Source organism: Astatotilapia calliptera, chromosome 23, assembly GCF_964374335.1.
Source record: "Astatotilapia calliptera chromosome 23, fAstCal68.1, whole genome shotgun sequence".
NCBI classification, from domain to species: domain Eukaryota; kingdom Metazoa; phylum Chordata; class Actinopteri; order Cichliformes; family Cichlidae; genus Astatotilapia; species Astatotilapia calliptera.
Genome location: NC_137443.1, coordinates 12,120,250 through 12,367,273, shown reverse-complemented (window position 1 = coordinate 12,367,273; position 247,024 = coordinate 12,120,250). Strand labels below are relative to the sequence as shown.

Here is a 247,024-nt window from a genome sequence, read left to right as displayed (position 1 = left end):
TGGAATACATTTGGCGTTTTGCCGACCATGTGAAATTATGATGTCGTATTTGTGACTGTTTAACAGTTATGTCTCTCTCTCTCTCTCTCTCTCTCTCTCGCTCTCTCTCACACACACACACACACACACACACACACACACACACACACACACACACACACACACACACACACACACACACACACACTTACTTAAAGTAAAGCCACTGGCAAACAAGATACATGTGGTAAGTTTAGTCTCCAGGAAGGCCACACCGGCGCGCGCGCGTGTGTGTGTGTAGCTACTGGGATGAGTGCAGCAGAGCCCCGTCCCGCTGACTTGCTCAGAGGCCTGATCAATGCGACATTACTAAACACTGCTACTTAACTTTTGCCAATAGCCAGTTTCAAGTAAATATACTTTAGAATACATTAAGCGTGATGCATCAGCCACGGAGTCATTCAAGAAGTCATGAAAAGATTAGTCTGTCTTTATCGAGTGATTCCTGGGAAAATAGACAAGCTTACAGAAGCGCTGGGCCGATTCAAAAAACAAAAAGTCTTTGTGTTACAATTACATAAAATGAAATTTTGTCTTGGAAATTTTCTCATGTGTGGCTTTGTTTTAAAAATAAATAAATTAATAATAATAATAATAATAATAATAATAATAATAATAATAATAATAATAATAATAATAATTTTCGAAAGAGAATTTCACGCAGCGAAAAATAAATTGTGGTGTGCAGTCTGCAGTTTCCAGCACTCAGACACATGAGTAGCAGGGCTTAAACTGCTTCCTGTAATGAAAATGCCTGTTGACACAGGTCAAACACATCACTGGACAGACGTAACTTGAGCCTTTTTCACAGGTTACATTTTTTTGGCCACTATCGATCTTTCACAAATACATTGATCGAAGCTCCGGGTTGAGGGTTCACTATTGATTAGTTGATCAGCAGAGGACAGCAGTGCTTAAAGATAAAAACAAAACGCTTTGAGGCCTCATTACAGACTCCAGCGGTGACTTTACAAACTCACACATACTTTTAGAAATGTTTAACTTTTAAAAAATATAATTTGATGTTAATAACAAGGAAATCAAAACACACAAACATTGCTGCACAATCGTTGCGGTGTGTGTGTGTGTGTGTGTGTGTGTGTGTGTGTGTGTGTGTGTGTGTGTGTGTGTGTGTGTGTGTAAAGTCGATGCCAACGTGGTGCTGAGGCCACCGCCTCGCCCGCTATTATTAATATGAAATAAATCACCGGGTCTGCGCGGCATCGCCCCAGTCACACCGCAGGTATTGACACAGTTAATATTTCATATTGTATTTGCCATAGGATATGCTTATTTAGGTATTCGAAAAGAGTACATTAAAATACAAATTAAAACTAAGCTCTAGGCGGATGCATGGATTTTTGAGGGGGGTCTGGGGAAATGGCTGTTTTTTTTTTTCAATTCAAATTTTATTTTGGCTTTCTGTGAACGAGGTTTGATGAAGTAGCGCAAAACTAAAGAACTGTCTGGAATACGCGACGTGTCCTGATCACTTCACTTCCCCACGCCCTGCTGGAGTCGTAGGCCTCACCTGAGTAAAGATGACCCGCACATGTGGCCTAATAACAGACTCAGATTTGAAAGAAGACTGACAGACGAAGGGGGAGCTTTAGCTATTGAGTTTACAAGTTCTTGGTGAAAGCATAAAACTTTTCAGCGCGTTGTTTTGGGTTGTAAACCCTGGTGAATTAGGAGCAGGGAGCCAACAATGAAAGTTAACATCCATCACCACCGCGACCAATAAGCTGCTCTGGCCGGCTGGCTGAGCACAGATGACGGATTCGCTGCTGTGCGGGCTTCGGTAATTCATTTTCGATAGCAGTGGTTGCTGGGATCAATACAGGGACATTAACCCAAGCGGACACTGCTGTTCTCCTGATGGCACAAGCCAAAAGCCACCATCCCCCGTTGGCAATCAGCAAAGACACAGTTTTTAGGGTCATCCTTTGCAGGAGAGCTGTGTGCCAAGGCCACGGTGTTGTGATATCACAATTCATCGGTGAAGTAATGGATGGCCGTGACCTAACAGTTGGTAAACACTGCTCAGGGAAATTATTTTATGCAATTTGCAAATGATTAGTGATGCCACTTTCTGGAGTGTTAGACTATTTTTTCCCCAGCTTCGGGTCGAAATCCTAATGGGCTCATTTTACATAACATCGGTGTAAATGCCATGGCTCCTCACTTGATAACTGTGTTCACAGAGTGCAGCAGCAACTAACGACTTACACGGGACTGCTGGTTACTGCACACACACACACACACACACACACACACACACACACACACACACACACACACACACACACACACACACACACACACACACACACACACACACACACACAGAGTTTACAGATTTCACAGAGGTGTTTATGTTGTGATTTTAGGAGATTAATGAGCAAATTTCATTCTATGTGTCCTCACACAACTGCATATATAGACTGCACACGGCAGTTTATTATATGCACCTATTTATCTATTTATTTATATAAAATAAATTAAATGTATTACTTATTCTTATTTTATTTTATTTTTATTCATTTATTTCTTTTTTTTACTGAACTTCACGTTGCCATAGACTCATTTGGTAAATTTTGGGCATTTAGTGACGTAACGGAAAATCACCACTGTAACAGGTCATCAAGTCAAAAACACTGTGCGTGCTTTAACAAATTGATTATTGAATTATTAGTTATGTATGCGACAGATTTTACCTAGTGACAAGCAGCAGTACACAACGTACTAAATGTACTTGGTGCTTATAGTAGCTGAAAAAGTATTTAACGACCTCAGTGAAGTTTTATGCTCTCCACTACCTATTATTTCTCCCATTTCACACAATCCAATCACTCGATCTCAACAAGCTGCTATATGGTATCCATACTGCGGGCCTCTGCAATAGGCACCAACCTATCGATGGATCCCCTGATCCATACATACGCTGATATTGATAGATTGCTGAACTGGATTGACACCAGCGAGCACCAAGCAAGTTTTACGCAGAAGTTTTGAAGGGATATCATGTCGGAATTTGTGTGAGAGAGTTTGATTTTCGTGGCCTGAATTCGTGGAGCAAAGAAGCGAAAGGGGTCAAAGCCTGGAGGCAATGATGAAATAAAGCTCGACAAATTTATTCAGAAACATTTGCTAGAGGAAAAAAACCCCCAAAACTTTTCTTTAAAAAAGTTATGAGTATAAGCAAAAATTTCAGATGTGTGCTTTAGGAAAGTGGCTGTAAAGTAAGTGTCAAAGGTCAGACACGGGTCTTAAGGCTGTAATTCACACGTTTTATTGCACTGTTAAATATTTTATTGTCTATATAAACACAATCCTTTGAATATGTAGCACTAAATAGCGCATGCTTAATTTACAGTTGGAAAAACCAAGACTGTTAGGCATGACTTGCACTTCCAGATGTGCTTTTTTACCTGCCCTCGTGATCTGTTGTGACATGTTTAACCTCCAACACAGCTATCACATGTGCTGCTGGCGCCTGTGAAACACTTTTATCAGACAAAACAAGGAGCGGGTCCTTCTTATCCATCTGAGTGTAAATGTTGCGCATTCTGTCTTTTATCTAACGCGTCTAACGCAATCTTTTCGAGGATTTGAGGGTCCACGCTTTACAACGCGAGCGAGCCCTGACACGGGGGCCAGTGACGTCAGATTGGCCCCAGACAGGGTTCGCGAGTGCGAGGATAGGCCACGGGGGCGCGCACTTACGCACAGGCTCAGGCTCGGTCTCATTTTAACAGGAGCGCGGGCACGTCAATATACACACAGCGAGCCGAGCAGCGCTTTGGGTATAGTAGAAGGTGCTCAGCGGAGAGAAACCAGGCAGGCGGAGACACCTTCACGCACCGAGCAGCGGTTTGTTTGGCGGCCGGGACCCGATCCTTTAAAACCATGCTGGATTGACTGCGGAGAGGCAACTCCAATCAATGGCTTGGCTTTGAAATCGTTTCAAATTTATTGGAAAGGAGCGCGAGATAGAGCGACAGAGGGAGTGGGAGAGAGAGGGAGAGCGAGAGAGTGGCGCGAGGGGTGGAAATAAAGATCCTTTCAACGATGGAGCTGACAATGGAAAACATCGGAAATCTGCACGGTGTATCTCACTCCCATCAAACCAGCGACTTAATGAACTCCCCGCACGCGCGCCAGTCGTCGGCGTCGCATCGGAACTTGGTGTCGCACGGGCGGTCAGCCATGGTGTCCAGCATGGCCTCGATACTGGAGGGAGCGGGGGACTATCGCCCAGACCACGCTTTGTCTGGCCCCCTGCATCCGGCTATGACCATGTCGTGCGACTCCGGGATGAGCCTGAGCAGCACCTACACAACGCTGACGCCGCTACAGCACCTGCCCCCCATATCCACGGTCTCGGAGAAATTTCACCATCCACACCCGCATGCTCACCACCATCCAGCACACCAGAGACTTGCAGCTGGGAATGTCAGCGGCAGCTTCACCCTGATGAGAGACGACCGAAGCCTCGCCTCTATGAGTAACCTCTATGGCCACTACCCCAAAGATATGTCCGGGATGGGGCAGCCCTTGTCACCCCTGTCCAACGGGCTCGGGTCTTTGCACAGCTCCCAGCAGACTCTCAGCGCCTACGGTCCCGGAGCTCACCTCTCCAACGACAAGATGCTCTCCTCGGGGGGGTTCGAGTCTCACGCAGCCATGCTGTCCAGGGGTGAAGAGCACTTGGCCCGCGGTCTCGGGGGTCACGGGGGCGGGCTAATGACATCCTTGAACGGTATACACCATCACAGCCATCCGCACTCTCAGGCAAACGGATCCATGCTCTCAGACCGAGACAGGCAGACGGTGGTGGGAGGCGGGCAAGGTGCTGGGTCAGGGCAGGTGGAAGAGATAAACACCAAGGAGGTGGCACAGCGAATAACAGCAGAGCTCAAGCGCTACAGCATCCCCCAGGCCATCTTTGCTCAGAGGATCTTGTGTCGGTCCCAGGGAACTCTGTCTGACCTGCTGCGGAATCCTAAACCTTGGAGTAAACTCAAGTCGGGCCGAGAGACGTTCAGGAGGATGTGGAAGTGGCTCCAGGAGCCAGAGTTCCAGCGGATGTCAGCGCTGAGGCTTGCAGGTGAGTGAGGAGACAGCCTGAGTGATGTGGAGGGATCAATTAGAAGTCAATGTGGCGAGACTGTCAATAGCAGCTCAAATAGACATTAGTAGAAGTTATTAGTCGATTGTATCGAGTAAAAGTTCATCATGACAGTTGAGGTGTTAAATGTTTAGAGAGATCTATATTTTGATTGATGCTACAATGCACAGTAATATAAACATACATTGTGTGATAAACAAAAGAGAAGCGCTGTCTGTCATAAACAGACAGACTCCAAACCAAACCGAGTCTGCTCAGACACTTTTGGCTTTACGCACGTTTACGCACGAGTACAGTATGCATGCGTGCACCCATCTTCCTCTGTCTCACTCTCCCCCCCCCCCCCTCTCTCTCTCTCTCTCTCTCACACACACACACACACACACACACACACACACACACACACACACACACACACACACACACACACACACACACATGCACGCAGAAAGAGGCGAAACAAAGGAACTCAGAGCGAGAAGTGAAATTGATTAAATCTTACTTGAAAGGTAAACGCTATACTTTGATATCATTGTGCCCCGAACACCCAGTTTTATTTATTTAACAAACCTCATCTAATTCTTTGGCTCTCTCCTTGTCAAATATGCGCGTGGTCACAAACAAGGATCGTCTGAGGCCTGGCCAAAGAGCCTGGGGAGCATGACCTCCTATGGATCAATATTCCAGGTCCAGGCGTCCCCTTTCAGAGTAGCGCAGTGATAAATGATCGATCTGGATCTGTAAGACACAAACAGATGCGTCTTTCTCTGGTCTGTGTTGTCCCCTCTTCTCTCTGGGATCTCTGTCTACTAATTTGATTTAAGGCCTATTTAGTCATTGTGCTGAGAAATTGTTTATTGCTGTTTGTGAAGTTATATGAGATCTCAGCTTAACAGGACAAATACTAAATGTGGCACAAACCCTCTCTGCCTCAGCATTTCGGTTTTCTGAATGGTTCGCCACTTTGATCCATCGTTTCGATTTTTATCGCGCAAAGATTGTCACATTAAAGGCTGTGATTTGAACCCAAATCTCTGCCTACTTTAAAGTCTTTAACACTTGCAACCTGATTAATAGGATATAAATGAAAACAAGCTCTACGGTGGAGTTAATACAAAGATGTGAGTGAAAGGTCCCCCATCATTGATGTTTCTGTAAAGGCCTTGTTTAGACGCGCTGCTCTTCCAAACGTCAATCAGCGCTTCTGCGTCGTATTTCAGTGAACAGTTCAATTAAGCAGATATAGTGGCATATTTTAGTTCCAGTCAATGCCCTATTGAAAAGCACTTAATGGCATGTAAATTGTTCCTTTGCGTATTTAGTGGGGTTCTGGTAAATAAAGATTTAAACACTCCACAATTGTCTCTTTAAGTGCCACTGCTGTTAAAGCTAATTGGGCAGTGGGGTTTTATATCTTCCACACCCGGCACCAGGATAAAACCCTCAATTCAACTAGCGTGCTGGAGTGGCACAGTCCTGTGCAGCACACGGCTGCCGCATATTTGAATGTGCTCAGGTCCAGGACAGACTAGAGGTGCTCAGTGGTGAACGAAAATAAGAGCTGCACTGTTTTACCACATTTTAGTTTACCAGAAAGTGCAAATGTTATCAACATTAAATGAATAAATGAAGTTTATTCGAAATTGCCACCACACAATTAATAAATACTTCTTTTTGGAAAAAGCTGATTCTTAAGCCTTCACTGTGCATCAACCTGCTGCCACAGCAGAAGCAAGGACACTCTAGGTGGGTTAAAATGACAAATGACTCGTATGTAAATGCAGGGAGCAACATTTTACTCATTGCATTTAAAATCACAATTATCCTCGGCTTTCATGTGGGTTGGGAGTGGGAGTTGGGGGAGGCGGGTGGGGGTTTGGATGCTGAAAGTGAGGCTGGGCCATACTCGCTCGGCCACATCAATCAATAAATTCAAATTACTATTCCAAATTCATCACAGTCACACGAATCAATGCAGCTGCCCTGCTTAGCTAATGCGAAAATACCAGTGTCCGCGCGCGCACACACATGACAATTCACTGCCGACAGGAAAAGCAGAGCAAAGGTGGGCACGTTTGGAGGGGGGATGTGTGTCCTTCACGCTTAACATCTCCTAATGCTTTCTCCACTTACCGTGTTCTTCATATGTAGACCTGTAACACACTGGCCACGTAAACAAAAGGCATTTCCACACTCTGAACATATATTATGCAGACGGCTGTTGTGTAAGCGGGCAGCTTTAAGAGAGACGCGGGCAGAGTGAGGTTTGGGGGGCATTTAAAGATCGCATTAACGATGAAAACAATTCGTCTTTGCATCTGTGTTGAATTCCACACTCCATCTCAATGTATTTGGTCGAGTCAATACAGCCCTGATCGATAAGGATAGCCAGTGCATCTATCAATTATCCCGCCTCAGCACTCTCTCCCATTGGTTTCTCCCCTGGAGCAGAAGGGAGGGGGGGAAGGCGGGAGCCGGAAAAGGTTGGGAAAGGGGACAGCTGGTTTAAAAAAACGCCCCTGCACATATTTTTCTTTCCTGTTATCATGTTCTGTTTGTTTATGCGGTGTATAATCCCTTGTTTGTTCTTTGGGGGTTCGTGCACCCGGGTAATGTTCACGTTTTTCCAACAGATGTTGGACAACACGGAAAATATCATCAGAAAAAATACATTCCTACCTTCCAGGAATACCCGCTTCGTTTCCTTCCATTTACCAGTGATAATGTGCCATGGCATGCCAGGGTCCCCCCTTTCTCTCTCTCCCTCTCTGTCAAAAAGAAGCGGTTCATTTCCATCTAAATGGCCGGAGCACGTGCCAGGGTGTGGAGGTCAAGACCCACAGGACACAGAGGAAAAACATTGTCGAGAATGACGGTGGGAGGCCTCTATTCATGTTTCAATGGACTACATGCAGTTTACACAGGCCTAATCCTGGAGCTATACTCCAGCTCATCCACCACCATCCCCCCCATCAGCGTCACTCTGCGCCCTTTCCTCTCTGCACTAATCCATTCATTTTCCTGGGTAAATATATGTATTTATTAAGATCCCCAGCCCATTTCCATTCCTTACAACGCACGGTCTTAATTTTGGTTAGGGGTTCATCATTTTGAGATAAACTCGGGCTTTTATATCAAACTGATGAATTCTGGGTGTTTTGTATATTTTAATTAAATTGTTGCTTTTCTTTAAATTAAATCGATGTGTGTTGGTTTGTGTGTGGCACACAGAAGGTGGTTAAAGCTTTGTGTTTATGTCCACAAAGCGTTTTCCTGCTGGTCAGTTTCTGGCGCTGTCCAGAGTGCTGAAATATCCACCGCAGGTTTGAGGACAGTCGAAGGTGGTGATCTGGAGTTTTCCAAATACATACTTGATACCGTTCTTGTGGCCTCTAAACACCATTATTTCATCCAACAGCTTCCACCCAACGATCAATATTACAATCCACAATCGCGTCAATCACACCACCACGCATCCTACTTTCCAGTCCAGCACGGAGCCCATCGGGGTTTCCATTTAAATCACATCTCCAGCTTCTTTTAGCAGCTGCAGATACAAAGTGGAGGTCATCTTTATTTTGGGATTTTCACGGAAATATCCTGACGTAATAAAAATGCCTAAAAGGTGTGATGTTTTTTTTTTTTTAATCTAGTATAACGGGTTTCACTGGTAGAAACATTAAGAAGTGATTGATGAGGGATAATCTCAAACAGCATTTTTTTTTACATGAAAAGATGGCTTGATGCTGGCCTGCGAAATAATCGATTGGTACGTTAATAATTGATGTATGAGGGGAAGATAGGGGAGTAAACAGTGCAGCTGTGGTTTCAGAGCTTCGTTGTTCGTTAAGCACAGCATCATGTGCTGTAAGTACTGAGACACGCGTGTACAAGCATCGCCTTTTCAATCCCCTGGTGGGAGGGCAACAGTCATTTTCTTGAGGTTATACCTCGAGGCTATTTTGTTTAAATCCCGAGTTCAGTGAAGCTCACTCCAAATGAAATGACATTATCTGTAGCCTCGTGTGGAGAGGCTGGCTGGACTCCTAAACAAACACATTTAGAGGAATCCTGATGTTCGAGTGTGAAATGAGGACTCATAATAATGCACTGCTGGAGTCATGCTGGAACTGCAAAACAGCACAAAGCAAAACCATATACGTTAATTCCCACAGGATAGTGTTTTACCACCAGCACCTCGCAATTGTCGCCTCCTCCATTTCTTCTCTCCAGTATGTGTGTGATCGGGATGCAGAGTGCGTCTGCGCCAATTGTTAAGGCCGATCTGGTGAGCCCTGAATCTGTATCGATTTCCATTCCCCGGCATCTCCTTCCCATCTCTGGAGCTGCGCCATGCGGCCATGCAACTCCCTCCATCTCCGCCATGCAACACCCTCCCTCCCATTAACAGCTCACCTTTCATAACACATAACAGGACGAATCTTACGGAGCTGTCAAGTGAAAGTCTGAGAGTTTGGCTTCCCTTTAAGGCTGTGCTATAGTGGGATTAGCAGCGAGAGACGACTCACAGTTCACAGTCGTTTAACCTCTTTTTGCTCATCACACATCCCACCCACACTGGCCGTCCCGCATAGCCGGCTCTGACCACGTCGACCTTATTATTCAAAATAATGTCATTTTAATAGAAATCAGATTAGCCTGACTGAAGCCGGAGCCCGCGTCGTCTCTCCCACGTCTTCACCCGTTCCTCTCACAGCGCGCGCACGTTCCAATTCACACGGGGTGCGTGGTTAGCAATTATAAATGCAGCAGCGCTCCGTACAGTCTCCAATACCGTCTCTTCTATTTTAGATGATCAATTCCTACGCTGCTCAGTCGCCCCCTCTCCAAACCGGATCGATAGGAGAGAATGACCTTTAAATCAAATTGCTGGCAGAGTCAACGGCATGCACGCGGATCGCATCAGAGGGTTAATGGCACCGCGCGCGTCCCCTACTTCCAAGTAAAAACACAAAAGGTCCAAAGCAAAGACAATCCTAATTTAATCTCGCTGTTCGTGCACGCGCTTTGGAGTTCAATAGGTGCACAAAAGGATTTTAAATGTGAAATGAGCTAATTGTCAGTGGAGCTGAGGCATGATAACGGACAATATCGCCCTTATAATGTCGTTATAACAGGTGTTATTATAACAACACCTTTTATAATGACACCGCGGGCCTTTGTCTGCAGGCTGTGGTGGTTTGCATAAGAGCATCAGTAAGTGAGGACTCCAAAGAGCAGCTGGTGAGCAATTAAAATGTTGACCGGAGTTATGTAACGCCGGGGTGCCCCCGAAAAAAAACCACATGCTCTGCTAGCTCCTGTGCTCGTGCACAGTGCCGACATTTCTGCCAGGCGTCTTTTCACTCGCTCCAAATTGTTAATTTTATCGTGATCTGTTCAAGTTCGTCATCAGCCCTGATTTATTCCAGACAGTGATTCGCTGTGCTATTTTCCAAATGTCTCTGATACTTCAGGAAATAAGTAACAGATTACTTTTTTAGGGGTGATTGGGGATTTGAGTAACCAAAACCACCGCTAGTTATAAATCAGTGTCCAGCGGCGTCGAAGCAGCAGCGATTCCGCACACTCCCCTCTTATCTGGCGCTCTGACAGGCCATCGGTTATTAAAGGCCCGATAATGGCTCGTTTAATGCGCAGGATAAGAACAGAAGGCAAGGACACTGTCCGAGCAATTAAAGACGAAAAGGGCGGATATCCATTTGATCATTGTAAGACTTTAAATAATAATAATAATAATAAAATAAAAAGTAATATAGCATCGCATTAAAGGAGATCCATAAGGTAGAAAGACAGATTATGAATTTGAGTGAAAAACTCAAATAAGAAATAATCGCAAAAATTCATCTTTTGTAAATTTGTTTCTCTCGCCAAAGGGGAAAATATTTGACAGACACAAAAGAAGATTAAATGATTTAACTGACATTTAGCTCACACTGTAAAACAGTTTGTAAACAATGTTTTGGATGTAAAAATAAAAATAAAATAAAATAAAAAATAGGTAAAAATCATATCTGGGAAGAAAGAAAGAAGCCTGCAGATGGTTCGTATGTACGGAGCCTTAAGTCTTCCTAGGGTCGATCACAACCAAACCGCAACACACACACACACACACACACACACACACACACACACACACACACACACACACACACACACACACACACCGCTTATCGTACCCACAGATGCAACCCGAAACTCCGGTTGGGCAACCCCACACAGATCAACAAAGGAACAAAACGACTGTGAAATCAATTGATGAATGAATCGATGTCAGCCTTTGCAGCCTTTGTGTTACATGTTATTAAATATAACGAACTGCCTTCGGGTTTAAGCTAAAATTAATAATTTGGTTAATTTGTTGCTTTGGTGAGGGACGTGAATGCGCTGACGCTGCATTTCCGTTTTTCAGGATTTCTGACTTTGAGGCGTGTGTGAGAGATTATTATAGAATATCCTTGTGTATCAAAACAAAATTATTATTATCATCATTATTATTTTTTTATTAATATTATTACTATAAATTTTATTACTGCTACTGGTATTATTATTGAACTACCGTTCAATAATAATCGCTGCTGTTTGCTGATCAAAAACTTTGCACACAAAAATAGAAAACCAGTTAAATAAAATATATTTTATATCTTACTGTACAAAAATAAAAACCTAAACATAATTGACACACTTTTTAAAGTAAAACTCAAGCGATACATCAGTGTTAAAAGGACTACATAATATAAAATTAAACATTACATTCAAAATGTGCATTTTGTAACAGATAAAGACACATCGCCTTATTTTATTATATAATATATTTTCTCCATTTTAATATCCTTTGTCTTGCATTGGAGAGAATAAATCAGATAAATGCAATTACATGGGTGCAATAACGGGCTGGGAAATAAGGGCTGGAAATATTTGTGTTGACTCTCTCTTCGCATGATTGAGTGAGGACGGTATTGAACTGAATCTGGAAAATCCTGCATATTGAAAACCTGTCTGCGTCCCCGTGGAGAGTAAACAGTATCATCCGACTGCAGATCAGTGTGATGATTCTCCTGCGACAAATAAAAAATTAGCAGAGAAGTGACAGCTCGGCGGCCAGCTGACATTTGAAGATATTTTGTTTCTGAGAAATCAAGTATATGAAACCCTCAAATGGCGCACAAATGTGCACACATCCACTCAGGAGTGCAAATATAAAAATAAGGTAATTAAAGTCCGCAGATCCTGCCAGTCCCGCGAGATTTAAAAGTTGAAAACAATGGTGTGGGATTCGAACAGAAAACAAAGTCGGTAAATATTCTTTTATAATTTTCACCCCACATCTGATTTACAGTAAATGATCGTGATGGTTCAATATTAAACTACATGGTTATTTAATTAATTAAATGCTGATTCGTTTTATGAGAATAATTTGCTGCTGGGGTGAAATTATATAAAAAAAATTAAAGAAATTAAATAGTTTATCATTTCGACTACTTAACAAGATTTAACATAAATATGAAAGTTAATTTAACAGAATTCAGTAAAAGCAAAATTTAACCAAAAAACGTCCAAAAATATTATTTTTTTTAAAGAAAAAAAATAAACTCCCACCTGTTGTTTGTGGGAAAGCATCCCTATGGCCACCTGTCTGTACATTCACAGTAATAATAAAAAAAGAATCATGATTACAGCTATCACACATAACTCAAGCAATTATCACTGAAATCGATGATAATCACAGATAAGATTATCACTCTAACAATGGACCCACTCATAACAATAAATGGCGCGTGCAGAACAGGGCTGCTATTAAACAAAAAAAAAAAAGTAATGCGGGGTAAATTTCAGCTCCGTGCTCTCGGTCCAGCGCTTAAATGGCTGAGTGCTTTTAATTATCCAAAACCTCATAAGAAGCGTGATGATCACAGTCATCAGCCTCGGCTCATTATTGAATGTTCTTAGCGCTGCGCAGTTTCTTGGGTTCACTAATAACGAGCTGGGATGAAAACAGCACCGAAAGAGCTTTTCGAGCATCTCAGGCTGACACGGATCTTTAAAAAATGTATTTTTAAAAAATCCTCTAATTAACACGAAAATCCAAATTCCAGTGCATGCATGAGAGTGTTGTGAGAGCTAATACAGCAAATCTAAAGGTAAAGGCTAGCTTCAAACGTTTCAGGCAGCAGAGAGTCTCGCGGACTTGAAGGTGGAATGTGGGCGAAGGTGTAACTGAGTTCAGGTTGAGTGTTATTGAAGGGCTAGAACAGAAATGCCTCGCAGCTGAGTCGCAGGAGAAGGCAAACAAACAAATTGTGCCGCTTTATCAGTATATTAACACCAATTCTCACTCATTACATTAAGGAGTATTGAGCAGGAAGTGTTTTGGCCTGGCGAGAGAGAAAGAGAGAGAGAGAGAGAGTGAGAGCTTGGCACTTCCCTGCAACCGAATGCCACAGTCTGCAGAGAGGGCCGTGTGGATATATATGCACACTGCTATCAATCTTTAGAGCAATAGCCCATGCAAAGCAGCAGAGACGTCACTTAATAAACAGGCCGAAGCTTTAACGCCAAACTGCCCAATCACGCATGCTCCATGTGAAGAAGAGTACAGCTACAAGCAGCCTGCATAGATTATTAGTGAGGACAGCACTGCATTCCAACAATAAAGGGGAGGCACTGTATGTGTGTGTGTGTGTGTGTGTGTGTGTGTGTGTGTGTGTGTGTGTGTGTGTGTGTGTGTGTGCATACATATAAAGGCACCCAACCGTAACCCGTAAACATGTTTATTGGTAAATTAATTAAATCAGCATACGCTGTTGACCTCGTCTCCTTTCCAGGGATCACAAACAGGGCCAACCAGAGAAGTTTAGAAAACAAGCAGGGCTGTTTCTTTATGCAGATGTGTAATCGTGGTTTCATACAGGCACAATATTAGGCGGTTTGACTTTCTCATTATGAGCAGGAAGGGCAGCGATGATCGATAAATGATTAATGCGCCAGATGAGCTCACATCTGCAGGGATCGAGGAGGCCTCGTGAAGACAGCTGTGAGTATTCAGCCGGGCGCAGAAATCACAGCTGAAGCGGGTGATGATAATTTACTCCTTTTCCTGCTCGGGTTTCAGCAGCACAGAAAGCTGGATCATCACTCCGCTTCCTGCCCGGTGCGCTCTCACGTCTCCAGCCCCTTTCATGAATCTCCTCTCCAGGCCCACTCCCCCCTCCGAGGCATAATTAATTGGACGAAGTGAATTTCACACACGAATTATTCACGAATCTATCGATCGATATTGGACACCCAGGGCCTTTCTCTTAACCTCGCTTGGTTTGTCGTGAAGCAAAGAATATTAATGTCATCAGTGGAAAAGAAATGAGTCTAACTTATACCGTTTTCATCCGCGCATAAAGGCATTATTAAAGAATTCCATATGTCTGGAGGCACGGGTCAGTCTGCGGGGACATTCGCTGACATTCATGAGGATTAACTGGACTTCCACTGCGTGCGCATATTCATGGTCAATGATATTACACCTGTGTAGCCTGTATATGATGTACGTGCGTAAAATAGCGGCACGCGGGACAAACGTGGCTGTGAGAATCAATCTTTCTATGTTAGCGAGGAGCTCGAGGGATTCTTCCAAAGTAGGTCAGCTCCTGCTCTCAGCTCCAAAGCGAGAAATAGAAATCTCATTTCTCTTTTTATCAGCATCACGCGCACCTCGGAAAACACCCAGCGCCAAATCAGGATTTCTGCTCCTGTCCGGCTGCTCTTTGTGCATGAGTTTATGTCCGTCTCTCTGCTCGGTGCCTACTGTAGCTCTAAAAGCTGCAATGATCGATTTTTTTCTTTTCTACGCCGAGCTTGGTTCAGTAATCAGGGCCCCCTTCCTCACCGATCGATCGATATCGATTACTAAATCCAGCGCCTGTAGCAAAGGCAGCGCGCTATGGCGCCCCGTGCAGCCGGGCCACGACGAGAGCGACACCTACCGACAGAAACGGAACAAAGCAAGCGGTCGATGAGGTGGCAGAACGTGACTATCCGGTGGAGAAGATGTGGAGAGAGTCCGGGACTGTGTCAGCTTGCTGTGGAGGCACATTAAGAGAGAAACACTCGTCCTGCTGACTCTGCATCTTCCCCACGCACAGGTGCACTCACGGCGAAAACGTTTGGATGTGTGTTTCTTACCTTTTAGGCATTGGAGAGAACATTTAACCATTAGGAACTCTTTGAGATATGATGCGGTTTGATAAATCGTAATACAAATAAATGAGAAAACATTTTTGAAAGCGTTTAAAACATTAAAGCTGTTGTATTTGGCTGGATGGGATTTTTACAGGGGTCCTATTTTTGGTGTGAGGTTGTGTGTGTGTGTCTGGACAAACCACACAGGAAGAAAAAAGTTAGACAGGAGGAAGTAAAGCTGCTCATACCAGCTGGAAGCTGCATAAGATGAATGGAGAACTGAGTGTTGTAATATATATTAAATATCATCATTATTATTATTATTATTATTATTAACCTAAAGACAGTAATCAATCTATATTGATAAAAATGGAAGAAGCTGTACTAAAAGCAGCAAAACCCATAACAAAAATACTCTTGTATGAGATGCAGTCCATGCTCATGTGTAACGAGGAGCTACATTAATAAACACAGGTATCTTGGGAAGCGTATTTAAAAATCCAGCTTGAAAAAACTATTTTAAATGAAGCTGAATGTTATTTAGTATTTTTAGCTTTTATAAGAAAAAATGATTAACTCAGCACTCTTCACGACCATTCCAGAGGTTCTGTGTTTCGAATAGGAGCAGACATGTCACACATGTCAGCACTGCTCTGCTGCTCCTCCTCGGACTTCAAAAAAGCCCGGTGGAGCTTAGATACATGTTAGGCTCATTGTCCTGCTGGGAAACGAATCCTCTTGCACACACGTTTAATCCATACTGTCTGGCATGTCTCTGATGGGCTGTACGCTTCTCCCCGATGGCCGTGATGATCCAGTACAAGTTGTCGAGTATAGAATAAATAGAGATTTCATCACACCTGGAAATGTTTGAGCACTTAAGCTTTATCACTGGAACCTTGATGTTCAAACTCTGACGTGACTGAAAGAGTAATTCTCAGCAGAGTTTCTTTATAAAGGAAGACACAAATGATGAACTGTTCATATACATTAGAATGAAGTAAGCAGCTCCATTTATTGGGAAAAAGAAAACATCTTAAATATGAACTTTTATCGGTTTAGGAGACAAAGAAATCCGGGATATAAGCTAGCCTGTCAATATTTATCCCTGGAACTACCAGGTGGGATTTACTTTGGCATTTTTAGAGTATCTTCAAGAAAGAGAAATACAATAAATACATGATGATGTAGTAAGAATATGCTTTCTCGTTGTAGTCTTTCTGATTCTTTAGTGTCCTACTTTTTTCTTATTGTGAATCATTTCAGACACTAAAGAAATGGCATCCTCCTCCTCCCTTTTCTCACCATCATTACTACTCTTAAACCTTTAATAAATCAAAGTATTATACATGATGATACGCTCGCTGTTCGTACAAGCATGGACAAATTTGTATGTGGCATATTAGCATGTTTGCCTGATATATATAGCAGCAGTGTTGATGTGAAATATGAATATGATGGATGCGCAAGTGTGCAGGTTAGACATCTGTAGTAAACAGATTGGACTGCAATGGCTGATCAATGGGCTCTGCTCCACTGTAATTAGACACACAGCGCCACTGCTTGGCTCCAGCCACTTCAGCATAATCACAGCCTCCTCACACACACACACACACACACACACACACACACACACACACACACACACACACACACACACACACACACACACACGAGGAGAATATAAAAAAAGAAATCTGTCCTTAAATGCATCAAGACACACACACACACACACACACACACACACACACACACACACACACACACACACAGCGTGAGAGTGAGACATTACTGAAGGCGAGTATGAAAGTATCAGACAATACCAGCAGCAGCAGGTGGAGACCCCATAGGGATGGCATCTTTCCCGCTCGCTTTCTCTCTCCAATTTGCTCCCGTTTTATTGAGACAGTAGGGAAGCTGAGAGGGACACACAGTGCGTTCTGGCAGGATTCGATCCTCAGTCAGCAGGGGAACATGTGGCTGCAGAGGTGGTGCCTTAACCTCACACACACATACACACACTCCTCCTACACCATCTCTGGGCGCCATTTCTCCCTTTTACCTTCCACCTGTCTGCTGCTTTCCACCCGTCTCCTACAAATACTTACAACACACTTACCTACATCCCATTAACTATTAATTTCTGCGTTTGCAGCACGCAACCCCATCACCCCCTCGGACACCCTCCCAAACGTAGAAGAGTACACTCAGCGTGTTTTCTTTTGAAAATTGCTCTGTGTATGGGAAGGGGCTCATAGCAGCCAGTGCAAGCACCTCTCCAGTGTTTGTGTTTGGGAGGGGTGGGGGTGTGCGGGGGGGGGGGGGGGGGTTATAAATACCCTCTCAGAGCTCAATAGAGTGGGCTCCAGTGGGCTCTGTTTGAAGTAGCAGACTGTAGACCTGCTGGGGGGGGGGATTCTGACCTCAGTCCCTACAGAGAACCCCCCAATTCCTACAGCAAAGTCGGTCAATATCTCGCTTTCTCCTTCACTCGCAACCCCTCCCTCTTCATCTCAGCTACTCTCTTTAGTTCTTGCACACACTCGCGCATGCACGCACACACACACACACAAACACATACACACACACACACACGCTTTGTCTTACTCCTGCTTCTTTTCTGTTTTTCTCTCTCCAACCTATTCTTTCCCTGCATTTGCCCCTCCTCTATCTTTCATTTCCACACACGCACACTCAAACACAAAATGCTTACTTTTGTGCAACAGTCACTCAGTCCCCCATTGCGACTCAAACTGCATTAATATTGAATCAAACAGCAGTGTCTCCAGCTAGCAGGCAACAGCCAGTGCGCCCCCCACCCCCCCAATCTCTCTCTCTCTCACCGCAGGCTGGGTCCCTGTCTGCACTCTGCAGGATGGAAGGAATAGTCCCACTGGGCAGGAGGCATGGATTAGCTTTAAATCAACTTTAATATGGCAATAGAGATGGAGCCATAGCATCTCCACTGGTGTATGAACCAGTTTTATGTGTTTAAGTACAGGGTAATTATAGTTTACGCACTTTACTTCCCTCCACCTCCAGCTCTCACTTCATGAAAATGATCACTTTTGTATATTTACCTTGCGTTGTGTTTTCTTTCTCCTCTTTGCCTCCCACTCTCATTCCCATCCCTCCCACCTGTACAATCCACACCAAGCCTGCAAGCGCAAAGAACAGGAGCAACACAAGGACCGCAACACGGCGCCCAAGAAACAGCGTCTAGTCTTCACTGACCTGCAGCGCCGCACACTCATCGCCATCTTCAAGGAGAACAAGCGTCCATCCAAGGAAATGCAGATCACCATCTCCCAGCAGCTCGGCTTGGAGCTCAGCACCGTCAGCAACTTCTTCATGAATGCTCGCCGCCGCTGTGTGGACCGCTGGCACGATGACCACGGTACCAGCCCCGGGCAGCCAGGCACCTCTGCCACCACCTTCTCCAAGGCCTGAGAGAAGCAGGAGAGGGCCTTCGGCGGGCCGAGGGACCAGGCCGGAACAACAGGCGACGCTGGAAATTCCCTGCGAAGCCTGTCTGTAACAGCCCTGCCAGGCCCGGAGCGCCTGAAGGTGTCCTCTACACGATATAAAAATCCTTTGTGCCATGCAATCATCTTTTACATCAGTTAAAATTTCAAGCTCTCACCTGAAACAAGCATAATCTAAAAAGGTGAAGTGTGAAGTCAGGTCCACTCTGCATTTCTCACACACAAGGACAATCATTGATTTTGTCTTTTTTTTCCCTTTTTTTTTGAGAGAAAATAATTTTTATGGCATCTGACAAAGCAAAGCGACACCAAAGATTTGACGTTTCTGTTGGGCGGTATCTACATGATGCAGGCCTCCTCCTTCACCACCCAAGTAGCCACTGATTCTGCTTTTTCCTCTCAACTCACCTCCTTTGTGTCTGCCTCCTCGCTGTCCCCCCCCCCCCCCCCCCCCCCCCCACCACACACACACACACACACACACACAGAGCGGCACACGGAAGCAACAAGGGCAAAAGAACGGCAATAAATCTGAAAACAGAACAGCACATAGCCTTATTATCAGAGCCCCATCCTGCACACACACAAGGCCGTCATGAAGAAAACAACGCAGCCCATGAAAAAAACAACAAGGCTTTCCAGTTCTCTGCCTCTACCTCCCCCCTCCTCCTCCTCCTCCCGCAGTCTCCTTCATTCCTCAGCCAAAGGTATTCCCTGATGGCCAGCCATTTCAGAGAGCAGCTCGGCCTGATCATACGGCAAACTAATGAATTGAAAAATGAATCGATGCAGACAGAGAGGGAGCGAGGCCTTGACCCCCTCATGAAGGTGAAACTCAAGACACTCGCCAGTAGATACTCAGGTCTTCCAGGCCCAGGTCTCGTATATTTTTTGCACAGATGTTGGGAGGCCTGCAGGGAGACGTGTCGTTGTTACTCTTAGCCTGAGCCCAGAGTCTGCGTTTCTCTGACCAACAGGAGAGGCGGGTGAGATGTCTGGACATGCTCTTTGTTCTGCTGGGAGCTTTTCCTCTAATCAATAACTGAGAACCGAACGATGACAACAACACGCTCGGGCATCCAGCCAACTACATTACAGCTGCATAGGAAAAGCAGAATGTAAGAGGAGCACATGAGACCCAGTGGAAATGGGGACACAAAGGCCTCACTACAGCAGCAGCAGCAGCAGCAGCATTAGCAGCATCAGCAGCAAGCACACCTCGTCAGCCTTGCCTGCGCTGGCAGAGCAACAGTGCCCCCTGCTGTTGAAAGCAGAGACCGGCATCCAGCAGAGCAAGGGGGGTTCAGAGTGGAGAAGAGGGAGGGAAGAGCCACTAGATGCTGAGGAGAAGTCATGGCACAACACATTCAGGCCTCGCAGCTCTTTGAAGGCAGATCAATAGCTAACCATTATCCTATTGTTGTTCCTCATCCAACCAGCACTGGTGAAGCCGGAGGAGGGGGATGGTTAGCCTGAATGCTGAAAATGCAGGGATTTTGCAAAGGCAGGGATTTATTTGGGCAATCCAAACGGAATACAAGAAAATTACACAAAGAGAGGAAGGGGAAAGTACAACAGAGTAAAATGTAACAGAAAGGCATCCTAAGTAAGACACATCAGTGGTGCAGTGGAGGTTTCATTTAGATTAGTTTTCAGAGGTTTTATGAAATCATTGATTTTCCATTCATTCATTTCATCTGCTTGCAGAAAAAAAAAATTCAACAGATGTGATTTCTGTCAAACCTGGTTATTCCCACACAAGGGTTATCAGTAGCTAGCCCAAAGCTAAACACCACACTCAGCTGTTAAAATGCTACAACAATTAGTGCCAATGCTTACTGCCTTAATGCGAGTCAGAGAAAACGGTGCGATGGTTAACACACGGTTACAGTGCGCCCTGCAGATGATGGGCGGTGTGTGCCATAGTGCCCAACAATCAGCTTTTAACTGAATGAAATTATACTTTTTTAGTAAAAGAAAAGAAAAAAACAAGAATCTGATTTTAAAGGCAAACAATAACCAAACCTCAAATGAGAAAGACACCAAACATACAGTGCAACACAAAATGTTTCCAACGCATAACTGGACACATTTTGAAGCAGAAGAAAATCTCTCATTCTATCTTTGGTTCTCTACCTCCTCTGTCCCTCTAACCCCATTTCCCCCTCCAACCCCTCGCCCCCTTCCTCTCTATATTGATGCGGGTATTTAATTAGTACCATAGACACAAAGTTTCTATTTCTTGTTACTATTGTGCTCTGTTGTGCATAAGTATGGCACCTTGTTGATAAATCAGAAACAAAAAAAGGAAGGACTTTTTAAAAGGGAAAAAAGAAGGATGCAAGGACTGAGGCCAACGAAGGACGTGGTTTTGTTTCTTTTTCTTTTTTGCATTCTGTGTGAATATAGACCTGCAGGACATTTACCACAAGAAAGAGAAAAGACAAGAGAAACAGGGAGCTGCTGAAGAGAAGAATAAATGACAGACACTTTCTCTCCTTTGGCATTTCGTGTCGGAACTGTGGTACTCTCAGCCCCCCCGCCCCTTTAAAGCTGAGCCCTGAGGATGGGGTAAAATTAAGAGGGACAAAACATGACCTCCAAATGTCCTGGCTGACTCGCTATGTTTTATTGGAGGGTGGGGTGGTGGTGGCGCGGGGCGTTTACGCTTGGGACTCCGTAGTTATCTGTGTGGTCTTAAGATGCAACTGTAGCATTTCCAACAATGTAGTCAGATTAGCAGTGCAGATTAGATAAGAGGTGGTCATTGTAGAGGAGCTGATCAGGAGGTACTGACTAACTTCACGTTGCTGTAAGCAGTGAGTTAACGTCGCCAAAGGATGATGAGCTTAAATTGACTTGTGGTATACAGTTCAGTGAGCATAGATAAATAGCTAGATTCAGCTTTAGGAATGACACTGACAAAATGACGTTTGTAGTAGTGAGAACCAATGTGGCTACCTCACTAAGCTGAGTGGTTTGTGAAACCGCCACTAATACCAAAGATACTGCAGCCTACCAGTCACAAACTGCCTAGGGGGACACAAACCAAAAAAACGAGAGCCCCCCCTCTTTGCCCCAAACTGTTACAAACACACTTATGATATTATGCACACACGCACACACACACACATGTTCCTACTAACAGCGCAGTCAGACTGCATTGTGCCACATAGGAGGAGGTGGCTGCCTTGCAGACAGAGTTGAGTGCCTTTTCCCTTCAACCACGGGTGGGACTGCACTGGACACACACCCACACACCAACACACACACACAGATGCATGCATATAGCGGCATACCCACTTACAAGCGTGTGCTCACACAGACAATGCACCCATAATTGGATGGACAGAAAGGGGGGCCAAAGAGAGGGACACAGAGTGGGGGCTGTGTCAGCATTTTCTCCCATATTGACTTTCCATCTTGATACACTAGAATACAAGCACTTTATCATGTAGAAAGTCTATAAAACATTTTCTATACGCTATTTATTTGAAACAAAATTATATGTTACTCCTTAATCTGTCGGAGTCTTCGTTGCCGTATCGTCGATCTTCTGCTAGCTCTCAGCCTTCGTGTTTCTCTTTTGCTTTCCGCCCGGCCTGCTTACGCTCTCGGCCGCTTTACCTTCCTCACATCAGAGATATTTTTGTGTAACAGAGAAAGAGAAGGGTAAAGAGGCGGCGGCTGTAAGCACCCAGAGGGCTGTTGTTATAAAATCTTAAATGCCAAATGGCTTTCTTTCTCCCCACTGCGTGCAAGCACAGAGGCTGCACTGGAAAAGTGTGGAAGACTCGCTGACAGTTTATAGACACACACTCTCTCCTCCCTCCCTCCACCTTGTCTGTCCAGTCAACTTTCCCCCTGGCTAGTGCTAGGACTTGGTAGGCGTGTGTTGACAATTAATTCTGAAATACCTCAAAAACCTTTCATGTAAACTTTATGTAATTTAAACTGAAAATAATACTGCTAATGATAACAATGATTATGAAAGTATGATACTATGATAGTTAGTTTTGGAACTTGTGACTTGAAGCTTTATACTGTTAAATTCCTTTTATTCGTTTGCTTATTTTTCTCGTACGTTCTCTCGTTTGTTTTTTGCTACGGCATGTACTTACTGTTTTCATAAAGGAAAAGACATTGTGAATGTTTCTGTGGAGGGTCACGCGAGAAAAAGAAGAGACAGAAGAGAAGGCGAGAATAGAGGGAGACGAGCGAGAGCTGCTCGCTTCAGATGTTTAGTTCAAAGCTCTCTCACAGACGCCTACATTCAAAGAAACAACAAAAAAAAGAAAGAAAGAGAGAAAGAAATGACAAAAATGTGATTTGGGTTGAATTATAAACCAAAAATTTGATGTTAAACCAAAGGAGGAATAACCTTATATCCATTGTTAGCTTTCTTCTGCCTTTCAGTTGTCTTTTCTCTGAAAAAACAAAAAGAAAAAAAAAACAGTTTCACAGTTACTTCTGAAGGTTCCTGGGTGTGTTCAAGTGCTCCTGATGTTCTTAGAATATTAAAGACCAGCACCTCCTGTTGAAAAGAAGGTGCACTTTTTTTTTCTTTTGTGCATGGATATTGTATAACTGTATAGAAACCAACAGGAATGACCTGTGATTTTGTGGGGAGAGGAGGAGGATGGAAAGACTTGGGTGTGGGGGGAGAAGGGTGGGGGTAATAGTTTGGTTATCAAAAATAAACAAAACAGGGTGGGAGGATTTGGGTTTTAGGCGTTGGAGGGGTCTTTGTTTTAGAATTTCTGTCACTGTTGGATTCACTGGTTGTGTGCATGTGTTGTTGCAACCCTTCCCCTTTCCCCAATGTTTCTTTGATGTATATAAATCCAAACAGTAGGGGGCAGTGTGTGCTGGGGGAGGTCAAACTCCTCTCCTCCCAATCAATCGCATTCAATCTTCATTCCTCAGCTTGCGGTCCTCACTCGGGTCCTGAAACGTGTGTCTTGCTTTTCCAAAGACAGGCTGTTTACTTGGAGTTAATCACAGGGACACACTCAGACCTGAGCGGCCTTCCGATACCTGTACGTCTGTCTACATGCTTTCCTTCGGTCTGTGTACAATGTATATGTGTTCATTTCTACCTATGTGGAAGACTATTTCTATTTTCTGTTCCTTTGCTATGGGTTGCAATATTTGTCATGCAAAAATCTGAAACCATTTCTTACTGACCGACCAACCGCAGTACCATGTGGCAACCGATCATCCCGCCTGAAGTGTCGCCCGCATCTACTGTCAAACAGCATATTCGTGTCATTTCTCTGTGGGATTGAATAGGTTGCCGGTGGGACTGATGTAGACACCCCCAGTCACACTGTGCTCTCCCTCTTCTGTTACCTGTTAATCAATCAGAACCAAGTGTCTTTGTGATGGTAGAAGACAATCAGTTTCAAAACAAGAAAAAAGGTAGAGAGAGGGCAGGCCAGAGGAAGGGAAGGACGGAAGAACAAAATCACGCGGAAAAGAGGCTCTCTGAATCGTGACATGCTGTAGTGCCCGACTGCCAAACGACTGCCCCACTCACTCGTTCATCCTTCGTCCCATCTCGACCAGATCTCACAGCTCAAACCCCTCGAACCGACGATCGCATGACCAGTTCCCCGCCACCATTGTAGTCCGACGCAGCAGTGCAAAAAAGAGCTGTGGTGCAAAGACCATGTTTCCCATCACCCACCACAATGTCCTGCTAATGTAATGACGATGTAACCAGCCGCGAGGAATTTAAAAATGGCTCCGGTTGGTGGCTTTTGCACAGAGAACTATGCAAACACCTGACCCCCCCAATCCTAATTGTTGCTGCTGGGTCAGAGTGTAACCCTCAACCCCCTCTCCCTTCCATCCGCGACATTTAAACGCTCCCACTCATTTCGACCTTCACAGCCATTTACTCGGCCAATTAACCAATCCCATGAGCCCAGTGTGGGCGGAGTAACCCCAGTCACTCAGGTTATGGTGAGAGTGGCTGGGGACACAAGAGCACTACAGCATCCCATGTTTCACCACACTGAGATCACTTAACTTTACACGAACGCCCCAAACTGCCACTGACATCAAAATGGAGTCCATGCTGATGTTTGCAAGCCGATCCACCACACTCATGGCTCCATCGTTCTACAATGTTCGACTGTCTTTGTCCCCAGCGCCAAGGAAGGGCCACAATCAATGCAAAGACACTTTCATTGTACCTACTTAAGTTTACAAAGTCGTCTGGAGATGGTGGCTTATATTGCACTCGGACAGACAGACAGACACACAAACAGACACAGGCACATGCTGGAGAGGGTGAGTCTGCCTTTTGAGAGTGTTTGCTGAAACCAAAGATGAAATCAGAGGTATGACAATCTGGCTGCCAAACCTAGAAGACAATGTTCAGCTCTACGGGTCCTGTGATTTCCCGGCCGTGTGGACATTCCACTTATTGCACTTAAACACACACACGAACACACGTGTACATGCACATACCCCAGCGTAAACCCGTCACACATCTCCGCACCCACATAAACGAGGGAAAAACCCACTCGCGTCTATTCAGAAAGCCTTTTTTCCCCTCCTCCCACTGCAGAAGCCGGAGAGCCTGTGGAGGACTTTTAGTTTCATTCTAGTTGAGACTTTTGAGAAGGAGAATAATCTGAGTAATAACTGTTACAGAAAAATAAAAACTTAAAAGGATAATATGGGTAAATTGCGTGTTTTGAAATAAATTAACAAATAAAACAATTGTAAAACAAGGCTATGCTGTCAGTTTATTGTGTTTGGTTCGATCCTCAAAGGAAATCCGCTGTAACCTCAGCAGATGGAGATTTGATTTTTACCTCTGTTTGAACAGATCCAAAGTGCCAATGCGAAGATAATAAACAAGATTTATGATGCATAATATATTTTGTACATTATATCATTAACTTTATTTCGAAATAGCATCTGTACAATAGTGTAACAGAACTGCCCACAGAACCATACGCAAAACACTGAAAGACACAGAAAAGTTTGCTGCAGGAGCAGACGATAGATGTTATCTGTTACAAAAACTTAATGCAGCTCTCCATTACGTATGTTTCACACAGGCAGTTGCTTTTCGCCTTTGAGACAGCGCAGTTATGACTTGCAGTCACTTTCTCATGTGTGTTGCTGAGGTGATGTGGCGTCCGGACCCAGCTCCCTGAGAGACAGCATAAGAGGAACGGCGGAGAGGCGTCCCCCTTCTGAAACGAGACCTCAGTTCCACTGACTGATGGGATACACTGTGGACCTGGGTCACAGAAGGGGAGAAACATATCAGCGACTGTTTACTTTATATAAGGTTTTTGGGGGTGTTTTTTGTTTCTTTTAACCCAAGAGTAACAAGAAACTCAGTAAACTGAACCGGAGATGATGGCTGGGCATGTCAGCAGCAGCTACAACTGCAAGCATGATCTCCTTTCTGTCTCCAGTGTCTTCTTATTAAAGCTCCTTTTCTCTGGTCCTCTTTTTCCTCCTCTGTCTCTCACGCTCTCTCACCTCTGCTTTGGACTTGGGCACCAGCACAGCACCTGTAGGTAAGGTGTATCTGTGTCTCTGTGTTGTCCGGTTCCTGTCTTTTTCCTCAGGCGGCACACCTTGGGTGCATCGGCTAATCAGCATGCTGTGCTCACAACCCCTTTGCCAACCCACTTCTCAACAGACTCTCTGTCAACCTCTGTGGTCTGAGGATCCCCTCGTGCTCCATGCAGCCTTTGTTGAATCCCGTCTCTGATGATTTTCTGATCATCGCTGCAACTGCTGCATTATTCAGTAATTCTTTGAACTTCGCTCTCTGGTCTAGTGTACTGCATCTGAGTCTGCCGGTTCTTTGAAAATAAGCTCACAATAAACTGCAGCACATGACTAGAAAACGATCAGATAATAACAGAGAAAGAATAACTTGAGATTGGCAGAGTTTTTACGAGCTGCTGCAGGTTGTTTGGCGTGGTATGCGCTGTGATTGTTGACTGTGAGGACAAAGTTTCTGTGTGTTTCCTGTCAAGAGCTGCAGTTTATGAGTCTACAGTTTTTCTCAGTTTTTATGGCCCTTTTTACACCTTCTCTCTTTTGACAGAGAGATGGCATAAACTGAGCAAACTGTGAGATATGGAGCATGACATTCAGTGACTCGAAACCTAAATGGACATACAATTTACATTTTTAGCTTTTCCTTTTGAGAAGTATTCCTTTTCAAAAAGATACACAAGTAGATCCTCCGTTCATACTCTCCCATGCACAAAAAGATCACCTTGTGTTTGTCGTGGGCGTTGAGGATGACACTGAGGGCGTGAGCAGTCACTGAGGGCAAAACAGCTGTCCAGGCAACAAGCAGAGCTGTGAGCCACACAACTGGATCAGTGAAGGCGTAATCAGACGCACCTGATAAAAGGACAAAGATAGAGCAACTATATCTTTAGACAGAAATGGATAGAGAGCCACAATTTTCTAAAGACAAATTGAAATCAGCTCCTTGTTATTGCATGTTTTCTTTTTTGATTTTTAGTCCAACAATGGGATGTTATGTGACATCTTAAAGCAAAATCTCACAAGAGTGACAAACAAATAATAATAGGCCTGTGCTGAATACCAAGAAATATATATTCCTTGGGTGATTGCTCAAAAAGGAAGCGGTTGTGGGTGATCCTGGTACAGATGAAGAACAGCCCCACGGAGACAATTACAGCTGCTATGTTGAACTTGGTCCAGTGTCTGGTCAGCAGAATAATCTGAGACGTGGAAACACATTAAAGGATAAAAGTCCAACTGGATATGCAGTACAGTGTTCATGTCAGAAAGGAGACCGAATAGTAAACATTTATATAATCATATAGTAAGTCTATACGAAATAACGGACCAGCAGATAGTTCAATTACTGTAAATAAAAATTAAATTATATAATTACGTTTTCTAAGGTCAGATCATTCCTATTTAGATCAGTGTTAGAAAAAAATAAGAAAAAAATAATTACATTCAGATCACCAGTGTTGGGCAAGTTACTTTGAAAAAGTAATTAATTATAGTTACTAGTTAATTCTTCAAAAAAGTAACCGAGTTAATAACTGATTTACAAGATTCTAAAAGTTATTAATTACTTGAAAAGTAACTATTGCATTACTTTAAATAAAGGTTTCACTCTCTGGGGTCCAGGGTATAATTGGCCATTTTAAACACTTTTGATTTTCCCTCTACATTTCACCTTTAGAAACTATTTACTTTCCCTTGTTTGGTATCATCCTTTTCAGCACAACCTCACGTGTCTGAATTTACAGTCATGTTTTCATTTTGACATACTGTATTAACACAATTGATCTAAAATCAGAGAAAAAAAAACATAAAATCCTAGTAGAAAATGTTACATATGTTACTGTGATAACCACAAACATGTTTATTGAATCATATTTTATAACTTTAAATGCAAATATAAATTGTAAATTTTTTAATTAGATGCACAAGTTTTGCGAACAACAAAGTTATTTGCAGCCATTTTCCTTTTACCCTTTTTTTCAAACCATTTCAAACTATTTACAGAACAATCAGCTGTTCTGGATTCAATAAAATGCCGCACAAATTATTTGTGCCGCTCCAAAAAAATAATTTCTGTCCACTATAAAGGAGAACATCTCAGCCTGATACCTGCAGGTCTGACAGCAGGTGTATCACTCCTCCTGTTTTCTACCTGGAGACGGCAGTCGCCTCATTGTTCTGACACTCAACACAAAACTATTCACAACACTACACACTAACTACACAACACAACGTCTTGATGCATGCTCAATCATCCAGGTAAGTAATAGGGGTGCAACGATACACAAAATTCACAGTTCGGTTTGGTTAGATACTTTGGTGTCACGGTTTGATATTTTTTCAATACAAAAAAATGTTCATGCCTTTTTAATTTGTCATTTATTAAAATTATAAATATATATTTTTACTCAAAAGTACAGTTTTTAAATTTAATCTTGCTGAAACAACAAAATAATAATAAAAATAAATCTATCTGATCGAGAAATCACTCATATTTGGAAAAGAGAGTTTATTACAGAGAAATGGCTCTTTCCAAAATAAAAGCTATGCTTCTTCTGGGCTATATTCTCAGCAGCATATTAAACATATCAGGTCCCCATAAGGAGACTCATGTGCTAACGGCTGTCTAAATGACTCGGGTAAAGTTTGTAGCATGCGTGCTTGTTGTTTTTGTCTGCTTCCACTTGTCTTTGCACTAGCATGATGTCGGTGTAAATGTGCAGTCATATTCATTGTGTTCCCACTAGTGCTGTCAGCGTTAATCTCATTAAAGTGACATTAACGCCATAACGCGGCAAATCTCCGTTAACGAGCTACCGCGGCACTCGACAGTGCAGCCTAGGCGGAGTAGTTGAGCGCAGATCCACTAAGCGCTCAACACAGATAGCATCTTCAGAAGAAAAGTTGATAAAGTAAATAAAAAAATTCGTATTGTTCGATACATATGCGTACCAAACCGAAAGCACTGTATCAAACGGTTCAATATCAATACGAGTACTGTTGCACCCCTAGTAAGTAAATCTCCAAAAGTTGATTCTGTTCATCTGAACGTAGCGTTTTCAGTGGGAGAAACGTTTTGTCACTCATCCAAGTGACTTCTTCAGTCTCAGCTGACTGCAGGTTTCCCCAATCTTATAAACAGTACATTTGCATAATTACTGAAACCAGCCCACTGAAGGAACAATGGGCTGGGAGGTCAGTCCCTTCATCATAATTATGCAATGCTCATGAGAATTTGCAGAATTCAGAATAAGAAGCCTGCAGTCAGCTGAGACTGAACGTTTCTTCCACTGAAAATGCTACGTCCAGATGAACAGAATCAACTTTTGGAGATACACAAGACAACACATTAACTACACACTCCAAACACGCTAAACGTCACAAATCTCTCACATTTTAAAACTCGCGCTCTCTCTCTCTCTTTCCCCCTCTTCCTAAACAACCAAATGTCATGGTGCCATATCATTTTTTGATTGGTCAACATGGTGCATTTTTCCACCAACACAAACGGGCTGTTTTTTGTTTTGTTTTTTTATTTTTTGGTCATAAGCAGAGAGTGCTTTCTAACGCTCTCCTTAGACAGTAAACGTGGCGAAACTATATATGTGTGTATATATGTCTGTGTATATATTGTTTATTATGACTCTGGTTTTACGTGGTATATATCACCTTGTTGCTTTGTCATCTTAAAGTGGTCGTGTGATTGTCTTACCACGACTATTTTATTCTGCCTCAACCAAACAGCAGCATTAATGTGATTGTTTTGCCCCCTTATCTCCAGGTGTTGTGCCAAAAAGTGATCGTCTGCCAGAAAGTGATTGCCTTCAGCGGGAAGGCCTTCACTTTTAATGATCGCTTTCAAATGATTAAATATGTATTCCAACAGTGGCTATAGATGAATAGGTAATTAATTATAAAACATTTTGTAAACATTATGAAGTTTTCATAACATAACATTCACAAAAAACTTAATTAACTATCTACAAAACATTTAACCGTGGTTATTATAAATATAAATCAGTTAAAAATGTTACACTTTCTGTTTCACTGTGACAACTGCATCTATGAAAAAAAGAATAGAATAGCCCTTTATTGGCATTGCCCATGTACACACAAAACCATAAGACATCCTGACCTCAATCATGGCAGTGAACGTAACTGCCATGGAAACCGTGATCGCCATCGTCTGGTAGTCAAAGACCGTGTTGTCGAAAACGCAGAGCGGGATGAAGGCGAAAACGAGCGATGCATACACAGCATGCAGGAGTGACAAGGACAACTTGAGAGGGCTCACGAGCTCATGTCTCTGTCCACACTTGTACAACTCGGGAAAATTTAAGCTTTTTTCTGCGCTGACATCCTAAAAAAGAAAGAGGCGATTTTTATTGTTTAGACATTCACACTTATCTTCTTTTAGTTTAAAATAAATTCTCCAGCTCACCTGTTCAAAAAAGGCCAGGCAAAGAATTGGGTATGCACTGTAGAAAACCGTGTATAAAGCGATGAACCATGATTCATACAGAGACTGTGAGAGAAACGTAATTTTTTGAACCTCACTTCATGCCGTGACTATAAGGCTTTAACTGGCATAATTTAATATCTGTTTTTGTCTAACCTGAGCACTGAAGCCATTGAAGAAACCAAACCATAGATGCACAAGGGCAAAACTGCAGGTCTTAAACAGGAAATAGCGCAAGAAGAGGGAAATGCGGCGGTAGGACCAGCGGCCATGGACGAGAAGCAGCCGCTGCAGAAACCTGAACTGGGCCAATGCAAAGTCTGCATTCTGCACCGCCTGACCTCCCTCCACTCCTGCCAGACCCACACCAACATGAGCCGCTGGTGTTGAGGAAAGAGGAAGGAGGCAAATGTTAAAACATGAACACAAATGGTCAGAGCACACTGATTTATTTTTACTTTTTTATATTGTAGAACTACAAATAAACCCTTACTCTTGATCATATTGACATCATTGGCACCATCACCAATGCTCATGGTCACTGAGCTGGTATGTTTTCTCACCAACGTGACGATTTCGGCCTTCTGTGCAGGTGTTACGCGGCAGCACAGCACAGACTGACAATGTTCTGCCAGGCTCATGAATGTGGCCCCCCACTCTGGCCTCTGGTCAAACTCTGTCTGGGGAAAACAACACAAATGCGTAGATGCAAGGGAGACTTAAATAACAAAGTCATTTATTATGGCTGATGCAAAGTCCAAGATACAAAATCCAAAAGGCAATAGACTCAAAGAGGACGTTAACAGATGCTCAGACAAAGAGTGAGGGGAAGGACTGGACTATTTATACACAAGAGGGTAATCAAGGAAGCAGGAACAGGAGGGTAATGAGACAAAACTGAGCTTAATTTAGACAGAGACAGAGGGGGGGAGTAAAACTAAAGGTATGAAACAGGAGAGAAGTCAAAAGTAAAGCAAAACATGATTAAAAACAAGGAAACACAGAAATTTGAACTTTACAGAGGAGATAATGCAGGAAGAAAACAGAGGAACTAAGAAACTCTTTAAATACAAGCAGTAACTAACGCAAACTGAAGGCACAAGTACTAGTGAATAAATGAAGATCAACGCTAAATGATCAACAAAACTAAGAACCGAGAAACTATGAAGGAACCAATCAGAATTCTCAAAAACAACAAATCCAGGCTTAATAATAAACAAGAACTGAAATAAAGAAATAAAGGCCTGATAGTAACAAACAGAAGACTTTCTAGAGTTTAAAAAATTACTTTAACCACCTCACTGTACATAACCCTACAACAAAACCCTCGAAGGGGACTGGCGGCAGCTCCCGGGCCTTGCAGATCCTCATGTACTAAATAGAAGTGAATGAGTTAAAGAATTGAAAAGTTGAGAGAGGGTGAGGCACGAAAACGAGAACGAACAGTTTGTAGAAGTGGGGGAACAAACATAGATGAGAACTGGAAGCAGCATGTTTGGAGTTGTGGTCCCGCTCCTGAAATTCAGATAATTTATCTCCAATTAATGTAAAACTAATGATTTCTTGTTTGATCATTCCACTGGGCGCAAGAAATTAGTCCTAAAAGAAGAAGAAACAGAAGAATCTACTGCTCAACACCTTTTAATATCGCCTCTCCATGTCTCTGCAGAATACAACTTCTCATGAAACCAAATCGTCCGCAAATCATAAGATTTACAAAACTTTACATTGTCTATGTATAGCACAGGTTGGTGTGTTTACCAGCTCAGGTCCGGTGAGGACCACGGAAGTCTTTGCTACAGCCATCTCCTTGTCTACAGCCCACAGCTCTGTCTGTCTGGGCTTAAAGAAACTGACCCGTGGATCTGGGGACTGGAGTATCTGTCTGCAGGGGCAAACAAACAAAGATCAATGGGATGGTGTGAGCGTGTGTATGTGCATGTGGTTGGATGTGTCTGTGTATTTCTAACACTGCTAACCTCAGCTCGTCCCATTCTACTATTCTGCTATCAGGATCCAGTAGTTTGCAAGAATATCCAATATTCACTGCAGTCTCTACAAACACAAGGAAAGAAGTCACAGATGGAATCAGAATAACACAGAAACCACTGTGAAACTTTATTTTTATGACACGTTCAGAATTTATGCCATGCTCCTTGTTGTGTCACAGCTTATCATAATACCTTTTTTGTCTCCAGTCAGTACCCATACTTTAATCCCGGCCTCTTGAAGTAGAGCAATGGTTTCAGGCACTCCATCCTGAAGTCGGTCCTCAATTGCCGTCACCCCCAGCAGCTAAAGCAAGACTTAATTTCAGCATCCATACAGCATATTCACATTTTTAAATATTACATACATATTTCATACCACAAAGTTCTATGACTATGCCCATAAAAATATGAAATCAGCCCTTTAAATTAGACTAAAGACTTCTTCCGGGGAAGAGTGCCTACCTGTGCATTTGTGCGTGCCCTAAAACTCCTGCAATGTGTTGGAACAGACATCCTTCAAATTGATTATCATTTTAGAGAAGCAACCAAAGTCACAGTGAGAAAGACTGTATTGCTGCAGGCAATAATGTTATCAATGTGTTGTGTGCTTGTTGCATGCACTGCAGTTCATGCAGTTTCCACAAAATAGTGATGCAGCAGAGAGCAGACTGAGAATAAACGACGCCATCACAAACTACCAGACTTTCAAACATCCCCAGTGTTTGTTATCTTAATTAACTGTCTACAAATATCTCTCAAAGGTATGTTTAAAAATGCAGTTTATTGAACAGTTTCTGATGCATAAAGTGCAAGAACACTGCAGTGTTTTGCCTCAAATCCTCATGCAGTTAACCTCTCAGCTATAGGGGAAAATACACAAAAAGCTTACGGGTCTGACCTGCGACTTTTGCCCCCTTTACTGATGCAGGCAAATTTTCTGTTTTTAGCTTGTGGTGATAATGCTGAGTGGACTGTGGTCAATCAACAGTTTCTTGCAAACCCAGTGCAGTTTGGTTAGACGTTTAATCACTTACAAACATGCTTCAAATCAGTAATCTATTTGCTGTTACTAAACCAAACAATGGGCAATAAAAATAATAAACAAATATAGATAAAAAGAAACACATTTGCATTTTAATATAGAATATTTTAAATATTATGAAACGTAAAAAGTAAATTAAAATTTTGGACGTCACAGTGGAACTCTGTTTTGATGTGCCGAGCGTGGTAGGACAACTCATGACTGACCTCAAGCTTTGCATGAGATTCATTCACTGAAAATGGTGTATGGTGAAACCAGATCTTTGTGATTGTAGTCTAAAGTTGTATGACTGCATCAGAGTCAAAAATAATGTGAGAAACTTGGTCAAGTTTAACCTTATAAAACAGGTTTTAACGAAGAAAAATTTTTTTTAAATCAGTCTGCGCTCAGCTCCACAAATGCGAAAATAAATTTTGGGGAAAATAAAGGGCTGAAATCTTTAAGCATTAACATTATTAGAACCCTTTAAATGAAGAACTGACAATATATAAAACCACACTGAGCACGAGCCCACCTGCAGGTCCATTTCCATCTCGTCATATAATTTTTCCAGCAGCGCGTCACGGTCGCAGGTGACCATGGTGGCAGACTGAGCCAGAGTTTTGTTCCACTGCTCCCATGATGCTTCAGGAACAGATCGAACCGCAACGCACAGTGTCCGCAGACAGGCCTCGGCAAACAGCTGACAGAAGATAAGTTAGATTGGTTTTTGATAGGCTGACGTTATTTACTGAGTAATCCTTCAGGCAGAACTGGAAGAAAAAAAACAAGCGATAATCAGGGATGCCTCAGCTATCTCATTAGCTAGTAACGACTGGTTGGATCCGTTCTTGAAAACCTACTAATCATTGATTAAGAGCCTTCAGTATAGTGTGTAGATGGTTTGATGATGTGACAAATGATAACTGTAGTGGAAGATAATGTAGTTTTAGTCTGTGTAGACTTGCACACATCGCAGTCACAGAAATTTGAGAGCAAATGCAGAGTACGTGATAACTGTTAACAGGACGGAAAAAACATTACGTTAATTTAGCTTAGCATAGTGATTCAAAACAGGAATGCTTTACCTCTAGAGCTCTTTCAGTCCTTTCCTGATGTGGAGAGTCCTTCTGCAGTCTCTCCAGGATCACTATATCTGCCCCTTTACAGTACAACTTTATTCCACCTTCTGGCTCCCGCACTAAAGGCAAAAACCCCCTCTTAGTATGGACTAAACAAAAGGATGTCTAAGAAATAACAAAAGGCTGTTTGACTTAGAATCAAACCTGTGTGAGCCAAATGAAAAAAGCTATTATATGCGTGTGTTTAACAAGAGCTGCTCTCACCCAATACAGACATGCGTCTCCTCTGACTGGTGAAGTCCAGCAGTGCAAGGAGCTGATACCTGCGAGTGACGCCCAGCTCTGAGACAACAATAAAATCTCTCGCCCTAGAAAGAAAGACCCAGCCCAGCTCTCTGGCAGCACCAACAAGTGCTTCCTCATCTGGGGACGCAGCCTGGTAAACTGGAGTCTCTGTGGGAACGCGGTTAGTGCACAAAGGAGGAAAACATGTTGTCTTCCAGAAAAGGACCACAGTTATTCTGCCATGCACATTCAGATTAGTGATTTACAGGTTTTCTTAGATAATAGCAGAGAAAAAAAACCTTTAATCTTTATTTAACTTTAGTTAAGTTGACAAAATTCACAACTTAGGTAAAAAACATTACGGACTCACGACATGTGCAAAGCCTTACGTTTCTTCCACTCTGTCATGACAGTATGGCATAAAGCCAGCGCTGTAAGGAACTGTCTGCTGAGCGGACACTGGTTCCCTCTAAGTCTGTCCACGAGGGCTGGGGCTGACATAAACAGGCCACCACAGGAGAAAGGATTCCAGCTTAAATCCATGGGCTGCCCAAAGGCGGGGAAAGAGGTAGAATATAAGATGATATCATTTCAAACATATACTGAAGGATCTTTAGGGAATACCTTAGAATAAGGTTAAGTACATATAAAAAAGTGTAATTGTTTACCTCTACATCCTCTGCCCCGACTGAGGCATCACCTGTAAATGTATAAAATAAGACATTTATTTATTAATATATATGTTTTAAAGAAAGAAAAAAGAAAGTGTCATCTGTGGTGAAGGTTGGTATTAATATTCTCCTGTGGTGGTGAATGTTGGGGTTACTGTTGCACTGAGCATGTTAGGAGTCTCCGCTGGCCTTTCTCGAGGGATGAGGTTTATGATGTAAGCATCTTTCTCCAGAGTCGTCTTTGTTCAACTGTAAATCTTTGCTGTCTAATTTGAACTTACCTTTACCTTGTACGAGTTTTTAATGAAGGAAATTGCTGCAAATAATAACTCAGCATGTAACCTCACACATTACTGGGCACAGGCTGTACTGTTGGACCATTAGTTGCTAACAAAGTATTCTTAGGGGAACAAACTGGGTCATTGCTGCTAAAGTTGTGTCACGCTGATGAGAAAAACTGATTTAAAGCTTTCGTGTGTGACTTTGTATCAGCGGCTGAGCAACAAAGACACGCAGTTCTTTCTGTGCTACTTCTGTGCTACTTCAAGCTGACTCCAAAAGTGAGTCGATCCCATGTTTAAATGCCAATTTTATTAATATAGCACATTTCACTACACCTAAACTCATTGTGCTTAACACAGAAGATAACAACATAAAAACCTTTGTGGGTTTACAAAGCCTTGAGGAAGTGCAAACAGCAAAAATAAAATAACAATTGCCACACTTTATGACATTAACCAAAATTGCTAATCTTAACTGACAACTTCTATCTCTCAACCAATCCAGACATGGTGGCTTCATCCAAATAAAAACTGCATAACTGGGCACTTTGCAATTACATTTTAAAACACAGATTCTAAACATCTGTGCAAAATCATCTGATGTATTCTCTGTTAATGAGTTTTGCTTTTGTAAAGCAGAGTATTTGGCTTGTCCAAACATCCACCTGCCCATGTGGCATGACCAGAACATGGTCTGGCCTGCTTTAAGCTGAAAAATTAAAATATCACATTAAATATAGTGTTTTGTTTAGTCACGACACACTTTCAGGTCAGTAATCTGTAAAAGAAGGAGCTCTTGTTACCATAGATTTCCCCAGCTATGCAGCATTGTCTAACGAGCAGGCGATTCTGGGTTAGTGTTCCAGTTTTGTCACTCAGCAGGTATCCCACTTGGCCGAGCTCCTCGTTCAGTGAGGTATTCCTAGCCTGAGCCGGTTTGTCTGCCTGCTGCCAATACATCTCCAAATCCCAGCCAATAAACAGGCTGTGGACCGTGTGGACCAGCTCAAACCTGCAGGCACACACACATGCATGCATAATAACCCAACACACGCACGCAGATGTGCATACCCACTTTTCTCCCCACCCACAAATGATTGCAGTATTGTAGATGGAACTAACGAGATGTAGAGGGCTATAGGCATGGCTGGGCTGAGAAGGATGATGTAGCTCCAGTAGATGAGGAATCCGGTGTAGACAGCATTGCTGTTAAACACCAGAGCAGACAGAACGCTATTCTGTCTCATGAGCTGAGCAGAAAACACGCCACTGCCAATGGCAAGGAACAGAGCTGCCAGCAGCACACACAGGACTATCTAGACAGAGCACAGACACACAGGGTATATAAAAACTGCAGAAAATGTCTCGTGGTTGTTATTCTCATGCCCTCCATGCACTCACCCCCATCACCACTTTGTTAAAAACTTTTTCCATCTGAGTCCTCTTCAGTTTCACTTTCCCGCTGTTCCTCAGGATCTTCGTGTCTGCGCCTGCCGTTAAAAACACCACTATTAGATGCTATTGCTGACCGGGCTGATTGAGTAGACGGTCAAGCAGCCAGAGGGTGAGAGTTCAAGCCCGCATGTCAACAAGCTGATGTGCCCTTGAGCGAGACGCTGAATTCCTAGCAGATCCGGGGGTTTCTGACCCCGGTGCAGGGAGGTCAGGGGAAGAGAGGGTTTTTCTTTGCAGGGATCAATAAAGTATCACATTATGTTTTCCGACGATGCTGTCTCAATCTCGCAGACTGTGGAAAGTCGCTGAACTTTGTGTGCAGAAATGACAAAACCATTCTAGGGCAGAAAACTGATTTGAACTCAGCCCTACAACAGCAACAACATGCAAGCTTTGATGGAAGCAGGTTATGTCGAGTGCGAGTTTGCTTAGAGTTATTGTCAGGCTTAACTGGGGTTACACCAGTGGGCAGCTTCAGATTAATAGTATGAAACTCATCTCTGGATAAATTTGATGTACTGATCTGCTTAACCAGAACGGGAAGGGTCAAAGCTATGGAATCCGTGACACTTCTGCCTCGTCCAATAATGTCAAATCAATGATGACTCAAAAGACAGGAAGAGCCTATAATCTGCCAGACGCCCACAGCTATAAGAGTGAGGTAATCAGGACCATTATTAGCAGCAGATTGTATTCCTCATAATAACATTTGTCATTGAAGTGAGTGGAGGCAAGAGTGCAAGGTGAACATAGCAGATCTGGGAACATTGTGTAAAAGTGATATCGCTGTGCACTAAAGTAACAGTTTTCTGAACACAGATGACATAGTTCCACTCCTCTTTCCCATCTAAAGAGTACCGGTGTAGATAGCCAAGCCGTACGCAAAGGTTGTGTTGCGTAGGACTGTTCCCCTCAGCAGGATGTGCTCGCTGTCCAACAGGAGACCCTCTCCCCGCCACTGCAGCTGACCTCTGAAGGTGTACAAGCGGTTGTTGGGTTCCTCACAGCGTACAACACCTGGGGGAAAAAAAATCACATTAGATCTCACTCTTACTATTTGGTTTTTATAAATGCACATCTGTATTTTTTAATAAAAATAGGTTTATTCACCATCAAAGGAACTGAGGGCCTCCTCTGAGGGATTAGAGGTCAGATCTTCGTGTGTAGCGCTGAGCGCCTGTCGGTACTTGAGGTTGGTTTCTCTAAATGAAGAAAAAAACGGAAGTGTTCATTACAAAGTCAAACAAAAGAGCATCAATACACTGAAAATACTGAAAACACAAATTAATGTTTTGGTTATATGGATGAGGGCAGTCGTACGGTCTTAATTCTGTAGTTTATGAGTTCAATAAAAGACGATTTGTATGCACTGACACATACAGTCACACCTCTGCCTCCTCTATTAATAAAGATGTTACATTTATGTCATGTTTTCAAATTTTCTCCTTCACAAACATTTTTTGACGCCCATATTTGAAGCATTTTTATTGTCCCGTTCAAAGACTTAGAAAATGTATCATTACTGTTACTGTCTACTTTAAGCATCATAAACGTTTCTGCATTTACATCAGTGTGTGCGGTGCCAATACATTTTAAGAGAATTATTCAGGGACCGGACTGATTGTGTCTCTTTACCCATCTATATCAGCCGTCTCCACGTAACACAGACTGTGAGGCTCTGAGCTACATAAAAGAAGAAGATCGGCCTGGGTGGGAAAACAGAAAACGTTAAAACAAAGCAGAGAGGGTGATGAGGGCGAAGGTGTGGAAACACAAACTGACACAAAGCACGCACTAAATCCAGTTGGATCCAGCTATCCTAAGAATATACTGGGTTTTTTTTTTACCGTGTACTGTATTTTCTAACAATATTATTGTTATTATATTCTCGAAACAAGGACAAATAAAAATTGCTGCACATTTCTACGTTTTATGAATCAAGAAGCTCACTGGGAAGACTTGGTCTTTGTGGATCCGCAGCACATCCCCCACACACACGTCTTTCCACTTCTTCATTTGAAAACTGAGACAGAGAACAGACGAGAACTGAACAATTGAGAAGAAAAAACCCTTTTGAATGGTTTTCTAGACAAACTCAAGCAAAATGTTTTAAAAAGCAACACATAAAAACATAATTAGTAACCAACATTCAAATTAAAGTTTTGTTCAGGGCAGGAATTTACAGATTCATACTGTTTAATTACAAAAACAATGAATCATCTTTACACTGGTTGTGTTTTTTTGTGCATTTAGTTTGTTAGTTCTTTGCAGGACAGTGATGATTACATGAAATAGTACAATTCTTCTGTAATATGTGTAATATTTGCAACATAATATTCTCAGAAACAGTAGAAGTTAAAAAACATGTGTCATTAAGAGGCTGGTCATAGTTCTTATCTTTCAATAAGTGGGGAAACTGCTCAGTGCATTTGCCCTGCTCTAATGCGAAAACGGGACTATCCAGGGATTCACTCATTCACACTTCATTAGAGGTTCATTAGAGGTCTGTTTCAAAGTGGAGATGTGTTGGCTCCTGAGAGAATAACCCCGCCTTTGTCCTCACCTTTGGGAAATGAGAATGTCACAGGGTCTGGAGTTAATCTCAGAGTCACTGCGTCTTCTTGCCTGTATCGGATGTAGGGAGAGAAGGACGGAGACAGATGGAAGGAGAGTAAAAGAGAATGAGCAATTGCTGGGAAGCATGACAAGGGTGGAGGGTAAGAGTGATGGACAAGGAGCAAGCGAGAGGGAGTGAGGGTGGCCATGAAAGGTTGAGAAGAAAAGAGGAGAAAGGAGAAATGCCATTACGGGGCTCTACAGTGACACCAGCTGGGAGATTTACACCCTCCACTAAATGATTAGTCAATAGAGAGGGGTCAAGCAAGCATTTCACCCAGAGCTGTTAACGACCGTAACTCAGCGATGCACTTAACCAGGGAATTCTCCATGCAAAACATCACACCTGCATTTAAAAGGAAAGGCTTTAATGATGGGAGAGATAAATTAATGCTACTGGGATGACCGGTTCCGTCAATGAGGAGAGGACAAGGAGTCAATGAGGACAGTGAAGGAGAGAAACAAGTAAGTGGCATGGGCATAAAAGCATGCGTGAGCCCGGTCACATACTTATATTCAAACTCCTTTATCTGTGTGAGCGGAAACATGCAGCTCAGAGAGGGACGGGAAGCCTCACCATGTCGTTGCTGAGGTCTTTCAGCCCTCTCAGTGAGAGAATGGAGATCAGCGGGATGATGGTGATGTACCATGGTACTGATGAGATGGCAGGGACACACTTGAAACCACATGCAAACACAAGCACGCGTCAGCCACATCATCCAGATAAAGTTCCTCCACCATTAATATAAACTATGCAAAATGCTTGCAAATGTCTGCTGAGTTAAGTTCATTTTGACAAGCTACATTAACCAAATACGAGCTGGTTTGTGATCACGCTCACTAGTAAAAAAAAAAGAAAAAGTGAAATATAGAAAATTAGCAGCATGCTATATCAGGTGTAAAATGTAAAAATGTCAGCATATTAAATTATGCATTTGTTAAAGCTGAGCTGACAGAAGCACACAAAGCAGGATTTTTGGATTCATAGCATGTAAAAACAAAGCGAGACGCCACAGCAGAGCCTTCATCTGACCTGCAACACCAAGATGAGGAGATAATAGACATTGGCTGCTCGCTGGAACTGTTCAAATAGCGTCAGGGGCAGGAACGTCAAGGGGGTGTACTTGTAGCTGCGCACCACATTGTCCTGGCAACCGATGCGGAGAGCCATGGAGAGGGGCAGGTAGAAGACACACATGCAAACATCAGCGCATCAGCCTGACTCTGAATGTATCAGCAGGTGTAAGGTTTTCGTGTGGGATGGCTGACTCACAGCGGATCTCCCCCAACGGAAGCACAGAAAGGATTTCTTCTGTTTTGGTTTGTGGTAGTGGCGGCTGTTTGCTCTCACCTCCCATGTGAAGCCTGTCAGAAAAACTCTGTGATCTTAGACAACATTTACATAAAGTGATTTTTATGAGTCATTTTTAACAGTGATTACAGATGCAAAGAATTTCCTGCACTGTGCGTTTTCATGCAGGTGGATGCTGTATAGTACCTCTGTCAGTCCTCTCCTCATATCCCCCACTTAGAGTCTTAAGAAAGTTAAAAAAAATACTCAAACAACATCTGCTAAAGAAACTTTATCTACTATAAGAAAAAAAAAATCAGCGTGGATGTGAAGGTTGCAAATCAAAACTGACATCCAACTGCATTTCTTTCTGGACGGATCTTATGAACACAGATATGAATACGGTGTCTGAAATAAAGTACAAAGATCAAAAGAGACGTACCAGATTCAGCACTTTCATTGACCATGATGTTGATGAAGACTTGGACGCTTGCAGACTCCTGTTTGCTGCTACACAAAGTAGAAATATGTTTTATCAGCAGACATGCAAACTCATCGCAGTTCAGTGACCACACAGGCAGCAATTTGATCTGAATAGGGCTGAGCTCATCAAAATAACCTATTGGAAAAGTAGATTTCACCTTCTTTCACCTTCTTTCACCATGTTTTAGTGGAAAAAACACAAAAACAGAAACATATTTACACTTGAAAAAACACCCAGTTAGAGAGGAGATGATAAATGGTACGGAATGGCCACAGCAGGAATTATGATTTATTTCATTTAATCATTTGAATATTATTGCGTATCCAATGGATACGGGAGATGTGCTGTGGAACATTCAATCCCTTCGGTAGTACATTCTTGGTTTATCAGTCGTGTACTTACACTTTGTTACTGCTGATGTGCTGATTTAAAAAGACTACCCAGTTCTCTGTAAAGCGTACTCATACTTGATTAACTACACCGTGGCATAAACAACAGGTTACTGAGGCAACCTGAGGGCAACAGCAGGCTGACACATGTATGATAAAATACTGAGACGAGTACCTGATCTTCCTGCTGAATCTGGAAGCTAACGAGCAGTCCTGGTGAAAGAGGCGCGAGGATGTTCGGATCCAACCAGCTGCATTAAATCTGCAAAGTTTTACTAAAACAAAGAAAAAACAGACTCATCAACAGAAGATTTGTATGCTAAATTTTACCTGTTTCTAAGTAACAACCATCTGGGCCATTTAAAAAATTGGAAAGCCATAAAGTTTAACTCGTTTAACTGCTCCTCACTCACAGAGTTACAGGTAACATGTCTACAAATTAAGGAGTACTTTACTGTACGTTCCATTTAGAGTATTGCTCTAATATCTTTCACAGTACTTCTACTGTAATCTCATTTATAGTATTTTTACTCTGTTTTTACTGCACTTTTATTGTATTTTCCACTGACACTGATTATAGTATTTTAACTGTGAACTCATCTATAGCATTATTACTGCAGTTTATTTTATGGTACTTTTTTCTGTATTTGTGCTAAAAAACGCTTGTGTTGTGTATTCATTTACAGTACTATATTTTCATTTACATCATTGTTGATTATTGTGAAATATTCTAAAACTCTCATTTTTAACCTGTAAAAAACATTTGAATTGCAGTCCAGCACTTTAAACTCAAAATTGAACCCTAAAAGTGAGGTTCTCATATAGATTTGGATGTAAAATATGCTTTTAATTGTAAAATATCACTTTGAAATTATGAACAGTACTTGCTTATTTAAAAGGAACACCGACTATTTCCACTTGTGGGCCTCAGTAGTGTCTCATATTAAAGCATATCATTAAAAATCTATTAAAGCACTTTTATTGCTTATAAAAAATACTCAATTTAATAAACAGGAACCCTTTTTCAATAAACACTGTTATGCAGGGGGGAAAAAAACACATAACAAAAAACATTAATAACTAAATTTAGTAGAATTTGCCATCTCATGACCATGATTCTTTAGCAATATTGACTTAATTTGGAGAAGATAAGAAACAACTTGTCTTTTTCATCTTTTGTGAACTCTGAAATCCTGGAAACAAACTATGAGCAGATAATTTTGTCTTTTTTTTGGACATTTGGTGGCCGCTAACCAGCTCATGTGTTCCTTACCAGCTTGCTAGGTCGTTTATGTAGCAAGATTCAGCCATCACCTGTTATTCAGGTGTTTGCGTCTCTCATCCTGCTAGAAGACAGACTCATCTTGGGCTGGATTTCATGATTATAATCTTTGTTATTCTCTGGAGGGTCACTCTAACAGAACTAACAGCAGGAACTGGTTCATTTGCCACTATCTCAGGCCGGAAAGCACAACAAGAGCAACCAATAACAGTTGGAGTTCATCCACAGGACGGAAGACTCACTGGAAATGTTATTTGTCACAACACTGCCAATCCCACAAATAGAATCGAAATCTGTGAGAAAAAAGCATAATATATGCACAACACCTGACACCATTCCACTACACTGTGTGAAAACATGTTTAATGAACCACCTTGTTACAAAACAGATGATAAACATTGTGGGATGTCTCAAGAAAAATAAGGCAAATTTTAACTCTACACCTCAGTTTTTAAGAGTAAGTCTACCTGCCCTTATTACACATAAATGACATGTTATAGAACCCAGTGAATCTCCTAAGGCAAAACATTCACACTGAGTATTTTACCACATTATTCAAGCAACTTGTCAAGATCTATGAATACTTCAGCCTTTGCTTACTTTTCCATTCTTGCGCAATGGTGCTGGAATGGCCACAGTAGGAATAGCGGTTTATTTTATGTAAAATCATTTGAATTATTAATTAAATCTCTGCAATTTCTACTGTTTACAAAGATACCAATGGGCTGGATTGGATATGGGAGATGTGCTGGACGTTCACACCCTTCGGTAGTACGTTCTTGGTTTATCAGTTGTGTACTTACACTGTGTTATGTTACTTATAAATCCCTGCTGCTGATTTAAAAAGACAGTTCTCTGTAAAACGTACTCATACTTGATTAACTACCCTCTGACATAAGCAAAAGGTTACTGAGGCAACCTGAGGGCAACAGCAGGCTGACACATGTATGATAAAATACTGAGACGAGTACCTGATCTTCCTGCTGAATCTGGAAGCTAACGAGCAGTCCTGGTGAGAGAGGCGCGAGGATTTTCAGATCCAACCAGCTGCATTAAATCTGCAAAGTTTTACCAAAACAAGGACAAAACAGACTCATCAACAGAAGATTTGTATGCTAAATTTTACCTGTTGCTAAGAAACAACCGTCTGAGCCTTTTAAAAAATAAGAATAACAGAAAGCCTGGGAGAATATTAAACTCTTTTCACTAATCATTAATCCTGTTTGTACTGCTGTGAACAGTAACTCTGTCATTCTTAAGTAATAACATATAAACATACAGTTTTCTTTAAGTCACAAATTTACCTCCATTGTCTGCTGCACAGTCCACGAGCCTGTGTAAAAAACATTACAAACACCTGTTTAGCTTAGTCATTAATACTGACTCCACAGACCACAACCAGACATTAACACGAGTGTTTTCACAACCATTTTTCAGCTGCTTTACATAGCTCAAATCTGCGCTACCTGTCTCCCTCCTTTATCCCTGTGCAACATGACTCCACCTTTCTCGTTCTCCCATGTGAAGACTCCAGTAACAGACTGTACTCCCCGAGCACTGTACCTGAGGAAAAAGAAGGTAACGTAGGAGGGGCATCAAACCCTCACATGCATAACAGATCACTGTTTAAATCTCAAATGTGAATAAAGCACAATTAGTGATTTTAAAAGAATCTAAGCCAAATAACTTGAATGAGCCAGAACGTCCTCATGAGGATATGACAGCACGGCCATTGTGTCAGCAGTGGGAGTATCAGCTTACAGGAATGTGAACGCTGTGAAACTTTCAGATAAGGCAGGCACAGCCGACACACAGTCTTTCTTTCTATCTGCAAAATACTTTTAAATGTGCACACAAATTAAACAGGTGTCAGTCTCCGAGTGCTGAGTTTAAACAGCGGCTGAATTAACGATTTTTTGGTGAATCCTGGCCTTGAGTATTTGCTCAATGCTCTATAAGCAGATTTTCTTTTTCTTTTTCTTTTAAAGCTTTATTGCCTTTGCTGATATTTGCATATGTATGTATTTGGATCTTAAGCAATCCAGCTCAAGTATGAGCTCATCCATTTTTCTTTGATAGTTTAGAAAACCTAATGTATGTAAGTAAAGGAACGTTTAAAATTATTTGATATACACCAGTCTTCTCCTGTCTCCTCCTCTTATTTAGGGGCTTTCTAACAAGTGTTTTGAACTTCCTCATGAATCTAATGCCACCTGGTGGAGGTGAGCACCCACTGCAGATCAAGCATCAATTGAAGGTCAAAAAGGGTGAATTTATAAACAGTGGCAACCCCGAACAAAAGTCAGTTTGCTGAATTGATGCTCACTCAATGTCAGTTAAATGCACTTTTTGTGGTTTCATATCTCTTTGTCTCCATTGCTCTTTCCTAAGTGAGGTCCCCCCCACAAACGCCACACATCTACACCTGAAGGTGTGTGTGTATCTTATTTCTTATATGTGTCTCTATGTGAGTGCGTGTGCATATCTAGGGCAATCTTTCCTATCTATTTTTACAGCTGGGCTGCAACGCAGAGTGGTTAAGGTGATGTGCCAGTGGTGTGGAATGGGTGCTTCAAGGCCTCCACAAACAAATGACAATCGATAGGCCAGACTGTTCCCACCAACAGTTTAACCGTTGGCCAACACGGCTGCAAACCTCAGAGCCATTAACGAAAAGTGGATTTGTCTCTTCGAGCCTGCGGGTTTGGTCAAGGTTCAAGGCAATATGTCAAAATACGCAAATATTAGAAATTACAGCGTTTCAAAGTCATGCAACACAAAAGCTTATGTTACAAAAATCATCAAAGTAAATAATGAAACGTGGACATTTTAAGCAGAAACGTGCTCTCCTAAACTTCACATTGGTAAAAACACTGCCAGTTACGCAAAGATGAGGCCTTGATACCAGACTGGAGGTCACTTAGTGGTCACTGATAGAGCTGGACTGCTAAAAATAAAAAATAAACAAAAAGCACATTATGGGGTATTGCTCATGTATGTATGCATGCTAGCTGCCAACAAGAACCAGCCTCTGTAAACATTAGTGATCCCTTTATTTGTTTTAACACCTTTTAAATACCCAGAAGTGACCAATAGATAAAGACATCACTTAATATTAAAAAAACAACCCTATTTAGATTGCATCTTGTTAGATTCACAGTCTTACTGCGGTAGTTAGTGAGAAAAACAGATGACAAGTTTAACTTCCTCATATCTTGCTCAATACAAAATGGAAACATGCAAACTGCTAAACCCGAAGGGGGCTAAACACTGCAATAACGACCGCAGCAATCAACACACAACTCGTTTCAGGAGATTATAATGGTTGATGTGCTGAGCTCTAAAAATGGCAGATTATGACTGAAATACTTTTAAATAAGTTAGTTACTTTGCTGCTACTTGACAAAGCAAGGGTGCAAAGTGATAGGTTGTTTTAGGCTGACTTTTATTTTAAACACATCACAGTTACAACTTTATACAAATCTTACACTGACAGTTAAAACCACAGGTGGCAAAACAGACACATTCATTATCACTGCGCTATTTATCAAATAGTCGGGGGGGGGGGGGAACGCCCAGAGCTTTTATTACATGCCTAATGAGCTTATGTGTGTTCTCATCTTCTACTGTATCTCACAGGATCTCAGCAGTGCATGATCCTCAGGCCACTCATGTATCAACAGCACAGTAAGTGTGAGAAAGCCCCATGTTGTGGGAAGCTACACAATGCCCTTATTTCTCAGGGGCCTACATTACTACTGTAAAGTTGTCATGTGACGCTGTACAAAAGTCACACTGCAGTCGAGTATGAGGAGGCGATATCCTCTTCATACTCGCTGAGGCTCAACTTCCTGTAAAAAGTGGTTAACAGCTGAGCTGTGAATTAAGGAGTAGGAATCAGGCCAGCAAACATCAACCTCAACAATCACACAAATTACCTCCTTGGAGGGGTTTGCAGAAGACATGGGGTCTGATATGACATACAAACTCACCTTAAATAGGTCAGGTTAGAACCAGAGCAAAGCAAAGGGGACAGGAGCTTGTTAAAAGCAAAACATCTGTGTGTGTCTGCGTGTGTGTGAGTGTGTGAGGGGAATGGGGGTGTGCGGGGAGTAGGGCTGACATAACAACAACAACAACATCAAAGTTTACAGGAACAAACTGATTAAACTAACCGCCCCAGTGATGACTCACCTGGTGGTATCACAGTGAAGTGAACTGTGTGGGTGCACTGAAACACGTTAGTAATGGTAAAACTGTGGTTTGGAGGGTGCTGCTTAAAGTAGGGGTACCTGGGCGAGAGCTGATTTGAAAAACAACCAAATAATATAACAAGTTTGTACTGTGACTCCCTCAAAGTAAAAACACTGTAAAAAAATCTTTCCATTCTCTCTCGCAGTACTTTTGAGACAACGGCCCACGTGTCCAACGATTTACTCAATTCATCATTATGACAAAGTTATTACAGTAGTATTGTCTAAACGAATCAGTAGTGGTAAACAGTTCCACTAGCCATATGTTTTTTCTACATCTTATCTATCTGGGCACTAGCTCTGAGTGACGTTTGAGTGACTTTGATGATAAAGATGACCATTTATTGAAATTTCCACCATTTATGCTCATTTCCACACATCATCGCTTGTGTGCCCTGGAATCCTCGAGTGTTTCAGCATTAATCACAAGTCACCCTCGATTAGCTTAGCCCCTGCCATGGAATAACAGATACAACTCGTTTTTTCTTAGGACTGCACATAAAGGGATCTCCTTGACCTCTGCATTGGCTAAAGTCTGCTGCCTGCATATTCAGACAGCCGTCCTGACAGACACTAACGAAGGAATATGAGTTGTGCCTGAGTTAAAGTGGAATTATTATACTCATATCAATCTCCATATTATTATTCCTGTACAATAATAACAACAACAACAACAACAACAAGAGAAAAACCCCACTTAGCTTACTTTAACCTAGCTGATAAACACCCCCACAAGCAGATGAAAAAACCCAGCATTACATCACAGGTCACTTTCCTTTTTTCTAGCTTCTGCCTGTCTATTGCAAACCACCAATAAACACATCGATATATAAGCGAGACCATTTATGCTCATTTCCAACACCAAATTTTACTCGCTGGCCACACAAAACTAGCCTTCCACGAGTTACAGTTAAAAACACTCCTCATGTCATCCTGGACACATGTATTTGATATCTTATCACACGTTATCACACGCATATCACACATGTCCAAAAGCACCCGAGAGACTCAGAGTGGTGATCTGAAAAGTAATGATGTCAGTTTCACTGGAAGACGCTTTGAGTTCAAACTAAGAGACACAATGCTGAAACAATACTTTTAAACAAGCGTGACTTCAATAGATATTTATTTATATACACTGTACAAATTTCTATAATTAATTCAATATCAGAAGCAGTATGCTTTAAGTAATTACAAATATTAAAAATAGCTTGACTAAATTCTCCTTATCTTTCATGCTAATTTACCCATGAGGTAACTGAGCTCCTAATATTAATGCACAAAAAACACACACACACATACACACTGGTGAAGACTACAGTCTACAACAAACTTGCAGTTCTGGTAAAGTTTTCTTTTCAACACAGGAAGGATGGCCACTCCGTCTCTGATTCCTCACCTCCTACAGGTATCGCTTGAATAATGCTTAAAAATATTAACTAAACTCAATCGCAAACAATAAATGTGTAGATTTTTCTTTAGCTTATGCTATGAATCGTATTGGGAACGGACTGATTTCTACAACCCTCACGCACCCGGTCACCTCCATCCACACAAGAACCTTTTCCGATCTTTAAGTGTTTCTTTGTAACATGGGGCTCTTGCCCAACCCAGCCAACCTTTTGATTAGTGGTTGACCTGCTCTACTCCTGAGCCACTGCATTTATATAGATATAGGAGTAGGGTAATGGAACCCCTAACCTCCATTATAGAAAACAATACAGAAGTGCTTTAAACTGGCATTCTTTCTAGCCGGTAAACTGTGTAAGTCTACAGAAAAACAGCACCAGACTCAGTAAATCTTTTTCCTGATGGGTTAATGACCTCAGTGAACCAGCTTACAGATTTGGTAACTACAGCACAATGTTCATTTCTGTAAATAGTGTAAAAAACAAAGGACAATGAGGCAGAGTATGCTTTCAGATGAGGCAACGCTGTGATTAAGGAGCTGGTTCTGTAGGAGTGAGGATTTTGACGCAAGTTTAAAGTGCCCTGAGTGCTTAGGTCAAGTAGAAAAGTGCTATATAAGAGTCAGTTCATTTACCATGAAGATGAAAACACAACTCAAGCTCTCCCAACAAAACTAATGTCTATGTACAACTGTCTGAGGCATTTAGAGAGGTCATGGTAACACTTAAAGTGGGTATGAGGAAGAAAGAATATATACATATATACACTTTTAATGCACAAGGTAAAGACAAAGACAAAAACAAGCAGAATAACTTTCTCTTTGTGGCGTAATGTGCCAAAAACAACAAAAGAGACATCAGTTATCACACTTTTTTTGCTGTGCGCATGGCCAGTGTAGTAAAGCTCAAATTCACTGATTCTTTTATTTAGACAGTAGGTCACTTGTCTTTGTGTTTTTCACAACCTCATTTAGACATATGACGAGGAGAGTGATGGGGAGGCACGTATGTGCAAAACACTTGTTGCACTTGTGGAAAGATGCATTTGGCACCTGGTGAACACTAGCAAAGTGTAAACACACTTTTAGAACATTTACTTCTCTTTCTTTCTTAGTCACTAAGATCATAATCTCTATCTGTCCACAGTGCATTTGTGATTTACAGGGCTTTGTAGTGAGTGGTACCCCAAAATTCTAATCTACAAGGCATTAAAAACAGATTTGGTAAGACTGGAATTCTCTAGTGAGCTGAACAACTCACAAAGTTGAACGCAGACTGGGCTGTCATATTCTTGTGCATGCATATTAACATTAGCGCATGTGTTCAGATTTGTGCCATGATGAAAACGAAACATATGCATGCAGATAGCACTTTGAGGAGCTGATAGATGGAGAACATGAGAAAGTAGGATGGATGAATAGAGGACAGTTAGTGAATCAAGAAGTGCAGAGGATTAGTAGTGAGGAAGTGAGGACAGCTATGAGGAGATGGAAGAGTGGAAAGGCAGTTGGTGCAGATGACATACCTCTGCAGGTATGGAGGTGTTTTGGAGAGAGGGCAGTGGACATTTTAACCAGACTGCTTAACACAATCTTAGAGAGTGAGCACAGATTTTCGAGAACAAAGGTGATGTGCAGAGCTGGACAGATGGATAAAGCTGATGCGTCACACCATGTTATAGGAAAGAAGGAGCCCTACAGATTCTTGTTTTGGGAATGTTGGCGGAGGTCAACCATCCAAAGCAACAGAGAGAGTATGAGAGAGATCAAGAAAGGAGTGCCGGCAGGGTTGAATAGGAAAGGGAAGGTTTAGGAGATAGTAGTGAGACCTGCAGTGATGTATGGTTTGGAGATGGTGACGGTGACACAAAGACAGGAGGCTGAGCTGGAGGTGGCAGAGCTGAAGATTTTTGTTGGAAGCGATCAGGAGAGATAGCTCAGGCTGAGCAGTTTGGAGACAAAATAAGAAAAGCTGAGCAAGGCTGAGATGTTTTGTACATGTGCAGAAGAGGGAGAGTGGATATATTGGACAAAGGATGATAAAGATTGAGCTGCCACGCAGGAGGAAAAAAGAAAGACCTCAGAGAAGATTCATGGATGTAGTAAAGGAGGACGTGCAGAGGGTGGGTGTGATTGAGGAGGATGCTGGGACAGGAGGAAATGGAGGCAGATGATCTGCTTTGGTAAACCCTAAAGCGAGCAGCTGAAAGAAGAAGAATAAGGAATAGAGGTCAACTGGTGTTCTTTGTCACAATCATCGGATGTGATCAACATCTGTTTGAGAATCCTTCTTTCTTAGCCTGCAGCCAGCTGTCTAAACAATTCATGAATCCTTTACGAAATTAATTAGAAATCCTGTCTGTGAGGATAAATGTACTAGTGGTGCACAGGCTGGGTAATTAAAACCTGGAAATGACTAAATCATTAGCTTTTTCAAAAGATTTATTGGTAAAAGGAATACAGCCTTTAACAAATGTTTGAAGGCCCTCCGCATCCATATTTTCGATAAAAATCAAAGCTGCTGGCAGCATGATGTCAGTCGAGCAATCACTGGTACGAAAGAAATACAGATAATGGTCAAACGTTCAGAAGTGTTCTCTCAATTAGACACTGAAGCATTATAAAGCCAACAGGACTTATACTGCTGGCGCTGAGTAATCCACATAAAAGAATCATCTGCAACATGCAGTCAGGATGTGGGTGTTGCCACACACAAACGTGGGAGTGCACCAAATTATGCAGGCCCTTCATATCACAATGTTTTCTAAGCATGCATTTTTTTTTTAACAGTGATAATAAACTATCCTCGAAAAGGTCCAGATTCACACAGTGCTGAGAGACACAGTCGAGTAAATTGGATCGCTGTCTGTCTAAAAAGAAATCAGCCCTGTATTTATTAATAATTTGGATGCTATCATATTTATAACACCTGCTTCCTGTTACTGCTACAAGTTGAGGCTACACTGTAGTCTTCACCTGCATATATGTATATGTGTGTGCGCATGTTTGTTTCTGTGTTTTCTGTGCATGATAGTTTGTCTCTTTTCAAAGCCATCAAACTAATATCCGGGAACCAATACAACCTGACAGGTACTATGTCTTTAAAAATCTGGAGACAACGTTCTTACTAAAAGAAGACTGTTGGAACATGAGCGACTGTGGCTGATGCGGTTATGATGAGTCAGACAGAAAACTCTACTGGAGTTTTTAACAAACACACATCTGATAGGACACCCCCTGTGATATGGACAGCCCCCTCACTCTGCACGCTACAAAGAAGTCTTCAGCACCAACTGCAGAAGAGTGATGTTGTACAGTGTGGTTTTCCATTCTGGTTGCTGTTCGGCTTCTGTGTCTTCTCGCGAGAAGCTGCTCTTTTGCAGCCTTTCAAAAGAATACCCAGACTACAATTAGAATGTGAACAGAAAAGGAGAGGTGGATCATTAGGTTTCACCTGTGCTTCTCAAACTTGTTAATGCTTAGGCAGCTGCCAGGCTGGAGATTTCAGTGCTCTCCGCAGACAACCTAATGTACCCTGGTGCACTTTGCCCCTGTCCCCTGCAGACAGTGATTCATCTCTGGCAGCTCGGGTGAGGCAGGATTCAAACAACAGCCTTCTTGGTTGTGTTATGAAACATTTTGTTTTTTTCACCAATAGACGGACAGGTGGATTTGCCACTTGACCAAGATCCTCTGGACCAAGAGTGGTTTGTACTCTCCCTCCTCAATTGTGAACCTTAACACACTCTTAAATGGAAAAATACAACACAAACGAACAACTGGAGAAGAATGAGAGATGTGGGGAATCACGTCTGTCTGCACCAGTGAAGATTAGTGACATTGAAAAAGCTAGAATAAAAATCAGGCGCATAACTAAATGGAATTCCACACCATGTGACTAAATTAAATATGGATAGATGAATACTGGGGAGAGACTCGCCAAAGGCACAAAAAAGGGTTTAACGAATCACATTTATTAAAGTAGATTTGTATGTGTAAAATACTCACTGTACAGCTACCTATTTTTGTAGACACGTGTGGAAGTGAACAAGAGTTGTGTGTGTATTGTGGTCATGTTAACATGACCACAACGTCCTGACATTTTAGAATAAAACATTAACACTGCAAGGCACAGATGGTGCTTACAGATTCTAAAGTCCTGCTTTATCAGATGGCTGGAATGAGCAAATCCAGCAATGGGAAAAGAAATTCCCATAATCTGAAGCATTCAGCAGGAATTGCCTCTTGAAATTTTCCTTTTAATATAGCAAAAAGGAATTTAAACTGACCGGCAATTTATCCTTCAATGTGATTTGTCTAATTAAAAAAAAAAATTACAGGGAACGCTAAATTACAAATCTGGACTTTAGTGATTCCCTGCATCCTTCCTGAGGCTGGACTAGTGGATGACTGGACCCATTCAAAGTCCGTCCTGAAATTTAACTGTGAGCACGTGATTAGCAGTTATGTGCGCCATAACCTTCATTTAAGGAGGAGTTACAGGTGCAAAATCCATGAGAAGTTAAAGCTTTTGTTACAGTTCCCGCAGTCTCCATTTGAGAAGATGCGCCACATGCTGAGCAACACCGTGATGTGGAGCGAACTTTTTAATGGAAAAAAAAAAAAAAGAAGAAAAAAAAAAGAAAAAAAAAATCTCTAAATCTCTCTAAATATAGCTCGTGCTTTCTGGGATTTGTTTCAGTGTTTTATTTCATTTCATCACGTCATTCAAAACAAATAGATAAATACATGTCAAACAAATCTCAAAGTCAAACATAATCATGTCGTAAACCAAACCATGTTTTCTACTAATGAGTAAAGCTTACTGAACAGTGGTGTCACAGTGCGACTGTTCTAGACACGTCGACCGATGTGCTGTAATTTTACAAAAGTAATAAGTAGGACGGTTGATCCAAATCGACTCATTTCAGTAACACCTGATGGTTAGATCGTGGCCACACACAGCTCTCTTGGACTTCCGCACTCCAAGTTAAAGTTGCCAGATCGGTTTCCACAGAATGAAACAGACAGCACAGTGTGATTGGCTATCCGTGTGGCCTATATGTGCGCACCGCCCAGCAGCTCTGCTCTCCACATCACCGCTGATTGTGAGTGAATGGTAAGTTCAGCCCTTTCTCTGTTTCACCCCATGTAACACCCACAAACTTAAAAAAGATTAAGTCACTTTTCCAAGTGCTGCGCGTAAAACTGTATGTCGCTCTTCTTGTGTGTGTGTGTTTGCAGAGCTGCAAGAGACGCTCAAAGTCCCGGCTTCTAACAGTCCCACAGGTGTCATCCTTCCAATCAGGTCAGTGTCAGTTCAACTTTACGACGCTGTCTAATTCTAAGGCTTTAAAACGTGAACGCTCACATTCAGTATGCTCGCGTAAAGTTCCCTCGAGGCTAACTTTTAATGTATCTGTCTTAATCTTAAGAAGGTTAGAAACTGTTTTAAATGAAAAGGCACCGACACTGTCGTATGTGCCGACATCATTTAACGTTGTGGTGGAGTAAGGCTGTTTAGATTAATGCACATTGAATTTACAGATTATTAACTCGCTTTTCAACGTCAGTAAACTACGCGTTTCGTCAAATGTGTGAAGTACATTCAACTCAAAAATGCTCAAAATAAACGTAAACGAGTTTCATTCACGCAGATTTTTCTCAGCATTAGTTATGAATCGAAACTTATGCAGCAATCATTGCTTTAGGTGATTCAGGTGCAGCTAACGGGGTCAGATTTATGCTTGATGCATGGATGTATGCATGCTGCTTGACTGACACTTGTTTCCCTCCACTAGTGTCATGAGCTCCCCGAAAAGCCCTGACGGTGCCGGGACAGATGCTCCTTGCCAGCCCTCCTCCTCAGTTGAGAGCAGTGGGTACACGGACACGGAGCCTCGGCTCCTGGCTGGGACTCGGTCCTCCCTCCTGGCTCGACGTCTCATGCGCTTACAGGCCTACAGTAGCCACTTCACCCCCGTTGCGCGCCGGAAGAGGGAGATGATCCCAGACGATAAGAAAGATGCCAGCTACTGGGACAAGCGACGCAAGAACAACGAGGCGGCCAAGCGGTCCAGGGAGAAGAGGAGGCTGAATGACCTGATGATAGAGGGCCAGCTACTGGCTCTGAGCGAGGAGAACGCCCAGCTGCGGGCTCAAGTCCTTAACCTGCAGTACATCAGTACCCTGAGCATAGAAAAAACCAAAGCACCCTCTCCCTCTGCGACATCAACTGCGCCTGTCCTAGCGCCCACTCTGCCCTTGTCGCCCATACCTCCCCACACCCCTTCTCTCTTCCAGGCAGGGATCAGGGCTGTGCGACAACAGGAAACTGCACTGAACCAGTATGAGTCCAAGCTCCCTTGTTTTGGCTCAACTAGAGGTCTTTTTAATCCACTAAGCCATCGCAATTGTGGGACACAGCCAGGCATCCTTCCTCTCACCGGCTCCGGTGTCCTTTCGCTCCGAGATAGTTTAGGGAGCGGAAGGTCAGGGGAGGTAGGAGTGGATGCCCAGCGCCAGGTCTCCTCCGTCGATGTAATCCCCATCTCTCCCAGTGTATCTTCCCCACCCGTCTCTTCCTTCTCAGCAATCATGTCCTCTCCTGACACTCTCCACCATGCCTCTGCGCTCTCGTACCCACCCCAAAACTGGCTGGTGCCCCAGCTGAACCACTCGGCTGTGTGTAATAATCTTCTTCTGCCCTGGAGGTCCTCCTACCTGGCTCCGTCGGCCGTCTACTCCGGCCTGCCTCTCCACTTACAAGAAAGGCAAAGCCAGGGTGTCGGTGTGGAGGCGCACATTCAGAGGGGGCTGAAGAGTCGGTTCAGCAGTGCAACGCCTGGTTTGTCTCAGCTCGGGATGCATCTCAGTTCTGGGGGACGCTGACTGGACAGTTTAACTGTTAAGGTGTAACTTACAAGAAGTTTTTAAAAAATCCCCAAACTTAACGTGATTCCATATGCGTCCAAATGAGATGTGAGGTGAAGGCTTTTTCAGCTGTTTTTTTTTTGTTTGCCAGTAAATATGCAGTCCAAAAAGAATGAAACGTGTGCAGTGGGTCATAATGAAAATACGAACAATTAAAAAACGAAATAAACAGCCTTCACGTGGCCTATGTTCCCCGAAAGATCAGCCATGAACAATGTATTTTACCACGAGCTACACGGCACGATTTTCTGTGGTTTTATTCTGTTTGAATGAAGCTTTTGCGCTCCCGCTCTTTGTCTGAATTTGTTTCATACAATGAAATATTAATGTATAATGTAATAAACACACAAGCTGTTTTTTCGTTTTTGTTTTTTAATGTTATTCCGGACTTTTCTTTTTCATTCAGATTATTTAATTTCATTGCAGTACAGGTATTTCTTGTACATTTTTACCCTTTGCCAGTGATGAAAAACAAACAAACAAAAAGGAAAAACACAGCGACTGCACCAGTGAAACTGTGCGTGCTGACTCGGTATTCCCCTTTATCCCCACTGCGTGATTTCCCAGCACAATTCGACTCGATGGAAAACTGAACGTTGAACCGTTTATTTGTGGGTCAGCAGCTCAGTGAGACACAATCCACCACATTTCAGTGAGACACCACATCTGGGTAATGTTTAAATCTTTAAATGCTATGCTTTTGTTAGAATAGGGTCTTTAATATATGAATGTATATCCATGCATTCGAATAGTCATGTTAGTCATTTTACAATCAAGTATAAAAGTAATGCTTTAAGTCGAAAAGTAAGTATAAAACTCTAAGAATATACTTAGAATATACTCTAAGTATAAAAAGTATTACTTTTATACTTGTCTAAGTATAAAGTACAAAATATACTTAGTGTATATATATATATATATATATATATATATATATATATATTCTTATTTTTTAATCCCTTTTTATGCCCTTCTTGATGTAATCCCCCCCCCCACCAAAAAAAAAAGAAAGATCCGGGTATCCTCTCGCAACAGGATCTTTCACTTGTTAGGCGAATGGAGCATCATGTCATCTCTGACCTGCTACGCAGTGCCATCGCAATCGGGTCTTAAATACCCATGCACGAGCCCGAAGCCTCCAGCAGAGGGCGCTACAACACAAACGGTGTGGCAGATGGATTTCGTTTTGTGGAATAATTTCTGCCTCTCCAGTAGTATGTATGCATTTTTCACACATACACCGGTTTTAGAGTAAATAACTAAATAAAGTAAACGTAAACTAATATTAATGCTACCAATATATTCACATCGCATATTTTTATTCAGACTTCAAAGAAAGAATATTATTTTAAATTAAGGAGACCGGATGTTCTATTTTACGTGAGCTTATGTGACATTTGTATGCCTTCTCCTGAAACTCAACACACTCAGACACTGTTCCACATTTTGAGTGGTTTTAGTTTACAAAAGTCAGTACACATAAGTCTTTGAAGAAACTTGTGGTTAAAAAAGAGACGTGCCGATGCATCCCTATTAAAACCAAAAGATTAGTATCAGGCACAGCAGCAGCTGAAATAGCAATAAGGTTTTTTATTGTTAGTCACATCTAAAAAAAATGTAAGAAGACAAGCTCATCATTAAAACAAACTTTTAACCTTCCTGTGACCAGTGCCCAAACTGTGACCTGTATAGTTTGTGCGTTTGTGTGTCATGGGTTAAATTCTTTTCATGGGATATGTCATAAATGACAAACTGGTGACATGACCTATATTGTCAGACAAAATCATATCCTTTGACCCAGATTTAATTTGTTTGGATCTGGTCAACCCAATTCAATCATGGATTTGAACTTTACTCTCCTCTAAATAAATGCTTGACCTCCTTTCTTGAAAAAGGACGGCCTAAATTAAGGCATCCCAGGTGTTAAAGTTAAAAACAGAAAAAAAACGATGACTGAATGTCCTGTTTAACGTACTGGAACTCGTCCGTCATGGCTCGTGATGTCAAATTCATGTCTTTGTGTAAGACACGTTCCAGCTTTGACAAACTGAGTGCGTCCCAGTGTTCGTCCATCCGACACAGAGAGATGGACTGAAAATAAGTTTACGTGCGAGTTTAGAAAATAACATTTTAGCATAAAAGGAACTCTCTTTCAGCCCTTTGAAAAAGAAAGCATTTTTGCCTCCACGTGGACCTCTCGTGCTTATTTTTCTAACATTAAGGACTTACACGCATCACAACAGGAAGCCAAAAATCTGTCTACATGTGACACTGGCTATACATAGAAATGGGCGTTGAAGTAAAATTTCCAGTCACGACAAAAGCATGCATTTTAATTCCTGTGTCAAAGTCATTTTGACACAGGAATTATTATATTATAACAAAATATTCTAAATTTGGACAAGAAGAAGATTAACTGAGCAGAGGCTTGAAATACACTCTCATAAGTCACAAACACTTCTGCATTTTCTGCGAATCTGAGGTGCCAAAGATTTATTTAAAAGTCACACATAAAGTTTTAGTCACGTCTCCTCACACTTATGCTTTACGCTAAATATCTGAACAACACAGAACTGATGGTCATATCATTACCTGGCTGTTGTGGCTTTTATCTCTAAAACGTCTCATATTACTAAGACTGCCGCAACTACTGCTGCACCCAAGCTTTTCTGGAACGAGACATCAGGTATGTGACTGAATTTTAACATGTGGTTAAAACATTTCACTGAGCAAAGTATCATAGTACAGCTGCAGTACGAACAAAATGCTGTAAAGACGCTACCAATGCATTTACTCTAGAGATTTAAAAAAAAAATCATATAGCTTTACTAAACTCTAGGGCATTAGATGCATGTTTTCATTTAGTTTTGGCATGCTATCGACCAAATATGCCTAAAATTGAAAGCAGCATCATACAGGGGAGACCCCTGTGTGGGCAAGCCACTACCACCACAATATGATCGACATCAAGGAAAGCAGTCAGACACTTTTCATGCGACAACAGAGGTGGACAGCCAGAGTTAAAGACAGGAAAACAGCGCGTTAAAAAAGGCTGAGAGCAAAGCAAAAAAGAGAGAGGTGAGTGGGTAGGACTGAAAGCAACAAAGTATTATGATCCCCACTCGACTCATCTGTGCATTAATTGCTTGACAGTGTCTAACAGAAGAGTTCGGCACTCTAAGTTGTACATTAGGGCAAGAGCGAGACCTCTCTGAAACAGTTCACTGGCAGCTCGACGGCAGCAGATCTTGTGGATACGCTTGCAGAAGGTAAGGCCTGAAGCACATTTTCTCACATATACTGGCACTGACCATGTATGTTAAAAGTAAAAAGACCGAATGAAGGAAATGGTTGAGGTGTTAGTGACCAAGGGACGGACATTTATCAACGCGTGCACAACTGGTCTTGCTGTGATCACAGCAAAACATAACTGTGTATTCTGTGAAATTGTCAGCTCAGCAAACCTTTGAATCGTTTCACTTCACTCGTGACCAAAAGCAGAATTAAGCAGCCAGACTTGTAAAGTGTCATTTTCTTAATTCAAAATGAAATCAGGTATTTATTCTATATTCTATTATCTGGTGACAGTTGTTTGAGGAAGAGGAAGTGTTTGCACTGTGTAACTATGCGCAAGAGGAGCACAGTTGTGTACATGGAGCTTCTCTACAGCAAACGACGTATTTCTGTTAGCTGTATTTTTTTAAATAATCTACCAAGGTTAGGAATAAAAAATACTTTTTGATGTTCTGCAATGACCTCACAGTTATATCAGAATACGAACGCTCTGGAGGTTATTTAGCTATCTCAGAAAAAACGAACGTTTGTTTCATGAAAGGTGAAAAGATATACAAAGTTAGAATAGAGCACAGAACAACAGTAAGATATGATGTTGGATGATCTATAGCTCATGTGAATTGTTGTATGTCATCCCTGCAGTTGTGTTTACGTGAGTAATTCAGTTTGTATCTGTATGTTTCTCTATTTGCTAGTGGAATTATTCAAAAAGTCCGGGATGGATTTGCATGAAAATGACCAAACGTGGGGCTCGGCCCAACTCAGAGATCGTTGACTTTTGAAGCCGAGCTAGCCCCGCATGCAGATCCCCATTTTTGGAGGGATTCTTTACCATTGCGAGGGAAGGCGAAACTGGATACTTCGTGCAATTTTAGCAAATCCGTATCAAACTGAAGTCTTAAAAAATGGGACAACTAATCGTGATGTTCTCAAAAACAATGTCACGAATGAATCGCTTCTGATCCAATCAATTCGACCATGATGTGGAGGAAAATGTCTTGGCCCGCTCTTAGATGCTGCGCTGTGCTGTAGATATGAGAAAGTGGGAGTTTTTAAACATTTGTTAATTCATAAGTTACCAATCCATCATCGTGCATACTTCTCAGACTAAGAAGTGGTCTCACCCAAAGCTGAACATTTTTAATAAAATTCTACTTACTGCAATGACGATACCCGCGTCTTGGTCACTTAGTAATATTTTACACGTGATATAGTTGGGACATTTTGCCCGTATGAAGCCTGAGTTTGATCGGAGCTGCAAACATCACAAGTTTGCAGAAAGTGAAAGTGTGTTTTATGAAAGCATAAAATGATTTTACTAGTAAGTGAAGGTTCACTGTCCACTCAGAAGTAAATAAAGGTCAAGCACTTTGGTAGCAGCGGTTGCTAGTAACGCTCGCTATGAGCGACCGGAAGACTTCAAGTATAAATCCAAAAGGTTTCAAAAAGTAGTGCGATCACAAGTCTAGCACATTTATGCAAATGTTATAGCCAGTCATGAAGCTAAATGTTTATTTTGTGATACGAATCATAATTTGTGACACTTGAATAATAAAATGTTTATGTCGGTATGGCTGACTAAACAATGAGGAAAAAATATTTTTCACGTAAAGTCAGGAAAATTACAAAAAAGGCAGAACGCCTGATGTTTCGGAACATATTTACTGCATGCAAAGCATTGTGAGGATGGTAGTTTGTATTTTATCTGCTCATCAAGAAATGCATTGCATTACAAGACGGTTAAAAGCAAGAACGGAGGCGAGTTCTTTATCCACCCAACAGGGAATTCTCTCATACTAATGGCAGTTTCAAGGTGATGTGAATAGAGTACATTGAGGTGGAAAGCCACAGAATATGGACTGACCAACTTTTCCTATGAGCACTTATTTTAACAAAGCTTGGCAGGGTACAGAGCAACACAACAACAGATGTTAGAGTGTGAGAAAACGGATAGACACCAAAAGAAGAAGTCTGAGAGTTCCTTACTAAAAAGCAGGCGGGCTATAATTAGTCGATAAGAAACAGGTGCAAATGTGCAGCAGAGTAGAGAGCGGGGTTGGCCTCAAGAGAGATTTCACTCAGGAACCCTCTCTTTTTTTATTTTCTCTTTGTCTGTGTCTTCCTTTGTGATTATTGTTTTCTCTCTTCCTGCTGTTGCTTTTCTTTTTTTTTTTAATGTACAACAAGTAGTTTTTGTGTCAGACACCAGTTTGCAGGTGTGCACGTTCTCACACAGAAACACACGGGGTTTCTCTGGGCAAAGGTTTGAATATTTTTAACCAATGTGTACTCTCACCACTACACACACGGTACATGGCCTCTTTGAAACTACAGTTTTGTTGCCTCTGGCAAAGTCTGACTGTACGGTCACTCGACATGCTAAGAAAGTACTTTCATTTTGTACAACTGAAATTAAAAAAAGGCCATTCTACAGCCTTGCAGGGCATTGCACGGTAAGTAATAAGCTGTGAAGTTATTGTTTGCATTTAAGAGCATGCTATATGTGTGACATCCTGAGTGACAGCTTTTTTTGCAGCTCTTCTATGAGGTGTCACAATTGACTACTATCATAAAGTACTGTGCAGTGTATGATTAAAAAAAAACACTTATCAGGTATTATATTGTGAGCAAGAATAAGGTGTGAATGAAACATCAATGAGTTAAAAGAGATAAGTGTAAGCCTAGCCTGTATGAGTCTATGTGTGTTTCTGATTGCACGTACAGGAGGCTGGCTGTGGTTTTTAACACATTGTTCACCCATCTTGCACAGCTTCCCATAAAAACCACCCACAAACCCACGTGAATAAAAGATAATTCATTAGCAGCAGTCAGTATTCCTCCTATTCTATTCATTTAAAGAAGGATTTGAGGTAGATGTACAGCAAAATGGACAAACTCTTACTGGCTGCACGTTTGTTCACGCAACAAAGTGACGCACAAAGATGAAAGTGCTGGAGAGGGGAAGCAGTGACTAGAAGGACAAGGCGATCAAAGAGGAAGATGAGGGGGAGACAATGTGAGAAACATGAAGCATTGTTTGACTTCACGTTAACTAAAGATACCTATGCGTAATTTGCATACGCCGAGCTTAGGTCACCTCAGCTGAACTAAAAGCCGCTTGGTGCGACAGCATCTTCTCGGTCGCGTAAAACCTCGCGTGAAAAGTTTCCGTTAAGAAGCGTTTTATTTGGTTTCACAGATATAAAAGTAAAAAGAGAAAGGCTCGACGAGTATTTTTATTTGCTTTTGACAACACAGATCTGTAAAATTACAAATGCAAACTCCTCTAATTTGGCTCCTCATCAGCCATGATGCAGACAAAGCACACTGATGACTCAGTATGGAATATGGAGCTAACACACAAAGCCACAATCTTGCCATTCTATGTATTGTTTCCAGCCTTATTATTTTCATACGTTTCATATTGAGACAGGTAGGTGGTGAGGCTAGTTCAGGAAAGGGGGTTGTGGGTCTCGAGGTGCTAGACAGAGTGTAATAAAGTACTGAACTGTAATAGCCTCTAAATATTTTTGGAGAGGAAAAAAAACATAATGGTATGAAAATGGTCTGCCATAGATGGACAGCCTCTACAGGCACGTGCAGCATTTTATACAATTATATCCGATTTTTTAAAAAGCCCTTTATATCTGAACATTAGCCATTTATATGCTTAAAGCGAGACAAACAAACACAAAGTTGCAAATACACAAAGTATATGTGCCTCTATTACTCAACACATTATAAGATTAGGGACTAGCACTGCAACAGCATGCCGTTGTCATCAGCGGCTAATCTGTTTTCTCAGTGGTGCGATTAAACAGCTTGCCCTAACAATGTGACAAAAATATGGAGAAGTGTCTGCTGTTTTCTTTAACCAGACCCTGAAACTGCATCCGTAAGTGTAAGAATCCAAATGTAAGACATATTCAGATTATAAATGTGTTTAATGACAAGAATCACTCAGAGCGTTCAAACCTTCACCGAGGCAGCTCGCTCTGTGCGCGCGACTTCCTTTTAAGGGACTAGGATTGCATTTGGTGTATGTTCACCTTGTTTTCCTCGTTCCTTTAAAGTGCATTTAAAATATGTAATGGATAACGGGTACTGATTTGTAAATAACTAACTATATTCTGCAGCATATCTCTGATTAGCTCATTCTCTCTCTTGACGATACTTTCTTTAAATATTTAACATATTTGAGGATCATCTTGAAAGAAAGGCAGATATGAAATTAAAAGTGAGATCAGAGGTCAAATGTGACGTGATATTTGGATGCAAACGATACTCAGAATCCTCAAATACCACAATCATCTCCTAAATGTTGTCAGGACAAACAGGCAGCAGAATTTTAAACATAAGACATTTTACTGAAGTTTGACCTTGAAGAAGAGGTCAGAAGTCCAAAGTAATATTTTGAATCCCCCTATATCATTTCTCATATTCCCTTATGCTGTCAATATAAACAACGGTAATTAGAAACAGTTTTAAACAGCTCTACGCAGCATTATTATCACGTCGACTTATCTATTGACCTTGAAGGAGAGGTCAGAGGTCAAATGTGACATATTTTAAATCTTCACACGGTACTTTCTATATGTTGACAGCGCACAGTACAGCTGTAAGGATACAGGAAATCGTCATGTTATTTGAAAAGAACCTCAAAGCATAAATATTTTGTGGTTCCTGTTTGTTTAATGTAAAGCTATATCTATAATTACCTCCACCAAGGATGTTTTTGGTAGCGTTTGCACGTGCGTCATTCTGTAAACGTGATATTTCAAAACGTCTTTATTGAATTCTGACCAACCTTTGCAGGAGTGTAGAGCGGTGTCACATTGACAGTTTGTTAAAATTTGTCTCATTATTCATTAAAAAACTGCAGAGTAGTTTCCTGATAAAGAACTCATTGCTTACTCAGCTGCTCGCTTCAGCTCCACTAACTGCTCTCCTCTATTCGATTTCAGGTCTCTGTTGTGACTCGCTCTTCATTTAGCATGGAGTCCCTACCGCTAGCTTTTCACGGGGGCCAAGAAAACCATGTTTTACACATGGAAAACGATCTGGTACGTAAAGGACCCCGTCGCAAGAGGGAGTTCATACCTGAAGAAAAGAAGGATGAGCTCTACTGGGAGAAACGTCGCAAGAACAACGAAGCTGCCAAGCGGTCACGGGAGAAGAGAAGGATGAATGACTATGTGCTGGAGACTCATCTCATGGCTCTGAAAGAAGAAAACGCCAGGCTCAGTGCTGAGTTAATGGCCATCAAGCTTCACTTTGGCTTGGTTCACCCTGCAGCGTACACAGGCCAACAAAGTAATCCACTGCAATGCCATTTCAACAGCAGCAGCCAGCCTGTAAGCACCACCAGCACCCACCAACAATCCCTGCAGAGAAACTACTACTGGGGTGGTAGAGACTCTTCTGTCCTGCCCAGTCACCAGCCTTCTAACTCCTTTCTGATCCCTGCATACGCCCTTCATACGATGAGAGGCTATTCGTATTTCAACAGACCAGCTACTAGCGGCTCTGGCATCCTCAAGCCCCTTGTGCTTCCTCGAAATCTCCTGCCAACCCATTCCCCTCATCCCATAGGTCCTCTACTGAAGCCCATGGCAACAAGAACCCCCTCAGATGAAGAGGAGGAGCAGCAGGTTCCAGGGCTGCTGTCCATGTCTTGCCCACCTCCGCCTCATAAAATCATCGCCAGAGCAGGCAGAGCCCATTCTCCACAAAGACAATACATGTCTGACTGACTGTGAAACACAGAAGGACGAATCTAGCGTACAGCTTCATCGACCAAGAAACAAATGTGTTATTTCTTTTTCAGTACTGTCATACATGCCTGCTGACGATGTAACGTTATTGCTGGGAACTAACGGCTCAAGGTGCGCAGCCCTTTCAAAATGAGAACTTTTCAAGTGTGTGCAGCATGCAAACCTCCCCCCCCTCTCCACTTTTTGTTCCTACAGAATCAGCTGTCAGCTCTAAGTTGCTGACCATTCCCATTGCAGCCACATAAAGAACATTCTAAAGTAGGAGTACAATTTTTTCCATACAGTCCATTCATGCTGTTTAACTTCACAGAACACGATGCTGTGGTGTTTGTGCAGTTCGCTGTTTGGTACTTTCCTGAGAAAGTATACAAAGAATAAAACGCACACATGTGGGTCAGTGACGATAACAACACACGCTCACCTTTGCCCACCACTCTCAGTTCAGAAATCTGTTAATGTTATGCAAAACTGTGACTGAGCTACAGATGTGTGTCCGGTGTCACGATGTTTCACTGGTGTTAATGCAGAATTTACAATTAAACTTCTCTGTCATCATATCACACACTGCCTTTACAAACTGTAGGCCACAGTCTGCCTCCAAACGGAAAGAGTGAAGTATAAGATGATCTGTTTTGCCGTGTGAGCAGATGTAGTCATGTTCTTCCATACTGTGCCCACAATTTGTTTTTGTTCCATTAACCTTCAGAACCCTGACATTGTTTTTAATATTTTTACACGTAAAATTGATTAAAACAGATGAATAACAGCATTTTGAACAAAGTCTTTGCTTTATTCTTTGACACAGTGCTCACAAAGATAAAAAAACACTTCTCTGACTTGAACCATGAAGATTGCCCACCCCTGGGCCTCTGTGTCCATGCTTAAGGTTTTTTGGGGCTTTGCTAATAAAGTGTGACAGTCTAACCTCATAGAGATAAAAACAGAACTATTGCATAGGATTTACAAAAACAGTAGCTGTGACCCCTTTCTTGGATTTGGCTTGTGTTTCAGTGTGTTTTTGAGTCAGCAGCCAGCCACCCCGGCTGTAGCGGGTTGCTGGCTTATTGACAGTGCTGCTGGCCAGGCAGGCAGCCAGTCCCAGTGGCTCAAAGACAAACTCAAAGAAACATTCAGTGTCAACAGAGAGACAGCAGCTGACTGCAGATGAACTCTTTTTATAATATCACACTACTTTAAAATAACTTAACCAGCTATTTAACATCAATTACGAAGCAACATCAGATAAGCAAAAGTAAATTGGAACTTGGACTATGTTCGGAAACAATTTGCATTCAATAAAGAGTGAGCAATAGAAATCCCACCTGTTTGCTTGCTTCTTATTTGTCATAATTGTCTCTCACGGGTAACGCCTAACTTTGTTATCAGCAGACATCCAACTGAAATAACAGGCAGCTGTTATTCCCCTTAAGCTATTAGCTGGGTTATATTTCTCATCAAGAGTACAGCCAACAGGAGTCTGACGGACAGCTAGCAAGCTATAAGCTATTTTTTTTAGCCTTTTTCAAATAGGAACAGTGGACAGAAAGAGGGGGGAGGCATGCCGCAAATTATTTTTACGCGCCCTCAGCCATACGGCATTGTGGTCGCCGACTCATCCCAGTGAGCTTAAGCAGCGCAGGAAGCTACTGATCTGGTGGCTAAACAAAACTTCCATGTAGTTAAAACAGAGAAAATGTGGTAATTTCAGAGTGAGATGCACTTACAGGTTTTTAAAGCTGCCGAAGTACTCGTGGTGCTCTTTAAGCATTTGTGGACATTAGATTAAACAAATAAAATAAAAAATAAAGCACCGGAGGGATTTTTTTCCTAAATAACTTTGTTTTACCTCTGGGCTACACACAGCCAGAGTTATGTTTTAGCTGATCACCAGTGGTTCTGATCTATGAGATCTGTTATTAAGACTAGTTTATGATATATTGTTTTCTTTTTTGTAGTGGTGAAATTGAAGTGATCAGAAAAAACACTAAATAAAACTTGGCTTTCTAAAAATAGTTTTGTATGAACACAAAACTATTACAGCAAAGCTGCACTGCTATAGTGGTCAAGGGACCAGAACAGCAAGTTCAATTTCAAGGGCTGGAGGGAGGTGGGGGTGGCCTAAGTTTATATTTGGTGAAACCCTGATTGAGATATACTGGTGACTTCAGTTACATCAAATGAAAGCAAGCAAGTTACAGTAAAGCAACATATAGCATCATACGTGTCACCACAACTGCAGACAAAGTCCGAGCTGTGACCTCAATCACAGCCTCGCTGGGTCAGCCCAGCCAGAGCAAGTGCTCTAAACAGAGATCTGGTTGCTGTATGACAGTTTGATCTTTTGAAAAGAATAATGAGCAATGAATGAATCATAATTATTTCTCCTCTCTGTACTGGTTACCTATCAATATAGTAATCAGTATATTATCATTAGACTGGTCCAACACAATAACTCAAAGGCCCAGAATTTTCCATTTGCACACTGTCATCACAGTCAGGCATACTGAAATACTACTACATATAAAAACAGTGCAGAATTATATCTGGGTTATATTGTTTGTTTGTTTTTATTCAGTGGCAGACAGGCTCCCGTGAGACTTCATGCCTCTCAAACATAAAGAGCAGACACTGTTTATTTTCTATTTAGTAACTTCTATAATTATCATGTACAGAACCACTGCATATAAAATTAGCAGAGACATACTGAAATGCTGTAGGCTATATTTTATAAGCATATTTGCTGCCTATTAGTTTCCATTTGTCTGTAGATTTTTCTCACATCGAGTTTTAGTTTATGCTCTTTGGTTTAGCTTCTGTTTGACATTTTGTGTCTTGTTTAGTATTTTCGTTGGACTGGAGTTTTATTACTGTTCGACTCCTTGCGTTTAGTACCCTCTTGTATGTTATGTGATTCCCCTTTTAGTGACTTCCTGTTTTCTTCTGTTAGTTATTAGCCTCTTGTGCCTCACCGTTGGTTTGTCTTTCCTTGTTATTGTCTTAATTTGTTTCAGCTGTGCGTTGTTACCCTGCTGCTTGTACTTTTCTTGATTACTTTGTGTTTATGCGTAGCCTCAGTTTCCCTTTTTCCTTCTTCCGGGTGTCTGTCAATGTGCCATTGTGTGTTCCTGCTTAGTTACCCCATTTTGGATTTTTATATTCTCTGCATTCGACCTTATTTATCTTTATTTGTTCTTTAGTGTAAATTTTGAGTCTCACATTTAGGTGCTGATCCAGCAGTTAGTGATACCATATTCATAGCCTGAAATACATTTTCCAATAGCTTTAGAGAAAATGGCTTTTGGTCTTCATATTTGTGCATGTTACATTTTTATTATTTTTTAAAGGTAACATATTAGACTGTAGCCTAAAAGTAAAACAATGCTGGATGAGCAACCATCATTTCAACTTCATATCTAACTAAAAATAGAAAACTAAGTGAAGAGAAAACTGGGTGAGCATTTTGCAGCTATTTAGTTTAAGTGGCAGCAGGTCAACAACATGATTGGGTATAAAGATCGGCAAAAGTTTAGCAATCTGGAAAAAACACAGAACTATTTTAGAGGGATGTTTCTCTATGTACAAATTCAAATTTTACAGCTAAAATAATGAAAATCTGATTATCTATAGTACATAACATCTTCAAACGATTCTGAGAGAAATCTCTGTGCAGGAGGCACACGGCTGAAAGTCTGCACTGGATCACTGTCATATTTGGGTCCTCGTGCAGCACTACATAAAAACAAGGATGATTCTGTCATTCTGAATGAGTGCACGGGCTCGTGAACACTTCCAGAAACGCTGCTGTCTCCTCTGGACCAGAACTAAGGCTGGGCTTCAGTGGAAAGCTGTTCTGTGGTCAGATGATTGACGTTCCCGAGCCCGTGTGGTACAGAATCAATTAGCCGTGTCATGTTATACACACGTATCTTTTCCTTTATTGGTTTTTGACCTTGTCTATTGTGTTCAGAAGTTTTTCTAGAATCTTTGAGTCGTTTAAGCATCACAAATGATAAATTCACCAATTTTATGTTGACAAGGCCTTGTCATACATTGCTGAACTCATGCCCACACAGTGTTTTTGCAGCACGGGGAAATCCTTTTAGTTCTCAGAAACTCCATCCCTCTGACACTGACAGTTAACTTCAGTTAGTAGTGAGATATTCCAGAGGATGTTTTTTGAAGTATTACACAACTTTCCCTCCCTTTTGGCGTCACAGTTCTAAATTTCTGGAAATGAACACATATTTTTCAAAACACATTGGAAATGTTTCAGCTGTGTTGTTTTTGTAGTGTGACTACAATATGAATGATATGCATCTAAGTGTGTTCTTTTATTTGCATCTCAGTGTGTATTTTTCCACGTTGCCTTTATTGATTTATTTCTGTATTATTCATATTAGAACCACAGTTTTTGACATGCAGCCATCGGTGGTTGCTGGTAATTCTTTGTGCGACCTGCTGGCGTGAAAGAGCGTGCTAATCTACAACTACTTTAACCACTTTATGTTGTGATATAACTGAAAACAATTTGAACTGTTTGAACTTGATCGTAGACTTTTTATTCCAGTCACAGTAGCAAACTAAATCATCATAACACTGACAAACACAGGTATCAATAAATGTCATCTCACTACTAGTTAAAATCTAAACCAGTACAAAAATGACAATTCCCAAGACAAATCACCACTCTGAGATGACACATTGCAAACACTAACTAGTACTGATTTGCACACTTTTCTCGTTCAACTCTCAGTCATATGCTAGCTCAGTAATCAACAGTAATCTATTAAACTTTTGAGAAACTCTTTATCAGAACATGTGTGAAGGTTTGGGGATTTTGAAGCAAGAAACTAGGCTCAGTTTAGCTGCCCTGCATTTGTTCTCTACTTAAACTAGAACCTGCGCTTGCAAATTGTTACTTGCCTCTTTTTCACCCTCACCCTCACCAACGAGCAGCTGTGGCAGGAGACACTGTACATCGGCAGTCTTTGTTCAAACTAATGATTCAGATGTAAGATCTTGCCTTAAACTTGTGTGAAATGCAACCTTTGAAACTTTTTGTGGGGCACAGGATTTGGATAATGAATGCAAATACATATTTATTACGCACAAATTGACAGGTGCATAGTGCAGGTGTGCTTTTTGAAAAGCTTATCAGAAGCACTGCAAGCAAATGAAAAGCGGCGCACATGTCGCAGCAGGTGAATTGTTTTTTTTAACAACTGCTAACCACTGCATTCCCATTTAGACCACCACACCTCAACAACATGGTAACAAAAAAACGTGTGATTACGAACCCCCCACACACACACATGCACACACCCACTGTGTTACATCATTTCAGCCACTTTATGCTTGTTCCCATGGTACGGATGGAAATAACCTTGCTGAAGCAGAAGCTGGGTATCTCTGTGTTAAAGTGCATTCTGACATCATTTCCTCTGGCAACCAAATGAAGAAGGTAGTTCAGGGCAGGGTTTTAACACGCTCTGTATTTTGCCACTTTTGTCTACTCCAAATAAATTAATAAATGGTATAAATGCAAGGCAGACCCAACTGAGTAATGATGTCATTTCACACTAATTCTGGCATCTAAAGCAGGTGATGACACATCTGACATGTTCGTTATGTCTCTTCAGAGACCGCCGAAATCTGCATAGGTAGCCACAGTCAGTGCTCAGCAAAGGCGGAAGGAGTTTCAGGTATATTACTTTGAAGTTACAAATGAAAAAAAACTGTCATAATAATTTGTTTTCAAAGAAAATTTAACAATTTAAAATTCAATTTCAACAAGGTTTTGTTGAAATCCTATCTTGACTGTAAATAGCAGAATAATATTTAACACGGAAGCCTGTTTTTATCTATTCGCATAAACGCTATTGATTCGATTGCAGCAGGTGTCTTGAAGAATAAAAAGCTAATTATCAATAAGTCCTTTCTCTTTTACATACAGTACCTACATAATCAGCTACTCGATATCTAAAAAAAGAAAAACAAATGTTTTTAAATACCAAAATTCTTGTTCATGGTCACTTTTTTCAGATATCTTCCCCTGCGTCAGGCTAAGAGGTGTATATAGGTGAGACATCACTAGAAAGACCTGAGAGAAAGAGGGGACAGTCATAACAAATGCACAGGCTTCCACACGTGTGACACAGATGAGCGGTAAAGGTATTCTCATTCCTAGTATAAAAACGGATGAGATGTGATGATCAAAATTTAACAAGAACGTAACGATCAGAGGTGACTCATTGTAGAGTCATTGTAGGTGCAAAAACCATTCACTTTCACATGTGCCTTCAGAGGTATGAAAAAAAAACCTTATAAGGCGAGATGAGTCACTCTAGTCTGTATTCTTGATAAGTAGCCAAGTGTTAGACTGGTAAACACAGAAAAATTCTTAAAGTGTGAATGACACCCCCTCCCCCCCTCCAGGGGATGGATATGTCTGATATGCATTGGGGGTAAATTGCTTATACAGCTAGTTCTGAGGAACGCTTCTCTTCTCTGCACGTTTTCAAACATTTTGTGGTGGTTTGAGTGGTTTCAACAGTTGGGGGCACAAACATGGTGCGATTATGATAAATACCTGTGGGTGATTTTGGACTCACGTTTATGGGAAAAGCTTTTGAAAGATAATGCTCACCTTGATGTCATCTGGGCTAAGGGGCAGTAAACGTGTGGCGTGTTTTTGTCAACACATTTGCAAATGTGGGATCTTATGACCTGTTTGCTCACCTTTATACAAAATAAAATCTACAGTTTTGTTGTTGTTGTTGTTTTGCAGATGAACTCCAGATATATTTTGAGACCCTATTTTTTTTAAAAAGGAGGAAAATTTGATAGAAAATAATACAGGCCTATGAGTAAAAGCAAAATGCGTCTTACATCACTGAAAGTTTCAGTATATGTGTACTGCAGGCTTCAGCTTTCCACGTGACATCAGTGTAATTTAAATACTGAAACCCTCATGGCTTCCAGACTAGCAATGATACCACAGATCTTGAACATAAACGTGTTAAAATCAAATTTATAAATATACTTGTTGTTCCTACAGTATTTAAAAGTAGAACGGGAGGCAGAGCCTTCAGTTTTCTGTGGAACCAGCTTCCAGTATGGATTCAGGAGACAGACACTATCTCTACTTTCAAGATTAGGCTTAAAATTTTCCTTTTGCTAAAGCATATAGTTAGGGCTGGATCAGGTGACCCTTAGTTATGCTGCAGTAGGTCTAAGTTGCCGGGGAATTCCCATGATGCACTGAGTGTTTCTTTTTCACTCACCATGTGTTTATACACCTCTCTGCATTTATTCTTTATTTAATATTAATCTCTGGCTCTCCTATCTTCCTCCCTTCCCTCCCAACCGGTCTCAGCAGATGGCCTCCCCTCCCTGAGCCTGGTTATGCCCAGAGTTTTTTCCTGTTAAAAAGTGCTTCTATATATAGGGGTTTGTCTTTTTGTTGGGGCTTTCTCTGTCTTACTGTAGGGTCTTCGCCTTACAATATAAAGCAACTTGAGACAGCTGTTCTTCTGATTTGGTACTATAGAAATAAATAAAGTAACATTGAAATTTAATGTTAAAATATTCCTGGATGAGGAAGCAATTTAACTAAATAACTCAAACAAACTTTTAATGCACGGGGATTTTAATGGGGCAGTGGTTCACACTGTTGCCTCACACGGTCCTGTGTGGAGTTTCAGTGTTCTCACCCGTGCCTACGTGGGTACTCTCCAAACATTGCGGCTTCCTCCCACAGTCCAAAAACATGCACAGGCTAGGCTAACCTGCGATTCTAAATTGGCTGCAGATGTGAATATGAGACTGTCTCTTTCTCAACCCTCCAACAGATTAGCTTTCTATTCAGGGTGTACCATGCCTCTCAGCCCCTGATCCCTCCACTCCATGACCCTGAACTGGATAAGGAGAAGAAAATGGATGGGACTCTTAATGAGTATGAAGCTGTATACTGAGTGTTAAAATGCTGAGAACTTTAAGTGTCATTTATATGACCAGTTATCAGTCAGATAACTGGTCATATCAGTACAAAATTAATTCATTTACCCAGTGAACACTAACAGGGCTTGATTTTGTTTTATATTAAACTCACTGCCATGGATTAAGTCATCATACCCACACGATTAAGGAGTAACAATCTTGAAAGCCCACAACAGACACATCTGAAAGTGTGAATGCAGAGTTGACTTTATCTGCTCACAAAAATGAATTTATTTTTTGTAACTTTTGACGAATGCATAGAAAATGAACAGTAATAACCCTCCCCAGACACTATATCATGCTTACTCATTCATCAAGTCCGGACAAGAATGCTTTCTGCTGAGCTCTATATCTTTACTTGTGGTGCTGATAGCACATCAATCCTTCTGATGCAACTTTCTTTTGAAATTAAAATATGAGCACTTCCTGGGGAAAGAGAAGCAAATAAAAGCACAAAATCTTCTAAACAAAATTTCCATGGGGGTTTGGGGGGGTGGGTCACAGGTCTATCGATACGCTCCTGAGACCACCACCATACAGACTGATTCGCTGGCCAGCTGCTATTAAAATGGAACAGGGGACAAGACATGATTGTAGCAGATAATATCACATGCTTTATAAACAGTGGACTTCATTATTTATAAAACAGTAAAGTACAAAACAGTATAGCACAATTTCCATACACAATGGTTTCCATATTTACAGGAGGGATCGGGGGGAGGAAAAGAAAATTACAACTGAAACCAAAGTGTTTACATATTGAAAAATACAAACAGGAAGGCTAACTGATTTGAGATCGGTCCACGGATGTATTCAAAGTTCAGTATTAATAACTTTGTTTGTAAAATTAGTTGTGCGGTGTCTATGTTGTTGAAACACGGGACTCAGTTTTGTGTGTTTGAAGAGGCAGGGTATACTGTTGAGCAACAATAAATTCATTTTTAATTCCAGCGCTGATTTAGGTCGACCATTGCTGAATTCCACATTTGCCTTTTGAGAAATTGAAAAAAATTACTTAATATTAAGTAAAACCCTGCTTGCACTATAGAAATATCGAATTTCCCAGAGGAACCCACCCGAGGGATTAATAAAGTTCTATCTAATCTAATAGTGAAAAGTACAATACTCGTCTTAGTCAACAGAGGGCAGCAGAACAACACTGTTAGAAATCAGCAGTCAAAGCCAAACAGAAATAAATGGTTTGTGATAATGACATTGGGTCCCAGCCCTAAACCCACAGATCATGAGATAGAGCTTGAGGGCAGAACGCCATGCGGGTGACCTCTGTTATCAGCATCTAGGCATCAATGTTAGTCACAGTTATCATGCAGCTTTTTGTTGTTGATTGTATCATGAAGCTTTCCTCAAATGACTTTGGCTGGTGTCATTTAGAGTTTTGCAAAGATTGTTTTTAAAAAACATTCACACTGAATGCCTCAAACGCAATTAGAGTTTCTTCAGCCACAGGTCAGACAAGCCTTCGTGTTATTTGTACAGCTACAAATAGGTAAACGAAGTGAAACTTGATGCAAATGCCCTTCATGATTTGCTGAGTCAGTGAGCTCAGGGAGTGGGTTGTGTTTCAGTCGAAACGAAATAAAAATAAAAACGCTTCTAACTGAACTGTTATGAGTCATTCCAAATAGGACTTTAACACTTTAATAACAGCATAACATTAAAACCTTATTAATCACTCAACAGTACTATAAACGACCACAAGAACTTCAAGGTCAGTAATTACAAAATATATAATACATCTTATGTACCCCTATGAGTGTTTCCTTTACAAATAATACAAGTTATTCAAAGTAAGAAGCCAACTCTGTACATGCATTTCATTTTATACACATGTTTGCAGATTAGGAGGAAGCTGTAGTTCTTTACTGAACAACAATGGGAAATCTGACTAGCAAACGTGTATTGGCATGTGCTGATTTGTCACCACATTACTGTGCACCAGGCCCCACTGTAGCTAAAAATCTGTAGAATGTTATTTTAAACAACTTCCAGCCGTAACTATTGATGTGAAACTTCTTTTTGCCGTCCCTTTGGACTGACAGTGATATTACTTGGTGCTTTCCGGTCGAATTGGCAGTGTTGCAGAGTGTATTCTAAGTGTAATATATTCTGTACGAACCCACCATCAGCAAAATGTCTTCAAGCAGAGCGAATATATTGTTGCGCTCAACTTATGACTGTGAATAAGTCTAAATATGCAGTATATAGCTGGAACTACTAAAATACATATTGGCATGTCCTTGGCATTTATTGAGCACCACCCTAATATTATGTATTCACCGGTTTGTAGACAGAGCAGACGGAGGAGAAGGGTGTATTCTTTTTGAGATAAACGGGGGAGAATTCCTCGAACTGAGCTGGTCGGAGCATGAAGATAGTGTAGATGGGACTTTGCCGATTGGTCTTTTAACAGTCTGTTCAAGAGTTTAAAACATATTCGATGATAATATAGCTTTTCTCTGCACAATAATGTGAATACACAAGAAAGAGCTATAGAAATATATCAAGGTCTCGCAAAGATTTGACGTTGATGCTCTTCAAGCACAGCAGTCCACTTTGATGTGTGCTTATAATCAGCACTGAGGAGAGAACACTAAAACATATCAAATCATTTTCATGTTGAACTTCCGTGCTCCACCTTGTCCTCCACTGGCTGCAGGCCCGTCCACTTTTCTAAAAGAATATTCTACAGAGAAGTTGTTTTTGTGCTGCCCTCGCCCTCGACTCCACACAAACAGCAGAATGAAACAGAAAAGGACTACCCCCAGAAACATGATACAGCCCATGGCTGTAGATATGAGGATCGTCTTGAGGTCCAGAGTAAACTTCAAGAAGACTCTGGTATCATTCAGATTTGTGTCATTAAGATCCCCAGCATAGTAGGTGCGGTTGGCCATGAGGGCTGCATCCAGCGGCAGCCCACTCACTGTAAGTGTGGCAAAATATGTGTCATTTCCACCGGCATTGCTGGCTATGCAAATGTACGTCCCACTATCTGTGACCTGGGCATAGCGGATTTCTAGCGTGCCTTCTGGTAACACGGTAAGGCGGCCGCTGCTCTTTGTGGTGATGCGGCGGCGCTGAGGAGAAATCCAGAATATCACCGGTGTGGGTTCACCTTCTGCTCTGCAAATAAATGACACTACCTGTCCCTCGCGGGCAGATATCTGCTGCAGTTTCCGGTTGCGGATTTTGGGCTTTTGACAAGTAAAGTGGTCAAAGAGAGCTGAATCAGAGAAAGCATTGAGAGCACGTCCTTGCACTTCAACAGGTGTCATACACACCGGGGAGGCACCATCAAAGTTCAGGGTCTTCCTGCGCTGAAGGATCCAAAGCAAGCGGCAGTCGCAGGCCAGAGGGTTTCCATCCAAACGCAGCGTCTCCAGAGTGTTGACAGACTGAAAGGCTCCCTCCTCCAGGGTCACCAGGCTGTTAGAGGAAAGGTTAAGAAGGCGGATTTGCCTTAGACCACCGAGCGCATAGGGCTGCACTACTGCCAGGTTGGTTTTGACTAGATGCAGCTCCTTCAGCCTTACGAGATCCCGCAATGCCCAGGACTCCAACACAGTGATGGGGTTGTAAGATAGGTTGAGGCTGGTGAGGTGAGCCAAACTACGCAGGGCAGAGGTGGGCACAGAGGTGATGTTGGTGTGTGTGATAGACAGCCAGGACAAGTTGAGACCCTGCAGGCTGTGAGGAGAGATGTACTCCAAAAAGGGCCAGTGATCGATCTCCAGGCCCCTCAGGTTTCCCAGCTTCCGGAAGTTTTGGTCCTCTAAGGCAGAGATACTGAGGTAGCGGAGCCGCAGAGTCACCAAGTTATGCAGGTAAGACAAAGACTGACTGGACACCGAAGTCAGGTTACACCTCTCAATTGTCAGCTCCTTCAGTCCCACCAAACCCAGAAAGGCCTTGTTAGAGATATAAACTAAATCATTGTCGCCGACCTCCAAGTTCTTTAAACTTCTCAAGTCTTGGAAAGTGAAGTCCAAAAGAATTACAATCTTATTCCCACTAAGGTCCAATGAAGTTAGATTGGAGAGACGTGAGAAAGCTCCCATAGGGACCAGCTTCAGTTGGTTACCTCTCAGTGAAAGCGACTTAAGGTTCTGAAGGCTAGAAAAAGCATTTGGTTCCAGGACACTGATCATGTTCTCACTCAGGTCTAGCTTTTCGAGACGTGAATATGGAAGCAGGTCTCCGTGTTCTACCCAACGCAGTTTATTCCCACTCAAGTCCAGGATCTTGGTGTCCAGTGGGATTCCATCGGGCAGTGCAGACAAGCGTTTACCATAACAAGACACAGTCTTGAGCTTAGCAATGCACTCACAGCGCTGGGGACATCCTTGGCTTTGGGCAGGTGACACTGTGATCATTAGTAACAAGAAAAGGAAAGGCACCAGCCAGCCTACATCCTGACCCAGGCTCGCCCTCGTGGCCATCCTTTCTTCCTCTTCCTTTGTTTCCTGTCTGGGGTCGAATCACTGGGCCAGACACCTGCAAAACGAGAAGAAGGGATAGAAAGAGTTAGACAGAAAAAAAACCAGTAAGGCAAGAACAGAAAGAGAGGGGAGACAAAAAGACAGATAGTGAGAGAAATTCATTAGCGTCAGCTCTCTTTAAACAGCAGCAATCAAACACTCTAAATGAGCGGAATTACAATTACAAACTCTAATTGACCCGACACAGCAGTGAAATTAAAGCCAGGGCGCCAAGATAATCCTCAAAGGACTGATTCGGCATTGAGTTGAAACAGTTTGGCTTACAATGGCCGACTGTGCATTGTAAGCTTACTGGTTTTATAATCACTTGCCGTGGCACAAAACCTCTAATAGCCATGACTCAATTTGATATATGATGGTTAGGGTATATTGCTCCCCAGCCTGTCTGTATGAAACTCATGCATTGTAAATGAAAACGGGGAAATGGAGAACCTATTGTATTAAAAGCACCCCATGTGAGAAATCTTAAAATGCATGAAAAGCTAAAGTGATTGTGGGCTCTCAAAAGTCTTTAACAGCAAATACCTGAGATGGTGCACATAAAGCGTATGTTGTGAAACAGAACACTAACAGCTATACTTAACACTTTGTAGAAGAAAACACAAGCAAGTGAACAGAGTGACTAAAACATCAAAGCGACACTGAATAATCAATAGACATAAAGCACAGTACATCCACCCCAGAGTCTTTGAGTACAAGCCCGACACTGTCTCACACTGCAGAAGGAGGCCACGACTGGGTGCTTCAGTATAACTCCCATCACATCATCTGCACGAGTCTCTGAGGCATGAGGCTTATCATGAGAGGAGCTTGTCTAGGCTGATCTGCTAGTGTTTTCATATGACACACACACATGCACGTGCACAATCCCTCTCTCCCACCTAACGTCTTTATCTGCTGATGCTTTGACAGCAGATTGGCAATCCTTTTTAAACCCATTGTGAAAGACTAACAAGTAGGATGGAAAGTAACTCCATATTTCACCTTGTTTTAGTACCGGATTATGACGCTAACTGTGTGTTAAGAGACGATCAAAAGCCACCGTTAGTTTGCCACGCTATCAATTGCATATTTAAACAATACCTATTATTTATACCTATTTCCTCTTGGAAAATTTACAATGCGTCTTAGCTGACAGATGATTATTCCCAATACCCCACCTGCCACTAAATACAGTTATACACCTGAAAATGTGTATAGAAAGCTCTGATAAGAGACGGGGCTAAATGAGCACATTGTTTTTAAAATTGACTTAATGACACTGATTTTTCGAGAGCCACCATCAAAGACGCTGTGACAGAAAGCGATATACCAAACATCCCACACACTCTCACCCACACGCAACAGCCTGACACATAGCCTTTTGCAGTCGACCCAGAAATTTTGTGTTATTCACTGCGATCTAACAAGGCTCAGTAGACACTGGAGCAAGAACTCGCGCTGCACCCATGGGTAGTGTTTAGATTGTGGCTCAGACTTTGTGCATGGAAAACAAATCGCAGCAGATGGTTTGGTAGCAAGAAAATGGCAAAGAATTAAGAGATTTAATCGCCTGGCAAAGCAGATGTTCCCAAGGCACAGACATAAACAATGCCGTTTTAAAATAGAGCACCGCTAACGTAATGCAAATCATCTTACTTCATTTGATGGTCCAACATTCGACTCTGATCTTTACAAAACTTAAGAGAATATGACGTTTTAAGTTGGAAAGCACTCACTGAAGGATGCTTCTATTTCCTATTTCATTCTTTCCATTGCTGATGAGAAGGGGACTGGTTTTTTGGGGAAAAAATATACATCATATAGACCTCTAAATTGAATTGCTGAACTTGTCTGCATGATTTCAAGGACTTTATGTCATGCCAAGCATGTCTTTAGTTGGTCTGACATGTTTTGACTGTGTGACCCAGGGTCATGCTGGTAAAATAGTAAAAACTCACCTCGTCTGCACAAGTAAAAATATTTCTTTCAGTATTCACCACCAGAGTATTAGCCACAAACTTCCTCCCTAGAGTCCTACTGTCCTCAGTCCTCTGCTTTTAAAATGTCTCCAGTTTCTCTGTCAGTCACATAGCCATGCTTTACGAACCCATGTCTGGTAGCAGACATTCACTAATAAGCCCAGAGGCCCCTGGCCAGAGAATGCACCATAAGTCAACAGCAGGTGGATAGAGAAGTGTGCACTCTACTGTGTGTGTGTGTGTGTGTGTATGTATGTATATATATATATGTGTGTGTGTGTGTATGTATATATATATGTGTGTGTATGTATGTATATATATATGTGTGTGTATGTATATATATATATATATACATATATATATATAAAGTAAAAAAGTATCGGTATTGATATTTGCAATAATGGCTCTGTATTTACTTTCAATATCAAAATTTGCAGTATTGCACAGCACTAGTACCCAGACCTATAGGAGTGCCAGTCAGACCAGCTAGCTTAGGGGCAGAGAGCATGGCCTTTACACTGTGGCTGTATTAGCATGGTTTTCTGCTGGGTGATAATATATGCCTGTCAGCTGCTAAGGAGCTCTGCTTTCTATTTTTAAAAACCTTCCGTATAATGAGGATGGTGCAATGGTTAGCTTTGTGGCTAAAGTGAAATTTTGTCATGGTTGTTCAGTGGTGGAGATCATTATTAACCAATGAGGTAAAGCTACTACACTCACATGTAAATGAACAGCAGGAAACACACAAGTGTTTTCTTTTATTAACACAAACTTACTCTCACAGGCTATTTTTTTCTATAGGTAATATTATAATTTAAAATATTCTATTTTAATAGCAGTGATTGTGTAATGCCACGAGTTTTAAATATAAAGTCACCGAGCACAGTCAGTGTCACATCTCTCTGATTATGCACTATTATGTTTGCCGCTGACCTTCGGCTATTTCAATGAGCTACAGTGAAGCTGCTGCTCAGGCTAAAGAGTGGCTTCTCTTGACAAAGCTGTGACTGACAGCAACTCTTCCTCGTTACTCATAACTCACTTCACCCTGAATTTTTAAAAAGAGTAACATTTTGTGGTTTCTCACCAGCCAAGTTGTAAAACTGATCACTATTGTACTGGCGTGAGTCATTAATAGCGACACTAGTGAAACAGAAACTTTAAAGAGGACGGAGGACTTCCAAAAGCGGACGCCAAAGGAAGAGAAAAAAAAAACTTGTGAACAGCGGTGCTAACGTGATCGTGTCCCAGTTTTAACTATTTTAGAGTCAGTAAAGTAACTGAAGGGTTTAAAATACCCGGTCCATGGGATACAGGGGCTGTCAGTGAGCTGCTCAGTAAAGTTCAGTTATGTAAACACTCATCTGTGAAGTCAGAGGATGTTCAACAAGCTGAGATACATCAGCTACGCCTCGCAGACAGAATCAATATGCAGCTCTGATATGAACCGCAAAGCTTCCAAAGGACAATACTGTAGGTGTTTAATGTTGCCATGGCAACGGCTGCACCATCTCCCCCCACCCATCCTTGAAACGCTGTCCTTCCCAGTCTCCTGTTTTTCATATCAAGCTCAAATGCACCTGTCCACCAGATAGCTTCAGTAAGTTTCCCGCCCCTAGCGGCTGTTCCTGTTTACAGAGACACTGCTCATTAGCTCTTTGATAAATGTTGCTAATTATTAACAAGTATTTTAAGCTCAATTATACTGTGCTGTTGCTGATGTGTAGGACATCCTTTCTGCTTCATACCTGTAGAATTTTCTGCCCCCCCCTCCCTTTCCTGCTTGGTGTAGGTGCATTTAGGTCCCATTTCCTGTTACTTACCACCATCACAGCTGCCTGTCATTTCACACATTGCTTGTGCAATATGTGCACACATTCATAGCACTGACAAGTGGTCAGTTGTCTTTTGTTTTACTATTTTTGTTGCCAGGCAACATTTAGCACATGCTATTAGAAAAAAAGCTTCACTGCCTGAAGTCATTTTCTACTCCAGAGTTGACTCAGTGTTTAAATGCATGGGGGATGGACTCATTTTATTTTATTTTTTTCCTGAGAACGCTGCACTGTTAGCTGCAGCAGCTTTATATTTCTGGACATCTAAGCTTACAAAAGCGTGCAATTTGTATTAGAATTTGCACATGATGGCTAAATCTTTTGTATTCATGCATGTCTTTTCTACTGTGATACGTCAAACTATGGATAATTCAAGAGGCAAACACAGAGTGTTCCTCGACCTGGATCTGAATTTAACTAATACTTGAATATTTTTAAAGGAATGTGGGAAACTGTAGGAATGATCTGTTAATTGTGACTAAAAATTACCTGAAAAATACCAGCAGTTTGCTTATGCAAGATCAACACACGTGTCAGTGTCCCTGTGGAGATGAAAAGCATGAGTACACAGTCAAACTGCTGCCATGAAAGCGGAATATACACAAGGCAAGCAAAAATCAGACGATGGCTTAATCCTGTGCTGCTCTGCACTGTGTTGTTCAACTTAATTTAGCCCGTACTATCGAAATAACGAGGGGCTCCAAGCTCTGAATAAAAAATAGTTCTAGAAACTAGCTATAATTTCTGATGTTTAAGAGCACCAAAGGTACATGTAATATTAAACTTTCTGGGGGAACTCAGGGCACCCTAATGCACACATGAATTAACCACAGCCTCGTAAGAGCCACGTTACAATATTCAGGACATGTCTGTCTAATGGGATGGAATCAGCTTTAAGCAGACTTTAGTCAGGAGCTGTCAAAAATGAATGTGGTGTTATTAAAATTTCATTTCTACCTTCCTAAGACCCCTAAGTTCTCAGGGTGAATCATTCCCACACTTAATTAATTTTTATACTGAACTCAAATTTAATTAGTATTAAACTAATTAAACGTTTCAAATTTGACTGTGCGGTATCCAGCTGTCTGACATCCTGATGGTGTATGTCATCTTTTCGGGTGCATGTTTTACAACATTTTGAACAAATATTAATGATTTAAAACTTATTAACACATCACCACAGGATGGAGTTTAAGAACTTTTTGATTTTGATCCAGATATGTGGATCACAGGATGTGACCCTCAGCAGGCTCACTTCTAGTATGTGTTTAGTGCAAATTACCAAATATCAGGATGATAATAAGCGTGTTGTTTGCACTGAAAACACTGTTTTAGTCTATGTCCAGGAATCCATTAGCTCTTATTAATCATGCCTGTTTTGCTTTTGTTGATAGATTTTGTTGTTTTCTTCTAGTACGCGTAGCTGTGGTAAATAACCACTGAGCTCTGAGTCTCTAAAGTGCAGATGACGGAGCAGGTGACCTGGAATTCATGTGCTCTTTGACTCCGGCCCAGTTACCATCTGAGACATCGCACATACCCAGAGAGCGGGGGTGTAGCAGGAGATGTGTGGCTTTTAGCTCGAAAAAAACCAAATGCAGGTTAGCTAGCAACAGCGCCATAATTAGACACTAGAGTGGGCAGAGGCCACAGCAGCGGGGAGGCTCGCTGAGATGTTCTGCCACTTCTCAACCCCACCACCACCTCTTCTTGCAGAAACCACTACATGATTTATTTCACTTACTATCTTTACTGCCAACTCATCTCCTCCCTGGTCTCTCTTTACACAAAAGCAATCAGAGCTTGAAAACTAGCAACTTAAGCTGATTGGCATTATGTAAACACTGTCCTTCTTGCTGCAGCAGAAGAAGAGTCTGTGTGTGTTTGTGTTGCCTACAGCAAGGCCCTGAATCACAACCAGCTAAAGCAGAGCAGAGGATGAGACTGGCAGACTTATCTGCAGGTGTAGGACACAGCTGACAAATGAGCAGGAAGCGTGTTGGAGTGTGTAGGTGTAAGCAGGCACCCTCCAGAAAGACACACAGGCCGAGGCATAACATCCACAAAAGCTCCTCAAATGGCTGCGCTCGCTGATTTTCACCGTGCCCACTCATTACGGTTTATATAAGCGGATCTCTCTCTCTCTCTCTCTCTCTCTCTCTCTCTCTCTCTCTCTCTCTCTCTCTCTCTCTCTCTCTCTGTGTGTGGTATGTGCTGAAAGTGTCCTCCAGAGAAAACACATTAGTCATTTACACTGAGGGAAGCCTTCGTCAGTGTCCATCAGTCTGTGCAGGGAAACCCTGAAGACCATGGCAGTGCAAGTTCCAAGGAACACACAAATAAACACACACTAGTAAGCAAGAACAAGCTCAGGGATAAATGTGACTGACTTGTTTGTTCCCTCTAATGTTCCTGTAACTTCCACCTTGCAGTACAGTGATGGATCATTGTTACCGGGAGGGTCGCGCTACCCGACACAGCCAAGGACGAAGAAGAAAAGCTGGAGTGGAGAATTTGTGGCATTCATATAAAAGCAGTTCCAAATTTAGGAAGAAGAATTGCTGTTTATTTACGCAAGTAAACGCCTCTTCGTGTTCGAGCACACGGCCTTTCTGTGGACACTGAGGCTAAAAGAGGAATGGATGAGAGAAATGGTACACAAACAGCTATTTAAAGCGATTTCATCCCCGGGCACTGCATTACAAACTGATCGGTTATGTCGAATATTTCCATTGCACCTCAGCATCTGATGCAGATTGATATGAAACGCTTGTCTAAAGATGCCAAATAAGACTCTCATTATTATAATGGGTTCCAGGGAGATTCTTAAATTTCATTTCTGTTCGATGCAAAGCATGAACGTTGAAACCGAAGGACACAAAGGGGTGATTAAGAATGTGTGCCATGAATCTTTAATAAGAGAGACCTGTTTCAGGGCTTATGGACGTAAAGGCTTCTACAACCAGGAGCTAAATAATTGATGACGTTATGCTGCGTGGTCATGACCCACTGACATGGAAATTTTGACCTTACCTGGAGCTAAAATAGCTACATAACCAAAGACATAGAGAAACAAAAATATTATTATTGGTCAGTTACTGGTTTTATACTTCAGCTGATATAAAAATAGTTAAACTTTAATGATACATCTTAGCTTATAGCAACCTGCCTCTCGGTCCATATTTCCTTTGTCTACTGACGCATAATAATAAAGTTTTGGTCGTTTATTTACATAACAAAGGACAAAGTATAGCATAGAAGAAAATGGACTTGCATCTTTTTCTAATTTTATTATACCTCAAACTGCACTGAAGGAGATTTCATTCTGTGATGTTTTTCAGTTTAGATGAGAGAACAGGTGGGGGCCACGATGCCTTACAAACACACTATCGTGACAGGCTCTGACCCGGTTTTCTATCTTATCAGTTTGTACTGAGGCATGTTCACAGCTGAAGGTTAAAACAAATATTGGGGTCCCTACACAAACACTCCCACACAATCTGAGCCCTCCGAGCGCAGTCACTTTGATTTAACACAAAGGGATCTGTGGCTCCAAAGAACATTAAATTCGATGCCAAGCTCAGAGAGGCCACAGGCCATCACTGTAATGCAGAGGGACATGCTTTGCTACGGTCAAATACACACACTGTATGAAGCTGGCTGAGGTTTATTGAACAATCAACATTGTTATAGCAACAAAACACTGAATACCTTCAAAAAGTGTACAATTACTCAATTACTGTACAAATTCTGAAAAATGTGCTCCTCATTATTAATAAAAACTAAAACTAATACTGAAAAATGGAAACAAAAATAATAATCATTTGAAATATAAATAAAACTCTGCTTAGTAACTCAAATTTACTTAAATTCAGGCTTAGCTTAACTTGAGACATGATATCAGTCTACTTAAAAATCTACAAATGAACCTCCCATTGTCTGAATCTTCTTCTAACCGTGATTGTGTTATTAATCAACAAAGGTGATTATGAACACAACTGAAAAAAATGATGGAGACATCTGGAACCCCTCTGGCTCTGCTGTTCTCCAGCAACAGACATGGGTTTCACAGTGGAGCGACACTAGTCGGTCACCCGTCTGTCTTTTCGGCCCGCTTTCCGCATAGGCAGGCTGCCACTGGCAGCTAGCCTATTAAATGGCCAACCTCTCTTTAAGCCCTCGTGATCAGACTGTGTCAGTCAACCAGCAGTACCCCTCCTGGAGCAGCCTCTCGGGCTAGTTACACGACTTCAGCAGGGATGAGAAGTGACAGACCACCAGGAAAGAGAAGACATAATTGGGAGGACTAACAGTTTGTGCTCAGCGAGGAGAACAAAAACGTTAATTTGTCCTTGTCCAGATCTTTCACGACTGTTTTTACATTTAAAAAAAATGCATGAGTAGAATTTGGTCAGCACCCTGATTGTGTCTGGCAATTTCTAGTAAGTTGATACAATAAGACGTCACGGGCCATTTAACTATGAGATTCATGTCCTTGAAAGCACCCTGATCAAATGCTAAACGTAATGACTTGGAAACATCCACTGTCTCTCTGTAGCTTCAGAGTAAATAGCTGGTTGTCATTTGCTCCAGTTTGACTGTTTAGTATGCATGACACATGCAACCCATTACTGTATAGCGCTCTCTTGTTTCCATTATGCTGTGAAATAGAGAACCTGGGCCAATATAACGCCGAGCATTACTGCTGGGGTTTTTTCCCCCTCTTTACCAATTAAATCACATAAAGCAGATTCCGCCTGTAAACTTGTACAAACAGTGACAATTCATCACTTGGTCTCCATTCTCACAGCGAAATAAACAAATCCTGGGTAATTTCAGGACCGTCATCCCATAAATAAAAGTAAGTAAGCAGTAATAAATCATGATGCAGACTCCAGTCCCTCAGGAAAGAGGGTTTTTTTTCCTTCTGTGCATGAATAAAACTTGAGGTCAAAGGTTAATAAGAGTAATATTCACAAGCTCAAATTATTACTAGCTACTCTGTTGGCAGCAGACTTTAACTGTGACCCTTAATTTGAGGTCATTTCTCCCATAAATGCAAAACTAAAGCTGTATAATCTATATTGCCTGTTTTTGGGTTTGTTGTTTTTTTACAGAGGACAAAGAGACAAGAGCCAGAAGTTCTTAGAAGGTGGAGGTGAGTGTGATCTGTGTCTCTGTTGGCATCCATTTTCTGACTGGCTGGCCTGTCTGCAGTGTCACCAGCCATCACTTCAATCCAGGCTCTTTCCATGCCAGTTGGCTCGGCTCTCGGTCGCTCTCACACTGCCTGCCACATTCAGAGACGAGAGGCAACGATGGGGCATTTTAGGCTGGCATCACACATCACACGCTTGCAGTTCTTTGCACTTCGCATACACACACGCAGAGATTTGCGTGTTCCAATTTACGCACGAAAATGGTCGAATGCACAGAGATACGAAAACAGACATGCATGCATATTCACTCACGCTCCCACTGTCCTCGATCTGCAGGGGAGTGTGTGTGAGTTGTATCTTAAAAGGCTAGTGTGTAAGGGATGCTGACCTTTATAACAACCCTGTTTACAACATAAACGCTGAATAGAAAGCAGCTAAAAATCAAGTTGTGGCAAACGTGGGGTGTCTATAAAAGATGTAAATCGTACATACTTCAACGCTTTTCTTTTTCCCCTTTGGTTTGAGAGACTCATGGAAGCATCATAAGGGAAAAAATTGCTGGCGCCTGCTTTAATCCTTCTTGAAGCCTGCAGGCTCTCCATGTCCTTCTCATTGGATTCATTAAAAGGATTCCTGTCCTCTCAACTTCCCTTTCACTGCCTGCTCATCAAGTGGGCCAATTACAAGCACGATCAGGAGTCAAGAACTATCTGAAAGGGGTCACATACGCACTGCAGCTCCCTCTTACTTCCAGACGGAAAGGCTGAAATGATGTCGTGTAAGCAGTGATGCCACTTGTGTAGAAAATAAGGAGCATATTGTGTAACTATATCCAGCATACACAGAACACGTGCACGGCTAGTCGCTAACTGTCTAAACAGTAATGTCCTTTGTTGGCAGCCTAATGTTCATATTTTATAAATGTAGATGCTAAGCAGACAGCTGCTACTAGCCCGGGCTGCAGGACTGGTGAAGAGAGTCTGAGTTAGGAAATGAAAAATCTGTGAACTGTGTCAGTTGAAACTGGCTTGTAACGACGTGCCTGGAGCAAGATATTAACTGCTGAGTAGCACACCTGGACTTTACTCAGCAAAGCAGAGGTGGTTTCTATATTTGTACACTTCAACAGACTAATTTGCCATTTTTCCATCTGTAGTGTTATGAGAAGCATCAAGTGCCGCACACTTAGACACAGATCAATGTTGTGTTTTCTTACTTTTCACCCACTAGTGAATTAGTTTCATCTGTAATGGAGATTAATTTCTTAAAGTTTTTATGTGATTGGGTTAGAGTTTCAGATGGCCATCTAATACTCTGGAGGTCCCTTGAAAACGAAGTCTGACTACCAGTGCGAGGCGGCGAGGGGGGCGGTGTGCAAATTGAAAGTAATCCTCAGACCTGGGCAGCAGTGCAGCTGGATTCACGTCTATTCATAATTCATCACTCAACAGCAGTGGGGTGAAGATTGTTCTATATGTGTAATAAAGCAAGAAGAGACGTCTCTGAAAGGCACTGACAGAATCACATAGATCAGCCATTGTGTTGCTGAACGTCCCAGGTGAGGGACGCGCTTGTTATAAGTAGAGAGGCAGACGGAGACGATAGCTGCAAGTCACACCGCGTTAGCTCCTACAGCCATCCATCCGCAACTTTCAAGACGAGAGCAGCTGACTGAGCCTCTGCCAGTCTAATATGAACTGTCAAAAGCCTAATTAGACAGCACCCAAGCATCACTCACAAAAGGCACCAGTTTCCCTCCAGTTGGAGCGTTCAAGTTTTTCCTGACCAGAAAGGAGTCAAACTGCTACACTAAACCCCGAGGGCGAGAGAAAGGAATAATTGGTAGCACATTTTCAGAACAAGCTTAAACATTTTAAGCAGACACTTGTGGTTGGTAAGTTCAATATTCACTTTTCTCTGACTCTTTAAGTTTCCTCCAACATTCATGAAAATATCTAAAAACCTTTGCTGTAAAATCATTTAGATAAATAATGTTTAATCACAAGTTTTTCCCGGGTTCCAGGTTTAATGCAGTCATCCAAAACATACGATGAGGATACTTCGGACTCAGAGGAACTGCCAAATCACACTGTAATTCTCTGCGGGTTTGTCTTTTCTGATAAAAAAAAAAAGAAAAAGATGATTTAATCCCTTGTTATTGTAAAAACATAAGTCACAGCTGCTTCATCACTTTTATCCTTGTAAACTCGGCAGGGTAAAATGAGTTTATTTCAATGATATAAAAAAGTCACTTTTCCCTGGGCTGTTTCTGTGATAAACTCTTTGAAATAAATTGAATCATTCATCACTTTTCAAATTAGGTATCTAACGCATGAGCATAACTGCAGCTGAGGATTTAATTCACTCGTGGGACAGATGCATAAATCCTTATAGCAGCTTGATGCTGACATTTTTTGGGAGACAGCAACAGCAAGTCAGCATGATTGATGATGATGACAGACATATGACAGACACTCAGACAGCTTGTGGACCCTAGACACTCAGCACTGCTTTACCTAAAAGAGATTAGGAAAAGTTGAAACAAATTCACATGCCGAAACCCTGAAAACAGCTACACTCAGAGGGTGTTGAGGCTTCACCTTGAATACAGAAGTTCAGTGACATGTCCTCATTTTCAAAGATGCGCAGTTTGCATAGTGACAACACTGAGCCTACTGCACACTGTGGAGGTGACTTTGGCTGTCAGAGATGTTGGCTGCCCCCCTAAAGTTCTGACATCACACGGTCCTGATGCTGAGGACACGGTGGAAGTGAGAAAAAGAAGGAAGGACTTTTAAAAGATGCGATGTGGTGAACTACTAGATGGCATATAGTGCCTGTGTCGTGATAATACTCTCATAAAGTTTTGTGTGCTAAAAAAGTGTTGTATTGGAATGTTATTGTGCTTAGGTTCCATAGTGCACGCAACAGCAAAACAAGCCTGGACATGTCTGAGAGCGAGAGCAGTGTCAGCATCCCAGGACTATTTCAACAACCTCTAATCAATAAAGTACAATGCAAAATATGTTTTAAAAAAGTATACAAACAAAAAGTATGTTTGTAGAGGTGCAAACAACAAAAACACACTGTGGAGTACAACAAGGCCACGAAGGGAGGCCAGCTGGTGATGTGCAACCCAAAACTAAACTAATGACTCAGTCAAGCACTGCTTGAGCGCTCAATGGTTGCACTCCATATGACAGGAAGAGCAAACGGTAGATGCAAATTACAGATGCAGTAACATGGTAGTAAAAGTAAATGTTAAGACAGTAATGTGCAGGCCCCAAAGAGTAACAAGGTGGTTAATTTAGTTATTGCTACAGTAAAAATGTAAGCACCAAGGATACTTTTACATTTGACTTATGTTGTAATAATAATAATAGTAGTAATGTATACCATGGGAAAATTACTCTGCATTTAACCCATTCACTCAGTGAAGCAGTGGGCAGCCACCAATCCCGCAACCGGGGAGCAGTGTTCAGGGGTACCTCAGGGTAGCCATTCAGTGGATTCAAACCTCCGACCTTCCGATCATGGGGGCAACCACTCTACTCCACTCTCTACTGAGCTGGCACCAAATTCACACTTCAAATTAGGTAGTGTGTCATCAGTGACAATAACATCTTAAGTGTCACGATTGCAAATTTCCTATAAAATGTAAATATATTTAAATAAATATAAATAATAATGATAAATAATTTTATGGCTATACGGTTTCTCATGTTTGTGCTGAGTCAGGCTAACAGACTGCTGCCATTACTGTTTTATTTAGCATATAGACATGAGAGTGGCATTGAGCTTGCTTCCTATGATGTTATTTTATTATATATTTACATTTTATTTGGGACTACCGAAGCAGGAGTGGAACAAGATGTTGGAAAACGCAAAAACAGACCCAGAGTAAATCTAACTTAAAGATGTGATATATTAGGTTACCTCCAGAGTAAAGCTCACTACACCATGTGCTTTGTCAGCTCTTTGTAGATATCCTAATTGCATTTTTACAGATTAGTCATAAGGCTGACGTGGCTTATGTGAAATACGGCATTAAAACCATAGGTGAACAATAATTTGCAACCAGGAGGTTTTTTCTATGTGTCTGGCATTCCTGACCTCCCTGTTTCTAAACTGCACCGGCTCATCGTTGTCACTGATATTTTGTAAGATGTTGCTGTTCCATGTAACGAGTCTCATTAGGCTGCTGCTCCAGCAGGGTAGGTCATAAAAGGTCATCAGCATCCAAATCAACAGCTCATAACTAACATCTGCTTCAAATTAAGGATCCACAATCTCAGTTCCTGTTTCTGTCAATTTGGATATTTTCAGTGTTGCTATCGTTTCACACTACATTGAGGAAGATCATCTTAATATGCCTATTTGAATACAAAAATACAGCTGAATATCTTTCTCGTCTCGCTCCTTGAATGTGAGAGATTATCCGAAGTAACCACGAGTTCACTCATCTATATTAAAATCGTTTTCTGTAAAGAATTTCTACGCAGCTCACTCCACAGCAGTGAGCAGACCCAGCTCTCACTCTCGTCTTACGTTCAGTAATGAATACAACACAAACCAGTGCTGCAGAAACAGAGCGTTGACAGCTAGCCTTGTTTTAAAAAAGAAAAATACACCAAGACCGGTGACATCTCCACAGCTGTTATCCGTCAGTGCTTTGTTCCCTTAAATGCAAACAAACGCTAGAATTGATCACTTCTCTTTCAGATATTTGACACGAGCAAAGCGATTTTGCTCCAGAACGCATTTCCTGATCAAATAGGGCACCTCTGACATCAGTGTGAGTCTACATTAAGGTGAAAATAACACAGAAATATCCACAAGTGTTCCTGACCAGTAATTATCCCTGTCTGACACACATGCAGCAGGAATAGCCGCTGGCCTGAACGGGATTACAGCGTAATGACATGCTGATGAAATGTACTGGGCCATCCAGCTCTGTCTATGTTATGGCCTGTTGTCCATATTTCGGCTGAGCCTGTTTGTATGGCCTACTTCGCAGTCCCACCCTCTAATCCCGTGCCGATGGGAACTGCCACGCCGCCTGGTCCCCTTCCCATCTCTCCTCCACTCAGCTTTAATCTCACTTCGGCTAAGACGGTGATGGTGAGCGCCAAAGTGGGGATGGCTGACAGTCAAAAGCAGCCTCGGCTAAAGTGTGTTTTTGATTCTGATAAACAAAAAATACTTTAACTAAATCTCGTTATTTTGCCCACAATTTACAGTCTTCGCATGAATGAAAACAGCAGCAAATAAAACGACTGTGTGCCGTTTGGTGCTGTGAGCAAGTGAAATGTCTTCGTTCCTGTTGCGCCGGGTCTAATAATTTGAGAATAGCGTGGTCTGGGATTTTGGTGTAATTATCCGAGAGCGCTAATTGCAGTAAGAATTCGGAAGCAATTATGAGGATCTTGAGCATCGACGCTGGCACTGAATCTGCATGGCGCAGAGTCTCACAGCAGCTGTTGATTAATCTTCAAGCTTCACTAACACACAAATCCCTGCACAAAACTTGTGGCGATAATCATTCATAAGTTAAATCCCAAATTTATTCGCTCATCCCTTTATTTGATTTGTGCGCACTAGGAGGGGATGTTTAGTCTGGAAAGAAACTCTTGTTTATAGCTTTGAGCTGAAGCAGAAGAAGCAGAATGTTCAGTATCTGTGCCACGTCTTCTGAGAGATTAACTAATGTGGCAGCAAGCTGCCTGATAAAAGGACTCAAGAAGTCAAGTGGCAGGAAAGAGAAGAAGGCGCTGACCAATGAGGGAAACGAAACAAAGCAGTCAAGAAAACGAGGAGAAACGAGAGGAAAGAAAAGCAGTTATTGAGCACAGGAAAGCAGAGGAGTGCGCAAGAAGAAATTATAAATAGAAATAAAAGAGCTTCTTCTTTTAAGTTTTCTTTTTCTTTTTTTTTTTACAGGGTGACAGATAAAAACAGAAAGCAGAGATGTGAAATGGTTTAGGGAAGGTGATGAGGGATTATACATCCTGACAGAGCCACAGAAGAAAGAGAGCCTTAGAAATGGATTTGTCAAAAGTGAGGCACTTCAGAGGAACGTGGACTGCAACCGTGTGTGTGTGTGTGTGTGTGTGTGTGTGTGTGTGTGTGTGTGTGTGTGTGTGTGTGTGTGTGTGTGGTTGACAGCCACACTCTCTTATCGCTCTGTTGTAAATCTGAACTCAAAAGAGAATCTGTCACTGACTGTGCTGCTGCTGCCGTTGTCCATAGAACCGCTCTGAGCACCCAATTGAACACTTACATACTGACAATGAAATTGTAAGGTACACATAAGTTCTGCAAAAAAAAAAAAAAACATGTACAGGCTCTCAGATGAGGCTTTCTATGGCGTCAACAATGACACAGGTTGTCAGCACCTGTGATGAAGGCTTAGTGAGAGAAAAGGCTGGGAGCTGGGGGGGATTTACCCCCAAAACAAACAAACAACTGTTCACGGTACAAGCGCGAAGGATGAGCAATGAGTGTCCTTAAAGAAGGTCACCATGCCTCGCCATCTCACCAAGTCCAAGGCAGATTACGGCATCGTGGCCTTTTATCTGCCATGCAAAGGGACCTCTTTAAAGTCTCTAGGCATAGCTTTGGGCACCCAGTAATTGGGTCCTGCCTGCACATTAAACATAAATCTGTTCTGGCATCACGCAGGAACTCAGCATCGGATGTACCGGGATGAAACAGCATGCTGGATGGAGTAAGAGGCACACACTGTGCCACACCAAAAAAAGAAGGAGAAGAAGAAAAAAAAAATCTAAAAACCTCACCCGTGCAAACAGACTGAACCACAGCTACAGTCAGACATACAAATTATTCACAGGCTCTTTTGAAACTGTTTACTCTGGGATGCAGATGCTGCCTTCCTCACACTGAGACAGTCGAGAGATAAACTGAAAGTGGTTCTGATGAGGGATTGGTTGTGAAGGATTTGATTGTGGGACAAAAGTGAGATGCAGAGGAGTTCTTTGAAGGAAAGCGACAGTATGCATGCATACAATAGGCTGACAGAGGCAAAAGGAAGCAGGCAGGGCTGCCTTTGAAATAGGTGAAAGAGGCTGTGACAGTGTGTTGTCAGGCAGGCGAGCTGATCCCTGATTCTGTGATCAATGTTTTCCAAGAAAAAAAAAAAGATGAATAATTCAAAACAGACGAGCAACAGGCTCGTGAAGACGGGTAAAGCAACAGTAGTCGTCTGGCTCGCATAATAAATTCATAACATTCCCCTGATGTCCAGAACCGGCTTGTCCTTTTCGCCCGAAAGTGTGGCAAACAGCACACATCAGAGAGTACACCTGTCAGAGCTCGAAAATGTGACAGAGCATGAGCAACGATGCACTTGTGTACATAGGCAGCAGCACAGTCGCATGGACGGATATTTATAGCTACGCAGATCTACAGATTGTGATCTATACCGACAAACATAACCCCATAATTCTAAGAAGCAGCATGAAATCCACCTCCACATATAAAATGTACCCACCATGTTCCAGCTATTCTGTGAGTAGAGTATAGCCTCCATAAGGTATTGACCTAAACAACAGAAAAGAAACTTGCCACAGCTGTGATTTAGTTCAAAGCAAAGAATCTCAGCAGACTACTTCTGATCAAACACGTCTGACAGGCAAACCGAATCTGTACACTCCCACAAAGGGGGGGAAGATGAGAGGAACCACAGTCTGTTAAGCCCAATCTCATCACACCCATCTGTCACGGTTACACACGGACATTTACAGCTGCACATTTATTAGTTCAAATCAGGCAGGAAGAAAACAGGGAGAGATTTTCTTCCTTTCAGATGACAGCCTGGAAAAAAGCTTCCCCCTATAAATATACTGTCCCTCTCTCCACCACTGCATGAAAATAACACACTTGCTTCTCAGTGCACGGCAAGTAGGGTCATCTTTTATGGACTCTGCTATAGCTGCTGTTTTAAGTGGACTAATATTAACAAGGCATGTGTAAATAAAAATCAATTAACCTTTAATTCTCAGCATTATAAAAAGCTTCAGCATTTTCATAAAGTGGAGGTATTTCTATATCTTGTTAAACTATTTGAAAAAGGAAACCAGCTCAAACTAACATCTCCATAATTATGTATTACACTGGCACATGGCCGTAACACCTTCGAGCTACAAGCTCAAACGCTCTAATGAACACAGTAACGTCTGATATGTCTTACTTGACTTCAGTGTCACCTCCTTTGATTTATTAAAGAGGAATAATTTTCTTTTACCTCTGGTGATCAAAATCTGAAAAATGAGGAGTCTCTTGAATATGTTTAGGGAGCAGAAGTTAGCCAGTAGTTAAAGCTGTATCCACGAATCCATTCCTTTATTTGACACTTCCTAATTATGATCCAAATTTCAATTTTAAAAAATGCTTGAAAGCTTCTTTTAGGTTCTTTTGAGAATTATATTTAATTTTGTTTGAGCTGGAGGCAGCATCAGGTTACATTAACTGAAAACAGGGGGAGGCCGCTAGCTTTGCTGTGTCCAATTTGCTGTCACAAAACCTGCAAACTGCTGGAGACTCATTGTTCCCAGACCAGAAGTAATCAAGTAAAAAGAAAGCACATCCTCTCTCAGTTCTAAGGTTTTACGTATAAAGCCATAATAGAAAAACATATGTGGTCCTCGGCAGGTGTTGAAAAATACAACCTGAAATGAAACATTACACATATTTCCGAGTCACTATTTAAGCGAAAACTGGACAATAAAATGTTTCCACATTGGAAGGAAGGATTCATCAGCTCGGGAAATGGGATCATCCAATGAGCACATGAATGAACAGTTATTCAATTCTGAAAGTGAAGTTCACTGATTTGAAATCATGCATAAACAAGGTTTAAATTACAGTTCGAATGCTCCCATTTCTTGTTTCTATAGGGAGCAACTAAAGTGCACGCAAGCTAGCAAAAATATACTACAAAAGACGCAACACATAAGGCAAGTGAAGCGAGGATAAAAGGAAGGAGCAGCCTGACTGCGCAGTTCAATCTCATCTCCCTGTTCCACTGATCTCCACTTCAGGAAAATGATTTGATCAACTGATTATCTGATTTATGTTCAACAGCTGAAAAGGAGATAAAAGTCAGCTTTAGTTCTGTCAGCGTGATCCGCGGAGCAGACAGAGAGGGGAGTTGGAGGTCGTGGAGTGAGCTGAAGATGCAAAGAGGCGTGAGTGTTTAGTCTTCATTTATACAGACGGTTCAGTCAGATATTTAAAATAGCTTTAGTAGGTTCAAAGAACAATTATTTAATGAGGATGAGTAAGAGAAACAGACAATACCTAAAAAAGCTCCACGGATGAAAGTAGACATGGAAGCGATGCGCCGGAGTATTCATATTCTGCTCGACTGATCTTGATATAAATGCAAAATTAGCTGATCCGGGCCAAGATGTTGAAGTAGCAGAGAGAAAGCCATCTATTGCAGTGATGCAATCACTTAGACATAATAACAGATTCATAGCTCCTGTGAAAAACACAAGATGTCAACTGAATCCAGTTCAGCTTGGCAAACTTTATACACATCTGGAACAATTTTACGCTACGACATGCACTATGGGCTCACCAGCTGGAAACAACAACGTCGGACCCCATCAAAATCTGCAAAAAGGCTCGTTACATAAGAATGAGCATCATCATTTTACAATTTCAACAAAATATAATACATTAAACTGGGAAAACACTGCCAAACGTGCAGATATCCAAGTGTTTGAGCAAAATTAAACACATCTACTAAGTATTTAAGCAGGTGGCTGTGGCTCGGGAGAGGCGGTAGTGCAGGTCATCTACTAATTAGGAGGTTGGTGGTTCGATCCCTGGACGCTCCAGTCTGCATGCCAAAGTATCCTTGGGGAACATGCTGAACCCAGAGTTGCTTATCGGAGTGTGACTGTTAGACAGAAATCACTTGGACGTAGAAAGAAAGTGCTCCTGTGAATGAGCCGTGTTGTATAAAGAGCTTTGAGTGCTCGAGAAGAAAAGAACCATTTATCATTTTCTACAGAGAATTGTAAATACTGCTTACAGAAAGTACACTCTGTCTTGAAATACTATCCAAAAGCCAACATCCGTGTGACTCGATGATAATTTGTCTTTGCTTTAGTAATTGTGCTTATGTCCTTCTTTCAATGTATTGTTAACTGTCGTATGGTTATGCCACAGTTTTACCATTCCTGATCATCTCAGCTTTTGTATCTTATTTGTTTTTATATTTCTCGATTTAGCTCTTTGCTACTTTCTTCATAGCTCCCTCACTGCCGGCTGGGATATATTAATATATCCAATTTAGCAGCCCTGAATTGAATAAACATGTATGAACGTTATGCGACAGACTCGCGACCTGTACAGGTGTTCCCCGCCTCTCGCCCTATGACAGCTGGGATAGGCTCCAGTGCCCCCCACGACCCTGGGAAGGATAAGCGGAAGCGAATGGATGGATGGATGGATGAACGTTATTATTAACATTAACATTATTATTGCTGGGTCTTTACCTTACAATATAAAGCGCCTCGAGATGACTGTTGTTGTGATTTGGTGCTATATAGATGCAACTGAACTGAATACAGATGCATGGATGTTTATGTGCCATGTGACTGTAGATGAAAATAAGCATTTCTGGCCAAATCTTTCATGATGTACCAAAGCACTCGTGTTAATTAATGTGCATTGCCACTATTTAAATATATAAAGATAAGCATCACCGCACAAACACTTAACTGAGTGTTTTCAGAGATCAGCTGGATCGAACACACTCTTAACTATTGTGAACATCAGGACCTATTTGAAGACTGATTAATTAATCCCTTCCTTGATACTCTACTCTGACCACTACACATGAAGGTCTCATTAAGCCAAAGTCATCAACCGTATCTGGACTGAGGGAACACTATAAAGGGGGGAAAAGGTACATTTGATTAAGCATTTAAATATTAATTAGTGGATGATGTTGACTGGATGAGGGTGTGCAGGTGTGCTTGAAGATAAAGCTGCGGAAGTTTAATTAGGTATTGCAGTTTAATCGTGATGTGTTTTAATGCATGTGAGGGCAAGAAAAATGGGAAAACGTCGCGACTGCAAACACTCATGCGTTAATCTAATCGTGCTCGTAGTTACATAATTTAAGAGAGCTGATTATGAAGCGATCTCATGTGCGGGGTCTGTGGTATGAAAGATATGTGTAACTTGAGTCAGCCCATAGGACACAGCTGGCTTGACGCAGTGGTCCCAGATACAGTAAGCCGCGACCGCCTGGCTCAGCTGCTGCAAATGCAGTTTAATGACAGAGCTGGAAAGACTGATGCCCCTCGAAGCGTGAAGTAATAATATTTCTGGAATCTATCAGTCGCTTTATACAAAGTAGAAAAGGCAAATTTACATTTTTATCTGCAAGTTATTTTCCATTGATGTGTTTAGAAAAACACTCTGAAATCCTTTTGAAAACATGAACTCTACTTTGGGCTAAATGTGAATTTATGATGTGAGAGTTACGGGTAAAATAGATAAAAGGCAGCTTTTAAAACAAGCTGTATTCAGAGAGTTAACATCTCTTACAGTCTGGGTACTTTTTCATTTGAAGAATCAAAACGTTTCTCAACACGTCCTGAACAAAGGAGACAAATAATGCTTTAGGATTCTGCAGTGAGATGAAAACAACCGGGTGCCCTTCAGAGATGAGTGTTTCCATGCTACTGAATTAAGGTGCTGCAAAAAGTGTTTGCCCCCTTCTTGATTTCTTACTTTTTTGCCTACTTGTCACACTGGCATTCTTCAGGTTATCATCAAATTTTAATATTACATAACGATAACACAGGTAAATAAATAATGAAAATTCAAAAAGATGTATTTATTATGGAATAATCTATCCAAGCCTACCGTTGCACTGTGTACAAAGTAATTACCCCCTGAACCTGATAACTGGCTATTCCACCCTTAGCGGCAAGAACAGCAATGTTTGTGATACCTTCAGACACATTGGAGGGTTTTCCAACATGAACGTCTTTAAGGTCACGCAGAAGCAGCACAGTCTGATTTAAGTCCAGACTTTGACTTGGATTCTCCAAAACATTCATTTGTTGTTTGAGCCATTCAGAGGTGGACTTGTCACTGTTGAGTGCCCTTGAGCTTCAGGACATGAAGTAATGAGCGGAAATCCTCCTTCAGGGTTTTCTGGTATGGAGCAGAATTCATGGTTCCCTCAGTTACAGCGAGTCGTCCTGAAGAAACCGAGCAGCCCAGACCATCACACCATCACTACCACCGACTGCTGCTGGGATGTTCTCTTTATGAAACGCTGTTAGTCTGATGCAGATGTAACGGGACTCAAACCTTCCAGAAAGTTCAGCTTCTGTCTCATCAGTCAGAAGATTTTCCCAGGAGTCTCTGAGGTCATCCAGATGTTTGTTGGCAGATGTGGTGTTCTCCTTGCATGCCATTTTTGCCAAGTCTCTTTTTTATGGTTGAGTCATGACATCTGACCTTAACAGAGCCAGACAATGCCTGCAGGTCTTTAGATGTTGTTCTGGTTCTTCTGTGACCTCCTGAGAGAATTTTGGTAGGCTGATCACTCCTGTGACTTTATTCTCAGTGCTATGACTGAGAATAAAGTGTTATGGTGGTGGTTGAGCAGTTAGAAAGGACAGGTAACCAATATTACAGTATACATTTACATTTACTCTGGTTAGTTGTTTCCTTTTGCAAGCATTTCATCTGATAACTTATAACAAGTGATGTCAAATGCAGAATCTATATCTCAGATGTAAAAGGACAGTTTTCATACCAGACTGCCCAAAGATGGCACAACAGTGAGCCCATGTTTTACGTTTTTAATAGCAGAACGAAGTTGGCATACAATTTAAAACCTAATTTAAAACTTGAATAAACAGTTATCTGTGTCACTTATTACTTTATTCAAGACTGCTAATGCTATGCTAATGATATATCATGTATTATTTTTGACTGGACAGATGGATTATTCTTGATTTTAGGACATTCTTTTTGAGGAACTGCCATATGCAGTCCTCAGAGTCCTGTTTAAATAATTTCTTACGCTATTAAGGATAACATCTCTGATGAGACACCGAGCAGGAGCCCTGAACTCCATTTTCTCCAGCAATCTCAGCCATGATTGTCGATCCATATTGAGAAATTTTGTTTTATAGCCGTCCGGTCGCACCACTTTAAGCTGCCAGCAGCAGCAGAAATACATAAAATGAAATGAGGCGGAGAGTCTGACAAGTATATAAGCTCCCCAGAAACCCTCCTCTTCAAGCCCTAGCACAGCTCAGTGATGGAGACTCTTTGCTCTCTGACACACACGTTCAGTATCAGCTCAGACACATTAGAGGTTTAAATAGTTGATCTCTCTGTTCTGTGTTGTTTTATAGATGATTTCATTTTTAGATCCAGCTGGCCTGGTGTCAAGCATTCATCGCCACAAACGTTCTCATCCTAAGGAGCGCTGGGCAAACAAACTGACTTCATGCAAGAAGCATGAGACAAAGTGTGATCTCTGAACTCCTCTTAACTGTGTAAAATCAGACACTCGTGAGACTCATTTGATTCCTCTTATTATTTACGTAACTACTAAGACCGTCTCATCACACATTCTTTCATCCAGAGGCCGCGGAAAACATAAAATATGCAGCATCCAGAGTGCAAAAACCACTTCTCTCCTGCCATCGCTTCCTCTCTGGATCTCGCCTGTGTCCTCCAAAGTCACTCTAGAAAAATCATCATCAGCTTAAACGAGCAAAATTTCAAAAGTACACAGATGATACAAGAAGTTGAGGTATTATAAATAGGCTGTGCAATAAAAAGAAAATACATTAGCTAATGTAGTTTTAAACTGAAGGTAGATATATTTTCTGAGTGGGCCGTGACAGAAATTGCATCTGTATTGTTCTGGGTTGATTTATTTCTTTGGCTTTGATTCTATGGCTTTTAAAAAAATCTAACGAAAGCCTCTGTAGTTACTAGCGGCTCCATTAGAGTCACATAAATAAGCAGCCCTGCAATGACAAACTGCAGCGTGTGGCACTTCATGACTGCACTGCCGTACTAATTCGTCTAAAGCTTCAGCCTATTTTCCGCAGGTCAGGGAGCATAATTTTGAATAAAAACGCTCACATTTGGCCTTGATTAAGCCCTGGAAAAAGGTACACACACACACACTCACACACATGCAAGAGTCTAATTTCACTAAATTATTCTAGATGCCATTTGAAGATCAGTTCACATTCATAAGGTGATATATTGAGATCAGTAATTGCCATCCAGGGGACACAGGTGTTTCTGCAGCAACCACGGTTACGTAAAGACTGTCAAGCTGCTCGAGCAATCTTAAAATAGTTAGTTGAATGTAATATATAAACAGTGAAATAGTATAATGCATAGCTCCAGGAGCTCCAGTTTCCCCCAGCATCAAAAAAACATACAGGACTTTTTCTCCTGTCATGTGCTCTCGAACAAGGCACGGTGGCTGGCAACTACTACTAATATAAGGATGGGTTACAAGAGGAGAACTAGCTTCCCTACAGGGATGAATAAAGGAAATCTTACCCTCTATAAGTAATGAATAAATGATTAATCCAGAACGTCACTGATGTAGTAGCTCGTCCGACTCATTATCATCACAATTCACAGGTCATTATAATGTGTGAGGTACAGAAAGAAAGTAATAGGCTTCGCAGTCATTGGTTGGAGGTATTTTATAAACTAATGAAAATTTAAATCTATTAAAAAGTCAAGGAGGATTGCAAACAGTCACACACAGGAAACTACAAGCTGAGCATTACTCTAAGAGGAGTGTTTTTTGTGACAAGCAGAATGACCTTGACCTTGATCATTGCGTGTAAGTTTCATTAAATTCTAGCCAGTACTCTGTGAGCACTAGCAGGTCTAATCTCCGAGCTACATCATTAGATCCCTACTATAAATATTATTTAAAATAGCTAAAAGTGGCGATAGGCAGCTGGAATATTTGGTTTAACATGTTAAATAAAGGATTAGCCATCTGACAGAGTACAGAATTAGCTAATAGTAACAGATAAATTGATAAAATTCCCTTCAACTAGAAGGTGAATAAAATCCATCTTTTTGGTCAGATTTTATCCCAACTGCACTCAGTTCGAGGATGCGATTGGACTGATCTGACAGGGCTGTTGTGGTCCATCTGGCAAAATAGGACTACTGCTCTAAGGTAACGAGGTCAACCAGGCACTAATGTCACAACAAATGCGAAATGAAGAAATCTCATTTTTAAAAAAGACTTGTAACGCCCACGTGCTCTCTAAGCTCTGCATTAAGGTTACAGCCCCGTCTGAATGTCTGTAATGGCATTACAGTAGTCTGTGGGAGGCCGGCCAGCGGACGCAGGCCGACGATCATTCCAGCTGGACATCTTAACGCAGACAGATGACACGCCAGCCTGCCTGCAGGTATCGGACAGCCACTCGCAGGAGCACTCTCTCCTTTCAGTCCCGCATCGCATGCCTCCTCCTCCCTTTTCCTCCCTCTGCACTCTCCTCCCTGTAAGAGCAGCGATGCCCTCATCTTGCTGACAGTGGATGCATCTCTGTTTTATTGCCCTCATAAATACTGTGGAGTTGAAAACAATGAGGCACTGTTAAGCTGAGCCAATGTGACTGTTGAGCTTGGATGACAGCTTTATGTGCAACAGAAAGGTTCAAAATGAGAAGGTAAGTGTAGGCGTAGTAAAGGACAAGGCTAACAGGCCTGTTTTAATAACGCACTCTGAGGAACTTTGCAGACATTTCATTACTGACACATAAATCTGTCAAATAAGGAGGCTAAGTGGCACCTCGGGTACCATTAAGAGCTGTTTCATAATTGCCTTCACTTTAGTTGCTGTTTTTTCTTGATTTTGTTTTTTTAAAGTAACTGCTCTCAGCAGAGATCTATAAGATGACACATGGAGGCACGAAATGCACAGCATAAATCCAGTAATAATCCTGGGATTAATAAGAATGTAAGATGTTAAAGGAACTGCACCTACAGTACCTTAAGCAGATTAAGCATTTGCAATGTGACCCTTACTGTATGAACCCAGTGACGAACATGAACCCAGTGACGAACATGAACCCAGTGTCCAAGGACACTTCAACAGGTCGAAAGCAGCCAGTGACTGAACAAAAGCTAAGGCACCCCACTGCAGGACACCAAACATAATTCTTCAGTCACAGCGCATGAAAAGAGGGAACATGGTGTTTTAAATGATTTTCATTTGAATGTTGGTGAAATTACCGACTCTGCGGCTCTCTACCCGCCTCTTATTGGTTTAACGGTGACCGATTAACTGGGGCAAGCATGCAGTGACACTACAGTTAAAAATCATTGAAAGGGCCAGTCTCAGACTGACTGAATCAATGTAGAGATGTGAATGTCACGGTATAAAAACAGGGTAGTCCGAAAGGCTTGGACTCGAGTACTTTCAGGGACCTTTGTTGCATCTCATTATCCTCCTCTGTCAACAAGTCACCCCCAAAATACTCAGATGATCAAACTCACAGGAATTACAATTCCCTCCTGTACTATCTTAAAAACAGAAACACATCAAATGTGCAATTTCAGCAACAAAGCAGTCAGTTACAGTATGTATGCAAGCACTGCTGGACCAGAGGAGGAAAGAGATTAAAGCAAAACTATATTCAGAATTTTCCTAAAATAATCATCCGTCTTCCAGAGACTGCACTAAGAACAGAGCAGAGGCGCAGTAAAAACAGAGCTGGGAGAGGGCTGAGCAAACACCGACAGAGGGTTTAAGACATGCCAGGCGGAGGACAGGCACCGAGCTTCTCACACCGAGACAACTGCAGGGATCGATCAAAGGCTGCCTCCCCCCTTCCTTCGTTTAGATCATCAAAACCTAATTGACAAATGGTAACCAATGACACACACACAGTGGCTCTGCTTGCATGGTTGCACTAGCACACCATCCCGAGGTTGACAATAGAAAAGCACGAGATAATGAGACCTGATGTCCAACTGAGTTAGAGAGCAAATCAATCAGCCGGGAATGCACCATAACAGAGTGAGAAGTGTCTGAGGGGATGGGATGTGTGGATGATTACAGGTGCAGCCTTGGGCTCATCAGGTTGTCTGTTAAGGTGCGAGTTGAATATAGCAAAGTGGAAGAACGAGTGAAAGACACATGCAGAAAAGAAGAGGGACACAAATGATAAACGCCATGTGCACGGTCTCGTTTCGTGGCACATTAATGGATCACAGAGGAGTGTGGAAAAGTGTTTGTTTGATTGCAAGAAAAGATGGCACTTGACTCACCCAGGAGTACAAGTTGACCGGCTCTCCCTCCACATCTGAGCCTGGAGGTACCCTGGTCTCCGCTGGCCGTCTCCTCCGAGTCTGTGCAGGATGATGTTACAGTGCTGGTCCTCCAGCTTCTCCAGATGCTGGGCTTCTTCTTCCTCCTCCTCTTCCCGCAGCAGCAGCAGCAGCTGGACCGAAGTGCATTCACTCACCTTCCCTCACCGTTCTCTGCTCCTCCCAGCAATGTCGCGGAATTATCTCTTGCCTCCCAAATTGAGTCCCCGGATTCCCCTTCACCTCTGCTTTGTGCTACAGAGCCAGCAGGAGCTCCTGCCACAGCTCTGCGTGTCGGCGAAGGCAGCCACTAGCGAGCGGGTTGGACTGATGGAGCTGTGGTTACTGGATCGCGTTTGTGTGAGTGTGCTGGCATTTGTGTGTGAGGGATGTAGAGCGAAGTGTGTGTATGAGTGTGTGTGTTTGAAAGAAGACCCGGCTTCTGATCATTGGGGCTCATCTGCTCTCTCTTTCGCTCTCGTACTCGGGCAGTTTTGCGCTGCATTCACGTTCCGTGTATAAAAACGGAAAAGAGTCACCTGCTTAGAAATTCAGCCCACCTCAGCTGAATTGAAATGTATGAATGATGAAATACATTTCAGCACATTTCAAAATTATTCGTTTCTACTACAATATTTTACTCTTTGATTTATTCAGTTTGTGTTTGGTTAAGATTTTTATTTATTTATTTAATTTTCATGTATTTAAACTATAGTCTCGCTTTCCTCGGCAATACCCTAAACTTCTTATGATGTAGTAAACAACATCCAATTTAAGGTAGGCTATTTCCGCCCAGCTAATAGAAATATCTATAAAAATTCTACCTTTAGCTCCGTTTTTGTCCTCCACCAGCTCGCCAGGGGTCTCTCATTAAACAGTAAGCAGGTGTTCTGCAGTGGATTTACCAAAGCCTACTTGTAAACAGTTGCTAGAGCTGCTACTTGAAACTAGCAGTGAGAATGAATGAAAGCAGAAAATATTTCTGACCATAAAGCCAAAACAATGAGCCGAAGGACAGTAAAACCCTGCAGAGTTGTAGAGATCTGCAAAGACAAGTGGTTTTTGTACGAGGCCGTCCTTGCATCTACAGCTAGTTCTATATTTGTTTGACACGGTTTTCATAGTTTTGGCCCTGTACACCACTGCAATCGATTTTAAATCAAATAGACACGAAGTGATTGAAGTGCAGGTTTTCATCTTTAATTATTACAACAACTGTGCATTAAATGTTTGAAAATTACAGTAGTTTTTATACACAGGCTCCCATTTTTGAGGCACATTATTTATTGGACCATTGATTGCAGTTTCATGGGCAGATGAAGCCCATTCACTTTTTATTTCATGACAAATGAAGCAGAAATCAAATCTGAAGTTAAAGTGTCGAGTTTGTATTTTACAGTTTTTCGTTGTAATTTCTGAATTTGACGAGAACAAGAAGCTATCAGAGATAGAAAAGGCTTTAGGAGGGCCAAATCAATAATTTAGTTCATTCGTAAAAGAAGGAATGGCGAGCTGAGCAACACCAAAAGACTCAAAAACCAAAGGAGGTAAAGTGGATGAAGACAGAATTTTTTCCATAGTTGACAATTATCTGACCAAGATAAGATCACTGCTGAGGAGACAAGTGTATCATTGTCAAGCTCTATAATTTACTAAAAGTTCTACAAAGGTGTTTTTCAAATACAGAGAACAATGAAATGCAAACCACTAGCTACACTCACGGAGGTCCCATTACACATTTACCAGGAGACATCTAAAAGAGCCTGCAGGTTTCTGAAAATACATAAAAATCTTGTACTAGAGTGATGGGAAAAGTCTGGGCAAGGAGAGAAACATGAAAAGCAATAACATATCATTGCTGGAGCCAATATTATACTATAAGGATGTATAGCCACTACTGTTTATTATTATTATTACCTTTATTTTGCCAGGAAGTCCCACTGAGATCACATTATCTTTTACAAGATAGCCCTGACTGAGGTTGCAGCCATACAACCTAAAGCATCTAAAAATGCTACAAATGCAACATAAAATTAAAACCACAGCTTAAAACACAATATAAATATACCCATAACATAAAATGTTAAATCATTAAGTGATTTTATAAAAGAAACATCCACAAATCTTTCACTGCATTCCTCATTATACTTCTAAAGGCATGTTTAAATTTCGGTCTTTCTGTAAATTATTCCATGTCCAAGATGTCTAGTAATAAAAGCAGTTTTTCTGAGATCTAACAGAACCCCAGGTACATCAGAAGGCAGCCATTTAATGGAGTGATGATGTGATAATAGTAGTAAGATGAAATGTGAAGTGTACCATGCTGTACTCTCTGCTCAGATTCAACCAAACGCTGCAAAACTATCTGACACAGTGCAGAAAATAAAGACGCAAAGCATAAAGCAAATGCAACCCAAGAGTTTCTCAAGGTGAAGAAAAGTGATGTTCTTCAATCCCCAACCTAACGTGGAGCTGAGAGAGCAGCTTTTCAGTTATTAAATATAAAATACAGAAGAAAGACACGCAATCAAGCAGTAACTAAGGTAGCTGCTGTAAAGGCCTGGCAGTGCAGATAAGGGAGGAAACAGTATTTGGTGTCCATGGGATCTAGACTTCAGTCACTAACTGAATTCAAGAATAACAAATAATTCCTATATTTAAAATTATGTCTGTTTGTTCAATTAGATCCTGAGTTTCTGAAAATGGGGAACTAACTCTCTGGCTCTCTTACAGTTTATAAATAGTCCTGGTAAATAAGTGTTAAATCCATGTTGGTCCTCAACTATCCTGTTCCAGTTCAGCTTCCTGTATTCCCAAAATGACAACCATCAGTGAGCAGAGGTCTCCATGTAGGAACAAAGGGAAGCAATTTGGGGTTTAGTATCTTGTTCCAGGAGAAAACAAATGAGCAGCACATTAAATCATAAACTCTAGCCAACCACCAGCCCAGCCTAACTGAGCAACAGCTGCTACACTGTTGTTCTACAGTGAGACTGAGGGGAGAGGGATGGTGTGCCAGGTGGCTGAAACTACAACAAAGCTTGAATTTTCAGTCCATGCTGAGTGCAGAATGAAGCTCGTGCTCTTTAAATCTTAGATGATGTTTGTCATCTCTGAAAAGAAATGACAAAGAAAATCTTTTTTTTTACTTGCACCAGAAGGTACCCCAAAGATGAAGATGGCCAGCACTCCAGATAGTTGTTTTTGTCCTTTATTCTACTTTATTCTACTGATATTAATTCAAAAGTATTTTTGTTCTTTTTTAAGAGATAAGTGTCTGTGATGGAGGGAAGAGAGGCTCCAATGATCTTCTGAGCTGTTCTCACTATCCGTTGTAGGGTATTGCGATCTGATATGGTGCAGTTACCATACCAGGCAGCGATGCAGCTGCTCAGGAAGCTCTTGATAGTCCCTCTGTGGTGAGAATGGGTGTTGGGAGATGGTTTTTTCTTGGCTTCTGCAGGAAGTAGAGACGCTGTTGGGCCTTCTTAGTTATGGAGCTGGTATTGAGGGACCGGGAGAGGCTGTCCGCCAGGTGAACACCAAGTTGGTGCTCTTGACGACCTCCACAGAGGATCCGTTGATGTTAAGTGGACCGTGATCTCCATGCAGTCTCCTGATGTGCAAAACAGAATGCATCACGGGGAATTCATAACAATATAACATTACCATATGTTGTGGATCTGAACTAAGAGAGGCTGTACATCTACAGTTTTCAGGCTGGACTGCAGCTATCCCATTATACTCATCCCTAACTCAAATGCTAGAATTCCTAAATGGGCTCAAATGCCAACAAGAGCTGGAAGTCTTGCAGTCTTCCTTCGGGCATCCTCACACATCTTTTACATTTCACTGCTGCGTTTTAGCAGGGAATAAATCTAAGCCTGAGGCAGTCATGGAGTGTCATATCCAGGTGAAAATGGCAGCTGTGCTACGTTTCATCCCATCTGCAGTCTGCTTTGCTGTCTTAGACGCACACGATGGGGCTTTCCTGTGCTGATTTCTCTCTGCATGTGTGGACTATGCATGCTGACGCTCTCCACACAAATACTGGATGTATATATAATACTGCTTGTTGCATTTTTAAATCCAAACTTCTGAACTGCAGTAGCCTGTAGTACGGTGACCTCTGAAAGCTTCGCCATAATCGCAGCAGAGCAACGATCACCATACCTGGTAAAATTAAGTCTGCTCTATGGGTATCAAGGGCTTTTCTGGCAGAATATTTTTAACAGTTTTTGCAGTACAAAAGTATTGAGGGGGCGAGTGTTGATAAATATGTTATACATAAAACATGAATGCAATGCACCTGCCTTCTGTGCAGGCTGAGGCGGCTGTACATCAGCTCTAGGACTTTCTACTCATTTGTCAAACTGAAAGGACTGCTTACCCTTATTTTCTCTATGCGTGTGTGAAGGGCTCACTTGCAACGAAAATAAAGTCATACAATCACAGCCATGTTCCCGAGATCCAAAATATGCCACTCAGTCACAGAAGTGTATTACATTCATATACGGTAATAAGGTCCCCAAGGAGAGCTACGATGTAATAGAAGTGTCTCATTAGTTGTACTTCACGCTTTTCTGAAAAAAAAAATGGATGTAAGAAACCACATTTACAGCTTATTCCTGTATCAGACATACTCATTTTATTTATTTATATTGTTCCCATTGTTTATTTATTCATTGTTCTCAGACCATTGTCAGTGATTCCAGTTGATAGGGTGCTTGTGCTTGTATGCTGTGTTAGATTTTGTGCATTATGGACCAACATTTTGCAGTTTCTCTGAACATTGATGGGGGCCAAAAGCTGCTCCTTTAGCATCATTGCTGATATCTTTGCTTGTTGTGTTAAGTTAACACACCTGAATAGTTCAGACCTGCAGACTGTTAAAACCTCTGCTTTTGTAGAGGTGCTCACACTTCAAGTGCATTTGATCAGCAGCACTTGGCTGCTAGTTTCCCCCTTAATTCCTGAAGTAAGGGTGTATTTAACTTCTCACAGGACTTCAGAGTACTGTGAAAACCTCCTTTTTCAAACAGTTATCGACCATAACTGAAAGAGACAAAGACAGAATATGTAGCTAATAACATCAGCCTTAAAATTACTTTCATGCTATTTCAACCTGTCTATACAAACTAAAAAGAAGCCGTCTGTATTTACTAAGGCTTTATTTCTCTCTGCAGTTCAGCTCACCTTGGGTCAAGGCCATTAGCTGACTCACTATCCACTTTTGTTAGATCTAATTAAAACTAGCACAGGGAAACAACAAGCTAATGGTGTACAATACTGGCCTCTGATACTTTGCAATATTCAGCCGTCACTCTATCCCAGCTGCCTTCTCCTGCTCCTCGTTAACCCCATATACATCTGGTTAGTTGTCTGTCTAAACCCTAAAGCCCAGAATCATCCTAGCTTTGCTGTTCTCATGTTTTTTTTGAATGGTGAATCCCATCAGTGGGAACTTCTGCACATTTCCCAGTCATTTCACTATGTTTCTGACAGTATACCTACTCACCCTGCTGCCATGTGCTGGACTGTCTCAGGGGCATCTTTGTTCACAATATTTCCTCTTCCTCCTCATCACCCTTTGCCTTTTCTTGCCAAGGCTATCGCGTATCAGTTCATCCTATAGAGGCAAACAATCCATAAAATGACAATTTGTAATATTTTTTAAAAGATCCACAACAACCGTCATACACACTTTAACAACTGCTGCTTATAAAGATGAAGGTATTTAATCCTCATTTACCTCCCCACATAGTAAAATCAACCTTGATATGGCTGTAAGAAACAACTCATTGTGTTTTTATACATATAAATATATATAGGTATGAATATCTATATATGGGGATGATGAGAGGCAGTCCCAACCCCAAAAATGTTGAATATATGCATTTATGCCCCAAATAAAACATGAAAGGAGCAAAAGGCCTATTCAGAAAAAAGAATTACTAAGAGGAAAGCCTGTGACAGCGCCAAGTGATGTTCATTCAGCGACATATATCGTCACACAGACAGAGTTGTGAGTTATGAGCTACACAGCTCTTCTCTGTCGCCGTGTGCGTGCAGGCAGGTTGATGATGGTGAAATTTAATTTCTTTCTAGTTTTCAGTGAGCTTCAATAACACACCTGAGATGTACAAAATTCCTCAAAGTTTTTCCAAAATACAGACGTGTGATATGTTTTCAGTGTGCAGAGTTTTAGCTAGTAAGGTCCCGGAGCTTTTAAATAAACTATGTGAACAGGTAACTCGAGCTAAGCAGGTTCATTCTGTGACTTTTACATCTGGAACCAGACAAACACAAGTCCATATGTCCATTGACTCAGCCAGGATGATGACAGTTTGATAGAAACTGTAGTAAGAAATGCGTACAGTAATGCCTGAGAGCCAAAGCGCAGGCGTGAGAATTGACAGTTTGGGTGAGGGTCTGTTGTTAACCACTGATATCTTCTTTGGCCAGTAGGGGTACATAATGTCAGGTCCTGGTGCTTTAGACTTGTTTTTGATGACTGACTTTGTGCTAAATTATTGGGAGCTCTCGTCTGAAATCCACCAGCCGATTGGCAAAAAAGTGTCACGTGATGCCTTTTTGTTCTGCTGCTTAGTCTCAGCTCTGGGTGGGTCTGTCCTTGTTCTGTTGTTTCCTTCCAACTGGGAGTTGTTGGGTCTTTGAAGGTCAGACCATTTATTCCCTATAAATAGACAGATTAAACAATCAGCAAAAGGATTTTACCATTCATCCTCATGAATGTCAGATTAGAACAGTCGAAAGGCTTCTTCCTCTGGGAACCATGAGTGTCAATACAATTTTCATGATAACCTGAGAAACACTTTAAAGAGGCTGGTAAACACATTAGCAAAAAGCCCAAAAGCTGAGAGCAGGATTTTGTGTCTTTCTACAGAGTCCTATAATCTCTGAGTGGGTAAGAAGATCAGGCAGAAAACTGCATTTGTGCTGCAATACGCCACACGAGACGAGAAGTGGATCTTTGTTAATTAATATATGTCATTAAGTGAGTGAGTCCATGCGAGTGTTGGAAGTTTGTTCTGCAGGCTTTTCAAGCTGAGATCAACGTATCCGCTTCCTGCGTGAAACTGACGAGGAGAGCAACCACGCCGCACACAGTAACTCTGTGTGTGTGTGTGTGTGTGTGTGTGTGTGTGTGTGTGTGTGAAGGTGAGTATGAGTAGCCACGAAGGCACAGTGTTAGATGTGAAAAAGGCTGCGTGAGTAATCGTTGCTGCTCAGCTTGTCTCTCTGCTATGGGCTTCCTGCTTGTGAGGTGAGCTCAGAGGTGGCACGTGTACTTCGCTAACAATGCAGACACATTTAGGCAGCCAGCACATTCATCACACCATCAGCGTGAAACCACAAAAACACACGGACAAAATGACAGAAAAAGCCTCCGGCTGGGTGATGTGAGCTGTAGGTTCCATCCATCCATTTTCCTAACTGCTGAGAGCCCATCCCAGCTGTTAAAGGGCGAGAGGGAGGGTACACCCTGCACAGGTCAACAGTCTTCAGCTTTCTAATCTGTCTCACCTGCAGTCGGAATAGACGCACAGGACAAAAAATGATGGGAAATGCTGCGTGTGCAACATATTGTGCTACAGAATACAAGTCAGAGCCAGACGTGGATTTCTTGTGTACAAGCTTCAAACATTATGGCATGAAATACAGTGAGAATACATTTATTAAGTGCTAACATTAAGTTGTGTCATCATCTTTGACCTGTAGCCTGACCCATCTTATTTCCACCATGGCTTTCTGCAGTTGGTCTATGCAAGCAAGCTTATTAACTCTTCTTTATAATCTGATGTGATGAATAGAAGTAAGGATATCCGTGCTGTAGCCAGGCAGAGGCAGGATGAGTAATATGTTGGTGCTTCAGTGTTTGCGTGTGCGTAGGCTGGACAGTCCCACAACCGCAGGCTCAGACAAAGGTTGGTGACTCAGCAGAGCTCAGCTGAAGCAGTAAGAAAAATAAAGTAATGGAGAGAAGGTAGAGCTCTGGATTAGCGGTGGCTCTCATGAGAGAGAAGAGGAGAATGGGAAAGGATGGAGGAATGAAGGTCTTGAGGGAGCCTGAAAACCCAAAGGGAAAAAATGTGTGAGCAGAAAGAGGAGGAGGCGCATCGGAGGCATTTGCTTTTCCCTAAAGGCTGACCTTTGGGGAGTGAGTGAAGGACGGAGGAGTAAATAAAGTATAGACAGACTACGAGAAAATAAACAGCACCCATGGGGACTCTGAGGGAAGCAGCAAGGAGGAAGAGGAGACAGCTTGGAGGAACTCTGGAGACTACCAACACACACACAGACTTCCCTTTGGATGTGGGCAGGAGACCATATTTACTACAGTAAATACAGAGACAAGTGTGTGTGTGTGTGTGTGTGTGTGTGTGTGTGTGTGTGTGTGTGTGTGTGTGTGTGTGTGTGTGTGTGTGTGTGTGTGTGTGTGTGTGATTGCACAGTTTCTGACTGCGCAGCAGTGTTTATCTAAGCAGGACTGCAGTGACTGTGGGCCTCAAGCAGCTTCTGACTTCTTGCATTATGTCATATTGCTTTGCAAATTAGTGCAGCCAGAAGTAGAAAGGTATGAAGCTTAACTGCCTCCACAGAGAATAACCAGCGATTAAGGAGAGATTTCTTCTTCGCAGTAAAAGATCATCTTAAAAGGAACCATGTGGAGTTTTTGACCTCTGGAGGTGCTTTTAAAGCAGAGTTTTGATGGGTCATTCTCCGGTGGAAGGAAATATCAGCAGCTGCGGTTCGTTATGTGCAAGAGTTTGTAAAGACATTCAACATCACTGCAAAACCTGAAGTAGTTTTTTGTGCTACGTACATTTTTACCTCTACCGTGGTGTGAAATTGTATAATCAGTACAAAATACAGCACTTTCACTGGTTACAGCAATTAGAAAAACTGGTAGAATATCATCAGTCCAACCTCGTTTACTTCAGAAAGTGTCTTTTGTGTATACTAGGACAAACCCCATGAGATACATCATCCACTTTTGAGGGAGGAAGGTGGGGGCGGCGTTTAAGCATATTTAGTATGTGGGCTCTAAAATCCTATGTGGCCGGACTTCTGGAGAGTTACTTTATGCTTACCGGTTCTGTTGTTAAAAGTTTGAGGTCAGTCAGTCCCTGCTGCAGTTTACTGAAGAACCACTTTTCTTTATTAAAAAATTTCTTAAGGTTTTACTTGAAAAAGGAAAGAAATTCACTGCAAACTTATGACAGATCTTTGTGGAACATCTGCGGCACTGACTGCTAGCGTTTGACTTTAGATGAGCAGTTTGACCTGCAGCACAGCTTCCCCTGACTTTGGAGTATTTTTACACTTATGCATTTAATGCTTTTGTCTAATAAATTCTATTTTAAAATGCTTGTTTGTGCACAGCTGGAACAGTTGCTCAGAACTAAAATCTGTGTGTTACAACTGTCAAAAGTAAAACTACATGAAAATCTCATAGCTTTCATACCTAGATTGTATCATTTTCTAAGATTTCAAAACAGACTAAGGTATTTGGATTTTTAACCATCTCACCTCGTTCATACTAAAGCGACTGGAGCTAATACTCATAAAACTGACTTTTAATCGGATGTAAATTCATGCACTCCTGCAGCAGCTTCCGGATGTAGGCGTAACTGGAGGTCTTGGACAATGGGTCAAGGACTTTCTTTAAAACTAACCTCCCACAAAAGAGTCCACATTAAAGAAGTGCTCTCTGATTGGGTTCCTTTAAATACAGAAACCCCTGCAGGGCTTTTATTCCCCCCACATTTTTCATTTCACACCAGTAATTTCCAGATATTTAATCAAATATCACAATGACATGACATTAGTGGGGCTTTTCCATGAAAATAATGATGGCTCTGATTATTTTAATCAGAATTCTAAGTTGGAAAAAAATTGGTCTTATTCACCTCAGTGCTTAAATGAGATTATAAACCAGCACACACAAATAATATGGATTTACAGTGTAGGAAAGCAAGCCAGGGACTGCACTGAATTCAGAAACCAAAGGTATTGGAGGGAAAATGGATGGAGAGCGTCCTTGGTTTTAATATCAGTATGGGTACTTGACTTTGGTGAAAAGAAAAAAGCTGACAGCAGGGAAGATAGTCGGCCACCAAATGACCTTTACAGTGCGGCTCTGGGTCGAGACAGGAAAGCCCTGTTAATTATTAATCACACGAAACATCTCCTCCACCATGAGCTTAAGTTTCGCCCTTTAGGGTGATGCTAAAGAACAACCCTTTTAAAGAAAAAGCTCTGCAAAGGTTCTTTTATCCTACATGTCATTAATATGGTGTGAATGCACAAACTGTTGTGTTTAATCGTGACGCTTTTATCTCATCTGAAGATGTTTGTATTGTGCTGGGTGAGAACAAAGGCGACTTTCATGCCTAGACAAAGATGCTTGTTTAATTCTGCTCTATTTAAAAGGTTTGAGGGAGATAAGTCAAGATCTTTAATGAGGGCCGGGCCTGAAATGCTGATCACAGTCCTCTCTTGCGGCACATATTTCTTTTCATTTTATTTAAAAAACCTCTTATTATGTCTGTGCGCTTGAAATCTGATCAGTGAGACTTAAAACTTTAGCTTCTGCTGATGGGAAAAAAAAACTTTAGAACTGCTTATAATCTTAAATTTATATTCAAGGCTGAAATTGATCCCAACCAAACGAAGGAACGTTTCACAGAGACATTATAAAGAGTGCAAAACAAGGCAAAGTAAGGTGAAGGTCAATAAGCTATGGGACAGTCTGAGGTGCAAGGTGGCAGCATTGGATAGCCTGAAACATAATGTCCCAGAGGTCTTCTATTGGATTTAGGTCAGACAAGCATGGGGGCCAGTCAATAGTATCAATTCCTTCATCCTCCAGGAACTGCCTGCATACTCTCACCATATAAGGCCGTGCATTGCCGCGCAGGAGGAGGAACCTAGGACCCACTGCATCAGCGTAGGGTCTGACAGTGGGTCCAAGGATTTCATCCTGATACCTAGCAGTCAGGGTGCAGTGGTCTCTGCGTCCCTCTGTGGATAAGCGTCCCAAACCCTCACAGACCCACCACCAAATCAGTCAGGTTGATATAGGCAGCATAACACTGTCACAGTTTCTCCAGAGCCTATCGCATCAGTAAAAGGATCTGGAGTGGTGGATCTGGCAATTTGATGTTCTGTGACAACGGCCAGTCGGCTCTGCTGTGCTGAGATGTACACACCAATGATCTGCTGGAAGTCCTTTTGCAGCTCTGGTAATGCTCATGCTGTTCCTCCTTGCACAGAGGAGCAGATACCGGTTCTGCTAATAAGTTAAGGGTCTTCTACGGCCCTGTCTAGCTCTCCTAGAATAAATGCCTGTCCCCTGAAATATCCTCCATGTTCCTGAGACTGTGCTGGGAGACACAGCAAACCTTCTGTCAATAGCATTGACAGGCCATCCTGGAGGAGTTGAACTACCAGTGCAATCTCTGTAGGATCCAGGTTTGGCCTAATGCTACCACTAGTGACACTGGTCCTACAGCTAAATTCAAAACTAGTGAAAAACAGTCTGAAAAGATGAGGAGAAGTAAATGTCAGTGGCCTCCTCGTCTTTATTTGTCCAGTTTTGTTATGGTTATCTCATTGATGACCCTCTAGTGCAGCTGTTGTTAATGTAATAAACACCAAAGCAGGTGAAACTGATTAACAACGCCCTCTGTTAGTTCACTGACCAGATCAGTGACCACTCACACTGACAAGTGCTCCTGTAGGTTTTTTAAGCAGTGTATTTATATTGTAGTCAGATTCAAGGACAAAAATCAATCTATGTAGCATTTACAAGAAATCCGTCTTTATGAGACATCTGCCTAACCCAGTTAGTCACAAACCTTCAAGGATGAAGGCAGCTTCCCGCCAGCGTCAGGGACAAACAGGGCATGGAAACACCCACAGCAACAGCAGGGAGAGAAGAGCATGTTAGTGGCAGATTTCTCATTAAATGCAGACATGCAAATATTGTATTTATGCTTTTCTGCATAAGTGCATGAGTCTGTGTAGCTGGCTGTGAGACAGGGAGCTGAGCTTGACAGATCCAGAGCCATGCAGGCAGCTTCAATGAAGTGTTAAATAATTGATTGTTCCCTGGCAAAAAGAAAAAGAAAAAAGAAAGGAAGTAGCAGGTCTGTGTATGTGTGCGTGAATGTTGCTCGCACTATATGATTCCAGCTCAGGCTGTGAATGAATTCATTAATTAAATCAGGGCTAAACCAAACCCGGTAGACGAGTACAAATTCCCCTGCTAGGTTAGCTAATTAAATCACAGTAATTATTTATAGTGCAGTCATAAAGTTAAATTAATGTTTAATTTTAAGTGGGGAGGTGTGTGTGTATGTGTGTGTATAAGACAACAAGAGAAGTACAACACTGCAGTGTTAGAAAGGAGGGCGTCACAGAGAATAAAATATTTTCTCATCCTGATTAGAAAAACAGCGATGAAAGGCCTCGGTGTTGCAGGCGACAGTAACATAAATGAAATTAAACAGTACACAGAACTCGGTGGCAGCTCAAGGATAGCACGCAACAGCTGAGATCATCCATCAAATGAAAGCTTTTAGCACAGAACGAGCTGAGGCAGCAAAGGACGGTGCAGGTGAAAATCAGTCACAGATCTCAGTAAAGCTGAGCTCTGCAGAAATGCGAGCGAGTAAAGAGGGCAGCTGCAGCAGAGAGGACCGAAGGAACATGAAGTAATCACAGGAACGTTAAGACCAGGGAAGCAACAGATTAAACAGCCTGAGCAAACAGCGCACTGACTTATACTTAATTATAAGATGTCAAAAAACATTTGTCCAGCGCTGTGACAGACTGGCAGCTCGAGGTCATCATCATCCTTGTTGCGCTCTCATCTCTTGCTCACCCACACACACACACACACACACACAAGTCTGAGCAGACAGTGGAGACATTTGTCTGTGTGAAAACAGGCTCAGATTACTGCAAAGGTATAATATCGTGGATTATATTTAATCAAAAGACTGGAGCCAAAGTCCACCTGGAAGCATTGCTAGTTTGCAGCCATGTTAAAATCGCTTGCAACACTTGGGGAATGACACTGTACATCCGTCATGTAGAGCAGCAACAGTTAATTAAGTTATATTGCACATTAATATTTAGAAGCAGCATACAGTACTGTATGCAGTGTTGCAGTGTTATCGGTTTCTGTTTCAGTGTGTATTCAATATTTTATTAGATTAGGCCGGTGTAAAATTTTAGCAGTTGCGGAAACAGGTATCCAAGGTGTTTATGTTGCCATGGCAGCAAGATATAGATGATGTCGGCCTTGGTTTTGAGGGAAGCTCCCTTCGACGGCGTTCCTTGGGCTTTTCTGACGTTTAGCGTTCCACGCTTCCTGTGTTCTCCATCCTCCTGTCTGTGACCCTGAAATCAATCTCAGTCTGCCACCTTAAAGGATGACTCAGCTCCTCTCCCGCATCAGCAGGAGAGAGGAATGAGGAGAGAAGAAGCTAGCTATGATCATGGATGCACAGGTGTTTTTACCCTTGAAGGACAAAATCAGTCTTCAGCCATGTTACACAAGCATTGATCCTATGGCAGCTCGATGATTGGATGCGCTGCTATTAGCGTAACACCTCTGACACGCCAAAACATGATGGTCACGTTGCCTCCGTTCCTCTCTCTGTATGTCTCGTCTTCATCTCCTTTGCTAAGAAAAGAGAAGCATGGGGTGAGGAGGTGTTTATGCAGAATGCGGACTAAAACATAGCTTCAGTACTTCTACTTGGACCCACAAAGCTCAGCTGCTCAGAGTGACTGATGTGTTTCATATGCACAGAGGAAATGGCAACAAATATGAGGTACAGTCACCACTAGTCGCCATTAATCAATTCTTTTTTGGTTTGGGATGTAGATCATTTTGCAGTGAATGCACGAAACAATGATTATCTTGCCTGTGGTGACTAAAGCCCGCACCTTTAACTTAAACGTTTGCAGCCCACAGCGATTGAATATTAAACACTGCAGTTAGTGGAAGAAACACTGAATGCAAATTAAGTGTTGGCTAGCTGTGTTTTCCCACCGTGCCCGCCGATGCTCCATACAGCTCCTATAAATCCAACATGGCAACCTCCGATGTTTTTAATGATGTGAAATTGTGATGATTGGTTCCCCTGAAATGTTTTTTTCTGCTGTATTGCTATTTGCATCGTCTGCTCCTGCTGATAGGAAAGACACAAGGCTTTACACTGACTGCACCTCTGCAGTTGAATACACATCATAATTACAATCGCCACCTCTAGCCCCAGCAGACTCCGTCCACCCTACCCGCTGTGAGAAAAGATGTTAAATCGATTTCTTTTTCCTACACCCAAATCATGCACACTGAGCTTATTAGAAACCGCTTATTTCTTATTTATGCCACGTCCACAGCTATGTCTTATTTTGCATTTTCATTCATTAATCCTCCTGCAGTTCATATCTGACACAAACTTAAACTACATCTTTACATTTCTGATATTTTACATTGCTTTGGCAGGTTCTCTGGCACACATGCAAAGTTAGAGCTGCCATCTGTTTTGCTGAAAAAATAATTCCTTAATGTTCACTTAACAGCAGGAGATAAAGGAGCGCATTAGATTTGTTTCCTCTATTCTGGATCAGGCGTTTTATGTGATGATGAGAAAGGAAGTAAAAGGAAAGCTTCTCCTGTGCTCACCCTGGAAGGTCAGGGTTGACTGCAAGTGGTGGCTATTGAGCATCTTTCTCAAAGACAGCTTCACGGTGACATGTGTGGGGACATGCCAAGCGTACGTGCAGGAGAGAAATCTCATCCTTGTCCTCGCTCTGTGGCCTGTGTGCCACTGGGGCAGCTAATGAGCAATGTAAAGTCCAGCCAAGCTCTCAATCTGCTGCCCACAACATCACGGCACACCGAGTCCGGGCACAAAGCCAGGACTCATACAAAGTGCCGGACTGTCACGAGCACCCTGTGTATACGCTTCCTAGCTCCGGGCTATGGGTGGGTTTTCTGTTATCCCTGTAAGAGCAAAGACGCAGCTGACATTTAGGTGTGTGTGTTTGGAGGCAATCTGTTGTGAATTTAACAGTGAGTACACAAAGGCCAGGGAGGTATTGATTACTTTTTAGCTCCTTTTTGGATTGAGATGCTAGTGTGCCATTTAAGTGTGTGAGCGTGTGTGTGTGTTACTCCACGTGTTCAGACAGAGCCATCTGTTCCAGTCTATAGATTTAATGTATTATCCACTCTCACTGTCAGCACTGGTGCCTTACAGTACCTGCTTTGGAGTTAAGTTCTGCAGCCGTGCCACTGAAATTAAATTTAAAAGGTCGCACTGAGAGTATGTGAGTGTGGATTTTTGCCAAATGCGTCTACAGTAACTTGCATAAATCGTTGAATTTGCTTCTTCCCGGAAGATTATATTGGTTAAATCTACTCTCCATCATCTGAAGTGTGCAGACGAGCTTTTTTTTTTTTCAAAGAGAGCTCAGACAAATAGCTTTATTTATTCAGCAGGGAGAAGCCTTTGCTCCAGTCTTATCTGAAGGTAATGACAAAACTGTCTGTAGCCGTCACAAACACGCCGGCCGTGATTAATCCACCTCCTCTCTCCTAATCCGATCTCAAGTCCACTGTGTTTGTTTTGTCTTCAGTCTTAACAAATGGACTGTCCAGTCCGCCAAGAGAGAAGTGGACTCGTAGAAAATAAAACAATGTCAGGGTCAGCTATTGATGAGCCCCGCAGGCAGCGAGCAAGCCAGACAAAAAGAGAGATATCAGGAGGCGAAGGTAGCAAGAGAAGAAGAGAACAAAAAAACTCTCTTCCCTTGTGGAAAGTCGGCTCTAAAAGTGAGCGTTGCTGAGGAGCGGTGTGGAAAATGTGATCACGGTTTCAATTTGAAGCTGTCAGGAGTAAATAAGGAGTATGTGGCTGGAAGGCATAGAGGGCAGGATTACTGAGCCTTGCTCTGCTGTGGCTCATTTCCACCTTTACTAAGAAAAAGAAGGAAAAAGAAAACACCCAAAGAGTGAGAGACTTTAAACTGCTTAACTCCAGCAGGCAGAAGGATAAGCCGACAAAAATATATAGATTCAGTATATAACACTGCAAGTGAATCATGGTGAAAACTCGTGAGCTAAATGTGGATTATTATGAAGAGAATTGTGCATCGTTTTAAGCTTGTGCTTCTCTTTCAGAAAATCAGCTGCAGATGTGATGTCATTCTTTGCAACTTCTTTGCCAACACAAAAATAACTTGGATTTTTTTTTTTTTTTTAAAGCATGCAGCATCCTGCAGAATGCGTCAGCAGGGATTATGGGAGCTCGGTCAAAGTGATGCTGAGCAGTAAGTTAGAAATCATCCATATGCTTAGCACAGGGGGATAAACAGGTCAAAGGACAAAGCACAGGTCTGCCCTCTCAGCATTTCTCTGACTCATATTTAAATGCGTGAGGTCAAGTGTGACATAAAAATTGCACACTGAAAATTGGACATCAACACTGCTTGTAAATATCTGGAGGCAGCGGTTGCTTATAAAGGCTCTTCTGAGCTTTCCATGGCATTTATTTATGCTTATTGAGATAAGCATGCAAATATAAGCAAGCAAATATTGTCCCCAAACCAAATTATAGCACATCAACATCCCCAGAGTATCCTCATCTTCTGGCCTCACGTATGCAACAACAAAAGCTTCTGATTTCCTGTTTGTCGAGAAATCTTTAAATGCAGATGAACTGCAGGCAGCGAAAAGAAGTGACACATCTCTATCTGTGCTCATCGCTTTAGGCCTAGAATACGGTTCAGGTACTTTTATCGAATGATAATATGTGTGAGGCGCGTGCATACGCTTCCCATATTTAATGTGGCATTAGATCAGCGAGTTCACACAATAGCCTCCCACATCGTATGCAGATTGAAGCAGAGCAGAGGATTGTGGGTGGATTAGAAAGCTCTGGGGTTATGCTTCTCTTTTACTGTGGTTTCCAGCCAGCTTTAACAGCTCAGACAAGAAGAATCCAAATCGCTACAGATCATACGAGCAAACGAACCAGGGTAGATACAATAAAAACCAATTAGATGTGCACAAAAGGAGACGTTTTCAATGTTTCGGCTTTGGCAGAGTAGGAAAAAAAATCTTATCAGTAAGTGTAGATTTCACAAATTGGATTCTTAAAATTACTTTAAGAAGGCAGAGATATCACGTTCTCCCTTCAGCCTCTGTTGCCCCGCTCGTGACTTTCACATTGCACTGCTCCAGCTGATTATGTATATTTAGCTCCAAGCGGCACGTCTGGAACAACAGGATAAATACTTCTTTCATATTTGCATTTTATAGGCACATTATGGCACCAGTGGTCAACTGCAGGAGGAAAATATCCATGACAGGCTGATATTTCTTGCTGACCGCTGCTTGTTAGCGCTCAGGCCAGAGAGCCGATTAGGATGGGTGGCCGGTTGAGTTAAGCCGAGCGCTGCGATGCACACAGCTTAGATAAAAATCGCTTTGAAAGTCAGAAAGTGAGTGGGAGCGATAGCAAGTTCACCAAAAGAGGATTTGGGGGGTGGCATAATCAAAAGTTATGCAGTCACTTAAAGCCCAATGGAACAGGATGCCGTGACAAACTAGAGTGGTTTGGTGTACTTTCAGTGTCTTAATATATTTCAGAGAGGTGGGCGAAAAGATAAAAAAGGTTTTTCCATTGTTCCCGTTCACTCTGTGTCACCACATTGTTCTCACCTTATTTTTAGACCTGTCAAATGACCTGTGCTTTGGTGCCTCCAGGTTTCAGAGGAGCGCTCCCTGCCCGGCAGTTCATCAGTTGTGCTTGTGTGCCTCTGGCTACTCACTTCATGCTTTTTGTGTTATGTAAGCAGACTGTAGCAAAGTAGCACATCTACAGTTGCCAGGTTCTCTGTCTGCTCCTAATGCTGCAAAGCTACTCTGACTCCATCGCTTCATCTCTCTCTCCCTTCTTTCTTTCTCTCTCTAAGGGCAGGATTTTAAAAGCTCACCCTCAGCCCTAACAAGTATCAGCTCACTCTGTAGGCTTTAGTCTTTTTCTGTGTGACATGCTCATTTCTGTCGTTTTTACCACAAAATCTTGAAATTCGAATAATAAACAGAGAGGCAGTGGCTGTCAGTTTGTTCCTGGAGACACCAAATGGGCTGTTGGTCCTAATGGCCCATCGCAGTCAGATCAATCAAACAGCTGACAAACCATCTGATGGATGGGAGGCGTAGTGTCAAGAAAAAAAACAGTGGCGAGACAGCCAAGGTGAGGAGAAATGAAAGGCCATTAAACGCTGGAGTCTCCAGAGAAATATATATACATATATATACATACATATATATATATATGTATTACACACACACACACAAAGCAGTGGAATACGTGGAGATTGTAGCCTTCGGCTCTTTGAGTTGTTTCAACCTCGATGTTGAGAATCAAAGGTCTTGCCTCTTGGTTTAATTTCCTGTTGCTTCTCCAGTCGCAGATATCATCAACACCAACAACAGCCTCGGGAGGTCTCAGAGTGAAAGGATACATTCATATAGCACTTAGATCACACACGCACACACACACACAGATCTATGTTTTGGATCTAAAACAAGGCTAGGCTTTACGATCACAAAAATCTCCAATATCTCCGATATTGAAAGGCCATTTGTAATTAGCTGAACTCCTGATGGAAGTTCTCCAGCATGCTACAGTTAGTCATGCAGCAGCCATGAAACATGCGTGTCCGCGTGTGGGTGGAAATAAATGCATACAGTGAACAAGGAGCGCAATTCTGTGTGAAAAGACGACAAATCTTATTTGTTCCACTGGCCACATCAAGGATGTTTAGGATTTGGCTTGCTCTGTGTGTGAGAGAGCGGGAGAGAAAGGTCTCACTGTGACTAAGAGGAAGCTTAACATTCACTCTGCATGTTATCAGCGCTGTCACTCAGCTGTGCCTGGCACATTCTCAAAAGCACAGGACTACGCTGAGCTGCGGGGGAAAACATAATGACAAACAAAACGACAGCAGAGAGTAAACCGCAGAGAACATCATCCCAGAACTGCCTCGACATCTAGGAGAAGCGACGTGTAATTTCTCCATGATACATCGGGTTATCTAACTGCATAATGAATAGTATTTTTCCTAAGATCCAGCAAAAATCATCTGCGGTGGATGTTCAGCTTCCGACAGCAAAAGCTTTAACCGTCCTTTTATTTATCTGTCCTACTTCTGCAACCAGCATCATCAATACGGAGTCAACACAAACTGTTTTCACCCGAAGAACAAGAAAAAGCACAGAAATGTGGGTTAATTGGACAGCTGGTAATTGGAGCGTATTAGTCCCTTTGCTGCCACAGATTGTATTCTGTGGGAATAGGAAAGTGGGGCATTTTGGAGAATCTCAAGCTGTTTACAGCCTGAAAGCACTCTGCTGATGAAGGCTAGAGCATGTAGAAGTCTGGCATTCAAAACGGGAAACGAATATCACAATCAAAACATCAAATCAAAGAAACAGTTGGTTTTCCTTTCCATCTAAAAAAGAATGGCAGTGTCAAGCAGAACTAAGCATACAGATCAGACAGCAGGGCTTTAAATGGTTTCCACACCTGGGATTAAGGTGTGTATGTGTGCGTCCCTCCCCAGGGTGTCGCAGTATCTCTTAAATTAAGCCGTTTGTTTTAGAAGCATTGAAAGGCCAGATTATGTTCTGTATGCTGGGATCTAAAACAACTGTGTCTCATGTTACTTGATATTTTTAACTTGCTGTTGTCATTCACCTCACCTGCCGACGCCAGATCTCCCCACTGCAATGGTGTAGTGCAAGTAAGCATATTTACTCAAACACAGAGCACATGATGCTTGTTTTATTGTTATTTATGGCCACTTGGGAACAGTAGATACGAGCTGTGAGCACAGCACAGACGTATCACCTTCTGAAAATGAGCTGTGAGAGCTGTGAGAGTGAATGAAAACAACAAAATTACAGAACATCTCAACAATGGTGCAAAACAGAGGTGGAGATTCAGGTGGTAATTATCACACTGTCATTTTCTATCATCTCACTCTCATTAGATAGATTACTATAGTGTTAAAAAAAAAAAAAAAAAGAGGGTATATGTATAACAACAACGAGAATCAACCCCACGGGCCACCAAGACCCACATGTCCGTCCTAGACTCCTTCTTGTTCCGCTGCTCTGTTCTTATTCCAGGAGTTGTTGATATCCGAGAGATGGGCACAAGATGTTCTTTAAATTCCCCCCTGTGAAAAGGTCACGGTGACGATGCAATGTTGCAAAAGGGCATATTTCAACTCATTCTGTGACTATTGTAGTTTTGGTGGTTGCTCCTAATCAAGTGGCAGGTTGCCATTAAAGTAACGAGCGAGTGAAAACGAAACGTATTAGTGAGTAAATGTGAAACAAAGTAAAGTTCAAAAGAAAAAATGACACACAATGACACAAAACAACATTCTAATGGGGCAAAGGGGTAACCCTCCCCTCCTGCAGAATTTAATGCTCTTTAAACGAGTCGTCAGGTGTCTGGTTTCATTATTCATGCAGCAGGTACGACGGGGTATGAGTGTGAAAGGAAAACCGCTTTTCCCCTTCTGATTTCTTATCTTTTCTACATTTGTCACACTTTCATGTTTCAAGTTGAATAGGCTTTAATATTACAGGAACATAATTCGAGTAAATACAAAATGCTGATTTTTTTTAAACAATTTAATTTTTAAAATAAATTCAAACCTAACTGTGTGAAAAGGTAACTAAACATGGTAACAGCTGTGCCGTCCTTGGCTGCCAGAACTGCAATCAAGTGTTTGTGATACGTTCTTTCACATCACTGTGTAGGAATTGCAGCACTTTTCTTTGCAGAATTGCTTTAATTCAGCCACACTGATGAAGTTTCTTTTGAATCATCCAAGCGTGCTTGAGCTTCAGGACATGAAGTAATGGCCGGACATCCTCCTTCAGGGTTTTCTGATATGGAGCAGAACTCATGGTTCCCTCAGTTACAGCGAGTCGTCCTGAAGCAGCAGAGCAGCCCAGACCATCACACTACCACCACCCTGTCTGCCTGCTGCTGGGATGTTCTCTTTATGAAACGCTGTTAGTTTGATGTAACGGTACTCAAACCTTCCAGAAAGTTCAGCTTCTGTCTCGTCAGTCCACAGAAGATTTTCCAAAAAGTCTTACCTTTAAGCCTTGTTAAATCACTAATAAACTGTGGCCTGATCACTGTCAGACCTGCTGAATCACTTAAATAGAAGCTGTCTCACAAAGTGAAGCAGGCTAAAAGGTTTAAAGAAACAGCTGAGAAACAAAGTCACTGACATCCATCAGTCTGGAAAAAATTACAGAGACATTCCTGAGGCTCTGGGACTCCAGTGAACCACAGTGAGATCAGATATCCGCACATGGAGAAACTGGGAACAGTGCTGAACCTTCCCAGGAGTGACCGGCCAACCAAAATTAACCCAGGAGGTCACAGAAGAACCAGAACAACATCTGATGACCTGCAGGCTTCGCCTGGCTTTGTTAAGGTCAGAGGTCATGACTCAACTATAAGAAAGAGACTGTGCAAAAATGGCCAAAACATATTTTAAGCACATATAAAGACATATTACTAGAGGTGAAATCAGACAGAACAAAAAAGTATCACCACATAATATTTTACTTACTATTCTTAACATTTAATGCAGAATAATTATTTAATGAATTTATGGATATTGCTTTAAGCAGCTGTTTGAGCAGTAATCTCACCATTAATGATCAGTCTATGTTTCAAATTCAGAAATCAAGCGAAAGTAACTGTTAAAATCATCTGTGTACAAAATATGTGAACAGGTGGAGTCAATGTTGGCAGCATCAGAGGAAGCAGCTGTCCCTTTTCTAACCTGGTAGAATATAAATCCCATGTGTCTGTCTCGAAACCAGAAGCTGAGGTTATAGTTGACTGGCAGCAGAGAGGAGTGAATAGAAGGAGTTCACCCTCAGATAGAGCTGAAGAAGCACACGCTCACAAAACCTGATTTTACAAACATGAAATAAATTTGGTGTAAAGATTTCAACGTTGGGAACACAGCAATTTTTTTCTTTTGAGAGTTTTTCAGCCCAGAAACTCCAGTTTGTACCTTTACGCTCTGCTCTCTTCTTAAAATCACAAAGATAACCCTGCTCGTGGCGCTGAGGGGACCAATGCGGGGTTTAAAAGCTGCTGTTAGAATCTTAGTGTGAACGTGGAGCCGCGACCTCTGCTGCCGTTCAGGATAACGGTGGGTGGAAAGTGTCAGAGCGTCTTTATTCAAGAGCTGTGCCTACTGTCAGTACAGGTTTGAGATGCTGACATTTAGGAGTAAGAAGATTTTATACTATTCAGCTTTGACTTTGACAGAGTTTCTTACTCCCACTCACAACATGCTACGAATTTTATATTCTCAAGTAGCCCAAAATGCAGTCGTATAGTTTATTTTAACAATATTTTAAATACATTGCGCTGTTTAATACTTCTTCGTCACTTACTGGCCTTTTTCTAAAGAAAAATAGACTTGGTAGAAATAGGCAATCAAATTAATTTTAAAAGATATTCAATACAAATACCAAAAGTTTTATATTTGCAACAGTCGGGAGCAGCTTACAGCACTGCTCAGTGTCAACGATAGAGACAGAACACATTAAAAAAAAAAGCAAAAGAGTTACTTCTAATATCCTCTAAGTCTGTAACGAGTCTAACACTAAAACAGAGCTACAGTATCTATGCTGCATTGTTGTTATTCTGCATCTACCTGCTAATAAAGTTTATCCAATACATTCACTGACGAAGTGCAGGTTTGACACCGTGCCCATGAATAATTGAAATCTGCTGTATAAACTCTTCATGGTTATACTTCATATTCAAAACGTTACTCTGGCTTGCAAAATCACATCCAGACCAAAAAAAAAAACCCACGAGGTTTTACAAAAAACTATGAGAGCGCAACAAATTTTTTAAATTCATTTAAAAAAAATGGATCTGAAAACTTTTCAAAGCTCAAATCACTGTCGTCCATCTTGTTTGGTATGAACTGCCTGATAAAATTTGATGTTTGACCTTTTCAACTCCATCCAGCTTTTTGCGAGCCGAAAACGCCACGACTCCTGCAGCTGGTGCAAACAAATTAAATAAAAGAGTCAAAGGTCAAACCACTCAGAGCAGGAAGTCGTCTGCACTGCAGATCCCGATCGTGAATTAAGATCTACAAGCTGTCAAACTGAGCCCCCTCTGCACACATACCACGAATCCACCAGTGGTCACGTGTCTTGTTGGTCTCTGTGCTCAGAATAGCATCCTAAATGTGTAAATGGATTTGCTCACTGCCATCAGCGGGGGCTGGCATCACACACTTCGAAGGCCCGACACAATTTGCTGGTGTGACTCAGAGGTGTAACCGACCTCAAGACAGACAAGGACTATCGCAACACAGATAGAAGCAGAGGCTTCAACTCCAGCCGGACTGTTCGAGAGGCACGGGGAGACCTAAAATACTATGATCCAGATGATAAGATGTGGTGAAGCTACCCGGTGACTCCGGTGGACTTTGAGGATAAGCTGGCCTCTGACGGTTCAGGGCACCAGATTATGATGTAAAATTATGTGAGGGGGATAAAACAGCATTAAGGAAATGAAAAATGCTGCCATGTCACATTATCCTTACTGGATTGTTTTGTTCCAGAAAGCCGACTTGATTTTGAGCGACAGCTCCCCAAGGCGGGAGCAAAAGTCGGCCCTTCGCTCATCCATCAGCAGCAGATCAACGCCGCTTTTACAAAATCTGCTCTTTCCTCTTACTTTGAAACTTTTTGAGAACCCTCACAGTCCCGGGCATCAAAGTGTATGACTAACTAAAGGCTCTGTCTGTCTGCTTCATTTTTCATGCCTCTTTTCTTGCTCTGCTGCTCTGAAGATGATGGATGCTCCTGAAATCTACGGGGACAGCTGGTCATTAGGCTTGAGGTAAAGTGAATCACGCTGCATGACTGTGCTGCGGAGGGTGCGGAGGGCCAGCAAAGAACGCTACAGAGAAAAAGTAAGAGACAAGGGAGTTGGTTTGAGCAGTCTTGTTGGCTGACATTACAGAGTCACATTGTAATGTGGCAGATAATAGCCCGCAGGTCAGGCTGGAGGCCTGGAGAGCAGCCGGCACCTGCTGCCATTCACTCAAGGTGACAATAAGCCAATGTCGTCAAGTCCTAGATACGGCTCTGCCTCTAGGTTTGTGCATTTCAGAGAGGTTTTCAAACCATCTGTGCTGCTCACATAAATCCGGTAAAAACAAAAATAAATATGAAAGCACCTACCGCCTGCAACACAGCCACCCTGCATCTGAACTGATCTTCTCTACAAATCATACTGCATGCAACCACCCGTTACAGAACAAAAGCCCCACTATATTCTCTGCATGAGCCAAAAAGTCTTTGTTCCACAGCAGGTTTGAATATGCGAATGCATTTTTTTTTTTTTTTGTCCCTTCCAGACTTCATGATTTTTACCTTGCACTTGAAAGGCAAAGGCAGAGCTTGTGCTTTAAAAGCAGGTCTCCAGCTGGCTACAAACAGCAGAGATAGAGGTCGATGCTCTCTAGTGCTGCCTCCGCTGAGCGGTCTACCCTTCAAACGTTCAGACAGCCATGAGAGCCCCAAGAGACCATAAGTTCCTGTTCTGTAGCCAGCTCTCACTGCTGCTGCCCTTCCTGAAAACGCGCGCACACACACACACACACACACTAAGCGTTTAATTCACATCAGTATGTGAAACTTCAGCGAAGCTGCTTTTGCACCCCAGCATCACAGGGTGAAAAACACCTCTGAGGGAAGGAAAAAAGGAAGTCACAAACTTTACTGCCAAAACAACCTCGTGTGTTTTTAGGAATTAATTGAAGGCAGCTGGATTTTTTGGCACCAACAAGCAAATAACTGATCTACCCTGGATGTGGCACCTCCCTCCAAGTAATTTAACTGTAGCACAGGTCACTGCAAGAGGGGAGAAAGCACTTAAATGTTTACTGCTGTTTATTTTTTAACTTGCAAATGATAAATTTAAAGTGAAGAATACCTGCCCTCTCTAATAATCATTAGACCTCAATGAGCTCCAAAAAAAAAAAAAAAAAAAAAAGATCAAAGAAGGCGGCAGCTTCGCAAACTGAATTTTCAACAGCCAAACATACAGTAAAAACTTCAGAAAGAGACATTTGAGGAGGCAAAAATCAGAGCAGAAAGGGCCAGGACATCCTCACTTCTAGCACGGGTTCAGTGTGCTACGGTGCACTCCGAGTCTGTTAAAATTTCCAGGTCAGGCTTTTACTTTCCCTCATCAAAGCAGACACTGAAACTGAAAGAGCAAGAATTCAGTTGTTTTCCAAAGTGAATTCTTTATATGACTAATAAGTGACCTTTATGAAGAAAACAGGCGGAGTTCCCCATTTCAAATTACAGCACAATAACAGTTCAACACAGTGTTACTTTGAAGAGTGCTCCTTCCTCCAGCCTCGTTCGCATCCATCCAGGGAATGAAAACTGGATAAAACCCAAAAATAAATGAAACCATTAGCGAGCTGATCCGCTCCCCCATTACTGACAATGCAAAATCAGTACAGCGGCAGCTCATCCGCGTGGGAGCAGATTGTTGAACAAGTACCGGTTCAGTCATTTTTCAAGAGGTTTGCAGGGCTCTTCACAGCAGCCTGCCATCAGCTTCTGTAAGTACACCTCACACTCAGCAGTAAACAGAGGGACCGTGCGTGCACACGGATAGAGGTTCGGCTCTGTGGGCAGCAGAAAATGACACTCGTCAGCCTCTTATGAGAGCCACATGACAGCAGCCGTCCCCCTCACCGGCAGCACAGTCAGATGTGAGCGCTGTGGTAACAGCACTTTTCTGCTTGGATGAACTCGAGTCAAACAGCTGAAAGTCACCTGCTTTAAGTCAAAAATAGTCCTGGTTCATCTGCCGTCACGGTTTGAAAGTGTCACACCTTTGATGTGCATGTCAGACATGAATTTTTGAAACCTAAGCTAAAATCCTTGTCTTTAAATACATGCATATCAACAGTAAGACTGCACACATTTTGTACTAAGAAAAACTAAGCCGACAGCTCAGAGGCTGATCAGAACCTCACTCGTGGTGAGTCCTATATAAAAGACTCTAGCACAATGAGTCCAGAGCCTTCAACCTTCAGCTTGCCCATTATTGCTTGCAATGTTTAGTACTGATCTTGTAAAGGAGAAATATTTTAAAATACACCTGCACAACTGAAGTGCCTTAGATGTTTACAGATACGACATCAACATGAGGCTGCAAGATTTGAAGACCAGTGTGAGCATCTTTTAAGTGCAAGCTACCAGCTGCAGAAAACCTACCCTACTAATATTCTTCAAGTTTAGTGCAGAACATTTGCAAACTTGCAAGGTTTGTGTTCATGTTGTGCCGTACATGAACAGTAACATGTCCAAGCTGAAATCCAGTTCCCCTTATGCTCCCAACTCTAGTTTTATGTAGCACTACTGCCATCTGGTGGTAACACACAAGCAGGCCAAGGCAAATTTATTTGTATAGCACAATTCAACAACAAGGTGATTCAAAGTGCTTTACAGAGACATTAGAAACAAAAACAAATAAAAAGCATGATTTAAAATTGATTAAAACAAACTAACTAACTAAACACACACATTTCAAACCTGTTCGCGCAATCTGAACCCTTATCGTAAGGGGAGCTACCAGTCCTTCTGTGGACGAGCTACTTTCTATTTTAAATTCCCTGAATTTAAAATACTCTCTAGACCCAGTCTAGACCCAGCTGGGGAGCTACCCAGAGCTCTAAACCCACTTAACAAACAAAACAGTATATAAAATCAAAACAGATAAAATCAGAAATAGATAAGATCAGTAGTTAGTGTAAGTTTTGAAATTTAAGCTTAAAAGTGTGGATTTGGTGCTTTATTCAAATGCAGCTGAGAATAGGTGAGTCTTCAACCTGGATTTAAATAAACTGAGTGTTTCAGCTGATCTGAGGCTTTCTGGGAGTTTGTTCCAGATATAAGGAGCATAAAAGCTGAATGCAGCTTCTCCGTGTCTGGTTCTGACTCTGGGAACTGATAAAAGACCAGATCCAGATGACCTGAGGGATCTGGAAGGTTCATACTGGGTCAGGAGGTCACTGATGTATTTTGGTCCTAAACCATTCAGAGCTTTATAGGCCAGCATCAGAACTTTAAAGTCTATCCTCTGACGGACAGGCAGCCAGTGTAAGGACCTCCGAGCTGGACTGATGTGGTCCACTTTTTTGGTCTTAGTGAGGACTCGAGCAGCAGAGTTCTCAATGAGCTGTAGATGTCTGACTGATTTTTTAGGTAGACCTGTAAAGATGCTGTTACAGTAATCAAGCCTACTAAAGATGAATGCATGGACTAGTTTTTCCAGGTCCTGTTGAGACATCAGATCTTTTATCCTTGAAATATTCTTGAGGTGATAGTAAGCCGACTTTGTTATTGTCTTAATGTGTTTTTCTAAGTTTAGGTCTGCATCCATCACTACACCCAAATTTCTCGCCTGGTTTGTGGTTTTTAGATGTATAGATTGAAGTTCTCTGGTGACCTGTAATCATTTTTCTTTGGCACCAAAGACTATTACCTCAGTTTTGTTTAGTTGGAGAAAATTGTGGCACAACCAGTCATTGATTTCCTCAGTGCATTTACCAAGAGCCTGTACAGGGCCTCGGTCTCCTGGTGACATTGTGATATATATTTGTGTGTCATCTGTATAGCTGTGGTAGTTTATTTTGTTGTTCTTTATAATCTGTGCCAGTGGGAGCATGTAAATGTTAAACAGAGGGGGGTCCCAAAGGGATAAAGTTTTATTGAATTATGAAATATAAACATACAAGAACAACCTGCAACAAAGACACTCAATATGACACGCTAAACAGCAGGGCAGGAGACTTCAGGAGTGGGCACATCAACTCCCTGTAGAGACAAGAAAGCTGAGCCGATTCAGCCGTTCAACAATTCGTTTACAGAACCGTGCCGCCACTCAGCTCACCGTGTTCACGTCGTCAATGACGACATCCTTCTCCGAAACCTCAAGGTCACTTTCTGTGTCATTGTGCGAGCGGTATTCTTCACTCTCCGTCTCTACAGAGCTGGGCTTTAAAAGAAAGGAAGCGGCCATGTTTTAAGATGCTCTTCATGTCTGTAACTAAAATTAAAGCCACAGGCTAAAGAAACCAAGCGTGTGGTCTCTGGAGTGAGTTTTACAACTTTAAATTTACAGCTCTGCATAAAACTAATGGGGGAGAAAAATACACAGCAGAGTTTGCTTCCTTGTCTCCCCCCCGCACAATACCAACCTCATAGTCAGGGTCAACCTCAGGTCCATCATCGTCAGCAGCAAGCTCCTGAGAGAGCGCCTCCACCCAAGTCTGCTGCTCCTCCACATCATCGTCCTCCTCCTCGTCATCTACGTCATCCTGTTTTCTCTTACTGCCCTTTCCACAGGGCTTTGCAGGAGACACTCTGATTTCTGTTCACAAAGCATGACCTTTCATGATGCAGTGTTCACTCAATTTCAGAGAAAACTTTAAAAGTTAATTTATATTTAAACCTTCAAGCAGGAGAAAAACACTTTAATTAAATCATGTACAAGAGTGTCCTGCTCAGAGGGGACAACAGTACAATCATAAGTTCCATATACTGTATGGCACATCCAAACACTACTTAAGCACAAACAATATAACACTTATAAACTTCAGGATCAAAGAATGAATACCTAGTGAAAGTAAACTGAACTTGCCACGAGTGTCTGAAATTCTTAAGTTTTGTTCAGTAAGCGGCTGCAGAAGGCCAGACAACTTTTTAATTACACATAAGGCTGCTTAGTCAATCAGCTTTTTAACAAGAGGTTCAGATAAACATTGTTTTACTGCTGAATTGCTCAAACCGTTTGTTTCATGATTCTAAACAGAGTCCCTCAGTAACTCTAAAAACTGAAATATTCTGTAGGCAAAGCTGCAAGCCAGCAGTTGTGTGTCATTAACAGTTGGAGTCAAAGGTAAAACGTAGAGCCAGTACAAGTACATTTGGCCCCATTTTCAAATTCTTTTCTCTACTAATGTCACAAACTGTCATCTAATTGTCTCCACTGACTTATTTTAAGTATCAGCCGTGTCTGAACAGTGTGACAGTGGGATCAGTCCGTGTCCTGTTCATATTATTCGACAAAATAAACAACATGCACCTACCTGGGGACAGGGACAGTCCGATTCTGCTGGACACCGGATAGCCGAGGGCACTCTGCATCCAGCGGGGCAGGACGTACAGCAGCAGGCGGGTGACCCGGCTTAGGCGCTTGCGGCCTGTGAGGCTCTGGCGCCCAGGGCTGGAAACCGTGGGGTTAACGAGGACGTTTTCCTTTGTCTGCCGTAAGCCCAGCACCCACCAAAAGCCGCGGTATGCACGCACCTGCAAATCATTGCAATGTTACTTTAGCTAAAGCTGGAGAGAGGGGTGTAACTTTGTCAGCTACGTACAACGATGCCAAAGGGCCAGAAGAGGCCGCGCAGCAGGGAGGGAAGCACCCCGTCTCTCCTCACAACTCTGTCCTGCAGGTAAGTAGACACGACCGGTGAAAAAACAAAACACAAACAACCTTCCTGCTAGTGCGAGAGGACCCGAGCAGCTAGCAGAAGCGAGAAGTCCCCCTCTCCTTTACCTCAGTATTGTTAGTCTGGACCCGGACCTGATCCTGCCCCAGCTCCACAACTTCGCTGACGCCCTCAAGACTCATTCTTCTGCGGGCTAAAACCTGAAGCTGGAGGGCTGCGATAGACCGAGGACGAACTGAGAAACCACAGCTTGTGAAGGAGTTAGAGCATGAAATGTACCCTGAAGCGTCAACGCTGCAGCCAATCAATGCAGACAAATGCACCTGCTGCAATCAGCGCGAGCCAATGAGCAAATCGCCAATTAACCTCCATCAGGCCAAAAAAGGCGGGCAAAACGGTTTGGGCTGGGAGGGATCACAAACGGGTTATAGAAAACTTAAAATGCAGCCGTGAAATATACACGTGTCTCTGCAACTGAAAAATATATATGTTTTCTATCAGCGCTTAAACATGCGATCTGTAAGTCAAAGTTTTGGGTTGTAATCTCAAAATTTCTGCTACATAACTTGAATTTCGGGGGGCCAACTTCTTGTTATTTTTACATTACTAAGTCTAAGACCAACGCTAAAATTTACTTCAACCCCAGTTTAGTTAGAAAGTTGAAATGTATTATTTTATTTATTTTTTAAAATGTATTATTCATTTATATCTCTGTCGATATAAAGCGGTCAGGGGGTGAAGGCCGGGTTCTTGAAAGATGGGAATAAACCATACTGGCCCCGTTAACAAAGACTGCCTCCAGACTGCAGGGAACTGTGCTACTGTTGGTGGAAGAGTGGATGTAAGATTGGGGACTCTAAATGTAGGGACAGTGCAAAAGGTTGGATGTCAAAGGTCGGGTGTGATGGAGGCAGATGAAGCACTGTGGTGAGTCCTAAATAGAGCAGCTGAAAGAAGGAGAAGGCTAACATTTGTAATATAAAGTTATTTCCTAAGAAAATGTTTTATTGTCACAGAAGCTTGCTTTCTGCCCACCTCTGATCAGATCAGCTGGGTGACCTGTGTGTGCTGTTTTACCGACAGGGACGTTGCAGAGCGCCCTCTGGTGGACAAACATTCCAACATCAACAATCATAAAATACAAGTGTTTGTGTTTCCCTTTTTTAATTTTTAATTTTCATTTAACGGCCATTATAATTGTAGATACCGATGTATCAGCTAAAATCAGCCCCACTTATATACTGGGTGGGTTTTACAGTTTATTAATCAACAGAACAGTTTACTAGAACTTTTTAAATATCACAGATAAATATTTACTTTGTAGAATTCATACATATTTGCAGCTTAGCTGTTTGTTTTTAAACATCCTTTTTGCAAAAGCTGCAATTTTACAAAATCTAATTTATAAGGGAGCGATGGGTACTCTTCACTGTTTTATTAGTCACTAATAAAATATGCAATAGCACCTGTGCCACTGCAAATAAAAAAATGTGCGAATCTTAAAATGTTAAACAAGTTTCTTTTCAAAATCTAAACCCTTCATGTAGTTACCAGAATACAACATCTATCCTGCGTGCTCCTTGGCACACAAAGAGGTTTTAAAAAGAGGCCCATCATTAAGCTTCCATACTTGACAGTTTCCCTAATTGGAAACTGTTTCCGCTACCTGTCTTCGTCACATTTACGCACCCTTTGATGCATTTGCTGGAGGACAAAGGGATGTGGAAAAGCATAAAAGGTGCCTCTCCCCACTCCTATTTCAAAATCTACAGACGCTCCGAGCCTGTGTGCAGAGAGGGTTAAAGAGATTTAAACATGAATAAGAATCCCGTCACCAGAACGTTCACCATTGGAGCTATCTGCAGTGGAAGCAAAGCTTCAGATGATTTCCCCACAGGACGTAGGCACAGCAGTGCAGGGATCCAGGCGCTTTCGTGGGCTACCGGCACCGCAAAGTCCTTCGATTCCCATGAGAACATTTTTCCGAATATCCTGACTCCTGACAGCATCCCACAGTTCACCATTCCAAGTCTGTCTGTGCAGACTGGCTTCAGATCACTGGACAAGGAAAGTAACAAAGAGAGAGAAGGGGGCTCAGAGATGACGCCAGAATCCTCAGTTTCTTCGGCCTGCGCCACGGTCTCGTCATCTGCATCATTCTCCAGCTTTGCTTTAGTTCGGTCAGAGCGCAAAGCTGAGCGGTGTGTTTCAGACCCTTTAACCAAGAGGAGATCTCTCCTTCAGAGGGAGCTGCACTCTCCTTGCTCCTACAGTGAGACCCAGCATTGCCTTGACCCCGCAAGCAAAGCCGCTCTCTCCCTGCCGCACTTGACCAAAATCACCACCCCCTACGGCTTCGTCACCTTAAGTCAGAGCCCCCAGATGGCAAGCGAGGAGGCACTTCTCTGCCAAGCAGGCCCGCACCGCTTAAATAAAAATGACAAGAATTCATACTGGCTCAGCAGAGCTCCCGGGAAAAGCACAGAAGACATTAAAGGCAAGTCCTCCCACCTGTCAGGGCCGGAGAAGAGACTATCCAAACACTTGGCTGACTCACAGTCTAAGAGAGCACTACAGGCTTCTGCTGTCTCCTCCACCACAGTTTCATCGTCTCCACCACCAAGGCAACCAGATGAGAGCCGTAAACCCCGCTTCTACGAGGTCATAAAGAAACACTTCATCTCCCGCCATTAGAAACATCACTATATATTTGACTGTGTGGTAACAATGCCAAGAAAATATGTTATGTATTTATTTAAATTTGCATGTAAAAATAAAAGTTTTCCTCCCGTGTAAAACATTGAAAACTAATTAAATTGTACCAGATTTTGTCACTACTCTGGTGTCACTTTCAAATATCGATTTAGTATTGAAGCACCTGGTTCTAGTTAACCAAATTTCAGAACCCTTTGGGACATTTTTTCAGGTCTTCTGGTATACCCACCACACGTCTGGTAAACACTTCCTCTTCTGTCTGCTTGTCATTGCACACATTGAATACTGAAAATTTTTTTAAAAGCTTATCACACCGTCACAAGGTTTCGAGACAGTTTGTCTGTATACCTGCATGCAACTAAAACTCAGACATGATTGGTTTATACAACCAGACACAAAGCAGAAGTGGTTTGTTTCGCAAAGAGTTCAAAGTCTAGAGCTGAGCACAGAGGAAGATCACCTTTAAGATTCACTGAGGATATTCCACATCACCCGTGAGGTTAAGGTTAATGGATTCCTCTACCGCTTAAATGTCAGTCACTCTCAGTTTGCCTGCTCCTATTCACTTCCTCGCTGAACACGTATTTATGAGCCCTGAGTCCTGCAGCGCTGAATGCGTCCTTCTGCCAGATGAACCAAGCGCTTGCTCTTTAGCATATGAAGAGACCGCTGGTCGCCTAATACATCCTTGGAGCATGCGTCCTTAACCCTCCCACACACTGAAATTAAGCAGGTAAATATCATTATGGCCCAGAGTACCCTTATCTAAGCCGAGGGCGAGGGAAACACAAGGCTGACCCTTGAACACGGGAATAGATAAAGGTGATCTAAATTTAAAATCACCCGCCGTGCTGTTTCTGCGCGTGATTTAGGCCGTTCCTCGTGGCAAACAGGGGTTTCAGCTTTAATGAAAGTAAAAGAGGAGGAGATGAAAGAAAAAAGGCATGCAGAACATCTGTGTTGATTAATATAAAACAAGTTGGAGAGGTTCATATCGCAGTCCATCTGAATGTATTTTTATTGTGTTGTTATTGTATGTTCCTTAAATTGGACTCCACTGGTCAATATAACAATACAAACAAAAGCTGAATATTATTAGTTGAATTTTTTTTTCTTTTTCTTTTTTTTTGCTTTATTTTAACATGTGCTGACTGTGGAGTTTGCATGTTGTCCCTGTGCGTGGGTTAAAGTCACCTTATGCAGATGCAAGAGAGATGTTTGTATTTCCTGTCTCAGAGCGATGCTGAGAAACATGCATTCATTACTTCTAGGCTGAAATATTCATTTTATCAGGTCAATCCAAAACACCACAGTGAGTGTACTGACAGGGAAAAGAAAGAGACATATAGACAGACCTCATGGTACCTTATATCCCAACAGAGCTCTTCGCTCTCAGACTGCTGGTTTACTTGTGGTTTGTATGACATTTAAAAGTAAAATGAGAACCTGCTCCCTCTACTTTCAAGAGACTCTAAACCTTCGTGTTTGATAAAGCAACCTAGAAACCCAGAAACCTAAAAGATTCAGAGAGTTTCTCTCATCCCAACCAGTCGCAGCAGATGGCCGCCCCTCCCTGAGCCTGGTTCTGCCGGAGGTTTCTTCCTGTTAAAAGGGAGTTTTTCCTTCCAACTGTCACCAAAGTGCTTGCTCATAGGGGGTCATATTATTGTTGGATTTTTCTCTGTATGTATTATTGTAAGGTCTGCCTTACAATATAAAGCACCTTGAGGCGACTGTTGTTGTGATTTGGTGCTGTATAAATAAAATTGAATTGATTTAAAGAGGAGTGGGCCAAAATTCTCCTGAGCAACAACAAGAAACATCTCACTGCTGTTCTCACCAACAAGGGTTTCTTAACTAAGTACTCACTCATGCTTTGCTTGGGGACCAAATACTTATTTCATTCTATGACACACAGATGAGTTTGTTTTTTGAAATGTGGTTTTTCTGGATGCATACATAAGACTGGATGCACAGTGACATCTGGATTTTGGGTTGAGTTGGGAGATTTAAAAGAAATCAAACCAGAAGATATTTTAATCCAGATGAGCTCAGATATTTTGGGCATTCTAGTTTTGACACTGTGTAAGTACACTGGCTTTAAAGTTAAATGTCAGCTGAGGAGAGTTTGTTTGGCAGGAATGAGGCAGCGTGACCCACATTGTACTTGTGACCCTCTGATGTGCGCGTCCTTCTTCATTTCAGTTCTCAGACAGAAGTGAAAATTCAAAAGAAATTGGTCTGGTTACTTTCACTGAAAACACAGAAAGAGATTCAGCGCTAACGGCCTTCGTCACCGCCACCGTGCTGGAAGCCTCCATGGACTCCACAGTCAGCCATGATTACACGCTTTTACATGTGTTTATCAGTGACCTGCTGACTGCTGCAGTGAGTGTAAATATAACAGATACTGAAAAACTGCTTTTAGCCAGAAGCATTCTGGGATAGGACTACATTAAGGGAGCTTCATGGTGCAGAAACCAGCTGCACACAGAGATTAAAATATCATACAGCAACCTGTGTGCGCGCATGTGTGTGCATGTGAGGAGGGTTTCATACATGTCTCCGTTTATCAGTTGCATCACATCAAACCTTGTCCCCTGTAGTCAGGTGTTGATGCTGTCACACGGTTGTTTTTCTGTGCTGGCAGAGTGCGGTTGTAAGATTAAACTTTCTGCAGTCATTCATGTAATTAGAATATGAATATGAATTTCCTGTGTTTCCTGTCGCACTGTTTTCTCTTCAGGTGCACTGTAGTGTCAGTATTTGTGATCAGTAAACTATCCCTGGATCAAGTTAAGATTATATTCCAGACATTCATTCAAAGAGGTTTAAGGAACACCAACAGAAACACGGGCAGATGTTTATCAGAAGGCAGTTATTTGGTGTTTCCACCTGCACAAATATGTTTTCCTTCCATTTAAACCAGCGGTAGCAAGTACTTCAGAGAGCAGCGCGTGCATGAAAGCTACAAGTGCATCGGGCACATGAGAAAACCTAAACAGCACATGCAGATCAACTGCAACTGACAGAAGGGAGCAAAAATGAGTGCATGCTGAAGGTGCTCCGCTGTAACTGCTCTTCCCCATTTTGACAAGCTGAGGTTAGCTCAGAGAGCAGCTTTGCCCTCAGAACAGACATAACTTTTCCGGTGCCAACCTCAAAGTCTAACTAGAAACGATTAGAACGAAAGATAAGCAGGGCAGCCTCAAGAAGACACAAGTTTGCTTTAAAAATGTGCGACTACACGTGTGTGACTGTGAGAGGCAGCGAAACGCAGCAGGGGGAGTAACTGAAGCGGATGGGAAGTGTTTTATACTGACTGAGCTGGCCCCCTGAGCTTCACATGCACTCAGTTCAGTGACAGAAGCAAAGTGTGAGAGAAGTGGAAGAGCGGGTTAGGTGTTAGATTCCCGATGGCGTCTGCTTCAAGCAGCAGAGTGGACGAGCAGCCGCCGGCACTGCCTGTCAAACAGCACAGGTAAGCATTATCTTTCTGTCAGAAGGAGAAACCTTTATGGCTCCTTTTGACATGTTTTTCATTGAATTTTAATAATATTTTCACTCCACACCCAAACCTGACAATGGAGCAGCAGGCAGCTTTTGCTGTGCATATATTGCAATTGCATGTATTTCCTCAGGCATTCCAGCGTGGAGTCTGACTGCAGCCCTGTGGTACCACAGCATCAAAGTTCCGCATACAACGATGTCTTTCCTGAACCCACCGACTGCAATGCAGCCCAGTGCCCCATACACCAACGCTACGGTAGGTTTGGAGAACGATGACACCAAAATATCTCTGCAACAATAAATTAGGCAAATAGCACTGTGGTTTACTGATTACTGAAGTATATGGCTCGGTGAGATGGGAAAAAAAAATACTATTACATCTGGTTCTTTTTTCTCAGTTCGCCTTTCAGTTCATGAGAACTCGAGAGGAAGTCACCTTACAAAACTTTTACTTTCACTGAAAAGGCAAACGGGGTAAATGTCCTTATACTGAATGACTCCTTTGGAGGTGTGATTGTACTATGCAAGCAAGTTCCTCTCAAATAGGAGTGTCAAACTTTCTCTGGGCCACATGCATTCAGTTTCATATTAAGTAGGCTGCACCAGAAAAAGAAACTACTACTAAACAATTAATAATGAAGTACATTCTTAAAATATTCCCATTTATTGCGCCAACCCTCACCGATCAGCTCATGAACAGTCAGTGTTGTTTTTGTAAACATAAGTGCAGTTTCAGCAGTATGTCTGTTTTACAAAACTATTTTACCTCAGTGTGTCTCTGTATTGTGTTTAAACTACTTCCCCTTCTTTGCCTGCTGTTGTTGTCTGACTTTAATTCCTCTGATGGTGTTGCTCAGATCCGTGCAGACACCTGGAGAGATTTTACTCTGATATCAACCCACCGCCTGTCCCGAAGAAGAGGTTACATCGTGCTTTATCCCTCCCGCCCACCCATGTGCCTTCGTTGCCTCACATGTCACCCTTTTCTCCTCTGCAAAGATTCCCCCAGAACTTTGACAATCCGCTGTACATGATGGCACCCAAACAAGATCTTTTTTTCTCAGAGGAGCTAGAAGAGTTTAAACCATCCACAAGCAGTCCTGTCTCCGTAGTGTCCTTCTCCCAGCTGTCGTTTGACACTCCGGACGAAGATCTTCCCTACATCTTCCACAGCTTTGTCGATCAGGGGGTTGTTTCTCATGGGATTCAGCATCGCCATCTACTCTTTCTTAGAAGCATGGCACAGACTGTGGAGGCAAGGAATCTGCTAGAGGGCTCTAGAAGGGATGTGAGCTCATACCAGCCTCAGGACTTCCTCTTGCATAAGGGCAGCCAGCCAAAGGAGATTGGAAACATGACTTACTACAGCCTGCACAGCCCAAAGTTCCCACAGAGAGTGCTCGGTTTAAGGGTAATGTTGCATGTCTTTTATTCATTTTGCATAGTTTACAACCAGCTCTGTGTGCATGTTGTGATTTGTAGTTGTTACATTTCCCTTGAAATTGTCTGCAAAACCAAGTGGTAGGAATGTTGCTCATAGCAACCAGTAAAACAAATATGATCTTTATCGGCACTTGCAAGTGCTACAATGGCTTGTGGTGGCAAAAACGCTTCCTCTGAACTATAGTATACCCACGGCTGCAGCAGAGTCGACTTTTTTTGACATATTTATCACTCAGCACTTCAGTGGTTTGATTGCTGCTTCTCTGTGCAGGTACACAAACACACTGATGAGGTTTTCTCCACTCAAATCCAGCGGCAGCCGCCACACGTCAACGTGCGAGATGTTATTACTTATTTCCCAACCAGCAACAGCTACAGAACCAGTGAAACTCGAGATCCTGCTAATCCACCAGGTGGAAGCAGCACTGAGCGTGCAGCAGAAGCCACGAACCTCTGCAAGCTCACAGTTCAGTCTTTCCTCCAGAAAGGCCATGCCGTGAGCGTGGAAAGAGACCTGCCACACGCCAGCCTGGATGATTTTGTTAAAGACAGCAGCTCGCTGCAGAGCACAGACTCTGTGCGTTATTATAGACAGGTGTGTGCTCTGTTGCTGCAGATATTAATGGGTACACACCATCTATACAGTAAGAGAGGCACTGCAGCTGAGCTCAAACCCCAGGAGATCCTTCTAGTGTGGCCCGATGGGAAGAGGGACAAGGCAGAAAACAACTTGAATAAGGACGCCTCTGAGGAGAAGGAAGAAACGGAGTGGGTAAACACTCCAGAAAAAGGGAGGATTCAGACGTTATGGAGGACGAGAGGCTGTCCTCGTGTGGTGCTAAAGCCACAGACTTTCGCTCAACCCCTCACCTCCATCAAATCTCAAATTACAGCTTTAATCCAGTCCTGCTGGCAAGAGAGTGCGACATCTCCGGGTTCAGTACCAGATGTTTGCAAATCCTCCTACCAAAAAGGGCTTCTTCATCTGTCCTCTCTGCTTGAGAGCGACAGCGGGGCTCAGATGGTGGACATGGTAGCCATGCTTCAGGTGCTCCTCTGGGGCCCACACGTCTCTCTCTTCAACCAAGGAGGCCCTGCAACCACCATTATACATAACTGGCTGACAGTCAAGCGGGCGCTGCTGGTTATGAAGTTGGCCGAAAAGGGGCTGATCGAGGATCGGTCTCTTCTGGACTGGGAGGACTGTATGTGCTTGCAGTATCTGTCCTTTACAGACTCTGAAACAGTTGCGAGTGTGGCCAATGAGCTGTGGCACACAGTGAACGCTGAGCAAAGTTTATAGTCGATATCAAAGGAGTCCGTCGTTATCACCCGACTGAAAGGAAAAAACAGTCCAGATTGAGGAATAATCCACTTCAGTGCATTCTCCTTCATCAGCTGTTCATGTGCTGCACTTCATAATGTAAAACTAGTCTATTAAAAAGACTCCACTGGTTTAAAAAAAAAAAAAAAAAGGCTGTTTTGTCAACTTCATCTGACTCTTGTGTCAGTTTTTGTCTGTACACTTTACTTCTCTCTAGTTATTGGGTGGGTTTCAAGTTTAAAAAAAAAAAAAGGTGTGAAGGTGGGGCATGGTTTCTGTTCTCAAGACCTTCACAAAAATACTGTGTGTAAATGAATGCGACTTCATGCAAGTTGTTGACTTTCTGAAGGGGATTAACCTTATTCCCCGTATCCCAAATCAAGACGTTACGAAATGCAGCCAGGAGCTTACACAACTACTACTGGCTCTAGCTTTGGCTAACACAACTAAATGCTTTCTCCTTTTAGAGGGTGTAATTATGTTTCATGACACCACAGAAACCACAGTTTAAGGTGAGCACTTTTATTTAGTACAGTTACAACATGCACGTCCCTATCAAGTGTATCGAAACAAATTAAAATCATGCACACATTAAAAAAAAAAAAAATCAACAGGAGAATCAACTGAAATCTATATTTCTAATTACATGAGTAAGCTCAATATAACTCATAAATATATTTGAGATGATGAAGGTTTAGAGAGAACGAGCAGGAAGCCAACACTACACATCGGGGAAAGTATCACAGCAGTAAGGATGCATTGCCCAAATATTACGTGTCGCTTGATTTACATTCCTGACATATTAACATCTTACCCTAGTGCAAATCGTAATGAAACACAGCACGTGGCAGGTAAAACACACCTCAACCATACTGAGCTTGGATGACATTTTTATAAACAAAATTATAAAGATGTGGTTGTGGATTGAAATAAAAAACAACAAACAAAAAAAAGATTTTTAACTGCTCAGCGTAATTTTAATCATCATCTGAAGAGTCACGCTCGATGCTGTAAGCCATGAAGAAAGCGTCAGGGCGGGAAGGGACGAGGGGATGACCTGGTCTCACAATCTCAAAGCCCAGGAAACTGAATGTACGCAGCAAGGATGCTATGGAGGACGACACAAGGAGAGATCAGAACAGAGCAAAAGCAGCTCATCTTCCATGAACATATAGACACGACACTGCCACTGTGAGTGTGCTGAAAAGCACCATGCAGAGAAAAGCTCTCAGCACTGTAAACACATCAGTACAGACTTGGACCAGATGTTAGAATCAACACACCCGTGACATTTCATAATCACACTGTTCACTAACAGCATCTGTGGTGGTACAGTGGACATTAGTCTGCATAACATGAGTAAGTTAGTTAATTATTAGATAAATCAGCAAGACTGTGCTCAGAAACATCCGGCACGTGTTGCAACATCTGAGCTCTTTAACGAAGAGTCTGGCCTGAGTCCAGTGCTACTTATTTTTGGAGTCGTGAGCAGTACATCGCACATTTATTACAGGTCTGGAAACTAGTGTGAAGAGGTAATGAGGTTCATAACATCTGCAGGCAGTATGCATTTAAAACATGCTTAACAACAAAAACATTACTCTGTTTCCTGATATAGCTCAGTATTTTATATAAAGCGTTAACAGTTTTAATTTGCATCAAAGAAAAAACAAAAAACCCCTCACCTCTATCATCACGGCTCTTGTGAAAACAGATGAAAACGTGGTCAACCTGCAGCTGCTCTTCTGCAAACTCCAGCAGAAGGGCAAAACTGGAAAGAAACAGAGCAAACAAGAAGGGTTAATGTTTTGTCAGAGGGTTGTTAATAATTTGAGGCAGAGCCCATTTCACCCAAAGATTAGAGGTCCTTCGTTTATTTATTTATTTTTTTCCAAATACCATTTTTGCTTTTAAGATTTTTTTTTCCAGTGTGGATGTGAATATTATTATACCTGCCTATATACTGCATCAGGAAACACGAGTAGATGTGTGTTTCTGCTTTAGCAGTTACCAGTAAATAAAAGCGTCTGGTCTACTTCCTCTTACTTGAATCACTTGCAAACAAGTTTTGCCTGCTCACCTGTCTTTGCTGCCCTCGGGCAAAGCTCCAGGAGGGATTTCAACGTACAGGTTTCCTCCTTTCAGCGCCGCCCTCCATACACAGTGCTTTCCTTCGGAGCGCCGGGGCTCAAAGAGTAAGAAGCGCACTCTGCTATTGGCAGGGGAAGGTTCCTCAAGAACCAGCAACTGAGCATCCTGGGAAAGTGTAGTTTAGGTTATGTTAAAAATTAAATTGCACATACCAGCAGGGAAATTTCTGTATTTCTTTTTAAGCTTTCATCACTTACAGAATAGAACAGCTTAGCTGAAAGATTGCGATCCCGTTGGTCATTCCCTCGCCCACCTGGGATCTTCAGGGGTGGGAGAGGGGCATCAGGAGCACCACAGAGGCCCCGGACACGGGTTACTGCAACAGCGGGAGCACCTCAAAGGACTTGAGATACTGGATAGCGAAACAAACGCACACACAGATGGAACCATCATGAGCTGGGTATTCAGTCGAGATTCTGCTACCAAACACAAACCAAACTCTTTATAAGCAGCAGGTTCGGCACAAATTAAACTGCAGAGTGACTCATCTGCAATACTGCAGTAAAACATTTGCTAACCCCGAGTGAGTCTTCAGACACAAAAGCACAAGACTGGGGGAATCGGTTCAATCAATAACCGTTCCTGTGTTGAGCACAGATGCGTGCATGACGTGCCGACGGATGAGGAACGCGTAACGGAAAGGAGAAGTGGTTTATGTCACACCACCACATCACTGATGCCTCACTTAAACTGTTAGCAATTTTCTGTCAGCTGTCAGTCAAATATTGACCACCAACTATGAGAAATTGTTTGCTTTTGTCTCACAAAGACACATCGAGGCTACGGCTCATGTGGGAAAGGAAGCAAACTTCAGAAAGCTAACGTTTGTCAGGCACACTTCTGCTGCGGTCACTTTAAGCTTGTTCCACGGTTCTCACAGGAAACCTGCCAGAAGAACGGGCTATTTTTTCCTCTAGCCACTAGCCTACTTTAGCCCTTCACTCACTGTGTAGCTCCAGTTTAAGAGACGGGGATAAACAATACTCAACAGCCATTATAATCCAGTGCTGTGTCACAGCACTCCTCAGATTTAGCTTGCTGTGACTGCATACATTTACAGCTTTGAGCAAAGGCCTGTTCACTGGGATTCTATTAGGAACAAAAATAACAGCACCGCAAACACCATCACACACAGAGATGCTCTCGTACGCAAATGCCACCAATGCGCTACATGTTGAGCAGAGGTGCGGAAACCAGTGTCATTTGCAGTGTATAATATTCAACTTATGATCTCACAGAGGATTGGGATTTTAACCAAATGCAGTTACTCCCTAAATCCAGTAATCAGATTAGGAAAGGAAGCCACTTGCCATCCTTGCAGAACCCCTCAACGCCTCCTCCCTGCGATTTAAAGAGAACACGAAGTTCTCAGTCAGTTTCTACCTTTAGCGTTCTTTGAGACTGACATGTGAACAGTAGGCAGCACCGCACAATGACACCCTGGGGGTCATCTTAATAAAAACAGCTGCCGTGAATAGTGTTTGTAGGAGAGTCTGCTGTAAATGAACATCATTGTAAAGGACATCTGCACTAAATCTCATGCATCCATCTAGCAGAGAATCATCTTTAATCTCATGTTCTAGCCTGCACTGTTATAATGAGACTCTTTAATGTAGTATGACATTTGCGATGTGGTTTTTTTAGCTCACCTAACACGTTCTGGCTTTCAACAAAAGACAAATTAGCAGGTTAAAAAGGTAACATTCTTTAATGCAGGGTTAAATTTGCACAAGTTTAAATACCTTTGATTTTATCAGGTGGTCAAAGATGAAAAGAATGAAAAGAAAAGGCCTAGCCGTCTCTTAAGGTAACAGACTTTTTTACCTTGGGAGGGGGGGAGGCTATTAGCTGCTATAATAGATGTTATTTTAATGCATGCTTTATTATTGGAAGATGTGGATGTTAAACCACCCTTATCGCACATGATAGCTCTGTGTCAGCATATTCATAAAGCCATTTTTTCAAGCTTCGGCTTAAAGAGAAACACTATTATATAATATACATACATAATATCTAACCATGACAATTACATAACTATATCCAACTTCCAACCAACTAGTTGCCACGAGAAGCAAAAATACATCAAGATTTGTGTGTAGGCCATAACTTCCAAAATTCCCCATACAGCACCCACCCTGCCCCCCTCCGTCCCTCCTCCCCCGCAGTGGAAATTTCCTATGAGCGCCTCAAACACTATAGATCAGCACAAACAGAGCGCGTCAACAAATCCTGTCAGGGCACGAGTGGTGCAACCACAACCGACCACCAGACTGGGTTAATCGCTAACAACCAGTTTCGAGGCATCCATCCCCACCAGTCTCCTCACTTCCAGTCAATCGGTACTTGAACTGCACCCAAACAGGCACACGGCTTGCTGAAGAATGGCCCCGCAGCAGCTCGCATAAATCAAACCGAATCGGATTAAAAACATTACAAAGGTTTTTCTGAACGTCGGTAAAACGTATTCCCTGTCCGCCCACCTGGAACCCGTGTTTTCCAGAAGTTACTGGGTGTCTTATCGTGGGTTCAGAAGGGCGAAAAGAAAAAAATAAAATAAAATATATAAATAAATAAGAAAATCCCTGAAACCACGAATTAATCCGTACAGCCATCATTTTAACTACATGGTTAGCTAACTTTACATAACCCCGCGCAAAAAATGTCGTACTAGTTCTACATCACAAAAGCCACATCAAAAAAGATAGTAACATGGTTTCAAAGCCATTGATCATTCCCATTGCCAAGGACGAAAATATGAACGCATCCGTCAGATTACCTAATGCTAAAGAGCTAGCATTTAGCTTAAATGTCTACGCTAATATTTAAAGGGGAAACACACCTAGTAATGATAAAACACTCTTATTCCGCTTTTTAACACGCAAAATTTGTATTTTAAATGTTATAAATTATAATTCTAGTCGCAACCAGGTCTTAATAGAAAACCTTACGACACGTTAGCCCAGCCATCGATAACGCGAACCTGTGGCGTTTGACATATTAGCTGACGCGTTAGCATCTGTGAAGCTACCAAAGCGGCGCTGTCACTTCTAACATTTTGGTCATAATCCCGGTACTACGGTGTATTTAAGGTGATTAATATGCATCTTTTATGGAATTGAAATAAGCTATAAGCTTAATAATGTTCTCTAGAAATGTCAACTGAAATAAGTGTCGCTGTTATGTAAACATGAAAGGCTGTGCTAGTCGCCCCACAGCGTATGCGAAAGCTAGGCCGCGGTTTTTAAACGTAGCTTAGCTTAGCTCACTGAGAGCAGCTGACACGGACCACAACATACCTTTCACTTTCAGGTTTATTACTGGACTTCTCGATAACAGGCATCTCGGGTAAGTTTCTCTCTTTTTCTCTAGCAAAACAGTGACTATTCAAAATCGTCTGTAGGTTAGATTTAACCATCCGGCCAGCGTCCACACCAGCTGCTCCCTCTGTCCTCTCCTCGTCACCGTATGCTGGGCTAACAAGCGGGGAGCTGCGGTATTTGGCAGAGGCGTGTTCTGTCAGTCTGACGTTTACTGTCGAAATGTGACGCAGTTACTCAGTACCATCACTTCACGGTGTAATAAAATATACAACAATAAAACAACGCGTACAGAATAAAAAGATTTATATCACAAAAGAATATCTAAGTAGTAATACATTGGGCTTTAGATTTGGCTTTAGATTGGGCACATCTTTTAAAAACAGCTGAAGACATTTTTATATAGAAAAGCTTTTGATTAATTTGTTATTACGTTGTTTTTATTGTTTTTTCATTGGTTTACCATGCTGTTTTATTTACTGTTACATTGTTTCCATTTCTTGTACTGTAAAGCACTTTGTGATTTTTTTATCTATGAAAAGCGCTATATAAATAAATTTTACCTACTTACTGCGTACCCCTGGTACAGACGGTCTTGTTTTGTGTAGAATTAGCATAGCTTTTTCTATTTGTCTTTTGTTTTATATATATAATTTATCCCAAAAATAGAATTGAGTTGTATCATTTTTGCCAAGTCAAGTGGCTTTAATTTCATTTCAACCATGTGCAGTGGAACAGTAGACCATGGTTTAGCCGAGTACATATTTGAGTAGTAGGTTATTATTGCTGATCAAAAAGACTGGACTGCTCCGGTTGAGTAATTTTTTCAGACAAAGTTTGGACATGTGCAGAGCAGGGATATGGATATACTGGACAAATGCTGTTAAAAATGGAGCTGCCAGGCCGGAGGAAGGCCTGCAGAGAGTTGATGTGACAGGACGATGGTAGGTAAAGGATGACATGGATGCAGATGATGTGCTGTGGTGACCCCTGAAGGGAGCAGCCAAAAGAAGAATTGAAAGAAGAAGGAGAAGTTATTACTGATGATGATGCCTTTATTGACACTATATACAGCAATACACTGAGACTGCAGGTTCCCAATCATACACATCAGTGTCATGTGAATTTAGTAACATACAGAATCAATGAATTGGGACTAATTTATTATGTGATGAACTTTTAACAATGTGTTGTGTTTTAGGACCTCCTCATAATTAAGTAAACTTTTACCCCACCCTGGTAACTCTGGCTTATCTTCCTCTGAGCTGTGGAGGAGTAGGAGTGTTCATGGCACTGGAAGGCGGGTGTTACTAATCCTTGTTCACCTACTGGCTTACTGCTATTAAGTTTGAGTGTCCCTTTCCCTGTTTTCACACCCGTGCCTGTCAGTCAAGCAAAGAAGCAGGTGCAGAGCGTGTACACAACCGCAGCAGCACAGCTCTACTATCCCTCACCTCTGTGGTTAAGCACAACTGAAAATCAGGTAAGCATATTTTTCTGTCCAGAGGTTCATATCAAACTAAACCCTGAGCTCCATATTTGTCTTTCTAAAGAGCTGCGTGTGCCTATTTTAAGCTGTGTTAGTGTCACATGTTAGTGTGTGGCTTGGAAGAGGGTGCAAAAGGCAGTACAGGGGAAAGTGGAATATGATCACAGATATAAGATATCGAGGATTATACAAACCCCACGTGTGATCATTCTGTGTATTCTGTGTACTGCTATTTTACTAAATCTCAACCACACAGTCCTACTGAATCTTTCCTCATCTTGCAGTGTTATTTTTCAGCCTTAAGAAGCTGGAGCAGGCCTGTCTGAAGGCTTCACGAGTAAGACACATGTTTCACTAAACAGCCACCAGACTGATGAAACTGAGCATGGACTAAATGCGTCTGACTCGTGTCTGTCTGCAGTGTCTTATGAGCGGATTCTGTGCATTGAAAATCTGAGCGATGTTCCAAATCCGTGGAAAGGATTCACTGTGAACCGCTGTTTAGTGGCGGCGCTGGTTGTGCTACTGGTGAGCTCAGGAGTTAACGAAGTGCATGGTGAGTGCCAGTGCACTGTCTCTTTACCCCCATCAGACATGTTTTGAGCTTGTTTCTGACAGATTGCTGTGATTTGTAACAGCCGACAGCTTCTGTGTAACACGCTCTCAGTCTTTCGTGCGATTGTGTTTTCTAGATGCTCTGGACTATTTTGTTGAAGAGACAGGTGTGTGGTCTTTCTTTGGAAGTCTGCAGAGTGCTTCAATAACACAGGTATGGTTTCTCGTGATTCTGTCAGTTAGCCTGCAACTGTTCTTGTTTAAAGACTGAGGGTGATTTTATGTGTAATGTACAGATACAGTAAAGTTTTCCTCCTTTCGATGTGGAGGAGCAGCTGCTCCTCCACATCGAAAGGAGCCAGTTGAGGTAGTTCGGGCATCTGACAAGGATGCCCCCTGGGCGCCTCCTGGGTGAGATTTCCGGGCAGGTCCCACAGGAAGGAGGCCCCGGGGCAGACCCAGGACACGCTGGAGAGATTATATCTCTCGCCTGGCCTGGGAACGCCTTGGTGTTCCCCTGGATAAGCTGGAGGAGGTGGCTGGGGAGAGGGAGTTCTGGGATTCTCTGCTTGGGCTGCTGCCCCCGCGATCCAGCCCCAGTTAAGCAGAGGAAAGTAGATGGATGGATCGACAGTAAAGTTTTTTACTCGGTTTTCTGGATCAGCCACAGCTGAATACAGAGTCGTGCTCATTTCCAGCTCGGTATTTTAGTACTTGGACTTTTAATCATATATCTTAAACATCATCCTTTAATGGGGCAACCCTTCAGTTCATCCGCTGTGTGAAATGAGCCATTTTAGCTTTTCTGCCTTTAAAGCCGTAATCCATCTTCTTCTCTTGGTGTTCAAGCATCTCAGTGACAAGCTATCAGTCTGAGAGGGCCATATTAGTGATATTTGCTTCTCCTGGCATCATAAAGCAACAACAGTAGGATAAACAGGGCAAAATGGAGAATAATGGGCCTGCTGTAAATTCACAGAGGTTTTGAGAAAGTCTTTGTCAGATTTGGAAATAAGGGAACTGTAAAGTGTCCGTTTGTATGGCTGAGAATTAACAAATACCCGGTCAACACACAGCTGATGAACCACTGGATGGCTCCATACTCCCCTTACATGTAATCTTACCGGTTTAAACAATTTTATTCCTCTTTTTTAAAGACTGAATGAGCAAACCTACCCTCTCATAGCTGAAAAAATAAAGTTTTGCAAGACTGACAGTAGCAGTATCTGTTCAACCCAAAGCATAAAGCATGAAACACCGTGTAAAGTGCACGTGTTGGTGTACTGAGCAGAGCTGACTGGTGATCCTGTAGACTAGAGCAGTGAACAGCATTTGGAGCTTCTGTGTGTTAAAAGAACAACATTAGAAGTGTATCTTATAGTGCGTCTTATTTTACATACATCGAGATTGCTATGTTCTACAATCAAGGTCACCTGTTTCTGATTCTTCCACACGTTTTTAAGCGTTAAAGACATCAGAGTGCGTCCCGTGTCTAGATGACATCATCTGTGCACCCATCTGGACTATTTCGGTGTGATTTTCCCATTTTTGGAGATGTATGCCTTAATGAGACTGTTGTGAGCAGTTTCATGCTGAAAGTATTTTCCTTTGAGAGAATTACAAATACCAACCAAAAGAGGTTTGCAGCTAGCTGCAGTTCAGCTGAAGGGGGGGGGGGGGGGGGGGGGGTGCCACGATTACATCCTGTCACCAGAGTTATTATAGTATTTTGTATTCTCTAATAAGTTTTTATTGTATTTTGACTTTTTGTTTTTACTGTTCGAAAATTTTTCGTTTTTATTTGGTGCAGTGTTAGTTTTTATCTTTTATTGTATGTCAGAGGTAAGATTTAGAAAAAGCAGAGCATCTATTTCAATCAAACTATAAGTTTTTGTCTGGTAAAGATCCAAAGCATCAAACACGTTTATCAAAACCTCATCAACTTACAGGTTAAACAAGATTAACAGATGCTAAAACTCCACAATATTTCCTCTATATTTAAATTTTAGTTATGTTACGAGCCAGCTCAAAAGCTGCAACATAAATATGGAGACCAACACCAGAATTTCACAGAGAAGATTTTATTTCTTATTTTAAATTATATGATAAGTTAGCTAAAATAGCTGGTACCACTAAGACAAAGACTAGTGCACCTCCATGAAAACTTGCCTCAAGTATGTATAAGGTGTGGTCAATTAGCAACAGCTGAACACTCTTGCACTGCCACTGCAAAGAGATTAGGGGCTACAGAGGGGCGTAACAAGTTAGTTTTAGTTAACAGTAATAACCTTGCCTATCACAGGTTAGTGTATACTTCTTTGGGTGATGGATGCCGAACCTTTCGCAGCTATTTTTGAGAGTAACAGAGTCATTATTGTATTTTTGGTACTGCAAGATGTGTGCTTAATGATTTTCATAAATGTTCCAAAGACAGCAGAAACGTCTACAGCCGGTTTCTCCAAATCTAGGAAATGCACACTAAACTGCTCAAGCTGGACAAACAGCTCTACAGCTCAGAGGACCGAAAATAAACTGGACTTTGGATCATCTCTTTAAATATCACGTGCTCAAATATTATTATAAATGAGAATTTTTATTATGCAACAGTATAGGATTTCCACAGTATTTAGGGCTGGTTGATATGGAATCACACGTGTCTTGTCTCCCATTGTCTGCCTCCAGATCTCCATATGGGACAGCTTCACCCGGTGGTGGGGATCTGAAGAAGTCGGAGCGATTAGAAGAAGGAAGAAGCCAGTTGCTAATAAAGCAATCCTGAAACCCAAAATCAAAGCATAAAACATATACTGTAGCTTATGTAGCTGTATGGCTACGAATACAGAACTTTAAATACACTTTGCATTTAATTATCACAAGTTTGAGAAGGCTATATTTCATCCTTTTAACAGTTTAACACTCAGAAACATTATTCCAATTAAAATATTTTCAAAATGACAAGATCTGATTCATTTTAGCATCACTAATTATCAAATATCTTAACATGAATAGCATTCACATCAACTTTGTGATCTTAAGACTTGTGATCTTTAATAAAGCATAAAAGTAGTTATATTTAATTAAAAGTACATGTGGTGTATTGTAATTGATATTTCATAACTGAAACATGCACATAACTATCAGTTGTGTGAAAGTTATAAATGCTGGGGTAAAGTAGCTGTAGAGAACAGCTCTAGCGGCATCCACACTCTCTCGCAACCGCATCTGGCTTGATTGAGATGAAGGTCCCATCTGCGTTCCAGTCCACCACCTCCAGAGCTTCGTAGGCCACGGGCACGCAGCAGGGCGAACGCTCACCCGCGTTGCCGCTCTCGATGTGGGAGTTGAGCAGGATGGCGTGGTTGTTGCCGTTGGTCAGAGGGAACGCGCAGGAGCCGTGGCAATTGTTAATGTTTGCGCTGCTTGGGCCGACAAGAAGCTTCGTCAGGGACACGGTGAGAGCCCTCAGCCCACAGACGCTGCCCCTCACTGACGAACTGGGGTCTGCTCTGGTGGCCCGCAGTTTTCTTTGCGCGTCGTACGTTTGGGCCACCGTCTGCAGAGCCTTCAGCAGAAGAAACGCACGGAACTGACTCCCTCCTGGCGGACGCAGAAAGAAAACACATGCAGCACTTAAAAAGGGGATATACGTGACCTGTACAGCGGTGACGACAAAATTCACGCTAAGCAAAAAGCAAAAGTGGAAACGAGTTCCAGTTTGTAGAGTCTGTGGAGCTGATAAACTGATGAACACAGCAGAGCAAAATGACAAAATAACAAAATCTAATCAAATTAAATTTAATATAGTTGCTCATCTATATATGTCAAAGGTCACTGGTTAATATAGATCCAAATTTTACCACTGACAAAACAGCAAATGATATAATAATAGAAATGAACGTCAGCCAAGCTCACACACACTCACATGATTAGTTTTCTTAAAGACATCTGCTGATATCTAAATATTTCATGTCCAGGTTTTTGTTCTTTTGATGAATGAGATCTAATTTATTTATTTTTTAATCTGCCGTCTTCAGAACTTTTAAAATTTGAATAATAGGAATCTGTTTGTGCACAAGACTTAAAATAATCTGAACTCATAGGTCACTGGGGCCGCTGTAGAACTGAACAGACAGTCTGCAGCATGATTACTGTTTTTGGCCCATAAACCTTTGACTGCAAGGCCTGTTATAAATGGGGTTTAGAGAATCCGTGGCCACTCCCTCCACCCAACATCTCCTAAAGCTGGAAGCTGAAAGCTGCAGAGGGATACTTAACTCATTCACTGCCAGCCATTGGCAGTGAATGAGTTAAACCCATTGACTCATGCACTGCAATTGACGGCTATAGACGTCAATGGCAGTGAATGAGTTAAATGCACCCGACTGTGCAGCAGGGTGTTGTTTCATTTAAAAAAAAGATGCTTCCTATGTAACTATAACTGTTCTTGCACATGTCACCTGTGGCATGTTCTTTCTTCTGTAACGCACTCAGTTCTTTGAGCCTCCCCAGGCTTTCCTTGGCTCCCGGTGAAACCTCTTCCTCTCTGATTAGATCTGTCATTTGCACCAAAGTCTGGTCCAGTTTCTGTCTGAGCTCCTCTAACAGTGCAGCAGACAGGGCCAGCTCTCCGTGGCACACCGGCAACACAGAGCTCCAGCTCGTGAAGCCAAAGACTGTGGGAGCTGTGGAGTTGATCATTACTGCCAGCAGGGTCTCGCTGGAGGATAAGCCAAGCGAGAGGGGAGGCAGAGACTGTAAGGAGTCCAGAGGAAGTGGAGGGGATGCGAAGTGTTCCTGAGGCAGAACACCACCCAGGAAGCGTTTCATCTCACAAAGGAAGGAGGTTTGCAGAGATGCCGGGGGCGAGCCCGAAGCACATCTGGGAAAGCAAACAAAAAAACAAAGCTGAACGCGTCTCTGACGACAGTGAATGTCAGCAGAAAGAAAACCGGGCCGACCTCGTATCAGTTCCCGTTCCCCCGGAGAAAAACAGAAGTGGACTCATGCTGATGTTACTTCCTGATTTTTCACCAATCAAGATGCTTTTTAGGTTTTGTTCTACAATGAGAGGAAATGTAAGGAGGGTACACAATGAACCACAGATGGGGAAATAAAATGAAGAAGATGATATCTCACTCATATGAGGGGGTTTTGTCTCAGCAGTAATCTGCCACCTGTCATTAACGCTCCCCTCTGATGATTTTCCTGTCAGCAGTACATACTGCGTGTCTCCTGAAATGCACACAGCCTGGAAAACAAAGCAACACAAAAACCCAGAGTTAGAGATCTGCAAACCTTTCATTACATTTTATCACCCAAGGCAGGGATGGCAAACTCGTTTTACATTGAGGGCCACTTGATGCAGCTCGATGTGAAACTCCTCTTTCAGTGAGTGTGAGAAGTTTAACTGCACATTTCATTACTGAGACATCTTAATATGAAAAAAACAAGTGCAATTTGTACACCAAGCCTCAGTTTTTGTGCATGACAGAGAAAAGTTTCTGTAGTAAATGAAGGAAATAAATGTGCAAAATTACAGAAAAACGTCCAGTAGCTCAAAGCCGTCTAGTGTGAAGTCTTTGCTGGGCCCAATCTGGCTCCCGTGCCTTATGTTTGACAGCATCCTTGAAGCAGCGTTTGCACCTGAGCTCTCTTTACCTGCGTGTTTGGCTGCAGAGACCGACTAGTGAAAGCAACTTCCAGGTCTCCTCGTGCCAGTGGACTTTCAAAGGCCAAGAGCAGCACGGGGTTCGTCCTGAGCGAAGGAGACCGTGGGAGGTCAAAGGTCAGCGTGATTGTTCCTTGCTCCTCTTCCTCTGATACATGTACTAAAAGAACAAAACCAAACAATTTACAAAGTGAAGAAAGAAAAATAGCAAGAATGCGGTTTCGGCTTTTACCTGCAGCTGGGTGCAGAACCTCCAAGCTGCTCTTCTTGTTAGCGAGGTCTAACGAGAGCAAGGCTGATGAGTGGGCAGACTGTGAGCAGAATCCAAACAGAACCAAACTGCTGTTTGTCAGTTCGCCGCTGTCCCCCACACCCTCACGCAACGCTGCAAAGATGTCCTCCACGAAGCATGGTGCAGCATGAGGCGCTGCTGCTGCTGCTGATGGTGATGATGGGGTCATCGCTGATGGGAGTGAGTACTCTGAAACGGACAAATTAGTTCACGCACTAAAGAACCAGTCTGAAGCAATAACCACATGCACGCATTTTTCCATTCAAAGTTAACGAGTTATTAATTAATTAATCAGCCGAGCGGTGTCTGACCGGTTACTGTGGGGTCCTGGGCCGGTTGCAGGGTCCAGCAGAGCGTCAGCGCCTCGCTGTAAAGAACGAGCAGACCCAACATGTTTACAGTGTCTGCGCGTGCGTCTGTGTGGTCAGATCTCTCACAGGATGGGAGTTACATCCTCGGACCTCCCATTCTCACCACCTGGGGTCCCCTTTCTGCCAAAATAGCAGCACTGTGTGTCCTTGATGACTGAGATTATCAGTATTTGAGATATTTTAACCTGACTGTAGAGAACATTCTAAAATCAGACAGCAAACGGGACATAGATGTAAACAGAAGATGACTTTGGACACACTGAACATCCTTATCTAGCAGACACAAACAGGTTTGAGAAAGAAAGTTTCTCACAAACCTTTCACAGAACACGCCAGGCTGAAAGATGAAGAGTGTTGTTTAATGTTTCGTGGCTGCAGAGCTAATATGCACGCTGCCTAACTTAAACAAAGAGGACAGTAGAACTGGAGGTTTGCTTCCATCACGTCGACAACAAAGCTCAAAACGACTTTAAAGAAACACTTTGCAGTTTTGGTATATCTGCTTACTTGTTTATTGCTATGTGTCCAAAGACAAAAGGTATTTGTCTTCATCTTTGCTGTCCACCCACAGATACCGATTAATATATACAATAGAAATAGAACAGATAAATACAAATAGTACAAATAAATAAATAAAGACAGAAAAGGAGACAATATAGTGAAGTGTGAAATAGGTCAGCTTGTTCAAGAGTCTGATCGCAGTGGGGAAGAAGGAGTTGAAGGATTTCACACTTCTAAACCTCTGTCCTGAGGGCAGAAGCGGGAACAGTCCGTGTTGGGGGTGTGGGGGGTCTTTGAGGATGGAGGCAGCTCTCCTTTAGACTCTGCGATGGTAGATGCTCTGCAGAGAGGGCAGCAGAGTCCTGATTATCTTCCCTGCAGTTGTTATCACTCTCTGCAGGTGTTTGCGGTCCATGGCAGTAGTGCTGCCGTACCATGCAGTGATGCAGCTGGTCAGTGTGCTCTCCACAATGCAGCTGTAGAACCTGCTGAGGATCTTGGCCGATATACCAAATTTCCTCAGCCTCCTCAGGAAATACAGCCGCTGCTGAGCCTTCTTGACCAGCTGTGTGGTGTTCAGTGTCCAGGTGAGGTCCTCAGAGATGTAGACGCCCAGGTATCTAAAACTGCTCACCCTCTCCACTTCAAGGCCCCGGATAAACAGCGGCTGGTGAGGCCTCCTCTTCTTCCTCGTGTCCACTATCATCTCCTTTGTCTTTTCAGTGTTGAGGGTGGGGTTGTTGTCCTCACACTATGACACCAGACTGGCCACCTCTCTTGTAAGCCACTTCGTCCCCTCCAGTGATGCGACTGATCACTGCAGTGTCGTCCACGAATTTCAAAATGATGTTATCTTTGTTGGAGGTGACACAGTCGTGGGCGTACAGGGTATAGAGGATGGGACTGAGGACATTTGACATTATATATGGAAAAACTGAGACGCAGAGTTGAAGTTGCACTTTCTTATATTGAGATTCACATGTAGTTAAGCTTCTTTACTCTGACAGAGCGGGGCGTTTCACTGGTCAGGTACACTTAAGACCAAAGCGGGCTGAATGTGGCCCACAATCCACAATCAGTTGGACATCCCTGCTTCAGGCTAACCATCTCCTGCCCCCGGCTCCGTGTATAAATGTATGATCACTAGTGACACTACTAAACACCGTTAAAAGGTTTTTATTCTACTCTAAATGAAAATCTGATCTGTTTCTATAAGACATATTATGAGCATAATAAAGAGTAGCGGACCAAGGACAGATCCCTGAGGAACTCCGACTGAATTTTGATTTGATCAACTAAAACATGAAACCTTCAGTACTTCACCTTATTTCCATTTTTTTTTTCCAGAGTCATTTCAACATTTCTAAAATTACAACAAAAATAACTATTGCAAACCGGGAAATAATCTGGTTTATAAGGACTGCAGTCTTTTAACACTTTTTATATTAATGTTTTCTAAGTACAAAATATAATGTCATTTGTTTTATTTTGCTTAATTTTCATTCAGTTAATATCTTTTCCTAATTTTTAGAGAAGTTTTGTGGAAAAGAAACCGTTCGGAGCAAAATATTTGTTCCAATCTGTTTTAGTTTGTTGCATAACTGAAATGTCATTCATTTATTTTCATCTATGTCAGATGAGAAACAAATCAGATTGTTCATCAACTGTGTGGTCTGCCTGCATTTTGGGTGAACTTACCATTAAAGGTCATGGGAAGAGAATGGGTTATCTTAATGAACCCACACCGGAGATCTGGAAGCATTCGCGCTGGAAGACGAGCAGGAAACATGTTGTCAGAGGGAGACCTGAGTGGCTTCGAGGAGCTGTTACTCCCCTCAGCATTTTCACAGCTGCAGGCTTGTTGTGCAGACAGTCAAGGTCTCAGAGCCATTTGTGGACGTTTTCCCCCGGTGATAAAGCCAAGGTTCACCATACCTTATAAATCATCAGTGAGGAATGGCAGGAAATGTTCATTGTATCAAGGCGGTGTTTGAAGCACACCAGCTTGAATGTTTTCAGTCACACTTGTGGGAAACAAGAATTGCACTTTGATGAAAAAGTAATCAACATCTACACTCCTGTTTCTCCCCATCGTATATTCACCTCTCTACAGTGGTGAGCCACAGGTGGTAACCGGGGAACGCCACAGGCCTGGCTTCAGGTGGAAAGCTTCAGTGCACGGGCCTTTTAGGAGGCTTTCTCTGAGGCATCACAGGCATTCGACACAGAATAAGGTAACATGTCTGTGAACTGAAGCAGCAGAAGCTGTTTGTTTTTACAGACCTCACCGGACCAATAATCCTCAAGTGACCAAGTTAGTGACTGAAGCGGCTCTCTTATGCAGGACTACGTTTTTCTTCATTTATGTGTTTTATAACGTTCTCCATTTCTTTTGAAAGCTGACATATTTTTAAAAACAATGTCGTTAATTGTGGTTTTTAATCACCCATCACTTTCATATCCATCTCTCTGACTCAGGCTTGCAGGACCACAGTGAACAGGCTGTTAGTCTTTCTCGGGACTGACACACACGCACGCACACACACACACACACGCACGCACGCGCACACACACACACACACGCACGCACACACACACACACACACACACCACTAATGATGCTGACTTCTCAAAAACTTCAGTATCTTATACAGAGACACATTTTTTATCAACTTATTTTACATCGCGGGCCACTTGCAGGCCACTTTGAAATTACGTGAACCGGACCAGTGCAGCTTCTCTATCCGTCTCTGTGAAGAGATTTACCTACAAATTTGATCTCAGAGACATGTGGAAACAGGAAGCGCAGTTTTAACCACATCTGTTTTTCTACACGATAAAGAAATGCTGCTGTAATGAACTGAAGAAATCTGTCAGGACAACAGATACTGTGGACCAGCTGTTAAAAAAAAAAAAGGAAACTGCAATAGTAGATAGAAAAAAGAAAACAGAATTTTCTTTAAGGGTTTATATATTTGTTGGTTACTTTGTCTTTTCATTAGGGAAAAACTACCAAACTTGTGAAAGTTCATATTTTGCCGTCGAGCGGGCCAGATTGGAGTCTTTGCCAGGCCAACTCGGCATTACAAGGTAAATGCCGCCTACATGTGAAGTCTACTAACTTAGGATTTAGGTAGTGGGGCTTCAAACATGGTTCAGGTATGAAGATGTCAGCATGACACCCTCTTCCGTCACAGCAAACCAAATGGACTCGGACAAAGTTCACTCCAAACGCAAACTCAATATTATAAGAAACAATTTATTAATAATCATAAATTGCAGGGGAGAAAAAAAACATTAATTCCATTTTTTCATCATAACATCTTAGGATAAAAGCACCAACATCAAACAGTAACAATGTTTCCATGAAAAACCGAGGGCCTTTTGGAAAGTAGGTTTGCCATTATTGCACCTCAAACCTGCCCTGGCTTCACCAATCAGAGAGCACTATACACATCCTGTAGGTCACGCGTGTCCTTGAAGGTTACCCCCAATTCAACGAGGGATTCAAACAAGACACCGAACCTCCTCCTTAGAGACGCAAATCTAGACAGAGGCATTTGTGAGATGAGGAAGATGCTGAAAGTTGTAGCCATTTCACAGCTTCTCGAGATCAGATCGCTCATAAAGCTCGGACTGATTGTCGGGGGTTGGGGTGTACGTGCCAGCAGGACTGCATCTGAGGAGATCTGATGAGGGCAGCTGATACATTTTTACCTTGAAATACACTGACTGAATGGTGGCCCTGGTCCTGAGTTGGGTCGTAGAGGGACTTTGTCATGCCACCTGAAGGTAAATTAACATAAGATGCAGCAGATTACGAAACTTGTTCTTTCAAGCAGTGTGGGGAGTTCCTGAGTTAAGACCTTTGGCAGGATTTCGAGTAAACAGCCTTGACTGCAAAGCTCTCAAAGATTATCTACGAATAATGTACCAGGATGCAGTATCATGCAGAACTGCACAGCTTTAAAGCCAAATCACACCCCAGAAATACATTTAAAAACTATAAAACTGCTTAAAATCTGTATGTAATGAATGGAATCCCTGCCACCTTCCTCAAAGTGCTCTGACAGGCACGTACACCCCCCTCCGCCCGCCGGTGTCCCTCCAGATTAAAGATTGAAAGGTTAGACTGGGCTGTGAGAAAAGCCACCAGGTGAGCTTGTGTGTAAGATTCTTAAACCATAAAACCCTGCAGCACAACAGGAGGAGTAGTATTCATCAATAGCTGCGATTTTCCTTGTTTTAAGTGAAGGAGAGCACCGTGCTGTCTGACTAGTAGTATTAAAAACTGACAAATCTGAAGACACAATCAAAAGCATAACATGTGACTGCAATCGTATCAAACACCAAGAATAAGAAAATCAAAATGCCATCAACAATAATTACAAAACACCTCTCAGTGCTGGTAACAAATGGACTAGTCTAATTCTAAAATGACTTTTTCTCTTCACTTGCACACAAGTGCACGGGACACGGTTTTATTTTTCTATAAAGCTTTGATTATTACACTAATATTCCCTTAGATATGCGCTGGCAAGTGAAAAATTAAAAAAAACAAACACAAAAACACACACGTACAAACTGAGCTTTAGTGTAATCCCACTATCAGAGAAAAAAAGGAAGCCTGTCTGATCTCACACACACACACACACACACTAAGACAAGTGTTTCACATCAGCTCACGCGGCGAGGTACGGCCTCGTCAGTAAGACGTCTACAGGCGGTGTGTGTAAAGAGGCTGATGCGCAGTTCTGTATGCACCAGTGAAGATTTCGATTGTAAAGTCTGAACTGCCCTCGCTTGGAAACAGAAGCACCATTTTTCCTGCAGAATCTGGGTTGGTAAAAAAAAATTCAACACCAAAAACAAACCAAAAAACAACAACAACAAATCAAAGAAGTGAAAATACCTGAAAAAAGTGATAACAGTTCTAGTACTGGAATCTGGTGGCGTTCGAGCCGCCGCACCTTTGTGTAATAAACACACAGCCTCTGAGTTTGTGGCTGCGGGGTGTGTGTGTGTGTGTGTTTGTTTTCAGGTGCTGATGTGCAGCCATGTTAAGGTCCTCTGGTGGCAATGCTTTGCTCTGCTTCAAGCCTCCTGTTACAGGGTGAATTTAAGGGTCACAATGCCAGCACCAAATCACCCCTTTCACATATATATGTATATATATTTATATACTTATATATATTTATATAGACTGTATATAGTTACTTATTTTATATACTTTTCTGTTTATGACAGAGATGTACAATTAAAGAAAACTTATGTACAAAAACAGTGTGTCTTGTTCACCAACAGCGGGCCGATGTCTGTTTAAAACATTAACAGGGGCCCCCGTGGCCGTCGCTCGGACCCCGAGCCGGCTGCACGAGAGCACTTTCATCCAAAGGTGGCGTCTACAGTTGTACAAGATGCATTGAAAGAACGAGACAATAGCATATTAAATATGAGAAAGGAAATGCCAAAAAACGGCTTTACAAATGTCCCTGTGTACAGCACCAAGTACTCGACTTGTTTTTGATGTTTTCATTACAGAATAAATAAGATCAGGCATAGTCCAAACTTAGCACCATTGTTTTCAGACTGTGAGTCAAGTACACACACACACACTAATGCATTCTACAATGTCAACACAATTCAGGATTTAGGGAAAAAAAAAAGGCAAATGGAAAGACCGACAGCATAAATATAATCATCTAAATTATCCACAACTATACAGTCAGAGAATGAATCACATTCACAGTACAAACATCGTTTACAAAAACAAATTACACCGTTTTTTTAAAAAGCAAACACAGGTGTGAAAGAAGTCCAGTAGTTTGTTGTGGTTATGGTCAACTATGTTTTCCCAGTGTGTGAGGATTTGCATGCATGACTGTGTGCGTGTATTTAAACTAAACGCAGTAAAATTTCACATATCAGTCCACTTACATTTAAACCTGCCTTTCTTAACAGCACGGATAAATATGAATGCATGGATCTCTACTGTTAAGCTTAGCTTACAAAGAGGAATATTTCTGTTGCCGTTTGTGCGACTTCACAACCCGACGGGAAAGAAACAGTTAATAAATACACACAAACTCACTGAACTCTGTTGTTCTTGGACACGTGGATTCAGCTGTTTGCTGAGCCTTAACAGAGCAGCCACAGTGACGAGTGGCTGAAGAGCACCATTTCTTTTCTTCTTCTTTTTTTTTTAAACAAATGTTAAATGTACTCGGCGCTGCGTTGCATTACTGACACCCAAAGGCATGTTATTAATTTACCTTATCCTCAAAATAAGGCCAAAATCAACATCCGCAGATGTTTTCCTCATTCCTCTCATCCTTCGAGAGATTTGTCTGATTATTGCTAACATTAAATATCTGACATTAGCAGAAAAACAGAAACGACTTAACTTTAAGCAAATAGCTACAAAATATTTACTATTTTTTGAGACAGAAGGAGTCAGAGCAAACCAAACAGACACAATCTAATTTATTATTTGGCTTTGAATTAAGCACCAACAACTCATTGCAGTTTGTCACGAATTTAAATATGAAAACACAGTAAATAATGAACATGGCAGGGGTGCCAACTAACACAAGCAAGGGCTTGTACATCTTCTGCTACGTGAGCTTAATATCCAGTGCGAAGTTAGACCAAAATACAAAGCTCCTCATTTTGTTACGCAACCAAATATATTGCAGCAAATACAGAATTTCACTGAGGGAGGAAATAACGCATGCACGCAAAAGCAAAGGTCCTTGACGTCTGAGCAGAGTTCAGTGAACTGGCTCTGTGTGTCTGTGTGCGTGACTCGTGAAGTGAAACTTTGGGGGGGGGGGGGAGTAGACCCTGGTTTATCCTGTCGTTAAATGATAATTCTTTTTTTTTTTTCTGATTTTGCTGGATCCCGGTCGCTATAATTGGCACCAGAACAAAGAAACTACATATGAACAGATTAGATAGCACCTTAATGTCAAACACGATATTTAAGTTCACTCAGAGCTGGACAACACTACTCCACACACAAACATGACCAGTACCTATGAATTCTGCTCAGGGTGACCATAGTGGTGGTTAGTGTGTGTGTGTGTGTGTGTGTGTGTGTGTGTGTGTGTGTGAGAGAGAGAGACAAAGATCCCAGTACAGAAGCCGGTCTTGGAGGCGATTGGGTAGTGCAGAGTTTGAAGCACCAGTGAATGAGGAGAGTGCCTTGGTCCACACCTGGACATTTGCATAGTTTATTTAATGTTGAGGTAGTTTTCATCAATTACCTGAAACATTCAAAGACAGACGAGGACATCATGAGTGATTCTAAGGCTTCCAGAAATAACACAGCAAAAACACAGACAGCTGATTGAGCATTGAGCCTTTACTTTTAATCTAACACCTACTTCTCTTACCTTGTTCAGTCAGACAAACAGCTTGCAGAAGCACATGGAAAAACAGGCATCCTGTCTCTCTCACTCCCTACCAGCCTCTCTCGCTCACCCTCTATCCACCCTCAGATTGTTCTCCGCCCTTCCCCTCTCCTCGCCCTTCCCCTCAGCCCCAAACCCTATCTAGGTCGGGAGCTGGGGAGCTGGGAGGTGGTGTAGGTACCATGCATGCTCTGAGTCCTCCACATGCTCCCAGCACCACCAGAACTGCTGGTCGGTGGCGGAGGGGGCAGACGGGGGGAGTAGTGCACTGCAAATGGACGAGAGGAGGAGGCAGAGGAGGCTGAGAGAGAGGAAGAGGAAAGGGATGCAGCAGCAGAGACAGAAGCAGCAGAGGTAGAGGATGAGATGGAGAGGGATGATTGTGCTCTCTGATGGTGGAGAGAGGAGAGGGACAGACGCGAGGAGTGGAGGGAGTCTGATCGAGAAGATGCTGGGGAGTCAGAGTGCGTGGATGTCGACGAGGAGGGGACGCTATGCAGGGGTGGAGGAGGGGGCAGGGAGAGCGTGGGAGGAGAGGGGCTATGCAGGACTGACTGCGTGCGGCTGTGCTGGGCCTGGGATAACGAGAGGGGCATAGGCGAGGACACGGGCGCCAGGCGCGTGGAGGCTGGCTGGGGAGTGGTGTGTTGCTGGGTTTGGGAGGAGGTAGAGGAAGAGGAGGAGGGGAGACTGAGCAGAGAGTTGAGGCCTCCTGAGGTGGGGAGCGTTGCCCCAAACTGATGGGAGGACACTGAGGGAACCACGTGGTGAAATATACCTGCAAATCATACAGCAGAAATGGAGGGAGGAGGAGGAGGAGGGCGAGAGAGTGGAGACAAGAGAGAGCCGTGGCAAAAAGAGCAGGGGGGGGGGGGGGACAGAGAGAGAAGCAAGGGCTGAGCCAGGTTGTGCAAAGCGCCAAGCAAGTCTGAGACAAGCACATAGAGAGCAAACAGAGTCAGTCCACTGGAAATGTAACGGAGCCAATTCAGCGCAGCCAGCGTAACGCTGCAGGAAGTGAAATGACTCTGATGCACTAACACACCCGGGGAAAACGCATGCGCAACAACGTGACCTCCATGAAATCAAACAGTCACTCACGCTTTGTTATTAATGATTTCAACAAAAGTTTTGTGAAAAATGGCACATTTTCCGAGGGTGTCTCCAACTGCATCACCTAAGCGGCCAGTCCACGTCAAAGCAGGGCAGCACAGAGAGTCAGTCGAGAACACTTACCTGGCTCTTTCTCTTGCACGATTCGATATCAAGATGACCCCAAATACACAACCAAGCCCTCCCTCCAACTATTCGCTAATCCCTAGATAACATTGGCTATTAATCAGTCGTGCTCACCTCCAGCTGCTCCCCCTGCCAACCCAGCACTGGAGAAGCTTCCTAGGGCAGAGTGTCCGTTGACAAGCCGAGGGGTCCCAGTCACCATGGATCCACCAGTCTGGGCCCCAAACAAAGATTGCAAGACTGAGGTTCCTCCAAGTGGGAACTGAGCCCCCAGGTACTGCCCCACAGACGACCCAGTGCTCGAGGAAACAGCTACAGGACTGCCTCCCACTTTCCCACTAAGAATGCCTCCTCCACTGCTGGCGGCAGCAGAAATGAAGAGGTTCTGACTGGCCAGATTGCCGCTGTTCTTCAGCTCCCAGTCACGGGAGGCCTTCTGCTTCTGGAGGGTCTGGCGCTGGTCTGAATTGCTTCCTCCTTGAGCACCACCAGCACTGCTGCTTCCACCCCTGGTGCTTGCCTCCTGACTGAGGAAAGGGTTTGGATTGCTGTAGCTGGACTCTCCATCGCTCCCTTTCCTCACCTGCTGCTGTTTGTGGTCAGAATCTGAGTCTGTGCCCCGACCCGAACCCCCGATGCCAAACGGAGAGCCCCCCTGTCTCAGGTCAGAGTTGGGTTGTTTGGGATCAGAAATGGGTGAAAAGGTGGATTTCCATTTGCTGGTAGAGGACAAAGATGACGATGAGGAGGCTTCACTGCCGGTGCTGTTACCACTGCTGCTTCCTGATTTTCTCCCTAGTGGAGGAGAAAGGAAAAAAACAAACAAACACACAGCTCTCATCATCTAGCAGAAAGGCAGAGAATGATGATGATTATTTCTTAATGTATTCATTTTCTACCTCGTTCACCATCTCCGAGTCTACCAGATCCATCTCTGCTCTCCAACGATATAGTGGCTATTTTTCTTTCAATTCTGCAAAAACAAACAAAAATCGAAATCAAAATAAGCAGTAACAATATTATAAATATATGAAATTTGCAACAGAGCTGACTGAGTCATATTTATAACGGTACAACTTGTGATTAAATAAAAGCACAAACAGGAAATGCTGAATCACACGGTTATTCAGCAAGGACATTTAAATGACTTCCGATCGATGAAGACGCCATCATAAGCTTCATATTACCGAGAACTGGAGCTGTCAACAGGATAACCCGAGTCCTCATCGTCTGAGCTGGGTGCTGTGGAATATCGACCCGTGCCGTTCATCTCCAGGGGGCGCTCTCTCTTCAAGATGGGAGGTTGGTCTAGGTCAGGCCCAACGGGGCTGCGGCTTGATTGCTCTGGAGAGGAGATGGCAGAGATCTCCAGAGGTTGGTTGATGTTGTTCACCTGTTGGCAAAAATAATCACAGTTTACAGTGACGCTGGCGACATCTGTGAAAAACAAAACAGACGGATGGTTACGCTGGAGCAGCAGGTTGTCTGTACGATGGCTAAAGAGGATGTGGCACTGTTATTACGCTATTATTACATTTGTTGTACAGTTTCAAGGTCATGCCGCAAAGTGTGCCTCTATTGAACTTTTAAGACTGATGAATTAGCAGGAGCCTTTAAAACTGCTTATAATATTGAGTATATACTTAATATAGTACAATACTTATAATGTAACTTCAAAGAATCTCATATATGCTCTTTCGTCTCCAGTGCTCACCATGGAGTTGATATTGAGTGGCGATCCTGAGGAGTGGTTGCTGGAGCTGAGCCCAGGGAATGATCTTCTCTTTGGGGATCCACTGGCCATAACAGGCCCTGGGTTGCCACGTTTCCGTCTCCCCCGCTTGCGTCCCTCTTGAGAGCAGAGGCTGTGAGAGGAGTGCGATGACGACGTATGTGTGGGTGTGTGAGCGTGCTGCGTGCTGGGCGATTGGTGGTGGTGGTTTCCATGGTTACTGTGGTATCCCTGCTTGGCCGGGTTGCCGGTGTGGTGGTGGAGGCGAGATCCTCCGGCTGCGCTGCCCCCGCTGCCTGACGAAGAGGAAGACGAGGATGAAGAAGAAGAGGAGGAGAAAAAGATCCTCCTTCGCAGTTCACTCTCCTGGGCTTCTGCGTCCGATTCACCTCCTTGGCCCTCCGGTCCATCTTCTGGAACAATCCTCGGGGGTCCGTCGGCATACTGGAGCACCCCCCCAGTGCTGAGAGGGGGGCTCTGGGTCGGACCGCCTCGGCCCATTGTTAAAGTGTTGCTGTGTGGAGGTGGTGAAGAAGTGCCATTATGGTCCTCGGGGTGCAGACCTCCATTCATCATGCTGGAGATGGATGAATATCCTAACAAAGACCAAACAGTTCATGAAGCTTCACAGGAAGATCAGACTAATATAAAACAGCCTCAATTCACATATTTAACCTTAAGTAAGCAGCAGTAAGTTTTTTCCCAGAGGAATTTTTAGCAACACCCCAAGGAATATACTCACCCATTTTTAAAGCTGTAATAAAATAAAACCAGCTTTTTTTCTTTGCAAGGGGTTTATTTTGGTAATTATGCTTTATTTGTGAAATGGACAAAAATAATTGGAAAATGCATATTATTCCATGAAATCAGCAAAAACAGAATCATCCCCTTTACTGTATGTTGTGACCATGTTTACACTGCATAGTCAGAGGCTTACTTACTTAATCCAGGCAAAACCCTGACTATAGTAGAAACTCTGAAAGTCACAAGTGAAAAATAGGCGAAGAGTCCATCCTTACCATTGGTCTGACCGGTCTGTGACACAGGACTCGGAGTACTTCTCTGAAATCATGAATGCAGAGAATTTATCATTGTGAAATCTGAAGGTATTATAGATTTATTTTGAACTTTAGACAATTACATTAAATAATTGACTAGATAAAAACCTAACCTACACATCTTAATCTTTAAACATAATATTTTTATCGTGTAGCGTGGCTTCACGAGAGGTGGATCAGTGATGTACTATAGGAAAAGTCAGCACACTCACCAGTCTCTCAGCACGACTGGGTAGCACCACACTGGCCAGTGGGATGCTAACTGGTAATTTACTTGGGTGAACAGTGCTCAGTGGGATACTAATAGGAAGGCTTGTAATGCTGTTGTCTCCCTGAACAGATGGACTCCTCTCTTTAATGCCCTGTGTCACAGCACAAATGGGAAAATTACAGCAGTGAAAGACTCAAGGTGTGCTTGCAAATAAATCACAGTGAAAATGACACAGGGAAAGATGAAAATTCACCCTCTCTGAGCTTTTGAGATTATTCTGAGCATCACATCCGTTGGGAGAGGGGCAGTTCTGTTTGGCTCCAAGTGGAGAGTTAACACCACCCAGATCCCTAAAAAGATAAATGATGCTTTAGGATTCAATCTGCAAACAGCAGAAATAAAAATGTTCATACATGTTTGTAGTAGGAACAAACCTATGTGTGGTCAGCCCTGGACCTCTTAAGTGAGCAGAGGCAGTAGGATCCTGGTTAAGGTGCCTACGCAAGGCAATCTTGGCAGGGGAGAAGCGCGTGTAGTCAGGAAGAGCATGAGAGAAGCTTTGCTGCCTCTGTCGGGCATCAGGGGTGGCAGCCACTAATTCATGGTCCGGAGATATGGGCAGGTACCGAGAAAGAAGCTCACCCTTGGAGTTAACCCGGTCAAAACAAGGTGAGCTGGTGCCGTTGATAGTAAACTCTGGGCTAACACCGTTGAGAACTGGGGCTGTAGACAGGCCGAGCTTAGAAGAGTCCACGTCTGTGGAAGCGCGAGATTCCAGGTTTTTTCTATACGGGGAACTTTCGCCAGGGCTGTAGGATTTCAGCTGAAGTAGCTCCTGCTGCCTTTGACTTTTCTCCAGCTCCACAATGCTTATCTACAAACAGACACCAGGGGGAACTATTACACAGGTAAACAGGCTATACCGATGTTAAAATATTGGAAAATGTTTGTCACAATAGCTCATACACTCTTCCTGAAAACCACAGAGCAGTGAGGTGGATTAAAGGGTGGCGAGATGATAGAGGTAGAGGGGCACGCATCAGAAAAGAGAGACCAAAACACCTGGATATAGATCCAACAATCTGAAGATGTCAGCTGTGTACCTGCAACTCCAAGCAATGTCTCTGCTTCTCGGAGATCTGTTTGCGCAGGGCCTGCTTCTCTTTCAACAAACTCTCCAGACACAAAGAGCCCCAGTCCAGCTTCAACTCCTCACATCGAGACTTCAGCTGAAAAATAACAAGTTACTGTTACTCACTCTCTCTCTCCCATAACGCCGCCAGCCTGTTCGTCCAGCATTGCGCAAAAGTTAAACAGCAGGTACGATGACAGGTGAGAACCGCTGGAGACAATGCTGTAATTAAGGGCTGGAGGATCTGAAGCCTCACCAGCAGCAAGCTGTGGTCTCTCAGCAAAGCCATATCTCTCTCAAGCTGCTTGGTTTGCTCCTTCAGCTGAAGGTTATGGGCTGATATCTCCTTCTGGGCCTGAAGGAGGTCCTCCACAGTCAGGGCTTTTACTCCCAGCTGTTCAGCACACACAAAAAAAACAACACATTTTTATCAGTTGCTTTACTAGCGTGATGCTTAAAAGAATTGTGTCTAAGTGAGTCTTTGCAGACCTCTACTGGCTGAAGAGCTTTCCCTGCTGCAGTAATGTCAAAGTGCATTTTACATTCTAAGTGCTCATATACAGTCACACCTGATGCAGGTGTGCATCCACCCCCTGTTCCTTTTTTCTTTTTTTAAACTGAATTTTTATTATAATTTACAACATTGCAACTTGTACTTGTCAATGTTCACAAATAGGACAGTTACAGGAACCGCAATGCAGAAATACAGATTAAAATAAGAACTGCAATTAGGAAGCACAAAATAAAACTGGGAAGCAAAACAAAACCCAAGCAAGCAAGCAAGCAAGCAAACAAACAAACAACAAAAAGCCCCAAAAACTTTATGTAATATTAAATAACATGTGACAATCTTAGCCATAAATGAACAAAACGAAACAGACCTATGCTAAATAATTGAAACAGTAAAGCATGTATGGGTCGCCAACGCTCAGCAAACAATTCTCTGAATCCGCAGAGCATATGTTATTTCCTCCATTAGGTAAATTTCTCTTACTTTATCAATCCACATATTATATGAAGGTGGGTCAAGATTCAGCCATTTAATAGTAATACACTTTAGTGCTGCTGTAAGCAAGATTCTTAAGAGATACTTTTTATTGTTTCCCGCAAAACCATTTGGTAATACTCCTAAAATGGCTAGCTGTTGGTCTTTTGTTAATGGTTGTTGGAAAACTGTGTTGAGAACTTTAAATATGTCATTCCAAAATGAGCAGATTTTTGGGCATGACCAGAATATATGTGAGTGGGTTCCTAAAGAAGTACCACAATTTCACCTGCAGGTGTCAGGATTTGTAGGCTTCGTTTTGGCAATTATCTCTGGGGTTCTAAAATATCTCATGACCACCTTCCCAGGTGTCCTCTGAGATTTGAGTGCCAGTCTCAGCTTCCCACCTTGCCTTAATATCCAAAGTTGCACTTATATTGAAACTCATAAATGCGTTATAAAAATTGCTGATTAATTTTGGGGAGGAATTACTTTGAAATATTTTTAGAAATATTTCCTCAATGGGTGAGGGCTCCAAAACTTGCCTCCATTCTTTATGTTTTGTCAAAAAACTTCTTAGCTGCAGAAATCTATAAAAGTCAGGGGTCTCATCTGAGCTGCCCAGAAATAATTTTTCAGATTTGGAACAGCCAATCCCCCCGGCAGTTTTGACAGTTTTAATGTTTGGAACTTGATCCTTGGGCGTTTGCCTTGCCATATAGTTTGGTTTATCTAAATTATCAAATGTAGAGTTGGGAATGTTAATAGGCAGCATTTGAAAAAGGGATAGAAGTCTTGGCAATACATTCATATGTATGCTCTCAATCCGACCCAAGAAAGACAGAGGCAGGACTGTCCATCTCTCTAAATCTTTTTTTATTTTTGCAACTATAACTTCATAATTTACTTTAAACAAGTCTGATAATGAGTGAGGAATTTGAATTCCTAAATACTTGATACCTTCGTTTGGCCATTTAAAGCCACATCGCTCCTTGAATGTTCGTGAAATGCTTCCTCCTATATCCATTGCCAATGTTTTGTCAATATTAACTTTGTAACCAGAGAGGTAACCATATGTACTAATAATTTCTTTTAAATGAGGTACACTGACTGCAGGATTTGAAATGTATAAAAGTACATCGTCTGCATAGATGGACAATTTATGCTGTTCTCCATTAATTGAAAGGCCCTGAATTTAATGTTCATCTCTAATTAACTGCACCAAAGGCTCAATACTTATATCAAACAGCAGGGGTGACAGTGGGCATCCTTGTCTTCACCCACGTTCCAGTGGAAATCTGGCTGATATTGTTCCATTTACCCGTACAGCCGCCATTGGGTTGGAATAAAGAATCTGTATCCACTTAATTAAGTTTGGCCCAAATTTGAATCTTTCAAGTGTATGGCCCAAGTACTGCCAGGAAACCCTGTCGAATGCTTTTTGAGCATCTAGAGACAGAATCATTGTTTCTTCTTGTTTAGTCTTGTACAAGGACATTAAGTTCAACAATCTACGAACATTGTCCCCATAGTGCCTTCCTGCAATGAACCTCGTTTGATCTGGATTTATAACATGTGTAATAATTTTACTAACTCTTTTGGCTAAAATCGTGGTGACAATGTGCAAATCAGTATTAAGTAATGAGATTGGCCTGTATGATTGACAATTTGTGGGGTCCTTGCCCTCTTTATGGATTACGACAATTACTACAATTGTAGTCCCATCTCCAGAGCGCAGGGGTAAGCTTTCAGTAATAAGGGTGCGACTTTGTCCTTAAGTTTTTTATAAAATTCGTTAATAAAACCATCAGGGCCAGGACTTTTTTTAGTTTTAAGGTTTGAAATCACCTGTAAAATTTCTTGTTCTCGAATTGGTTCATCTAACTCCTTTGCTACAGATTCTGGCAGTGTTTTTAAATTGATCTTTTCTAAGAAATCAGATAGTGTATTGTCATCTTTACATGCATCTGAATTTTTATATATTGACTCGAAAAAATTGGCAAAGCAACTTGCAATTTGATTTGGTTTAGTAATTAGGGTTTGATCTGACTTCAACTTTTGGACCATATTACAAGTTTGCTGTTTCCTGAGTCTTATTGCCAGCAATCTACTAGCCCTACTACCCTGTTCATAGTACTTTTGTTTAATGAATCTTAAATTGCCCTCAATTTTCTCGTTTATTAAACTATTAAGCTCACTACGTAACATTTGAAGATCGGAAAGCAAATTGGCCGTCTGTGCTTTTTTGTGTTGTTGCTCTAGGTGTTTTATTATGGCCTCCAATTCACACTGCCTAGCCTCTTTTCTTTTTTTCCTGGCACTTGCAAATGATATTATGCAACCTCTAATGTATGCCTTGGCGCAATCCCAGAGAGTTAAAGGCGATATCTCTGGAGTTGTATTCAACTCCAAGTAAGTATTTAGTTCAGTATGTATGAACTCACAAAACTGGCTATCATTTAGGAGTGAGGCATTTAATCGTCAAAGTTTTAGTTTTGGTGTCAATCCTAAGTCCCATGAGAATGATAACGGTGCATGGTCAGATAGTGTAATTGGTAAGATTTCAATATTGTCAATTCTATGCTCTTCTGTTTTAGAGGTAAAATGTCTATGCAAGTAAAAAGTATAATCTCTGACGCTAGGAAACCTATTTCTCCAGACATCAATTAGTCCCAGTTCAGTTGTTAAATGTTTTAGAGCTTTGCTCATTTGCAACGCATGGCTTTTAAAACTTGGTTGTTTATCCATATAAGGTGACAAGACGAAATTAAAATACCCTCCAAGCAATAAAACACCAGAATACTTTTGAAGTACTAGATTAGAAATTGTATGTATGAAATTTGGCTCATCCTCATTAGGGGCGTAGATATTGATGAGGGAAACCAGTACTCCATCAATAGAGCCGTTGACCATAATGTACCTCCCATGTGGGTCTCTATATGTAGTGAGTGGGGTGAAGTTTATCTGTCTGTGTACTCTTTTCCTGACAGATTTGTGAGATGAAGGAACGTCATCTCACAAATCTGTAGGAACTCTGTTTAAAAGTTTAAGATTGTCTTTGAGAGCAGATTGGTAACTTAAGTGCCTATTTTTGATGCAAATTAAGCTGGAATGTGCAGAGGCTCTGAAGTAAGCGTGTTCACTCCATCGCGCTCGCTAGCGCCCCCCCCTGTTTCTTTTGACCATGTTTATCCTCAGGTGGGACAGAGACAGCATGAGTTTTAAGCTCGTCTACAATTCCCATCCGTTTGACAATCTGCAGTTTTTGAATATACATGCTATAAATGGTTGAATGAAGCATTTTCTGTAGATTTCTACTAACAAGTGTTACTGCATCAGGTGGGAGCAACATAGCATCACTTCTTACCTCATCCAGTTTAGTCTGAAAGAGACCTTTGATCTTCTCCTTGTGAGACTGACAGACCAAATGGAGCTGCTCCGCCTGCCCTGATAGGTCCCTGTGTTTTTGCTAGAGTGAGTGGAAAGCAGATATAATAATATAAATGTATATACAGAATTTAGCGAGGTGAAGATGACCTCACTATGCAGTCTGTTGAGACAATAATTACCTTCTCTTGGTCTAAAAGTTGTTGCAGGTTGGAGCGGTACTGAGGAGTCTTCATGTAGGCCATAAACTGGAGGTACTGAATTTTGATATTGTCTGTAAAAGAAGATCAAAGTTGGAGACAGAAAGAGACGGACAGTTTAACAAATATGTTTGCTGTTGATTGGAGAACTGCAGAACTGTTGTTTTGTTTGCCTCTTCACGTTTTGGCCTCATTCTATAACGTGTGCCTAGAAATATTCTGACCCTGTGCACAAAAAAAAGTGCACATGCAAAAATGACTGCTGGAAATAATGAAACATGCACACCAGCTAATTTTCTTCTTGTCACAGTTTAAAATGTGGATGAGGCTCAACATGTTTGTTCGTTTGTTTATTTCTCGGCTCATATCAGTCTCTGGTGTTAGCTGGTCACGTAAAAGAACAACAAAGATGCAATAAATGCTGACGTGCAACTGAAGTTGAGGATGTGGAGAAAGCCCACCAACGCTTTTATTTTTTATTTTTAGTGTTCTGTGGTGAAATGGCTGCTACTTATTTCTGATTACTGTTCTTTTGTCAGAGACCACAGACAAAAACAATGATGGCATCAGAGTGAAACATGGCAGGTACCAGACTTAGAGAAAAGCTTATTTTCATTTGCACATTTACAACACAAGTATAATAATATCAAAGACCATTCATGCAAATCCTAAAAACTCAATTTTTCAAGGTATTAAATAAAAAAGGCGAACTGTGCAAAAGCAGAGCTTCTTTAGGAACCCTCCACTCATCCTCAGTGGCGACCTTAAAGCTAATTTCTTATAAAGTTCTTATGAAACCTTTCCCAGTTGGACGTTCAGTATCGTGAACTATTTTGACAAGATTAACATTTCAGTACAAAATCTGGTTCTCAAAAATAAATATTCTGTACTTCCAATACACCTCTGTATGTAGGTGTGTGCGGAGGCGGAGTCATAGCTATGAGTGGATGGCTCACGATGTGAATGTATTCACTGAAAAAGATCTCATCCAAAACTTCAGCACAACGAGAATCATCCTAACCAGCAGGCAACACACAAAAGTCAGATCAAGTTCTCTTTTATTAAGTCTTTAGTTCACAACCACAAACAGAAGTGGCGTTAAAAAGCTTTATGCTTTGTTAAATTTCCTTATAGATCAATCACACCACACTTCCCAGAACGTCTGTCCATACTGATATATAAAAGCTGTTGCTTAAATCAGTAACCTGAATTTCATATAACCATGTGTATATCTGGTATGGTGCATGTGGTTTTTCAGCATCACAGTTTAAAAAAAATAAAAAATCAATCGGTGTCTTCATTAACTTACCTAGCAGTTTTTCCAAACCAGGGGGAGTTGGGCTCAGCAGAAGTTGACTAGGGGTATAGTGCTGGACCTTGGGAGGTAGCTGGTAGAAGGGATTCTGAGGTGGTCGGTATGCATCTGCACGCATAGTAATATTTTCATTAGTAACATCAATAAAAGTCCTGTTTAGGAAATAATACAGACAGCATATTGTGTGTGTGTGTGTGTGTGTGTGTGTGTGTGTGTGTGTGTGCGCGCGCGCGCGCGCGCACGCGTGCGTTAGCGCTCTTACCCTGAGGGGGTGCTGCAGAAAGGGTCTTGGCATGCAGCAAATCCAACGCACTCTGATTCTTCTTATTTTTCTTCTCAGCAGCTGGAGTAGCTTTCTTGGGTCGACCACGTTTCTTATTGTTCAGCTTGCGACCTTTGGCCAGGAGTCGCGTTCTTCTCGGTTTAGCGGAGGGCTTGACCACAGTCACCAAGCTAGGACGCTCCTCTTCACCACAGGAGTCCTGCTTTATTACACAAAGAGATAACAGTCACATAGAGAACACAGAGACCCGTCTCACAACGCTGACCAGATTGTCCGGGTTTAATTCTCATTCTTGTACCTTGTTTGGTTCCTTGGGTTTTGTAGGCGTGGTACTATTGCTTTTACTGTCCTTCTGCTGACGTCTTCTAGCTGCCTCTTGCTCCTCCTAACAGAAGATGAATCAATTTACTAGTCTGATCCAAAAAATGTAGTAAATACAGGGACTGTCAACACACTGAAGAAGAAGACTCACCCTGAGTTTAGGATTTTTGAGACTAGCAAAGTAGTTTTCAAGCTGGAAGATGAGAAAAAGGAAAATGTGGGTATTAGATTAAGAGTTCTTATTTACACGTTTGTAACAACACTTAAAGAATCAGGTGCATGCTCGTTTCACAGTTCTGACTGAAAAAAGCAAACGCACTAAATAATTAAATTTAGTACAATCGGTACATAAAATGTGTTTTGTGTCATCGCCAAATAAAACTTCATAAAGAGTGAGACGGAGAGGGAAAACGGCATCAGGTGGTGACAAGAAACACATCTGCATAATGAGACTGTCACAAGCATTTTCCAGGCAGCCTGCCAGTTTTCTCACTGGGATTTCAACAGGTAACCAGGGATTACTTTCACCAGTTACTGGAATGACACATATGTCACGGTAATCTAATAAGCACATGTCTGCCTGTGAAACCTCAGATTGCTTACTCTCAAGATACACTACTCATTAAGATGATACCAGCTGTTATTATGGCAGCTTATCTCTTGAGTTTAGGTTACGGTTCGTCTCTAATGGATAATTTATTTGTGTTGCTTTAGTAGTCAATTATTTTTTTATTGAGCTGACGAGATCCTCTGTTAGGATTTCACGTGTGGGCGCCTGGGACCACTTCCTCTCATTACAGAGACAAAGAGAAGCATGGGTGCTTACTATGGTGCGGTCTATGGTATGCAGGTAGTAGGAAACTGGCTTTCCAGTCCAGGAAACAGAGCCTCTGAGTGGAGAAAGCTCCACCACACGCATAATTGTGCCAATATCTGCAGGACAGAAGGGAAGAATATCACACGGAAGTCTAATTGAGCCTTAAATATTATTTATTTTTTAAATAAATTGGGTGCTTACCACTCAAGTTTCGACTGTTGATTCTGAAGTTTAAAGGTGCAAAGGGTTTGGAGGATACAATTTTCCCTCCTGGGGAAATAGAAAAACAAATGCACAAAAATCCTTTACATGTGTTGTACACACCACAGCTTTTTCAGCTCATTACTTGACGCACGCATGGTAATTTACACAATCACTTTAACTATCTATGGATGGATCTCATGAGCCAATTTTAGCTTAATTAACAATGAGAACAGCTGAAGAATTAATCACTACCAACACTACAAAAACATGATGCTTTATATAAACAAAATACTACATGCACCTGCTTTCAAACTGCTTTTCTATCTTTGATTAATTTTCTCTAGTTTTCAATAAAGGGTCTCAATTCAGTTTTGCTGGGAAATTTGAAAATACCAAATTAACAGAGAGCAGACTGTAGAGATTAAAGAAAAAGTGGACACATCTCCTCAAATGATTTTTAAAAGAATGCTCTGATCCAAACATGACATACAAAAAGTGGTGGGTCTGAATATAATGCAGAAATTGTATGTTTGTGACTTTGAAGCTGAAACATTGTTGACTCTATAGAACACAAATTCATCAATGTGCCTAACAGACCGTCAGTGCAACATAATTTATGCTCAATTTTTCTGATAATTCTGATCAGAATTTAAGTGATGATCTATACATTTTCCAATTTAAGAGCCTTGTGTATGTCTGAGTGTTTTTTAACTGAAAGATAAAATAACGCAGATGTTTTCAAGTACAAACAAGTAATGAGTAAGTAGTGTAGTTATTAGCTGAAAAGTACTAACCTTCCTTCATGTTAGCAAAGCGCTCCTTCAGCTGGTGATCTACCTCTGGACCAAAGGCAAAGTTATTCACAAAAATAATACTGGAAAACAGACAAGAGGAAATACTTCACAGTTCAATTCACAGTAAAAATGGTTACCTCAGGATGTAATGAATGACAAAAACAGTTAAGGAGGCGATTTTCTGATTATATTTTGATTAGATTCAGATTCTAAACGGCCTTATTTGCAGAAAAGCATAAATGAAGATTTTGTCTTTCAGTCTGTCACTGTGATCAGGCTTTGTACACCACCTTGTGTTGGCGATTCTTTCTTTCCACTCTTCAGACAGAAAATCACCTCTTTCCAGCTGAAACAAATTGTACGGTTATGGAAAAAGTCCTGAACACCTGTGAATCTACAGAGCACCTGAATTTGTTTCTTCTGAACGTGTGTGCAATGAAAGTGCAACTTGTGTCACACAAGAACCAACTTACTGTGTACTCCCCGTGTTTCTTCCCATACCATTTCATCCATTTTTTAAACTCTTTATGCATGGTCTGAAACAAAGAACAGAAACAATATCAGAACACTTGATACGAAAATTCAAGTTTTTAAAAGTCAAAATTATGATAAAGCGAGAGTTGTGGAGGCATTTCAAGAAAGAGAGGAAGTAAACAAATAGCCCCCAGTTAAAGTTTGGATACTGGTTTCTAAAAAACGCCCTTTCAGTTACCAGAATGACTCGAGCATGAGTTTCACACTTATGATTAAGACTAAGATTTTGAGTTGAATTTCCGCCCAGTCGGGAGACATTAATTCAAAGCAGGGATGTTTATCTGAAGCTTGGGCACTACTCACCAGTCTGTTACCTGCTCTATAGTCAAACCGGCACTGATTGCAGTCATACACTACAGTCACATTATGATAGAGCTGCTGGAAGTTTGAAGACCGCTTAAGGTTCAATCCAGCTGTGTCAGACATTTACAATCTTAATTGAACTCCGTTTAGTGCTTTAGTGCAAGTGTGGAACAGGTATATGCACCTTGTTTGGTGCAGCGTGACAGGGCAAAAAAATGCTAACAAAGAAACCAGTTTGAAGGCTGATCTGAAGAGGAAATAAACAGCAGGTGCTCTTTCTGCTAGACTACGCTCTAGTTTACAGCTGTCTATAGTAAGCTTTGGCTTTTCACTAAAACAAATCTAAACGCAGTGATCTCGTGCTGCTGGGTCTGTATATCTGTTATGTGAGATAATGGAGTTACCTCTGCATAGGTAGCTGGAATGTCTGCTTTCTCTACACCGTAGTAGTGTTTACAGTTGGTTGCTGCTGCAACCTGCAGCACCACCTGCCCTACTCCTGCAAATATGAAACAATTTCTTTAAAAATACATAAACACACCAAAGCTGCCAGACTTGCTATTTATGCTGGAGTTCTGAATCTTACAATTTCAGACATTTTCATAGTTCTTAATTAGCATTTTTATCCAAGTAACCACAAACACACTTTACTGGAGTACTTTTAAGAAACAAAGACAAACTTCAGGTGCTTCTACTAAGTGGTTAGTATAGAATGAAATGTATAACAGCAAACTAACCACTGCCAAGGTCAACAAAGGTGTCTTCTTCCATCATTTCCATTTCATCAATAATCTGGGCCACCAGGTCGAAAGAGGTCTCTCCGTACACCTCGGGGGAGAAGGGTTCATAGTTGTTGAGCTTCTCTGGGTCGGTCACTGAGTGGTTGTACACCTGCTGTAAGATATGTCTCAGCAGCCCATTGGAAGGACGCTTGTTTAGCTTCATGGGCTGGGTTGTCCCTTTCCACTGTAAAACAGGATTTGCATCAATTACATAGCGCCCCCAGAGAGTGCACTCCATCCCTTTTAGGAGTTTTCAGACTCATTGTAAACGGTATCATCTTAACGTATTTAATTATTTTTCACAATTAACCTGCACACATGATAATGACAAAGCAAATACAGGCTTTTTGAGTGGTTTGTACAACTGTTAAAAATAAAAGACTAAAATATCCCATTTCAATAAATATGTGAAGCATTCACTTAATACTTTTGCAAAATAAATAAATAAATAACAGCCTCAATTCTTTTGGGAAAGATCCCACAAGGTTGGCAAACATGTCCTTTAGATTTTTCTCTATTTTTAATGGTACAGTTATTTGAGCTTAATCCCGGTGGATGGCAAGTATCAGTGAACATTTTACGTTTCTGTCTGTTTTATGTAGTTTGGGTAAAAGCAAAGGATGCACATCCACCATTTTTTAATCGAATAATAAATTTGATAAATTGCTTCTCTGCACTTTGACACTGACATAAAAAATACATTATTGAAAAATATGTTCAGCTGCCTTTCTAAGGGGTTACGAGTCCCATGGACAGGATCCAGCTTGGCTGACTTTGACCACAAGTGCTGAGAATAAACCTTGCTCTTCTCAATGAGCAGCTCCTCCTCACAGGTGGTTTCAACTGCCAAAAAACAGCTACCATAGCCTATGTCAGTCCAAGACAGTGGCGTTGGAGTACGATGGGGGAAGAGACTACTTGGAGAGGCAGAAAAATAATTTTAAGGGCTGCCAGAAAGGCACCCTGGTCTGCATGTTGGCAAGCAAAGATAAGACAGGAAAGGCCCAGGCTAGTTAAATAGCAGAGACTACAGTTTACTAGTTTTTACTCTAATATTCATCAGCAGCTGTAAGACCTTACACAGACACATATCATATTTATGACCAGCTGATTTAATTAGCCCTGTGTTAGCCTTAAGATGGGCTTGTGAGGGTATATACTCTGACTTCTACCTTTCAACAGCTGGAATAGGCTCCAGCTCTCGAGGAATAAGCGGTTAGGGAAATGTACTGTTGTATGGACAGATGATTTAATTAGTGCCAGGTAGACTCCAGACAATCTTTAGAAGTTCCTAAGTGATCTCTGAGAAAAGTAGCATGCACCAGAAATCAATAGCAAAAGGTCTGAATACCTGTGTAAGTGGACTATTTCTTTAATTACTGCAGTGGAATGTAGATAAGACAGCACACTAAAGAGTTCTTACCAAAATCCAATAACTGAAGGACAAAGATAGACCACCTTAGAGAACACTGGCTCTGATATCCTACTATAAATACTCAAAACCAGAATAAACAGTTAGGGAAAATGATTCACAAAGGGCACAGATTCAAAAGAACCAGGTTTGTGACTAATGTGCAGCCTTCTCCTACAAAACAGCAAGGAACTTTTCACATATGGACTCACCAGTTGATGAATGCTGTCAATGGCCCTGTTGTACTTGTCACAAAGTCTCTGCATGCTCTCAAAGCTGGGAGAGAGAGGCAACACATAAAATATGATCTCTATAATTTAATTTAAGTAATAACAGCACATTTCTGAGTGAAATAATACAGCTCACATGGGTTAACCCTAACTATCATGACCTAATTTGTTATCATGGCTGGGTAAAATTAATCAAGTCTTTAAATCTGACTCATAAACTAACTAAACTAATTATCAGAGACATCAATCTAACCTTCTGTCTGACTCACAGACTTTGATTTTACAGATACTGATGACATTATTTTACCTCTTGGTGTCATAGTCAATGAGTACATAATTTTCCATTGCCAGTTTGAGGTCTGGGATTTCCTCACACACCCACCTATTAAATAAACAAACATAAAATCACTACTAAATCAGGTCTTTGACAGTCATGTGCATGTAGGAGTATCGCAGGACGGAAACATCGCTTACCGAATGGTCTCGATGATTTCATGAGCAGCATCATGGTGTTTATCCTTAAAAGGGAGGGAGAAAATATTACAAAAACCACACCGAGAATAAAACATTTCACTCAGCAGCACCACAAATTACAGCTTTTAGATGTCCTTAAACTCCAAACACGACCACTCAAAACCAGTCTAAACAAAACCTCAACACTGCTGAAGCCATGATAGTTTTAGAAGACTGATGTTTAAGTGGGGTGTATCTAATAAACTGACAGCTGAAAATAAAATACCCTAAACTGTCTTCACATCTGACCTTACAATACCACAGCTCAGTAAATCATAGGTCAAAACACTAATACAATCTCATCAACTGACAATCATGGGAGGGAAGAACTCCCTTTTAGCAGAAAAAAACTGTCAGAATCAGGCTCAGGTGGGAACAAACACCTACAGCGACCAGAGGGAGTGTGAGGGGAAAGAGAAGACAAATATTTAAATGGTAAATGGACTGAGTCTTATATGGCGCTTTTCTACGCCGGGAATACTCAAATACTAAAATAATACTCAAATATTACTCTATACAACATGCCACATTCACACAAGTACTGTCATCTATGCTGTTAAGTGCTTACTACCACTCACTCATTCATACCCTGACATATGCATCAGAGAGGAACTTGGGGTTAATATCTTGCCCAAGGATATTTAGGAGGAGCCAGGGATCAAACCACCAACATTCCGATCAGTAGATGACCTGCTCTACCTTCCTGAGTTACAGCCATTTACCACACTGAGTATTGTCGTAGTGATCATAAAAAGAAAGAGGAAGTTCCTCAGATGGTTCAAGGTCACCTGATTTAAGCTACATTAAACATTTTATGATGTAGCCTAAATCAGGCCTAATTTCAGAAGCACAGAGTCTCTGTCTCCTGAACCCAAAATGTTAGCTGGTTCCACAGTAGAAGGACATGATAGGATGAAAGGTGGTGCTACATGTAGGCAAATTGCTGACTGGCTGAAAAGCAGGCCTGAACAGGAAAAAGAGTGAATGGATTGGTACTCATATAGTGCTTTTGTACTGTGCACTTTTTACTACAAAGCTCCTTCACCCATTCCCACACACATTCATACAACATCTAATCACACTGATCGAAGCACTGGGTAAACACACGACGCCAGTATCTTGCACAAGGATGTTTCAACATGCAGCCAGAGATTGAACCACGAACCATCTTGCTGACAGATGACCTGTCCTATCTCCTGAGCCACTACCACCACCACTCAGTTTTTTAGTGTTTGGGAGATTCTGAATGTGCATTAGGAGGATTATGTGAATGCAATCGCAGAGAAACAGGGGTATTGCTTCATCACAGTAGCTAACCGCAGGGAAAAACTCCTGATATGTTTATGGGGAAATAATCAGTTTAACAGAGTGCTTGCTGAGCCAGTATTGTACTGAGCATGTGTTAGTATAAACAAGATGTGTGTAAATATATGGTCTGGCGATGTGCGTATGCAATGAAATGCTGATTAGCCATGGGCACATGCTGCTTATGTTAATTAGCCACGAGGAACTGTTCTTGTTATTAATGCATGTTAGTCTGGAGAACGGTGTAATGTTTAATATTCAGAGTTTCCTTTAACCAAATCATGATCCTGTGTGCAACCCTGCAGCAAATGCATTTATAGCCCCTAAACATATTTTATGACTCATGAGTCTTTTGCTGCATTAGCTCTGCAACGGATTGTGTAACAGACCCTGGAAAGGTCGGATTACCTGCTGAGCGACAGTGCCTGTTAAAACAGCATTTCCAAATCCAGCAGGAATGTTAATGAAACCGTTTTCTATTAAAAAAAAGACATCGAGTGGAGGGAAAGTAAATATGACATGCACACTAATATGTGTGAAGGTAAGGTATAAAACTGCTGGATGGGAGTTTTGATCATTATAAATATAATTAAAGAGAAATTACAACAAAGAAGAAGAGAAAGAGATACTGTTCAGTGCTCGCAAAATCGCTAGCCCGACGTCCCGGAGCTAGCGATATCTCTGGTCGGGTGACCAAAATCCATCTCAGCCCCGCCCGTCGGGTTATCATATAGCCTGACGGGCAAGGCTGAGATAGATTTTGGTCGCCCGACCAGAGATATCGCTAGCTCCGGGACATCGGGCTAGCGATTTTGTGAGCCCTGCGTGTTGATTGCGCTCTTATTTCCTGAGGGTGTCTCCACAGCAGATGGATCTGCATGTTTGATTTGACGAGATTTTACGCCAGATGCCCTTCCTGACGAAACCCCTGCCTTTGAGATCATTAGTAAGAGTACAGCAGCTTGTGACCCCTTAAGGCCGGGTTTGTGTCTCCTCCCAGGACTGAACCAGGGATATTTCACATGTAAGGCAAATGTCCTAAACATTTCACCACAGAGCCACAAAAAGACCTTACAAAGAAATTATTTGAATCTTATTACCCAGTTAACGTGTGTTTAAAATAAATTAGTATATGTATCTGTCTTAATGTACTGTTCTAAGATGAGTTTTTATGAATTTCAATAACATCTGTTTGAGATGTTAATGCAGACTGTATGTGTCTATTTGAATGTATATAGGAACTTGAAAAAAATAGCTGATGCCAATGGGAACCCTAATGAAACTGGAGAGGCTGAAGCTATGCTCATGCTATATCCCGTGTCTCTGAAAATCACCCTAAGTTGGTCAGAAGCAAACTTGAATAAGATAAAAATCTATTGTATTTTACACATGCAGGGAAATTATATTCATTAATTTTAGCAGGAGTGCCTGAGCAGCTCTCTGTGAGTAACAGGACTCAAGTTGCATCCAGCACACAGGCTGCCTAAGCCTGTTGCCTGAGCTGACCCACTGACCCACTTTCCGTCTCCTGCTTTGCCAAAGAGAGCCTCTGCTGGAGAGAAAGAAAAGAAAGAAAGTAGAAAGGGAAAAAAAAAAAGAAAACTGAAGGTGAAAGAGGACAAAGGCAGGGAAAGTGAAAGCGAGAAGCGAAAAAAGAACTGTGAAAGGAAAGGGGGGCCTGAGAGAGGAGGAGAGCCTGCTATTTGTCAGCTGTTTGAGGCCTGGCACAGCAGCATGAGCTAACGGCTCTCAGCTCTCAGCCCACAGCTTCCAGCTTCCCGCTCAATACTACCCGCCAATACTACGCAAACTTCCGCCAAAACTAAAACATCCATGCGCACACCCTGAAAGAACCATGGCTAGACAGGAGATCTGTTAGCGGAGCACAGCAGTTAACCACATTATGGAGCTAACTATTAATGATAATGAGCTACAAATCTTCCTAAAACACACATGAGCAAAGCACTGTGTAGCTCTTAATATGGAAGCTATACAGAGTATGAAGTGAGCGAATCAGATGCAGCAGGGGGAGGTCACCTGCTCACACAAAGACGGCACACAGCAACACCAGTAGAGAGCTGCTGCTAAAAATAAACGCCGTCTGAAAGCTAGACTCAGACAAAAAGAACAGAGGACCCTCCTCTCCTCCCCACTGTGGGTTCAAGTGACGCACGTACTACTCCTCCTCTCCACACTACCTCTCCTCACAGATGCACCGTGGGTGTAGGGGTTTTACCCAAAACACTGCTCAACTATCTACACCGCAACACCCAATGAGAACAAATGACCAAAGTCAGGCTTTGTATAGAAATTTGAATACATTTTATTTATCAAATGGCAAAAAAGTAGTAAGATGAAAGAGCCTTTTTGTTTTAGCTATATCGAGACTAATCAAGCTTATTTATACCTCCATTTATGCACATAAGAATTATGCTCAGTCACTACTGATTTTGTAACAAAGAAGATCAAACAGACATGAGTCAGATGTCAGTATTAGCATTTACTGCCTAAGAGCACAAGAGATTAGAGCTACAAATTTCTATGACCAATCTTTATCTGTTGTGTCACATCAATTTTGTGCTGGCTAAATACTCAGATGGTGCGACAAAGAGCTGAAAAGCTTTAAAACAGCTTGGTCATTTTTTAAATGAAATTTGTTTTTGTTTTCCCAGCACAAAAGGGCCAATGAATAAAAGCTACTTTAGTCTGCTCCCTTATTCACAAGGGGCTGCCACAGCAGGTAGCTCCACATGTTTGATTTAGCAGTTGTTTTATGCCGGACACCCTTCCTGGCACAATTCTAAAGGCATCGGTGTCTCCTCCGAGAATCAAACTGGTGATCTTTCACTTATTAGGCAAATGTCTAAACCACTACAAAAAGGGCGATGAATTAGAAATAAAATAAAAACTGGTGCCAGTACTCCTCACTAGTATAGACAGCATAACAGTTGGACATAGCCACCTCGATGTCATCCACTGGTTTGTGAAGTCCTGTTATGAAGCCTCCAGCTGAGCTTTTTCACCGTCGCCATCTTGGTGTTTTGAAGCCAGATGTGACGAGCAAGAGGTGGATATGACTGATCCTTGATATGCTCATAGCTTATCATGGCCCTTTCTGACTCTAAATCATTTTTTATAAATTAGGCTCAAAATTAATCAGTTGAAACTAGACACTGAGGCCATCAGTCTGATCAGCACAGTGTGTACAGAGCTTCTCAATGAAGAAGGAACCTATTTCTTCCAATCTTTTCTGGTATTTTTGCAACCAGACTTAGCCCCCTGGTGTTACAAAGAACACAGGCTTAAGGCACTCTAGCATCACACTTTAGACAAGGCAGGCATGTCCATCTTTGATAACATCTGTGGATATCAGCCAAACTCGTAATAATGATATCAGTGGTGATACAGAATTAAACAATCCACACATTCCTACTGATCATACACCAAAAGTACTTAAAACACCAGCGTATCTCTTAAAAGTGTTGTGTGGGGCTGCTTAGTACCAATACCTAGAACCAGATGGATAAAGAGCTGCACCACACCAGAGGTGCTCTTCATATGGAAGCATTTACAGATGCACAGATGTGGGGATTTAGTGAGCAAACAGCAGATGAAAGGCTAAACAAAAGAGATCAGAGAACATCTTCTTTGCATTTTTTCTATGGGCTTGGTTCACTAAAAGCACAACTTACACATCAAAAGCCTGTAACACCATGTTGTGTCTATCATACACAGATAGCAATGTGCTCGTGCTCTGTAGGTGTGATAAGCAATCCTAATGTGGTGCAATGTAGGAGTCAAGAGTAAATGGAGTGGGATCTGCTGTTACCACCAAGAAGTTCAACAAAGGGAAAACACAATGAGTTTTAAACGTGACTGGGAACACATACTTGTATGTGAATTCTAATAATACAGCATTGCTGAACAGGAGCAGGCTCATATCTTCCTCCCTGCAGACTTGACCATATGGACAAGAGAGGAAGGGAGAGGAGAGGGGAAGTGTTTCCCCCTTTGAAAACAGGAGGAGAGCACCGCATGAATGGGCTCCATATCACACAACTCCACATGCATCAGCTGTTTCTAATTCAACACATGACAGTATAAATAGCTCACGCAGCCCAATGATGTATTAAATTCCTGACATGTTTGTCCTCCTGTTTATCTTTGCAGACCATAACATAAGGAAATGGGAGGAAGGGAGGGAGGAACTTTGAGTGTTATCAGAGTCTGGCATAGTGCAAAAAGGGAGGGTCAGCTCTGTCAGGCAAAGCAGGGAGGGAGTGCCTGATTGCATCGACAAGCAACTCTGACTCAACAGAGACTGAAACGGGTGATGGGACAAACACACTATGATGGAAGTGAAATAACCAGACTAACAGACACAGTGCAGCGTGGGGGTGGGGGAAAGCGCCACAAAGAGACCCCACACACGCATTCTCATAAACTCCGCTATCTTCTCACCGCAATTACTATAAATGAGAAAGATAGTTCAAACTAACTACACACCACTGAAAAGGACCACAGAACTTACAACCGCTTCCCCTTCCGCTTATACTGAATGAGTCAACTGCAGGCACTGACGTGCTGACAGCTACATGGAAATAAAATTAAGAGAAGAGAGAGAAACGTGTCTCTACCAGGCATGATTGCTATCACTGCACAGAGCAGACTGACTGATGGGGGTGGTGGGTCCACCTCATGTACAGAGTTAACCCGAGCAAACACAAGTCAGCTGCTCTCGCTCCTAAAACTATGCTGGGATAACACACATACACACACAGAAGGCAGTCTAGGAATGCCAACACTGCTATTCAGATGTGTACAGACAGGAGTTCAAAAACCTACTGTGTAACCATCGGAGATATGGTGTGGTCTATGTGAGCAGGGAAAAAATGTTCGGCCATAAAATAAGTTAGGGACAGACTAACAAAACGGTGGTCCAATTTCAAAACAACCTCCGATCAGTGGCTGTCACTGTTAGTTTTATTAGCTACGGTCAAATGTGCCGTAGGATCTAAGTGTCTACAGTATGACAAGGAAAGAACGGATTGAAATAATCCAGGTATGCCATCAGCCATGGCAGAAGGCTGATACAGCACGTCTGTCACCATCCCAACCAGTATGACCCGATTCTCCGGACGAGCGTGCCACGGCTCTTTCTGCTAGCTAGAGTTAGCGCACAGCTAACGCGGCTAACAAAGACTAAAACAAAAGGCAAAGCTTAAAAGCTACAAAAATTAAGCTTTAAAGTTTAACACTTACATATACTGGTAACGGCCATGGATACCCAGCGGGTTCTGCTCCAACCGGCGATTTGAGCTTGAGCTCCAGCTTTTCTCCCATCCTACACTTCACGGCGGCTTGGCTGTGGTGGATAGCTAGCTAGTAACTGCTCTCTGTTAGCCAGCTGGTCGGTTAGCGAGCGACTTACAACGAGAACATTTTGTAAGAAAAACGTTCAAACGCGTAAAATTAAAAAAGACGTCGACGCTGGTTACGTGGCAGATACACTCACGATGCGTTCAAGTGTATAACTGGATATGACTCGCTGTTCTATTTTAAATAAAATGCCTTTTTTATGCCCACTGGCAATAACACCGATTCCGTATCGCCGCCATCTTGCCCGGCATGAATACTTATGGCAAGGGGCCACTGGCAGCGGAGGGGACGCAGACGTCACTGAGCCAGCTCACGAGCAAGCCACCCCTTCCCAAGCTGCGTGAGAACACCGATAACATCACGACTTTTTTTCCATATTAACGCAGGAATATTTACGCAGAGCCGGCAGATACATGATAAATGATAACAGTTCGTTTTAATGCTAAAAACACATTCGACTCTGATTCTCAACATAATACACTTTTATTTACCCATAAATTATAAATATAAATTATAGCTTTAAGTAAATTAAATATAACGCAAATAACAATGCAACGAGTACTAATAAACACATTCTGTTTTACACGTTTTTATGTACTAGGTGTTGTTATAGAAAGTTTATATACAAATTCAATATAAAACATTGGAAATTAGACCTAAATATTATTTTACCAGCCTTTAATTCAATTCAATTCAATTTTATTTATACAGCGCCAAATCACAACAACAGTCGCCTCAAGGCGCTTTATATTGTAAGATAGATCCTACAATAACACAGACAGAGAAAAATTCAACAGTCATGTGACCCCGTATGAGCAAGCACTGGGGCACAGTGGGAAGGAAAAACCTCCCTTTTAACCGGAAGAAGCTGGCTCTTACACATATCCCTGAGGTACACCAACTGTATAATGCAGTTTGCTCATTTCCTAAGAACAGCTAGAAATGTGTAGGGTTGTATTTTGGAATCTGTATCGAACTCAAAGAGCTTTCCAACTGTTTCTCTGTCTATACTCGAGGACTCTGTCACCCAGTGCTGATGTTTTGGAATTTTAATTAGGTCTTTACTACTACTACTACTAGTACTACTAATAATAATAATGATAATGATAACTTTTCTTTTGTTATCATTATCTATTTGAAGACTACCCCTGTTAGTTAATTTGAGCACAGATCTGTAGCTGACTATAGGCAGAGATGTGCAAACACATGCATTATCAGCAGCCCAGAGTCTGGATCAAAGGCCTAAATGAAAAACTCTGTCAGTACAATATTTACCAAAGATTGCTGTTGTTCACAAGACTTACAGCTTTGCCCAGGAGCCTCAAACATCTGCATGTAAAGACTTTAAACGGCCCGAGGAATTTCATTTATATTTTAAAACTAGTAAGTCGGTTGGCTGGAAAACAGTTTTATAGAACAAAACCAGCTGTTTGATATGTATGACGGAAATACAGAAATATTTCTTAAGGAAGTTCTTCAGTATTTATGCAGGCAAGTATCTACCTACCTATGGCTCTTTATAAAACAGTTGTTTATACACTTCTGTGCACTTGCAAAACAGTTAAACATGGATATGATGTGTAAGAAACTGGGCACATCTCATTCAAAATTGATGGTGTAGTTGGGGAGCTAATTATAGTAAAATTGTTTTTTACTTTATGTGTGACGTGTCCACAGTGAGTGATGATTTATAATGGACTGTGGTTGAGGAAGGGTTGGGTTACTACCCGGTCAAGTCACCATATAATTTTCATAATCTGTGTGCCTGTCTTTTTGTTCCCATGCAGCACAATGTTTGCTGAAAAACAATACAATGCACTGAAGAATGTGCAGAAGCATCTATGCTACTGTAGTCATGTGGACTGAGGGCGGTTATGGGAGAGACATTTATACTTTCATGGGTTATGTTGCTGTATTTTTTATTGAATGAGAAATTACATGTGAGGATAAGTGGATGAGCGAGTACACAGTTTAAACAATAGATAGAGCGAAGAGAGAAATAACCTCAGCTCATTCACAGAAAAGTTGTCTGATTCAGCTCAACAGAGCCAGCATTGTTTACAAGAAGGTTCAGTCATCTATAGCCTGAATGTGAACAGAGACTGTAGTTCAAATTTCTGGCCTTTAGCCACAAAACTGCACCGTACCAGATAGACTGACAGGCTATGGTATCTTGATTTTGAAAGCATTAGATCCAAGAAAAATAGCTATGACTGGTGAAGTGGGATGTTTCTATTATACTCAAAGAAGTCATATATTACCATATAAATGGGAATGTGTCTGCCTGGTGCTAGACGTCTCTTTTGCCAACTGATGATGAGGATGCAGCATCTGGATGGAGATCAGCAATGAAGGAAGAAACCTCCTGATATTAGAAATGACCCTGAAGGTCAGGCAGTCGATATGAAGCAGAAACCCGTCCATAATAGAGGAGAAGACGCAGCAAGCTGCCAGTTTGGCTGGTGCTGCAGAATGAATAAGAGATAATCAAGATGGTAAACTCCCAGGTCAAAGAGCACTCAAGAGAGTATTATGGGGAAACTAGCTTTCCCTGGTGGATTCTGTGGTTAAGACAAAAAAAAAAAAAAAAAAACAATAGAAATTTCAGTGAGACGAATGCAGCTGGTCAAAGCTTGAAGGCTTAGCAGATGTTTATCGCTGCTTCACGTTCACCTGTTTTGTCTGAGACCATTTGCACTAACCCTCTCATGTATCTGAGAGATGAGACTTTTCACACCTATGTCAGAGCAGACTTATAGTGCCAACTTTGAGGAACCACTGATGCATTTTAAAAATGCAACTGTCATCACACACATCAGCTGCTAAAATCAGCAATGTTTCAGCCAACTTAGGTGTGAAGACTTTCCTAAACAAACATTCAGCTAATGGTAAAGCAGCTGGTTTGTTTTTAGAATCCTCATTAGCATGAGCTTTATCTGTAGCTATTATAAGTGTCCGTATACTTAAAGGAAACCAATTATGCTCATTTTTAAACCTCATATTTTCATTCCTGGACTCTGTATGCTCCTTATTTATCTTAGCAGCCCCTCAATCCACCCAGAGTAACCAGCGGTTACCATTTGAGGGCTCCGAGTCCACCCACTGTCAGAAATAAACTGTTCTAGCTGCTCCGTTTTTAAGGTCAAACACCCTTCTTCTGCTTGGCTGCACTTTTTAAACAAAAGAAATAAACACAGTGGGTGGGGCTTCCTCTGCTCACCTGGTTCTATTAAATTCAATATAATTTTATTTATACAGCACCAAATCACAACAACAGTCACCTCAAGGCGCTTTATATTGTAAGGTAGACCCTACAATGATACATACAGAGAAAAACCCAACAATCATATGAACCCCTATTAGCAAGCCCTTTGGCGACAGTGGGAAGGAAAAACTCCCTTTTAACAGGAAGAAACCTCCGGCAGAACCAGGCTCAGGGAGGGGCGGCCATCTGCTGCGACCAGTTGGGGTGAGAAAAGGAAGGCAGGATAAAAGATGACTCAATGACATCACACAGAGGGCAGAAAAAGCTGGTCAGAGCAGTGTGACGGTGGAACTGCTGGCTCACATGAATTATCCGTCTTTGAAATTCTGGCCCCCTCTAATATTAACATCCACCACTGCATAATAAAGCCTTTTAAATTCATCGATTATGCCATGCCCTCGAGTTTAATGCCAATTACCTTCAATAAGAGTCAGCCCTTTATTTCAACTACGGCCTACATTTTCACATGAAAGCACTAGCTCGCTCTGTTAGCACAGAATCTGAATAGAAGCAGATCCCTCTGCAGTTTTCAGCACAGAGAGAGAGGGGAGGGGAGACCTCTGTGTGTAAACATGTTTGTGTATATGCTGCTGTATGTTGAGGAGAGGGGGAGATGGCAGCTTGCCACAGTGAACTCTCTGACCAGCCCCCCTCCCCTCCAGCTCCCTCAGAAGCTCTGAGGCCAGCTTCGGGATGAGAGCCATGCGCAGCGAGGCTCAGGCACAGCTCAGCCCAGCCAACTGGAACGCAGTCGCTATGTAGATTTCTGGGATCTTTCACAGTGTGTCAGATTACAGCGAGCCTCGTCCTGCGCTGCCTGGCTGGAGCATCCTCTGCTCACGCTGCCATGCCAAGGCCTTTTTGGGATCCACGTTTAAGTGTCAGCAAACACACATTCACAAATTATAAGAGGATGCCAATTAGACACAAGACACACGTAGACTACAAAGTGGAAGCTTTTAACTACTTCCCCTTGCAACCAAATGGATCCCCGAAGGTGTCGCCGAGCACACGTAAGGGTTTACCGACGAAGAGAAACAAAGAAATCTGGGACACCGCATGGATCTAAATATTTCTAGTTAATCTGCTGCCTTCATGGACAAAGGCGAGGCATGCCAGGACTGTGTGGAGGCTGGGGAACCCAACAGTGTGAGACTGCTGCCATCCAAAGGATAGCTGCTGTATTACAAACCAGTCGATTCAGTAATTGTTACCAAAAATAAATAAATAAATAAAAAAATTAATGATTTCCTTAATTAGAGAAAGTGCTTCAGTAATTTGAACTTCCACAAACATGTTTGTAAGCTTTAAAAAAAAAAAAAAAAAAAAAAAGACTTCATCATCTGTATGATTAAATATTCCTGACCCCATGTGGAAACAGCAGGAAATGTAGCACCATTACAATAAAGGGCAACAACAACGGATTCAGAATTTCACAAATAAAGATTTGAAAGAATTTTATTATTGAAACAAAGATCATCTCAGTCCCAGTCCCTTATGGTTTTCAAAAAGCGTGCTTTGGGTTTTAGCGCCAACATTTCATGACTGTCCTCCAAAGCCCTCTTTGCTTATACAGCAGCATGTATATACTGAAGGGAAAAGGAAAAGGGGGAAAAAAAAAAATCAAAACCTATACAAACAGATCATTTTGGCACAATCAACTCGTACATAGTAATCCTGTGCTGGCATATTATTACCAGTTTGCTCTCCATTGGATCAAAATATCTTTCACTGAAACTCATTCACGATGGATTTTGACCAGAGAGGGAAATACAGTAATCATGTCTGAATCTTTGTAGAAAACAAGGTACAGTAAGAGTGACTGAAAGTCTTTGTTAAAAGGTGTAACGCTCGGTGTTGCAGAGTGTTGATACCAGTAACAAAACATTCCTCCTCACAGACTTCCGAGTCCCAGATCCAGCCTCGGTCTGAACCCGGCAGCATTTCTAAGTTCTGAACTTCATGTAGTGTTTGCATTAGGAGCAAGATGAAAATCTGAAACCTGACAAGTCCAGTGCGAAGCTCTGACCCCTCACAGGGAAACACTGAAGAACTTCCTACTGGATGGTAAATCAGACAAAATTAATGAGAACTGGAAGCGGGGAATTCTGTGATGTTGGCAAAGTTCCTTTGCCAACATTTGGTAGAGCGTTTTGTGTCATCCCACTCAGTAAGCACTTTGGTATACATGCTGGTCAGAGTCACGTCTACTCGATTACATGATAATACAGTCGGACTAGGCCTCAGCGTGGATTTTAATATCCTTGGGCAGTTTTTTTTCTTCAAGTAAAGATACAAAGACTGTTCATTGTAACTCATTCATAAAGCATGCACTCGGATGGACAAAGAATTGTGTCGATTGGACAAAACCCCAAGGTAACAGCAAGATCAGAAGAAAAAGTGCAGATTCTCCATATTCACGTAAAAAGATCGATATAAGAAACGCACTTGCTGACGGCGCTCAACGTTTCTCGGGCATCTCGACTCGATGCTGACCCGGGAAACTGATTTTTTGGGTCGCTCCCTGTAAATACTTGACATCACACTTGGGAAAAAGGCAAAAAGTGGTTCTCCTCTGAGCAGGAGGTCCACCGGGCTCCACTCGGAAGATGAACAAAAATGGCTTCATCTTAACAGTCGTCTCAGATGGACTAGCATGCGGGAAGATTAGCAGACAAAAACAAAAGTAAATGTGATCTGAACACAACTGAAAGTGATAATGGTGCACAAGCCGAAACTTCCAAAACTTCCCGGAGATGAAAAGAAAAAGGCTTTAGGTCTGCATCCCGTCTGCTTCAGCTTACAATTCAAGGATCTTCCGTAGTGCGAAGAAGGGTAACACTGACACCGAGCTCCTCAGAAAACTCGGACACATTCTGTTGCTACAAAAGCCGTAATAAACGGGAAAGACGATTCATTAACAGCAGAGAATAGTTTCTCACTGACGCAATAACTGAACCACAACTTAGGACCACTGCAGGAACAGAGCTCGGGAGTTCGTCCTGAAGGACCGCAAACCCGAGCCCCCCCTCCTTTAATACGCGTGCATATGATTTTAGAAACGAAAAGCTGAACGCACAAACCCGCGTGTGACCGTGCGCACCGGTTTCAAATGAACAGTAATATCTGCATCTCTTTAAAAGAGATAAATAAAGAGAATAAAGTTATCCCAAAAGACTGACAGACGGGCAAGGCAGCTTCTGGATAAAATACAGGCAGACATTCAAAATGTGAGAACAGAAGCTTTAAAGTACTGATACAGAGGAGTGTAAAACAGACTCCTCCCCCATTTTAATATCCAAAATAAATACAAAGAAATAGAGGTTCGACATCTCAACCATTCATTTTTCACTAAGTGGGGAAAACTTTTTCATCATTCGTTTAATTTTTTCTCAACTCAAAAACAAATTCATTGCATTTGGCATTCAATCTGCAGCTTTCATCTCCGTGTCCCTCCTGTTCCCAAAGCAGGAAAAAGAATTTGGAAATCTCCCAAGAACGTGGCAAAGTTTCCATGTTTGACACTTTCACATCTCTGAACTATAAGCAGGGTGTGTAGAAAAACAGACCTGCACAGAGCCACATTTTCTGGATGCACACCAGGCTTCGCCTCATCTCCACAAAAGAAAAAACAAAAGAAAAACAGAGCGTGTCCCGCTTGGTTCCCACTAGAGCCTTTGGCCCCGATGAGAGGAATACTCCCTTCATGGCAATTTTTTTTCTTCTTCTTTTCTCCCCACACAAGCAGAATCTGGAGCTTTCCACCATCTGCTCGGCTTCCAGAGATAACAGGGAACACAGTCTAATAACCACTTTTAAAGTTGCTGTTGATCGTACTCCGCAATGAGTTTCTTAATGTGCGCCAGTTTGTTGTGTAGATATTCACAGCGGTTCTTCTCTTGGCTGTAGTTTGGATTAGTCTGCGATGGAAAAAGCACAGCGTCAGAATCTGATAAACCGCTCACACACTTCATCATCAGCGTCAGTCAGAGCTACAACCTACCTTTTTTATTTTACGATACTCTTGAAGTATTTGATTGTGAACCGTCTGTTCAAAGAAGGAAAGAGTTTAAGTCATTTGTCTTCACATTAAAGGTAAAAGCGTTGTGTTTATTATACGGTTACTCGTGGTGCCGTGGAATCTTTCGCGTCTCTCTCGGGGTATTTACCTTGTACTTGTCTGTGCCGTGTTGGAGCTGTTTCAGCTCATTATCAAGCACCGTGAACTGCCGGGTGATGCCCTCTATTCGAGCATGTAGTCCCCGGTACTCGCTGTACTCGGCGTTGAAATCATTTTTATACCTTTGACGCTGCTCCGGAGAGCTGATCACTGTATATTTCCTAAGGAGAAGAATACAGAAAAAAATATTACTGAACAAGAAGAGCCCAAACTACCAAGGACACTCCCTGTCTGGGCAGCATTTACTTTGGATTTTCTTTGTTTTTTTAAAATGTACTTTTACATTGTCTGCAGTAAAAAACAGATGACACAACTCACAGCACAGTTGTAAGAGTCAGAGTTTCTCAGTTACAAGGCTTTTGTCAGTTTTCCACAAATAAATCATCGAGCTGACCTCGAAGACCTCAGTGGATGCGAGCCAAATTTGAGTGCATTGTTAACATGACCCCAACGTTTTATAAGAATTCTTTCAAAACTGTGTTTACAGACAGAAGGACACACAAACTTTACCAGAACCCAGAAATATAACCAACAAAAATAAGTTGTGAGGAGTGAGAAGAATCAATATCGGCTTTTAAGTCTGACGCTGCGGGAAAAGTGCAACTTAAACCGTAACCCAAAATATGTGTCATCACGTCTGCGTTCATGTTTGAGTTGTGGCTGTGAGGAGGAGGAGTATAATTTTTGTGTCTCAGCCACAGCTATGGAGCTTGGTGGCAAAAGGACGAAAAAGTAATGAGCGCTTTCTGAACACCAGCACGCACCCGTCTCCTTTACGTCACGTCTCACCACCAATGGGACGGTGAACTATCTCCTCTCCTCATGTGTGACTCACGGTGGAGGCTGTCTCATTTATTCTGATGAGTTTAACAAGAAGAAATTTGTCAAAACTTGAATACTCACAATAAATAGTCTGCCACTTCAGGTGAAGATGAAGGAATACTGGTACTGTTACACATCCCATTAAGATCTGAAACGAGAACACACATTTGAATAATCTCAATGTGTCATCTGTGCAGGTCTCTAATGCAAAAGCAGAGAAACGTCAGTATGACTGTTATTTGTATTTAACTATCATCTTTTCTGCCAGTGAAATTAACAGGCGTGCATTTGAGGCACAAACTCGAACAGCAGGGGTCTCAGTTTGTTCGATAAGAATAAGACTCGTCACATGATGCATCACCTACTCACAGTGATGACTAACTGGAGAGCATCCAAATATCAAGTATCACTTTTATTCAGAAATCCACATCTAACGCAGTAAAATACTGTGTGTGTGTGTGTGTGTTGTTCTCACCTGTGCTTCTGTGTGGAATACTGTTGCTTTTGAGGTTTCCTAGGCTCGTCTCACAGGCTCTATTAGGCTCCGACACACACTCGTCACGACTTTTCCTCTCGTTTTCCTGCTCCTTCTCCCTCACCTTCTCTTTATCTTTGCTCTTCTCTTTGTCTTTATGCTTTTTGGACTTCTTTTTAGACTTGGTGTTTAAGGAGGAAGAGCTCTTGTCCCGCGGGGCCTCCAGGATCGTGTGTCTGGGGGAAGATGTTTGAGGGAGCGAAGGCGGCTGACTGAACCTCTCGGGCACCGCAGATTCCTGAGAGTCACAGTCGCGTCCATTGTTGCTGGAGTCATTGCTGACGTCCGACAATGCTTCAAAAGGACGGGGGATGTCGAGCATGGGCAGCTGCTGGGAGCTGGACGGCGTGCCGCCATCTGGCGCTGAACCCACCACTCCCGACGGCGTGCTGCCTGCATCGCCTCTGCCATTGGAAGAGCTGATCTTGCCATTAACCGGGGGTGTTGCAGCCTTGCTAGCGAGGTGCGATATCCTTGGCTTTTTGTTGGCGAGTGGGTCGATGAAGTCGGCAGCGGGCCGTTTCTGGCGAAAACAAAACAGTTTTAGTTTCATACCTTAAAACAGCGTTTGATATGAAATAGTGTTCCAGGTGAAATCAGGCAGGGGAGAGACTAATGAGAGCAGAAAGCAACATAATGAAAACGACAAGACTACAGAGTATTCGAGGAAGAGCACTCTTAGCAGCAAAGACACAATGAGGACTGTGCTTCCTTTTCACAACAGCAGAGATTAGATTACAGACAGCCCTGTTTGACCCAGTCCACTCTGAAGACTTTGGGAGTGGCAGACTCGATGACTTTGTTTGCTCTCCTGACTTGGTGGTGTGAAACAAAGGCAAAGAGCCAGTGAAGAGCTCAGCTTGAACCTCCCAAGCTCTTCTAATCTTCTCCACACAAAGCACCTTTGACACCTGAGATCAAAAGTCTCCTGAGATGACAGCCGGAATGAAAAGACTTCTTTATGATTAGCCATGATGGAGGAGGCTAGACTTTAAGTTTCATGTTCATCAGTGTGGATATGCCTTCCCATTGTTCTGTAGCACTCCCTGATTCAGACCAGACCCAGCTCAGGTTTATGCTGCATTACCTGCTGTGATTCTGTCTTTTTACCAATGCAGCTAAAAATGGAGCCCGGAGGCCTGTGTGTGTGTATTCATATCTTTGTGGGGACCAAAAATTGTAAGTTGACTATGCTTGTGGGGGACTAACAACCCGTTATAGGGACAAAATGCTCGTCCCAACGAGTCTGAAGGCAATTTTCAGACTCAAAATGTGGCTTTAGTGTCAGGGTTACAATTCGGTTATGGGCAGGGTTAGGGTATTAGGGTAAGCGGCTAGGGAAAGCATTATGTCAACGAGATGTCCTCACTAAGATATGGAAACGTGTGTATGTGCGTGTGTTTACAGAGGGAGTGAGCGGAAAGGAAGGGGCAAACAGTAGGTGTCTGAGGCAAGAACAGCTGAGTGGAAGGAGCTATTAATAAAGCAGAGCCTCTTCTCCTCCCTCTGCTTAATGGAAGTGTAAATAATGGTAAATTTAGACGTCTGTACAGACCTAACAGGACAGGCAGTATGAAAATATCAAAAAATTGTTTAGGCAGTAAGGCAGGAAAACACAATTTCACGCAGATATAGTATACCCAAGAAGATATTTTGTATAATAACAAAAGTTAAGTATTCATGGAAACGTGTATATTTATTCAAAGATTCTAGGGGAGCTTCTAATATCCCTTAATGCGTAATTCTGACCAGCAGCAACCACTTAAGAAAACATTTACTCCAAAAGGCACTTTGGAAATTCACAGAGGAGGATACTAAGAGGAAACATTTATACTTTTGCAGACAGCCAGATGATTTAGAAAAACCCTCCTTGGGAAATATCAGACACCACCAGACTACTACAACAACAGTCCGGGGGTCAGGCTGCAGTGTTTGGTAAACTGGTGGAAATGGAAAGAAACGCTCCAGTACACACATTAGGTGGAAATAATCTTACCCCTATTCCTCCTGCCTTTCTACAAGGTTGCTGGAAACATACAAAAGGCTTAAGCATGCTTGGGTTACACATTACGCTTTGTATTTACACTGAATTTTTTTCCTGCCTGGTCTGTATCTCAAACAGGGGTTTTCTATTCTTACATGTAGCTTCCTCCGTCTTAACCAGCCCTTTATCGTGGTCTGATCACAGGAAGAGACTTGTTATTAAATGTTCAGTCAGTAACGAGGAGGAGGCGGCAGAGGGAAACAGCAGATGAGGCTTTAGGAAAATGTGTGGAAGTGAGAGACGGGTTAAAGGAAGAGGAGGCTCACTTGAGATGGAGAGCAGCTGGCCAACTCTTTCGGTGGGCTCTCTGGTGGAGGTGCAGAGCTGTTCTGGGCTTGTTTCCTAAGAGAGTTCATGCACACAGACAGAGACAGAGCCAAGAAAATTTAATACAGTTTATGCATACCTGCAGTGCATTAAAACTCTTATCTATCCAACTATCCTGGTGAGTTAAAGCAACATATGCACTGGCAGCAATGAGGGGCTTAAAGTGCAGGAAAGTGATCTCTTTCAACCTCAGCGTTTGACCAGACACTTCCACACCACTAACACGCTTCTCAGGTCTGAAGCAATCATGGGCTCATAAAGTGTCTTTGAAATGACTTAAACCCTTACAGCTTAAAATCCCCTTTTCTAAGCATACACGGCAAAAAACAGAAAAAGAAATCTAGCTGAAATTGATTCTGTGACAAGCAAATTGTATGTACAAGGACTTCAAAGACCTGAGACAGTCACACTGAGAAGCTCACAGGGTAGCTATGACAACTGAGTGAAGGAGGAGGTACTTGAGAGCAGCATTTAATTATCTACAGAGAAGGCAAAGTTTCAATAATAAAATCTGTGCACATTTTTAACATTTAATGCTTTTAAATCTCTCAGTCACTGCAGTGTGTTTATTTAACGGCTGAACGGTTTTGGCAGCAGCTCGTGCACGATGAGCGAGAGAGTGCCACGACACTCTGAAGTGACAAAGAAAGTGGTGCCGCTGCTCACTTGGGGATGGACGCTTGTTGTGCCGGGTTACATTTATAAAGAGGTTACTTTTGCATGCTCCGACAATAACAGAACGTCGATTTAAAGGCAAACGAGCAATATTTACACGCCGATCGTAACTGCCTCCATTACCCACGAATCATTGCGCGGCCAGGTATGAACAAGGATAAACGGTGCATGCTACGTGCAACAACGTACACTTTCTGAGAAGCATAACTACACGTTAGATTGAAGCATCCCACGGCTACTGCGATTGGCCCGTCGATTCTCCCTGTGCATTTCCAGCTATGTTTAACGTTGAAGTACGATATCAGTGACAGGGCAACAATCAATGCCTCAGTAATCATCACTGTCAATATACAGAGGGGAAAAAAGTCACAGGATTTGTTCCTATCGACTGGCACCGCACGTGTAACAGCAGGACACGACAACAATGTTGACCACTTAGGTAGGATACATCACAGGCTCTACAAGGTATTCCCCACAGATATATGAATCAGTCCTTAAAGTTGCTTTTTTGAAGCGGAACCTCAGTCCGCTGACCTGAGCAGAGTTCCAACGCTGGCTTAAACACTAGCAGTAAAAACAGAATTCACTGGACAAACACCACATGTGGCCATAAAAATAAAGACGCATGCAGAGATGCTCTTGCCACAGCTGAGGACTTTATCAGTAGGGGGCAGTTAGGTACACCAAGTCTCGTCAGTGCCGCACCCTTGTAAAAATCAAGCCGTGTGTGCGTGTGAGTGAGAGAGAGTGAGTGTGCAGCTGACACTCAAAGGCAGGCAGGAGTGAGAGCAGTGAGACAGCGGGCTGAACCTTGGACAGGTGCCACTTCACACATAGATCAGCATGGGCTGGAACACTTGCATCATGTGTGCCCCACTCATGTTGCTGTGCGACTCCTGCGTGACTGACTGCATTAGCTCCAAACACTGGAGGAGCCACGGAGGGGGAGGTGGTATTTAGGTGGGAGGCTGTTTGCTAGTCAGCTGATAAACTCCCCCAAAAAGAGCTCAAAGTACAGTAAAGACACAAATGGGCAGCAAGCATGTACGGATGTTAAAAAGAAAATACAAGAGCACACACACGAAATACTGACTAGACTTTCCGACAAAAAACTGAGAACTGCTGCAGTGCATGAGACTGCGTGTTGCATTATGAACACTCAGTGTTAATATCCTGGCTGCCTTCAGGTGTGGGCACAGTTAAGGTTACTGTGGATAATTGGAGCTATTCTGGAGTCCACTACATAAACACAAACTGAGGACTGAATGTTGCTGGTCTATATATAGCCGGTCGGACGCTCGCTCCCTCGCTGGCTTGCTTTTCCTCGGCGTTCCAGACCATGAGAAACCAGATTTTTCCACCGGGACGGAAGCCAGCAGCTCACGCTGTTAACAAATACAACTCTAAGAGGAAATTCAGTGGAATGCAGAAATCTTCCTGGGGCACAGAGAAAGTCGAGCACATTGATACCTCCCAAAAAAAAAAAAAAAATCCTTAAAGAAAATAATTTCAATCCAAAAATATCCTTATACATGCAACGATCACGTCTCATAAACGACACAAGGAAAATATTAAAGAAAAATAAGCATGCATAGATATTAAACATTACTTCTATGCGCCGTAAGACTTTAAACTCATAACCATCACGCTGGCGCTTAACTCCCGCCAGAAATACAAACAAGGTGCTTTTCAAGATTTTTAAGCCACAACACGTGAGATGAAAGTTAAATCTACTGATCTACCAGAAATGCTGCTGTACAAATGAACACTGCTACAGTATCAGAGCCTTCTAACTGCTGGCATGCTATCCCACTGAACACACATATTCATTGTAACTGCTGACATACCTGAACAGAATTCTCTTGAGAAGCTGCTGGTCTCCTTCTGTGTAGCCTGGCCAGTCCTTCTGAATTTCCTTATACAAAAAGTCCTTTAATGTGAAAGTGTTTTCTCTCCCATTCAGGTTTGCAACCTATGAAAGGAGCAGAAATCTCAGGTGAGCCCAGCTACTATCAAAGTATCAGGAAATCTACATGATGGCCAAGAGTGTGTGTGGGACCTGTTGCAGGTGGCTATCCAGGGAGTCTTTGTCTAATGGCGAGAGACCATCCTTCTGCAACCTCAGGATCAGCTCGGGCTTCTTGTAAGGCTTGAGAGCCAGCAGGTGGACGAGGCGCTCTCGGAGCGGCCTGTGCTGAGTTGCGCTCTTCTTCAGCGTACTGCTCGAGATGATGACGGGTCGAGACGTCCTCCGTAAGGGGGCGACATCTGAGAGTCCAGGTGCCGGTTTCCGGATCTGAACCTTCTTACCTGAGAAGAGTTAAAACGCACAGACTGATGTTACACATTTTAACGGATCTTTCAAAGAGCAGTCTTAGGAAAACCGTCTGCAGTTTATTTACGAGTTACGACGAGACGCTCGTCTTATGATGATTTTAATTATAAGGGGTGTTTATTTATCACAAATAAACACAGTGTTAGAAAAATGAGTCATCAGGTTGCTTTTTGGTTGGCAGCCAGTGTATTTTATTTTCTTAAGAACAAAAACTGCAATTTCATCACAGCATCTTTGGACACAGTGGCTGTTAAAGGCTGGGAAAGCTTGCAGATGACTCATAGGTGACGCATTGTGAAATGATCTTAAGTTCAAGTCTGTGTGGCAACACTAAACTTCCAGCAAAAAGCAGTGATCGCCATCTCCCAGTGACACCTTGCTTTCGGATCACCTGGTGAGACCAACAGCCCGTTTGCTTCCTAGCACGCGGACCGAGCGTGCTTGACTCAGAGCCTCATGGTGAACAGGCTCACACTAGATTTCTTTTTTTTGTAGGCAGTGAGGCAGAGCCGCTGCGGCTTTCTGCTTCGACTGACACTCAGGGCACTGCGGTGCGGGTCTGATACCAAAACAGAGATTCAGGAAGTGGACGTGTTATGTGTGGATGTGCCTGGGGGCATTTCCTCCTCTGTGTGTTTTTAAATTACATTCAAGGAGAAATGGATCAGTGCGTATGAGCCTTTACAGCAAGCACGCATGCTGTTACCGTGAAAGTACACTGCCGTTCAGACACAGGTCACTTTCTGTTAACGCTTCATTCAGATGACCACAGCGAGGAAGCTCAAACACTGGTACAGTGAGAACCCATTCACCAGCAGAGCACGGGCCAAGTGTGGGTGTTTGCAGGGAAATATCGCTTCACACGAACCAAAAGCTCAACACTGGTAGTCTTACTAGTCTGTGTGAGTAGGAGACTCTGAAAATGACAGACCAACAGTTGGTATTCATGTGTCATAGTATCGCGTTTTCTCACCTACGTATCGTCCCCCAGGCTTGATGACGATGGCACTCCTGCTGCGAGTCTCCTCCTCAACCTGGGCCATGCTTTCCTTGGCCTTCTGGTAGGAGTCGTCTGTGGCACATACTGTAATCTTGTCCTGGATCCCACCCAAACAATCCAGCTGAATGCTCCCTTCACTGCCAAAACAAAAAGGAGGTGGTGAGAGAGGAAGACGGAGAATGGACAGAAGTTTGAACTGGAAAAAATCCCATTAGAATCCCTTTTATTGGAGATGGGGAATAAGACACTTGTGATACATTTAAACGAGTCCTACTTTAAAGTATTGCAACAGTGTATTTATAACATTAAGTATTAAAGACTATTTTCACTACTCCACCCCTTCACCGTGCATTCCTGCCCACATGAGAGCCATTAAACCCCCCGGAGGGCACAACTATTATTTTTTCAATTTCCAGCCAACTGTGGGTTCCCACAGTACGACTCACTGCGGCATCAAATCCTATTCTTTCACAGACTTTCCGGCTCCCTTTGATTAGGATTTGGCAGAAAATGAGATGGTGCTAGCACAGTTGATGGAAGCTGAGCTCTGTCATTTGGGTTTTAGACTGCAACTGGAGGTTGACGAGGATCAAGTCGGAGATTCGAATTAACTCCAGCTGACCCACTTTTTAAAAATACTTTGAGAACAATGGGGTCAGAAACTTGACAAGTACAAGATCCTTGTAGTTCCTCATTCTGTTCCTCCATTTCCTTCCTCATCGACGCACACATCTGCCGGCATTAATTTGATTCAGTCACAGTTTGCGGACGTTATGTGTCGAGTCTTTCCCACCTCTACTTGCTGGGATGGGCCCGACCACCCATGATTGAAGTTTAACTGTACTGGAACACCAGATAGCTTAAGTTCTTACCTCAACATTATTTTGCAAGAATATTTTGTTTAATAACTCAATTTTGGGTTAACTCGACAGAACAATGTCGTCACTCAGCTCGCGGCACCTTTTCATATTTAACTGGAAAAAGATGAAGAACAATTGAACCATTTACCAAAGTTCATAAAAGTCACAGCGTCCCGGAGCCGAAGCCCCGATTGTCTTCATCTATGCTGCCTGTAAGGTGGTGAATTGAGAGACCTGATGATTGGCCTCAGGTCCCGAGTTCAACAGTATTTCCAAGCAACAGTCTGCCTGAAAATACTCATTAGATAATTGAAGTCCAAAGACTGCTGACTATTTACACATGGTTTAAATATGTTGACAGAACATGACATTACATCTTGTGTTTTTATGGAGTGTTCCTAGTGCCAGTCCCAAGCCCGGATATGTGGGAGGGCTGTGTCAGGAAGGGCATCAAATCAAACATGCGGATTCATCTGCTGTTGGAGGACTGACTCCTTGGGTAATACACGAGTGACCGTAGGCACCTTCGTGTATTTACATAAGAGAAATTAATAAGAAAGCACTGCTGGTGTTTGCGCTCTTCACCTGGTGATGTACTGCTGGATGCAGTCGAAGCTGCCCTGCGGGTTATCTCTGCCCACATTCGACAGGTAGAAAGTAAAAGTTTGGAGTTCGCTTGAATTTTCTGAGCGTGGTATTGAAATTTTCTGTTGAAGACAAAAACAAAACAAACGATACATTAACTCAGCATGAAAGTAAAAAATGGATTTCACAAAGGTCTGATGCATATTACAAACACGTTTAACATTCTTTCCAGACACTTTTCCTGTATGTTGTTTGCATTGCTGTAAACAGGATGTCACTGTGGTACATAATATTTAAGAAAAAAAAAAAGCTTATAAAGCTCCAGGGGTTTTCTGCTCATTTAAAAACCACGCAAAATGCATGTAAATCTACCACCTTGTGTTTCTACGGCATTCATTCACAACTACAGAGTGTTTTAATTGTTGTCCAAATGCACCACTAAAATATGTTAGCAGAACAACTATGGTAGGTATTTCTGCAGTCTGTGGCTTTGGATGTAGTTGCAGTGCGCACATACTACTCTGCCCCCACAAAAAACCCTCCTCCAGCACTACAGGTGTTGGTTATAAAAGACTGAGGTGAACGTAGAATTAACCACCGTCATCTGGCTAATAAGCCTCTTATCATAAAGCAAAGCTTCTGGATACTTTGGTTAAGTAGAGGAAATAGTTTTAGAAGAGAGCCGAGATTCAGATGTTGCGTTTTTCCTTTAAAGTAGATAGAGCAAAACTACAATAGTGCCCAGTGTGAATATAGCTGACATTTTAATGCAGTGGAAAGACACAGGCTGGTAATCATCTTAAAGGGCAATGTGTAGAGTGAGCGGAGAAAGCACGGGGCGACACCCAAACCTTGGCTGACACACTTCTGATTCACCTCAAAATGATTTTATTATGCTGTGAATTCAACAGTGAATTGATTCGTCGCGTAAAGAAACTTCTTCACTAAAGGAGCGCGAGCGGAGGCAGAGGTTTGTGTTTTAAGCACATCTGACCAAATTCAAGTGGTGTCACCGCCAAGGACTGTGCATCACACTGAGCCAGTGCGACAAAAGGCTGACGTTACATATTTGGTGGTTTTGGACACCTAGCAGAGGTCCTCTTGATTGGTGAGCAGGTTACTGCTGGTGACCCAGCCTCGATCCGAGGCTCTGCCTGTGACTCACAGGCTCCTTAATCAGTGCTGGAAGTCACATGCAGGCGGCTAAACCGTTTTACCAAAGACAGAAAGTGTGGAGGCTGCAGGTGACACAATCACCTGTATTTTCCTACCTCTAAAAACTGTTCCATAACTCTGAAAACAGCTTTGTTAACAAAAGGGAAAATGATCATTTACAAATTATAGCACACTTTTTTTGTTAGTTATCTGCATTAGCCCAGTTAATTAGCAGCAGTAACACTGACCACCCTACTACACTGTACAGCCTGTATTTACAAAGAGAGAGCAGGGACAAGATCAGGTGTAAGAGGAGGGAAACTCAGAAGTTCCTTTCTTATGGAACAAAGTATGACTCAAGTGCACAACAAGATTTATAAAGAGTGAAGTACACCGCCTGCGCTCAGAAAACATCACAACTGTAAGAAAAACACCCATAAAACCAGCCACACCTATCAGCACCATCTGGTGATTGTGCTCACATCCACGTTTGTCCCGTTTAGGAAATCTGGCCCTATATGTACTCAATGTTCTTGGTCCATTTTGTAATGAGCCCCGACCCCATCGCTCGTCTTTACAGATCAACCGGCAGTGTTGCCATTGCAACAGAGACAAATGGACGCAGCCCCATTATGACTCCAGCACCCACATACTTACTTGTACTTGCAATAAAACTCTGGCCTACAGCAAACAGGAAAAATACAGACTATGCAGATAAAAGCAGCTTACTCTAAGATCAGTAAGGGCATTTCTATTGAGCGTTTCATGCTCGAAAATGCTTGCTAGCTTTGATGGCAACACATCTCCAGGCTTTCAGCACATTATAAAACCCGTTACGGCAGTTTAAGAACACGAAATGCACGTGGGAAGAAGATCAACAATGATACAGTATGTCATGGTGTTGAAAGACACCTACATATCCAGTTTAAACATACTGTACGTGTGTCACGTTTAGTTGAAAGAGCAGCAGATCGATGTGTTGACTGTGAATCCAGATCTAATTAAGAGGCACCGGAGCTGACTGAGAGGCAGGGCACAGGGGAGTGACTCAGTGACTCAGTGACTCACGCTGGAGAGGATGAAAGAGTGAGAAGAGGCTCCTCCACACCAAATGGCTCAGGCTCCACGCTAACAAACTGTCGAAACCACCACGTGGACGTAGGGCTGCTCGATTATGGCAAAAATGGTAATCACGATTATTTTCACTGAAACTGAGATCTCGATTATTTGACGATATTTATTTAACCCTTTAAGACCTACTATAGAACCAAGTCCGTCAGAGCTTATATTATTTTTTTACATGTTGTAGTGCCATTTGTGGGAGCATTTCAAGTTGCTATACAACTGTTATAGCCCATATTTTAATAATATGTATGCATTAAGTCCATAGTAACTACATTAATTGCAAAAAAGTGCAATAAACTACAAAAAAAATTGAAAATAGTTTTTGTTTTTTTACATATATTTCTACTTGGAGAAATTTAAGAGGTTTATCCCTCAAAACTTTAAATACAAAAAAAGTTGCAAAAAATAGTTTACAACAACAGGAAATTTATTTTGAGTGTCTTCATAGTTTTATTTTGGAGATAAAGCAATTTTTATATACTGCAGGAAAAACAAAAAAAACAATCCTATGATGCAAATTTGCAAAGAAAACAGCAGGTGCATCAAAATAAACTATTTCCAGCAGTGCAATTCGAGTTCTAAGCATCCCAGCAACTATTCAGAAAAGTCAAACATGACCAGTATAGGCTTTTAAGGCCTACAAGTAAAAAAAACCTACATTTTCCGCGAAAATGACGTCACTTCCAGTTTCGGGGAGGAAATGGCGGACATGCGATAGTTAGCGGTGACGTCTGTTTCAATGTGCGAAGTGTTATGAACAGCTGATCGGATCGGCAAAGCGTGTTTCTGGAATATTATGTTTTTGTTCCTGCAAGCGCTTTTTATGCAATTTTTGAAAAGCTTTATGTGGAAGGAAACCCTGACCGAGGACAAGCTGATGGCATAAGATGCAAGTACAACTCCTCTGGTTTCAAAAAAATAATAATTATTGCGCTAGCTTACACGGTTCAGGTTCTACAGGGATTTAAAAATAGTTACACAAAACGGAGCGTGCTGCTCTGACCGGCTTTAAAGGGTTAACAATAACAATGTATTGAATAATGACTTTAAAAAATTATATAAAATAGTGTGCAACACCACTGAAGTTTTTTTTTTTTTTTAACTCTCTTTTCAACCAACAGCAGTCACTCTCCTCTACAAATAACTTCTGCTTAGCTTTCCGAGCTTCCCTCGGGTCCTCTTAATTAGCGGTCTCCAACCTTTTTTGCGCCACGGACCGGTTTATGCCCGACAATATTTTCACGGACCGGCCTTTAAGGTGTCGCGGATAAATGAGGGAGGGGCTAATAATCGGCTCAGTCATTTTTAATGATCGTTGAAAGCCCAGATCGTAATCGTGATTAAAATTCAATTAATTGAGCAGCCCTACGTGGACACATGAACGAGCACCGCTTCTAAAGAAAGTTATCACTGTTGAGATCAAAACCTGACAAGAAACGCCTCCCACCAAGACCGAGTCTTTGGTAAATCAGATGCACAGGTGACAAAGTGTCTTTGATCACACTGAGCAGGCACGACTAGATATGGATGATTTTTTTTTTTTTAATTTCTTTTTTTTTTTTTTTTTTTAATATATGCATTAAGTAGAGCCAACATTTTAATAATACATTAAATAAGTTATGAACTTTTAACACTCGAACTGAAAAATGTGACTGCAGATCCGGTTTGGTCAGAGTACCCAGAGCTCCGGTCTGCATCAAGACTAAGAGGCTAACTGGGTTAAGTTTTATTTGCATGGTTAAAACCTTCCAATTATTAAAGCTTTGAGAGCTTTAGCACAAATCAAAGGAATACAAACAAAGAAACATTTTAAAGAGATTACCCATCACCGCCTTGTGGGACCGTCTGATGTTCAACACACAACCAAATTAAGTGCAGTTCTTCGCAGTGTTAAAAAGGATCTGAAAATTTAAATTTAAAAAAGAAAAAAAAAAAAAAAAAAAAAAAAAGAAGTTTTACAGAGACAGGGATGCAGCAAATTCACCATACCTTTCATTTTTAATCAAGCCAAAACCCCACAAACTTGATATCCACACCTCTTATCAAGGTGAGAAGAGAAGAAAGTCTGTCAGTGTCAAATCTTTGGCTTAGAAAGTATTAATCTATTTATTTTTCTTAAATTGGAGACACCAAGATTAAATGGATGACACTATTGACTTGTTCAGCTTCAAGCCAGCCAGAGAGCTGTCCAAATCCTCTCCAATTGAGCCGACTATGCTTGACTAGAAATCATGGTGCACGGTGGCCGATATCAGGAGCAGAGCAAGAAAGTCATGAAAAACAGTGATTCATGAGGAGATACACGATGGATCTGGGGGAGGATAAGAAAACAATAATACCCCCGCCCCTGGATCTAATAATTGACCCTCCAAGTCCCTTGTTAGAGGGACAGCAATCAAACCCTGAATGGAAATGTGAAGGGCAAATTCTGCAAATCCACAGTCAGCCCTTACCCTGGGCACACCCACGAAAGCAATACAACAATGAAATCTGGAAACATGAGCCAGTCCTGCTGCTGATACATGTGCTGATAGTTTACAGTGTGAGGTAGCAGGCTTATCTGTATCCGTTCGACTAAGATATGCATAATGATAATTTTTCCTTGCACTCTGCATCCATAACACAAACAGGCATGGTATTTTTTACACGTGCTGCGGGGGGAGGAGCCAGAAACGCCGCTCATCGAGCAGTTAATGAATCCGTTATGAGAATTTCTGAGTATGTGGGAGAAGCACAACCTGCAGCAAAACATGTTTTAAAAATAATCTGGGGGCAAAGCTACTGAATGTTTCAGCATTTTCAGATTTAACTGTCCTTCCTGGCTCTAGAAGATCCTGTGGAGGGGCAACTTTGGACATGAGCAATATTAAGCGATGTGTAGTCTTTTATCTATCTTTGCAGCAGTCTGTAATGTCTGCGCATTTTTTAAATAGACAAAATCAAACAAGAACAAGTGATTAAATTTTTTTTAAGCTCAATCTTGATGACTTTGCTTTGTGGGATGATCAGTGTGCAGGAAAAACTCTGGTACTGTACATCCACCACCTCTTCTGAAGAATTCATAAAAAAGGATGTGTGTGTCACTTTTACCAAAACTGCATTTTAGGACAGAATATTTCTGCAGCCAGAATGAAATATGAGGGAGAGACGTCTCATCATCCAGATCAAAGTTTTCCATGTTTTATGCAGCCAGCGTTTGTGTTTTTTGGCCATTTAAAATATGAAACCTGTCTGGAAAATATGTCTCCCATTTCGTTTCTAGCCTTTTGGATTTTCCCCCACTTTTCTAAAAAGTATGTGTGCAAACTCTGTCAGAGCTGAACCAGATGAATGAATCTGAGTGAATGAATATTGGATCTCTTGACAGCCAGGCCATCTGTTCTGTAATTCAGTCACTTTCACACTTGTGACTTGCATTCTCATCTTAACACCAACAGATTTTTTCCCTGAGCAAGCCTGCTGCATCATAACTGCAGCCTGAAACGACCGGCAACAGACAGCAGGACCTTCTACAGAACATGTGACCAAATGTGTGTTAAGTTAAAGACAGGTGGGTAGGTAACGCCTACCATGACGCTTCTTATAAAAACTGCAGCGTCACATTGAATAATCAGCCTGTAAACTGGAGATAAAGCCATCTTTCCACAGCAGACGTGTTCATACACATAAAATAAATGAGCATTAAATGAAAGAGCGCCTGGCTCCATGGTTCTGCAGTGCACCAAAATACTGACAGCAGGCAGGAAAGCTTGCTACAACTCTAAATACAAGGCTATTGTGCATAATGTTATAGCAAGAATATTAGTTCTAAATTTTAAAAACAATGCAACCTGAAATACTAAATACTTGGCTATACTTGAGCTACAGCAGTGGTCCCATCTGCTGCTTTACAGGCTACATACATAAATGATGAATGGGGAGCTTCTGCAGACTCCGGTCTGTTTGTGTACATCAGGAAACAACTCGTGGATACAGTCAAGAAAAACGTCTTGCCCTGAAAATATTTTTAACATATTTAGAGCATTAAACTTCCATAAGGAGACACATATTGGCAGATGTTTTGTTAGCAAGCAGGTTAATATTAAAAAAAAAAAAAAGTGTGCTGTTAGAAAGTATACCAGCCACCAATCTATTTAACTTTGTCCATCAGTAGAAATTTAAGTTCTGTAATTCAGTGATGATCGTCTGTTTTATTTTAACCATTTTTCATGTTAAAGTTCAAACATTCATTGTGCCTGCTGAGACCTGCTGATATGGGAACTGTAAAGCTTATGAGGAGGCTGCCTGAGGTTACAACGGAAACAGTAAGACACATTTTAACCACATTTCTCAATACGGTGCCAACCTGTGCCGGAGCTTTTTATATCACGTTCAGTGACCGAAGATAACCTGGTGTCAAAGCCTTTATATAAGCCAACAGCCTGGGGTGCAGACGAGGCAGTGCCAATGAGAGCAAGTGTGTAGGAGGGCAGGATTAAGACAGATGTATGAAGCATCATTATGGATAAAGATGCTAGAAATCTCTGGTTTTGTGGGTATTGTGACCACGCTGGCAGAACAGAAACACCACTTGGGACACAAATGCACTGCTAATAAAACATCTGGGCATGGCAGACACTAAGGTTTCCAAAGTAGAAGAGCAAATAGACAGTATGCATGTCAGACGGGGCAGGCTGACACACGTCAAGCGGGCATGTTGCCTTTAATGGAAGAAGCTGCTTGTGCAGAGTTCATCATTGTCGGACAGTTAGCTGCTGATACAAGGAGCGCTGGCACCACGGTGACATTTTTATATCATGGAAAGGCACAATTAAATTATAGGATTTGAAGGAAAACGTCAGTGCGTTCTGCTTACTTTGTTTACTCCACTGTCCGCTACTCGTTTTGCATTAAGAAAGAAAACTGGGCACTTTGCATGGCACTGCTTGCTGTACCATGCAAACTACACCAATACTCATGCAAAATATTATCAGGATGTCCTAAAAACTCCCTGAAAAGCCTTCAGTTAATCCAAAATGCTGCAGCAAGAGTAGCGACAGGGACTAGAAAGAGAGAGCATACTTCTCCTATATTGGCTTCCATTCATTGGCTCCCTGTTAAATCCAGAATTTAAAATCCTGCTCCTCACATACAAGGTCTTAAATAATCAGGCCCCATCTTATCTTAATGACCTTATAGTACCATATCACCCCATTAGAGCACTTCGCTCTCGCACTGCAGGCTTGTTGTTTCTAGAGTATTTAAAAGTAGAATGGGAAACCAAGCCTTCTGTTTTCAAGTCGTTCTTCTGTGGAACCAGCTTCCAGTTTGGATTCAGGAGACAGACACTAGCTCTACTTTTAAGATTAGGCTTCAAACTTTCCTTTTTGCTACAGCATAGTTAGGGTTGGATCAGGTGAGCCTGAATCTTCCCTTAGTTATGCTGCAATGGGTGTAGGCTGCTGGGGGATTCCAAATTCATTGAGTGATTCTTCTTCAGTCACCTCTCTCACTCACTATGTGTTAGTAGACCTCTCTGCAGTGAATCATACTTTTTATTCATCTCTGTCTCTCTTCCACAGCATGTCTTTTATCCTGTCTTCCTTCTCTCACCTCATCCAGTTGCAGCAGATGGCTGCCCCTCCCTGAGCCTGGTTCTACCAGAGGTTTCTTCCTGTTAAAAAGGAGTTTTTCCTTCCCACTGTTGCCAAGTGCTTGCTCATAATGGGTGACCTGATTGTTGGGGTCTCTGTGTTACTGTAGAGTCTTTACCTTACAACATAAAGCACCTTGAGGCGACTGTTGTTGTGATTTGGTGCTGTGTAAATAAAACTGAATTGAACTATTAAGTAGTTCAATCTGACCATTTTTCAGTTTGGACAAATAAATCTAACAATCTAATAAAATAAAATCAGAAAAGCCTCAACTCTGGTTAAAATAAATACAATTAATTTTTCAAATTTCAAATAAACAAAATTAGATGTGATCACTTTAATAAGTGCACTTTAAACTTTAACTCAGTTACAGTTTGTACTAGAGACAAAATTCAAAAGAGATTTGGAAAGTGGAGATGATCAATCTTAACAGGACATTCGGGGTCCTGTATGATACGTAGATGATAAAACTATCAAACATCATTCGTTAGAATTCCCACTGTGGACAAACACATGACTGACAAAGAGTACACATGAAACACAAGCCTTCCTTTATCTTGCTTTCATAATATGTCTGAATATAGGTATGAAGACAGAGGCAGAGGACATGACGCTGCAAGAGGTTTCTTTTTCTCCCCTACTAATCAGTTTTGTCAGATCACGTTATTTGGAAGGAGAAGCAATAGAAAACAAATTTACGTGACTAACATCACGACAGGGCCAAACGGCTGCCTCAAGTTCTGTGGCAACAGTGCTTTAAGGTCGAGCAGCGCTTACACAGCACATGACACAATGGCAAGGAGTGCATCATTACATTTAACATCTTTTTAACATCTCACACTCACACACAGTGTCATGCTTACAAAGAAACAGCAAACTTGTTGGGTGCGTCACCATTGAAATTATCTTGAAAATCTGAATTGCGTTATACAATCACCTGCCATTCTGTTAAGTACACCTCACCGTCTTCAGAACGAGGTCCTCTGCCATCGATAAAGCATTTATCACCCAGAGAACTGCCTATTACTGAACCTCTCCGTGCCTAAATGAATCAAATTGCTGTCACATGGCTGATACCCGCATTAACAAGCAGATGGATAGGTGTACCTAACAAAATGACTGATAAATGTGTAATAAAGACATCTTTTGAAACTGAAAGTGGCAAATACCTGCGATAATTCAACAAGGTCAACTGTAACAAAACTGAGGTGATGATGTAGGTATAGTAGCGTGTTTACGGAGCGGAATACATTCTTACCCCTTGGTTTCCATTAAATCTTATCAATGGCGATGATGACAGGACCTGTGAAAAGAAACAAAAAGATTAATTAACGTCAGCCAAGTTACCACAAACACCTTTTGTTTTTTAATTAACTGCTCATGTATGGATATTAAAACTGTTCCGTGAGGGCAAAAATGTGATTTTGAAACCGTCAGCAGTAGATTAAATGGTAACAAAGTAAAGCCATCATCATTTCCGTCCTTTGTCTTTAGAAAAGATACCAGACACTTTGCTAGCTCCTGTACCTGACCCGGGTGAAATCTGTTTATTCCAGTGTAAATGAACTGTGATAGATGGGGAAGACTGAAAAATCCGCCCAGCGTTGGAGAAGCAGAAGCAGTCACGGGTGTAAATGAGGAAGAACAAGAACAGTAAAAAAAAAAAGCTGCCTGCAATCATGTGGTCACCTTATGGCTCAAGTAGACAAAACAGAAGAGAACTTTTAAAAAGGCATGCTATGTGCCGCAGACCACAAACACGTATGGATTAGTTTTTATGCTGAAGAGTTGATGGTCACATCAATGGTACTGAAAGCAGTAACGCACGAACACCAGAAATAAACCAGAACAGACCATTTCACACTTTCTAACAAAAAAGACGTGAGCGAGACAACCCATTTAATATCACAAAATTAAAGTGACAAAATTGTGACCTCCCACAAGCAGCAATAAGTTTGTAAACACGGGAAAAGCAGCACAGAACAGAGTTTCCAGAATTATTTCAAGGGAAACTGCATTTCCTCACGAGTCCATTTCTTATAAATTTTAATTCTTTCAGTTTAACGATTCTCAAAAAAGTGGAAAAAAAACCAAACAAACATTCCCGGACTTGGGGGATTTAAAAAATAAAAATTAATAATAATACTACTACATGTGCATTCTTAAAACAAATCTGGTGCTGACGCTAAGACAAAGCAGGGAGCGGCACAGAAAGCCAAACTTAATCAATCAGCAGTTTGCTTCAACCTAAACTGAACCTTTGACAGTGCCGGTAGCTCCAGATGAAGCCTTTTTGGGGCGTCAGCCTCACAATTACAGGTACTGTGGGTACTGTAAGTACCGTTAAACATTTAAACAGCACTTTGGCTTTTCTGATGCTGCTTTAGTGGATTAAATGTGATCAAGTGAGAGTACTAAAAAGTTCAAGAGAGGGTAAGCCTATTAAAGACACAACATGCTTTGTATTCTTGCCTGATCCTGACCCAGAGATCTAGCACTTGCATATAAAGATAACAGTTGCTATTCTGTGTGGTTTCACTTAAATTTCATTTTATTTTTTAATTTCAGGCCTTAATAGTATGGACCACATTTCTAGCATAACGGCCGGTGCAGAACGACTGCACGTCTCTACCCATTATAAGCCTACTGGGAGGAACTCTTGAAGCTTTCTGAACTGAGTGGTTTCTGGCATATTTCTTATGGACAAAGTTGATTGGCTATGCCTCAGACGCTAGTGAGGATGGTCTCTGCCTATCCAACTACCTTTGGAAAAGCCCACAAACTATTCTGATGGTCATCAAACCACATTTTGATATATACCATGGTGACGAACTCATCATGAAGGGTACTGAAAGAGTTCAAATACAAAAAAAACCGGTCTGTATAAAATTGTGGGAAATTTTTTTCCCACCTTAGTAAAAGCTCTCCAATGATTTTATGGTGTTTATGTGTTTATGGTGTCACTAGTTTAAAGGTCTTCTTTAATACTGTAAAAATGTTCATTTTGTGGATTTTTTGGTCCTATTTAGAGCTAAACAGCAGACAGATACGTTTTAGCGTATGGTTAACTCTTCTTTGACAAGCCTCTACAGCGAGACCACACAGCTCCATCCTTTACACATCAGATCTAGTTTTAAACTACGACGATTGCAAAATAATCAGCTCGACATTTGAAAATCACCAGTGTGACGTTACTTCAGCTACGAAGATCCTTTATGTGCTACCTGGCTTATATGCCTTTAATGTTAGGCTTGTGACACGCCCATGCATACTCTGACATGTGCCTGAAAAGGTTTACATTACTCCTGCAACGCTCGCTGTCCAATCACAGCACACACACCTGTGCAACGTCCTTAATTCCTTCCAAGAAATGCTGGACCTTTGGAGCAGGTTTAGACAAATGCTACAACCATTAAATTAGTTAATGCACCTTATTAGCTTAACTGTTTTTACACATAAAAATTGGTTGAAAGAACTATTTAAAAATTAATTAATAAATTAATTAAAGGGCATAATCAACTGCAACATTAAACTGTACTGAACCATCCTGAATGACTTAATCGTTCAAATAAAGCCGGGACTTTCTCCATTCATTTCTGTAATCCACTGTAATCCAGATGTCAAACACTATACTCAACTCCCAAGCAACATTTTCAACAGCATAAAGGTCCGCCTCCTCTGAGGAAAAAAAAGAAAAGAAAAAAAAAGCTGCAGTTCAATGGAAACAATTGTGAATTCTGGCAAAGGAATTTTCTCCATTTTATGAAGGAAATCTAGACAAGTTGTGCAAATCCTGCCCAAACCCTTCTGCCAGAACTTTGGAGGCTTCAGCTGGTTTTGCTAACTCTCCTGGTGTGTGCGTTTCTAGCTTGTTTACACACACACACACACACACACACACACACACACACACACACACACACACACACACCCCCCTGCTAAAACGATCATCGAGTCTGCTGTAAAGCTGATTTATAATTATTGCTTAATAGCTCAGCTGGGAGTGCTGGACTCAAAGAAACTGTTCTGATGATCCAAAATAGAAGTGTGTTAAATACCTTTTGCCACACCCTTTAATTTCCCTTCCCTTAACCGCAGCCTGTAAGATTCAACGGCGTCTAAAAAACAGCCTGGGCACACATTAAGTTGTGATGTGTGGCACCTTCCTGACAGACAGCCATCTGCCATGTTCAGTTCTGCCAAAGAGTTCTTCCTGTTAAAAGGAAGTTTTTCCTTCCCACTGTTGCCAAGTGCTTGCTCATAATGGGTCACCTGATTGTTGGGGTCTCTGCATTACTGTAGGGTCTTTACCTTACAACATAAAGCACCTTGAGGTGACTGTTGTTGTGATTTGATGCTATTTAACTGAACTGTACTGAATGCGGAAAAAGAATGCAGTCTTTCCAGAACTGGTTTCTGGTAACAGCTTTAAAAGCCTAGCTTAACCTCGCTGTGTGTTCACTGTTTACTAATTAAACATAATGCACTGTAAAAAAAAGAAAAAAAGAAAAAGAAAGACTGCTACTTGAAGCAGCAGTGTCTCAGAGACTCTAGTTCTATTATTTGAAGTTAAAGACTTTGTTGCGGAACAAAGGGAATGAAGCGAAGTAATCCTGGCAAAGCAACTCTGCTTAAACTCAAAAGAAATTGCAGGGCAGCAGAAAGGAGATGGAGGAAAAATAAAAATAATATCAACCATCAAATATTTTCCGAGCAACTTAAAATGTACAATAATACATTAAGGAAGTCAAGAAATTCATACTTCGCCAAAATAATCAGTATTAACAAAAATAATCCCAAGGTCCTCTTTTCCACCATAGATCATTTATTTAACCCTGATTTTAAAAGCTCCAAAAGAACCCCCACAGACTCGCTCTGTGAGCAGTTTGCAGACCACTTCAGGGGAAAGATCAGCGCCATCAGATCTGATATTTTATCTAATCGCGATATGATTGTAAACACATCTGAGGGCTCGATTGTACCTGAGGAGACACTGGACAGCTTTGTCCTGGTTAATGCTGAGAACTTTCAGAAGGTTTTCTCCACAGTGAGACCCACCACATGTCTTTTAGATCCAATTCCTTCTTCACGCTTTAAAACACTTTATGGATTTTTTGAGGCTGAGCTTTTATACATGATGAATTGCTCTCTTCAGTTGGGTGTCTTCCCTGCTGCCTTTAAAACGGCGTGTGTGAGGCCCCTTCTGAAGAAGAGCAATTTGGATTGTAATGATTTTAATAACTACAGACCTGTATCCAACTTACCATTTTTAAGTAAAGTCTTAGAAAAACTTGTTTTTACTCAGATTACTGATTTCCTCAATGATAGACAGATCCTGAAGATATTCCAGTCTGGATTTAGGGTGAACCACAGCACAGAGACGGCTCTCCTAAAGGTTTTAAATGATCTTAGATGTAACTGGGACGCCCAAAAGCTCTCAGTCCTGGTGCTACTGGATCTAAGCGCAGCCTTTGATACAGTAGACCACGCTATTCTTTTAAACAGACTAAAACACATGGTGGGCCTCTCTGGTGCTGTACACAACTGGTTCACTTCCTATCTCTCTGACAGATCTTTTATGGTGAGTATGGATACATGCTCCTCTAAGATCCATAAAATGACATGTGGTGTGCCTCAAGGGTCGGTTCTAGGCCCTGTACTTTTTAATTTGTATATGTTGCCTCTCGGCAGTGTCATCAGGAGGCATGGAGTGAACTTCCACAGTTACGCTGATGACACGCAGCTGTACATCTCCGTGTCTCCTGATGACACCAGACCAATGGATGCCCTTTTTAACTGTATCTTGGATATAAGATCTTGGATGGCAGAAAACTTTTTACAGCTTAACCAGGACAAAACTGAAGTTTTAATTGTCGGTCCTGAGGCTCAGAGAGAGAAACTCTTGTCTAAATTAGAGGCATTTTCACTATGTCCTTCGCTACAAGTGAAAAACCTGGGTGTTATTTTTGACTCTGAGCTTGGTTTTATCCCACATGTTAAACATGTAACCAAAATTGGATTTTATCATCTAAAAAATATAGCCAGAGTCCGCCCTATTCTCTCTCGGGCCAACACGGAGATGCTGATGCATGCTTTTATTACCAGTCGCATTGATTACTGTAATGCCCTGCTCTCTGGTCTTCCTAAGAAGAATATTTCAACTTTACAACTGTTGCAAAACTCGGCAGCTCGTGTGCTGACGAAGACCAGAGGGCGGGCCCACATTACACCGGTTTTAGAATCGCTGCACTGGCTCCCCGTGTGTTTCAGGATCGATTTTAAAGTTCTTTTATTGGTTTTTAAATGTCTTAATGGTCTTGGGCCTTCTTATCTCTCAGATCTGCTTTTACCATACGAACCCTCGCGGACCCTGAGGTCCTCTGGTACTGGCCTTTTGATAGTCCCTAAAGTCAGGACACATACTCACGGAGAGGCAGCTTTTCAGTGGTATGGTCCTCGTCTGTGGAACAGCCTGCCGGAGGAGCTCAGGGCCGCAGAGAACGTACATGTTTTTAAGAACAGGCTTGATTTTATTCTTATTCATTTTTTAATCTTCTTACTCTATTTATATTTATATTGTATCCTGTTCTTATTTATTTTATCATTTTACCCTGTATACATCGTATTGCGTCATATCTCCAGTGTTTCCTCGGAGGGCGCTCTCTGCACCGGGGCTGTTATTGACCGTGGCTGCTGGGTCTCTGGGGTCCTCTCAGCCTGGTTGGGGGGCTCCTTTGCCTCCCTCCGGCTGTGTGCCCAGCCCGGCTCCCGGTGCAGACGGCTCTCTGTTATGTTTCCTCACTTGGCTCATGCGAGCCCAGCCCAATTTTTACTCTTTAAGTGTGCGCGTGTGTGTATGTGTGTGTGGGTGGGGGTGGGGGGATATATGTGTATTGAGAGTGTGGGGAGTGAGTTGGAGGGTGGGGTGGGCTGCTTTTAACTATGTAAAGCACTTTGTGCTACATTTTTTCTGTATGAAAAGTGCTTTATAAATAAAGATTGATTGATTATACTGTACTAAACTCGTAATATTAGAAACCAAAAGAAAGGAAGAAGAGAGGGGGGAAAAAAAGAAAATAAAAAAGCACAGCCTATCCGGGGACACCACACCTTTCATGGAGCCAGGCTCCCCGGTCTCCCCCCTGCAATGTTTAACGCAGCACCAGTTTTAGCACCCTATGCCCTCCCCCTCCCAGCAATGCTAACATACTGCTACCCTCAGCCTGTTCGTTTGAATGGGCTGCTGACATGTCACTATTCTCTGGGACCTGAGCCCAGAACGTTCCACAGAGCTAACCTTGGGGACACAGTACAGCTCCTGGCCTCAGACTGAGCATGCGGATGTCCCCACACAGTGCCTACTAGCAAGGAAATGAGGACCAGCAGGGACTTGGTGCCAAAGAGCTAATGAAGAAACTAAAAATCTAAAAATCTGTCAAAATGAAAGCTTAGCTTCTGAGTGCTTATTTTCCCCCTATAGTATTAAAAAAAAAAAAAAAAAGCTAATGATGATTTAAAACTTGATTTTCAAAAAGAATGTAGAACGAGTCCTTTTCAACTGTAACGTACGATTGATGGCCAGCTTTGAAGCGACATCCACATCCACAACACAAACACAATACATCGCTAACGGAGTGCTACTTCACATTACCGCCGCTTCTGTTTTGGACGTGCAGAGAAGCAGAACACGGACTAACTTTTGCCTGTCTTCACACCTCATCAGTCACTGCAGAAAAGTGTTCAAATCTAACCACATGTGCTCATTTCTAAAGAAAGAGGAGGGGGAGGAGGTCAAACGCTTTTTATGTTATAACCTCAACTGGGGCACACCTGATTTTAGTACAGCTCCGTTTTGCACTGCATCAGAGTATTACTCAGTCAGAATGGAGTCTCTCATACATTATGCAATGTTTACATCCAACAGTTAGGGAGTATCAGACACTATGTGAAAAACAATTCATGAAAAACATCTTTTCAAATCTGATTTCCAAACATTAGATCAAGTAATTGCAAATTAAGAGTTGGGGTAAAGAAGGCTTAGCTCCTTTTATTGACGCCACAGCTTTTGACTGCATTAGACATCCTCAGAAGTTATCCAATTTGTCAATGATCAGTTCAGATATTTATTCAGTGAGAAGTCCTCAGCATGCTTATAATTTGCAATTGTCCTCCTTAAAAGGAAAAACAACAGTAAACCCTGACCTGAGCTTTTAAGATCTTGTTAGTGAGATTTTGGTATTTCCTAATCAAACCTTGCTCAGAGTTACCAAACATTTCATTAAACACATCATTAGCCTGCTTGGCCACAATCTTTTTAAAAGCTTAATAACAAAAATCTAAAGGGGTTCCTGACTATTAATGTGACAGGGTCAAAAACTAGATGGCACACAGGAAATTACCACTCAGATTAACGCAGAAACTATGTGAATTTGATTAGTTACACAAGTGCAACTCTCCAACAATGCAGACTGCAGGGGAAGTAAAGGCATGTCTTTGTTTGGTTGTGAATGTGCACAGGAATAGCCAGGACTAAATCCCCATGGGTAGGACTGCAGTCAGGTGTTTAGTTGCATCACTGTCACACTTTTAAGGTGCTCCACCTGTCTAGGATTTCAGAGGTGGAAAGAGCACTATGTGCCATGTACTCTGCAGGGGTAAACTGGTACTGGGTGTTCCTAGTCATAATACGAAGTGTGCGTGCATTTCTGCAGTGCTTCTTTTGTGTGTCTAAACCCTGAAAATAGACGTGGCAGCACAATAGCACACACGTATAATTGGGCTAACTCTGTGTTCCATTTACTGTAAGATCTTCACCTCTAGAAGGAAACCCTTTGAAGGGTTTTAAGTTTTCCATCTTTTGATTCAGAGCTTCTTTTGATCGCGTGCTTGAATTGAAGCATTACTTTAGCCCTGCAACAAAGAAATGGTGCACACATAATCTGCACATGGCATCTGACAGGTTTTTTTTTTTTTTTTTTTTTTAAACATACGCTTATGGCACAACAATTTAAAAACAAAACAAAACACAAGACTACGCCTTGTGTCACCCTAAGCTTTTATTCTCTGTTTAATTACTACATGCATGTAAAACTTGAGTATAAAAACAGAAAGCAGTCTCATTACAAAGAGAGACATTTCTCTGAAAACTGAAGTGAGCAAAACAAACTAAACTCATTTAAGATCTTAATAGAAGTTCTTCAAATAGTCTTCTTCTTCTAAGGCCTTGACAAAAGTGATGTGAAAGTGGAGACTCAGCAGGCATTCAGAGGCTCCAGAAGAGCAAAAACAAGCAAATGGGCAAAACAGTAAGTTTACCAATTATGCAGAAAATGTTTCATTTGTCATTATAAACCTTTTACACACTTAAGACCATTAAGCTGGGCTGAATTCCCTGGACTGATAACTAAGATTTGATTTTTTTTATTTATTTTTTATTTTTTTAAATAAACAGGATCATTAGTAGTAGCTGGACTTTTTAATTAGTGCAACAATATGAACACTCAGGTTGTGCTGAAGACTGGTCGCCGCATCTCACACCATGTTGATACAGCCAGCAACAAACCACATGTTAGATTTTTTTAAATACTGAGATTACTAGTGTAGCAATAAGAGAGCTTCCTGCAGTAAGTTAATGAAATCTTATGATAATAGTGTTGCAAATTGAACACTATGAAATATGGAACCAACGGTGATTATAGTACCAGTGTGCAGGGAGTTCAGAGAACAGGTCTACAAAAATTAAAATGGTAAAAACGTGGTAATTCTCACGTTTAAGGTCATCGCCTCTGGCATTTCCTGACAGTTTTCCAGCCTGGGTGATATTTTTAGATCCCTGGAAATCCCTTTATGACCACTTGGGCTGTGACCTCTATTTCACCACGAACTTCAACTTCTCTTTCACACTGACCTGAATTTGTACAATGGATCATTACTGGTGATGAGAGGCGGGCTTCCAGCTTTGTTTGAGAAGTTTTACAATTTCCAAGCAGGAATCCAGGGATTAATGCAGATGCGCAGTTTTGAGGGGATCTCATAGAACTCCAAACAGACAGCTATACAAATCACCATGGTTCCGCAATACTTCACTTAGAAAATGCACAGCTGTACACTCACTGGACACTTTATTTGGTATACCTTGCAAATACTAGCTTGTACCGTGTTTTACGTTGAGACAGGCCTTTGTGGCAGAGATTCAACCATACTCAGACCAGCCCATCTGGCACCAGCAACCATGTTCACAGTCACTTAAATCACATTTCCACCCATTTGGATCCAATCAATTAATCTATTATTTGTCAAAATTGCCCGTACACGTTGCGTGTTACGCGTAGGACTCACGTAGTACACCCAGTTTGAACTTCAGCACACTATCTTGACCACATCTGTGTGCAGTACATTCAATACATGTTTTTAATAATGCTGCATCATTGGTGAAGAGTAAAAACAGCTGGACAACCCTCCGTACAGCTTTGTGACAACTTAACCACTGCCATGCAAACCACATTTGCACTGTTCTTCGTTTCCTGGCTTTTAAAAGTAATCTGTCCGTGATCTTACAGTAATATATTGAGTTTGGGAAGTAGCAATGATGGTGGGAGGTAGCTCAGAGCTACTTATTTAAATTTAAAAAAAAAAAAAAAAAAAAAAGTGTAAGAAATGAATGTACCTCATTTGTGCAACCGACCTGTGAACTGTGCAGTAGGGGTGCAACGATACACAAAATTCACGGTTCGGTTCAATATTTTGGTGTCACGGTTCGATATTTTTTCGATACCAAAAAAAAAAATGTTTATGCCTTTTTAATTTGTCATTTATTAAAATTATAAATATATATTTTAACTCAAAAGTACAGTTTCTAAATTTAATGTTGCTGAAACAACAAAATAAAATAAAAAAATAAATCTGACCGAGAAATCACTCATCTTTAGAAAAGAGTTTATTACAGAGAAATGGCTCTTTCCAAAATAAAAGCTATACTATACGCTTCTTCTGGGCTATATACTCAGCAGCATATTAAACATATTAGGTCCCCATAAGGAGAATCATGTGCTTGTTGTTTTTGTCTGCTTCCACTTGTCTTTTGCACTAGGATGATGTCGGCGTAAATGTGCAGTGATATTCGTTGTGTTCCCACTAGTGCTGTCAGCGTTAATCTCGTTAAAATTACATTAACGCCATAACGTGGCAAATCTCCTTTAACGAGTTACCGCGGATTGCCCCGTGCGTGGGGCTGGACGGCGTCAACATGTTAACAAGCTAAGTGCGCTAACGCACTAGTTCCCACCAATTGAGCATTGCGTGGCACATCCGACATACTGTTTTACTTTTGTCCATGACGTGCTTACCATCAGGGTCATGCTTCACATGAAAACCAAGATCGTTCCAAACGCCAGATCTGAATTAGGGTGGGGGAGGTTCAGTTTCAGGTAGCGTTGAGGCAGCTTAGCTTCTGTCTTGCTAGCTTGCGCTCCGCTCAGTGGATCTGCACTCGACAGTGCAGCCTAGGCAGAGTAGTCGAACGCAGATCCACTGAGCGCTCAACACAGACAGCATCGTCAGAAGAAAAGTTGATAAAATAAATAAAAAAATTTGTATTGTTCAATACATATGCGTACCGAACCGAAAGCACTGTATCGAACGGTTCAATATCGATACGAGTATTGTTGCACCCCTACTGTGAAGCCTGTTAATTTTAATCTGTGTGACCTGATCTTTGAGCTAGCACATGCAAAGTGTAATCACTGTCCAGTGTATGTAGTTGAGCTACATTGACACCCTACAGATGGAAAAATTCAGTTTTCTTACTCCAACAGCATCGGAGGTCCAACACGAGAATAATTATTGTGTGTGTTCCAACCTGCTTTCTGAGGTAGAAACACACACAAGGATAGACGTGAACATAAAAGAGGAATCTCCTTTCAAACTCAGTCTTTTCAAATGTGGAAAAGCCTGCATTGAATTGGCAGATATTTCTTCAAGGTCCAGCCTAATTCAGGTTTTCTGAATTGATGAAGCAGTCTTTCATGTATTACGTCTGGGCATTTATTCTTTATTGCTACAACCCACTGAGCGAAGTAACACCTTTAAAAACGAAGGTTATGTGTGAATAAAACTCAAATGTGCATATAATTTGTTCTGGCGCCACAGTCACACTACTCATTTGTGCCTATTTTAAGCATTTATGATGCTCCACGTATGATTAAAAATTAAAAGACCAAACCATGACCCATGCACTGACTGAGCTCTTGGAAAGGACATACCAGGTCATGGAGACATTGTCACTTGTGGTAACCTTGCCACAGGGCACAGGAACACCATGACATTTAGAGTCGTATTTGGCCTTAGTGGTTATGGTCATCTCTTGCAGTGTCCCATGCTCTGCTGAAACTGAGGAGTAAGCATTCCTTAAATAACCGTAGCGCTGGCATTAGCCAACTGGATTCATGCAACAAAATCCCCACCCAGGTTCTGTTACCTCCCCTACCGTTCCCATAAGGTCTGAGACGGGGTTAGGTGGCCAAGCCCCCAGCTTACTTACAACTTCCTTAGATACAAGTGCTTTAATTCAGAATTTGTCACCGTTAAAACTTATGCTCACAGATGAAAAACAACAGAAAGGGTGTCAATTTTTCACCCATGATGGAGAAACTCAAAAGTTCTTTATCTAGAGAAGAAATTTAAGCTCTGGACAACAATTTGAGCAATTCAACAACTTTCTATCCTGACAATTCCGAAGGCAAAACATGCTTTCGGTTACACGTATCAGACAAATGCCACTTTAGGTTATGAAGAACTAGACTTAACGGAGCGCACTCACATCTCATACAACTCTTTATAAAGTTCAGGACTTCAAGCGAATAAAATGTGGAATATACTGCACATAAATCCAGACCATAGATCATCACGGGACTGATGCCAGCACTGATGTTTGTCCTCATGAATACAAAATTCATTCTTTTCCTCTCACTACAACACAAATAACTTGTCAATACCACTGGGACTAGCTACCCCTCACCAGTATTCCTGGTTTAAGTTATTATCATGCCAAATGTTTGTAAAATCTATCATTACCGAACGAAGCTTGGTTCCCTGTGCAGATACTGTGTGAAAGTCTTCAAGTCATTACACCTCATGACAGTGGTGTAAAAGTGAATTAGAAGTGAGTTTGTCTTTAAGACAAAGGTCAATTGGGCATTTCTATTGTCAAAACAGAGGTGTGAGTTGGGTCTGTGTGCATGAGAGAGCACGCACCTGTATGGGGGCTTCTGGACAAAAGGCTGTCTCTTTGATGGATGGACATGTTAAGTTTTAGATCTTTTGAGATAGGAAAAAAACCTAAAACCCCCAAGTACTATTTCAGCACACTAGTCAAGCTGTTTTTTCCTAGTACTGTGCTATAAAAGTCATGCAGACATAATTCAAAACTTATCTGTACTCTCCATAACCTTCAGCTCAGTGATGCCGGGTAGCCTTACTCATTTCCTTGCTTATGTCACAGCTAGTAGGAAGAAAAAAAAAAGCGAGTGAGTCTCTGCTGGCAGTCCCGTAGCAGAAGCTCCAGTTCACCATGTCCTCAGACATACCAAGAAAAACCCCCAGCTGACAGTCACGTCTCATTCAGCCAGCAGTGCAACAAGACATGCTTTATTAGACTAATACAGCATCTAAATGAACTGAATCAGCTTTCCGTCTGGTCCCGTGTTTTGTATTTTGTTAGCTTACAGAGGAATGTGATCAATAAGCCTTTAAAAATTTCTTGCTCTCCCACAAAGCAAAGCGTGTAGTGACTTCACTATGACACAATTAAGAGTTCACCTCTCTTCCTCTACCAGCTCACCCCAGCAGTTGGGTGCCAGCCAATGTTAGAACAATCAGGAACTCTAAGGGGGGAAAAAGCAACAATGAAGGCAATTTAGGCTCAGGTTTGAGGCAGTGGCATGAGTGATAGGGATGTTTCTGAGAAACAACAGCAGAGATGGACCATACGGACCAAAGGGAGCGTAAACTGCACATAGCTTCAGTCTCAGATGATCCTGTTGATTTCTTTTTATTCAAATGAAGGCAGAGTTCTTATATTTATGACCTAATGAAAACTGATAACAGCCAACCACAGGCAAATAAGAATCCCCAAACTGACGTCAGTCCAACAACTCTCACCACAATTTATGGCATGTGAATGTAGGAAGACAGGGTCTTCAGTTGAGAAGAGCACCGCTCCTGAGCCCCAGTGTTAGCCTTTGTTTGGATTTCATTCCAGTGCTTTTAAATATGTAAAGCTCTCATTTGTGTAATTAACACAGCAGACACCAACATTACTAACATTATAAGACTGATTATCTTCTTTAGAGGACACACGTGCACACCTATGCAGGACTGTTCTGTGTCACATGGGTGGTTTAATAATCTCTCATCATCTGTCCAATGAACCTGTTGAAGTCATAAAAACAGTGCTTAACTGCCTCTGCAGTCCTGTGCTTATTGGCATATAGCAATCCCAAAACTAAGCAAGAGCTCAGAACCTGCCGACCTCAGAGATGCCGCTCAACACAAAAAGTTTGAATGCGAATCGTGAACCGTTGAGCCCGCCAAGAGTCAACATCCCCACAATGAGGCAGCAAAGTTTCTATCACCTTACTACTCCAAAACCATTCACTTCTCTATATCGTCCACACATCTGATTAGTCAGTAGCACAGTCATTCAAACTGTGAGTAAGGGTTAAGTCAAATAACAGGGAAAGAGGTCAGGATAATCTCACAATGAGCTATACGAGTTTAGCAACACGTCTGCACGTCAGTTCAAGGGCCACTTTCAGGAGAACATCTTCTGGATTGTGAAACAAGTTTTCAATTCCTCTGACATCCATGTTATCAAAGGAAACTTCCAGCTGACCAATTTCCTGTGTACTCTGAGTCGTTTAATGCAAATTTGAGCCTTTGCAGATTGAATGAGCACTGGGCAGCAGTTATCCTCAAAGCTCTGCCAGTTCAGTGTTTGGAGCCCATTTCGGGAGGTAGCAACGACCAGCTGCCTCCTAAGGGAATTTCTAGTCCCACAGTTAAGACAGTGTTACCAAATCAGTAAGCAATGGCACTCTGTGACCTCCCACAGCTCATAGAAAACTGCCATAACGTTCATCTGGCCAACGAACGTACTAGAAGGGCAGCGGTTCTCCCCACTGGTGGGTTATAGAGTCATGTTATTGGGAAAAATACATGTGGAAAATTTATCTTGGTTGTCAAACAGAAGAGTTTGACATCCACCGTGGAACAGGCACAGGACACAGACGGAGCTGTGAGGAGAGCATTTTCTTAGATTAATGGTTTAATTTACTCTGACCGATAAAAAGTTAAAAATCAAATAAATTGCCAGATATTTTCTGGCAGGTTCACCCATCGATAACCATAATAATCAGTTAATTTAGCCTTTCTGCCAAATAAATACCAAGTGTTCCACAGTTTTAACAATTTGCTTGACTAATCTAACATATTCATATCTGCAATGAACTCTCACCTTAAAGTTTTGTTTTTCTAACCTGCACCCCTGGGAAATATCAGGAAGGCATGATTAAACGCTAAAGCTTAAGATCTGCGAGATAATAATAAGTTTCTGCCTCCTTCACGAGACTGGAGGCAGATGCCAGATGATGAAAGTTTTCATGGGAAGCAGTCAGGCTGGTAACAGCAGTGGACAATCGGTATGGCACGTTTTCAGCGGGTAACGTAAGAAAGCTCACATGGCATGTGTTTTGATAAAATTGTGGCCAAATGCACTGCTAACAGATCTCTAAATCACAACACCAAAGTCCTAAATGATCATCATTTCCTAATATAACCATCACAGATACCTTCTAATGCTCATTCCTTCCATGTGCCTTGTATTTGATTAGGCAGACCTCTTCCTACAACTAGTGGCCACCCAATTACCTGTCACAGTTTACTGTTGTGGATTGTCAGCTGCAGTCCTGCTATACACAGCCACTGAAGCTTGAGATAAGGCCCTTTCCTCCTGGCCTGTCAGCTTTTCCCTGTCAAATATTTATAGAAGCTGAAACGTTAGATGGCCACCATCAGACTTAAAGCTGTGGACACAAGAAGCCGAGTAAGAGCAAAAAGCAACCCAGAAACCCACGAGCTGAATCTAGTGTCCAGTAACTTCAGACAATGTCTAAAGCTGTAAACTGAACATGATGAGCATTTACTGGATGTGAGGAGGGGGGTTGGGTAAAAAAAAATGCCCATGTTTCGCATGAATACCGAGTGCTTTTTCAAAGTATTCACTGCCGAGCCAAGGCTTTGAGAGAGGTAACAGCTTAAAGTGAGCGGACAGGGCTCAGATAACCGACGGCACCAGACACCCTCATGTGTGGGCAGTTTGATGGCTAGTTTAGCTAGCAAGGTTTGCCCCCACCACCACCCCACTTCCCCCCCCCCAAAAAAAACAAAACAGGAGAGAAATGACAGGGGTACCAAACTTTCTGGAAACATCTGTACACGCGCCATAAATGACTAATTTTCACTGATAATTCTTCTACGTTATAAAAGACGTATTTAAGCAAGACAAGTGGCCGATACCAAGTTTACACAGAGAGGCTGAAACAACGCGATGAAGTAAGCGGGCTGCGGGTCCAGTGGCACCGGGCTGGAGTGAGGGGTGTCTGGGTGTAGCTACAAAAACACGGAAAACCCACCGAGCACCCGGCCACAGCCGGGGCTCGCTAAACTACACGCTCATCAAACCGAACCGGCCGTGGACCTCAGCGTGAAGGCAGGCGGAGCGGGGACCGACCTCCCTCCGCCTGTCACAGCCGCCAGCACGGACTTCGGGAGCCGACCGGGACGGCACGGAACCGAAAAGGCGCCGCTTACCCTGCTGCTCTGGTAGGCTTCGAACGCCTTCAGCGCGCTGTCAGTGAGTTTGACGTGAAACACGGAGACATTGCTGCCGTTGCTCACTCTTCCACAGGACAGTCCGTAACACTGCTCCTCCTTCAGCGCCGCCATCTTGCTCTCGCTCCCACCACCACGCGCACGGACGCGCTCTGCCGTAAACCGAGAAGTCCCGGTGCTTTTCAATGAATATGCAGCAACGAGCCGGGGAGCGAGGAAGCCCCGTGGGCAAAGCCCGAGTGTCTGCTCAGAAATAATAACGACGACGACGATATTGATGATGATGATGATGACACTTTACAGCGTCACACCTGTGTTGCTTTTATAAGTTTGGTAACTGAGCGATGTTAAATTGTTTCAATATTTTGAACACTTAAAACTAATTGATATTTTAGATGATTTTGATTTTTTTTTCCTGGATATTTTGTAATTATGTCATTTTATTAACGACTGAAAAATATACACTGACTATATGAGCCAGCACTGCCCAGCAGAAACGCGTAGGTAGAGGGAAACGATAGGTCATCAGATTACGTCAGCGAAACGTCAATGTCTGAAGGCAAGAACACACACACCATGATGGTTTGGGTATAGTCACAACACCCGAGAATGTCCGCTTGTAAACCAATAAAACATGGACAGTGACTCTCTCTGATTTAATTCATTTAACTGTCTCTGTGATGTTTTGGCTTCATGCTGAGAACGAGCACTCCAGATGTGTTGATCGAGAAGGAGCTTCACCATGTCTTGGAGAGGAGATGAGTGTCCTCATGCAGTGTGATCCTGCATGAGGAAGTCAGGAGTGACTGTATGTGAGAGAGGTGCAGGACATGTACAAGGAGCAGGTGGAGGTATGTACCGGAGAGAAGCGGAATAAAAGTCAAGAACAAGAGAGAATACCTGTGTGTGATTGGGAGGCGGATCAGCACAAGAGAGGTATAGAAGTGAGTGTAAGCAGGGTGATTTTGGTTTATAAGCTGGTAGAGAGCTGCTGTGATGAAAGAAGTACAGGAAATAAGTCCAACAGAGGGACAGCTCAGAGTCAGAGAGATGAGGTGGTTTGCACATGTGCAAAGGAAGGAGAGTGGATATCCTGGACAGAGGATGATAAAGATGTAGCTGCCAGGCAGGAGGAAAAGATCAGCCCAGAGGAGGATCATGGATGTAGGGAAGGAGAACATGCAGAGGGCTGGTGTGACGAAGTAAGATGCTTGGATAGGAGGAGATGCTAAGGGGAACCTCAGAATGGAGCTGCCCAACTATGACTGACTTAGAAAAGCAGAAGAAAACAGGCAGATGATCTGGAGCATGTTCTCCACGTTCTCTATTAAAAGACATGGATGCAGCAGAGCAGCTGCGGTCCTTTTATGAATCAGTGCAACAGTCGATATCTGTGAAACACAACTGCAGAAAGTGACACAAAGGAAACCGTAGTCTCATGACCGACATGTTTTATTGGGATCAATACAAAATTAACAAATGCATGGAATGGCATAATCACTTTAATCAGCAAGTGTTACGAGTCGATGCGGCTACCAGCTACTCTGATGAAAGCACAGATTTACTGGAGTCGCATTTACTCTAGGTAGGAAAGCAGTAAAATAAATTAACACCAAATGGAACTTAATTTAAGGCAAACTACACAAAAAAATTACAAAGGTGGAAAAAAACAAACCCACGCACGCACTCAACATGGCCTTCAGAGAATCATCCTTCAACATTTGGTCTTAATTGTGATACTGAGGTATAATTTACTGAAAATGAAAAATAAACTCCACTTTCACCCATCTGCTGAGAAATTACCTGTACCGTACTCTGCTGTCACTTTAAAGGGAAAAACTGCATCTCAATTAGGGGAAAATATATATTATATACATCTACATTTCTCTTTTTCTGGCGGTTGAATGATGGTACACATGACAGAGCATGAATAAATCTCCTGGTTTTAAAATGTAATCCCGCAGTCATGTGCTAAATAATGTATGCTGCCTCTGATTGTTGCTTTCCCTCTGCTTTCGGAGAGGTGTCTGCGTTACCTGCGACTCTTCGTGAGGCGTTTCTCACTCGCAGGCTCCTTCGTAGTTCCTAATGACGTGGGCACAATTTTAAGACCATCTCTCTGCACCCCCACAAACTTCAGCGTACACCCACCAACTTAAACATATCCAAAGACTGCAGTACTGCTCTACAGGTGTTTCAATAATAGTGTGTATGTGTGTAGAATCAGTACAAAGGGTCACAGAGGTAGTGCACAATGTAGAGCATCATTAGAAACGTGTGTGTGTGTGCGCCATTAGAAAGTGAAATTGTGTCTCTTGCATAATAAATATTACTTCAAATGCACAATCTGACACTGAACTATAGCAACAAATGGTAACATTTCACAGCAGCTGATTTCTTTTTTCTTAAATCTATTTTTACACTTTTCGCTTCAGCGTTCCGATAATCGCTTTGAACTACCAGACTGGAAAAACGATGGCAGCAAAAGAAAAGATTCAAAACGACAGATATTATTAAACCTACACATTTACAAGGTTGGAATTACATCTCCCATATTACATCATTACCGATGACGTCGAATTTGTCACAAAGTTCTCAAACATAGCAGAGAGGAGAGAGTGACGGCGAAGAGGCAACTGACCGACTGACATTTCCACCTCCTTTGACCAAAGGTCAGAAGGCACTGCCAGATGTGCTTTTGTGTTTCGGCTGGCCCGCTGCGTGGGACTGGTCAGGCCGTCGCTACAGGTTCGCATCAATTTCTAGCAGCTATGACAACAGATAAGGCTACGCCGCCGATGGCTACTGCAGTGGCGCCAAAAAGCCACTTCCAGCTGAGACCCTGGGGAAACAGAAGTAGAGTGCATGTTAAGCAAGTCGAATGATTTGTTGACTCACTGAAAAGCTCAAACAAACAAAACTCCACATCCTGTTTTATTGGTAATACTGATTAAGTCTGAACCACAGGTTTAACTCCGTGTTTTAGCGACAGTCTCACCCATGAAGACTTGGCGCGTGGTTTCTGCGTGCTGCTGTTATCAGAGTGGTTACCGAGCATCTTCTTATACATGGCCTGCTCTGCTCCCCGCTGCTCCGAGTGCTTCTTCACCAGCTTGGAGAGCTCAGCGTGGATCGTCTGCACACAACAGGCGAGACAATTAGACGATTCAAAGCTGCTCTTCAGTCTAGCACACCTGCTGACGTGCAGGACACGCAGCCGGAGTGCCGATTTCTGCGTCCCACGTACGTCAGGACGACGATAAGCAGAAAACACAGCTTTGCAAGAGAAATACGACCAATATTTTTCAGTACTGATGAAATACTTAACATAATCGAATCCTGGTGAAACATGAAATTTGATTTGTGTATGCATGTTTTTGTCTTCCAAGAAATCATTTTGCCCACATGGTGACAATTATTCCAGGATATGGGTCTAGTTATTGTTCCAGGATGGTCTGCTACATGAGTCACTTGCTAGTGACTAAGCAAACTAGCTTTTTCAGACACAAAAACTTTTTCTGCTTAGTAAAACAACCTGATCAAAGATTGAGTTTACAGTAATGTTCACTTAACCGTGTATTCTGTCTGTGGAAATGTTTCAACACAAAGGATTTGTCAGTTTCCACCTAAGACGCCGCAATGGCACCATCAACCGCTCACCAAAGACACAAAACTGACAGATGACTAACTTGTCCCTGAGAGAAATGATAAGGGTAAACTAAACATCCTGTTCTAGGAGCACATGTGTCCAAACGCTGTGCTGAGACGTTCGAAGGCCGTCTAAATTGGACCAGTCATATCCACATGTCATTTCAAAAAAAGTAAATAGACAGGAAAATCATCTCTCACGCATCCGAGTTTGAGATGGGGGTGTGAATGGCTGACACCAGTGAAGAAGAAAAAAGCAGACAGTGTGTCTATTAGAGAAGAGGACGACAGTGCGTCATCCTGTCACTTCATACGCCTGCGCCTGTCCAAGACCGCCTCATTTATTATAACGAGAGTGCCGCGGTATTGTTGACGCTTCTTGCTGTTAGAACACGGGTTATTTAAGGAGTCTTTTCAGTTTTTGTGGCATATTTTAGCATTAAAAAGGGAAATATAGCACCAAATTAGAAACATGGTGACACACAATGATGACTCTTATGAAATCTGAATTCTCCCCCCCCAGTTTGATTCAGTTTCTTAATCTACTTTGTTTTTAAATGTAGCTTTGGTACGTTTCATTTTAATACCTCTGGTTTATTCCATTTGCTACACCTCTGTACTTGTTTCAGATTTGCAGATATCAGACATTTAGCTGCATTTCTCCAACTACTCTCAAAGGCCCATTAACTTAGCAATTCACCCGAGCCACAGAAACACTCCATTATACTTGCACTGTGTGTGTTGGCTGAAAAGAGGTTTGCAGGCCATGTGCTGTTTGACAGATTTGTGTAGGACTGAAGTGGGGAGTTCTGGGCACGAGCACCAAGTTGCTGCAGCTTACAGCTGATCCAAGAAGCCCACACGTTTAGACGAGTTTCGTCAAACGGCCTCGCGTTGCCAAAGAACCACGTATACCCGGCTGTATAAGCAGAACAGAAACACTTTATGTGCTGGATGTGAGTAGAACCTATTCAGATCAACAATCTGGAGACGGACCCCTTAAATTGATCAATTGGCTCTAAAAATAGAGATACTTTACCCTATAGCCCCATCTGCTGGCCATAGGAACACAGTTATTTGTCAACACCACAACATGTAGCCATGTTGATTAGCACTGTTGCTCCAGGTACTCTGGATTCCCCTCACAGTCCAAAGTAACTGGTGATGCTGAACTGCCCATAGGTGTGAATGTGGGTGTGAACGCTCGTCTGTCTCCGTGTTAGGCCTGCGACAGACTGGCCACCTGTCTACCCCGCCTCTTTCCCTTCATGTAGCTGAGATAGCGCTCACCCAACCGCCCGCAGGACCCTGATAAAGATAAGAGAAAGAATGGATGGCCAAAAATACCTTGTTGCTTGGTTCCAGTTTAAGTGCCTTCCTTAAAGTCTGGATGGCGTCTGTGAATTCACCTTGCAAGGCCAGCACCTAAAGCAAAGACAGGTACCCGTGAATAAGAGAACCAACGAGTTTACTGACAGAAGGAAACCGAAAGCACGAGAGCTACGCGCACCTTGCCCATGCGGAAAAGTGCCTTTATGTTGTCTGGCTGGTGTTCGAGTGCTGACACGCAGGACTTGAGCGCTGCATCGTAGTGGTCCAGTTTCAGCTGAGAAGCAGCCATGTTGTTTAGACACTTCACTTTCACATCCAAAAGCCCCTCTTCCTCCTCGGGGGTGATGTCAACTACAGCAGGAACAAAAGAAGAAGTTAAAAAAAAAAAAAAAAAAAAAAAAGAACAGTGCAAGTTATTATTCAAATGGTGCGTCATTACATTAGAGGAACACTGGTTAAGCTGATAATGTCTTTTCACTACAACAGCCAAATCCAAATTTACAGGAATGCATCGTCAACGTGAGCATCGGCAGATCTCACCTTTAGAACTAGACTCCGTTATCTGCAGGGCAATGCTATACGAATTGACAGCAAAGGCGTAGTCTCCGCGCTGATAATGGGCATTGCCCCGCTCTCTCTTTTGGCTGGCCAGGGCAATCTTCTCCGCAGGGGGTAGCAGCTCCAGGTCTGGAGCATCAGTAGCTTCCAGCAGTTTCACTTCTAGGGACAGCTCAGCATTTGCAGGAACTGCAGGTTCAAGACTACAAAGGGAAAGACAAACAATCAGAGGCAGGGTTTAAGAGAGTAAAAGTCAACAATCACTGGATTACACAGGAAACAGGACCTGTCACATGTCCCTGCATAGAACGAAAAACCGTTTTTGTCCAGTAAAAAGTAGGTTTAGCTTTTTAAAATGTAGTGCTTGGATGCGTTTTTTTTTTAAAATCGACATTTAAGTCTGCATTAGAGATTAGCTTAACCTGTGCACAGAGCCGTCCAGGTTTGCTTCAGCGTTTGGAGATGTATCTCTTTAGGCGTCCTGATGATGGATCACTTACATTTCTAAAAAGATGCTTAAAAAATAAAATAAAAAATCTCCACAGAACAGCAGCCTCTGGCAGCAATATTAAAACTGCTGAATGAAGGGTAGTTTGGTCCGAGGAAAGAAACCACTGCACTTTTCTACATAATGAAAAGAGAAAAATCCTGCAGTGCAGAGGAGCACTACGACTTTCCTTCAATTTTCAGCTCATATGAAAGTTAGGAACTTCATTATGATCACAATGTAGCACTGCATCAAAGACGCACATAATCAAATGAAGAAAAAAAAAAAAAAAAAAAAAAAAAAAAAACCAACCTAAAAATGTTCTGAAATAAAAACATGGACTTCTTTACGAACTGAAGACCAGCAGTGACGGGTACAGCATCACTCTTCTCACTCGCTCCCTCTCTTTTTTTATTAACACACACAAGTGTGGAAGAGCATTTTCATTCATCGAGTACTTTTTACATTGTGATATTACTATGTTTTCTTATATAAAAGTATTCTGCAGCTATTGAAAACATTACATTAAAGTTTACAAGCAGTAATTAGATACATCCACAGTCAGACGATTAACCACTGCTGCGTTCGCGAGTCTAAAAATACTCTCAGGTTTAATGAATGCGCAGCATCAATAAAGCGTTTCTTTGAGATGCCACCAGTTACCGGGCAGACAACAACGCCTCTCTGTGTCTCTCTCGAGATGGGCGATATAAACAAAAATCAGAAAGATGAGAGCTGCACAAACCAGTGTGACTCTGCAGCTCTGTGGGGAATGACGGGGTGTGCAGTGCCATGAAAAAAGTATTTCCCCCTTCCCAATGTATTATTTATTTGTATATTATTTATTATTTATTATCATAAAGAGAACATCCCAGCAGCAGGTGGACACAGTGGTGGTAGTGTGATGGTCTGGGGGGCTCTGCTGCTCCAGGACGTCTCGCTGTAACTGAGGAAACCATGAATTCTGCTCCATACCAGAAGGAGGATGTCCGCAAATCACTTCATGTCCCGAAGCTTAAGCGAAATCAAGCAGCAGAGCAATGATCCAAACAGCAGCAAGTCCACCTCTGATTGGCTCAGAAAGACTAAATGAATGTTTTGGAGTGTCCAGGTCAAAGTCTGGACTTAAATCAGACTGTGCTGCTTCAGCGGGACCTTAAACAGCCGTTCATGCTGGAAAACCCTCCAATGTGTCTGAATTAAAGCATTTCTGCAAAGAAGAGTGGGCTAAAGTTCCTCCACAGTGACGTGAAAGACTCACTGAAGGCATCACAAATGCCTGGTGGTGGAACAGCCAGTTATCAGGTTTAGGGGGTAATTACTTTTTGATTTTTGTTGTTTGATTGTTGGGTTTTCCCTGTTCCTGTTACAATATTAAATCACTATGAGATTATTATTGTTATGCATTATTGTAGAAGGATTCCTCTGTTTTAATTGGTTAATTTAAAGCTCTTTATAAACCATTTTGTAACCTCTAACTAGAACCACACCAATAGATCGGCTAATATTAGCTATGTGCCGATACGGCCTTATCGGCCACGATAACCCTCACTTAACTCTAAAAACTGTTGTGAGAAACGGTGGTACAAGCCAAGACCTGTGCTCTCCAAAGTGTGATCAGAAAGTCACTAAAGCTTCATTAGATAAGTGGACAAGACAGAGAACTGAAACCCACTTTTAAATGAATTAGCATTGTGAGAAGGCCATTATTAAACTTTGATACAAAAAGTTTAAAAATAACAACATGCAAAAACAGCCTCAAACACTTCCTTACCTTCCTCTGGCACCATATGCATATTTGGCATCAGTCTGGATGAGCGCCTCCTCTCCCAGCGCCATGAGCTGGACTGTCAGATCCAGTGCCTGAAAAGGAGAAAAGCTCTCTTGAGAAAATTAAGGAATCACACATGAAGTGTGCAAATTCCACACACAAACCTCTGCAAAGGGCATTAATAAACTAATCTAACAGGTCTTTACCTGGATTACATCACCATCTCCCAAAGTGAAAGCGAAATCAGGCTTCTCCTCTACTAAAGTCCCGTCCACCAGGCTCGTTTTAAGACGGATTTTCACATTCTGTCCTTTCTGTGGTCGACTGTCTCGCCCTTCGCCTTCCTTCAGGACTTTTTTCTTCAACTGCCCATTACCTGGAATTAGACACGGTCACATGTATTACAACACTGACCACTGTCCATATCAGGCTCAATGCCCATCACTAATCAAGGAAAGTGCAGCACAGCCTACACTGCTGTGGAGCACATCATGGGTCCTACATACCCAAAACATCCAGCCATTCATCGACTTGACCTGTAGGGTCGGGGTCAGCGTTTGCATTTTCTGAATTTGTGGGTTTCACCTTCCCTTCCCCGGCATCTTCCAGAGGAGGCGGCTCGTCGTCGTCAATGTCTTCCTCATCTAAAACCTCGAAGTCTTCTCCGCTGTCCAACAGCGACGTTTTGCTGTTCTTCTTTGCTGATTGCGCATTATCGTGGCTATCCGACTCCATAATCTCCTCTCTGTCAGTCATTAGCAGACCCCTCTGGTAAAAAAAAAAAGAAAAAAAAAAAGACGGGAGACAACGTCAAAAATGATCCTTTGCCTAACTCTTAATGTGTGTGCCCTCCCAAAACACGGATTCCAATTCAGATTAAAGCCCAAAAACAGTGTTTAAAGATCCCCTGTCAGTCACACACCACTGAGCTTGTTACAGGCTAACAGCACTAAAATAAAACCTGCTTTCGCTCTGAATCGATCGGGATTATTGATCGATTTTAGCGTGACGTGATGCGATTTCACCTCAACATTACATGTTAACTGTTGTTCTACAGCAAGAAAGCCAACCACACGTTTCCAGAAGTTTCTAACAAGTTGCCCTGCTGTCATGTGTTCCCACACGGATGGCAGGCTGCTGCTAGCACACGTTAGCCGAGGATGTACAGCTAGCTAGCTGCTAGTTGTCAGCATTAAATTAGCAAATTTTTTTACTGTCTCTGAGTGTTTATCACTGCTTATACCGATCCCCGATGGAGTGAGTCAGAGTTAGGGATTTTATAATAAAAAGCCTGTATCAAAATAACCGGACACTTACCCTGAAATTGTCTGTGAAGAGCCGTGTTTTGGTTCTGAGCAGTCTCCTTTAGCTCGCAGTGCTGAAGTTAGGTTGCTGTTGGGGAACATGAAGCCAGTGAGACCTGGATGTGTCGCTGCATACCAATATCAACCTGACTTCGCCACGATCTGTTAACAGCCCCAAGCAGGCTGCTTCCTGTTAACCTTGAGACCCTGCACGTTTATTGGATGTTTCATGCTTATTCATAATTTACCTCAGAGGCAGCGATGTACGCCTGCAGCTGCTATTTGTAATGATAAAATGACTTATTTTTGCTAGTTTAAAACACAGATGAACACACTGAAAGCTAAGAACACTCAAAATGTATTAAATTAAAAACAAAACAGTTTGTATCAGTGATTTAAGGGGTGAATTTACACATGAAGACTTTGTGTGCAGCTCTCTAATGTTTTGATTTATTCTGAATAAGGATTTTAAAACTGTGATTTACATATTCACAATGGCTAGACATGCGTTTCATCCAAACACAAATAAACAATGCTGATGTAAAGTTTTCCAGGAAAAAGATGTTTCCAGTGGAAATATGTTTTTACTGATTAACATCATCACAACCAAGCAAAAGTCTTGAGTCACCCCTCGGGCTTGGTTAATGGGAAATAACTGCAGCACCTTATTCAAACATGTAGAAAACATAGATGGAAATACAGTACAGAAGAGGCTTTAAAGAATTTGGTATGACCACCTATATTCTTCAACACAGCCTGGATTCTCTTGAATGAATCATCTGTAGTCAATGTCAAAAGAAAAACGTAGAAAATTCTTCAGAAAGCCCGCAGGACTATTGCTCAAGCGCAATTTCAAAATATGATAAAAGCCCAGCTCGTTGGAAGCAAAATATGAAGAAACGAGGGATGACTCAAGAGCGATTGCCCGAGACTATATGGAAGATGAGTTAAATGAGCGCTAAGAGGGAGAGAGAGTCAAACAACAAGGAAAAATCAAATGACATTTATTATTGATGCATTGTTTCTTTTTTGATAAGCAAATTATCTGTTTTTCTTTCAGTCTAAAGAAACTTTACAATATAAAGAAACATACAAAGAACATCTTTATTACCTACACAAGACGCCTAAGTCCCTAAGACAAGATTCTGAACTATCCTACCATGAAATACAAAGCAAACCCAAGAGACAGACTGCTTCATATTGAATACTGCCATGTCATCAGAAAGGACCGTGAACGGTACAGGAGAATCGTTAAACGCCCTTACCCCGATTCCCCACCCCTCCCCGTCTCAATACAACCCCTCCGCCCGACCAGCAAATCTTCCTAATGGTACAGTATTATACATCACAATAGAAGTACAGAGATGGCCGACGATCGATATACACAGAGGACTGAGAGAGGATCAGTGAGAGAGCTTCAAACTATACAACGCTATTACAGGAGCGAATAGCAAAGGACACAGTTTTCCCCATAAGTATTACATTTTGATCTTCTTAATTTAAAATGAGGTTTCCTTAAGTATTTTTTCCTTTTTAAAAGTTTCTTAAATTGATAAAAATCCTTCATATTAAAAACTGCAATATGAGGTCACATGTTTTTTTTTGTGAGAAGATGCCCTTTTTTGTCATTTTTCTGGAAAAACTATTCACACGATTTTTCAAAACCAAAACAGAGGAGTGGAGGGCAGAGCGAGGACGCCGCGGCTCTTTGCTCCTCTCTGTCCCGTCCTCCCCGCCACGCACGCCTTTAGCGTATGGTCTGCATTAAGCGTGTCAATGTATTCTATACATTTAGCCATGTTTACTGTATTCTAGAAATTTAGCCACATGAGCCAAATAGTCAGTGCATCCTTTCACTATGAAAAACATGGACAGATCTATTTATAATTTACTTTCAGCTGTATTCATTGGTAGTGACTGACATATCAAAACATGTCAATGATATCAAAATGCATTATACAGTATTTACAAAAAGGGAAATCAAAGGGTGAGGGGTGTGGAAGGAGGGGGGAGGGGTGCGGGAGGCGTGTGTCACTACATAGGAGGAACACTGGACTGAGTGATTTCCAGGCCACCGACGGCCAGACCCTGGAGATGTCCCTGTTTAACGCTGTGTACAAACTGTTCACATTGATATCAGGAAATTGAGAAGTACATCACCACCACCCATAGAGGCAACGCTGGTTGCTCAGTTGTCGTTGGTTTGAAAACAGCTGCGAAGCAACTGAAAGAAACAGTTCACCCTCTGAACCGGTGACCGCGAGCGTTCATCAGAAACAAATTAAATAGCGTACTGTGTGACATTGACGTTTCTGTGTGCAGATTCTATGGGCTTTATTTTTTTTAATCAATTTCATACATTTGAAATTAAAAACAAAATGGAAACTTATTGATTGCAAGTAATCCTCTTCTTTAGATGGTTTACGATCAACTCCCATCATCAGCGCTCCCACGGGTCCATTATCCCGCACATGTGGGACTCACTGATGGGAACTCCACAGAGGCAGGTATTTAACGCACAGTTAAGAAGGTGGACCCAGCAGGATTTGTGATTTCAACCCAAACGAGTGTCTCCCACATTTGCTTCCAGCCCAAAAGGAGTTGCTGGATGGACCAGAATGAATCCTGGGAGGAGAAAAGGGGCCACTTGGAGTCCATAAAAACAGTGAAATCAAACAAAGCAAGAGGATGAAGGGTAGGGAAACACGTTCCAGGAGTCACAGACGACTTGTAAATAACAAATAATTAAAACAAAAGATAGAAAAGAAAACACAGTACAAGCTAAATATGTTACATTTACAGAAAAGACCCAATCCGTAGAGGAGACGAGTGGATTCACAAAATTTCTGAATTAAAAATGGCAGCTGACAATCACGTCAGGGTGTCATCGGAGCCATTTTCTACCAGCAAAAGAGCAGGAAGCTAGGAGAAGGGTTACTTTTTAAGACAGTACAGTTAGACGTGTGATCGTCAGGTGCATCTACAGACACACTGTACCTGAAAACACAACTCTGTTACCCAGATACTCTTCCCGTGAAGTTTGGGGAACACATTTAGGAGACAAACATTAAAGGAGGTTTGTGACGCGAGGCTGACGGCGGCAGAAACGAGACAAACAACAAATCAAATCACGTAAACAGAAAATCATTGTGCATTTTTCGAGCGTGTGCTTATTCTGTCACCGTCGCTGCTGCTGCTGAGAGAAAATGTGCCCTTTACAGGAAATCATAACTACATTAGTCAAACGATATCAATTATGAAAATTAGAACAATAATATCAGCAACAACAAAAAATACAAACACTGAATGAAAACCGTTCTCGCCCCAAAATGACATCATCAGTTCATCTTTTTTAACCAATCCTGTCACAGGAGCAGAGCTTTTGAAATGAGGGCTCTCGGCCCCGGGTCGGAGGACTGCTGCGCGCCCTCGTCAGTTTTAATCAGCTTGATGTGAGAACAGGGTGACGGCGGGGCGGAGCTGAATGCGAAGGGGCGTCTCGTTTGGGCCTGGATGTCACCCACTAGGGCAGGTTTCGGATGCGAGAAAGACACGCTAGGGGCAGGTTCGCGGTCTCACGGCGCTCGGACCCTCGACGGGGCGAAGACGAGATCCTTCCTGCTACTCGGAGGCCTTTTCATGTTCTTACACCCAGTTTGGAGGTGTTGGTGGGATGGGGGGCCTTGAGGCGAATCCTGCTTTCCAGGGGAATCCCCAGGGGCTGTGTGGCACAGCACACCATCCACGAATAGGAGGAAGAGGAGGAGGGTAATGCAAGACGCATCAGGGTGGACGGGAAAGGGAGGTTGAGATAAAGGGAGATGAAAAAGTAAAATAAAATAAAAGATTAAAAAAAAAAATCACACACTCATCGTCATGTTGGGTGAATACTGTAAAGAGAGAGAAAAAGAGAGCAAGAGAGAAAAGATAAGCTAATACTATATTTAACTTGTTCCACTATCCAGTTTAATATAAAAGCAGTTCAGCTACTTAAACTAAATGCCATGTCAAATCCACCAGCCTTCAGCAGCAAACAGTACACAAAGCTCCTTTTAGTTTATTCTGTATGTCAGTAAACTCAGCAAGCAGAGCGAAGCCCAGCCCAGAGAGAAAATGTGAGGGAATTTCAGATCACAGTGACGGTACAGTCTGACATTAATCACGCTACGGCAATCGCTCCATGCACCAGAGAAGGCATGATGTGTGTTATTGTCCATGCTTGTGTGTGTGCATGCTGTGTTTCTGCGAGAGAGTCGGACAAAGCTGGGAACATGGGGCGTGACACGAAGGACTGTGCAGGGGGCAGATTTCCAAACCGTGGAGACTTTTGTGTGCAAAACAACACGGTGTTAATTTAGCTCTTATCATCGTAAAGCAAGGCAGCACTACAAGGTTTCCTGACAGCTAACTCATAAGTTCACAGGAGACTGTGATTAACATGCACGGATCAGTAAAAATACAATAAAACTAATAAAACTAACAAACACCAGCAGCAGGATATGGATCATCTGTGGCATCTGAACACAGATTTGAACTGAGCAATGAGGAAATGAAAGGTTTTCATTGCTCTGTCTCTTAATGTTAACAAAAATAAGCCAAATAAGTCCAGTCTAAGCTACGTCTAAGCTTGTAGTAACACTGAGGCCCTCCATATTTAAAAATCACAGCTCTCAGCTCAGCCACATATCTGCACCGAGGTGAGATTTCACGCTGACAGAAGATTTTTGTGCCGTTACACTCTCCACCCTGAGTTTTCATAGTAAAACATCTTCAAAGCTCTCAGTCTGTTAACATAAGGATGTTCTGGAGCAAAAGGAGTAGTTTCACGTGACTGTCATGTCTTAATTTTGAAAAACGTCTCACTTCAGTCTGGTGGTAAATGAGTCCTGCCTGAGACGGCAGGGGACTTGCCAGCTTTCTAAAATGGATCACTTCAGACCTCCATCTATATTTGTCTTTAGAAAACCATCCCCCAGGTTGCCGTGGACAATTGGCAGCTACGATCATCTAACGTGGAGGGCGTGAGTGAGTCTCATGCCGGCGGGAATCTGTGTCAAACACTTTGAGGGTTTTTTTTTTTTTTACTCACACTTTCACTTTGGAATGGGTTTAAAAAGTTGCCTGCCATCTCGCCGTCATCCCGCGGAGTGCCGGGAGGATTGTTCATGCCTGCCATATTGTTGGGAGAATTCTACAAACGTGGACGAAACGCACCAATGAGAATAAAGAACTCATACAGACGGACAAAGAGAGATACGCAGGCATGGACAGTCTTACCTTTGGCAACCCATCCATGTCACCAGAGCCTGCATTAGAAAAGGAAAAAGAAAAACAGTGTCAGTGCAGGATATCCAGAGCTAGCAGAAATTGCTTGCACTTAAACAACTAATGGCTTTTAATTAAGCTATTTGTTACACATACAGATGAGCACTAACTCAGCTGGCTTCACCAATCATGTCTCATACATCAACAGGATCAATGGGCCTAACTCACTGCCCCACTAATCAATTTTCCCTTTGCTCAATACTGAGACAACACTTCCTTGATCTGCCATTAGAGGGCAGAGTCCACCTTCTAAAAGCTTTTGAGTGTCATAAGATTCAGTGTATGGGCTCATAGCTTACTGTACCGCATCTTTAGGTACGCACCTAGTGATCCATTCATATGATGCTGATCCATAGCACCCATTCCACCCATGGGCCCATCGGGACCTGGTCCCATTGGGAACTAAAACAAAAAACAGACACGTCGGTTATTTTTATTTCTATAGTCCAATATAATAGATCAAAAATTACCATCAGAGGGTTTTAAGACAAAACAGCTACAGCTAAATAAGGTACTGTCTCTCAGTATTTTTGCAGCTTGGGGAACACGACATGTTAGCTGACTGGTTTATAAAAAGGAAAATAAATAAATATATGAAAACTGAGCCAAACGTCGATACGTACATTAGGTCTATTACCACCAGGGCCGATGGGGTTCATCATTGTGTAGATGTTTTCGCTTGAATTTGTTGAATCTACGAACAGAAGAGCAGGTGGATGTTTAGGCTCTCTGTGCTTCACTCCTCCCAGACTGGGAAGCACTTACAGGTAAACTGCCTCTTTTTATATGCAAAATCCATGAAAAATTATTGAAAGAAGTTTTGGTCCTTGAGGTAAAGAATGGGGAAAACTGAAGACACATAGGCAGCAACAATTTTACCATTGGTGTAATAGTTTCTGCTACAGTACAGGACAAAGACCACCACCGAAGAAGAAATTGAAAAAACATCAGTTCCTCTTTCTGCCAGTCAATGCACTCGCTGCTCTCTGCAACGCACAGTCAAAGAAACCCATCTTATTCCTGTAACAAGAAGATTAGTTGTTATACGGACACCCTGGTAACTTGGCATCAACCAGTACACGCTGTGTCGCTCCTCGCGTGCGAGTCGGTCTGTTCTTAAAAGATTCAGAAGAGTGAGGTGACCTTGATCTGACATTGCAGGTAGAAATTTGTGAGCAGATAACTGAGAAAAGCACGAGAAAGATGAATGACGAGCTTAAAGACGAGGAGCAGAGATGGACAGAGCGCATGCACGGCACATGGGGTAGAGAAATCTTGCCCATTAGCGTTCCTGAATGCGGCTTTTGTTGTCGTGACTGGAGGAAGGGGGCTAATTCCAGAGTGAGGTGAGCACTTTTGTGTGTGTGTGACTGCAGTGGAATATGTTTTCCTTCTCAGTGTAGGTGCGAACAGGACTGCAAAGGGCTGCCCCGCAACATATCACAATAGCGGCGTGCATATAACACAAAAAGAAGCTTTTCACAGGCCATCAGAAACAGAACATCTACAGGACAACCGCCCGCAGCGTTTTGTTTGCAGTCAATCCTCCACAGAGACACCTTATTGATGGGTCAGACCTGAAAGGGATTAGTCAGTTGATTGTATGCCTCTGCTTCCACTCGAGTATTTTTCACTCTATGCCTTAAGTTAAAAAAAAAAAAAAAAGTGTGACAAAGGATTTTTCATGAACATCACATTTGAGAGTTCCAACAAAAGCACATTCAGTGCAATATATATTTTCTTCCATTTTTCAGTGTTTTACACTTAAAACTCCTCCTAAAGGCTCAATTCTTCACGTATTTAGAGCCCGATCTGTCTCCCAAAGAGAAATGTGTATCTGACGGAGAACACGTTTGATGTTTCTTAGACAAACCCTCCTTCAGTGAGCACTGGATCAAAGCAGAAACCAGAAGGGAAACTGAAATGTATAACTCACCTCCAGGGCTAGGCATGATGGGAGTTCCTGGTGGGCCGCCTCCCCCCGGAGGACCCTGAGGGGTGAGAGCAAGCGAGGGAGAGAAATGAGCACCGAGTGCATCTAGATGGCAGCGCGCCTGTTAGATATCACAGCGTGACAGGTAATTTATGGCCCGTGGTCGAACACGAGTTCGTGACGGGACACTTACCACATAGTTGCCTGGAGATGAAGATGAATAAGCTATCTGTGGGGAGGAGAGACCCGGGGTGAAACACAACATGAAGCACAGTTATTGTAAATGCACTCGGTCACGTGGACGTGAAGATGTGAGAGGGTGTGACTCACTGAGTTGGTGTTGGGGTTCGGCCACGGACCTCTTCCGCCAGGACCCCTGAAATGCAGAGAGGTACGAGGATAAAGGGGAGGTTTTATTATTTGTTATGTACGTGGACTCTAGAGATTATTGCAAAAGTAGAGTTCATCAGCTGACGTGCAGA

At 42.2% G+C, this 247,024-nt stretch overlaps 15 protein-coding genes across 30 annotated transcripts in view; 6 read left to right on the top strand and 9 right to left on the bottom strand.

Annotated features, from left to right (window-relative positions):
- The first annotated feature begins 3,524 nt into the window (after positions 1 to 3,524).
- onecut3a (one cut homeobox 3a) lies at positions 3,525 to 26,322 on the top strand. Of its 4 annotated transcripts, none has more exons than XM_080297968.1 (2): positions 3,525 to 5,149; positions 25,926 to 26,322. In XM_080297968.1, the coding sequence occupies exons 1-2, from the start codon at positions 4,111 to 4,113 to the stop codon at positions 25,991 to 25,993; spliced, it is 1,107 nt and encodes a 368-aa protein (XP_080154094.1). In that variant the 5' UTR covers positions 3,525 to 4,110; the 3' UTR covers positions 25,994 to 26,322. The 4 variants fall into 4 exon arrangements, with proteins under 4 accessions (XP_080154094.1, XP_026013865.1, XP_080154093.1 ...); XM_026158080.2 differs by lacking the exon at positions 25,926 to 26,322 and adding an exon at positions 18,522 to 25,593; XM_080297967.1 differs by lacking the exon at positions 25,926 to 26,322 and adding an exon at positions 18,213 to 18,359.
- Positions 25,270 to 45,456, bottom strand: atp8b3 (ATPase phospholipid transporting 8B3). 2 transcript variants are annotated; one of them, XM_026158071.2, is made up of 31 exons: positions 45,159 to 45,456; positions 44,997 to 45,025; positions 44,664 to 44,750; positions 42,586 to 42,685; positions 41,980 to 42,047; positions 41,520 to 41,611; positions 41,280 to 41,393; positions 40,824 to 40,922; positions 40,194 to 40,255; positions 39,581 to 39,653; positions 39,266 to 39,336; positions 38,741 to 38,832; positions 38,489 to 38,647; positions 37,577 to 37,665; positions 37,298 to 37,491; positions 36,979 to 37,187; positions 35,892 to 35,923; positions 35,613 to 35,769; positions 35,203 to 35,391; positions 34,945 to 35,057; positions 34,392 to 34,559; positions 33,028 to 33,139; positions 32,824 to 32,899; positions 32,606 to 32,729; positions 31,338 to 31,524; positions 31,001 to 31,224; positions 30,827 to 30,910; positions 30,521 to 30,745; positions 27,449 to 27,587; positions 27,110 to 27,240; positions 25,270 to 26,110 (listed from the first exon to the last, which is right to left on the bottom strand). In XM_026158071.2, the coding sequence occupies exons 5-31, from the start codon at positions 42,002 to 42,004 to the stop codon at positions 25,970 to 25,972; spliced, it is 3,381 nt and encodes a 1,126-aa protein (XP_026013856.2). In that variant the 5' UTR covers positions 42,005 to 42,047; positions 42,586 to 42,685; positions 44,664 to 44,750; positions 44,997 to 45,025; positions 45,159 to 45,456; the 3' UTR covers positions 25,270 to 25,969. The 2 variants fall into 2 exon arrangements, with proteins under 2 accessions (XP_026013856.2, XP_026013863.2); XM_026158078.2 differs by lacking the exons at positions 30,521 to 30,745; positions 30,827 to 30,910.
- An 8,875-nt stretch (positions 45,457 to 54,331) lies between these two features.
- On the top strand, positions 54,332 to 56,721 carry LOC113015788 (uncharacterized). The gene is made up of 3 exons (XM_026158081.2): positions 54,332 to 54,472; positions 54,598 to 54,661; positions 55,155 to 56,721. Exon 3 carries the CDS (start codon positions 55,159 to 55,161, stop codon positions 56,242 to 56,244), a length of 1,086 nt encoding a protein of 361 aa, XP_026013866.2. The 5' UTR covers positions 54,332 to 54,472; positions 54,598 to 54,661; positions 55,155 to 55,158; the 3' UTR covers positions 56,245 to 56,721.
- Positions 56,722 to 59,252: 2,531 nt separating this feature from the next.
- nfil3-4 (nuclear factor, interleukin 3 regulated, member 4) lies at positions 59,253 to 66,123 on the top strand. The gene is made up of 2 exons (XM_080297448.1): positions 59,253 to 59,555; positions 64,545 to 66,123. The coding sequence occupies exon 2, from the start codon at positions 64,575 to 64,577 to the stop codon at positions 65,331 to 65,333; it is 759 nt and encodes a 252-aa protein (XP_080153574.1). The 5' UTR covers positions 59,253 to 59,555; positions 64,545 to 64,574; the 3' UTR covers positions 65,334 to 66,123.
- Positions 66,124 to 69,890: 3,767 nt separating this feature from the next.
- On the bottom strand, positions 69,891 to 104,686 carry lingo3a (leucine rich repeat and Ig domain containing 3a). The gene is made up of 2 exons (XM_026159419.2): positions 104,162 to 104,686; positions 69,891 to 77,867 (listed from the first exon to the last, which is right to left on the bottom strand). The coding sequence occupies exon 2, from the start codon at positions 77,810 to 77,812 to the stop codon at positions 75,974 to 75,976; it is 1,839 nt and encodes a 612-aa protein (XP_026015204.2). The 5' UTR covers positions 77,813 to 77,867; positions 104,162 to 104,686; the 3' UTR covers positions 69,891 to 75,973.
- A 27,423-nt stretch (positions 104,687 to 132,109) lies between these two features.
- On the bottom strand, positions 132,110 to 134,220 carry org (oogenesis-related gene). Of its 6 annotated transcripts, none has more exons than XM_026160264.2 (6): positions 133,981 to 134,220; positions 133,799 to 133,870; positions 133,511 to 133,730; positions 132,620 to 132,792; positions 132,313 to 132,417; positions 132,110 to 132,236 (listed from the first exon to the last, which is right to left on the bottom strand). In XM_026160264.2, exons 1-6 carry the CDS (start codon positions 134,053 to 134,055, stop codon positions 132,192 to 132,194), a joined length of 690 nt encoding a protein of 229 aa, XP_026016049.1. In that variant the 5' UTR covers positions 134,056 to 134,220; the 3' UTR covers positions 132,110 to 132,191. The 6 variants fall into 6 exon arrangements, with proteins under 6 accessions (XP_026016049.1, XP_026016048.1, XP_026016050.1 ...); XM_026160263.2 differs by having other exon boundaries at positions 132,110 to 132,253; positions 133,981 to 134,201; XM_026160265.2 differs by having other exon boundaries at positions 132,110 to 132,253; positions 133,511 to 133,685; positions 133,981 to 134,174.
- Positions 134,221 to 135,555: 1,335 nt separating this feature from the next.
- Positions 135,556 to 136,710, top strand: LOC113016525 (uncharacterized). The gene has a single exon (XM_026159417.2). It carries the CDS (start codon positions 135,689 to 135,691, stop codon positions 136,565 to 136,567), a length of 879 nt encoding a protein of 292 aa, XP_026015202.1. The 5' UTR covers positions 135,556 to 135,688; the 3' UTR covers positions 136,568 to 136,710.
- A 3,158-nt stretch (positions 136,711 to 139,868) lies between these two features.
- On the top strand, positions 139,869 to 142,992 carry LOC113016926 (inactive tyrosine-protein kinase PEAK1). Its single transcript, XM_026160122.2, has 4 exons — positions 139,869 to 140,069; positions 140,230 to 140,354; positions 140,956 to 141,509; positions 141,813 to 142,992. The coding sequence occupies exons 1-4, from the start codon at positions 140,005 to 140,007 to the stop codon at positions 142,842 to 142,844; spliced, it is 1,776 nt and encodes a 591-aa protein (XP_026015907.2). The 5' UTR covers positions 139,869 to 140,004; the 3' UTR covers positions 142,845 to 142,992.
- A 379-nt stretch (positions 142,993 to 143,371) lies between these two features.
- Positions 143,372 to 148,775, bottom strand: oaz1a (ornithine decarboxylase antizyme 1a). Its single transcript, XM_026160171.2, is given in 6 exon segments — positions 143,372 to 143,973; positions 144,551 to 144,636; positions 144,946 to 145,121; positions 145,214 to 145,300; positions 145,302 to 145,368; positions 148,313 to 148,775. Coding segments are annotated over 6 exon segments (666 nt in total). The 5' UTR covers positions 148,432 to 148,775; the 3' UTR covers positions 143,372 to 143,842.
- A 759-nt stretch (positions 148,776 to 149,534) lies between these two features.
- Positions 149,535 to 153,463, top strand: LOC145424270 (uncharacterized). 2 transcript variants are annotated; one of them, XM_080297447.1, is made up of 5 exons: positions 149,535 to 149,816; positions 150,120 to 150,159; positions 150,244 to 150,378; positions 150,515 to 150,591; positions 153,060 to 153,463. In XM_080297447.1, coding segments are annotated over exons 2-5 (330 nt in total). In that variant the 5' UTR covers positions 149,535 to 149,816; positions 150,120 to 150,158; the 3' UTR covers positions 153,177 to 153,463. The 2 variants fall into 2 exon arrangements, with proteins under 2 accessions (XP_080153573.1, XP_080153572.1); XM_080297446.1 differs by having other exon boundaries at positions 149,675 to 149,816; positions 150,107 to 150,159.
- On the bottom strand, positions 153,424 to 156,837 carry amh (anti-Mullerian hormone). Its single transcript, XM_026160170.2, has 7 exons — positions 156,649 to 156,837; positions 156,278 to 156,526; positions 156,036 to 156,205; positions 155,514 to 155,625; positions 155,336 to 155,435; positions 154,835 to 155,256; positions 153,424 to 153,974 (listed from the first exon to the last, which is right to left on the bottom strand). Exons 1-7 carry the CDS (start codon positions 156,728 to 156,730, stop codon positions 153,568 to 153,570), a joined length of 1,542 nt encoding a protein of 513 aa, XP_026015955.2. The 5' UTR covers positions 156,731 to 156,837; the 3' UTR covers positions 153,424 to 153,567.
- Positions 156,838 to 163,677: 6,840 nt separating this feature from the next.
- On the bottom strand, positions 163,678 to 189,028 carry dot1l (DOT1-like histone H3K79 methyltransferase). 5 transcript variants are annotated; one of them, XR_013905290.1, is made up of 29 exons: positions 188,640 to 189,028; positions 182,034 to 182,077; positions 181,867 to 181,941; positions 181,542 to 181,605; positions 179,874 to 180,102; positions 179,541 to 179,635; positions 178,773 to 178,835; positions 178,590 to 178,645; positions 178,300 to 178,379; positions 177,503 to 177,571; positions 177,311 to 177,417; positions 176,636 to 176,677; positions 176,462 to 176,548; positions 176,143 to 176,365; positions 175,875 to 175,988; positions 174,548 to 174,639; positions 174,346 to 174,447; positions 170,250 to 170,387; positions 169,965 to 170,090; positions 169,296 to 169,735; positions 169,115 to 169,211; positions 168,863 to 169,012; positions 168,612 to 168,654; positions 167,575 to 168,188; positions 167,048 to 167,253; positions 166,760 to 166,833; positions 165,975 to 166,655; positions 164,604 to 165,399; positions 164,428 to 164,474 (listed from the first exon to the last, which is right to left on the bottom strand). XR_013905290.1 is itself a non-coding variant. In XM_026160167.2 (28 exons), exons 1-28 carry the CDS (start codon positions 188,718 to 188,720, stop codon positions 164,467 to 164,469), a joined length of 4,200 nt encoding a protein of 1,399 aa, XP_026015952.1. In that variant the 5' UTR covers positions 188,721 to 189,028; the 3' UTR covers positions 163,678 to 164,466. The 5 variants fall into 5 exon arrangements, 2 of the variants coding, with proteins under 2 accessions (XP_026015952.1, XP_080153568.1); XR_013905291.1 differs by having other exon boundaries at positions 176,143 to 176,362; XM_026160167.2 differs by lacking the exon at positions 164,604 to 165,399 and having other exon boundaries at positions 163,678 to 164,474.
- A 6,222-nt stretch (positions 189,029 to 195,250) lies between these two features.
- Positions 195,251 to 230,842, bottom strand: ell (elongation factor RNA polymerase II). The gene is made up of 12 exons (XM_026157608.2): positions 230,164 to 230,842; positions 214,556 to 214,600; positions 205,385 to 205,506; positions 203,913 to 204,076; positions 202,664 to 202,914; positions 202,452 to 202,576; positions 199,869 to 199,944; positions 197,499 to 198,081; positions 197,105 to 197,171; positions 196,191 to 196,362; positions 196,025 to 196,069; positions 195,251 to 195,941 (listed from the first exon to the last, which is right to left on the bottom strand). The coding sequence occupies exons 1-12, from the start codon at positions 230,296 to 230,298 to the stop codon at positions 195,837 to 195,839; spliced, it is 1,890 nt and encodes a 629-aa protein (XP_026013393.2). The 5' UTR covers positions 230,299 to 230,842; the 3' UTR covers positions 195,251 to 195,836.
- A 776-nt stretch (positions 230,843 to 231,618) lies between these two features.
- fkbp8 (FKBP prolyl isomerase 8) lies at positions 231,619 to 239,475 on the bottom strand. Its single transcript, XM_026157609.2, has 9 exons — positions 239,298 to 239,475; positions 238,487 to 238,748; positions 238,187 to 238,356; positions 237,984 to 238,072; positions 235,705 to 235,925; positions 235,343 to 235,515; positions 235,180 to 235,257; positions 233,183 to 233,320; positions 231,619 to 233,026 (listed from the first exon to the last, which is right to left on the bottom strand). Exons 2-9 carry the CDS (start codon positions 238,734 to 238,736, stop codon positions 232,940 to 232,942), a joined length of 1,206 nt encoding a protein of 401 aa, XP_026013394.1. The 5' UTR covers positions 238,737 to 238,748; positions 239,298 to 239,475; the 3' UTR covers positions 231,619 to 232,939.
- Positions 239,476 to 241,593: 2,118 nt separating this feature from the next.
- The window catches only part of ssbp4 (single stranded DNA binding protein 4), an 89,240-nt gene continuing 83,809 nt past the window's right edge, over positions 241,594 to 247,024 (bottom strand). The window contains exons 10-17 of one of the 2 annotated variants that reach the window (XM_026160144.2): positions 246,873 to 246,918; positions 246,736 to 246,771; positions 246,546 to 246,600; positions 245,233 to 245,303; positions 244,933 to 245,011; positions 244,562 to 244,590; positions 244,374 to 244,475; positions 241,594 to 243,174 (exon numbers count right to left, since the gene is read on the bottom strand). In XM_026160144.2, coding sequence (XP_026015929.1) covers positions 243,145 to 243,174; positions 244,374 to 244,475; positions 244,562 to 244,590; positions 244,933 to 245,011; positions 245,233 to 245,303; positions 246,546 to 246,600; positions 246,736 to 246,771; positions 246,873 to 246,918 — 448 coding nt within the window. In that variant the 3' untranslated portion in view covers positions 241,594 to 243,144. The remainder of the gene's footprint in view (positions 243,175 to 244,373; positions 244,476 to 244,561; positions 244,591 to 244,932; positions 245,012 to 245,232; positions 245,304 to 246,545; positions 246,601 to 246,735; positions 246,772 to 246,872; positions 246,919 to 247,024) is intronic. The other variant, XM_026160143.2, reaches the window with a different exon arrangement.

Bases quoted from the DNA above. Each gene is read 5' to 3' on its own strand.
- onecut3a (XM_026158080.2), top strand. From the start codon at position 4,111: ATGGAGCTGACAATGGAAAACATCGGAAATCTGCACGGTGTATCTCAC. The intron at 5,150-18,521 runs GTGAGTGAGGAG...ATCCACACCAAG, and splicing joins GTCAGCGCTGAGGCTTGCAG to CCTGCAAGCGCAAAGAACAG.
- LOC113016525 (XM_026159417.2), top strand. From the start codon at position 135,689: ATGAATAAGAATCCCGTCACCAGAACGTTCACCATTGGAGCTATCTGC.
- atp8b3 (XM_026158071.2), bottom strand. From the start codon at position 42,004: ATGGTCAATGAAAGTGCTGAATCTG. The intron at 35,770-35,891 runs GTAAACAATTAC...GCCTTTGGGCAG, and splicing joins TCGGGGCAGAGGATGTAGAG to CCCATGGATTTAAGCTGGAA. The intron at 30,746-30,826 runs GTGAGCTGGAGA...TTTCTTTTTTAG, and splicing joins GCCTGGCCTTTTTTGAACAG to GATGTCAGCGCAGAAAAAAG.
- LOC113016926 (XM_026160122.2), top strand. From the start codon at position 140,005: ATGGCGTCTGCTTCAAGCAGCAGAGTGGACGAGCAGCCGCCGGCACTG. The intron at 140,355-140,955 runs GTAGGTTTGGAG...GGTGTTGCTCAG, and splicing joins CCCCATACACCAACGCTACG to ATCCGTGCAGACACCTGGAG. The intron at 141,510-141,812 runs GTAATGTTGCAT...TTCTCTGTGCAG, and splicing joins AGAGAGTGCTCGGTTTAAGG to GTACACAAACACACTGATGA.
- org (XM_026160263.2), bottom strand. From the start codon at position 134,055: ATGAGTCTTGAGGGCGTCAGCGAAGTTGTGGAGCTGGGGCAGGATCAG. The intron at 133,871-133,980 runs GTAAAGGAGAGG...ACTTACCTGCAG, and splicing joins TCCAGACTAACAATACTGAG to GACAGAGTTGTGAGGAGAGA. The intron at 132,793-133,510 runs GTAGGTGCATGT...CTTTGTGAACAG, and splicing joins CGGACTGTCCCTGTCCCCAG to AAATCAGAGTGTCTCCTGCA.
- LOC113015788 (XM_026158081.2), top strand. From the start codon at position 55,159: ATGAGCTCCCCGAAAAGCCCTGACGGTGCCGGGACAGATGCTCCTTGC.
- LOC145424270 (XM_080297447.1), top strand. The intron at 150,379-150,514 runs GTGAGTGCCAGT...TGTGTTTTCTAG, and splicing joins AGGAGTTAACGAAGTGCATG to ATGCTCTGGACTATTTTGTT. The intron at 150,592-153,059 runs GTATGGTTTCTC...GTCTGCCTCCAG, and splicing joins AGAGTGCTTCAATAACACAG to ATCTCCATATGGGACAGCTT.
- fkbp8 (XM_026157609.2), bottom strand. From the start codon at position 238,736: ATGACTGACAGAGAGGAGATTATGGAGTCGGATAGCCACGATAATGCG. The intron at 238,357-238,486 runs GTATGTAGGACC...GTCTAATTCCAG, and splicing joins TGAATGGCTGGATGTTTTGG to GTAATGGGCAGTTGAAGAAA. The intron at 233,027-233,182 runs GTGAGACTGTCG...CTGTTTCCCCAG, and splicing joins CACGCGCCAAGTCTTCATGG to GGTCTCAGCTGGAAGTGGCT.
- dot1l (XM_080297442.1), bottom strand. From the start codon at position 188,720: ATGGGAGAAAAGCTGGAGCTCAAGCTCAAATCGCCGGTTGGAGCAGAA. The intron at 174,640-175,874 runs GTAAGTTAATGA...CTTCTTTTACAG, and splicing joins TGGTTTGGAAAAACTGCTAG to ACAATATCAAAATTCAGTAC. The intron at 165,400-165,974 runs GTGAGCACGACT...TATGATTTGCAG, and splicing joins GGCAGGGGGAGCAGCTGGAG to GTATATTTCACCACGTGGTT.
- lingo3a (XM_026159419.2), bottom strand. From the start codon at position 77,812: ATGGCCACGAGGGCGAGCCTGGGTCAGGATGTAGGCTGGCTGGTGCCT.
- ell (XM_026157608.2), bottom strand. From the start codon at position 230,298: ATGGCGGCGCTGAAGGAGGAGCAGTGTTACGGACTGTCCTGTGGAAGA. The intron at 214,601-230,163 runs GTAAGCGGCGCC...TTCTTTTCACAG, and splicing joins AAGCCTACCAGAGCAGCAGG to GTCCTGTCATCATCGCCATT. The intron at 196,070-196,190 runs GTAAATACCCCG...TTCTTTGAACAG, and splicing joins ACGGCACAGACAAGTACAAG to ACGGTTCACAATCAAATACT.
- nfil3-4 (XM_080297448.1), top strand. From the start codon at position 64,575: ATGGAGTCCCTACCGCTAGCTTTTCACGGGGGCCAAGAAAACCATGTT.
- amh (XM_026160170.2), bottom strand. From the start codon at position 156,730: ATGTTGGGTCTGCTCGTTCTTTACAGCGAGGCGCTGACGCTCTGCTGG. The intron at 155,626-156,035 runs GTAAAGAGAGCT...TTTGTTTTCCAG, and splicing joins CTCTGCAGCCAAACACGCAG to GCTGTGTGCATTTCAGGAGA. The intron at 155,436-155,513 runs GTGAGATATCAT...CTCTCATTGTAG, and splicing joins GACAAAACCCCCTCATATGA to AACAAAACCTAAAAAGCATC.